We start from the raw sequence: 288,358 nt of genomic DNA on the forward strand, positions 1-288,358 counted from the left end.
TGAACCAGGGCATGAGGGGGTAGGCCACATCTCCCAGGATGCACAGTGGCATCTGCACATCCCCAATGCAAAAGTCACGCTACAGGAAGAACGTGCCAGCCTCCAGTTTCTTGTAGAGGCTGGAATTCCTGAAAAGGGAGGCATCGTGAGTCCTGCCCAACCATCTGATGAAAATGTCTATGAAATGTCCATGGTAGTTGACCAGAGCCTGCAGCATCATGGAGAAATAGCCCTCGTGGTTGATGTATTGGGCGGCTTGATTGGGATGTGGGTTCCATTGATGGCCCCTCCGCAGTTGGGGAAGCCCAGGGCTGCAAATCCAGCCACGATGCAGTCCAGGCTTCCCAGGTGGATGACTCTCCGTAGCAGGACAGAGTTGATGGCCCTTACCACCTGCAGAAGGAGACAAAGAAACATACAAAACATAGAATCAGAGGGGGTGCCTGAGCCCTTGGGAGGTCCCTGAGTCACCCCCTTCTACCTCCTCAAACACCCCAGAAGACAACCCCTCTGAGCCTTCCTCTCCGTGCAGGGCTATGTGAGGGTGGGACAGCACAACCCCCCAGGGATGGGGCTTCCCCACCCCTAGCCCAACCTCTGCATTCCTACCCCCCTTTCCCTTGGGTCCCCCTTTCTAGGATCCATCCCCCCCCTCCAGGGACTGCAGCCCAAGAGTGCTTTACCCCCATGAGGAGGGCCCTTACAGTGGACTTTCCTATGCTGAACTGGTTGCCCACAGACTGGTAACTGTCTGGGGTGGTGAGCTTCCAGATGGTAATGATGACCCGCTTCTCCGGGGGGAGGGGCGTGGATTGCATCTGGGTATCCTGTTGTTGGAGGACAGGGGTGAGCCAGGCACAGAGCTCCATGAAGGTGGCCTTCCTCATTCAGAAATGTTGGAGCCACTGCTGGTCATCTCACCACTCCATGACCAGCCTGTCCCACCAGTCAGAACTGGTGTCCAGCCTCCAAAATCATCTCTCCACTGTGAGGTGCAGTTGCCAGGGCCTTGCTCCTGCACACAGGAAGAGGGTCTCAATGATGAGCTTGGTGTCGAGCTCCTGCAGGACCATGAGGGCAGCCTGCACAAACTGCTACAGCTTCATGGCAATGTGGGGCCATCGCATACCCAGAGGCAGCTCCAGCTCCGTGGCAAGGAATATGCTGTGGTGTCCTAAAGCTGGGCAACCAGCACATACACTGTAAAAGTTTTGCTGTCCCTCAGAGAGGTAGGCAAGCAAGCAGCAGAAGCAGAGAAATGGCTGTCCAGAGGGTCCCTTTAAGCATGCGTCTCAGCTAGCCTTAGGCAACAGCACGCAGACGTAACTGCTGACCTAATGCTCTGCCTGAACTGGTTCCGGGTGGCCTTAAAAGTGAGATAGCATCCAATCAGTGTGGATGCTATCTTTCGAAAAAACACTTTGCTTTTTGATTGCACTTTTGGCATCTGGACAGTCTCTTTCAATATTCCGAAAGAAGCTTGCACTCTAGACGTAGCCTCTGTTTGGCCTCTCCTAATTGTCACTTGTGAGGTCATGTGTACAGTGGTAGTGAAAATAATTTGAATGCTTTATGGAGTAAAGATATAAGATGCCATAAATAACACTTTAGCGAGGATAATTCTTGTCGTGTCCCTTCTTCCCTTACTCTAGTGCTTTGTAATTTTCAGGCAGGTGTGAATACGTATGTGATCTCTACCAAAAAGTAATGGATGTGTTGAATTTTGGAGTGTGACCCAACGTTGGACTATTTTTCTGAGTTACAACATTCTATTTCTTTATTAATCTTGATGGGAAATGAACCTTCACCAGTTAAAATCAAATTGAGCTGCTTTGGGGACTATTTTTTCTGTTCACACAATGTATTCTTTTATATGGGTTCTACCATCTTTTTCTGGTTTACTACATTTGTTTATACAGCTGGAAAACAGAGGTCAGTACAACCTAATTTTTTCCTGTTGCTGTTTTTCATGGATAGTTCTGTGAATTATTTTGGGTGAGCATAACAATAATTAGTCACGAATAATTACAGAAATATAAATTTCAAACTTGCTTATTTAGAAAATACATGTTAAATCCCCAAAGTATTTACTATTCATAATTAGGTATCATTGAATGTAATGACATGATAGCAATGCTAGTTATTAAGGAATACTGCACTTTACTTCTTTTAAGTGTTAATTTATTGCTGGAGAAAGGTGGCAGACCAGTGTCTTGGGAACGAAAAGCCTCTAGACAGACAGAGAACTAGTGACAGTAGTGCAGATTCCCATATATACCCCACCAATGCCCATGAGACCACCACAAAGGCCTGGTCTCCATTTAAAATTCAGTTTAGCATAGGCACAGTTCTCAGGAGTTTGAAAAATCCGCACCCCTGAGCTCTACAGTTATACCATAACTACCAGTGTAAATGCAATCGAAGTAGATGGAAGAATGCCCTTGTTGACCTGGCTACTGTCACTCATGGATCTGGTATTCCCACACCAAGGAAAAACTACTTCTGTCACTATAGGCTATGTCTACACTATGGGAGAATGCTGGCATAGCCAAGGTACTGAAGCTATGTCACTAAAATCCCTGTCACATGGCCTACATGTGAGTGAGTTGTTCACTTTAGCCACATTCAGTCCTTTCTGCCTCTGATCAGAATGCTAACAAGAGTACTTTGTGGGATGGATTTTGGACATACTACTCCTGGAACCTGAACTGAGATTGCAGATTGAATTCACATTGGCCACCATCAAATGGTAATGACTTATGTTCACTACCAATCTGTGCTGCATTTGCATGGTCCCCATGGTGAAAGGCTATGTATTCCACTATGGCTGAAACTCTAAGCCAGGATTCCCTGGTCTGGTAACATCTGTGGTCCAGCAGGACCATGGATATTCCAGGACAAAAGATTCCTGGTGGAGGTCTGGTGGTTGGAAGACTTGTGAGCCGGCAGAGCAGAGGACTGCAGGTAGGGTAGCCAGATGGTTGAAACAAAAATACCAAACACCTCACCCCTTCCTCACCCCCCCCCCAAAAAAAACAGGAACAAATTCTATTGAAGGGGGTGAAAAAAGGGAGGGAGACCAAAGTTGTTGAGCAAAAGAAAAAAAAGGACTCTAAGGACTTACAATATTAAGGCCCTCCTCAAAATTAAAATAAAACAGTATTAAAACAGCATGTCCTCTTTAAAAGTGAGTGCAAGGATAGGAAAGGTTGAGCACTAAGACCCAGGGGAAAGCATTGCTTCCTCTAGGTCTTTTGGCCAGTAGCCATTTTGTGCCGGCAGCCTTGGGGAACCAGGTAAGCCTAGGGTCTGGGGTCAGGAGGCTGGGGGTGTTGGGAGCCAAGGGGGTGGGGGTGGGGGAGGCCAGGAGCTGAGTGTTTGTAGGGTTGTCAGGTGCCTGGCATTTTTGCCTCCTGGCCAGGGAAAAATTCAGAAAATACCAGACATTTTAGGTGTCCGATATTCTCTGAAATTTTTTACTGGGAAGGAACCGAAAATACCTGACTGTCTGGGTGAATACTGGATACCTGGCAACCCTAGCTGCAGGCAGCAAGTTGCCAGTGGGTGTGTGGCATCAGGGCAGTGGGGCCAGTGACAGGGGACAGCCAGGGATCAGGGAGCTGGAAGCAGAGGGCCAGGTGAGATCCCAATGGTGCTGGAGCAGGGAGATCCAACCTGTACCAGTTTCCAGAGCCATGCAATCCTTCAGTGCTGTAGAGCAGCATTTTCTGATTTTTTGACAGTGAACCCACATTCCTGTGGGGGACAAGGGGGACAGTTGCACCCTCTGCCATCTTTCCATGTGGAAATTTGCCTTCTATGATCTCCTTCCTATAACCTACTTGGCACAACCCACATTTGGAGGAAATAGTGCTATACAATATTAACTAATGATGATCAGGTTAGTAATTATAGATTTGGCAATAATTTCACACAGACATTTAATATGAAATATTATTGCAAGTGAAAACATTTCATTAATGGAATTATTTTTTATATTTTAGATATTTAAAATCTTTCCAATTTAGAACATAGAACATAAGAACATAAGAACGGCCGTACTGGGTCAGACCAAAGGTCCATCTAGCCCAGTATCCAGTCTACCAAGAGTGGCCAGCACCAGGTGCCCCAGAGAGGGTGGACTGAAGACAATGATCAAGCGATTTGTCTCCTGCCATCCCTCTCCAGCCTCTGACAAACAGAGGCTAAGGACACCATTTTATCCCCTGGCTAATAGCCTTTTATGGACCTAACCTCCATGAAATTATCTAGCTTCTCTTTAAACTCTATTATAGTCCTAGCCTTCACAGCCTCCTCTTGCAAGGAGTTCCACAGGTCGACTACAAGCTGTGTGAAGAAGAACTTTCTTTTATTAGTTTTAAACCTGCTCCCCATTAATTTCATTTGGTGTCCTCTAGTTCTTCTATTTAGGGAACTAATAAATAACTTTTCTTTATCGGCCCTCTCCACACCACTCATGATTTTATATACCTCTATCATATTCCCCCTCAGTCTCCTCTTTTCTAAACTGAAAAGTCCCAGTCGCTTTAACCTCTCCTCATATGGGACCCGTTCCAACCCCTTAATCATTTTAGTTGCCCTTTTCTGAACCCTTTCCAAGGCCAAAATATCTTTTTTGAGGTGAGGAGACCACATCTGTACACAGTATTCAAGATGTGGGCGTACCATAGTTTTATACAGGGGCAGTAAGATATTCTGGGTCTTATTTTCTATCTCTTTCTTAATAATTCCTAGCATCCTATTTGCCTTTTTGACCACTGCTGCACACTGTGTGGAAGTTCTCAGAGAACTGTCCACGATAACTCCAAGATCTCTTTCCTGATTTGTCGTAGCTAAATTAGCCCCCATCATACTGTACGTATAGTTGGCTACCCCGCACATGCCTGCCCGAGGGCTAAAACCCCCGTACATGGCTTTCCCAGGGCCGAAACACCCTCCCCCACCCCCACACACACATACACAGAGTGCAGGGAAACTCTGCACACGCCTGCCCCAGGGCCGACTTACCCCTCCTGCACCGGTGCAGGGAAGTCACTGTGCTCCTCCTCCTGGGCCGACACCCCCTCCCACAGAGCACCTGGCAGAGCAGCCAGCACACTTCCGGAATCACCGGAAGTGGTGCTAAGCTGCAGGACTTCCATCCACCCATGGAAAGTCGGCACTACCTCCATTTTCGCTGGAGGTAGGTAGTGGGGCTTCTCGGGGGTGGGGGAAAATAGGGGGGGGCCGGACACCTAGCGATTGACTGGTTAAGTCCTCGCAATCGACCAGTTGATCACGATCAACCTGTTGGTGACCATAGGCATAGAGTTTAGAAGCTGATTTTGGTGCATCTTAGGAAGAGGTTGAGCAAATGTGATTTACACTAGGAGCCATGTCATTATGTGAGTGTAATGGTAATGTAATTTAAAGTAACCCCAGGGCTTGCTCTAACTTGCATCCTCCTCTCTACAATTGTCTGTGTGATGCTCTGAAGCCAAGAATCCTTGTAACCCTAAGCACTTTGAACATGCTCCCTCCCATCCTTGTCCTGATCCTAGAGCCTGCCAAAGGAACAGGCTACATCTGCTCATGTTTGTTTTGGGCTGCTCTTGCACCAGACCAGCAGTAACCCCTTTATGTTGTTGAGAAGTATGTGGGATCAATGCAGAGCTGGGTCCAAAAATCCAACACCAGTTTGCTAGCCTATAAGGAAATTAACAGTCAGGCTGTGCAGCCTTTCTCCTTAACCTTTCATTTCATCACTCTCCAAATATTTAGCCACTACGTAGTGGTTCTTTCACTATATTTACCAAAAACATTCTGAAAATATATAAGATTTAAGATGTCCACAAACCATATGATTTGCTAATTTGTCTTTTAGTAACTAAATGTTTCTAAAAACAGATGAGTTTGACTCACTAATCTCTTGCAAGAGCACGAAGGAACTTCTGCAAATCATTTATCCCTTTCTAATAGTTGTGGGGTTCTCCAAAAATCATGTGGGTTCACCTCCTGTTTATAGAAGTGAGCCAGATCCAAACCTCGCCAGAGTTTGGGAGGACTTGGATCTAGTGTGCTATCTCTAAGCAAAAGCAGGAGGAGCAGTGCAGCTTCAGCTAAGGCCTCACTGCATAGCAACATGGGGAAGGGAGGGGAACTGCCTTCATAGCAACAAAGAACAGAAGCAAAAGCAGAAGCAAGTGCTTCAGCCTTAAAGAGACAAGTGACAGAGCTCAGGAAAAGAACTGTCACTACCTCTCTTAGATGGGAAGAAGCAGTGTAATTCTGAAGGAGCTGTCAAAATGGAGGTTATCAATTGAATAACATTACAGAGAAGTTTGAATTTTGGAAGCACAGGCAACTGTGTCAAGAGAATCCAGACATCTGAAATATTATGGATGGCTTTTGGTGCAGTTGTGGAAAGAGAAGATTTTCATGTAAGCTTCCTGTTCTGTAGCATGGGTGATACATCGGATGACATTCCATATGAGCTACCCCATGCAGCTAGATTTCACTAACCTGAAAAGAATGTTTGATGATCCTTTGTTGCTCACAAAAGGGCAAAATTTAACAGACGAGCTACCATACTAAGCAGGGAGCAACAAGACCAGTGCCAGGTTATGGGGCAAGCACAAAATGGGTTTGTGTGGGAATGAACACCTCTATTCTAGCAGTAGACAAGAAGAGGAGAATCAGCGAGACCCCAAGCCATGCCTAGCAGAAATGTCTTGGAAAAGAGGTGTAGTGTAGAAAATGTTATAAAGTATGACCACCGTGACTCTGCATGAAGGTTGAGAACTATTGGGGCAGGCTGGGGAGAGTGCTACTAACAGGGGGTATGTCTACACTACCCCCCTAGTTTGAACTAGGGGGGTATTGTATGCATACCGAACTTGCTAATGAAGCCTGGGATTTGAATTTCCCGGGCTTCATTAGCATAAAGCCGGCGCCGCCATTTTTAAAAGCCGGCTAGTGCGAACCCCGTGCCGCGCGGCTACACGCGGCACGGACTAGATAGTTCGGATTAGGAAGCCTAATCCGAAATATCTGTACGCCTCGTTCCACGAGGCGTACAGATAGTTCGGATTAGAAGCCTAATCCGAAATATCTAGTCCGTGCCGCGTGTAGCCGCGCGGCACGGGGTTCGCACTAGCCGGCTTGTAAAAATGGCGGCGCCGGCTTTATGCTAATGAAGCCCGGGAAATTCAAATCCCGGGCTTCATTAGCAAGTTCGGTATGCATACATTACCCCCCTAGTTCGAACTAGGGGGGTAGTGTAGACATACCCAGAGGGAGCAGGGACATCAAAAGAACAAGCCTGTGGTACACATAATAGACCAAGGATGAGCGGCTAAAACCGTGCATTTAAAGTGGACACTGGACTAGTCGCTTAGGCAATTTCTGAAAATAACTCCAAGGATGGGGCTCTGCAAAGAGTTGACAAGCTCCTGTACCTGACCAGTAACTTGTACATTGGCTGCTGGTCTCTTCCATATTCATGCAGATGGTAGGAAAAGGAAGGAATCCCCTTTGACAACCAGGACATGTAATAAATAGGTTTGTAACACCACTACTAGGGTTGCAAGTGACACATGACCTGCACCTATGGGTCTTGGAAAACTGTTTAGCATTTTTGAGAAAAAGGGAGCAATGCATAAAGCATAGTCACAAGTTATTATTGGCAGTGCAGAACACAATCATGCTCTCCTCTTGCTTCCATCAAAGCCAATGACAAAGCTCCTCTTGATTTTAACTAAGAACATGTCTCTCTGCTCTCATTCAGAACCACAACACATTTAGACCTCTCTGCTCTGGGGAAAGCCAAAGAAGTATGAAATAAAACAGACAATACTCTGGTCATTTCCCAAAGAGCAGAACCCACCAAGAAATACAGTCAAGATTGCTGGTAAGATACAATGCTGAACAGACACATGCACACAGTGCATCCCGCATTTGGCCAGGTATCAGCTATGCTGTCAAAAGCCAAATTACAGTCAAACCTTACTCATTTTCACCTGTGACTGGGGACCCTCTGAGAATTACTACATTTTATCAAATTACCGAGTAGTTTGAGCCGTATTGGCTAGCACACTTTTTGGCACTCAGAAATAATGTTCTTTATTCACGTATTTTGACAGGAGTAATTTTTTTAAAAATGTAGTAGCTCTCCATCACCAACTAGTTTGTACTGTAGCATGTTTTTTAAAAACAAGAATTGCTATTAATCCAGCCCTATGTTATTAAATCTTTGCTGCTAAGACACGGGTGGTGGGGGAGGTGCCTTTTTACTGATTTTAAATGTAATCTATAAAAAGCATAGATTGGTGAGATTCCATTGTATTCCCCAAACTAGCTGACTCAGCAGGCTCTTGGCAAACCCCTTTTGTGAAAGAGAGACTATCAGCAACTCCATTTGTCAGCCTGTTCAGGAAGTGCTGTTTTAACCAGCTCTCATTAAGCATAACATCAGCTCTGGAAATTTTTCAAAAGCGAGATCTCTCAAATCGTATGATTGTTTGCTACTGAAGATATCACAGACATGGAAGAGACCAGACTGAAGGTTTTTTATTTTTAAAATGTTCCCAGTATTCTTGGCAGTAGGGGACTTACTTTAACATGGCATCACAGTGAATAAATAGTACAAATTTGGGGGGGAAGGGAGTTCATATTGGTAGGCCTGAGTTCAGCAAAAATGAAATGTGAACCTGAGCCAGGCAAATTCAAGGCAAAATGTAAAAGGGGGTCCTAATTATTTTAATTGCTTTTGATAAAGACACAGATTTGGGTCACTTCATGTGATGGACTTTCCATGATAACAAATTTGCCCTGCTCTGTATACAGGCACGTGGGCTGTGGGAAAACTGCCTTTCAGGGAAGCTAGCCCTCCAGATTGGCCCCTCCATCCAAGGCCCCAACTCTCAGGATTCCAGAGCCCAAGTTCTCTCCATACTCTCCCCCCGCCCCATAACTGAAGGTTCCCAGAGGCTCCTCCTCATGTCTGGAGGAACCCCAGCTTGCCTGCCCCAGCAGTGCTGGCTGTGCTCCACAAACTCTAGGCCAGCCTCATATCATGGCTATCAGCCCCCCACAAACACTAGGCTGGCCCCAGTGCTGCCCCAGCAACTGACCAACTTCTCACCCACTTGGCTGGGCCCAAGTGTCTCCTTGGACTGCTCTGATTGCCGGGGGCCTGAGTTCCAGGCTGCCAGCAGGAGTTGAGTGCCCCCACTGTCTTAAGGGTAGAGGGGAAAGAAGGGTAGGACAGGGCCTCAGGCCAGGGGGTGGGTAGGGTCAGAGGAGTCTTAGCCAGTGCTTGGCCTTCAATACCCACACCCCATGTATAGACAGTTGTTTTTCATATTGTACCAAGTGATATGATATTCTAAGAGCATGCTTACAACTACCTATATCTGACCAGGAGCCAATTGCAAATCTATCATAGTTTAAACAGACAGGGGGTATGTCTACACTAGCTCAGTAGTTCGAACTAGGTAGGCAAATGAGGGTAACCGGAGTTGCAAATGAAGCCTGGGATTTAAATATCCTGGGCTTCATTTGCATCATCCCTGGTGCTGCCATTTTTAAATCCCCCTTAGTCCGAATTCTGTGCCTGTGGCTACACGCGGCATGGATTAGGTAATTCGAATTAGGATCTCCTCGTTCCACGAGGAGTTCGGACTTAGGGGGATTTAAAAATGGCAATGCCCGGGAAGATGCAAATGAAGCCCGGGATATTTAAATCCCTGGCTTCATTTGCAACTCCGGTTGCCCTCATTTGCATACCTAGCTCGAACTACCGAGCTAGTGTAGACATACCCTGAGAAAGTAACTGAAGCCTTTTTGAATAAACATAATTATCAGTCTATCAAGACCCCTGCATTATGAATTCCACCATGACTGCTATTGCAGAGATGTCATTAGGCGAGTATTATTTTGTCAATTAACCTTTTTCTGTTCATAGTTTATTATAACCTGGAAGAGTCCATTTTAAAGACTTTTTTTTAACATGACTCCTGCTGCTTTAAACACTTACTACTTGCTCTTTATCCTTTGAAAATGTTTAGTTATACTTGCCTAGCATAATGTATAACCTTAGGTTGCAAAGCTATAGCAAACCCTTTTAATTTATGAAAGATTTCGGGTTAGCCTACTATTATGAAGATGGCAAAATTCCCTAAATTTCTGACAATCATGTCAGGCTGACTAAGGACACAAAAATAACAGTGTTTCTGTGGCCAACAACTGAAGTATCATTTAAGCTTTGGATTCATAACCAGCAGTGCCTCTACTTTTCCTAGCTAGTTAATAATAAGATACTCATAGCCCAGGATAATGCACTGAATAATTATTCTGTAGCAACTGAAAAGCACCACATCAAATTCAATATTTCCCTATTTTCTTTCCTAATTATAATAAAAGGCATAGATTTTTTTTAAAAAAATAATATGGTGAGAGTTAGCTGCTACTACAAATAAAATTTGTTTACACTATACTTAATTTCTATATTGATATTTTTCCAATGAAAGAGACAACGACTACTACCTATTTTAATATTGGTATAATTATATAAGAACTGTTTTGTGGACTCTAAACATTTTAAAAATAAAACTTCACTGTTGGAGGGAGAGCGTAAAAGCAATAATTGCTATTTGAGGAGGACCTACAGAAAAATAATATTTTGGTATGACTTCCTCTTGGCTTTGAAGCAGCAGTCAGCTAACAATACAACTTGCCCTTGCTGTGCTGACAATGAGTCCAGAGTGCAAAAAAGGAATTAAACAAAAAAAGACATTTTAATTTCAAGGTTCACTGGAAAAAACATGGGGGGAAAAATCAATGTTTGCCAAATAGAAAGACAAACTCAGAAGGGAAATAAAAACAATGTATTTACAATATTTAGAGGGTTTCATAAATAATGGCAAATTGAAAAGAACAAAAGAAAATATACGTCAGTTTTATTTCTGGTTATAGGTGCAAAATTTCTTATTATTTAAGTATAATAAGACACCAAGAAAATACACAATTATCTTTATTAGAAAAATTCCCATTATTCCCATAGAAAAATCCCATGTTTATTAGAAAAATGATCATTATGATGCTAGTCACTAACGTGCATGAATTTGGAATATCCTACTCAGATCACATTGCTTGTGGCTCTCTTCCTTACACGTTCTCAATCTTTCACGCCTCTTTTACATTCTCTCTCGGACTAGGCAACCATTCTTTTAAAATTCTTCTCGTACATGAAGAAAAACCCTTTCTTTTCCTCCCTTTACCTGCCATGCAGCTTTCTCAATACAGCAAAGTCCTTGCAAAGTACAATGCAGGACATCTGATTAAAAACAAAACAACAATGACCAAGTCAAGAGCTGGATAGTGAATAGGGCTTCTTGTTCAAATAGTTTCCACTCTGAATTAATAAGCATGTGCCTGTGCCTAAAGGTGATGTGTGCTTTAGAAGATCTGACAGATCAGTGAGAGAGAATCCATTTTGCACACTGCTACTTTGTGGCATCCACTTTTTTTTATCAAATCTCTATGTGCGGGTGCCACTATGAAGGGTTTCCTCTGAGGCTAAACAGTTTATTTTATTATTACTATATAGCAGCACATGTGTGCCTGGTGCTTTACAGATAAGTAAGAAGAACAAGGTCCTTGGCCTGATGAATTTAGAATTTTAAACAAACATCACAACAAAACTGATATCATTTCTGGAGGTAGAGTGCGGTCAACTGACAACATAGTTGTTCTTGATAAATTTGCCAGAGAATGATTCCAATCCTTGGCAACCTGTCCTCCAGTATACCTCTAGAATCATTATTGAGCATACCCCAGGGGAGTAGGCAGTTGGCTTTGGTATATTGCCTTATCTCCAGTTATTTAATATTGGCTCATCTCCAGTTCTGGTAGATGGAATGTGTGAGGGTTCCCTCGCCCCCCTCACACCTCCAGTTCTAGGGCCACTGTTTGTTTTTAAAATGGGAGAAAGAAGACTGGCTTTTCTGAACAATCCTTGAAAGAGCTTGTGCTAACCACCTGCTGTACTGATGTTTTCCATGTGGGGGCATGCATGTAGCTGGACACTGCAACTACTGCACCAGCAATGTAATTTTCATACCCTGTCCTAGTGACTTTGGAAGTCTTTACAAAGCAAGACAGGCAGCATTCACTGATTTATTTCTCTTTTCTTGTTATTTCTCTCTCCATTTGGTCACTACATTATTAACCACAAACAGAGAAAAGATAAAAAAGCCAGGCACTTCGATAATAAGATGAAAATGTCTCTCAGTGGCAGGGCTTTCTCTTATGCCACTTAGATCACAGTGGCAAGCTTTCTCTTGGACAGAGAAAATCATGGTCAGAGAGCACAGCCAAGGAACCCTTCGGGATAGATTTTCTGTTTATAACATTCTGGCTCCCGTTAGGCAGCTACTATAAGGAAAGCCTGAAGAGAGAGCTCAAGCTTCACCTAATGATAATATTCCCCTACCCTCCCCCCCCCAATAAAACCCCTCCCAAACCAAACAACCTACAATCCACTGACATTGTTTTATTTAGAATAATCCATTGTTGTGAAACTAACTTTTATATTTAGTCTTTTATCTAAAATAAAATACTAATTTCCATCAGTATTTTTAGTAAGCCCCAATTTGATCTAGATGGGAGAGGGAAAGAGAGAAAAATAGAGAGAGAGAGCAACAACTGATTGGACATTTCACAACAAAAGCATTCTCCCTTCCTTTTGGAAGGGAAATGCCTAAGGTCAGGGAGGGAGCTATTGTTTCATCAGTGCCATCTGGAGCTTCCAAAATCTGAACAGTGCTCGTGATCACAAAAACACACACACAAAACACTTCCTCCAAATTAGCCACTGATATTTTTAATTAGAATTGCCAAACACTTGGCCTCTTTTTGCAAGCCCTTATGTGAATGTATAGACCCTGTGAAAGCAAATGACTTTTCATGTTAGTCAAAGTTTGCAGGATCAGCCTGTATTTTCCCTCATATTTGGAAAGCCTTTGTCCGTATTTGTCTTTAGAGCGTCAGATACCAGAGTCATCTATAACAATATTTATCACTTCTGTTTTGTCCAACATTCAAAGCACTTTATAAACGTGTATGGATTGAATTCTCACAACAGCAGAAATCTTACCCATTACCAAGATAGCTTCCCCAATTATCACCTCTAATATCATTAGCTCACAGACATTTCCTTTCCCCCCTCACATCCCCCTTCTGTTCTGAAATGTGATTTGTCCTTTTCATATGTGTTCATTTTTTTAAATTGTATCCTTTGGTATATATGGTTGTGACAATTTTCTTCCACTATTTGATCTGAGGAAGTGGGTCTGGCTCACGAAAGCTCATCGCCTAATAAACCATCTTGTTAGTCTTTAAAGTGCTACACAGTCCTGTTTTTTGTTTCAGCTACACCAGACTAACACGGCTACATTTCTATCACTAACAGCAGAGTATGGTACTATTACACGCTGGGTCTCCTTGGTCTGCATCATCAGGGCCTGACTAGTCCCAAAAAAGAGAATTTGCCAGACCAGGGGAGGTCTCCTGCCACCGGCTCCCAAACTCATCATCTGTTGCTGGCAGGCTGTCCTAGCCTGTACCTTGCCTCACCCTCCCCTACCTGGCTGGGCTGCTATTGCTGGCTCCCTGGGCAGCAGAGGCTCGGACTCCTGCCGTCGGGCTCCAGACCCCTGCATCCAGGGGCCACCATGAGGCTTAACTTCAACCCCACACTCCCGGGGCCTGCCACAGTGCTCTGGCTCCAGCCCCATGCTTCAAGAAGCTGCTGTAGAACTCTGGTCCCACACTACTGTGTGGTTCTGACCTCAGCCCCAAGCTCCCAGGGGCTGCCATGGGGCACCAGCCCAGCGCTGACCCATGCTGCAGGGGACTCCGCCATGGCTCTACGCTGCCCTAACCACAATCTCGCACTGCACCAGCTGGCTAGCCCTCTTGCCCTTAGGCTCCTTGGTCCGGGAGCCTGACCAAAGAGTGCCAGTTTTTGGAGGTACAACCTGTAGTAGTATCTTCACTTTACAGATGGGAGGCAGTATGACTTATCCAAAACCGGAATGGAAGGGGGTATGAGAGCTGAGATTAGAATTCAGGATTTTACAATAACCAGTCTCTTGCTTCAGCCATTAGACCGGGCTGGGCAAGCTGTAGCTAGGTGGCCGGATTTGGGCCACCTAACACTTTGATCTAGCCCACAGACCACATCTGGCTGCTTTCTATTTATAGCCTGCTGCCTGTGCCACCTAATTTCCAGGCAGTTGCTCAGGCAGCAGGATCCTATTTAAATGGCTCACTGCTCTTGGTCATTACACAACCCTGGCAGAGGCTGTAGCCATGAGCCCTTTAAATAGCCACAGTAACTTTGGGTGACTGCCAGGCAACTTGGTAGCAACAGGGCCTGGAGCTGCGAGCAGTGTTTCCCCAGGAATTGAAATTAGGGGAGGGTGTTTGAATTTATAGCGGGGGGTGTCAGGGCTGATGAGGGGTGAGACCGTAAGGGTGAAGGTGGGCTGTATGGCACCATAGTAAAAATTGAAAAATGTTTCATGTCCATTTTATTAGATTTAACTCATGTTTTAAAATCACACAAATTAAAGTTGGCTACTCAAGCCTTCTATGAAGCACTATGTCTACATCCTTCTTGGTTTCTTGTTATAATCCACAACCCTCAACTCTGTTAATGAACTTCTCAAATACAATGCATTCATCTTCGGTGGCTTCTCGTGTGTCTGGTACTTCCATTCCTTCAATTGATATGCTCAGTAGTTCATTCACACGATCAGGCAGAAGGCGACTTCTTTCAGGACACAAAATTCTATTCAATGATGAAAAAGAATGCTCAACTGTAGCTGTTGTGCCTGGGAGTAGCAAGAGATGAATTCCTAATTCTTTCATCCCAGGAAACATAGCACAAAGATCCAGTCGAGCCACTCGTGATGACAAAAAATAAGCTGAAGTCGAATCTTCATTCATTCGTCGTATGATGTTCCACTCTGTGTTCAAATTCTCTTTCTGTCTTGCACATGGAAGCCCCATTGCTGGTAGATCTTCGTTCAACTCAACTGTCAGTGTTTTATAGGACAGGCATCTGTAAAAGCAATGTAGCGGTTGAATAGAATCTAGAAGTCGCTGTTGTAGATTTTTAAGAATCAAGTCTGTGTACTTTTTCATTTGTCTTAACAAACACTTCTTGTCCTCTTCACTTAAGGATTCAATATAAATGCCTTCATTAGTCAACTTCTAGTCTGAAATGTTTGCTTCTTCCAGTACTTTTTCAATGGATAGCTCTCTGATTGAGCCAAATGTAGCTTCTATTGCTGGACAAAGATCTACTACTGTTGTAGCAGATGCCTGAATGGCATTATTTAATGACCCAAGTGGTTTCAACAGTAGATTTATGAGAGAGAATAGCAATAGTCTTCTCTGAACATAGTAGCAAAAGTAATCCACCAGCCTCACTACATAGATCCATACCATCTTGATAGATACTTTCCAAAGCCAGTAATAAAGGCTGGAGTAATTTTAATTAAATGTTATTTAATCCTTCACATAACACAAGAACTAGCAGTCACCCAATGAAATTAAAAGGCATCAGGTTTTAAAAAAACAAAAGGAAGTACTTCTTTACACAACATAAAGTCAATCCGTGAAACTCTTTGCCAGGGGATGCTGTGAAGACCAAAACTATAATGGAATTAAAAAAAGAACTAGATAAATTCCTGGAGAATAGGTCCATCAGTGGCTATTAGCCAGGATGGGGACGGATGCAATATCATGCTCTCAGTGTCCCTAGCCTGTTGCCAGAAGCTGGGAATGGGCAACAGGGGATGTTCTGTTCTGAAGCACCTGGCCTTGACCACTGTCAGAAGACAGGATACCGGGCTATATGGAACACTGGTCTGACCCAGTCTGACCATTCGTATGTAAAAATTAATTATAATAATAAAAATGTTTAGTACAGAAACTTCCCACCATAATGACCTCTCAAGATAGCAACGATGTGAGATAACAACCTTGGAAAATAGTGCATTTTAAAAATCTTGGCCTACTAGGAAACACATTTATATAAGTTTCCATTCCCAGTCACAAATCCAGCATTCTGGAGCAAAGTCACTAAAATATAGTCCAACAAACAAATGTTTATTTAACGTGCCCCTCATTTCTCCCTCCACTTCACCCCACTCATCGGTGTTGTCCTTGGTCAGTGGAGACTCAGAGTTCAGAGGTGCTTTCAAGTGAATACACCTCCCAGGTGGGGGGCAAGAAAGCACCTAGCTTGTTCCTCTAGCTGCTCATTGTTCGCTCTGGCCACTGTTGTTCGTTGTGCCACCGTTCACTCCATTGCTCTGTTGCCAATGGCCCTGCGTCGTCACCTTCTGCTGCCACCTGCCACTGTGACCTCTTGAGTTGGTCTCTTGAGGTTCCACCCAGCTCTCAGTGATTTCAGCTGAGCTCTCAGTGGGGGAACCTTGCTGCTAGTGCAGTCTGAACTGTCTCTTACACAAAAACACTATACCCACACCACAGGAACACAATCCCAACAGCAGGACTAAGCACTTAGACCTGATTATCAGTGATTTCAGCTGTAGTGGTCACTTAACAAAACAAAAGACAATATATGAAGCCTAATCAGCTCTGTCTTTAAGTAGTAGAGAGGGGCAGATCAAATAGTACTTGTGACTCAGACAGACCATCAAGCAAAACACCTGTCCCCACCCTCTCTCTTGATGCCCTCAATCAGTACAGGTTAAGTACAGTTCTACTGCTCTTTACTCATACAATAAGAACAACAACATTTCATTCCCTCACCCCTGGCATTCAAGTGATTTATAACCCAACCCCCGCCAAAATCACTTGGGCAACACAGCTCTGTTTGCTGGATACCTAGGTAGATTAGTAAAATACAGGACTATGTAGCACTTTAAAGACTAACAAGATGGTTTATTAGATGATGACCTTTCATGGACCAGACCCACTTCCTCAGATCAAAGAGTGGAAGAAAATAGTCACAACCATATATACCAAAGGATACAATTTTAAAAAATGAACACATATGAAAAGGACACATCAAATTTCAGAACAGAAGGAGGATGCGGGGGGGGGAAGGTAAATGTCTGTGGGCTAATGATATTAGAGGTGATAATTGGGGAAGATATCTTTGTAATGGGTAAGATAACTAGAGTGTTTGCTGAGACCCACTTGTAAAGTGTCGAATTTTAACATTAATGAGGGTACGTCTAAACTACATGGCTCCGTCGACGGAGCCATGTAGATTTGTTGTTTTGGCAAAGGTAAATGAAGCCGTGATTTAAATGATCGTGGCTTCATTTACATTTACATGGCTGCCGCGCTGAGCCGACAAACAGCTGATCAGCTGTTTGTCCGCTCTGCGCGCTAGTCTGGACGCTCCCCTGCCGACATCAAAGTCCTTTGTCGGCAGCCCCAGTAAATCTCATCCCACGAGGAATAACGGGGCTGCCGACAAAGGGCTTTGATGTCGGCAGCGGAGTGTCCAGACTAGCTTGCTGAGCGGACAAACAGCTGATCAGCTGTTTGTCCACTCAGCGCGGCAGCCATGTACATGTAAATGAAGCCGCGATCATTTAAATCGCAGCTTCATTTACCTTTGCCTATGTGTCTAATCTACATGCCTCTGACGACAGAAGCATGTAGTCTAGACATAGCCTGACAGTTCAGAGGATTCCCTTTCAAGTGCAGATTTAAAAGGTCTTTGAAGCAGGATGCAGGTAGTTAAGTCTTTGAGACAATGTCCTTTCTGGTTGAAATGGCAAGAAACTGTTTTTTCTTTGTGATCCTGTCTAATATCTGTTTTGTGGGCATTGATCCTTTGGCGAAGTGTCTGAGACGTTTGTCCAATGTACATAGCAGACAGACACTTTCGGCACATGATAGCATAAATTATATTTCTGGATGCGCAGGAATATGTGTTCTTGATCTTATAACTCACTTGGTTAGGTCCAATAATGGTATCAGCAGAGTGAATATGTGGACAAAGCTGGCAATGGGGTTTGTTGCAAGGGAAGGTACCAGGGTTGGTATTAGTGTGGTATGTCCTGTGGTTGTTGGTAATAATCATCTTGAGGTTAGGTGGTTGTCTATAGGAGACTATGGGTCTGACTCCCAGAGCCTCTTGGAGTTTGGTATCCTGTTCCAGTATAGGCTGTAGTTTATTGATAATGTGTTGGACAGGTTTAAGTTGGGGGTTGTAGGTGATGACAAGTGGTGTTCTATTGTTGGTTTTCTTGGGTCTGTCTTGAAGTAGATGGTTTCTAGGTATTTGTCTGGCTCTTTCAATTTGCTTTTTTATTTCTCCAGGTGGGTAGTTGAGGTTTATAAATGCTTGGTAGATATCCTGAAGGTAGATTAGGTGTAAATGTAAATTCAGTCTGGTCTTGAAGCCTTCCACCCCCCCTATTAGGATAGCCAACATCACCAAAATGGATGCACTGACATTGTCATAAAAAACAACAGCTGTATAAGGAAGCTAGTCTATCTTCATACTTTTCAAATCTATTATACTTTTTCAGATATACATATCATACACTGTATATGCTTTTAAAGTGTGTATTAATGTTTCAATTTCAATTCAATTTTCCAAACTATCACTAAATTGGCATGTAAATAGTTCACAAAACTGGGGGAGAGGTGTTGGGGAAATTCAGGGGGGGTATAGACCCCCATAGAGAGGTGTAGGGAAATGCGAGCCCTTTGCTGTGTTTAATTCAAAGTCTCTGGCCCCAGGCAACTCTGGGGTAGGCTAGCCCCAAGATCCACCCTGGCCTGTGACTGCCTACCAAAATTCATTAAGTGGACCCCCCCCCCCCCCCCCATTGTGAAAATTATTGCTCACTCCTGCATTAGACTATACTTCTCTTTGCCTGTTTGCTTTCAGGATCATGGCATAGAATTCCCTTCTTCCAGGCTTCTTATGAAGTTTGCAAACATTGAACTAGACCTGCTGAATGGTATAAAAAACATTTACGTGTTCTATAAACTTAGCCAACTCACCACCATTATATTGTGCTAGCATGAGTGTTGCAGACTGTGCTTGTAATAGAATCGGTTAATGATTTTTGGTACTATTCAGCTGCTCTGCAGTTTACTCCAGGAAGATTTTAAAACTTGCAGAGACAATGGCTTAGATCCACAGCTTATGTAAATCACGTGGCTCCATTGACTTGAATGAGGCTATGCTGATTTACACCAAGGGAAGATCTAGCCCAGTGTCTGCCAATATGATAAGCAGTGAATGAAGTGTCAATAGATAAGGCTGTAATCACAATTTTGGGAGAGGAAATCAACACCTACTGTACAAGAGGATTTTCATTCCAATAAATTAAGCTAAATGAAGCTGCCACACTGAATGGTGGCATAAAGCCATGGTTGCTGGCACGATAGAACATTCGCATAATAGGTGAATATGACATGTACAGTAGGTGTTGATTTCCTCTCTCAAAATTGTGATTACAGCTTTAACAACTGACACTTCATTCACTGCCAGTTCCTCAGCTCCCTTCTCCCATGCTGATAAGAAATAGCAGGCCACCTAAAATTGTAGGCCTTGGAAGGCTCATGTGAACATGCTGAACACTCTGATGTTGATTAATTGGTTTCCTTAGCAACTGAGAATTCTGAGATTATATTCCCTTGATTATTAGTGTGTTCAGTGCTAATGTGAATAGTGGAGAGGAACCAAAGTAGAAGTGTAGCATCCATTAATTGTGTGCACCCGCAAGGACCAAAACAATACCCAATCTCAGCAGGCTACCTGACCCACAACAATGAGATGGTGCTCTTTAAAACTCGAGCCTAATAACCACATAGCCCTCATTTTGTGAAAAAGCAGGCAAGAGCCATTATTATACTGAAAGAGTTTCAATCAATATATATATAGTTCAAAGAATGCCAGCTCTTATTCATGGGGAAACACCTTCCCCACTGATATATCATCTTGTTAACATGCAGGGCCTGGTTCTCCATTGCCTTGCACCTTATGTAGTCATTTATACCCGTGCAAAATGGGAATATAAAGTTACCACATTAGAATTTTCCCTGCATTTACACCAGGGGTAGCAATACACAGCCATTTTGTACTCATTTTGCACTGCTGTAAATGACTACACAAGGTACAATCCTCTGAGAATTTTTGGTGAGCAAGGCATGCAGGATGAGGCCCTTGGTGAAGCAAAATAATGTCACTTTCTTTTCCCAAAGCCACCACGTAACATTCATCTTCAATATTCTGCTTTCTTTTCACATTCAGGAAATGCCACTGAGATCATGGGGAGTCCCTCACATGTAGGGAAAGCAGAATAAGAGTGCAGAATACCTCAATCTCACTAAGAAATTTTCCATAGATCTGTAAGTAAATAGATGCTCATGTCAGGCTTCCAACAGGGTATTATAGAGAGTGAGGTGAGCATAGGTGTGTTATTAAAAATACCAATATCACTTTTAAAAATTAAACCTCAGAGGCCAGAACACATGGATTTTTTATAATTATGGCACACTATGAAAGGAGGGTACTGTGCGTATTCTCCTGATCACATTTCTCTTGTTCATGCAACAAACTGGTGGAGCCTCCTGGTAGCGCTTGGACACAAAGTAGGAGACTTCTCATTTCAAAGTAAGCCTTGTGCTTTGTTCTTTTACCAGAGGTTTCTTTCCCCTTCCACTTTTCCCTGATTGCTGTATCCGTTCATAACTTATCAATAATGGGCTAAATTCTGCCTGTGCTTAAATCCTCTGTCACTTCACTGAGACCAGGCGGGTTAATGGATATCAGCACTGGTCCCATTGTCTTATATCAGTTGTGGTTTTTCTCAAGTGTACTTCCTCTAAAACATAAACGTGTAGACACAAAACTTCGGGTCATCAGAGTAGCCATTTTCTTGCACACACATGGCTGCCCTGCTATAGCTACTGGTGAAAAAGTTTGAAGGCAGTAGGATAGTATCCACTTACATGAAAGTGACTACGCTGAAAGAAATAGCAGATGGGCTTATCCTTGAACATATCGGGCAAAAGGAGCTAGCTTGCTGACTAAACAAGAGAAGCTTCAGTTCAACCCCAAACATTATGTTCATGTTTCCTCTTTTAGTTTAGCATTTACTATTACTTACTGTGAATGCAGCTTACGAAATCAATACTAGTGGGTGAGTCACTCACAGTCAGGAGCAGGGGCACAGCAGCCACCAAACACAGCGAAAAGAGGGGAGTTTGAGTAGGAGCAGGCAAGCCTCTAGGGGCAATGGGGTTTTTTCCGTGGGTTTTTTTCCCCAGACTGCAGAAGCTGGTAAGGGGCAGTATGCTGCAAGGGAAGCAGACCCTTTGGTCACAGTAGAGCCTGCATTAGGGAATGGGGCTTCCCTGTTTGGGTATCATAAAAGCGGTGAAGCAGCCAGTCAGCAGCACAGAAGTCAGCAAAACAGAAGCAGGGGAGTTTGAGGAGGAGTTTGCAAAGGGAGCTTGGGGGACAGGGTGCAGTGTTCAGCTTTTGTTTTGCCATTAGTTTAGGGTTTTCGGTGTTTAGCTTTCCTTGAGTGGAATTTAGGCAGGAGGCGAAGACAAAACAGAAGCAGCCATGAAATGGAAGGGACAGTGAAGATGACCTGCTATGGAAGCTGCGTCCCACTTTGAGAACCACTGGACTAAGGCTTGGTCCACATGCTAGAGCTGTGAAATTAACAAAAAAGCAGACTGTGCTAATAAAAAGCGATGACACAAAGTTGGGAAGGGTGGTAGAAATGTAGCCATGTTAGTCTGGTGCAGCTGAAACAAAAAACAGGACTGTGTAGCACTTTAAAGACTAACAAGATGGTTTAATAGGTGATGAGCTTTCATGGGCCAGGCCCACTTCCTCAGATCAAATAGTGGAAGAAAATTGTCACAACCATATATACCAAAGGATACAATTAAAAAAAATGAACACATATGAAAAGAACAAATCAAATTTCAGAACAGAAGGGGGATGGGGGGGGGAAGAGGGGGAGGTAAATGTCTGTGAGCTAATGATATTAGAGATGATAATTGGGGAAGCTATCTTTGTAATGGGTATTGACAACATGGAAGAAGACCAGAATATCATATGGGAACATCTAGATGACTTTGAAAACTGGAATACTATATAAATGGGATGAAATTATTTGTGCAAAGGGCAAGGTCATGCACTGAAGGCCTAACAAGAAGAAATTTTGCTATGAACAGGGGATTCACCAGTTGGAAGTGGCAGAGAGGGGAATTATTTAAGTTAATAGTGTTGACACAAGAACAAATAAATATAAACTGGCCATTGAAAAGTTTAGGCTTGTCAAAGTCAGACAGGACTCACAGATTTGTCAGACCGCTCTGTTTATTAGCAAAGCCGCTCTGCTAAATGAACCCAGAAAATGTGTGTACCATACAAGGTTCAAACTCCTTGATTTATACAGTCAAAAGAAAGCCAAGTTAACAAGATTAAGAGAGAGGCAAAACTTCACATGATTACTATGAGGCTAGTCAAGTATCTTCATTACCACATCAAGCACACAGCAATCTCCTGTCTATATCTTCCTGGTTATCTCAATTGCTTTCTGCCTCACACCTCAGCTACATCTACACTGGCATGATTTTCCGAAAATGCTTTTAACAGAAAAGTTTTCCGTTAAAAGCATTTTCGGAAAAGCACGTCTAGATTGGCAGGATGCTTTTCCGCACAAGCACTTTTTGCAGAAAAGCGTCCGTAGCCAATCTAGACGCGGTTTTCCGCAAAAAAGCCCCGATCGTCATTTTCGCAATTGGGGCTTTTTTGCAGAAAACAGTACTGTGCTGTTTACACTGGCCCTCTTGCGCAAATGATTTGCGCAAGAGGACTTTTGCCCGAACGGGAGCAGTACAGTATTTCCGCAAGAACACTGACGATCTTACATGAGATTGTCAGTGTTCTTGCGGAAATTCAAACGGCCAGTGTAGACAGCTGGCAAGTTTTTCCACAAAATCATTTGATTTTGCAGAAAAACTTGCCAGTCTAGACACAGCCCTAATGTATCCTTTTCCTGTTACCCCAGGTATACCTGGCTAGCACTTTGATCTGCATATCTACAAACAACATTAACAGCATTAACATAATTTCTTCTTTCCTGTTCAGAGACAGTGTTCCTTCAACTTATTCAATTATTACAGTATAATTCATCTTTCTCTTACAATATAATTCTTTCTACTTTCACAGGCTTTAAATTAGATGAACTTTTCTAAAATGCTCACAAGAGCAGCAAAACACTTAACTGACATCAAGACTGAACTGGATAAGTTTATGGAAGTGAGGATATGATGAAACTGCCTACAGTGGCATATAACTGACCTGTGACTGCCAGTACCAAATATGGCTGGTGATTAGACAATAGATGGAGAGGGCTGCAGAGAATTTTTTCCCAGGTGTCTGGCTGCTGAATCTTGCCAAAATGCTCAGGGCCCAACTAAGCACCATATCTGATGTGAGGAAGCAATTTCCCCGAGTCACATTGCCAGAAATACTTTTTTTCTGTAGATTGGGGCACAAGTCACTTGCAGGCTTAAATTTGTGTAAATTCTCTGTAACTTGAAGTCTTTTAATCGTGATTTGAAAACTTAATTAACTCAGCCTTAGCTTATGGGTCTACTGCAGGAGTGTGGGTGTGTGTGGGGTGTCTTATGGCTTCAATGTGCAGGCGGTCAAACTGGATGATTAGGATAGTCCCTTCTGGTCTTAAAGAATGACAAGTTTGACTGGGTGGTTTTGTTTTGAGGAAAAGCCAGGAGAACTTCACACTGACTCGTATTTACTGATCTGGCCCGTGCACGTTTTTACCAGTATGGACCATGCTAATTATATTCCCCTTTTCACATTCTCTTTAATGATCAAATAGTGCTGTGAGAATTCTTTATGAAAATGGCCAGCTACTAGACCAGAACATTCCCAAATTTCCAGCTTCTCACTACCCAGCCCCAGAGGAAACTCTCCACAAAATGAATCTCCTTCCTACTGTACAGGAGGAGGTGGATTTGTGTGACGGTGCCAGATAGATCCATGGTATATTTGTTCCCTCATGGGGTTAGGCTCTGCACCGAAGAGGGATAGGAACTGGTAAGGCAGAAGGGGCACTAGAATAGTATCCATTGCTCTACATCCCTGGCTATGCAGAGACTCCTGGAGAAAAATAATGTAACAGTTTTAGAGTATCTGAACCTGTATTTCCCCCGTCTGGTCCTTCAGGCGTGCTCACTTTGACCATGTCTACACTAGGAAAGTATTTCAAAATTACTAAATTCAATTTAATAATTCCTGATTTAACAAATTTGAACTAGCATGTCCACACTATGGGGAAGCCTTGACATTAGTCCAAGGCAGGCTTCATTAATGTGGATGCAATACCTCAGATTTACAAGCATGTGTATTGTTAAGATAAAAAGCATTACTGAGAACTCGTAAAACCCAAAAAAGAATCTATGTACATGTACATGGTAAAAACTTACTAGGAGTCACCCCCAAACTCCGATAGGAATTTGCTGGGGGCCAGCCCTTTGAACTGCACAAATGAGTCTTCTCTAGGATTACAAGTTCATATCAGTCTTTAGATCAGGAACCAGATCAAAGGCCCTCATTTAATTTAAGCTTAGGCTGTTTATCTAAAAGTTCTTTTTTGGTCTCTGAAGAATCCAGATTCAACCAGAATATATGAACTTCACTAGGAGGTGTTGGCTCTCTGAGGTGTTATAACCTGAGTGATTTGCCTTAAACATCCCCTACTATTTTCACTTCCTGAAGGAGATGTGGAAACCCTCCTCACTATAGAGTACATATAGTTCCTGGCCCACAGTGATACATGCTACTTACTACAACACGGTCACCTAAAGATACTGCAAAATGTCACCTTTCTGTTAGAGAGAATACTGTTGTTTTTTCTGCTGAGTTCCCTACCAGCATCTGTTAGCTGAGCTCCAGGGGAACTTCTTTCTGAGGGGGGCCAAGCTCTCTCAGGAGAAGAACAGAGATGGAGCAGGAGGAAAAAGATTTCCCTGTGGCTTGCTTTGGCCTCCTGTAAATTCCTTTAGATACATTGTAGGGGAGCTTATGCCACATGCCCTTATCCATGAATATTGGAAAGTCCAAATTGCCAGAGATTTCCTCCTTCATGCAGGGGTTATGTTCCTCGCCTCTGTGTAATATGTACTAGACTTAGAGGGCTTTTTACTGCTCCTATTGTAATGTAGAAATTTCAGCTATTTTTCTCTTTATTTTTGTAGAATCACATTTCTATTCAAAATGCTCATCAGTAAACTGTCTGAGCTAAAAAACATGTAGCACTACTGTCCAAAGGAATTCTACACTCATTTCAAAGATATTAGGTGAATTATCCTTACTCTCCTACTACAGTTGCATGGGGTAGTTGGAGTGAAGTCAAATCATATCAACACTTCCAAATATATTATAAACCCAACACAAATATCCTTTGACACTTCACAAATTGAACTCTCATGTGCACTTACTGCTATAGTGTCACCATATAAAAGGTGTTGAAGTACACATAGTGTAAGCCTGGGGGAAAATACAAAATTAATGCAGGGAATACTGCACCATGTACACAAAATATCTTGAGGCCTTAGAACACCATTTTCACTTCTGTCAAAACTAGCTCTTTTCCACTGTATACTGCTATAATGTCAAAATGGTAAACAACTGAATAGCTGTGCATTTCCATACTGGGAATCTTTCTATTGATTTTTAGAATTGGCTTGTGTTTATTAGTTTTGAGAATGGGAATTTTTGCACAGACTTCCTAAATGTAACTTGTCTTTTGGCCTCCCTTATTTAAAAATATAATAATTTAATGTGTTTTTTTATTATTAATGTTTTGTCATTATAGTGTGTATTGTAGGCCATATTCCAACAAAACTACATTAATTTACATTAGCAAATAATTGCTAAACTTTCCCTATCCCTTCAAGAATTAGGGAACAACTATGGCAGAGCCATTTTGTAAATGTCGCTGCAGGATTGCCTAATTCTCCTGCTTTCCCAAGAGATCTTTGTAGAAATGAATAAACAGCTATCAGATAAAATCATATTTACCTGATGCAAACATCAGCTGGAGCACAGCTGTTTGTGAATGCAATTCTAAGACTGTTTATTCCTTCTGTTTCTAGGCACAACATAAACAAAGAACTAGTGGTTTGAACAGACTGATTTTGTCTAATGCTAACCCTTTCAATGTACATAATAAAGAAAATCCTTCAGAAGCTTCTCCCTGCCTGAGACAGGAAATGAACTGAGGTGAGGGGTTCAGTCAGGCAGGTGCCTTTTACACATGAAGCTGATGTCATCAAACCTGAAATGTGTTTTTCTCCATCTGCTGGTCAGAGATCTCATTATGCATTTTTGCATTGCAATATTTGAACAGTGGAGAAAACAGAATTGTAATAGCTCTAGATAATACCTCTAGTCCTGTCATGAGTGCAGGGGACTGATCTGGATGACCTCAAGAAGTCCCCTTCAGTGCCTCAATTCTATGATTCCATGATACTTTTAAACTATTTCACAGACTTCCTGTTGCTATTTTTAAGCTCTTCCTATTTTACAAAGGGCAAAGGAGAAACTCGACGATATGAAATCCTCTACTTACATTTGAAATATTGATTATGTACATCTTCTGAAATATGGTAACAGGATATTACTGGACGCTTTATGCATGTTTATGCTCCTCTGTGTTTGATTAATGTGCACCTAATCCTTCATTCTGCTAATAGACCATAATATTTCTTACCAAGAGATGGATTATCAGACCACTGGTATTAGTGGTTTAGAAAAAGTCCATTTATAATGCAACATTGTCAGCTACTGTGTCTTCAGCAAGTGATTCTTGACCTAGCATGCTGTTTCACTAAAAATGACTAATTTTGCCAATTTGATTTTTTTGCTTTGAATATGTTTTTCAGAAGGCAAGCTAATCTATCCTAAAAGATTTATAAGACTGGCAAAACATAAATGGCAAATAAATAAGGAAAACCCTTAAAAATCTGAACTATATTTGCCCTAGACTTTGAATTTAGAAATGTAAATGATGTATTGGCAAAAAATTAGAGTACGTGACTGATCCATACTGCTCTTTGTTGCAGAAAATAGATGCTATTTATGGGTTTTTTTGTTTGGCTTTCCATTTTTATTTCAGGGTTGTCTATGGTATACCATCCCTAATTTTCTTTATTTTCTATTAAAAATTGTTTTGAACCACATCGTTTTTCATGTCGTCTCAGAGTTGCTTAGTTAAAAAATTCTGCTAATCTATTTAGTAAGATTCTAGGATTGTTACTCTGATACCTAGAATGTCTGTTGTGTCAGTAGGAAGTGATCAAAACAGCTACAAGCATGGCTGAGAGCTCTTTTTGTTCAGTATATCACCAGATGCAATTACCACAGGCATCAGTCCATCAATAACTATCAGCCAGGATGGGCAGGGATGGTGTCTCTAGCCTCTGTTTGCCAGAAGCTGCTAGTGGGCAACAGAGGATGGATCACTTGATTTCCTATTCTGTTCATTCCCTCCCAGGAACCTGGCATTGGCCACTGTCACAAGACAGGATGTTGGCCTAGAGGGAACTTTGTTGTGATCCACTATGGCCATTCTTATGTGCATATTCACAATCTGTTATCATCTATATTTTAAGTTAAGCCATTTAAATTTAACATTTACCCCAGCATGATATACAGCTACAGTGAGGCATGTATCCATGTTATGCAGAGTCCTAGTCTGTAGTGATGTCTGTTATCAACCAACCCACCCTTACTCTACAGCAATGTTGAATGCAAAAATGTCATTGGTTGTAGGAGGGAGATGGCACAGAAGATAGATTAGTGGGCCCGAACACCACACCTGTGTGACCAAATGGCTATTAGCAAAAAGTAATTGTCACAATCCCTGGGCAAAATGTCCTTTCAAGTGGCCATTCTCTGACTGGGTCTCTTGGTTGACAACCATGTTATTTAGAAGACCCAATAGGGTTAGTAAATATCAGAAGTTTCCTACAGGTGAGTGTGAATAGTAAAAGTGTGCTGTGATATGGGTGCATGTTGGTACGCATTGCTTAAAGAAGTGGATTTAAAATAGACCTATATCCATATTTTCTTATCCATGCCTGACATTTCCCTTGAGCCTATAGGATAGGCCTGACTTAGAATCAAAAGGCATCAAGTCTCCCTGCCCACCATGTTACAGCTTGTTTGTTGCACACCTCTGACGCCTAGGCATTGTCTATCTGTGTGTCAGCCTGCTATGACCATTGTCTTATGATCTCCAGATTCTCAGCTTAGGCAAACAGCTCTGTTGTCAGCCTTGGGACTGAGGGAGTCCCTCTTCACAGCTATAAACCTCACAATTAGGTTGGAGGAGGTGTTCCTTATCTAGGGCATTGTTTTGCCTTTCTTGCCTGCTTTGTTAAGCAATTCCTTTTGATCTAACTAAGCATTCAGGCAGGATAAAAGTCACACCAAAAATCTGAGGAGAATATACTGTTTCTAAAAAAAAAACCCAGCTGTTGTCAAGTCTTCACTATAATAATAACAGTTACTCTGTCTTGTCGAAGTAGGTACTGATCCTGCAATTTACAGCATGTAAGTTTAGGGGTCTCTTGCACTGAGTCAATTTCAGGCTTAGGGACTTAAAAGATAAGGAGTTAGAAGCATGGATTTTTGTTAGTATAATTTGTACAGCACAATGGGGCCCTGAATTCAGATGGGACCACTAGATACTAACATAAGGCAAACAACCAGCAATAGATTTACAACTAGATTCATCTTGTATAAATGCTGCTGTGAATTAGCTTGCTCCATAATAACTTCCCTTATGAAAAATAGTATTTGGATTATACTTTAAAGGCTTTAAAGTTGATAGGCTCTAAATATGGCACTCATGATCACATAATCATCAGTAATTTGGTGTCTCAAGCATGCTGTGTTTGTCATAAACCCTGTATAAATATTTGTGTCCGAATTCTTCCCTCCAATCTGCACCAGAAAATAAGGAAAATTTGTGGATATCTCCTCAGATACACTTTTAAAAGAATCTGATAGAGGCTGGGTGCTGAGAAATGTTTGAAAATCAGGCCCCTTTAAAGGTCTCTCAAGTTGGGCACCCCATAACTGAGGGACTCAAAATTACTAACCACTTTTGCAAATGTAGGCTATTACTCCCATTGACTCCATTGGCAACTGTGCAGGAAGGCAGATTTTAGCCCTGTCATTTCAGCTTCAACCCATGTTGAGGAGGATGACAGTCTTTTCAATATATGAGGTATATTTTCTAGGTAAATGACATTTAGGGAGGCAGTAGTATGTACTTAGGGAGGCAGTAATATGTATTTGGTATCTGTCGGCCACGACGGATGGATTTTTCAATACACTTCTTTATATCTGCAGAATACTGACCTATGTTTCTTTAAGAATTACAGCTCTCTGAACTCTTTTAATACTATTCTTTATATAAGGAAGTGGTGTATGTTCTTTGCAATGTTGAAGGTCTGACAAAAGGTGAGCAGGGCCTTTAAGTGAGGTTCAGCTCCCTACTTGACTCCCTAGCTTCCTTCAAGGTCACAGAGTAATGCCAAAGCCTGCTGGCAGAGGAAGTGGGAATAGAAGCTTAGTCACTTTCTCAATGTAGTGGTATAGTTAGTGAGCTTGTGGGAGGGCTTCTGCGAGATAGTGTCAGGGCCTGGGTAGGTTCTGTAGTGGGATTCCTGTTGAAAGGAAACTGAGAAAACAGGGGGCAGGACTGGGGAGTTGGTCAGTCAGGTTAGAAATCAGCTCTACCTGTGAAAGAGAGTATTGACCTTGGATGATTGACTTCTTTGCATTTTGCTGGGGTAAAGAGAGAGACTAGGTAGGCTACTCTATATCTCAACACTAATTATCTGGGTAGCAAGTGGAAAATCTGAGTTGTAAAAGGAGTTAAGGGAGTTGTTTGATTAGTTTGCTTCTTCACCCTGGAAATGGAGGAGTTTTGGTTTTGACCAGAAGCCAAGAGTGGCAAGCTACCAATGACTACATGAAGTGGGGAGAAGCTGAAATATCAGCCACACCTGATGAAAGATTAAATGCATATCTCAGGGGGCCGCACTGGCAATTTATCAAGAGTCCACAGCCTGCAATGAATTTGCCTGTACTTATCTAATGCCAGAACATTCTCCTAAATGGAAAAAAACTAGGTGAGGACAAGAGGCTCCTGGTGGTTCTACTAAGGACACTCCATCTGATCATATCAACAAAAACCACTTTTCTCTTGGATGACTAAAAAAAGCCTGCAAACCTCAAAATCTTGTCATTTAGCCCTGTCAAACCCAACAATCTATGCTAATGTTCTAGGTTGTAGAACTCCTCAAGACAAGTATCTTTTGTAAAGTCTGTGTTATGAAGCACCTAACTCATTCTTGGAATGAATAAGGTAAATCTTGAGCTGCTGTAAATCTGAGTAGCCCCATTGATGTCAATATTGCATTGATGTTGATCAGCTGAGGTTTTATTTGCAGGAGAGGAAGGACAATTGTTTATATACCATACATTGGATACAGCATAAAAATTCATTTGAAGTGTATAAAAGCTATGGAGTGTGCTATGTCCCATCCACTTCCTCATTCTCCTGTGTTGAAAAAAGTTGCACTAGAAATAAGATGTAATTATCTATGATATGTTGTGTCTTTTAAAACAGGTGGAGGGGAAAAAAACACCAGACATGGTGCAGATAAGGAAGCTTTGAAATCCCCATACCTCTCTTAGTGCCAACTTAGAATTCAGACTTTAAAAGAAAATCCCTCTTTATTGTGTTACTAATAGTGCCGTGATTGAAACAGGCCTTGTTTGGAGGAAAGAAAGCTTTGCTATGGCATGCCTGCACCCTGGGGATGACTGGCTGTTGTATAAGCCCCTTAGGGCTATTAGCATGCAGAGAAAGTCAGAGTAATCTGTGGAGAACTGCTGAGGTACAGACAAGTACCAGGATTGATAGAGCACAAAGGCAACTATTAGCTATGCTAAGCACCTTTTGGCTGCAGCTGAGTAGCTGGGCCCTGATGTCTAAAGCAAATGTCACTAAGCAACATCTCTTACCCCTAAGGCCCCAGCTTTCAGATTATTAAACAGATCTTTCCCATTTTAGACTGTGTCTATGGGTTAGGGTATTTTTTTAATTGAAATATTCTGGCCACTGAAACAACCACAACCTGTTCTAGGGATCATGATAGCACAAATTTAGGATGAGTGTCAACAACTACTAACAAGACTAGACAGTGCCCACTGAGGAAATAACTAACTGATAACATATCAAAAGGAAACCCCTGTACTGTAATAACATGATTCTGGTAAATTGCATTGATTTCAAGGTTTGTCTATATGTAACTTTAACTCTTGATAGGCAGCAAAGTTTCAGGAAAAGCCAGAAAAAAAATTCCAATCTGATTAGTTAAAATTAGAGCACAGATGTAAATAGTGGAGCAGCAGAAGTTTAAAAGTTTTCATCCTTTATTTTTCTTTTACAACTTTTGTTCTAAGCTTGGATTCAATGGGTCTGATCCTAGTGGCACTCATGCTCCACCAGCCCTATTGGAACCCTGGCCACCAATGGAAGCAAAAGTTGGTTTAAGAAGCCTAAATAATACTTTAAGGGAGTGTGATATGGTGGACTAGACTTAGAAGCCTCCTGCTGGAAGCCTCAGAGTTCTGCCACACCTATCCCAAGAAAAGAGGAGTAGATAAGTCCGACAAGCTGAATGAGACATGACCAATCGGGGAAGACTGCAAGGGGATAACCAATCAGAGTACTGCAGATTAGTATAAAAGGAGCAGCACTGCAAATTGGAGACAGTTGCTGTTTGGAGTCTGAAGTCATGGTAGTGCTTTTATTATGATAGACTCCAGCTCCATGGACAGATCAGGGGAAGCCCTGGGGCACAGCTCCCTACTAGGGCCCAGAGTGTTTAAAGACTTTGTTGGATTAATACTCCAGAAAGGATTTGAATCATGCTTCATACAGACTAGGTGTGTCTTGGCCAGAGGATTGAGTCACTAGAGCCCACCAGAAGGGTTACCACTCACTACAGACTGAAAGAAGTTTACAAGAGGTGGGTGCCAACCCATTGCAGGGAGTAAAACCTTCAATGACTAATGTGTGTGGTGGGGGGCAGTGATGTATTGCAGTAGCAAGCAAATTGACATAGTGAAGTAAAACATAGCAACATAGAATAATGGACCAAACTTTCTTTCCCTTGGACTAATGGGTGATAAAAATGAAAATGTGTAACAGTTTCTCTTCCATCTATACTGCTCTATGCTATCTGCTTTAACTTTGGAAATAACTGTTAAAATCTGTGGTCTTTTGTCCTTAGGATAGATTGTCTTACTTCTCAGATTAGTAAGGGTTGGGTGAGGTCTATACGTTGATGGCTAACCCAAGGTCTGCTCACAGAGTAATATTTTTAACATTTAGTCTGAGGCATGCTTATGTAACTATCTTCACTGGGCTATTATCTCTGGGTTGTGGGGAATATTATGGTCAGAATCATCAGTATCTGACATCTCACAATGTGTGTGTCAACCCCATTGCTGTAGTGACTAATTATTTGGATGATGGCATGTGCTGTGTTAGATATAAAGCCAGAGTCACCCAGATAATCCCCTTCAGTAGCCTTCTTTAAAATACTGAAAACAGTTTGGAAAACAATATTGTATATGCTAATGTCAGGCTTCACAACACGAAGTGACCTATTCAGATCTTAAAGGTTGACCTATCAGCTTCTGTTCTGGTTCTATTGTCAAGGCAAAGCAATTGAAAAGATGCCCAAAAGTGACAATTGAGGATTTCCGCATGAGGCTAATTTCACCCTTTGTGTAGCTTCTGCAGTTCTGAGGCAGCTCCAAGTTATAACAGGGCCATTTGGCTTCGCACTCAGACCAACACCAGGAAAGCAGATTTCCATTCTGCTTTCAGTGATGCCACATGGAAACTTCTCAAATATGAGGTTGAGCCCTGCTATTCAAACTCCTGCTCCTTGCTGGTGCCATTCTAGATAAAGTTTGATATGCACGGTGATTCTAGACTTGGACCTCAAGAAGCAGTTGGGTGAGTAGAGTGAAAGGAGGAACCAAACCAAAGTTCCTCCTCTGAAGTATCGCTGCTAGTAAAAGGGCACTGTTATCACAGGAAGCCAGAGGAAGAGACTTATGTAACAAATCTAGCTTCTCAGTTGGAAGCTACTTTTAATGACATATTAGTAGTACGGAATCCTCCTCCTGCATACTGGTGTCTGAAATGAAAAGTGTGGCTTATAATCTGTCGATCATTTCAGATGTTCTCAGTCCAGTATTTATTCAAAATGAGTTTTGGTGCAGTTGGAAAAGTTGTTACCAACTGATGAGCGAGTCTGAATGCTGAAAATAAAATATGGAGACTCTTCATCCAGCTGATGCATCCACTTCTACAGTTACTATTATAACTTCTGACAGTGCTAGTGATGAGTGGTGTGTCGTGTCAGTTAAAGATGAGAGGCTATTCAACAAAGTGAAAAGGAACATGAATTCCAGGACACACCAGAAGCACTTAATAGTCATGACTTTCCTGGCTACACAGGACTAAAAGGCCAGGCATTGTATCAATTAAGTTACTACCCAACTAGTAAATAAATACAAGTTTGTTAATTAGTATGTTGACTCTCTGATGTCTTTTGTATTACTCCTTCATTTTCAGTAAGTGAGGTACATGGTGCCATTTCTCCTTTTTAGATTTGATTTTTTTTCTTTCAGTTAAACTGAATAGATATCTAGAGAGAATAATGTATGGCTGGGCTAAGGATGGAATTGAACATAGTGATGCACTCAGCAATAATACTGCATTTTGGGCATTTTGGTAGTGCACTCAAGTAGTGCGGGTTTATAGTAGAAGATTATAACTGCACTTGAAATCAGGGAATGCATTGCTAGGTTTAATTCCCACCAAATTACTGGGTGCATCTTTACCAGTGGTGGTGCAATAATGGGAGATACCTAGAAAAAACTAGTGGAGACAAGACTCTTGACTGAACACAACAGTCGTGATGTGTATTCTCTCAGCCTGTATGAGAACGGAGCATAATCTGAGCCTTAAGATTCACCACTGCCACAACTCTCTCTAATAAGAAGCAGCACCTGCCCACTCTGTTGTATATAAATGTTGCTATATAGTGTATATATCTGTGCAGGTTTTTAAAACAGAAGCCATAATCCTAATCCATTGCTCTCATCCATGCCAAACATAGAACAGATGAGGAGAACCACACACTGTGTGAGAAATGGAGATGTATCCCCTCATTGTACAATGTTGTTGGTTACAGGGATCTCCTATCAACCCACAGTATTGCAACTCTAGTGTGTGCCGATGTCATTTAACACCCCTATCCCCTCAAGCTAGGCTTCTAAGCTACTTTTATAAGAGATTCAGCTCATTAGGCATGGGTGCAGCTGGAACAGATACAAACTGGCAACTCACCATCAGCAAGAGCAAGGAGAAGTCACTCAATTCTTCCACCCATGTCCACCACTTGCTTCTTTTATTTGCTGTGGTACTCTTGTGCTATCTCTAAAATACATCCTATAGTAATTATTTACCTATTGATGGTTCCTTGCCTGATATATTCACTCCAAAGTGAACATGTATAGTATGCTTTCAGAACAATCATTATATGTTCTTTAGCAGCCTTAGTAAGTTAATGGCTTTATGGGATGCTTTTGAGAACTATTAATTGGAAGTATGAGACAAAAGTTTTCAGAAATGTTTGCTGAGAACTAGGAACCTGGATCCACAGTTATATTCAAAGGGTAACCTGCATTTCAGAAGTGCTAACTGTTCATGACCTCATTAATGATTTTCTGAAGTTTTGCCTCTGGAAATGCAAAAATGTGTGTCCCTTTCAACTTCCTGCCAGGATAAATATTCAGACAAAGGCTAGGATATTTTTCATGGCTGTGAAGGACAACAGAACACTCCACTGTTGCAAGTCTTCAAAAGAGTGTTCCTTTTACTGAAAAGAGAGATTTCAGTTATAGAATCAATTGTTCATCATGGATTAGGTCGGCTTATGGTATGCCATCCAAGTATCCAAAATGACTAGATGGAGTCGGCTTACTTTAAGCCAAGCCATAACAGTGTCCACACTGCGGGGAGGCTGAAAGGAGCACACACAGAATGAGGAGTACTGGATGCTGACAGGGGCTGCCCTCAGTATTCAATTTACATATCTACATTAGACCTGCTAAATCGAATGCTAGAAGATGGACCTCTGGAGGGTCAATATGCCCAAAGTGCCCCCAACCTTGACTTGATTTTGCATTCATTAACTTTTGAATAGCTGTTAGACATCATATAATATTGAGCATTCTGGCCTGACTTAGAACCTAGGATTTGTCTCCATTGCTAACTGAGTACCAACACTCAAGTTAGAACTTATCTTGAGTTCAGTCCCTCCACCTCACCCTATCCCACCCCACCCTTGATGTGAATGAAGTGATGCTTCTAAAGCTGGTCAGAAAAATTCTAACAAAACATCTTTATTGACAAAGAGGCAAATTTCAATTTGATTCCAATCAAGTTAACTGGAACTCAGCTTTGGAGAAAACTACCAGGCAAATTGCCTCAAGTTTAGAAACATCAGGGCTTCTATGCTGTGTGGTTCTGGGGTTCCCCATCCAATGGGAGGATGTTGCTTTTGGCTAGATAAACATAATTGTATCCCTAACTGGAACTTTTATATTAGCAAAAGCCCTAGTCTAGATGTAGTTACACCAGCAAAAGTGCCTTTGCCAATACATTGGGTCCTATGTTATCATAACTGTACTGACAAACTTTTTCTATTCTAAACCCAGCTTAGGTATCATTTTCTTTTATAATTGTGTGTAATTGGCTATGATCTTTAGTTATTAAATGTCTCATTTTGGGCTGGTTTAATGAAACAGTTGCTTGTTTTCCTTGGGTTACCTAGAGAGGTGGTGGAATCTCCATCCCTAGGGGTTTTTAAGTGTTGGCTTGACAGAGTCCTGGCTGGGTTGATTTAGTTGGGATTGGCTCTGCCTTGGGCAGGGGCCTGGACTTGATGACCTTGTGAGGTCTCTTCCGACTCTATGATTCTTGCTTCCCACTTCAGGCATGTAGGAATGGAGGCTTGTATTTTAAAAAACTGGCTAGCTTAAACCTCCCCCCCCCCTTTATTTATGTAAATTCCTATCTATAGATAGTTTTCTTATAAATGTTCTGAGAAATTGCATTTTAAAATGCAAAGTAACCGGCCTGGCCTTTTCAGCAGCAGCAGTTAGGTGTGTAGTTGTGAGGATATAGCAATTAGGTAGGAGACCATTTCTTTCCTAAAATTGAACTAAGGTTTCTTTTTTATTTTGCAGCAAAAAGTAACAAACTGTAATTCATCTTAGTACAAGGGTTACTCTTACTTCCTCTGGCTTGGTTGGTAAATTTAAATTTGTATTTACTTCTCAATGCCTCACTATTCCCAAATGCCTACTTTTGAATTGCCTTGCTGTAGTCTTATAAACCTTTGCAAGTCCTTCTGAAGATAAAAATCAAGTCATTACATTTGCAAAGCTCTGAAAGTTGTTAAACCGCCCATTTTGGGCTGGTTGGAAAATGAAACAGTTGCTTGTTTTCCTGGCAAAGGCAATGCTTTGGAACAACTTTGCTGCAGAATCTCCATTAATCACCATAGAACTCTGTTCAGAACTCCAGTACATAACATAACATAATGTTCAAACTGAGGATCAGCCTCTTGTATGCTCAACAGCATACAAGACCTTATTTATGCTACAAATGCTTTGCTGCTAACCTGTCTGGGCCCCAAGTACAGGTGAAGTTTATACCAACAAGGGGTTTTTCTTTTGGTGTAGTAAAATCACCCCCCAGTGACTTTGCTTCTTTTGACATAGCTAATCTTGTCAGAATAGCTGTGTCTACACTGGCGGTTGTCTACCATATATATGTTGGCTATGGTTGGGTACATGGGGGGGAGAGTTTCCTCACAACCCTGACCAACATAGTTATACCAGCAAAACTTTGTGGTGTAGATTTAGCCTCTCTCTTTAGTCCCAAACCCTTCCCCTGAAACGTTATTAATGTGGCTACATCCATTGTTCACCACTTTGACCTGTTGCTCTGCTGAACCTCTTCTTTCCCCTACTCTTGCTTCCCACTTAGCTGCCTCTTTGTCAATATAACTCATGGGTTTTAAGCTCTGGAGGTCTCTTCAATATGTGATATATTGGCCAGGAGAGCATCTCACACACCACTGCAGTGCTACTGTGTCTGATGTTAGACCTACTCTCATTAGGCATGAAACTTGTCACGTTCGTGCCAGATAGAAATTCTACTTGTCCTGGGCCATAGAAACCTTTCTGTGCTGGGAGGCAGGGTTCTGGAGTGTTAGATCCATCTAGCACACTATGAAGAGGATGAATCTGTAAAAAGTCAGTGGCAGCGCTTCCCTGAAATACTATCTACTGATCCTACCAGTATGTCAGAACATACAGATCAGGAGCAACAAGACAGGACATAAAATAAAGATCTATATGTTTAATTTCCAACTGGTATTTTGGTATTCTAAAACTGAAGCATTTTAGCTGAGCTTTCTTTACATTTTTATATTGAGGTGCAGGGGACACTGTATACTCAATTCCTAAAGGGATACAGGGGAACAGGAGCTATAATTCCCATTAAAAATCCTCACAGTGGCAGGAAGCACATGTCTAATTCTCTGCCTTCTGTCCTGAACTTGTACCCTTCACTGAGTACAACAGAACAAGGTACCACAGCTGGAAAACTATAAAGAATTCAGTCTTCCCTCGGAATCCTTTGTGCATAATTTAAGGAAACAGGGTCATGTGTTGGACATTGCATCTCGTGTGATAGTGTCATTATCTCTTATGTATTAGCAGGCTACTAATGCTGACATCTAATTAGCACCAAGAAACTGATTAACTCTCAATAGGGTCAAGGGAGAGAACTAAAATAGATCCTGATGTGAGCAATTAGGTCTTATTAAATAAATTACAATACTAGCGAATCTAAGCTCACTAACAACATTTTTTGTCAGTAGTGCACACTGATGGCAGAAAAATGATAAAATTCAAATGGTGGATGCAACATTAAGAGTAGCATAATCAAAACAGATAGCATAAAAACCCACTTGAGCTTTGTCTAATGGACAATTTATCATCCAAAACATATGCATTCATTAGGAAAAAATTACATTCTAATATCAGTAAAATGGAATCTGTTCCAATTCTCTGTTCTTGCAATTGGGATGTTCCAGACTATGGAAACTAAGTATATAAAAGATTCTTAAATATATCCTGATACTATGTTAGACATTTATGTTTATTAGGTCTCTCTTTTGCAAAGTAGCATGAACAGTTCATAGATGGTAAATCAGATAAATATGGAGCAGTCAGCCATAATATTTTTTTATGTGCCACCATTGACCAATTAATTTCTCTCCTGTTTTTAATAGGGCAGAAGAAGGTTGTTCACTCTGACAGTGTCATGTAAAATGGACCTATCTAGGCTAATAAAGCCAGTGCATTCAACAAAGCCTAATCTGCATGCAATTCCCCTATGTACATTGTAGTAAGGGGTTGTCTTAGTGAATTTCCAGATCTTGCTACAAAGACAAGTGACCCTTGCTCCATTGTCACATGGTCTCAATGTGGACCATTTGTTAATTGGGTTCATTTAAATGCTAACCCAATTAAATTCAAACTCCTCTAATTTACTGTGGCGAGTTCTTGCCACATTCCTCTAGATATAATCAAAAAGTTTGGAGTCTGCTTTGGTTTAACCCCAGAAATCTGGATGCATATCCCAAGCTAATTTAAAATTATGGAGTTTCCTACATCTTGGTTCCTTCTGAATTCCTCCACTCCCCACACTGGCCTGTCCTCTACTATTTTACAGACCTCCTTCACTGTTCCCTGGATTTAAAAGCCCATGTTGGACTTGGATATATAAATTGAAAGGAAACTGCAAATTTGCTTTACAAAAATTATGCCCTTAAAATGTAACTAGGGGGCTGTGTCCAATGCTTGCTGTGCTTGCCAACCCTCCTCTCTGGCCGCTTTCACACACAGGATCTGTAGATACAATCAACCCTATTTAGGTTCAGTGATGGCTGCTGGGGTAACAATGTGGCATTGAACAGTTGTACAATCACGTGTGCATTCTTTGTGGGAATGTTTCTGGAGTCTTGCAGGATACTGGGGTCTTCAAAAGGAACCATTTAAAAACAGCTTGGCTGAAGGATAAGGCTTGCTGCTCTCTGGAGTGAGAAGTATCTAATGGAGAGGGCAACATGGTGGAACACCTTCTCTACTATGGCCCAGCAGAAAGTTCACTTTTGCTAGAAGGAAGAAAAATCCCACCAGCCTCCCTTCAAACCCCAAAATACAAGACTAGAGGATGGAAAGATGGCTCAACATTTCTGTAAGGCTTGCGAGTAGATTTGAGAAGAGGCTGTACAACAAGGCAGCACTCAGCTCCTGCAAGCACCCCATCAGATGGAATGCATGTGTCTGCACTCTTTGGGCTCATCTAGACTACACTGAAGTTTCAAAAGAGGATATGCAAATTCGGTGGGAATTTGTATATCTTCTTCTGATCTCACTTTTGAAAGCTCCAGAAAGTAGTCAGGATGCGTTTTTTCTGCACTCCCCTCCCTTTTCTGAAAAGCTGCTCTTCCCCAAAAAATGAGGTTTATGTGGCTTTTCAAAAAGGGAGGGCGTTGCCAAAAAACCCATGTCCCAACTACTATCCTCTTTCGAAACTTCAGTGTAGTCTAGACATAGCCTTTGGGTGCATCTACACAGCAGGGCTTAACTACATCAATTGCGCAGCTCATTTCAAAATAGCTTATTTCAAAATGAGGGGTGTCTACACTTATTTCAAGACAGAGCCCTCTTCCTCTGATTTCCCTTACTTCTCGTACGATGAGGGTTACAGGAGTCAGAGTGAGAAGTCCTCCAGCTTGACAGTATTTTGACATTATTTTGAAAAAACTTACTGCTGTGTAGACACAGACTAAGTTATTTTGAACTAACATTATTTATTTCAAAATAATGTTGCTGCACAGACATACCCTTTCAGTTCAAAGCCTCCATCCAGCCAAGTCACACACCAGGGGTGTGTGAAGTACACAAACTACCAGGGGCCCCTCTTGTGTTCCCTGTGGTGTCCCTCCAAGTCTGTTCCCCACCAGGAAAAGAGCAATGACCCCAGGGCTTCCCCTTCTGGAGGCAGCATATTGACCCTTACATCAGGGCTTTTATCTCAGGGTTTGCCTACATTGCAGAGTTTTTTCAGAAAAACAGTTGTTTTTCTGAAAAATCTTCACTTACATCCACACTGCAATTGCATACTTTCAAAAAAATCAAAAGAACAGAGGGGTTTTTCCGAAATTGATAAACCTCTTTCTATGAGGAAGAAGCCTTTTTGTGAAAGAGCTCTTTAGGAAAAAGGCTTGTGTGGACGGGTAAGAGGGAGTTCTTTCAAAAGAAGAGGAAAAAGGAAAAAAAACTCAGGTACCCTGGTGGCCACTCCATCCATAGTAATCATAACTTAAATGCAAGATAGCATCCAGATCACTTTTTTGATGCGCTTTTGCTGTGTAGACACTCTTTTGGAAGAAGTTTTTCAGAAGATCTTGTCCAGAAAAGCTTCTTCCGAAAGAAGCCTGCTGTCTAGACATAACCTCAAAGTCCCAACATAGTCCATTAGTCTCCAATAAACTCTTCACACAGAGCTGTCTGCAGTCCTACCAGTCACCCAGTCTGGACACTCTGAGTTCCCAAAAGAAAATGACTGCTGCAAATGAGAGCAGCACTTTTATATGGCCTTCCTGGCCACTGATTGTCTGGTACCCCTGTAGTCACTCTAGCCTAACCAAAGGAGCTCTTTATATCTTTTCCTGGGATAGGATGTGGAAGAACCATAGAACCTCCAGCAGGGGGCCTTTGGACCTGGTCCACCCCATCACAGGCCACCAGCCCTTTTTCCCCAAACTCTGTAGTGAGGCAGAAGATGCTCGTCAAGAGATGTCTGGGCTGTGAAAGCCATAGCTAAGTTGTCGTTTGCAGAGGTGTCCCATGTGAGAGGAGGAGAGAATGTCTGTTTTACTAGTCCTCTCACTTTCCAAGATGAATTCTATTGCAGGTCAGATTGGGAATGAAGCCTGCCCTGACCCACATTAATCCCAGTTTATGAATAGGTTCTTTTGAATAATGGCCAAAATTGCGAAGAGTGGGGAAATTCCTGTTTTTATGCAAACCAGATCACTTGGTTACTAACATGAAAATATTCCTCGTGAGGATCACCATGTAAGGCTTTGTCAACACTAGCACTTTTTTGTTGGCAAAAGTTTTTCTCCTGACAGATATGTTTCACCAACAAAATTGCTGATGTGGACAACACTATGTCAACAGGGGAGGCTCTCCAACAAACATGGCTAGCGCCACTTGTTTGAGGTGGTTTGATTTCTGCCTTAGCTCTCTCCTGCCAGCAAAGAGCAGATACATTGGACAAATGTACAGCCATACCACTATCAGGTCCATAGTATAGACATAGCCTAAGAAATGCTTTATGCTATCCTTTGATGCAGCAGTCCATTGCTAAACATTTCCTATTTCAGAACTCAAAGGCCAATTTAATATGGTTTGTTAAATCTGAACATTCAGGATTTTTGTTTTGTAGTCTGTTATTGATCAAAAAATATGAGGGCTCAGCTAACACACACAGCATTAAAGCAATGAGAAATTTCTTTCAGTACTTAGCATTAAAACACTTGGTTTTTAGACCATGACTTGAGAAAGTTGTCATACTAACAAATGCAAAGCAGCTTTCAAGATGACTTTTGTTATAGGCATATTCCTGAACTATTCATCTGTGTTAAATGCATTTTGCCTTGAATCATATGTCATGTTGCCAGAAAAGAGTTGTTTCCATGCCAACTTGTTTGCAACATGGTCGGGGGGGGGGGGGGGGAGCATCAAAGCTACTAACATCTGCAAGATGTCGGTACTGATGTAAGCCACTTGCAATGAAAAACACGGGACTGCAGAATGGTTTGCCAAATAGACACTATATATAGGGAAGAATATCATAAACTAATGACTATTTCCATTCCTTTTTTGGCTGCAGCCTTGATCTAATCTCCTTGCCAGAAAAGGTTTGCAGCAAAAGAAACATCAATAACCTCCAAGTGCAATCCTCCAGCAGGAATTGCTGACTTTTTTTTACACTCGAGCACTTACAAAAGCCACTTAATTTAAAACACATAAAACCTAGTGTAAGAAATTGCTGCCTCACTTTCCATATTTGCTTTCAGTTCTTGCTGCAGCCAGGTCTCCTTTTATCAAGTCCCTATTTATCAGTAAGATTAATGAGACCTGGTGCGTGAAACTATGGATTCCATTTCATAGCCACTACTATCTTCACATTCCCTTTTTTCATATACAATTGTTCATTTATTACCCTACTATTATGAAATGCCCTGGGCTACACTCTGAAGCCTGGACTGTTCAAATATTGAGGTATATTTAATTTTGAGATTATCAAGGATCTGTTGTATTGCTAGTGCAATCAGAGGCAGCAGGGGCTTTTTGGCTTTAAGGTGTTAACACATTTCTAATTTTTAAAAACATCCTAAGGCAGAAATCCATTATGTGCAGAGTACTGGTTGTACTTAACTTGGACACTTCACATGATATATGTTGTGTATATTTCTCTATAATTACACACTATTGCAGTTGCTAGGAGGAGTTCAGTTTCCAAAATAGTTTCCATGATAGCCCTCGGTTGTCTTATGCTCCTGTCTTCCAAAAACCTCCATCTTTGAAGATGAAATTGTCCATGCTTTTGGCAAGAATAAGCAATATCAACTTCAGCTATTATGAAGTGTAGAAAAGTGCATCTATATGACTTTTAAACACTACATAGTCATATCCACAGGCATTGATGAACCTGAATAGGGAAACTGTATGTGTAGGCAAACTCTGAGTTGGAAACACAGGCTTTCTGCTTACACATGAGATTCATCCACAACACTTGCTTGTAATAGCCTCTGTAATCCACCAAAGGGAAAAAAATAAATAAAAATATATTTTTAATGGGGCTACATAAGAAAACATTGAAATTTGAAACCGGACTGTATGATTTGTGAGCTATTTTAGCAATACTCCAGAAAACGCTGTAGTTTTTGTCACACCAGCACTCTTTCTTTAGGCACAGCCTCAAAGACTTATAGTAGGGATTGCTGCTGCTGGAGCTATTTGCATTAGAACTTAGTTCTCAAACTGTTGTCAGTGAAGCAGTTGCTTGTCAGGGAGAGCTGACATGGTCATATGGTGCTTATAGTTGTATCTGATAGTGAGTCACGTGAGTGGGAAGGAATTTGGTTCCATGAGATTATTCCCTGCAGAAGGGTGACTTGAAATATCACACTGAAACACCTGGGCTGTGTCTACACTGGGCCACTTATTCCGGAAAATCAGCCAATTTTCCGGAATAAGCTGCGAGCTGTCTACACTGGCCCTTGAATTTCCGGAAAAGCAATGATGCTCTACTGTACAAAATCAGCCACTATTCCGGAAAAACTATTCTGCTCCCGCTCGGGCATAAGTCCTTATTCCGGAACACTGTTCCGGAAAAGGGCCAGTGTAGACAGCCCAGTAGTCTTTTCCGGAAAAAAGCCCCGATCGCGAAAATGACGATCGGGGCTCTTTTCCGGAAAAGCGCTTCTACATTGGCCACAGATGCTTTTCCGGAAAAAGGGCTTTTCCGGAAAATCAGCCTGCCAATGTAGATGCTTTTTTTCCGGAAATACTTATAATGAAAACTATTCTGTTTTAAGCATTTCCGGAAATTCATGCCAGTGTAGACACAGCCCTGTGGTAAAACCCTTGCAAAAGAAGAGACCCTTAACCTCAGAGACAAGGAAAACATAGAAGTAGGAAAAGGAATTCACTGAATTTTTTAGGGTATGGCCATAATTTTGGCAGAATTTCATAATTTAAGAATAGAAAACGTCATAATTTAAGAATGAAAAGCTGCTGCAAAATGTGTGTGTGTGGGGGGGGGGGGAGAGAGACGGTGTGTGAAATCTCCTGTGGTTCCCCAGAACATATTGATTTTGAATGAGCTTTAGATTGTGCCTGAGGCCCTCTCTGACACACCTTATCAGGACAATCAGTCTGGGGCTCCCACTGCTAAAAATAGGTCTGTTCACTGGATGGCATATATAGCTAACAAGGGCTATAGCTATAGAATCTGGGATAAAAGTTGTGCAGGGGTTAGGGGACTAGGAGGAGTAACAGAGAGGCAGTAGTAAATATAAGAATGGCCATTCTGTCACAGATCAATGGTCCATCTTGCCCAGTGACCTGTCTTCTGAGAGTGGCTGATGACAGATGCTTCAGAGGGAGCAAATAGAATCAGGAAATTTATTGTGATCTAGTCACAGCTGCTGGGTGGAGAATGCAAACTGTCCATGAAGATGCAGAGCACTGTTACCCTGTGTGTCTAAAACAATGGATTAGTTATGGCAAATGAGACAATTATTGTCTTGCATTTTTCACAGGTGCTGAGCCAGCTGTATGAACTGGAGGGTGCTAGGTTCCAGATTGTTATCCTAACGCTTACAAAACACATTCTTATATTTAGGAAAATCTGAAAGTTTGACACTTTTTTTTTTAAGGACAGAAGTTTGTGCCACGTCTGAGTTACCCTTGGTGCAGCCTGTATGGGTGAGATAAATGGCTTTACACTCTTGATCTTGTAGTTGTTCAGGACAAGGCTCATTCATGGAATAAATTAGACTAGTGTCAAGGTTACCCATTACCCCAGCATCCATTTTGTCAGGTGGGGATCACAAGGGCTGTGCTCCTTTTCCTTTGGATATTCTTTCTCTGCTAAGGACTAATATGATGATGATGTAAGAACTCTATTACCTCTGGCAAACAAATCACCTGGAAACCTTTTGCTCCTGGTTATGTCTTGGCCTTTTGCCTCTTTGAACTCCTATACCATTACCATGTCTGTCTGTCCTGCTTTGCATATCATGTGTCACTGTATTGAATCATTTACCCTGCATCTCATTCACAACAATTTTCATCTAAACTTGAAAACTGAATTGCTGATGTTATTGCTGGTTAATTTGGGGCACTTTAAATTTACATATTGATTGGTCATTTAATCTCTCATTTCTTTTAATTTTATTGTGGATTTTGATTTTATGCAGTAATCTCCCAGGCTATATCCTAGGTCAGATACAGTCTAGACCTTCTTATTAGTTGACACTGTCCTTTGGCTTATTTTTCACTAGTTAAGCATATTTATTTCATTATCTGATTTCAGGACAATTTTCCTTTCCACAATATATAGCCACCTTCTATGACAATCTCTAACTTAGATTTAAAGATTTTTAATCAGAACTATGTCTTGAGCTACTGTTGGATTTTTGAAAGGACTTCAATAGTCTATGTTTGTTAGGAGAAGTCTGGGCTTGCTGCTGAAATGGTTAGCATCCTGTATTATCTTAGCTTTCCAGGCTATTTTCTTAGTTTTGGCTGAGTAGTGTTGTTGGTTTTTTTTTTCTGATTTAAGCTTTTAGCTACAGTTCTCAAGGTGTTTAATGTTTCAGTATTTTTGCTTGTTATGAGTGCTGCATTCTTTATTGTTCTGTAAGAATGACAGACATTCTCCTGTGATGATCCCAGGGTTGTAAAAATCTGGAAATTAGCACATTCTAATTCTTGCATTAGACTCAGTAACTTTGAAAATATATTTGTATTCTAATCACTTGAGTGTGGTGTTCTGACTTTGCAATGCTTTCAAATGTGAGATTTAAGAAGACCCTATTCTGGAGTTTCAAGCTGGTAATTCAAATGAAATTGTTATAAATTCTAAATTGGTCATTTAGAGTGAAATTTAATGTGTTTTTTATATTAGATCATCCAGTCAATGTAATTGATGATAATTAGTTATTTTTGTTAGGCTTCTAAGTTTCCATAAATTATTCTGTGCTTATATTTCCTTAGGTTACTTTTCGGTGCTCTGTGAGAAGAAATTATTCATTCCATTTTCACCATCATAATGTGCATATACTTCTTGCTTTATTCACTACCTACTGGTGCATTTGTTATGTTTCTGGAATATACACAGAGAAATTAGATAAAAACATAAAATACTCTTGCTGGAAGTTTGCAATATAACCTTTTTTTAATTTGTATAATTCAGAATGATAGCACACAAGAACCAAAAGTCAGAGAGAGAGAAAAGTTTGCTCCTTGAGATATGGAGAGAGTCATAATTCATCCCACACTTCAGTCTGCAGACTGACTTCTATTCGGCCCAGATTGTATGCTTCCTCTTTGCAGATTAGGGGGTTCTGCAAGGAGCAAGAAAACCCCCGGAGCATTAAAGTGAACGCTTATTGTTTTCAATACACTACCACGTTGCTATTGAATCAGATATTTGCTTAGTGCTGTTGGCTGAAGATGTCAGGAAGAGGATTTAAGTCTTGACACTAATTAGATAATACCTGTAATCTAATCTCTCTCTTCTTGGCTAATATTTTATGATGAGTGTGTTAAAAAGATTATCATTATGCATGGGCAAGATTAGAATTTTTCCTGATTCCAATAAACAGAATTAGCATTCAAAATCCTGACTCATTTCACTATAATTAAAATTCTATTTCTTTAAATCCTGAGCCAAACCCCATTCCTTTCAAGGATTTGGACTGGGTTCTTAGGCTATGTCTGAACTAGAAAGGTTTGGCGACGAAAGTGCCAAAACTGAAAATTTACCAAACCTGTTTTTCTGCTCCCTTTTGTTGACATATCATGGCCAAATTGTTAGCTTCTCCCATTCACAGAAAGAGCAAAGCAATGTGCATAAGTATCCCACAATGCCTGGTGTCACTTTCAGGCACTAAGTGCGGTGGGAACATGCAATATAGTGCTAGGCAATCTGGAAATATGAAAAATGACCTGTCAGCAACCTCTTTGCTTCCTGGCCCTCTCGGGACTTCAGGCTTACTTGCGTACCACTTGAATGACAGTCGTTGCTGCAAACTGCAGTATCTGCTGTGAGAACCCATGGATTTCAGGCTTCTCTCCCATGTTGTGTTCGGTGTGCTTAGGGCATCGTGCATTGCAGCAGAGCTACTTATGCCCTTGATAGCAGATGACAAAGACTCTGATGTGGATGACAATGTGAGTGACAGGGACAGCAACGACATAGCATCACATTGGGCTGTCATAGAGCAGCTGTGCAGAGCAGTGACGCTTTTGGGCTAAGGAAATCAGCACTGAAAGGTGGGATCACACTGGGATGAAGACCAGTGTGCTGGTCATCTGACAGTTCTGTAAAGCAACCTTCCTAGAGCTGTGTGCTCAGCTGGCCCCTGAACTGCGGTACAAGGACACCTGAATGAGAGCTGCTCTCTCGAGAGAGAAAGAAGGATGGTGTTATTGCTTTGTGGAAGCTCGCAACGCTTGTTTGCTACCATTCGGTTGCAAATCATTTTGGAGTGGGGCAGCACAGGGGGCATAGAGGTAAGGGTTCAGGATAAAGAATTTTGCATGGGCAGCCATGGAAGCTGAGGTGTAGGAGCAGAAGGACAGTTGCTATGAAGAATTCCACATGTGCTGACAGGGAGGTCTTTGATCCTCTTTGCTCTGCATTTTGGTAAGATGCTTTTGCATGTGCTCAGGGCATTTGTTCTGATTTGCGTCCCCCTAGCTTTTCAATCTCTTTTCTCTGTTTGAAGCATTGAATGTTTGCAGGGGAATGTGCCTGACTTCTCTCAGACATTCTCACAGAGGGTCTGATTTGGAAAAGTAACCACTAACAATAGAGTGACTGCTCTTTTCCAGGAGCGGCCCTAGACAAGCTGCCGGCAACTGGCACCCTAGGTGAAACTCACGATCGGTGCGTGATGCACGGCCCCAGCCTCCAAAGCCCTCAACGGTCGTTTATCTTCACACCCTGGGCGACCACCTGGTTCGCTTGTATTGATGTGCTGCCACCGCTCTTTTCCTAATATAGAGTGTAACATTCCACTAACATGCACATCTCTGCACAAAACAGGCCACTTTTTTCTTCTTACCCTAGAAGCAAACACAGATCCCCCCCAGACACACTAATCATAGTTTAAAGTTCAGAAGGAGGGTTGGGCATGGGTCCTTAAAATACAGTCTGTGCTTGTGCAGCAGGTGTATATGGAAACAATTTGTAATTACCCGACACGTGTGCACAGTTTGCCATTCCTCTGGCTGACCTATCCCTGCTGAAGGTTAAAAGGCAAACCCAGGCCCCGCTTCTGTGTGTGAGTGAGGAACGCCACATTCCTTACTCGGTTAAACTCGTGCCTCCTTGGTTCTGGCAGCACAGTAAGAGGAATGGACTGGGGGAGTGTTGTACCACAGTGGTGGGGAAATGGCAGCCTTGCCATGGAACCACCATTAGGCTATGTCTAGACTGCAAGCCTCTTTCGAAAGAGGCTCTTTCGAAAGATACTTTCGAAAGAGCCTCTTTCGAAAGAGAGCGTCTAGACTGCACGCGGAACTTTCGAAAAAGCGGCTTGCTTTTTCGAAAGAAAGCACCCAGTGAGTCTGGATGCTCTCTTTCGAAGAAGCCCTATTTACATTCAAGAACGCCTTCTTTCGAAAGAGGAACTTTCGAAAGAAGGCGTTCTTCCTCGTGCAATGAGGTTTACCTCCGTCGAAAGAAAAGCCACGTTCTTTCGATTTAATTTCGAAAGAACGCGGCTGCAGTCTAGACGCAGGTGAAGTTTTTTCGAAAAAAGGCTACTTTTTTCGAAAAAACCCCTGAGTCTGGACACAGCCTTAGAAAATTAATAAGTGCATCAGGAAAAGCTTCAACACCATCTCCCTGCAAAATTCTATTGATATCTCCATGCACATCAGTGGTCTGTTTGGACGTAACATGGACCCAGGCAGGGCTGAGCCAGCTCATAGAAATACAGCTGCCAGTTGCCTCATGCCACTGCCACTTCCCTCCCCCTAGCTGCAAGAGCAATTTCCTGCGCCACTGCCACCCACCCCACTCCCATCCTGCCATGATACACAACAACTTACTGCCTGCTGCCACCACCCCTTTGCCCTCTCCCAGCTGCACTACAGCAACTAACCGTCCTGCTTGACTATTGCCCACACTGACCCATCCAACCTCCTCTACCACCTGAATAGCAACTTACACTGTATCTCTTTCCTTGCTTCATGTTTCACGTCCAGTTGCTGAGAGTATTTGTAAATCTTGGGACCTGGGAACAATTCCCCCCTGCTTGGTGTACTGGTTGTCACCAGACTGAACCCTATCTCCTCATCTGCTTCCATCTCTACATCTATAACATCTGTCTCTGAGCTAACTTCTGTTTCTGGGAAGTATTCACACTTTCCTTGGGTGTGGCTGTGGGGGTCCCGACCCAGGATTGTGTCCAATTCTTCATAAAAATGGCTTGTTTGGGGTGCAGCATCAGACTGGCTGATTGCCTCCTCCATCATCTGATTGGCCTGCTGGAGTTCCTTTATTTTGGCTCTGCATTGTAGGGTATCTTGATTGTACCCCTTTGCAAAAAGGGCTTGAGAGTACATGACTGAGACATTAACAGCTCTTCACACAGTGATTAGCAGTCTTGCCTTTAAAAGGATAAAAAGGATATATGAATTGTGAATACAATTTGGCCCTGTAATTCCTTCATTGAATTCTTGTAAGCTCATCTTCTTAGCTCATCTTCCTGATTCTTCCGTGTCTTACTTATAATCTTAATAGTTCAAGTGGCTCTTCTACAGCCTTGTTCATCTCCTAATGTGCTCCACTGTTAGGACCCAATTTGGAAGAGCAGAACACCTAGGATTGGGGCCGGATTTTCTAAAGAGCTTTGCTACCATTTAGGCACTTTGTTATTGTTATTTATTTGTGGTAACACCCTTAATGTGCTGGAGGTATTCTAAACACTTAAGCACAGTCACAGCTCTGACATGCTCACCATCAAAGCCAGCCACTTAGCCCCTGTTTAGGTGCCTAAATGAGAGATAAGGGCACTGAAAACTTTGTAGGGCCTTGTTTGGCACTTTGTGGAATGGAACCAGTACTGAGTACAGTGTCTTAATTTAAATAACAAAGCTGTCCTGTGTGTGGTCAAGACAACTTTCACTCACAATAGAAGTAATGTATCAGATAAGCTTGAATGAATATCATCCATATAGGTTGTACTCAAATTCAGGGCATGAACTGTTAAATAGTTAATAAACTGTTAAATAGTTAATTGACCCTCCAAGGTGCTGCAGGGTTTAAATTAGGGTGGAATGTCTGCCAGTACTATATCTGTAGATGAATGGGGATACTTGCCTGTGCAAATGCTAGAATAGATAATGCTCTCATTTTTACAGAAGTTTCATCACCATACCAAACAGCATTGTCCTGCAGGGATACAATAAAACACTGGCTTTGCTTCAATCATGTAAAATAAGCATTATGTAATTATACTGTCTTTTGTGCCGATAAAATCTCTAAATCAGCAATGAACGCTGTGCACTTTCTAGCTGTAAATAGAAATGCATCTGCTTTGATTTTTCCCAAACTTTGCATAATTGCTTTGATCTTTATCATGAATTACATTTCAGAACATATTAAGTTTCATGGCCTATGTTGTCAGTTTAAAATTTAGGGTTTGGGCACAGATATTACAGACACAATCAGAGGAGCAGGAGCAGAATATATTCTGCACTAAAGTAGCTAGCCTAAATAGCAGTAGTACTGATGTACGTTGCATTTTAGAGAGGTCATGTTTTTACATTGCTTTGCTTTTGAAATATGCTTTATCAATGCATTTTTGTAACAGCTTGGGATAATTTGTGTTATACTTTAATACTCAAATGGGGTAACCGTCCTGTAAGCATGTTTACGGGTGTTAAATGGTTTCAATAGAAGCTGCACCGCAAACTGGGACCGTGCAACAAAATACAAATACATAAAATCTAACTCAACCTCCCTAATAAAAAGTGATACTATATAATGTACTAGGAATATAGGATTCATTTCTGGAGCATGGATATTAAGTGTAAAGAGCTCAACACACATACTTCTTTTGAAAAGTGTAGCCTGGTCATCAAGAACCTTATATGAGACCATTAATACTAAAAAGAAGAAATCTACTGTCAAGATATTGCAATAAAGGACTAAATTGAAAGTAGAACAGGAGAGTCTTATTGCTACACTGTGCCAATTATATTACCACATTGTTTCTTCACTGCAAGACTGATAAGAATCTACAAGTGCTTAGAGCCCAAGGGACTTGAACATGTCTGGTGAAAATTGGAAATCAATAGGAGTCTATAATCGCAAGCAAACTGCATCATTTTCATTGGGGTGAAAGATGACAGGCTTCACATTGATGCTACAGAAACTGTTACACAAAATGTATTTGTGGAAGCTTTCTCCTCATCATGAGCAATACATCACCGTAACGCAATACAAGCACCTGTTTTCTTATTAAAGGATCTCTTTGTGAAGAAAATGACTTGCTTTTTATAAACAATGAATGCCAACATATTATTGACCTTTCCATTAAGAAATGAATATTTGGTAGGTTAAAATCGAAAGATTTATTATCTAAATTTGGAGTCTGTGTTTATTGGCAATCTTTTTGAATGGGCAAGTGTTGTATAGTTTTGTCGGTACACCACAAATTCTTCTCAATTCTAGCTTGAAGCAAACTCCATCTCCAAAGCTGAGGGTCTCCAGGGTTATTCAGCATGGTCTTCTGCTTAAAAAAGGCTGCCAATTCAATGAGAATCATTACACATTGAGGCTGTGTCTACACTAGGAAACCATTTCAAAATTACTAAATTCGACTTAACTCTCAATTTAACAAATCTGAAATAGTGTGTCCGCACCAAAGGGAAGCATCAAAATTAGTCCGAGGTGAACTCTGTTAATGTGAATGTGCTACCTCAGACTTAGAGCCCCAGGAGGCACTAGGCAGTAATTAGTTCGAGTTACTATGGGGAGTAGCTATTTCAAAATAGGAGTACCAGAGTGTCCACACTACCGTCATTTCAAAATAACCATAGTGGAATTAGCGTTATTCCAGATGAAAAGCAGGAGTACAGATTTTGAAGTAAGCAGCCCGTTATTGTGAAATAACGGGCTGGGTAGTGTGGATGCTCCGCTTATAAATTAGACCTAAGGAAGGGTTATTTTGAAATAGAGTCCTAGTGAAGGACAGGGTTAAAGGCCAAACTAAAACCACAAAACATTTAACTTTGTTGGTGAATTCCACACATTCTTATTTTTCCTTGATTTTGATTCCATTACATGACACATTTCTACACTGTCCTTGAGATTTCTAAGTTTTGGGGTTTTTTCCCACTGGAACTAAAAGTTATAGTTCAGTTCTATAAAAATTATGCAATAATTAAGAATACTGTGATTGGCTATGTGTATAGGGCAGGCAGGTAGGATGCTAAAAGTCAGCTTACTGGCAATAAACCTAATAAAAATGTCAGTTTCCAAATAGAGGGAAACAAACAATATCAGCTGAAGGATCTGAAACCATTTTAAAGGAACATTTCAAATCAAATCTAGTCTAACTACTTCACTGAGGGTGCTCAATGGCCACTATCTACAGAAGTTTAGTTGATTTGGAAGTCTGGTCCAAAACCCGCTGATGTCAATGAAAAGACTCAAAGTTTGGGTTTCATTATCCTGTGAAATAAACTTGTCTTTTTGGTAAATTCTATTTGTTATCTTGGGCTGAATTTTCAGTAACTTCCATTAATTATTTCCAGATCACTCCAAATTCACTGTGAAAAACTGCAGAAAGATAAATACAGTATTTGATTTTGTGCTCTCAGACTGCAAGGTAGATTTATTTATTAGCCTGTAGAAGTTCCTGCCGAGGGCAGGTCCCACAGTCCAAAGTATTGTATGAGCATTTTGTAAAAGAGAGAGTCCCTGAATAAAATGCAGGACTATGTAGCACCTTAAAGACTAACAAGATGGTTTATTAGATGATGAGCTTTCGTGGGCCAGACCCACTTCCTCAGATCAAATAGTGGAAGAAAATAGTCACAACCATATATACCAAAGGATACAATTAAAAAAAATGAACACATATGAAAAGGACAAATCACATTTCAGAACAGAAGGGGGATGCGTGGGGGGGGGGGGAAAGGAAGGAAGGTAAGTATCTGTGGGTATGTCTACACTACCCCGCTAGTTCGAACTAGCGGGGTAATGTATGCATACCGCACTTGCTAATGAAGCCCGGGATTTGAATTTCCCGGGCTTCATTAGCATAAGCGGGGAGCCGCCATTTTTAAATCCCCGCTGCTTCGAACCCCGTGTAGCGCGGCTACACGGGGCTCGAACTAGGTAGTTCGGACTAGGGTCCTATTCCGAACTACCGGTACTCCTCGTGAAACGAGGTGTACCGGTAGTTCGGAATAGGCACCCTAGTCCGAACTACCTAGTTCGAGCCCCGTGTAGCCGCGCTACACGGGGTTCGAAGCAGCGGGGATTTAAAAATGGCGGCTCCCCGCTTATGCTAATGAAGCCCGGGAAATTCAAATCCCGGGCTTCATTAGCAAGTGCGGTATGCATACATTACCCTCCTAGTTCGAACTAGGAGGGTAGTGTAGACATACCCTGTGAGTTAATGATATTAGAGGTGGGGAAAGTTAGATGTCTGTGAGCTAATGGTATTAGAGGTGATAATTGGGGAAGCTATCCTGGTAATGGGTAAGATAGTTGGGGTCTTTGTTCAATCCGCCCCCCCGGAGAGTGTCGAATTTTAACATGAATGACAGTTCAGAGGATTCCCTTTCAAGTGCAGATGTAAAAGGTCTTTGTAGAAGAACGCAGGTGGTGAAGTCGTTGAGACAGTGTCCTTTCTGGTTGAAATGGCAAGAAATAGTTTTTTCTTTGTGATCTTGTCTGATATCTATTTTGTGGGCATTAATCCTTTGGCGAAGTGTCTGAGACGTTTGTCCAATGTACATAGCAGACGGACACTTTCGGCACATGATAGCATAAATTATATTTCTGGATGCGCAGGAATATGTGTTCTTGATCTTATAACTCACTTGGTTAGGTCCAATAATGATATCAGCAGAATGAATATGCGGACAAAGCTGGCAACGGGGTTTGTTGCAAGGGAAGGTACCAGGGTTGGTATTAGTATGGTATGTCCTGTGGTTGTTGGTAAGAATCATCTTGAGGTTAGGTGGTTGTCTATAGGAGACTATGGGTCTGTCTCCCAGAACCTCTTGGAGTATGGTATCCTGTTCCAGTATAGGCTGTAGTTTATTGATAATGTGTTGAACAGGTTTAAGTTGGGGGCTGTAGGTGATGACAAGTGGTGTTCTATTGTTGGTTTTCTTGGGTCTGTCTTGAAGTAGATGGTTTCTAGGTATCTAGGAACCATCTACTTCAAGACAGACCCAAGAAAACCAACAATAGAACACCACTTGTCATCACCTCTGAACTGTCATTCATGTTAAAATTCGACACTCTCCAGAGGGGCGGATTGAACAAAGACCCCAACTATCTTACCCATTACCAGGATAGCTTCCCCAATTATCACCTCTAATACCATTAGCTCACAGACATCTAACTTTCCCCACCTCTAATATCATTAACTCACAGTTACTTACCTTCCTTCCTCCCCCCCCCCCACATCCCTCTTCTGTTCTGAAATGTGATTTGTCCTTTTCATATGTGTTCATTTTTTTAATTGTATCCTTTGGTATATATGGTTGTGACTATTTTCTTCCACTATTTGATCTGAGGAAGTGGGTCTGGCCCACGAAAGCTCATCATCTAATAAACCATCTTGTTAGTCTTTAAGGTGCTACATAGTCCTGCATTTTACTTCAGCTACCCCAGACTAACACGGCTACATTTCTATTACTATTCCGTGAATAAGATTTTCAGAAGTTACTTTGAGTGGCTAGATTGTAGGAGGAACTTAGGAGCCTAGCTGCCTTGTTGCTCCTCAAAGAGTATCTCTGGGGTCACACATGCGCTGTCCCCCATTTCACGCTGCCTCTGGTGTTTACTAAAGTTGCTTTTTTCCCAACCTTGACTTGAGACTAAGCAATTGGCAATGCTTTCAGGTTTGCCTTTATCTTAAAAATTAGATTTAGTACTTTTAGAACCTTGTTAGTAGTTTAACTACTTTTCTCTTTCCCATTAATTTTTCTTTAAAATGTTATTTTTCTTAGTAGATTAAGTATAATTTCTTATTACAGGCAGTCCCCGGGTTACGTACAATATAGGGACTGTAAGTCTGTTCTTAAGTTGAATCTGTATGTAAGTCGGAACTGGTGTCCAGATTCAGCCGTTGCTGAAACTGACCATCAGTTCTGACTTACATACAGAATCAACTTAAGAACCCCAAGCGTCTCCAAGTCAGCTGCTGCTGAAACTGATCAGCAGCTGATTCCAGGAAGCCCGGGGCAGAGCAACTCTGCCTCGGGCTTCCTGTAGTCAGCGCTGGTCAGTTTCAGCAGCGGCTAAATCAGGACGCCTGGGGCAGAGCAGCTGGGGTGCTGCTGGGCTGCTCCAGTAGCGCCACTCCTCGGTGATACTGGACCAACCCAGCAGCACCCCATCTACTCTGCCCCAGGCGTCCCGATTCAGCCGCTGCTGAAACTGACCAGCAGCGGCTGAATCAGGACCAGAGCAGCTGGGGTGCTGCTGGGTTGGTCCAGTAGCGCCCAGAGTGGCGCTGTGGGACCAACCGGCAGCACCCCAGCTGCTCTGCCACAGGCGCCCGGAGAAAAGCCGCGAGGTCCCTCAGTCCGTGTACTCCGGGGCAGCCCCGTTCGTAACTGCGGATCCGACATAAGTCGGATCCGCGTAAGTCGGGGATTGCCTGTATATCATTTTAGCATACTGTAGATACCCTCCCTCCTGGAAAAAACTATTCTAACAGAGAAGTCTCTGTGCCCAGCATCTGATGCAGGATCCCAGACCTCTCCTGGGTGTTGGTGTCCAGTGGAGGCATCTGACAGACATTCTCCACTACTCTCACAGAGAAAAGAGCAGTCCTCTAAGAAAGGTGGCAACTTGTTCTCAGGGATTGGCTAAAAAAAGTGATGATCCCTGATCCATAAGTTATCAGTAACAATGCACCAAGGCAGACTATCTCTGAGGAAGCAGGACCCTATGGCACCATAACAACTAAAGGCACTAAACAGCCAGGCTTGGAGAGAAGTAGCAAAGGAAAACTTAACATTCCTTGCTCAACAGTACTAGAAAGACTGTGATGCTGCGTGTTTGAGCCTATGGCCCCTCCTTCTACTTCCACAGCACATAGCCTGCAATGATCGGTACCTGCAACCACTGTAATTTCATCAGCACTTCCAACAATACCCAACTCAGTAGCAATGGTGTCAGTACTGCAATAATTTCTCTCACAAGACCTCCTACTCTATTTAGCACTGGTATCTCTTCTCCTTGGTAACAATATTACACCAGCATGCTCAGTACCATGACAACTTATTCTACCACCTAGATCAGCTTTTCCTTTCTCCAGTAATGTGGAAGGCAGATCTACTAATCACAACCATCCAGACAGCCACCAGAGCAACCTCGATACCATTCCAGAACCAAAATCCAGGAGTAGTTTAGAGATTCATAGATGCCACCGCCAATGCCATCCCTGTCACAGTAGCCCTACTTGGATCCATGGATAGCATACAGTCATCTTCACTATTTTAAATCTCCAGTACCCACAGGGAAAGATTGAAACATTCTTCATTACCCTCAATTCTTGGAACCTCTGACACTCCACTCTGTCCTCCTTTTCCCCATGAGGCAATCAAAGGGCTGGAGGAGACTTCTGATCAAGAGGTCACCCCAGTTATTAATTTATCTTCCTCCTCTCTGGACAAAACCATTCTGCCCCCACCATCTATGATGGGTGATGATTTTAAACAATTCCAAGATCTGTATAAGAGGATTGCAGATTCATTAGAAATACCACTGGAAGAAGCTGCAGAGTGTCAACACATGTTGTTGGGTGCAGAATGTCCATTCTAAATTGTTCTCCTTATATGTGAGGTGCTTGTGGAACTCACCAAGACCATCTGGCAGACCCCAGCAACAATTCCACCCATTTATAAAGAGTGGACAAAAACAAACATTGCATTCACTCCCAGGGAATGGAATTTTTGTTTTCACTCATCAAACTCTCTGACCAAGGAAGACCACATCATTCCAGATCCATTCCATATGATAGGTACTGCTAGAACTCTTGAAGCATAAGACCTGCTCATCAGAAATTTTACAATTCCAAATCCCCAATTCAAGGCACAGATGTCCAAAAACAACCACAACAATTATTCAAATAAGTCTGAATCTATTGTCTCTGAGAACAAAAAAGAGCAATTTAAAGCAGTCTTCTCAGCAGCAGTCATCTCAGAAGAACCAGCCACCATCACGGGCCCCAGAGCAGGGGGAGAGGGGATGACTCCACACCTCCAGACTTACAAGCCTCACTAAATTCAGCAGACATAGCAGCAGAATTCATCGCCACTGCCATAGTCATGTGGTAAGCTTCTTGGCTCCACCTCTCTGGTTTCCGCAGAGAGGTACAATGCAGGACAGGTGGTCCCCCCTCAGAAGCAACATTACACATAAAACTACTGGAACTACAAGTTCCTTGGTACCCTAGCTTACACCTAAATCATGTGGGATTCACAACTTGGCATTCATTGCCTGTCTCATCTGAGGGGCCTGATCCAGGGGACGTGCTCAGATGCCTACTCTGCACAAAATACAACTGGCCAAGCTTTACTCAGGAGGTGGGTTGGTGTCCCAGGTTCCACAGTGGCCCAGTGGTAACAGCATTCACCTTGGATGTGCAACATCCAAATCTGAAGCATAGGTTTAAGCCCAGTCTTTGAGAGACCTATCCCAGAACACTCTAGCTTTCCTGTCAGGTTCAAGTCCTTTTCCCACATCCCAGTAAAGTGCGCTATTGACTATAATGCCCTATTGACTATAATGAAGTGGTTTTCACTCTTTTTGTGAGAGAGGCATTTTAGCCCTGTCAGCCCAAATTCCAGAGGAGTGCTCACAGCTCAAAATCCTGAAGGTAGATAAGCACTTCCCTTCAGTCCAAAATGAAGTGACTAATTACCTCAGAGAATTTGGCACTCTCCTCAGCATTTCCTGTTGGCTACTTTTGTCAGGCACCTAAAAAAGAGATTTAGAGAAGCCAGCAAGCTCAGCCGGGGTCTATGTCTCCTCATTCAATGCATGGGGAACCTGTGTGCCTAATAGAGAGCTATGAATTTCACTGGTGCCAAGTCACTTAGGTGCTACTGAAAACCTTATCCCAGTCCTGGAGCTTTTACAGCTTAAATAAGATGGACAAGGCATGGAAAAATGTTAAAGATGGAAAACTGAAGCACAGAAAAAGAAAATGACTAGCTCACAACCCACTAGTAGCTGGCTTAATACTTGCAAATAATAAACAAACAGTCTTTAGGGGCTTATAGACTATTTGTTTTTCCTGTAACATTCCAGCTCAGCTTTCCCCTTGCTATTTTTATATCCACTACCTCTTCTTGTCCCCCCCCCCCCCCCCGCCATCCCATTTTTTCCTTCTGTCTCCCCTCCTCCTTCTCCCCTATTTATTTTAGTTCTGGACATCCAACACTCTGGTCATCTAAAAAAGTGGGCTATGCCCACGAAAGCTCATGGTACCATCTACATGTTTTGTTAGTCTTTAAAGTGCTACCAGACTATTTGTTGTTTTTTAAGTTTAACAAAAGAATGGTGAATCAGGCATGGTATTTCATGAAACTATTCACCAATTACTTTTTGTATTATTTGAACAGTCTTATGTGCAGTCTACCTAATTCTAACTTATTCTATTATACCTAGAAGTAATTAATATCTAACAGGAAGGCTGTGGCAGGCCTGGGAATTGAACTGATGAGAGTCATAGTCTAGGACATTAGCCACAAGACACTCCAATCTCCCTTATAATTGGAATTCTGTTGTTTTTACATGTAAATTGCATCTCTTGAAGGCTGCCATGGAAATAGAATCAGGTTTAGTGTATTAATTATGGCTTATTTTTTATTTCTGATGTTGTAATTTCATCACTCAACAGTGGGATTTTATAACAGCAGCAAAGAGTTGGAAGTTGGTGCTGTGAGTCTGTTCTGACCCATAGGGCCTTGATGGGTATGGCATTTGGGGCAGGTATGGGGGAAGATTGAGAACCTACTAGATTATTTCTGTTATTGAGATTAACTACCACTCTGACTCCTGCAGCCAATCAGGAGGCTTGCTCAGTCAGACTACAGATAGCTTTAGGGGGTAGCTGAGTTAGTCTGTTACAGAAAAAAACAACAAATGGTCTGGTAGCACTTTACAGACTAACAAAACATGTAGGTGGTATCATGAGCTTTCGTGGGCACAGCCCACTTCTTCAGATGACTGGAGTTATGAGTTTAGGATGTATAGGTAGGCCATGGGTCTGAATTACCCCTGGTTTTGGACTTGCAAAATTTGATCAGCTTGGGTTTTATCTTGCAAAATCAAAACTACCCTTTCAGTTCATGCTTTAATTGAAAAGAAATTCACTAAAACCAAAACCCAAAGTTCCTGAACTTGAAAGATTTGAAGAAAACAAGATCTGAATCTGAAATAGCCCTCCATTTTGGGGCTGGAAAAACCAAAACATAATCAACAAATGGGATGGGCTGTCTTTAAAGGAAGGATGGACTCAAACAATGCTCATACTGATCTTTTTCACTGATGTACAGACTAAACTTTTATGTGTACCGAGGTATTTGTGAATGCACCATCAGTAGAAACATAAAATCTAGCTGTGGGTACTCTGCTAATCAGTACAAGCACAAAGCTTCTAGGGATAACTGGACTCAAGCCACAAAACGTGTTCCTCTTTTTGTTTTCTGAAGATCATTTTATCCCCAGCAATATGTTGTTTATGTACCTGAGAGCTATGTAGATATTTTGAACTATAACTGCTGAATAATGTAATCCATGCACCTTCTGGGTGTGGTGTACTGTCCCACCTAGTGGCACTTTGACCTCTTACAAAGAAAAAGAACGAGTTTTCTCTGTAGCAGTGTTTCCCAATTTTATTTGGCCATGGAACCCTTAAAAAAAAATTTCCAGAGAAAAACTGGCCAACCAAAAAAAAAAAAAAAAAAGTGTGTGTTGGGGGGGAAAAATGCCAAGCAAAAAATTGGCTCACTAGCCCCTAAGACCGGCTCGGGGCAGGGTGAAGGGGGGGAAGGGGGAGAGTGATCAGGTTCTCACGGCACCCTTACTTTCACTTCACAGAACCCTGGATCCCTATTTGGGAAACACTGTTCTATAGCCTTAGCTGCAAATCATCTGGCTTTTAAGTCATGCAGTAGAAGCTCATACACTAAGCTCTAGAACTCAAAGGTTCAGATCTGACTGTTGGCATTACAGTAACACAAGAAGTGAGTTGTCAATATTTCATGAACAATAGTTCTGAGTTTGGTTTACTTTTATTTTGGGGATGATATAATTTTCCAGGAGCAAGAAGACAGTTGCCAGCAATTTTGGAAAATTCCAACGACCCTAAAGGTTTTACAGATTTTAGCGTAAGTAAATTATTCACCAAAAAATTCACATTAAAATGCATAACTTTGTGGTGGTGATTCTCTTGCTTAGAAAAATTAATCAGAGACCAGAAACAATACCATGTGACCAAAGTAACATAGTTGAAGTGAACAACCCAACCTAAATTTGTTTGCATGAGTTGTATGGACGCTAGCAAACAATTAATATATTCTCAGGAACTGAGATCCCTCTACAAACAGGGGGGGAAAGCTAAATTTGGAATAAGTAATTTGATCATCTGTACTGGTGCCAAGCAGCAGAATATCTGGGAGGAAAAAAACAATTTCCATCATTACAGATTACTGAATGATGGTAACTCAAATAACTCTTAAACCTTGCATGTTTCTGTGAGAGATTAGTATGAACAAGGTCTGCCATATTTGACACCATAGGGGAAAATGTTGAAATTAGGGATGTTACATTTAGTTTAATCAGCTAATTGACTAGTTGATGAAATTTCCAGCAATTAGTTGATTAATCGTGGGGTTAGAGCCTGGTCCCTGGCAGGTTCTTAATACATATAAAAGACTGAAGTGCAGCAGAGGGAACCTGGAGTGAGCTGGGACCACTGGTTTTATCTCACTGCACACCAGTCTTTTAATAGTATTTAAAAAGCAGAGGCTCGCACCCAGTCCCCTCAACTCCCCTGCCTCCCTTGCTCCCCCCCCCCCCCCCGCCCTCCCACAGATGATGCTGCACTGTCTGATAGAGGCAGCAATAGGGGAAGCAACTAGTCGAGGGACTAGTTGATTATCTGATAAGCTTATGCATACTGGATAGTCGACTAGTCACTTACATCCCTAGTTCAAATGTCTACCTTTTCTGCTGGTGACTGGAAAATACTTTTGCTTCACAAATGCTGCTCACATGTGGAAACCCATAAAAATATAGAATTTTGAACCCTCAGTCTTATTCAGAGAGATCTCTCAACTGAAGTCTGAATCTGAGTCCTCATGACATTAGCAATGACTGAATCCTGAAACCATTGTGGAACAGTTACAACATCTTGTGAAATTATGCATTTGCAAGTTAAATGGATAGTTCCAAATAATGGGAATTCCACTCATATAATTGTCCAGTTATTGTGGACCTGTACCTAGAGGTTTTCAATAATATTTCTCTGGAAGTCATTGTTATAATTTGTATCCAGATCAAGTTTTGATCAAAGACAAATTCACCCATTCAGCAATTTATTAAATCTCCTATATAAACTATACAAGAATAGAGATTAATGTATTTAGCTTGTAAAACAATGCAGTCCATCGCTGAATTGCAACCACAATTTATACATTAGCTATCATGTACACTAAGTTGGTTGTAAATCAGTTCCTTGTGTCATTAAAATTCTAGTCTATCACCTACTACTTGAAGACTATACATTGCAGTTCCAACATCAGACTATAAACTGTGATCTGAATTTGCTGGAGGCATTTGTAAAGTGAATTCTCCTGCAGAGAATTTCCACTTTGGGCTGGAGAAGAAACCTTAACTTGCAAACAGCTTCCAGAAATCTGATAGAGGTTTTTGGACAAACCCTGTAATCGATGTTTCATAAAACTATCATAAAAGTCAACACAACTGTTCCAGCACAGATTGGATTCATAGCTTAGCTACAACATTGATGATGATAAATCTGTTCTTCAAATGTACACAGGACTAATAGGTTATCATGCTGCATGTTTGATACATTCTGCAATATATTCCAGAAACCCTATAGTAATTCCACACTAAAAAATACCCCTACTAGTTACAAGAGGAGAAATGGTAACAGCCTGCAAATATAAATAAAAACCCAGCATTTTAAAACTCCTAAAAGTATGTGACATATATTTATAGGTTAATGATACCTTTGAGGACATAAAACTGTCAGTGATTAACAGTATATTTATTTGCTACAAGCTCTGTTATAAAATTCACACATTTCTTATCTCCTAAATTATAATTAATCTGCTTGTGTGCATTGCCCATCCCAAGACTTCTGCTGTGCAACACTGGCATTTCTCATTAAAAAGAATCCTGGAGGCACTTTGTTGTTGTTTAGACTGTGAGAACTAGTGATATTTTTTAACTCCATGTGTTTCCTAAATGTTTTATATAAAAGAATAACATATTAATAATGCATTCTATACCACAAAAAATAAAACTGCTGAATGTTACTTACATAAGACACATCCTCCTTTAAGTCTTTATGTTACAAAGATATGTCCTAGCAGAAGAGAGAGTACAATCTAGAAGTCAACTGATCCTCTTTTTATGTGCAATTCAGTTGTGCCTTTCAACGGTGCTTTAGGGGGGTTATTTCAATAGCATTCTAGATGAGAAGGCTAGGATTAACACAACTTTCAATTCTATCTCTGTTTATTAAAATCCTGCCTGCAATAAAATAACATTTGTATATCTTTTATGCCTCTCTTCCCTTGTGTCATATAATTATTTATTAATATAAACTCTGCCAAGAGGATTGGCTGTATCAGGAGCAAAGTAAGTGAAATAATATCCTAATAAAATTCTATCAAGGATGGTCTTATCAGATCACAAGTTGAGAAAATAATTAGTTCTGTTTTTTTAGCCAACTACTTCTTAAATTCAAGTGCAGTTTTTTGTTCAACTGTGCAAAGCATAAAAACAGGCTTTAGCCATTACATTAGGATAGTCTCTCTCTCTCTCTCTCTCTCTCTCTCTCTCTTAATTGATCACAGAAGTTGATAATGTCAGCACTGCTCTACATACAAGCTTGTAGCAGTTTTGCAGTATTTACACAATGATAAGGATTATGGTTAGTGAAGCTGCTGGTAGTTGTCTAAAATCAGCTGTCACTAGTGAAATGAACATTGTAATACACATTGGGAAGATTTGCTCTCCTCTCCACACTACATCAGTGTTAAGTAGGAAACTCTTACATGAATCACAGAAAATAAATGGCATGTTCCACAAACAGAAACAATAGTTTCCATTCCCCCCCCCCCCCATTTATTTGACCAGAGCGCTGAGGCAAAGAAATCATAAGTCTGCTCGAAGTGACCAGTTCACCTCAGCTATGGCTTCAAAGAAGAGATTATTTTTCTTTCCAAAAGACAATCAGCTTATTCTGAGCAGAAGATTATTTAGTTTGGAGTAGACTGTTATCTCAGAATAAATGAGAAACAGCTAGAATAGCTGCATGAAAACTCATGAGGCGATTTTTGCTTTGAACCAAATGTGGTGGGAATATTATACAAATGGGCGTATTTTCATTGACTGAATTTGATAGCACCTTCCTTCAAAGCTATAAAACACTGCAAATTCCCTGTTTGTTATAGCTATCAAAGTTTCCACCAGAAATATATTTTCAAGTGCCATAGAGTGTTAATTATGTCCTTAATGTACGTGGAACCAGAAGAAAATACAGTGGATAAAACAAAATGTCCTTTGCCATTTGGGAGTGAATGTATGTATGGAAAATTGTTTAAATAGATTTGCTGAAGGTGGGGACAGTTTTAAACTGTGTCAAGCTTTCCCTTGCAATGGGATTCTAAAATGTATAATCTGCTTGGTTTCAACATCCTTATCAATCATTCAGAAGGGAGTACAGTGTAATCCTCAGACTTCTAAGTGATTAAAGATTGGTTGGATCGCTTTGAGCATCAACTTTATCATGTGATGGTCTCTTGAAGTAACTAGCAAACTATTTGCCTCCCAAAACCACACGGCCTGAAGAGAGAAGGCATGCCATTTACTAGATAAAGTGTCCCCTGTACTGTACCCCTTAAACCACATAGATACTATTTTGTAAAGCAAAAGTTAATAAATTCCTTTTTTTAAGGCTAAATGCCCCATGGAATATCAAATCCTTCAGTTCAGTTTCCAAAAAAGGAGAAAATATTCTTGAACTATTAATTAAAAAAGAAGCAAAAGAAAAATTGTTCACATCCCAAACAGTTACTCAAATATAAATGTCTGGAACGTTCTTAGTAGATTAGAATCTAATCCTTCTCCCCTAAAGTTATTTGATTAGCCTAATTAAAAGTGGATTTCTGACATAATATTAATTTAGAAAGTAGTTTCCTAAAGGGTGACAAAGGTGCCATCATTGCAACAACTGCATTTTATTCTCATTATTAAAAACAGAAACAAGGAGAGAAGTTCTAAATTTAGCACCATAACTCTGTTAATGGAATTTACCTTCAAAAGCAAGATTAAACATTTAGTAAATAGGCTATTTCTGCAATGTATGAGCTGATAATCAATATCCTACAATAAGCTTTTGCCCTGCATGAATAGAGCCTGATCACTGATCCCTTTTTTACTTAAGACCTGCTTTCTAGAAACTCGTGCTTTGAGAATAAGACTAATAATTACAGTGAGATACCATTACACCCCAAAACACGTTTAGCTACACTGAATGTTCTCTGAAGCCAGGATTCATCTGTATTCTTCTTAAATTGTAGAATACACAAGGCTTTTGCATAATAAGTTCATGCCTCAGAGTTTTGATGTTATGTTAGAAAAACATTCAGCTTTGGAAATTTTTACTAACTAATAAAACAAATATGAATGTAGTTACTGCATTTAATAATCTGTAGTACAGTAAAACTCCGATAGTCTGACATCCAACTGTTCAGCACTCCCGATACTCCCGGCACCAAAATGCCAAGCGCTCCTGACCAGCTGATTAAAAAGCCTGCTGCTGAGACCACGTGCTGGCTATAACCAGAGGGAGCATAAGATTGGGGAAAGGGGGGAGGGAGTGGGATCATTTTACAGTATGGAGAAGAGCGTTTTGCTTCAGCAAAGGGGAAAAGGGAGGGGAAGGGAGAGGGAGGAGGATCAGGTTACAGCACTGAGGAGCTGGGAAGAGGAAAGGAGAGGGGAGAGGGAGGGAGACTGTGTCCTGGCCAGCTGTTAAGCCATGCAGCTGTACCGAACTTAATGATTCTTCGGCAAATCTAATAATCCGGCACCAGATAGGTCCAAAAGGTGCCGGATTATCGGAAGCCTACTTTATTACATAAACTGGCTAATGGGAAGTAAATCATTCTCATCCTATCATAGGGTATGTCTACACTATAGCACTAATTCGAACTAACTTAATTCGAATTAGTTAATTCGAACTAAGTTAATTCGAAATAGTGAAGCTAGACCTAAAAACTAGTTCGAATTAGCACTTTGCTAATTCGAACTACCATGTCCACATTGAGTGGACCCTGAACCGAAGTTAAGGCTGGCTGGAAGAAGTGTCATCAGGGCATCAGGTTAGGACTTAGAGCGTGGAGCTGCTGTCTCAGGTTAGCTGAGGGCTGTGGTTAAAGGGACTCAACCACCACCCTGGACAGACAGTTGTCAGGGTTCCCTGCTTGCTAGTCTACCTCGATGAGGGTCAGCAAAGCAATCCTGTCTTGGAGTGCCCTGAATGCCCACACTCAGCACATCAGAGCACTCGGCCATCAGCCCGGCTGCACTTGCCACAGGCTGCCATCCAGCAGGGTCAATCGGGGGGCTGCAGGAGAGATTCCACCCCGAGGAGCACGCAGAGCCACCCCAGTCCTCCCCATCGGGGGCTTGTACCCCATTCCTCCCTCACCTCCTTCCACTTACCCCTCCCTAGCCCCCCTTCCTGATGTACAAAATAAAGGACATGTGTGTTCAAAAATAGAAACTCTCTTTATTTAACAAAACTGGGGGTATGTCTACACTACAGAGTTAGTTCGAACTAACTTAGGGTATGTCTACACTACCACCCTAGTTCGAACTAGGGTGGTAATGTAGGCATACCGCACTTGCAAATGAAGCCCGGGATTTGAATTTCCCGGGCTTCATTTGCATAAACCGGCCGGCGCCATTTTTAAATGCCGGCTTGTTCAAACCCCGTGCCGCGCGGCTACACGCGGCACGGGCTAGACAGTTCGAACTAGCAAGCCATTCCGAACTATCTGTACACCTCGTTCCACGAGGCATACAGATAGTTCGGAATGGCTTGCTAGTTCGAACTGTCTAGCCCATGCCACGTGTAGCCGCGCGGCACGGGGTTCGAACAAGCCGGCATTTAAAAAGGGCGCCGGCCGGCTTATGCAAATGAAGCCCGGGAAATTCAAATCCCGGGCTTCATTTGCAAGTGCGGTATGCCTACATTACCCCGCTAGTTCGAACTAGCGGGGTAGTGTAGCCATACCCTTAGTTCGAACTAATGCGTCTAGAACTAAAAACTAGTTCGAATTAGCATTTTGCTAATTCGAACTAGCATGTCCACATTAAGTGGACCCTGAACAGGGCTTAAGGATGGCCGGAAGCAGTGCCGGCAGGGCATCAGAGGAGGACTTAGAGCGTGGAGATGCTGTCTCAGGCTAGCCGAGGGCTGTGCTTAAAGGGACCCGACCCCCACCCCGGACAGACAGTTCTCAGGGGTGCCCCGCTTGAAAACCAGTCCTGGCTTGGAGTTCCCGGAGTGCCCACACTGGGCACATCACACCACTCGGCCATCAGCCCGGCTTCACTTGCCGTAGGCTGCCATCTGGGGAGAGAGGGCAATTGGGGGGCTGCAGGAGAGCTTCCACCACCAGAAGCCCACAGAGCCAGCCCAGTCCTCCTCATCGGGGGCTCGTGCCCCATTCCTCCCTCACCTCCTTCCATTTACCCTTCCCTAGCCCCTGGACCAACTTGATTTTTATGCAGACCTGCTCCTGGGTTCGCTTGTGGCCTTTGGTGGCCAGGCTGGCAGCTATCCTGCCATAGACGGCCACTTTCTTGTGCATAGTGCGGAGATTGTGGACGTTGGAGGCCTCCCCCCAAACCTGGATGAAGTCCACGATCTCCTCACTAAACCAGGTGGGCGCCCTCCTCTTGCAACCCCGGGCAGGCTCCTGGGAGCCATCAGCCTGGTCCTGAGAAGAGGTAGAGGGCTGGGTGGCAGCGGGTGGCTGGCTCATGCCGTGCCAGGTGCAGGGTCTGCTGGCTGGGCGCTAGCATGCTTGCACCTGGCAGGCACCATAGCCAGACCGTGGCCCTTTAAGGGCTCTGAGGACAGGAGGGGGCAGAAGAGTTTCCCTGGTTGTGCCCAGAGTGGCCACCAGGGCAAGCTGGGAAGGCTAGCCTCCAACTAGTTCGAATTAAGTGGCTACAGAGCCCTTAATTCGAACTACTTAATTCGAACTAGGCGTTAGTCCTCGTAGAATGAGGTTTTCCTAGTTCGAATTAAGTGCTCTGCTAGTTCGAATTAAGTTCGAACTAGCGGTTTGTATGTGTAGCGCCTGTGAAAGTTAATTCGAACTAATGGCTGTTAGTTCGAATTCACTTTGTAGTGTAGACATACCCTCAGACTCCAACCCCAACCCATAATCTGTCCAACTCTTGGGCTATGTCTAAACTCACGGCTTCATTCACAAGTATGGCCATTCTTGCACAAGAATCTGCAGAGCGTCCACACTGCCCACCGGCTCTTGCTCAAGAAGATTTACAGTATGGCATGGTAAGATTGGGCTTCTTGCGCAAGATCTACGCTCTTTTTTAACAGGTGTAAGCCTTCTTGTGCAAGAGGGCAGTGTGGACGCTCGGCAGGGAATTCTTGTGCAAGAATGCCATAAGAGCTTTCTTGCTCAAGAGAGCATCCACACTGCCATGGGCGCTCTTGAGCAAAAGCACAGCTCGCATATGGCAGTGTGGACGTTTTCTTGCACAAGATTTCTTGCACAAGAACCCTTGCACAAGATGTGCTTGCACAAGAAGCCGCCAGAGTAGACATAGGCTTGGTGTCCATGAACAAGAATCAGTCAATGAAACAGTTCAAAGGGATTAAGAGAACTTTTGTTTCAACTCCCCAGCTCAACTGTCCAGAACAAGACAAAAGCGACAAAAAGTCCTGTTGTAAACAGTATGTAAACAGTGGTTCTGGGTACTTACACTAGTGAACTGGTAGAATTTCTTTAAAAGTTGACAGGAGACATGTTCTATTTAATTTTTAAATTTAATTAATAAGTTATTTAAATAGGTTATGATAAAATTAAGCCATAACAATTTTTAATATCATTTTAAAGGTATATTATTTAAAACAAAGCCTATTTAAATGGGATCACAATTCCAATTTTAATAAAGCTCTCCTGCCCTAGACAGGAATGGACTTGGGGACACAGGCACTGGAAACACCAGAGTTCCCCTTCCTCAGACAAAGGGAGAGGGAGAAACACTTGGGTCCCAGGCAGGTGTGAAGTTGTCAGGACACAGCACAAGGGGGCTGGGTTCCTGGGCAGGTGGGGGGGAGGGCAGGGAGAGAGGGATCAGGGCTCAGAGAGTAGGGGGAGGGGGGATTTTTTAGAGAGCCAGACAGGAGATGGGGATCGAGGTGGGAGGGAGGGGAGAAGAGGAGATGGGGTCCCAGCAGGATTGTAGTGGGCCAGGAGGTGGGGTTTCTGGGCAGAGGCCGAGCCAGGGGAAGCGGAAAAGGGGGGGTTGCGGGACAGTGGGCAGGGGCACACAGGCCAGGTGGGAGGAGGAGGAGATGTGGGGAGGGCGCACGGGAAGCGGGGTGGCCAACCGGGGGGGGGTGCACACAGGTGGAGGAGCATACTCACGAAGGCAAAGAAGAGGCTCAGCAGCCCCTTGCCGCCCTCCCAGCAGGGGCTGTGCCTCGGGGCTGCCCATGCAGAGCTAGGAGCTGGGAGCAGGGCTCCTAGCTCAGGGCGGCCTCCGCAGGGCTCCCCACTCGGGGGATGGGGCCCTGCCATGGCTGAGCCCCAGCACCTGCCACTCCAGGCTCAGCATCACCAGGCGCCCCGCCCTCCCAGCGCCCCGTCCTGTCCCACTCTTCCCTCCTAGCACTCTGGGGCCAGGCGCAGGCTCTGAGCAGCCGGGCATGGGGCTCCCAGCTCGGGGAGGCTCTGGGAGGCTCTGGGAGGCTCTCCACCGGGCCGGAATGCCGCCCCTGGCAATGTGCTGCCCCAAGCACCTGTTTGTTTTGCTGGTGCCTGGAGCCAGCCCTGATTCAGGGTGGGTTAATCTGGGTCTTATCTAAGTACTCCTGATGTCCTCTGTGTTTTTCCTGATTTTCTTATTCATATGGCATGAACTCAGAATGATTTTTGTTTTTATGCAGGTTGTCATGTATTTGACATGTTTCACAGACTTATTAAGATTTCAACTTATTTCCAGAAAAGACAAATTTCAGCACAGGCAAGGAGTGATAATTTCGTGTTTAAAATTTCACTATATCTAATTCTGTGCTACCATTCTATACAGCTTACAATAGCAAGGTATTTTATCTACCACATTTATTTTTCAGCTCCCAAAATTAAGACAATCTATACAGTAATGTTCATTTATTAGCAACTGGTGTCTGACAGTTTATTTCATGTAAGCCTCCAGCTTTCTTTGGCAAGCTTATTTGCATAATGTGTTATTATGTCTAAATGGAAAACTAAATGCCTTCATGTGGTCTTTAAATGACAAGTGCTTGTCAGCTTCATGCAATATTCAGAAGTAATAGATCCAAATCACAACAGCACTCACTGAGATATTTAAAAAAACTTGTTGTGTATCCTTCCTTGACAAATTTACACTTTGGTACAGAATTGTCAATTAGAGTTTTCATGTGTTAAACAGTTCAGTTCAACTGTGAAGGAATTTACTGTAGCTTTATTCTGCAGTGCTTTGAGTAATTACAATTCACAATGCTATTTATTTCTTTCAGACAGTGCAGCTCAGGGAATAATCTTCAGATGACCTTGGCAAGATATACCCTAGAACTTCTGCTTTAATTATTTTTGAAAATATGAATGCTCTATGACAATGGTTGAGATCCCTGGAATACCTCTTATGAAGTTCACATTAGTCCTTGGGTATGAAATTTTAAAATGTATACATCGATGTATTGACGTGTGCTTTCTTAAAATAGAAAACAGGAATGTTTGTATATTGTTTCAGGTTACCAAGGGCTTCACAAATAAGATTAAGAAACAAAACTTATGTAAACCTCATCTCTACTGCAAATGCATCTTAGGTATCTGAAGAGTATTAACTACTCTCATTACCCCTGGCCTACACTAGACCATGCAGGTTGGCTTAAGCCTAGCTGGAACTGGTTTACCTTAAGCTGAGCCACCGCAGTGTCTACACTACGGGAGGCTGACGGGAGCACACACTCCCATTGGCTTCCCTTATTTCTCACAGGATGAGGAGGGCTGCCCTCAGTGTTCAGTTTGGGGAGTCTACACTAGACCCTCTAAATCGAATGCTAGAAGATAGGCCTCTGGAGGTTTGATTTCTCAGTAGTGTGGAAATGCCCATAGAGTCCTGTCTTAAACTTCCACTATGTACTAATCACATTGTAAATCCTGAAGTTCATAGGGGTGCTCTTTTTGGTTGTTTTAAAATTGGGGATTGAGGAGAAGGAATGGGTTTGTTATGTTGAGACGGAAGGTTGTCCGGGTAAAATTAATGAAATTGTTATTCACAGTTACACTAAACAGTTAAGTGTGTTCCAGAATATTGTGCCACCATTAACTTTTTTAAAATTCTTTATTAAAGATAGAGAAAAAGATAAACACTTTTAAACATTTGAAATGCAAAGTATCAGACATTGAATTTAATGGTATTGCTTATTCCCTTTTCCTTTTTGCCATATAGAGTCTTTTGTAGGGAAAATCTGTTGTTTGACAAGCTTTAGATGGCATCAAAGATATGCTACTATTTTGGGGGTAAAGTGAAAATGTTAGTTGAGATCTTTTGGAGCAGCTGTTGCTGATGTCTGATCCTCTTTTCTTTCATTTTTTGTGACAAAACAAAAGAAACATACAAAAAGGGAGAAAAAAGAAATAGAAAAAGAGTAAATGCAGCTTCTGTCATTGGTCCTGCCTCTCACTTGCAACCTTGCTGCTGGAGAAACATTGGAACTCAGCACATAGTCTTATGAGGTATTCCAAGATCTGGTAAACTTGTCCTAGGGTGTTGCTTTAACTTTCTCTGTACAGTAATGTTAGAATCATAGGCTTACCGCAGTGTTATAAAGGTAAACTTATCTTGGCTGTCTCTACCAGATTCTTTTTACATGGAATACAAAAGAATGCAGAAAAAAAGATGAGAAATTAGGTAGAGGAGTGTTTCTGAACAATATTTGGGCAGGGGGCATGAGTCACTAAATGGAGGTGTTGGTGATAACAGAAACTCAATCTTTATATCCCAAATGTTCAAGATTTGGCCAAAGCCAATGGAGAAAGTGATATCAATGGTTTCCTCTTTCTTGTCTGGTCTAGTTAGGATTCCTTTAAAGACTAAGCCTATGGCAAAGGCCTACGGGAGTCATGGTTGGTCCCAGGAGATGACAAGGGTGTCAGTTATAATTGTAAAGTTTGTTGAGTCCAGTTAGTGTCACCCCTATTCCATTTAGTGAGCCTCAGATGAGCAATATTTAAGAAAGGGTCACAACCTATTATCATTAAAATTAACCATTCGTATCATCATGCCAAAATATGACTTTATCTGCCTCACAAACCTCTTATCACAAGATATTTTAACTTAAGCAGTCCTCTTTGCAACCATCTGATGATACCTACTTAAAATATAACTCCATAGATCATGATTGCTACCACTGTCTTATTACTGCAACAAATATTATACAAAGTTTATCAGGTAAGATGTCAATAGAAAGGTTATGATTTGCTGAATATGATTATGCTATTTGTATGTATGTACAATATGTTTATGCTATTGGTATGTATGTACAATTTTGTATTTGAAGTTATGACTTTTGGCACCATACCTGTATTTCATTTGGCTTTCACATCTTGGCCTCTGAGGACAGGACAAAAAGCAATGGGCTTAAATTGCTTCAAGGAAGATTTAGTTTGGACATCAAGAAAAACTTCCTGTCTGTCAGGGTGGTTAAACACTAGAATAAATTGCCTAGGCAAGTTGTGGAATCTCTATCACTGGAGATAATTAAGAGCAGGTTAGACAGACACCAGTCAGGGATGATCTAGACAGTGCTTGGTCCTGCCGTGAGGGCAGGGAACCAGACTCGATGACCTCTTGAGGTCCCTTCCATTTCTAGTGTTCTGTGATCTTATGATTTTGATGGGACTATTAAATAGCCAATCAAAACATTTAATGCACAATGGAAGATGCCTACCTTCACTAAATGGACTTTCCTGTGAACATTCTGGTTGGAGTATAGGTAATGGCTTTTTACTATGACTAAACAAAACCAGGCAAGGAGCCCATGTGACTCCAAAAAACATCTTTATCTGTAATTTTGGACTTACTGTGCTGAGGGATTTTGTTTCACATATGGTGGAAGCTATAACATTTCCTGGAAACATCTCCATTTTTCCTCTTCCCTGCTCTAACCTCTGAACTATGAGCTTATACTATTGAGATCATTCTTACCAAAGGTTTGAGGAGCTTCCAGTGATTCAGAAGCAGCCAGAGACTTGAGTTAAGCCAGCAGTTTTTCATCACTGCTACAACAGTGAGATTTTGGGGTATGACCTGATTTGTATATTGACCTGGTTGTGCAGCTGATCCTTTGGACCAGAAGAATCCTTTGTATAGTGAAATTGGTTTTAAAGAACCAATCATCTTTAAGCTTAGAGTCTGGGTGTTGAATTGGGGATGAGAATGCTTCAAGAAACTGCTTTTCTGACTTTTTGTTAATTAATCTGATAAAGCAGAAGTTCACTTTTTGGCTGTTCTGGTATGTCTCATGGAAGCATAACTTCTAGTTTGTGCATTACCTGCCTATTTCTCAGAGGTTTGTCCTGAATTTCATATTCTCAGTTGTGACTCACAATGGGATGGTTACACCATCTGTTTGTCTTAAACGTCCCCTGACGTTTGTAAAAAAAAAAGTATATAACAGTCTGCTAGTTTGAAAACAATTAGACTACAGACTTCTGCACAACAATTCATCTGGTTCATGTAGTCCAAGTTGTCCAAACTAACAGACCCTCCCCTCTTTTTAGCATAAAAAACCTGACTTCTGTTTATGGTATATAAGGTAGTTGTGAAAATGAATTGGTAGCCTTTTTATTTGTTTTGGTTATTGTGCATTATCATCATGAGCATTGTTTGAGACATGACATTTAGACTAAGTAATGTGCTCAGTTGTAGTATACTAAAAGAGAAACTGAAGACACGTGAGTTGCAAGCTGACGTTCCACAAAATAGCTACTTATGTGTTCTGCAATTTGTGCAAATCTTCCAGGCTGAAAATGTGAATAGTCACCTTTTTATCTCAATGAGATTCTGTCCAACTCTTTTAATCTGTTCTCAAATAGTAGAAATGTAAGGCTGATTATCATTTTAGTTGACCTAATTTGCACCCTCTCTCTTGTCTAATGAAGATGTTTTGACATGGCACTTAGTTTTTAGGACTGACAAAATAGTGTTGACAAGAATCCAGAAGACTCACGCAAACTCCATTGGATGGGGGACACTGTCTAATGCTGCATTTATTCTGTATGTCAACTTGTGACAGGAAATTAAATCTGATGGTTTCATCTGAATCACCAACCAGTTAACCACAAAAGCTTTTCTTGTATAAGCGCAGTACTGTCCATGACATGATAGGAGATTCTGCATCTGAAACTTCTCATTGTTCAGAGTAATATGTGTGTCTTCTTCATTTGTTCCAAAGTCTGTTCATGAATCTGGAAGTAATCTTCCCAAGAGACCAATACTGATAGTTCCTGGGATTTTGTTTTCTGCTTTATCTTGTCACTTTTCTAATTTTTGTAATATGCTTCCTTTATTTTCACACAATGTTAGTGTAAGAATAAGTTTTACTGTGGAAATAAATATATTATTTTGTTAAGATTTCATTTGAACAGTTCTTTAATGGAATCAAAAGCAACTTGAACTCTCTTTGATAACTTTCCAGTGATCATTTGCATAGTATACAATCGCCCCGTACTAGTTAAGAACACAATCACCACCATTCAAAAACTGATGAAAAAACTACCCATTGCACAGTATAATTAATGGGTAAGCCTATCAGTATGTCTATATAGTATCTTAGAGTGAGCCTCTGAGCTCATGTCCACAGACCCATCATAAAACAGGATTAAGTAGGGGTATGTCTATACTACCACCCTAGTTCGAACTAGGGTGGTTAATGTAGGCAACCGGAGTTGCAAATGAAGCCCGGGATTTGAATTTCCCGGGCTTCATTTGCATATTGCCAGGCACCGCCATTTTTAAATGTCCGCTAGTTCGGACTCTGTGCCCGCGGCTACACGCAGCACGCAGGTCTTAACAAGGACGCTAATTATCTTACCCATTACAAAGATAGCTTCCCCAATTATCACCTCCAATATCATTAGCTCACAGACATTTACCTCCCTTCCTCATCCCCCTTCTGTTCTGAAATTTGATTTGTCCTTTTCAAATATGTTCATTTTTTTGATTGTATCTTTTGGTATATATGGTCTTGCCAATTTTCTTCCACAATTTTATCTGAGGAAGTGGGTCTGGCCCACGAAAGCTCATCACCTAATAAACCATCTTGTTAATCTTTAAAATGCTACATAGTCCTGTTTTTTGTTTCAGCTAGACCAGACTAACATGGCTACATATCTATTACTAGACCCATCATAGTGCACTAAAAATAGCCATGTATATATATATCAAGTCAAGCTAGACCACCCCATTCCTCAAAGCCCTCGTCTGAATCTGTCAAAAATGTCTATACAGCTATTTTCAGTTGTCACATTACCGAATTGGAGGGAAGCAGCCAGATCGCTGCTGCACCCCTAGGTGGGGGTGTTGGCCCCAGAAATTGGTATAAAAAGGAGCCATGTGGGGTATTGAATGGGAGCTTATTGTTTGCTGATCTTATGTATGCTATTTATGTGAGTGTATAATGTCTGTGTGTGTAGGTAGGAATCTGTAATCTGTGTGGAAGCTGAATATTTCTCTGAATGTGGTTAAGCATTGCTATGGACAGGCTGATTAGCCAGGCCCTGTAGGACAATGGCACTTGATGGGCCAAAGACACACCCAAAGAATGGGGGCTGTCACCTGAGAGCAGCCAACAGGAAACACAGAGATTGGCCTCTGACCAGGTGACCTGCTGCATACAAGAAGAGGCCAGGAAGGAGGTATAAAGAGGCCATGTGGTCGATGCCATTTTGTTCTCAGCTAAGCACTTCATCCCAGTGGCAGCACTGCAGGGATCGAAGAGCCCGGAAGACCTGTGAACCCATCCTGACCCTAGGATGTGCAACAAGAACTTTTAAACCAGCAGCTATAACATCTCTGCTAGAGCCTGCATCGAGGACTGGGAGATTCGATGCATGTAACGTACTACTCTTTAACAATCTTACTCTCATGCTTTTCTTTATTGTGATAATAAACCTTTAGATATAGATTCTAAAGGATTGGCCCAGCGTGATTTGTGGGTAAGGTCCAGAGGGTAAATTGACCAGGGATCTGTGGCTGGTTTCTTGGAACCGGACAGAACTTGTTCGGGGTAGGTGGGATTGGGAGCTAGGACCCCCCCCCCCCACCTGTGTATGAGGCCCGGGGCCATCTGGGGCACGGATATTGCTGGGGTGTCGGAGGGGTTTTGCTCATGAGGCTTCAGGCAGGCAGCTGAAGTGCTCTGTGAGACTGGTTTGTGGCCTATTTGGAGAGGTCATCAGTCTGGGGGCTGTAAGGAGCCCTGGATTTGAGCAATTCGCCCTGAGCGGATGCCCTCAGCTGTGCCCAGACATGGCCCGGTCCGTCACATTAGTGTGCTAGCTCAAGACCCAGTAGTGCAAATCTGTGATTGGGATGCTCACCCCAAGATGCAGTTTAAGGCTTTGTCTATGCTGGCAATTGTGTGACACAACTTTTGTTGCTCACAGTGCTTGTATTCCTCCCCTGTCCTGGTGAAAGACCAACATTTTGCCACAGCAAATGGCAATATAAACAGAACATTGTTTGCAGGAGTGCTCTTTTGTGCACACCACGAAATCCGCTTATAGGGACCGGAAGCATTTTGTTGGCAAAAGTGCCGACAAATAGAATTTACACTGCCTGACTTTTCTGGAAATTCAAGGGCCAGTGTAGACAGCTCGCAGCTTATTCCGGAAAAGCGGCTGATTTTCCGGAATAAGTGGCCCAGTGTAGACACAGCCACAAGGTTCTGCAGTCATGCCTAAATAGGTTAATGGAGGGATGATAGGAGTTACTAGAGAGACCTCTTTGGGTGTCTGGCTGGTGAGTCTTGCCCACATGCTCAGGGTTTAGCTGATCGCCATATTTGGGGTCGGGAAGGAATTTTCCTCCAGGGTAGATTGGCAGAGGCCCTGGAGGTTTTTTGCCTTCCTCTGTAGCATGGGGTACAGATCACAGCTGGAGGATTCTCTGCATCTTGGGGTCTTCAAAGTATTTGAAGGCTTCAATATCTGACACATAGGTGAGAGGATTATTCTGGGGGGAGGGGGTGGAGGATTCTATGGCCTGCACTGAGCAGGGGGTCAGACTAGATGATCATAATGGTCCCTTCTGACCTTGAAGTATATGAGTCTATGAGTCTAAACCAAATGATAGTTGGTGAGCTGAGTTATTCTGAACCACAGTGGATTGTTTTTCAAAACTGGTTGGTCATCTATTTAACAAGATTTGTTTGGCAGCTCTCTGTCAGGATTGGGAGCACAGCAAGAGGTTTGTGAGTTCATGAGGAGCAGACCTGAATCAGGTATAACAATGAATCCACAGAAAAGGAATACTACAAACAGGCAATTCCCCAAGGAAGTTCAGAGACAATATAAAATAATGGACTTTTATTAAAAATGAAAAAAGTCTTGAGTTCTGACTAGCGAATTTGGCCAAAAACTACATCCAGTGCAACCAATGATTTAATTGATGCTAGTGTAAAAACTCCTGGCAAACATATTATAAGCAAGGAAGCTAATTAATCCCACCTTTAAAAATTGTTTTGGTCAACCTTGTGTTTGGCAAATAAAGGCTTTCCATGAAAAATTTCATCTAGCTATTTCAGTGACCACCGGGCATGGACTTTTACCTTTCCAAAGTCATTCTCCTTTCTGCCTCCTAAACAGCTACTCTTTAAACTCTCTCAAGGAGCAAAAACTAAATAGCCATGCATCACAGATAGCAAACAGCCAAAAATGCACAGCTAACCAAACAATTTATTCCCATAAAGTATTCAGTGAACATTTTGTGAATAGTAAACATGTTCATAAAAAAATGCCAGTAATAGTTAGCAAATAGTTCACAAAGAGGCAATAAAGGTTCAGTTTGTGGGAGAATTTACTCACAACGAATAATTCAATCTGCTCTAGCTAACAATACACTAACTTCTGTAATGGATATGAAAATTTGACTTTATACTGAGTAATATAAAAAATTCTGCTCTCCAAGCGGCATCTTAAATCACCTCTTTGGCTGTTTCTCAAAATAATGCACAACATCAGGTTCATGTGATGTTTAGCTTTCACTGTTTTGTTTTTTTTAAGTTTGTTCAAAAAATTAAAAATAAATAAGAGTGTTATAGAATTACATTAATGTGTAATGATTTATTTGTGTAACTCCCTTTGTATCAAAATGAGAATAACACCCCCCTCGGTATTTGAAGCTACATACAGTTGCATCAGAAAGCTTTTTATTTCTATTAATCTATCCTTGTTGAAAGAATAGATTTAATTATCTGAAGAGATTGCAATCAGAATAGATCTTAAGGTAAAATAAAAGTGTGTAGCAATATGAAATTTTAAAAGCATTATTTTAATTTTGTATTCTATTATGTAAAAAGTTTAAAAAAAACTTTCACCCTTCTTATAACGTTATTTAAGATTAATTATGCATGTAGAACTCTGAATGAAAGATGCAACATTCAGGAAACCATGTTGAGTTTCAGTCGTTTATAAAGTCCAGTGATATTAAAATGAAATGGGACCCTCAAGCCAACTTTGTGGGGGGCAATTATGACACATTACTGTGTGAATCACACACTGTGATTAAACTGATAGGAGGTACTCAGTACTAGCACTTGCATTGAAAGGGGCACTGATTACCATTTGTACTGTGCATTTTGGTAATCAGAAATCATTATAGAAAATACTACATTAACTGAACAAATATCCCCCTAGCTGCACTAAATGTACTGATTCCACCTCCCCAACTAATGTTATGCATGTAAGTAAGTAAATAAAATTACTTTTGCCTACATGATATTAGCGCTTGATCGGGTACTTACCTCACAGAGGGTATGTCTACACTACAAAGTTAGTTTGAACTAACTTTCATAGGCGCTACACTAGCGCTCCGTTAGTTCGAATTTAATTCGAACTAACGGAGCGCTTAGTTTGAACTAGGTAATCCTCATTCCACGAGGATTAAGCCTAGTTCGAACTTACTAGTTCAAATTAAGGGCTGTGTAGACCCTTAATTTGAACTAGTGGGAGGCTAGCCCTCCCCAGGTTTCCCTGGTGGCCACTCTGGCCAACACCAGGGAAACTCGTCTGCCCCCCTCCCGGCCCCGGACTCCTTAAAGGGGCACGGGCTGGCTACGGTGCCCGTGCCAGGTGCAGCCTGCCAGCACCCAGCCAGCAGACCCAGCACCTGGCACGGATCGAGCCACCCACCCGATGCCCCCCAGCCCTCCCCCTCTTCCTGGGACCAGGCTGGTGGCTCCCAGGAGCTTTCCCGGGACCGCAAGAGGCGGGCACTCGCCTGGGCTAGTGCGGACATCGTGGACCTCGTCCACGATCTCCGCACTAGGAACAGGAAGGTGGCCGGCTAGGGCAGGAGAGCTGCCAGCCTGGCCACCCAGGAGCAGGAGTGCACGAAAATCAAGGGGGTCCACTGAGACCCCCGACCCTGAGCCCTGAGCTTACAATGGCCGTCCTGGGTCAGACCAAAGGTCCATCTAGCCCAGTAGCCTGTCTGCCGACAGCGGCCAACCCTAGGAACCCTGGAGGGGATGGACCGAAGACAGTGACCAAGCCATTTGTCTCGTGCCATCCCTCTCCAGCCTTCCACAAACCTTGGGCAGGGACACCACTCCTACCCCCTGGCTAATAGCACTGCATGGACCCAACCTCCATGACTTGATCTCACTTCCCTTTAAACTCTGTTCTAGTTCTAGCCTTCACAGCCTCCTGCAGCAAGGAGTTCCACAGGTTGACTCTTTGCTTTGTGAACAACAACTTTCTGTTACTAGTTTGAAGCCTGCTACCCATTCCTTTCCTTTGGTGTCCTCTAGTCCTTCTTTATGGGAACTAATGAAGAACTTTTCTGTATGCACCCTCTCCACCCAACTCCTGCTTTTAGAGACCTCTATCCTATCCCCCCTCCATCTCCTCTTTTCTAAGCTGAAAAGTCCCAGTCTCTTTAGCCTCTCTTCATATGGGACCTGTTCCCAACCCCTGATCATTTTAGTTGCCCTCCCCTCTCCCAGCCTCCCAGTCTCCCCCAGTTTTGTTCAATAAAGACAGATTCCATTTTGGAAGAAACGTTATCTTTATTTTGTACATCAAGAAGAGGGGCTAGGGAAGGGTAAGTGGAAGGAGGTGAGGGAGGAATGGGGCACGAGCCCCCGATGGGGAGGACTGGGCTGGCTCTGCGGGGTGGAAGCTCTCCTGCAGCCCCCCAATTGCCTCCTCTCCGCAGATGGCAGCCTGCGGCAAGTGCAGCCGGTCTGATGGCCGAGTGCTGTGATGTGCCCAGTGTGGGTACTCCGGGCACTCCAAGCCAGGACTGCTTTGCAAGCGGGGCACCCCTGAGAACTGTCTGTCCGGGGTGGGGGTCGGGACCCTTTAAGCACAGCCCTCGGCTAGTCTGAGACAGCATCTCCATGCTCTAAGTCCTCCTCTGATGCCCTGCCGGCACTGCTTCCGGCCATCCTTAAGCCCGGTTCAGGGTCCACTTAATGTGGACATGCTAGTTTGAATTAGCAAAACGCTAATTTCGAACTAGTTTTTTAGTCTGGATCTGTTAGTTCGAATTAGCTTAGTTTGAATTAACTAATTCGAACTAAGTTCGAATTAGTGCTGTAGTGTAGACATACCCTGAATCAGTGTTCTGTCAGAGGAGAGCAGAACCATTGTATTACAGAACAAACTTTTAAAAAACGCTAGGTATTTTAAACTTTGATTTTCAGATTGGTTGCAACCACACTTTATAAATCATCAGACACTTGTTAGATATAAAAATAGGTTATATGGATACAGCTATCAAGTAGAAGCAATATCCACTTCAGAAATCCTGACTTTTTTCTAATAAATTGCTGTGGATCAGATTTCAGGAATTCATTTTTGGAGGACTCTTAAGGGTCTATCTTCTTGTAAAACATTAATGGGCATGTATTCTGCAAATACTGATTTTTCTGGCATATTTTGACACCTAGAACTATGGGTAATTTAAGGGATTTTGAGCTAATTACTGTACTAAGTGCTAATTTTATTGCAGTATTTTTATCTGTGACATCCAAATGTGTTTTTACACATATGCACCTACATATACACAACTTTTTTTTACTCGTGTCTTTGTACAAACACAATATGATGCTGTGACAGAGTGAACAGCAGCACTCTGATCACTGCAATTCCAGTCAATTAACTCAGAGCGCACTTGACTGTGGGAACTGCTCCCAGTTGATCAACTGAAGTAGGCTGAAGCTGTTAAAAGACTAATTAACTCATTAGTCAGGAGGATACAAAAGGTGCAAGATAGCAGTATGAAGGGGGAGGAAAAAGGAGAACAGGCTTGTAGAGTCAGACCTGTGAGTGCCATTTCCCCTCTTTGCCTTAGAAAGGGGGAACTCCATGTAACAGGTGGGATGAGGCTGTATAGATTTCAAAGGTAAAGGAAAAAACCACTTTAATTAAATGGCATGGGGTGACTAGGCCACTCATTGTCTGAGGCCAGACACTTAAATGATGGGGGGAGATAATGAAGATTCTGGTGTTGGAACAGTTCTTTCAAGGTCTCCCTGACATCATGTGCGTGAAGATCTGTAAAATGATGGAGGAATTCATGGAGGTTACCTTCCCCAAGCAAGAGGTCTGATCCTGTAGAGTAGTGGTTCCCAACCTATGGTCCATGGATCCCTGGTGGTCTGTGATGGCACTGTAGGGCAGTGTTTCTTAAACTGTGTTCTGTGACACACTGGTGTGCCATCGAGAACAACAGAATTCAAAATGGTTGCCCTTAAAGGGGCAAGTGACTTTTTTCTTTTTTTCCCCACAACCTTTTTTTTTTTTTCTCTCAACAAAAAGAATCCTTGGCGTTTCTCATAAAAAAATTCTTTGGTGTTCCTCGGTCTTAAAAAGTTTAAGAAATACTGCTGTAGGGGGTCCGTGGAAAGTTTGAATAAGAAATTAAAATAAACATACAGAGCCTCTCACAGACAGCATGTCGTTCAGCCTTCATTGCTTCTGAGCCACAGGAGCAATGCAGGTTCAAGGATGTGCTAGCTGTCAGCATGGAACTTCTCACCTAAGCAGAGAGGCTCCATACTGATGTAACACACACACATGGTGTGGTTCACTGTCCTATGTAGTGGCACTTAGACAATTTACAATGAGAAATAAGAACAAGGGAGATCTACAGTCTAATCTGACAGTCAGCTGACTTCATTACTTATAACTTTATACCTCTAGCAGCTCCTACACTAAGCTCTAGAGGTCCTAGGTTCAAATTTACCTGGTGGTTATTACAAGTGGGTGGTTGTCTGAGATTTGAACCTAGGACTGCTTGTAACTGGAAGAGAAACCAAACTGATGGGGACAAATTTAGAAACCCCTTGTACAACAGAGCCTTTAGTCTTACCCAGCTGAAAGGGGAAGAAGAGAGTTGTCCAAGAAACAGAGAGGTAGGGCACATGTAATTTGGAGATCTTTGGAGATAGAGGTATCCATGGAATCCTCCTCACTGAAGCCCCAAAGAGAAGTGTGCTCAGGCCTGGGCTCTCCCAGCTAATCAGGGTATGAGAGTAGTGTCCACAATCCACCACGTTATATAACGGATGAATAGGGAGAGCAATTTCCCAGTGTGCTCATTGTGTGGTGACTTGTAGGCTGATATAGAGCTATGGAGATGGTCTCTCCCCACGAAGTGGGACTTCTGTGGACAAAAAATGGGTGGCCACCACAATCATCACCCGAAAGAGTAAGACTCCACCCTGGAGAGTGGAATCACTAATAAGTCAGGGAGAGCTTGTGGAAAGAGAAAGCTGATGGTCAGGTAAGATGCAGGGGATGTGTGAAGAGTGGTGGGCAGTAGTAGCTGAGCTAATAGTCTGATAGCTGCATATCCAATTATTCAGGTGTGCTGGGAACCTAACTATGGGAACTGCTCAGGTGGTGATGAGCTGATAGGTGGTGATGAGCTGAAGGGTGTTAAAAAGCTAGTTTAACTTCTTACAGAAGAACCTCAGAGTTGTGAACACCTTAGGAATGGATGTCATTCGTAACTTGCAATGGTCCTTCTCTCTGATCAAAACATTAAGTTTATACTTTCAAAGGTTTTCAGCTGAACATTGATTTAATAGTTTCAAAACTGATCTATGTAGATGAAAAATGCTGCATTTAACCATGTTAATTTAAATAAAACAAGCACAGAAACAGTTCTGTTATCTCATCAAATCTTTTTTAAAATTTCCCTTTTTTTGTTGTTTACAGTACTACATTTTTCCCCTTCCTCCGCTGTATTATTGCATATTTGCAGTTCCAAATGAGGGGTGTGGTAGACTGGCTATTTTGTAACACTGGTGTTTACAACTCTGTGCTCAGATGGTACAAAAGGCACAGGAGGGAAGTGTAAAGGAAGGGAGGGGAGGAGAGTGGGCAGACGGGATATGAGAAAGAAAGAAAGGCAGTTTTGTAGAGTCAAAGTAAGTGACCTCTCCCCTTCTTGTCTCAGGATCTGAGGGTACCGTGTTACTGTTGAAATTAAGTTGTATAGTCTGTTAAGGTGGTGGAAAAGAACACTGTACATTTCATGCATTGTCTAACCTGAAAATCTCCAAGCCCTGTGTGGGATAGTCAGTTCGTAGAGGCAAGTCTATCCTGCTGCAACCATCTACTGGCATTTTATTCCAGCATTTAATTTTGCACATTTTATTCTAAAATAAGTCAGAAACATACTGAGAAAGGAATGGGATGAGACAATGATAATTGCTCAGAACAGTTGTGAGCTAACAAAAAATTAGCTCCCTGATCATATTTTTTAAACAATATATAATCTAAATAAAGTGCAACCATAGTCCTAAAATGCCACTGGTAGTTGGGAACAAACTTAAAGATGTAAACTCATAATTACTATGTTTTGATGATCATTTTCTCTTGTTCATCCTGCCATACCATTTTTATTGCTCAACATAAGGTCTAAGGTCAAGCAATAATAAACCAATTACAAGAATTACACTTCATTGTAAAGTGCATTAAGCAAGGACTAAATTAAAGGATGTAATTAATAAAAATGTAACCAGGACAAAGTATGTCTTAACCCCTATATTTCTGCCAACGTCATCTAACTTGGCATTCATTCAAGAGCTTGGTATATATGTAAGCAAACTAGCCTTTCTCCACACAGCCTCTACAGTAATTTCAAACAGTTAAGCCAGATTCCCATCTCATTCAAGTCCAACCTCATTGCTTTTGATCTTTCATAGTTTCAAGCATCCGTTCATTTGTTGTTACAGAGCGGGTTTAATTTTACTGAAACTCCTCAGGCTTTTATTGAACTTATTATAAACATTTGTGATTGGCTATAGTGAATAAACTCATCTATAATACCTGTAGGTAGGACAGTTATTAGAAGAGGAAACATGAACTAGTGGCTAAAGCATAAGTCTGAGTCTATACATGTGTGGTCTTGATCATTTAACCTCTCCTTTCCACAGCTGACCAATTTGTCAAATGGGGATGATCTGCTTCCCTTACTCCTGAACCACTGTAAAAATTAATCTATCAACGTTGGTAAAGTTCTCAATACCTCCTGAAGAAATGGAAGGAAAGTGCAAACTATTTAATTACTACCTTATTGGATCACAAACCCAAGTTGCTAATACTTGAAAGAAAATTCTCATTTATTCACTTTACACCCAGAGGTACTGTAACTGATCAAAATCTATACCTTGTCCTAATTTCTCTCAACTTACCAATTTTTATGTGGCTGGGTTTATACCTCACTACCCTTCTTAACAGATGGAGTCAAATTCAGCACTGATTTACATCCTGTGCAATTCCATGAAATCAGTAGGAATAGCACAGGACCTAAGTCTACAGAGAGTTTGGCTCATGTCACATATATCAAATCGAAAACCAGTAAAAAAAGTCATAATACAGCAAAGTTGGAGAAGTACAATTTGAAATAAATACATTGGGCTTGATTTTGAATAAGGTTAGGCATGCAATTGTGACTAATTTGTGTGCCTAATTATCTTGACTTTGTGCAAATCAAGTAATTATGAAGGCAAATAACCATAATTAGTTTTATGCATAATTATTCAATTACTATGTACAATGACTGTTATTGGGTGTGCAAATTAAGCATGCAATGGTACATGTTTGCTTAGCAGACATTTGTGTGCCTAACCTTTTTAAAAATGTTTAAAACATATCTGAGTTTTCTTTGATTTCCCCTTCCACTGCATGTGTGTTCTTATTACAAGAGTTTTCTACTAGCAATGCTTTTGCTATGACTGTAGTCTCAGAAGCACTTTTTGAGTCTCCTTGTGTTCTGGCAGTTTTTAGCTTTCCTCTCCAAAATACCTTTCAGGCTGACAAACATTTCTCATGTTCATTCTTAGCACAGATTCGATTTTTAACTGAGTAGTGTCATTTTCAAACAAGAAAACAATTAACTGCTTAAGAACACCTCAACATGCCTATTTGTGCTCAGATAACACAATATGATTTGTGGCTAAAACATCAAACTTTCGTGCTCATAGTCCTCAAGGAGAAGGATGCTGAATTATATTAGAGAACTGAAGTTAATAAAGAAAACTAGTGCATGGAACTGCCTACCTTATTGTGCATTGACTTTTCCAAAGCACTCAGTATTTGATGAACTCTGCTCCAATTGAAGTGAATGGTAAAACTCCCTTTGGCTCCAGTAAAAGTGAAGTTAAGCCATTGCTGAGCATTGTTGCAAGTTTTACTCTATTTGGCTTATTGTGTTAAGGCCCTGATTCAAGAAACATTAGATGTGTCTACCTTCAAATACATCCACTTAAATCCCACTGACTTCAGTAAGACTGAGACTTTCCTGATTCAGGACCTAAAGCAGAACTTCTAGAGTGGCTAGTTCACTACCATCTAAGGGTGGGACAGAATTACAAATGTGAACTCCTGTACAGAATTTGAAACTCAGAGGAACGTAATTCTCATTTCATTTTAAAAATACAAAAGTCTTCATAGTTCCTAAATGCAGGAAAATCAGGACACTCACATGTGTGGTTCATTAAGCCATAAATTAAAAAGCTTCAGAAGCTTCTGTCAGAGGTTGTTTCAGTGTTATTGCAATAACATTCTGCTCAGCTTCCCAAGAGAGTGTTACTGTACCTGTGTATTCCTCTCATTCCTCCCTTGTGTTCAGGGTGTAACACATTCATGGAGAATTAGACTAAATATCACATCTTTAGTACTTCTGCCTGCCACAGTATTCATAGATACTTGTGCCCCTATCTCTTTGGATATCATTGAATGGGGAAATAAGTGCCACTTCGTTCATATTGTATTGGGAAGTCTTCCTGGAGTTAGTCTCTTTAACAGAAGGGCTGCGTCTAGACTGGCATGATTTTCTGGAAATACTTTAAATAGAAAAGCTTTTCCGTTAAAAGTATTTACGCAAAAGTGCATCTAGATTGGCAAGTGCCTTTGCGCAAAAGATTTGCTTTTGTGCAAAAGCATCCGTGGACAGTCTAGACATGATTTTGCGCAGGAAAGCCCTGATCGTCATTTTAGCCATCTGGGCTTTTTTGCACAAAACAATTCTTCCCTGTCTACACTGGCCCTCTTGAGCAAGTATTCTTGAGCAAAAGGGCTTTTTCCCGAGCGGGAAAGTATTTGCGCAAGAAGCACTGATTTTGTACATTACAAAGTCAGTGCTCTTGCACAAATGCAAGTGGCCAGTGTAGACAGCTGGCAAGTTTTTGCGCAAAAGCAGCCACTTTTGCGCAAAATCTTTCCAGTCTAGATGCACCCAAGGACTTTGTTTCTGTTGATTCTGGTTTTTCTTTTGTGTTTTTTTGTTTGGGATCCATCTTCCCCCAGCCTATGGACATTAATCTCCTTGTCTTATTATAGCCAGTGTTATAGTACTTGTCACACAAGATCATGAGCTTTCATCACAAAGGAGTATGCATGTTTACATCTATATGCAGGTATCAATTCATCCATCAATGGCAGGAAACACAGACTATTTAATAGTGCATAGTGCCAGTCTGCAATAGTTACATGAAGTGAAAAACTTTCCCAGTGGAAATGTAGGGGGAATTTATGCAAGCAGAATGTGTTTACCTAAACAGAATTAACAAGCCATGTATTGTGCTGCACCTGGGAAGGGGGTGAGGCCCAAGATCTACATATGTGTCCCTGAGTCTCTGCCTGCCTCATAGCCCCTAATTGATGCATCTATGGGCTGTTTTACCTTGCACCAAAGACCTCTATGCTTCCCAAAGGACCTGCTGGCAATTTGCTCTGTCCTTTTTCCTTTCCTAACACATCCCCCTATTCCAGTGGCTTACAGAAGCAATTTTGGTTGTGCCCAGCCTCCACTTTTGCCGAGCTTGTCTGCAGGATGACAAGGTATCACTGATGCCTGAATAGCTACAAGTGATTGAGAATTTGATTTTATTTCTCATTTGAAAAGGAAGTGATGATTTTCAGCAGCACCTTGGCTTCTTTGAAACCATGCTTGGGCACTATCTCAGTATTAGATCACTAGATAGCATTCTTTACTCTGAACCCCTAAAACACCTCGATGTTCCGTGGTGGTCTCCCATGACCAATGTACAAGCCCAGCTTCTTTAACTTGTGATTAGTTTCTGGTTTCCATTATTACACAATTGAAAAACTTCCAGCCCATTCTTTAAATGTACAAGATTTTAAGAATTCTTTTCCCTAGAAAGTTTAGCTTCTTTGTGAAAAAGTTATCCCTTTGCTTCTTGAAGTTATCAGGATAGACTATGGATAGCAAATATCTTTATGTTTATACAGAATAATTTTGAATTATAAGCTCCAGAAGAGGATAATTTTGAAATATCCATAAATGAGAATAATTGGATTGAATTTCTACACAGTAATATGGACACTGAATTTGAAGTGCAGAGACAAATCTCTAATTATAAACAATAAAACATTGGAAGTTGTCATTTTTACACTTTTGCTGACTTCACAGAGCTGCAGCTGCCTTATGGAAAGCTTTGCTAGACACTTCATTGTGGTGAAACAATTCTGCATATATAGCCTATATTTTCCATATTTCTTTATCCTTATTCTGTATAAGCACAGACATTTGCATTAAAAAAGTGTCTTTGTTTCTTAAGAGTTCATCTGCTTTGCTGCTTATCATGCACACAATGAGAAAATGAGAACAGTGACAAACCACGTTTCCCTCAGGTTAAGAATGCCCTCTGCCATAATAAACTGGAGCAACCTGGTGATCATATCTGACCTAGTGCCCCGCCTCCTCCTTACTGAGAGAGATTCAGTCAAAGATGTCGTACAAGATTGACAGCATATGACCTTGGGGAAACTCAAGAGAATTCAGGACAAATTAGAATTCTAAGTAATTTACTTGGAGTTAAAAATATTACTCCAGCTATTCATAAAAATCTTCCCTCTGAAGAGAGGTCCTCACACCAACACTGGAAGGATTAATCTCCAATAAGTGCAAAAATAAATAAAAAATACTTATATCATTGGATTAAAATATAATGATTTATTAGGAATGAACTGGATATTACAATTGTATAAATATAGGGAACCTCTTCTACATGATCTTTGTGTTAGGAAACCAGAATTTGATGAAATTCTATGACTGATTTTGCTCAGTATTTCTTTTTGGCTATTGAATACATTGTACAAGTTAATATTTGTAATGTGGCGATGTCCTAAGTGCTGTCAACACAAGATAGCCCATTCCCCCCAAAATTTCCAGGCTAAGAATTAATTCAGTCTAATGTACTAGTTGTAAATAATGGGTGTGTAATTCTTTTAAACTGACACTGGCTTTGATTTTCAGAGGTTATAAGCACTCACACAATTGCAGTTGAAATCAATGAGAACAGCTGGTGCTCATTATCTCAGGCCCACTGAATTTAGCACTTGCATAGCCCAAAGCACATCTTCAAAGTGTTTTAACTATTATTCATAGCACCCATGTGAGTCAGCTAAGCACTGTTTCCATTTTACAAAGAGGACTGCATAGGAGCAAGTTCTGGTTTAAGCAGATACAACAGTTAAACAAATGCCGCATCTAGTAACCTTAAGCCAGAGCTGAATTTGGTCTTGAAGGACACAAAGCTAGTTATAGATCCAGGGCTTGACCCTCATCTTTGAGTGTTGTGTTAACCTCATTATATTGCTGTTTGTTTAATACTTGGTCTACTACTACTTCTAAAACAACCCCCAAGAGACAGGTGACTCCATGTAAAAGCCTGGAAGTCTTTGCCCAGAACTCTCAACCCTGTTAACATTCCCCAGGAGCATCAACACCTTTTAAGTGGGTATGACCTTGAGAGACCAGTTCAAATCGGAGCCATAAGCCAAGTCACTTGTGTGTGGATAGCAAAGAAATGCTAATGTTGTTCACTTACCTATAATCAGTTATTTACTATTGCATTGCATTAGGTATACCCCATTCTCATTAAACCCTAGAACAAAAATGTATGTTAGTGAGAATTTACTTGATATGTGAATGTCACAAAAATGAATGCAAGATTCTTTGGATTCCTGTAACTAAATGCATTGTAGATATCTCTATAATTGGCATGCTCATCAAACAGGAGAGGAGCCTAGGAACCGTAAATGAAGTATGCTAACTTTAAAGCAGGTGGGGCCCCTTGTGCTAGACAATGGGAAATCCACAGACCCAGTCTGCATCTAGTCAACAGAGGAATAGCCCATGGTGTAATGGAAATGCTTGTCAGATTGCTTTCCAGAAAAGACAGCTATGAGAATAGATCCACAGAACTGTCCTTTATCTCTGAGCTGCTTGGACATTGTCAGGGAGCATTTTCTATCCCAGAAGGAGCCTCAAAGTTATTTTGGGCAACCCTGATGCTTATGGAAATCTAGCAGATTACTACACCGCTGCTATCACTTTGGACTTTCAAACTTGGCCTCAACTGTTAACATATTTTATCTGCTTTAACCTCTCAGTAGCACTCCTTCCTCTTTCTCAGCTAATAAACCTTTAGTTGCAGAAATTGGCTGCCAGTGTTTTTCATGTGAGAGAGTGTATCCGTTGGCTAGGATAAGTGACTGATTCTTTGGGACTGGGTGTAACCCAATGTGAGGTGATTTAGGGGTTTAATAACCTTTCATCACAAAGTCCAGTTTGTCTGGGTGGCAAAATGTGCTCAAATGCTATGGGGACTTTCTGTGGCTCAATGGCAAGACTAATAAGATTAATCCAGGAGTGCACATGTGTTACTGTTGTGATAAAATGCAGAATATACCACTAATTCAGCGTGTCAGCCCTGTATTCTAATAATCACACCTGACCATCTGACTGGCATTCTCAATTGTGAGATACTCTAGAGAGCATAACAATGGGTTCTGCTGAATCACTGGTGCAAGTTGCTTATTACCTTCCCCAGACGTAATGAAAAGCAGGGTGACTAAAGAGAGAAGACCTAAGGCATAAGTTGAGTCATCATCTTAAGTGAAGCCAAACCTTAGGAGATAGCTTGAGCTAAACTTTATTAAAAAAGAAATTAACAATGTATCAAGTCAAACTCAGAAAGGAGAATATTTTATTTTAGAGCAGATGGAAAAACCACATATGCACATTATGCTATTAGTATTTCTAGTCTCTTGCTAGTTTAGCAAATGATTAAATAAGAGGCAATAATAAGAATAAACCATGAATTTCTGAAGAACAGATATCTTCTCATCTAGGTTCTGATTCTATTCTCATTGTAGTCAGTTGCAAGACTGTTACTCACCGTAGTGGGAGCTAGGTTGACAGTGCCACTTTAGAACAGTGGAGACAAGGATAACCCAAAATACAAATGCTATGTGCTGAGGAACATAATTTAAGGTCTAAAATATCCTTTCACCTCAACTTTTATATGCATACACACACCATGTTAGTGTCTGTCAAGCTGGTAACCATGTTCTGCATTTCTTGACTTCAAGGCTGTGTCTACATTGGCATCCCTTTCCGGAAAAGGGATGCTAATGAGACACTTCGGAATTGCAAATCCGCGGGGGATTTAAATATCCCCCACGGCATTTGCATTTACATGGCTGCCGCTTTTTTCCGGCTCGGGGTTTTTGCCGGAGAAAAGCTCCAGTCTAGACGCGATTCTCCGGAAAATAAGCCCTTTTCCGGAGGATCCCTTATTCCTACCTTATTCCGGCTTATTTTCCGGAGAATCGCATCTAGACTGGCGCTTTTCTCCGGCAAAAACCCTGAGCCAGAAAAAAGCGGCAGCCATGTAAATGCAAATGCCGTGGGGGATATTTAAATCCCCCGCGGATTTGCAATTCCGAAGTGTCTCATTAGCATCCCTTTTCCGAAAAGGGATGCCAATGTAGACACAGCCCATATGTTTACATGATTTTACTTGTGCTGGAGAGGTCTTCTACAATTTGGAAATGTGAGTCTACTAATTGCTAATGCACAAAGGTGTACATGCGACGAGGAGTCCTGTGGCACCTTATAGACTAACTGAAGTGTAGGAGCATAAGCTTTCGTGGGCAAAGACCCACTTCATCAAATGTATGTCTGACGAAGTGGGTCTTTGCCCACGAAAGCTTATGCTCCTACACTTCAGTTAGTCTATAAGGTGCCACAGGACTCCTCGTCGCTTTTGCAGATTCAGACTAACACGGCTACCCCTCTGATACTTGACAAAGGTGTACATGTAGTTCCCCCTGCCACGAAGCTGAACTTCACATCTTTACAGGTTGAAGAGGTTTTTTTCTCTGTCATTTGAATGATATATATTTGGGGTCAGATTTTAATTATTACACACACTTTCTGAAATCCAGTTGTAGGGGTCAATTGTGGAAGAACTCTATACGTGTGAAGTATAGGGGTGGTGAGGCCTGCATTCCTCCCTCCCCTTTCCCATTCTCCCCCCACCCCTTCCCTGCTACTGATGAGCAAGAAGCAAGCCTCTAGGAACGTATGCCATTGTAGCAAGAATGAATTGTAGATAAGGGTGGGAACATAATCCTGTTTACCCAAATGTACTGATCATGTAAACAAAGTCAAAGGACAAGCAGTACAGCTGAGCCATATTATAACAAGTGATGAGTAACCCCCAGAAATTTCCAAGCTGCAGAATAAGGCAGAGATATTTTATTTAAAGCTGCACCAGACCTGCATATTACCAATTTCTAAAGGACACCTTACTTAACACCTTCCACATACAGATTAAGTCAACACTTTATCAGGTGTAGTGAGTCTCAGAGGAGTTGCCATGTTAGTCTGCAATTTTAAGAACAATGAGCAGTCCTGTGGCACTTTAGAGACCAACAAATATATTATATCATGATATTTAGTGGGCAAACCCTGCTTCATCACGAGTTATATGTAGTGGGTATATCAAAAGCCTGACAAGCATCACGGACACAGTAACTAACCACCAATAAGCTTCTATGTCAGTACCCATCTGGGTAAATACTCACCTGGGGAAGTGAAGAAACAGGTTGACAGAGCCAGATGAGTACCCAGGAATCTACTTCTTCAAGACAGGCCCAACAAGGAAAATAACAAACAACCACTTGTCATAACCTACACCCCCAGCTTAAATAACCCCAGTGAATCATTGGCAATCTGCAACCTATCCTGGAAAATCATCTCTTACGGTATGTCTACACTTCCACCCTCTTTCGAGAGAGGAATGAAAATGAAAACATTCGAAATTGCAAATGAAGCTGGGATTTAAATATCCTGCACTTCATTTGTATATTCACATTATGGCGCTATTTCGAGATAGCGCTATTTCAAAATAACAGAGACTGTTAAGACACAGTTATTTCGAGAGAAAACCCTTGTCTTAACCTCTCATTTTTCGGAAGGCTTGTCCAGGGAAGAAAGCATGACACAACTTTGAGTGTTATCATTGATGAAAAGCACATCAATTCCATAGTTAAAGTCTTTTGTAGGGATCAGTTTCCTCTTACTTCTCTTCAAGGAATACTCTCATATCTTCAAAGACCAATTAGGTATCATAGCCTGCTACCTGTAGAGAGCTACTTGTTAGCATATGCTCAAGTGGCACGTGACCAGGACTCATTATTGAATTTGGTCCATTGGATGGATCATTAACTTCTGTGGCCCAGGTCAGGCACTGATGGGATGTGTGACATGTACACTGATCTATGCCCCAACTAAGAGCCAATGACATGGCATCTTGAAGTTATTTTCAAGAGTCCATGTTTATGAGTCTTGTAACAATTAATTGATTACAGCAAACAGATGTTTCTCAACAATAGGATATAAGAACAAGGGAGGAGAAGGCATACAAATATCTTGAGCCTAAGGAGAAGAATCTCTATTTTTTTAATATAATTAATTACTCATCAACGTTTACACATTCACACAGTCCTCTTGGCAATGAGTTAATGATGACAGCAGGAAAGCAACTCTGAGAAATAGGGGCAAAGATTTGGGCTAGCAGATGACCTTATTATATTATCCATTGCCCTACAACTCAGAAAGCTGCTTAAAACATCTTTTAATAATGCTAACTTTCAATGAACATTTGGACAACTAAAGTTACTAAGGCTTAAATCCAAATATGGCCCATGATCCCTACAAGAGTAAAGGATAAAGGATCTGCTGCTTTGGAGATACTCAAGACCTCTATACTGCTATGTGGTATTATGAAGGGACATTCATACCTATTCCTGATATATGGGTAAATATCTTCCTCATAGCAGCTCAGTGGTTCAAGGGCCAAAATGCTTCTCTCTGTCCTTCCATACATTTTTATAGTAGCTATAAAATGAACCACTTTAGGAAATGATTAGTCATTTAAATGATCAAATTAAATGACACTGATTCCAAACCAGTGACTTCAATTGTGTTATGCCTGTGTACACCAGGTTGTGATTGCCCTGTATCTTTATATTTACCATTAAAATGGCTGTTCCTTAACTAATGTATTTACTTGTATCATTTTCATGGCATTATTAGGGATGTATTGACTGAAAATAAAAGTATCCTGAGCCCTCATCCATCATCTAAATTATACTCCATTCATTGGTAGATAACCTGTACACCGAATAATGGAAATGCTTTTTTTCCCCCTCTCGATCACTTGTGGAGCTTCTATAGCAATAAATAAGAAAAAAGATATACAATAATATGGTGGTATGCTGAAACCTATTGATTATTTTCCTTTTGCATTTATGTGTCTCAAAGTACATTACCAGAGTAGAGCATCCTACTATGGAACTCTTAAAAGTAATATATTAGTTTTACTGGCATGTCACGGTAGGAAGCAGGAACTTGATGATCTATTTGATACTATATCAGATACCCTAGAAAAATTAAACATTGTGCTTTAGAGTAGTGGTCACCAACCAGTAGGTCTACTGGTAGATCTTGAAGCTTCTAACAGGTGATCCTGAGTGGTTTGGCTGAGAGGGTATCAAGTACCAGCACTGCAGCTGCCCTTCCCTCCCACTGCCATGCTCCTCCTGTCCTCTACCTTGGCACTGCCCCCAGGAACCTCCTGGTTGCTCTGCAGGGCAGGGAGGCAGAAAAGCGGGGCCACTAATATCCCCCTCCTTCCACCTCTGTACTCCATCTCCAGAGAGTGAGCACAGCAGAGCTTTGGAGAAGGGGCAGGGTAGGGCCAGGCCTTGAAGAATGGTTGGGGAAGGTGGTGGGATAAGAGTATTTGGGTCTGAGGTAAATCCTGGATTGACTTAAATTCAGATAGTGATCTTGTGCTTAAAAAGGTTAGAGACCACAGCTTTAGAACCTTGTCTTTTTCCTGAGATAATGTGTTGGCTTTTTTTTTTTGGTCTTCTTTTTGCTGCATAGTATTAAATCCAGGTACTGGGAATTAATGTTTGTTGTGTTTATTAAATATCAGGCATTTACAAAGGAGAAGAGATGTGATCACAGGGAAGAAACTCACCTCCAATTTTTTGTACCATGTGTTCTCAAGCTCCCATTGCTAACAGACATTATATAAAACCAATATTAGTAAGGGCATAGCTACTTCCATTTTTGTCTTGAGAAAAGATGTGATCACAAAGCATCAATTGTACTTGAATTTTATGGGTATGAACTTAAAAGATGACCAGGAACTTTAATGTGGGTCCGCCCTTGGGCTCAGAGGAGAGGTGGCTCTGGACAGCATACAGATGTGTGGTAGTATTTTTATCTGCCTGCGAGCAAAGTTCTATGCAGAAACTATATTAAATTGCTAAAGGCAAACAAAACTACTTTGTTACATAGTTCTTTAGGTAGTTTTAAAGTTTGTTTTGATCTGATCATGACATTTGCTTTGAGACTGAAGTTAGGCAATAGAAAACCCATAAGGGTAGCGTCAATGGAACAGATATTGAAAAGATCAAAAAGGGCAAAGTTCTAAGTCTTCCATGCTTGTAAATGTGAGACTTATTGCAGTGGCAAAAGGAAGGGGCATCAGCTAATGCACTAGAGGTCATGCCACTAAAATAAGCATACTATACTGCTTCAGAAATTTTTTAAAAAGAAACAATGATTATTAAACACAGTATTTGGGGTTTTATTGTCTCAGGAGCAAATCCTGTTCCTTTTCTCTTAGGGTATGTTTACACTGCAGAGTTTTTTCAGAAAAACTGCTGTTTTTCTGAAAAAACTTCACTTACACCCACATTTAAATCATGTTCTTTTGGAAAAAAATAAAAAAACCCAGAGAGTTTTTTCCGACATTGGTAAACCTCTTTCTATGAGGAAGAAGCCTTTTTCCGAAAGAGGTCTTTTGGAAAAAGGTGAGTGTGGACGGGGAAGAGGGAGTTCTTTCCAAAGAAGAGGAAAGAAAAAAAGGACAGGTGCCCTGGTGGCCACTCCATCCATAGTATTCACAGCTTAAATGCAAGATAGCATCCATTCAGTGTGGACACTATCTTTTGAACAAGCAGATCCCTTTTTTGATGTGCTTTGGCAGTGTGGATGCTCTCTTTCAAAAGAAGTTTTTTAGGAAGCTCTCTTCCAGAAAAGCTTCTTCTGAAAAAAGCCTGCACTCTAGACATAGCTTCAGATGCAGCTGGTTACAAATCACACATCCAAAGCAGTACAGTTGCAGGAGGGTGGGGGAAATTTCAGGTGCCTGTAACTGGAGCATACGTTGCATTCATACCTCAAACCCTCTTCTAAGGTCCTTGCTTCATGGTGTGCAATAACTCCTGGGGCCATCTGGGCTTGCACCTATCACTGCCCATGCAGCCGAGGGAGGAGTATTCCTCAGAACTATTTGGCATGCATGTGGAGGTGGGATGGGTCCTCAGTTGGCTGTAACGATCACTATACCTGGCTGGAAAGGATGGATTTGCATACGAAGTAAAGGAAGGCGTCTATAAGCAAAGAGCCTCATGTGATTTCAGTTACCTGACTTGCTTCTTGAAGATTTTGGGAGGTTGAGGAAGATTTGGCAAATAGAGATGGGAATGGAGGTAGGGACATAATAAAAATTAACCTTAGCTGGGTCTGGCTAAACCAGTTCATCTGGCTAAACAAGTTCATCTACATTTTCTGGAGGACTACACAGATTGAGGATCCCTATACTGGAACTAAGTTTGCTTAACTCCCAGTGATATTAATGGAACTTCCACATATCAGCAGGAGAATTATGTGTCTTTTAAAAAATTTTAATCTGATCACATGTAGGATCACTATCCGTGTTTTGCACTGGTTAGCTCTTACCAATACCCTCTTCGACTTGGTTTGAAGTTAATGGGCAAAAAATATAGTAGTATTTTGTTATTACATACAATTTTAGAGGAGTAACGAAATAGATATTGTGCTCAATCCACAGTCATGAGGAAGACATGAGACTTAGTTGACCTTTTCCACAGTTTTTTTTTACCACAATAATAATTGACTACTAAGCAACTGCAGATTAACATATTTTGGTATTAGTCAATTACCAAATTTAGTTAGTTAAGATTTTAATATAGTACCCACCTGATCCCTGAGCAGTGTACAAAATTAAAAGTACAAGGATAAGTGTCCTTCATACTATTAAAATACAAATACCAAGAAGAAAAAAATAATTTACCGTCATGAAGATCAACTACCATTCTCTCAGTGTAGAATGCAGAAAACATTGTGAAATGTTACTCTTTTCTATTTTAATGATACATCAAAGTATTCACTAATTACTGTTACTACATTGCATGTTTAACAATTATTTATTTACTTAAAATATGCACACAGTGCTTAACAAATAATGAATAATGAGGAGACTTCACTGCACAATGTCAGCACTTAACTAATAATAGTAATAGATAAAAATAAAGCACTGATTAATATATAATATTCAATAGCCACTGTTTTAAATTGATCAAAGGTAGAGTTCTCAGAAGATAATTGAGATAGCCTGATACAGATTCACAGTTTTTAAAAATAAAACATACATATCTTTGCTGTCAATTGTCCATATCCAAATGTAAAATTCCAACCTATGGGCACATGAGCAAGTTAGATTCACATGTCCACTCCATAAGATCACCAAATAAGAATTGTGACATATGGCAGTAATTCAGACAGCGTAATCTGCTTCATCACTGTACAGCCTATTCACATGCACTGAACTAAGTGCTTCTACAAAGTAACGTCAAACCCAGAATGGCAGTGGTATAGCATATTTCACCAAAATTCCTGAAACATCTTTGAACCAATGACCATTAATGGTTATCCAAATTCCTGATGTGGCTTGTCAACAAGGGAAACCTGCCAAGGAGCTGGAAAATGTTAAGGGATTGCCCTTCTAAAACCAGGAAAGGACCCACACAATGCAGCAAGCAACTGACCTATCTATCTCTTTTTGCCATTTTCAAAGTCCTGTCCTCCAGCATATATCTACAGATGTGAAGACATCTTTCAATGTCAAACTGGCTTCCAGAAGCATTGAAACACATGCAACCAAATGCTAACCCTGGTTAAAAGCCAGACTAATGGAGAAACTATGTGCCAATCCAGATCTTCCACTGTACATGGACATCTTCAGTCGTCCCAGAGCATGACTTATATTGAGGTATCCATTGTGGTTTAACTGCCTGATTAGATTCTGTCAGAGATAATCCTGTGGCATGATATGTGTTCAGCTAGAAATGTTTGGAATGTTTTCCTTGTTACTGATCTGACAGTTCATCCATTATGCTTTGGCCTGCCATGTCACTTCTGGATTCTGCTGAACTGGTTCCAAACTGGCCAAGGAATATAAGAGCCAGCCTCTTCACATGAGGTCTGTGCAATTATTCACTCTCAGTGTGGTCTCTGTCAGTCGATGGCATTTGTACATGTTGTCAATGCATGTCCCCTAACCAGATTTCATGGTGGCCTCAGACCCTCTTCCCCCAAATCTACTGATGAAGCTACTGTGCAGTCGTATGGCAAGTGCGGCAAATGCTAGAAGATGCTGCTGCTGCTGCTGATATCCACTCAGTATTATGGTACACATTGACCACTGTTAAACTGCAGGATGAGGGCCTTTGTCTGCATTGCTATTTCCACAAGTATCATTTTGCATGGATGGCAAAATACTTCCTTTTAAAAAAGAGGAAATTAACATCTAAAGAATTTACTATTCAACCTAGTTCACAAAGTACTAAAGAGCATAAATTTTCTATTCAAAATGAAGAAAATAGAAGTTTTGCTGGAAGCAAATACCATTTAGTTGGTTTTATTATAAACAACTTACAATATATGTGCTTTTTTCAGCATGGAAATTGCTCTTTAGTAGGATCCTTCACTAATAGTTTGAATATGTGTTTATAAAGCCTGTAAGTGGTTTCTGTAATAAGATATTTTTAAATGGGTTGGAATATTGAATTAAGTTCTGTAGAAATGCTTGAGGTGTAGTTGTAACTAACTTACAAATGATACATTATTAACACTATCAGAAAAATTAATTTTAGCTTCCATCAAAGTAGTCTTTGAAGTGGTAAGCATGGGAATCTTTATGTTGCCATTTATATTTTCTTGAATATTTAGGGATAGATTCTATGCTTGTGGTGTGTCTCTTTGTATTGCAATGCCAGCACACCCTGACTCTAAAGATGGATGAATGGTGTGACCAGGACACCTTATGGCTTGCTGCTCTTGGGCAACCATGGGCTCAGTGTAATGGCCTTCACTGAGCTAATGCAAGGTCAGTGGACTGCAAAAGTGAGCTTTAAGATACCTTTGCACACATTCTCTGCATTTTTAGTTGTAGCTGAGTATCCCACCTTTTAAAATTATAACCCTGAAAAATGTTTAACCATTGATACCTGAGGACATAATGCACACTAGATTAATTTGATCCAGGTTGTGTAAATCAAAAAGGTAACTGAGGCAGCAGGTTGCCTGTAATTGGTAACATAACTATACAGCATATCATAACTGTATAGAGGTATTTTAGACTAATTAATCAATACTATTAATTTTTTACATTTGTTTGCCCTCCAACTTAGGAGCAAATACTCCTAAATTTGTTTACCATTCAGATGGCTTCAGATATGGTATGTTCTCTTCCATCAGATCCAAGGCCTGTTGTGCCTTCAAAATGTTAGCCAAATGGACACCAATGTCTTAAGTTTTTCCATCGCCTCTGGTGGGTCATAAAGATCTCTTATAATATTAGTTTGTATTTTTTATTCCATGTGTTGTTGTGATTCTGATTTGCAGAACCCCAGAGCATATGGGAAATAATCTACGCTTCCACTGACTGGTTGTATGACCTTGGGTTAATCACTTCAGTTTCTTAGCTTCCTTATCTGTAAAATGGGAATAAGTATACTGCCTTCCTAATTACACTTCATTGTAAAATGCCTTGAGATCCACAGATGAAAAGAACAGAATGAAGTATTAACAATAATAATAGAAATTTGGCATTCAGCCTTAACTGATATTTTCAATTCCTAGCTTAATCCCAGGTTGAAAACATTGTGGAAAGCTATAGGTGTGAAGTTCAAAGGCATGTATTACTAGGGAAAGATATGCATCACAATCTCTAAGTTAACCATAGTGTGTGTGTGGGGGGGGGGGGGGGAGGGGGAGGAGAGGCGAGTCATGACATAGCTTCACTTCAGAATCCAAACAAAAAAAGATACTTACGTTTTCTGTTGAAATTTTGCTAAGATACATGACTACGATGGGTTCCCACTCGATTAAAAGATACCAGTGGTATTGCCAGCAAACTGGGAACTTTTAATACGGAAGAGGACAAAGACCAGTTGCTTGCTGAATATTCAGTGTGCCAAACTGCAGATACAGATGCATTCCACCATTGCAGCAAATGGACGGCAACCTCATATTTTGAATTACTGGAGCAGCATTCTTAAACTGTGCTGTAGAACAGATGTACTGCCTCTCTTCAGGAGATTGATGAGAATTCTGCTGTGACTGCCACACTCCAGTGCAGAGCACTTGAGGGCATTTAGCATGTTGAGAAAGGTCAAAGCAAGACTACATCAGTCTCTGAACCTAAAAATTCAGAACTCTTTGCTACCTATTAAGATGAACGAAAAAAACTGTGTTTTGATGTGCAACATCCCAAAGAATTGCTTGAGGCAGAAAAGAAATGTATTGCTACTTAAAATAAGGAGCAGTTGTCTTCAAACTAGATCTCTCAAAGCAAGTACAATGGTATAGTGCTGTTAAGTTGCCTTTTTTTTTTGAAAGAATGACTTCTTCAACGAATTGTTTATAACTTTCTTTTATATAAAAATCTTGTATTTCCTTTACTTTGCTAATTGGTAGTGAATTTGGCAGTTTAAAATTAAAAATTTTGGCTGCAGCATGAAATAACACATGCATTTAAAGAGGAGAACTGGAGCGTGCTGCATGCATGTATGCCATAAAAGGGGTATCATACATTTTTAAAGGGTACTGTGTGTCATGGCTCTGTAGCTGGTATTTGAGGGGTATAATAATATCTCTGTATGCAGAAGCTCGCAAAAAGTCTGTAAAAGAACCACTGCTGTCAGGGAGTAGGGGAGATGCATTTGAGAAAATAAGGTTTGAGGACAGATGCAATACTTCATTTGTGTCTTAAACGATACAGGTAGATTGCTTGACATCAGCACATAAGTGTGCTGCCCCTTACCAACCACCACAGGACATACCACACTAATACCAACCCTGGTACCTTCCCTTGCAACAAACCCCGTTGCCAGCTTTGTCCACATATTCATTCTGCTGATACCATTATTGGACCTAACCAAGTGAGTTATAAGATCAAGAACACATATTCCTGCGCATCCAGAAATATAATCTACGCTATCATGTGCCGAAAGTGTCCGTCTGCTATGTACATTGGACAAACATCTCAGACACTTCGCCAAAGGATTAATGCCCACAAAACAGATATCAGACAAGATCACAAAGAGAAAACAGTTTCTTGCCACTTTAACCAGAAAGGACACTCTCTAAATGACTTAGCCACCTGCATTCTGCTACAAAGACCTTTTACATCTGCACTTGAAAGGGAATCCTCTGAACTGTCATTCATGTTAAAATTCGACACTTACCAACAAGGACTTAACAAGTCTTTGAACTTTCTCACCCATTACCAAGACAGTTTCCCCAATTATCACCTGTAATACCATTAACTCACAAACATCCCACTCTCCCTACCTTTAATATCAGCAATTCACAGACACTTACCTTCCTTCCTCCCCCTTCCCACCCCCCCGCATCCCCCTTCTGTTCTGCAATGTGATTTGTCCTTTTCATATTTGTTCATTTTTTTAAATTGTATCCTTTGGTATATATGGTTGTGACTACTTTCTTCCACTATTTGATCTGAGGAAGTGGGTCTGGCCCACGAAAGCTCATCATCTAATAAACCATCTTGTTAGTCTTTAAAGTGCTACATTGTCCTGCATTTTGCTTCAACTACCCCAGACTAACACGGCTACATTTCTATCACTGCCCCTGTAGTTTAGTTGATAAGGTGCTAGACTGGAAGTCAGGATGGGGCAACATCTAGACTGCCAGCGTCTTTCAAAAGAGGCTTTTTTGAAAGATACTTTCAAAAAAGCCTCTTTTGAAAAAGAGCGTCTAGATTACAACCAATACTTTCGAAAAAGCAAGCGGCTTTTTCAAAAGAGAGCACCCAGGCAGTCTGGATTTTTAAATATGGTGCAAACATCTATTTATTTGTCTAATCTTCAGTGTTTGTGAGTGGAATCTGTGTCAGGTAACTGATGTATGTTCTGAAAATGTAGTTATCTATTTTTACTTTACATACTGAAAAGGGACATGAGTCACTTTAAATCACATACTTCCAGTAAGTCTCCCAAGTTTGCATACAGACAGTTTAACAATACAAATAACTAAGCTACTATTGATCTCCAGCTATATCAGCAGACCTTTAACTACCTATGGACTACATATATAATACTCAATTATAAGCTGTATTTGTCTTTTTGGCTCAGCAAACCAATGTTTTAAGAAAAATAATTGAAATGTTCATTCTGGAAACATAATGGCCTTTTTCATTTATGTGAACAGAATCATTTATATCTGATTTGTTATCCTAGCCAGTAGTTAATATAGGGTTTTCAAAATATGTTTGCGTGACTTTTAGTATATAGCATTCCTAGAGGTATTTATGCCGCCATAAGAAATGAAAAATACATTTGTTCTAGCTGTGAATATCAGAAATGATGGTCTTTAAGATCAAAATTCCCATTCAACATACAGAAGAGACATTCTGGTGCCTTAAGAGACATTCAAAATATTCTACTATTTCTTAAAGCTCCTTTTGAGACGGAATGTTAGACATGATGATAAAAATTACTCAAGTGACCTTGAGCACCACCTCTTCCTTTCAAATCAGAGGCATTTGTGTCTAAAGCAATGGATATGAAATGATAGCTAATATATCATGCAAATTCAATGGTGTACAGGAATTATTAGATGGGAAAAGTCATTTATTTATAGAGTGCTCTAATATGCTGTTGAAACCTTATAACCTTACATGCAGTGGAAGTCTCTGCTTCCCCATGTAATGCTGTAGTGATCAATGATTTAGGAATTAACATGATAGGAGTATGCAGAAATGTTCTAAATTCACTACATCTGGTCTTCATGAAATAGGAGCTGAAGGGATATTACCCTGTCAATCTACGGGTCTATCTACACTAGAAATACTATAGCAGCACAGCTGAAAGATACCATTTATCTCATCCTCAGAGAACAACAGCTAATTTAATTTTGCTGGGAATGTATAGGGAAGGAAAAGATGATTGAGTTTGGCTTTTATGATGAAGTATGAAGAGACATTTCCCAATATACATGGAAATGACTACACTATGAGGTCTTTTAGGGATTCTTAGTTGGGTAGATTGGGTGAAACAGATTTATGTATCACCACTGGACTTTGAGTGAATGGAGGGAGGGATACTGATCCATTTTGGGTAGTTGAAGTGATGTTTGGGGAATTTATTTAATTGGGAAGGAGAGGAAATGGACCCTCAATTTGGGGGTATGCGTGACTTGTAAAGATGTTTTCAGGATGATCAATGAGATATTTTTGTGGCTATTTTGTGGATATTTTGAGAGGAGGATCTTTTAAAGGAACAGAGTAGAAAGTAATGTAGGTTGCACTAAAACTCCTATTCAGGTTCCCATCTGAGGGGACTACATTTGTTCAAGGCTAAGGGTTCATAGTGTCCTGATGGATCTTGGAAATCAGAATTTAATTGTCACCTCTAATATCATTAGCTCACAGACATTTACCTTCCCGCCCCCCTACCCCCACATTCCCCTTCTGTTCTGAAATTTGATTTGTCCTTTTCATATGTGTTCATTTTTTTAAATTGTATCCTTTGGTATATATGGTTGTGACTATTTTCTTCCACTATTTGATCTGAGGAAGTGAGTCTGGACCACGAAAGCTCATCATCTAATAAACCATCTTGTTAGTCTTTAAAGTGCTACTTAGTCCTGTATTTTGATTAAGGTTAAGGCACTCATTTGGCCTGTGATAGTTGAGCTCAAATCCCTGGTCTGAAAGGTCTAAGATTTGTCCTCATGTGGAACGAGAAACATTTTTTTAAAGTTGCACAGGATGGGAAAACTGTTTTCCCTCCAGTTCTTTCTGCATCCACCAATTGATCTTTCCTTCAATGTGGGTATTCCAGTGATGTGAAAATAATATACAATACAATACTGGAATTGAGAAATGCTGTGCAGGCTTAAGGAGAATTTTGCCCAACATTACTTGTACTGTCAGGTGCAAGAGTGCTTGCCACGAAATTCAGTATGACTGTTGTTGCTTAAGCAAATGAGTGGGAAGATACTGATTTTCTTTTTTAATTGAATGCACTGTACATTTCTCAATATTTAAATATTTATCTTTTAAAATGATTTATATGATAGCTAGATACTAAGGAAAGGGGAGAATGAAAAATAGAAAGAGCGGGAAATATTGTGGTATTTAATAAGTGTCCATTGTATATATTAGCATATGAAATATACTAGAATCTTTATTTGGCACCATTAGGTTTCCACAATCAGGACAAATAAGCAATTAGTAAATGTATTATTCCCAGGAAGTACATAGATATAAACTACTCAAACATATTATAACTTTCAGTCTCTGAGGTGTTTTTTACTTCAAAAAAGCATTATCTCTTCAAGTCATGTCAGACTTTCGTTGAATAAAATTAATACAAAATTTTCATTAATCAATAAACAAAAACATTGTCCTGGGTCAATTACAATATTTTGGCTTTGATTTTGGAATGTTAAATTTTAATTTTGGTCAACTTTTTAAACACTAATTAGCTCAAATTTTGAAACCCATTTTTAGTTCCAAAATCTTAACGTTGCATTTTGTGAATTTAAATACTTTTTTCCCCAAAACAGTGAGTTGAAATTGTTTGAAACCAATCTTTTCCTGAGCATGTTTTGACAAATCAGCATTTGTTGGTGGCTTGTCAAAAAATATTTCTGACCCAACTTTATTCTATGGCTTCCATCTTTGATATGTTTTAAACTCTAGATACTTCTCTGAAAACAGCTAAGAGTGCAGAATAATGTACTCTTGAACAGAAAAGGTTGGTGACACAGCACTTTTACATCACATATTGTTATATTGTTTACTTAACATTTATTTAATAACTGTGATGTTGGAAAGTCCTTTTAATCCCTATGCTTTATTGAAAGAGGGTGAAAGGAATAATAATTTTTCTGTAAATCACATGGCTAGGGTAAGTCCTTTCTTAAAAATACATAATATTAAGAAAATGGTGCCTTCAAATTTAGGAGACGTTTATGGCTTTAGATGTTTGCACATTGAAAGGATTTCACCTTCAAACATTCTCACTCCAGAGGAGTTCCTCTTTGAGGATTTTTATGCCATAGAAGTGATGCCTCCTTTGAAAATATTCATGCTAAAAAAATAACCCCACTACTTGGGTATCCTCTTTGTAACTTTTTCCCCCCACAACTTAAAATGATTTCCTATTTCAATATTTTCACACTGGGGAGAAGTCTCTGTTTGAAAATACTTTCTTTCACTGAAACTGAAGCTTGCTAACAATTTGCAAAGATTCTTTTGTAAGAGTTAATAAATTATGTAAAATAAACCCATCATCCTAATCCTGTTTTAAGGCAATTTGCTAAGAGCTCTTGACCATGTCCAGGGGGAGGGGAGGGTACATCTACACCAGGATAAAAGACACATTGCCTTAGCTGGTGTCTCTGCTGTCTCTAGCCCAGACTGCAGGACTAAATATTGCTGTGTAGAGGTTTGGGCTCAGGCTGGAGCTTCAGGTCTGGGACTCTCCCCCTAGCTGGATCCCAGAGCTTGGGCTCAAACCCAAATGCTGACAAAGCAGTTTTACAGCACTGTTGCCTGAGCCTAGAGAGCTGGAGTCAACTGCCACAGGTTAACTGCAGCTGTTGAATTCCTGTGTAGATGTATCCATAGCCTTAGGCAGCCTTATTGTTTAAACTTTTAATACGGGCTCTGTCTACAATTCACTACAGCGGTGAGAATTGCAGTTTGCACCAAATTTTTGTACTCTAACTACTCCACATGAAGCCTACTAATGTAGACTAAAAGGTACCTAGTTTCTATTAGCACGGTCTTTTTTCCATAGGATTACATTAATGTAAATTAGGTACCTTTCAGTTTGCACCAGCAGAATGCACAGAATAGGGTTGTCAGTTTTCCTGACTGGATGGACCAGATGGCATTCATAATCCAGGACCTCTATGGTGGCATTCTCGGAAATGCTTCCAGTTCCATGCGCAGGGCCAGGTAGGCAGGCGGAGCTTCAGAGTCTCAATGCGTGGATGAGACGATGGTGTAGGGAATAGGGGTTTAGATTTATTAGGAACTGGGGACACTTTTGGGAGAGGGGGAGCCTATACAGGAAGGATGGGCTCCGCCTAAACCAGGGTGGAACCAGACTGCTGGCACTAAACATTAAAAAGGCCGTAGAGCAGTTTTTAAACTAAGAGATGGGGGAAAGCCAATTGGTGCGGAGATGCACGTAAATCGGTGGGAGACTTCTCTTAGAGGAGAATCCATTGATAGAGATTCTCTAAGCTGTTGTCAGAAAGAGAGGAGGGGAGAAGGCAAACCATGGGCCAGAGCAGACAAACAACCACATACAAAGGAATCCAATGCATCAGGGAAGGGCAGACAAATAAGCAGTGGCAAATTTTTAAAGTGCTTGTACACAAATGCTAGGAGTCTGACTAATATGATGGGTGAACTAGAGTACATCGTATTAAATGAGGAGATTGACATAATAGGCATCACCGAAACCTGGTGGAATGAGGAAAATCTGTGGGATACAATCATACCGGGATATAAAATATATAGAAAGGATAGAGCAGGCCGGCTGGGTGGCGGAGTGGCACTGTATGTGAAAGATAATGTAGAATCAAACGAAATAAAAATATTAAGTGAATCAACATGTTCAATAGAATCGCTATGGATAGTAATTCCATGCTCTAATAATAAGAAATTAGCAGTAAGGATATATTACCGACCACCTGACCAGGACAGCGATACTGACATTGAAATGCTAAGGGAGATTAGAGAGGCTACCAAAATAAAGAACTCTGTAATAATGGGGGATTTTAATTACCCCCATATTGACTGGATCCATGTCACCACAGGAAGAGAAGCGGAGATAAAATTTCTCAATGCCTTTAATGACTGCTTCTTGGAGCACCTGGTACAGGAACCCACAAGGGGAGAGGCAATTCTCGATTTAGTCCTGAGTGGAGTGCAGGATCAGGTCCAGGATATAACCGTTACCGGACTGCTTGGGAATAGTGACCATAATATAATAACATTCAACATTCCTGTGGTGGGAAGAACACCTCAGCAGTCCAGCACCCTGGCATTTAATTTCAAAAAGGGGAATTACACAAAAATGAGGAGGTTTGTTAAACAGAAATTAAAAGGCACAGTGACTAGAGCCAAATCCCTGAAAGCTGCATGAAAACTTTTTAAAGACACCATAATAGAGGCCCAACTTAAATGTATACCCCAAATTAAAAAGCATAGCAAGAGACCTAATAAAGAGTCACCGTGGCTTAACCACCATGTAAAAGAAGCAGTGAGGGACAAAAAGGTATCTTTTAATAAGTGGAAGTCCAATCCTAGTGAGATAAATAGAAAAGAACATAAACACTGTCAAATCAAGTGTAAAAATGTAATAAGAAAAGCAAAAAAAGATTTTGAGGACCAGCTAGCCAAAAACTCAAAAAGAAATAACAAAATGTTTTTTAAGTACATTAGAAGCAGCAAGCCTGCTAAAAAACCTGTGGGTCCCCTAGATGATCGAGCTATAAAAGGAGCAATCAAGGATGATAAAGCCATTGCAGAGAAACGAAATGATTTCTTTGCTTCAGTCTTCACAGCTGAGGACATTGGGCAGATTCCTGAATCTGCACCGTCCTTTGTGGGTGATGAATCTGAGCAACTGTCCTGGATTGAAGTGTCATTAGAGGAGGTTTTGGAACAAATAGAAAAACTTAATGTTAACAAATCTCCAGGACCGGATGGCATTCATCCAAGGGTTCTAAAAGAACTAAAATGGGAAATTGCTGAGCTATTATCCGTGGTTTGTAACCTATCCTTTAAATCGGCTTCCGTACCTAATGACTGGAAGGTAGCCAACGTGACACCAATATTTTAAAAGAGCTGTAGAGGCGATCCTGGCAATTACAGACCGGTAAGTCTAACTTCAGTTCCTGGCAAATTGGTCGAGACAATAGTAAAGAATAAAATTGTGAAGCATATGGAAGAACATAGTTTGTTGGACAAAAGTCAGCATGGTTTCTGCCAAGGGAAATCCTGTCTTACTAAAATGTTAGAGTTCTTTGAAGGGGTTAACAAACATGAGGACAAGGGGGATCCAGTAGATATAGTATACTTGGATTTTCAGAAAGCCTTTGACAAGGTCCCTCACCAAAGGCTCTTGTGTAAATTACATGGCCATGGGATAAGAGGGAAGGTCCTTTCTTGGATTGAGAACTGGTTAAAAGACAGGAAGCAAAGGGTAGGAATAAATAGTAAATTTTCAGAGTGGAAAGGGGTAACTAGTGGTGTACCCCAAGGGTCAGTCCTGGGACCAATCCTTTTCAACTTATTCATAAATGATCTGGAGAAAGGGGTAAGCAGTGAGGTAGTAAAGTTTGCAGATGATACAAAACTGTTTAGGATAGTCAAGACAGAAGCAGACTGTGAGGGACTCCAAAAAGATCTCACCAAACTGAGTGATTGGGCAACAAAATGGCAAATGAAATTTAATGTGGATACGTGTAAAGTAATGCACATCGGGAAAAATAACCCCAACTATACGTACAGAATGATGGGGGCTAATTTGGCTACGACAAATCAGGAAAGAGATCTTGGAGTTATCATGGACAGTTCTCTGAAAACTTCCATGCAGTGTGCAGCGGCGGTCAAAAAGGCAAATAGGATGCTAGGAATTATTAGGAAAGGGATAGAAAATAAGACACAGAATATCTTACTGCCCCTGTATAAAACTATGGTATGCCCACATCTTGAATACTGTGTACAGATGTGGTCTCCTCACCTCAAAAAAGATATTTTGTCCTTGGAAAGGGTTCAGAAAAGGGCAACTAAATTGATTAGGGGTTTGGAACGGGTCCCATATGAGGAGAGGTTAAAGCGACTGGGACTTTTCAGTTTAGAAAAGAGGAGACTGAGGGGGGAATATGATAGAGGTATATAAAATCATGAGTGGTGTGGAGAGGGCTGATAAAGAAAAGTTATTTATTAGTTCCCTAAATAGAAGAACTAGAGGACACCAAATGAAATTAATGGGTAGCAGGTTTAAAACTAATAAAAGAAAGTTCTTCTTCACACAGCGTGTAGTCAACCTGTGGAACTCCTTGCCAGAGGAGGCTGTGAAGGCTAGGACTATAATAGAGTTTAAAGAGAAGCTAGATAATTTCATGGAGGTTAGGTCCATAAAAGGCTATTAGCCAGGGGATTAAATGGTGTCCCTTGGCCTCTGTCTGCCAGAGGCTGGAGAGGGATGGCAGGAGACAAATCGCTTGATCATTGTCTTCGGTCCACCCTCTCTGGGGCACCTGGTTTTGGCCACTGTCGGTAGACAGGATACTGGGCTAGATGGACCTTTGGTCTGACCCAGTACGGCCGTTCTTATGTTCTTATAACAGAGTTTAAAGAGAAGTTAGATAAATTCATGGAAGTTGGGTCCATGGAGTGCTATTAGCCAGAGGGTAGAAATGGTGTCCCTGGCCTCTGTTTGTGGAAGGCTGGAGATGGACGGCACGAGACAAATGGCTTGGTCATTGTCTTCGGTCCATCCCCTCCAGGGTATCTAGTGTTGGCCGCTGTCGGCAGACAGGCTACTGGGCTAGATGGACCTTTGGTCTGACCCAGTACGACCATTCTTATGTTCTTATTCTTATAAAAATGAGAGAGAACAGTTAGAGCACAATATACTAGTGCATGCTGAAGTGCACAATCTCATAGACTAAAGTGCAGGATGACATAGATAAGCCCAAAGAATTCCTCAGCTCACCCTTTTCCAGTTCGGTATCTCACTTACCCCTCTCCCCATCTCCACAAGAATCTGGCATTCCTGCTTGTTCCAGGTCTGGGTCCCTGTCTCTTTTTCAGCCAGTTCTCCCTCACAACGGCTCCTTCTAATCTTTTAGGGCATGTCTAAATTACAGAGAAAATTAACCCTCTGGAGGTCACTCTTCTAGCATTTGATTTAGCGGGTCTAGTATAGAACCCTAAATCGAACACTGCGTTCAGCACTCCTTGATCTGTGAGTAGTAAGGGAAGCTGACAGGAGTGTGTGCTCTCATCGGCTTCCTACTGTGTAGACCCCCATGGTGGCTTGGCTTAAGGTAAGCCAAATCCAGCTACGCATTTTGCATAGCTGGATGGTGTACCTTAAGCTGATCTTCCTTGCCTAGTGTGGGCCAGGCCTTATAGCCTAGGTGCAGTCTTACCCCTTAATTAGCCCAACTGTTGGCACTGGTTCTGACACATGGAGGGGAAGAGAGCTAGAACTTCTTCAGTTTCAGGACAAGCAACCCTGTAGCTTTCTCAACAAACAAACAAACAAATGCTGGCTGTGCCTACTATAAGAGAAGCAAAGCTAGTAGGACTTAACATTGGATGGGTCATTATCAGAAGAAGGTATGGGGACAACTGTGTAAACAAGTATTATTCAAAATCAAAGAGCTGCAGAAAAGAAGATATCTATTGCAGTCATCTTTTAAGAATTAAAATGTGAAGTTTAAAAAAAATCTTTAACAATCTAAAAATTCAGGGGTTAAAACTTGGCCTCACTAAAGTTAATGACAAAATTTCTATTTGCTGTAGGATTTTACACCATGTCTTCAAAATAGGAATGGTTTGAAGCTGATATGTTTTCTTTAATTTGTACAACATGGTATCACTTTAATTTACTATTTTATTAGGGGATTTTTTTTTACTGCCACTGTTAGTTTTTCCAGGATGTTATATAAACTGTTTTCACTGAAGTGTTGGTACTATTTTTAGTAATTATAATTAGTAATATACGCATCAATAAGCAACTTTGAGGCCTTAAATCTGTTTAAGGCATTTCACGAAGGTCTTACACATAGGGTAATACAACTGCCCAAGTCCCAGGTTCTAAAAACAAGGTATCAATTTTAGTAAATGAAGTAGTATTTGCATCTTGATGCAATATGCCAGTTCCTCCCCCAGATCATTTCTATGTGGAGTGTCTGAGAACAGTCTCCATTTCTCAGTGGAAAAAGAAGTAATTTGTGCTTTTCGCAGAATGTTGTCAACTTTATGTATCATTATAATAAAGTAAGAACGCACCATTCATGTAAAATAGTAGTTTGATAGTAAATAAGCTGATTTTTGAAAATAAAACCACTGTATGAGAATTTTAAAAAGACAAAATATTGTAGAATAAACCTGTACCAGTGGGGCTTTTTCAGGCTCAGGGCATGCTGTGTAGGCAGAATCTAAAGACGCCAATATTAGGCATACAATATAAAAGTGCCTTCCAACCTGAGTGACTTAATCCATTTCCAGATGAAATTGTGACCCACTTTACATTGGTCTGTGGAGTACTTCACCCTTGGGTTCAGATGTGAAGTAGTCTATCAAGTTAAGGACCCGTGTTACCTAGAAGGCACAGTGGCAAACAACAGTATACTGACTAGCTCTGTTTAAACAGTGAAAAAAAATCACTTTTGCAATGGTGGATAACTTTACAATGGCTAAATAAACAAGACTAAGAGCTAAGCTTGCACATAATTTAAGAACAGTTAAATTGGTAACCAACAGGAGTTCCTCTGCTCTTCTGTCTAGTCAAACCACAATGGAACAGCCATGCTCTATATTACGTAAGGATCCAAAGCAGATAATTTAAAAAACAAAACAATTCCCAATACACTTTTCTCTCCTTCAGGCAAGGAATCCAAATTATATTCAAACTCAGTTTGGCTATAGCTACATGATAAATCCAGTCTTTACAACTGTGTAGGTGGTCTTTGTCATGCGTGTTTTGATGTCACTATCCTTTGTGGGGTTAATTTAATGCTAAATCCAGGCCAGCATGTAAGGAGACATCATATGGAGACTGGAGGTTTAACTGACTGTATTAGCTTAGGAAATGGAGCAAAAAGAAGGGACTTGACTTTGTGTTCTGTAGCCTCAACAAAGAATCCATTTTGCATTCTGTTCAATGGACTCTTGTCTCTTCTTTATCATTATAGAACACAGCACACTGTAGAAAAAACGTTCAGATCCGATATAGGCTAGATTTCAAGCAAGATGCAAGAATCTATTCTACTGCCAATCTACTGAGACATGAAGTTTCTTCTGAAAAGGAAAAAACAAACAGCGTGGATTAAAATATTTACATGGTTGATTTTTGCCAGCTACAGATGTTTGGTGAATCCTTCTGAGCTTGGAGCCTTGGTACTCCCTTTCCACTCCATTTGTCAGCTAAAGTCATCAGTGTGTAATGCTTGTGACAAAATGTAAACCCAATCTCCAGGCCTGAAGAAGGGCAATGTACATGTACTTCTTCCCTCATTGTGATTGTTTATCTTTTCGGGAAAATAAATTTTTAGGTGAAACAACTGAGAGCACAAAATCTAAGTGCATACAAACACATACAATGTTATGCAAACTTTTAACATAATTTAATAGGATGAAATGTGTAAAATTCAGCTTAGTCTGTGGTCACAGATAAACCAATCTGTGATTTTCATAGGTCAGTATATGTGAAACTGTGGTTTTCCGTATAGTACCTCAGCTTGGAGTGGGAGGGCTTAGGATATGTTTCAGAATGCTGAGGGATGTAGAGAGCAGTGACCATGAAGTTCTCCAAAGAGTCCAAAGGCTGAGTCCAGGATTTTTGGCCTCATAGGTCAATGAAGGACTGCAGTATTTGGTTTGTTTTCTGAGTAGACCCATTACATCCTCCTGCAGTTTCTGCTCTCTTGTTCTACTGGGACTCCTAGGCCTTTTGCTTGTCCTCCCTGTCCTCCCTCTCAGAAATATTGGCCCTCTGAGCCCTTTATTCATGATCCAATGCAGAACTGGCTTACAGGATCTTGCAGAATATGACCTCTCTCTTCTCTCTCCTCATTAGGATCAGGAATTTTGCAGGTGTGGAGTGGGCACACCTGCAAAGGTTGCCACACCAGAAGCTGCTGATAAAAACAGACAACATGCACATATTCACATGATTACAAGGGGAAAATAAGTTTAAAAACTCCCTTACCTTATTCCCATAAATATTTTTAATAAGAAATGATTATTGACACTTTGGTTTTGGAGTGCTTTGGCACAGCACTAAGCATGGTGGTGACAGATTTTCTTTTGCATGAATCTATAAAATTCTGGGCCCCATTCAGTGGGTACAAGTGCAGGGCAATGGCATTGAATATTGGCACTATTTTTCAAAGGCGATGGTGATTTTGTCTATCTCACTTCTGAGGGTGACAAAGGCACAGTAAACACAACTGGTAGTGGCACCTTGAAAGCTGCATAGGCCCATTTTACACTAGCCTGCTGTCTGAGATGATGCCAGCCACACTCATCACAGAGAGAAAGAAAAAAAAGACCTATTGTGGAGAAAGAAATAAGGTCAAAATCCATAGAAACCTTCCCAAGAGGATGACAAAACATCTCCATAAAAGTTCCATCAAGATTTCTCATTGGATGCTTACTTTATTTCTGATGGTTCTACCTCTAAATGAGCATAGGATACTGAATCCATATGATTTATGTAGGTCCAACTGCCATAATACCATTCAGAAAGGCTACGTCTACACTGCACACTTATTTTGGAATAAGCTATTCTGGAAGAAATAATCAAAAATAATTTATTTCAAAAGAGTACTTCTGCACACTACATGCTCATTGAAATGGTGATTAGCTATATCAAAATAGAGTGTCCACTCTCATTGGATGCTGAATCACATTTAGGGCTACCCAGAACCACTTCAGGCAAGGGATCAGGACAGCAGTTACTTCCTGTAGCTGCTGCCTGAAGCTATCTGAGATTCACGCTTAAAGGGATCCTCCTGTACAGCAGTGTCTCAGGCCCTTTTCCTTTGCCTACTTCCTTGAGGAACAGCAAAGCCTTTTCTTTACCTGCTCTGATTGTCCTTGCGGACACCTCAACACTCGACGGCTATTGCAGCTTGTGCTGCACCTCATGCAACAGTTTCTGCAATCTGCCTTCCAGACCCTGCAGGAACCCAACCCCCTGCTCTTCTTGGAGACCCTCATTGGCTCTCTGCGTGAATGGCTTTTGCAATTGGATCCTATCCACCCTCCCCTGCACACTGTGCATCACCACTTCTGGCGTCTGGACACCAGTTTCAACTGGTGGGACCAGCTCGTCATGGAGCGGTGTGAGAACCAGCAGTGACTCCAGAATTTCCAGATGAGAAAGGACACCTTTCTGGTCCTCTGTGAGTAGCTCACCCTTGCCCTCAGGCGATGGAACACTCACAAGAGACCTCTAGAAATGGGTCACCATTGCCCTGTGGAAGCTCACCATGCTGGACAGCTACCGATCTGTTTGGAACCAATTTGGCGTGGGGAGATTAACCATTGGGGCCCTGGTTGCAGGTATGGCGAGCTCAGATTATTGTCCCAGGAGAGGGTGAATTGCTGGAATGGGGTTCCTTAGGGAAGGGGTGGTGGGATTGGTGGTGGAAGCCCCCTCACTTAGAGGCTTTTCAGTCTTGCCCTCACAAAACCCTGCTGGGGGATGGGGTAAGTGGTGGGTTATTCCTGCTGGAGGGGATGGAGGGTTTGGGAACCTTTCAAAGGCTCTGGCAACCCTGCAATTCTCTGTTTGTTTTTCTCCTTCTACAGGTGGTGCAGAGCATCAACAATGTGCTGCTGTGCAGGGTCATCAACCTTGCTGACATGGGCTTCCCCAGCTGTGTGTGTGTGGGAGCTATTGACGGCACCCATATCCCCATCCAGGTCCCCAAGCACTGGGCATCTGTGTACATTAACCAGAAGGGGTACTTTTTGATGGTCCTGCAGGCCATCAAGGACCACTGACGCCAGTTCACAGACATACGTTGGGTGGTTGGGAAAGGTGCATGATGCCTGTGTCTTTCGCAACTTCAGCATATTCAAGAAGCTGCACGCAGGCACTTTTCCCCCCGATCACACCATCAGGGTCAGGGACATGGACATGCCCATGTGCATTGTGGGGGGATGCAGCCTACCCTCTCTTGCCCTGATTAATGAAGTCCTACACTGATTACTGTGACCACTCCAGGGAACAGTTCAACCCCAGGCTCAGCAGAGCCTGCATGGTTGTTGAGGGCACCTTTCGGCATCTGAAGACATGGTTCTGATGCCTCCTCACCAGGCTGGACATTGGCAAGTAGAACATCTCACACATGGTGGCCACATGTTGTGTCCTTCACAATAGTTTTGAGAGGAAGGGGGAGGCATTCCTGCCAGGGTGGAGGGCAGAGGCTGACCGCATCTGCAGGGTGTTCGAGCAGCTGTGCACGGCTGCCATCCCACAGGCCCTTCAAGGGGGCCTTGTGCATTTGGGAGACCCTGAGGGAGCGTTTCTCCCAAGCATCCCCAGTGACATTCTTCCCTGGGCCTCCCCACTAGGGGCCTGTGCATTGCCCCTTTTGCCTTTCCTCCTACACCCCTCTCTTCCCCCACTGCAGAGACAAAAAAACACACTTTTTGATTTAGAAAAAATAAGCTCTTTGTTTTATTATTTGGGGTAGAAGTGACTGGGGAAAAAACGTGGGAGAAGGGAGAAGAGAGGAAGAAGTGGGAGGAGGGAGCTGGAATGGGGGAGGAGAGGTGCGGTGAGGCTCAGGCCTGGGGCTGGAAGTGGCGTCTGGCTCTGGTGATCCCACCACCACTGGTGCAGGGGCCTCAGCAGCCACAGGGGAGGAAGAGTAGTTGGGGGAAAAATGGGAGGGGCAGAAGCAATGGCAGGAGCAGGCAGCATGCTGGTGATCAGGGACTGAACTGCTGCACACATGGTGTGGCCCTGCTCCTCTCCTGGCAGGCGTCTCATTGTAGCTGGATGTCTTCCTGAAGTCTCTGGTCCCGGGTCTGCTCCAGAGATTGGAGTACTGCAAAGTGCACCCGCTGGAACTCGTCCATGGATCTCCTGCACCAGCAGGTCCCTTTGCTCCAGTCCCGGCACGTGGTCTCGCCCCAGGAGCAGCTGGGGCCGGGGCTGTGGGAGCTTCTAGGGCCATGATGGCAATACTAAAAATAGCACTGTGGCCCTGGATCCAGCCCCCGCAAACTGCTTTCCACATGGAAGATAGAAAGTTAGTGAAGGGGCAGAAGGAGAACTAAGGAGAAAGTGGGGGTGAGGAGAGGAAGGGGTTTGTTTGGGGGGGGAATAGGGCAGGAGAAGAAAGGGGCAGGCACCAAGGGGCAGGGTGGAGGACAAACAAATGCCAGGGGACCAGGAAGACACAATGAGGAAAAGGGCAGTGGGGAGGGAAAGGAAGGTGTCAGTGGGGGTGCGAGAAGGGAGGAGACAGGGTGATGCTGGGAGAGGAAAGGGGAGGGACAATGGGGGGGGACAAGAGGGAGGAAGAGGAGAGGGGAGGAGTGGGTGCCAGGAAAAGAGGGGTTGAAAGGAGGGATGAGCATGAAGAAGGCAGGGGATGGAACAAGTCATGTGTGAGGGCTCGAAGGGGCATGAGGAGCCAGTGGAGGGTGAGCGGTGAAGGGCAGAGCAAGCACCAGGGGAGCAAATGGGACGACGGGAGGCTGGGAGAGGTTTATAAGATATTTATTAATAACTTAGGGCACACATCTGAACGAGCACACATACTGGTGCACACTCCAGTGTGCAATACCTTATCTACCCTTTCTTTGCTACAGGGCACAAGCTATTCGTTATCAGCTTTCAACTGGAAGAATTCCTTTCCTCTCGCCTAAGGAATACTATTACACAATTGCAGGACAATGTAGCACTTTAAAGACTAACAAGATGGTTTATTAGATGATGAGCTTTCGTGGGCCAGACCCACTTCCTCAGATCAAATAATGGAAGAAAACAGTCACAACCATATATACCAAAGGATACAATTTAAAAAAAATGAACACACATGAAAAGGACAAATCACATTACAGAACAGAAGGGGGATGTGGGGGGGGGGGGGGGGGAAGGAAGGTGAATGCCAGTGAGTTAATGATATTAAAAGGGGGAAAGGGGAAATGTCTGTGAGTTAATAGTATTAGAGGTGATAATTGGGGAAGCTATCTTTGTAATGTGTAAGATAGTTGGGGTCTTTATTAAGTCCGGTGCGGAGGGTGTCGAATTTTAGCATGAATTCCAGTTCAGAGGATTCCCTTTCAAGTGCAGATTTGAATGTCTTCTGAAGTAGGATGCAGGTTAGCAGGTCATTAAGACTGTGTCCTTTCTGGTTGAAATGACAAGAAACTGTTTTCTCTTATCTTTTCATGTGTGTTCATTTTTTTAAAATTGTATCCTTTGGTATATATGGTTGTGACTGTTTTCTTCCATTATTTGATCTGAGGAAGTGGGTCTGGCCCACGAAAGCTCATAATCTAATAAACCATCTTGTTAGTCTTTAAAGTGCTACATTGTCCTGCATTTTGCTTCAGCTACCCCAGACTAACACGGCTACATCTCTACCACTATTACATAATTAGCTGCATTCGGAGTGGGCTATACATTCCTTTGAAGCCTCCTGCACTGGCCACTTGGAGAGGCAGGCTACTACAGAAAATAGACTACTGATGGCAATTCTACAACAAAACTTTTCCATTATCAGAGGAGAAAGACTTTAACAACCCTCACTCTGGCCCTAGGAATGAAGAAGAGATGGCACCAAGTTTGGACAGTCTCTGCCTGCAACAAGGGAAGCCTGGCACCAGACTTGGAGACTGGGCAATCTAGTCCAAGTCTCTATGCATTAGATCTGTCAAATTTCTCCTCAGACTCAGCATGGTGGCAGCAGGGCAGAGGAGCCTCTTCCCCTCTGAAAAGGCGGGACTTTGAGGGGAAAGGTTAAAGAATTTCCCTCCAAGAAGCAGTCCTCCAGCCAGCAGGGCTGGGAAATGAACGTGTTGTGGGAGATGGGCCCAGGAGTGGGCACTGTGGGCGTTAAAGCGAGGACGCCTCCCTGCTTTACTGGCGCCTTTGGGCGGGGGAATAGTTTGGCTCAGACAGGCAGGTGATGAGGGGCATCGCAGAAGCGGCGGCGGCGGCGGCAGCAGGTGCCACGGAGCATGCGCACAGCGCTCGGGCATGCTCAGTGTCAACGAGGGAGCCCAATCTGATGGGGAGCAGAGCCTGGCACTCGGCAACCTTCGGCGGTTTCCGTGGGGGCCCGGCCGCCATTTTCTCGCTGCCTCTCTCCGCTCGCTGCCTGCGCGGCTCCTTGCCCTGCTTGCCAGCGCTTTGTCTTGGTCGGCGATGGACGGGTGAGTAACGGGGCGGAGGGGGAAGCGGGGGCCGCTGCCGCCCGCCGGGGTTTTGTTGCCTTCCCGTCAGGGGCTGGGTAGAGCGGAGCTCGCTCCCCGCCCCGTGGCGGTCTGGGGGGGGGGGAGCAAGGCGCCCAGCACGCCCCGCTGAATACAGTAACGGGATCAGCGTCTGGGCCCTCCCTGTGGGGCAGCTGGAGGCCGACAGGGGCCCAGTGAGGATGGGGGCGGGGACGAGACAGTGTATAACGCGGGGCCGGGCCGGCCTCACCCAGGGCTCACGTAGCGCTGTGTTCGCTCTGCTGCCCTGTCGGGGTGTGCCCCACCCCACCTCTTTTGTGGGGTTAGGGGAATGGTGTGAACAGCACCCTTGCTTGTTTGGGGTTGGCCGGAGAGGAGGAGCAGAAGCTGGAGGAGGCAGATGTCAATCTCTTTTGTTTTCATTGGGTGCTTAATAGTCCCTCAGTCTTTTTTATTTAAGGTAGAAAGACGCCTTTGTGTACACTGGAGGCAGGCGGGCAGTAAAAACCGAAGTAGAAATGGGTTAGCAGGCGTCAGCCATATGGGACAGCCAGGGCCTTCAATCCTGGCAGGGAGTTTGGGTGGGTTAACTATACACAAGGCCCTCTTTTCATTGGGAATGGGAAACATCGCTGGTGTTTATAGTTGCCTTCAGCATAAACACTTATACTGCATCTTGCTGCCCCCAGAATAGTTGGCTCACTTTTTTGAGACCAGTTAAACAATCTCGTGTGTACGTGTTAGTTAAATATATAATCTTTTGGTAATGCCATTTTAAAAGTCTTTATGTGTGTGTGTGTGTTGTCTTAATGTTGTGTTATAAGCTCTGTATAAAAAGTCAATCCTTCGAGCTATACACAAATTGATAGCCATGATAGCGGCATTCATTAATTACCACATTTCTTTTTAACATTTATGGTATTTTGTGTAAGATGGGGTGGTCTGTATTCTATTTTGGATTGTTCTATTCTGTCTACCCAGGGCAAAATTCTGGAAATGGTTTTGCACAAGAGCATGTCTGTGCTGTTGGCCCACATGGGTGTTGGTGCCATTTTTAGGATCCATCCACCAATGTGCTCATCATTTTCAGTTCGGAAACAGTATGAATCGCTTTCTGCCCTAAATTGTTCTGTAAGGATCACTACTAAAGAGTGAACAAAAAGATTTTCTTATGTATTACGCCTGTTCATAAATCTTTCTGTTCTCACCTTATCCATTGTCTCACAATGTGCAGAGACTACCTCTTCAGACTTTTTCTGGCATTGACCAAAATGGGTATCTATCAGATAGGGCGAAGGAGGCTGGATGGGGTGAATTTTCTGGCTTCTTAATTCCTGTGTCCAGATAGAGCTCCATTAGGTAGTGTTCACTGACATCATGGACACTTTCTGTAGCTGTGGGCACTCATGGAGTCTCTGTTCAGTATTCCTTCTGAATATCTTTTATTTTGAAACTTTGGGCCTACTCCCATTCCTGTCTAGTTTTTGTTGACCTCTCTATTCTTGTAAGTGGGTTGCCTTTGCTATTAAAATGAACAGAGCTATAGAAAATTCTAAATATTGAAAGTTGCTTAAAATACGTTAGAAGGTTCAGTTTTGTAGGAGGAAATCACACTTATTTTGAGGGTGAATATAAAAATTAAAGTCTGACATGTTTATTAATATTAAAGCAGGTTTCTTATTTTCTTTACAGCATTGTCACTGATGTTGCAGTTGGCGTGAAGGTAGGATGCAAATCTAGCTGATGATGAACTGGCAACCTATTAGTATGATGTATGTTAATTTGTGGAGTTGAAGTGAGCTACAAGATTTTAATAAATGATTGTCAGATGACATTTTGTCAGCGAGATATGCGTTAATAAACAGAAAACTTAAGTTGGAGGGTGACTAGAAAAGAGAATCTAATATCAAGATCAGTCACATGGGTGCCCCGTTAATATAGTGATATAAACTTTTTACATTTAAAAACTTTAAATACTTCATAAACATTTTTAAATAAATATATATCATTCCAATAGATGTATTCTCTCAGAAATAATGTTTGAGCAACATTTTGTTCTCATTGCTTGCTTCGTGGTGACCTTAAAAACTGACTTTTTTCCACCTCCGGACCTGCAAACAATTCCAAATGAGGTCATCAGGTCTTGGATACCTGTAATGGGAGCAGAATATGGGAATGAAGTTTTGTCCTGCATATCTGAGAGCAGAAGTTTGCTTCTGTTTTTTTTTTTAATTCTTCCTTTCTCTCCACCCTTCATTTCCACATTGGTACAGTTCTTATAACTGTAGAATTTATAGTTAATTTTAGTTAGCCCTCTGATTCTTTCATTCTTGAAGTGAATTTTGCGTTCGGGAATCAGATCAATACTTTGTACCAGCTAGATGCGACAAAAAACTAGTTAACATGAAGGGAACAATGGCATGGGTCTAGCCTTGAACTATACAGACAAATATGTTGCCACAGCTGCACAATTTATGAACAGATGAGAGCATTTTCTAGTGTGTATATTTGTTGAAGAGCATATTTGGGATTATGAAAGCGAACACAGCAAAATTCTTTCATTATGAAGTAGACTCTTGAAAGTAGCACTCCAAAAAATAAACTTCCAATTGCACTAGAAACAACTACATTACATAATTTCAGCACTTTAACCCCTTTCAGTATCAGTCTTTTAGGATCCCCGAATCATATATAATGAAATAATTCTTGTTAAATTCTTCTCTTAGAGAATCTTTGTTTTATATCCTGCGGTATTTAAAGGCAAAACTTTCCTTCATTCCAAGGCCATCACGTTCTTAGAATTCTAAGTTTTTCATGTTTCTAAGTTTAACCATTGATGTGACATGTTCAGAACAAATTGAGATCCATTATCTAAAGTGTATTTTAAAATAAATGAGAAAATTCCCTATGTACAGGGCTCGACAAACTGCGGCGAGAGCTACTCGCCAGCTCCGCACTGCGCATGCACCAGACCGGCTCTGCGCATGTGCGCAGTGCCGGTGAATGGGGCGCACGGAGCGTCCGGCTGAAATCTACTCGCCTCAAGCGAGTAGAAAAAGTGGTTTGTGAAGCCTTGCCTATGTACATCTGTATATAAAAAGTAAACATTTTAGTGAGGATATATTTTGTTTATCTTGTGGAAGATGTTGCATGAAGAGCCTAAAAAAGATTGGCAAACTACAACAGTCAATAAAGGGAGGACCCTTTAGAGAACAAGCCCCCAAAAGAGTCAGACATCTGAGGTAACATATATACAGCGACAGGAAGATAGTCATGGGCACCTTATAGTGTTAGAGAGTCAGGTACTTCACAATTTTTTTCTTGAAAGCAGAATTTGTGCTTGTGGTATTTTTTTTTTTTTTTTTGTTAAAGGAAAAACGCATCTATTTGCACAGATGAGGAAAGTGCAGGGTAAGAGCTAATTTTTGAAGAAAGCAGTTACAAACTGTTATGCCTAACTTCAGTACCAAGCAGACTGATTTAAACTGCATTAAAGAAGAGACTTATCAGAGACCTAGATGAACATGATATGTTGGGAAAGAGTTACAAAAGTCATGTTAAAGGGAAATCGCGTGTCTGGCATATTGTAATTTTTCAAAGTGTGGCCAAGGGTGACCCAGTGGGTATAGTATATTTGAACTTTCAGAAAGTCTTTGACAAGGTGCCGCACTAAAAGTTCTTAAGAAAACTAAGAAGTCATGGGATAAGAAGGAAGCTTCTCTCAAGGATCAGTAAGTGGATGAAAAATGAAATACATAGGGTAGGAATAAAGGGTCAGTTTTCAGAATGGAGTGTGGTAAGTAGTGGTGTCCCTAAGAGAGATGTACTGGGACCATTGCTGGTAAAGATATGTATAAATGATCTGGAAAAAAGGATAAACTGTGCGATGCCAATGTTTCCAGAGAGCTACAATTACTCAAGATAGTTAAATCCAAAGCAGATTAAGAAGAGTTACAAAGGGATCTTACAAAACTGGGAGATTGGGCAATAGAATAGCCAATGAAATTCGGTATAGGTAAATGCAAAGTAATGCACGTTGGAAAACATAATCCTAACTATACATACAAAAAGATGGGGTCTAAAATTAGCTGTTATCACCCAAGAAAGAGCTCTTGAAATCATTATTGTTATTTCTCTAAGAACATCAGCTACAAGTGCAGTAACAATAAAAAAAACTAATAACTTTGCAAACCATTATGAAAGGAATAGATTTCCACTGTCAAGAGACAGAATATTGGGCTAGAGAGACTACTGGTCTGATTCAATGTGGTCACTGTGCAATTCACTGTGCAATCCAGTTCTCTAACTTTTGCATGATGTGGTCAAAACTAGTCTCAGAGAGGAGACTGGGAGTCTTTGTCAGCATCCCAGTTTGTATCTGCCTCCATGCTGTTGTTGCGTATCTCTTATAATTTTTTTATCCTTTTTTCAAAATCCCGCAAACCCATATGTCTGTCCTTGCTGTCTACCATCTCAGACAGAAGCACAAAGCCTGAGTAGCTCTTCAGTATTGTCATGAGTGTTGCAAGTACAGATTCACAATCCTATAGTATTTGCAGAGCATCAAGAAGACCCGAATAAGGGGCAGGGAGAGTATAATGATTCCTTGGAGGACAGATTGAAGAATCTGGGACATAGGAAGAATCAATTGAATGTTGTTGGAGCCTATGGAGATGGTGAAGCACCATTTCTGGACTTGTTTCTTGAGAAACAAGCACTCCTTGGTGGGATCTCATTGTAATGTAGGCTTGAGATGATGAGTAGTGGCTGCAGAACTTTTGGATGTACAAGGCCATGTTCCTGGATCTGTCTAGAGAGTTTATGCCAACCTTCCTGGTCAGGGCGCCATAATGAGCGCTTCATTGACAATAGAGAGGTGAGTGGTACTCACACTGTGGAAATCTGCAACATTAGATTGCTACCTGTCAATCAGGACTTGATTTGGAGTTGAGATGCTACAATCGGGATGCTGATGGAGCACTCAAAGATGATCAGGTCATTGTGGAGAAACTAAATTAATTCTTTGCTTCGGTCTTCCTGGTTGAGGATGGTAGGAAGATTCCCAAACCTTGAGCCATTATTTTTAGGTGACAAATCTGAGGAATTGTCCCATATTGAAGTATCATTAGAGGAGGTTTTGGAGCAAATTGATAAACTTAACAGTAACAAGTAACTGGGACCAGATGGCATTCACCCATAAGTGAAATTGCAGAACTATTAACTGTGTTTTGTAGACTATCCTTTAGATCAGCTTCTGTACCTAATAACTGGAAGATAGTTAATGTGACGCCAATATTTAAAAACGGCTCTGCAGGTGTTACAGACCTGTAAGCCTAATGTCAGTACCTGGCAAATTAGTTGAAACTATAGTAAAGAAAATTGTCAGATACCTAGATGAACATAATTTATTGGGGAAAAGTAACTACAACCTGTCCCCAAGTTACAAATGTGTTACGGACCAAACACTTGGCTGTAACTCGAAATAGTCGTAAGTGGACCCCATTGAGTTACATTGCAACCTCGCTGTTTGTAAGTGTGGGTCGCGTTTGTAACTCGGGGACCGCCTTGACGACAGCTTAATGGGAGGTTTGGTCGTAACTTGGGGACCGGTTGTAGTGGGGTCCGTAATGGGACCAGTCTCATTCAACCTATTTATAAATGATCTGGAGAAAGGGGTAAACAGTGAGGTGACAAACTTTGCAGATGATACTAAATTGCTCAAAATAGTTAAGACCAAAGCAGATGAAATTTAATGTTGGTAAATGTAAAGTAATGCATATTGGAAAAAATAATCCCTGCTATACATACAAAATGATGGGGACTAATTTAGCTATAATTACTCAAGAGAGATCTTGAAGTCATTATGGATGGTTCTTTGAAAACATCAACTCAGTATGTAGCAAACAGGAATCATTAACAAAAGGATAGAGAATAAGACAAAGAATATAGTATTGCCTCTATATAAAAAACCCTACGGTACGTCCACATCTTAAATACTGTGTACAAATGTGGTTGCCTCATCTCAAAAAAGGCATATAGGCATTGGAAAAGATTCAGAATATGGCAACAAAAATGAGGGTTTGAACGAGTCCCATATGAAGAGAGATTAAAAAGTCTGTGACTTTTTGGCTTAGAAGGAGGCTATGATAGAGGTCTATAAAATCATGACTAGTGTGGATAAACTAAATAAGGAAAAATTATTTATTGTTCCCAAAGCATAAGAACTAGGGTCACCAATTGAAATTAATAGGCAGAAGGTTTAAAATAAACAAACAGAAATTTTTCTTCACGCTGCATGCAGTCAGCTTGTGGAAGTCCTTGCCAGAGGATGTTGTGAAGACCAGGACTTTAACAGGGTTCAAAAAAAGAACTGGATAAACTCATGGAGGTTAGATCCATCAATGGCTATTGGGAATGGGAGATGGGAGAGGGATTGTTTGAAGATTCCCTCTTCTGTTCACTCCCTCTAGTGCATCTGGCATTGGCCACTGTCAGAAGACAGGATACACGGCTAAGTGGACCTTTGGTCTGACCCAGCATGGCCATTCTTATGTTCTTATGAGTTAGGAAATCTGCTACAGGGGATACTGTACAGGTTTATGTATCACCTTTTATAGAGGTTTATGACTCTTCCATGTGTTGGAGATAATGGAATGTCTTTGCAGCTGTGAGGTTCCTGAACTGTGATGGAATAATAGATGGTGCACACATCCCTCTTTTGGCACTAGACCATGTTGCTACCTAGTACATTAATAGACAGGGTTACTTGTCTATGGTAATGAAAACTTTGATGGATCATTGGGGATGCTTTACTGACATTCACGTGGACTGGTCTGGCAAGATGTGTGATGCTGTTCTCTTTAAGAGTACAGGACTGTTTAGAAAGTGTCGAAGCAAAAACACGCTCCTCTGTGGTTAGGCAGCTAACAAACAGCTTTATTAATTAATAAAGCACAGCATGAGCCAAACGTGGTCACAGCAGAGCTAGACCCAGTAAGGCTGCTAATACAATCAATCCTAGTATCTTTATACCCTTAGCCAAACAGTCTGACGTCAGGGCATCCAATTACAGAAATCCTCAATTAAATTTGGAAAAACCAAACCTTATCAACAAGATGGCGGACAGGTGCGAGGGAGTACATCTCCTGTCCCAACCAGCTCAATTAACACATACCAATAGCCCATCCTGAAGGCCTCTTCTCACGGGGTGACAGAAAGTTCACTCTGGTCTACGTGCTTGAGAGAAAAGCTGAAATGATTTCTGATATACAAGATGGCTTTTAGCTAAACATGAAAATGGTTTCTACAGCTTCTACAACTGCTACAGACAGGGACTTCTTTTTCCTCTACTGTTGGATTACCACTGGCAATACTAAAATGCCAACCCCTTGCTCATCTGGTTCATGAAACCATGGACCAGTCACCTTGACAGCACTAAGAGGTGATTCAGTTATTGGCTCACCAGGTACTGAATGACGGTTGAATGTGCATTTGATCATACTCCATTCTGCTGTCTCCACTGTTTGGACCCTTGTCACTCCCTGGACTGCAGCATCCTCTTTGGAACTCTGCCTTCTGGCAGAGTCCACCATTCTGCTTCTCCCCCCAACCCCCTCCTTCCTGGGTTATCAGCAGTCCTCTGTCTTACATCTGCCAATGTACTCAACTGCAGCCAAGGTCTAGCTCCTCACTTCAGGGGAAAGTCACAGTAGATGCTCTGTGGTGGCTAGATGTGGTGCAAAGAGAAGTGATGGTGGTGTGTGGGGGAACCCAAGCCCTCCTACTACTCTGGGTCCCTACTCAGAGACCCTCTGATGGCAGCCTTGTCCTGCCCTCCTTCACTCCCCATTTACTGCTCACTTTTCCTGACCATTTCCCTGCTACTCTTGCACTCTCATAGCCCTTGTGTCAAGGTGTACAGCTTGGCAGGTAACACGGCCGGAACCTTTCTTCCTCTGTTCCCCTGAGCTTGCCCAGCACTGCTCCACCTAAGGTGCTTTTCCCAAGGAACCAGTCCTGCACCCTCCCCAATTAGGACCCAACTGTCCATAGCTTTGCTGAGCAGCTCCTTATAAATAGGGATCCCCAAGTAAGCCACCCTCTGATTGGCTCTGTGAGCCTTTTCCTGATTTGCTAGTACTCTGCGCAAGCCCCCTCCAGCCTTCTTTAACCTTTCCTGGCCTCAGTGGGACAGATGCCCCACTACACACTTGCATAGCTATGCATTTACCTTCATGATTTGGTAGAATCATAGAGCTGGAAGACACCTCAGGAATCATCAAATCCAGCCCCCTGCCCAAGGCAGGACCAATCCGAACCAAATCAACCCAGCCAGGGCCCTGTCAAGCTGAGACATAAAAACCTCCAGGGATGGAGATTTCACCACCTCCCTAGGTAACCCATTCCAGTACTTCACCACCCTCCTAGTGAAATATTTTTTCCTAATGTCCAACCTAGACCTCTCCCACTGTAACTTGAGACCATTGTTACTTGTTCTGCCATGTCATTACTGTGAACAGCCTCTCTCCATCCTCTAGTCATAGTCCCTGTCCAGGCTTTTTTTGGGAGGAAGGATGGATGAGAATGCCACTTTCCCTCCAAACTCTTTACTCCTCCTTCCCAGAGTCCTGTACTCTGCAGTGATCTGCTCAAAGTCATTCTTGTCAGTATCTTTGGTGCCCGCATGGGTTAGTGGGAAGGGGTAAGAAGTCCAAGGACTTGATGAATCTTGGCAGACTGTCACATCTTGAGTTCTAACTCAAGGCAAGCAACATACTTCTTGGGAATCCTGGTCCCAGTTGGCAGATGGATGACTGCCCCACTTGGCAGGGAGTCCCTGACCACCGTCACCTTTCTCCTCCTCTTGTGATTGGTGCGACAATGCATTCTATATCTTCTGCTCAACTTGGTCCCTTGATACCTTCCCTCAGATGACTCTTCCAAGGCAGTCAGAACAGAGAGTTAGAATAAGGTTGCTTGTTATGCAGAGAGCCTGAAAATGGATGCTTGCCTTTGTATGTGTTGAGAGTATACTGGTTCTCCTCCTTCTGTAGGTCTCACACGGGCAGTTTTCTTTCTGGTTGTTGAGCAGTCCTCCTTGTGCTGCTATTTATGATTTTTGGACATCCCTGTGCCTGTCATATCAAATCTTGATTATATCCAGGAACTCTTCATTTTCTTTTATTTAATACAGGGTTGATACTTTGGCTTCTAGTCCTTTAACCTGTATCAATGAGTTCTGAGATTTTGTACTAGTGACCTCTTTCACGTAGCAAGCCTCTGAGTGTGGATCCCCTTATATATTTTAAATGTTTTAAAGGTATTTAATACCATTATGAATGTTGAGGGCAAAACAGAGTTTGGGTTGGAGGTTGACAGCTCATAAAGCCCTCCCCCTCCCTGGTAGTAATTTCACAGGCATTGTTCCCTCACATTTTTTTCCACCCCAAACAGAATGAATTTTCTTATGTGCCCCAATGTGGAGATGATGTGCGACACATCACTTTCATGTTGGTGCACATTAGAAAATTCAAGTGGCAGAAGTGGGACCAAGATTTCTGAATGTAGGAGAGGGCTCAGGCCTGGGGCAGACGGTTGGGGTGCAGGAGTGTGAGAGATACGGCTGGGGTTGAGGGGCTCAGGGCTGGAACAGAGGATTGGGGTGGAAGGGCTCTGGCTGGGGATATACATAGGGCTTGGGGTGATGGGTTTGGGGTGCAGAAAGAGTGCTGCAAGTTTGGCTTTGAACTGTGGGTGTGGGCTTTGGGTTGAAGCTAGGGATGAGGACTTTGAGATCCAGGAGAGTACACAGGGCTGGGGGGACTCAAGGAGAGACAGGCCTTGGGCTTACCTGGGTGCCTCCCTGCTGGGACTGGTGGGGGACAGGTTCTTTTCCCTCAGCTGCAACAGCTTGGTGATGGGGGCTGGCGGAGGAAGGGTGTCTTTTCCCTGGCTGCGCATCTCTGTGCTCCTCCCTGTCGGCTCTTATAGCCTCAGGGCTTGGGAAGAGAGCTCTCTCCCCGCTGCAGTCTTGAGCCTTTGAATGGGGCTTAATGGGAAGCTGCGTGGTTGTGCAGTTACCAGATTAGGGGGAACTGAGCTCCTGAAACCCTCAGGGGTTCCGACCCCCAGTTTGAAAACCCCTTCTCTATATCTTAGTAAAGTGTATGGGATTGAAAATGATAAAGTACGGATAGGAACTAAAGAGAAGTAGTCAAATGAAAAAGAGTTCCCATCAGTTTCATCACATGAAGGCAGACCACTAATAATTTTATAAGTGTTTATACAACTGCTAGAGATCTAAATACATAGATGCATGAACTTGAATGTTGCTCAATGAGGATATTTGTAAGGCGTCTCAGAAACTTGGTGAAATGCTGAAAACAATGGTACGGAGTAATGTTAGGTACAAAATATATAAGAATACTTATGGGAGAGTGGCATTGGAGGTAAAGTTTAGAAGCAGGTAATGTAAAAGTTTCATTCATTCAAGACAGCATCATAGTCTGAGTATGGGTAGAATTTCCATTCTTGAATAATAGCAGTATAGCAATAGGAATATTGCTACCAACCCCTTGGTCAGATGATGGGTGATGGTGATTGTGAAATGCTCAAGGAAATTACTTACCTACGTGCGTTTAACTTCCATCCAAGACACATTACCCAACCCATTGTTTACAGCCAGGCCGTAAATTACAACCAAATTTGCTCCCAACCCACTGACAAAGATAAACACCTACAGGTATTCTTAAAACTTGAATACCTATCCAGGGAAGTGAAAAAACAGATTGATAGAACTAGACGAGTACCCAGGCATCAGCTTCTTCAAGATAGGCCCAACAAACAAACTAACAGAACACCACTGGTCATCACTTACAGCCCCTCAACTTAAACTGCTTCAGCACAATCTACAGCCTATCCTTGAAAACAATCCCTCACTCTCACAGGCCTTGGAAGACAGGCTAGTCCTTGCCTACAGACAACCCCTTAACCTGAAACACATTCTTTTCAGCAACCACACATCACACCTCAAACTTACTCAACCAGGAACCCACCCCTGCAATAAACTCTGGTGCCAACTCTGTCCACACATCTATACAAGTGACATCATCACAGAACCTAATCACATAAGCCACCACATCAGAGGATCATACAACTGCACATCCACTAATGTGAGATATGCGAGTAATGCCCCTGCAATATATGCCAAACTGGACAGTCTCTACAACGAAGGATTAATGAACATCAATCAGATATTCAAAATAGTTGGGGAACATTTTAGCTTGCCTGGGCTCTCATTAATGGATCTAAAAGTTGCTTTCCTCTTACAAAGCAATTTCAGAAACCAGCTAGAGAGAGAGAGAAATTGGGGAACTTGCCTTCAAATACCAATTTGACAAATTTAATCGAATTGGATGGGCCATTATATTCTGCACCCAAATGACATCAAAAGCTAAGTATTGGGTACTTACAGCCCACTCCATTAGCCTCATTTAACACGGACACTTTAGTTGACAAGCTTTTCCCCCCCCCTTTCCCTCCCCATCTCCTCTCTTTTTCTGCTATTTATTTGTGTCTCTGGATCCCTTGCTCCATTCATCTGAAGAAGTGGGTTTTGCCTACAAAAGCTCATGATACTATCTACATTTTTTGTTAGTCTCTAAGGTGCTGCAGGACCATTTGTTGTTTTTTAAGATTAGCAATTACAGAAAACAAAATCCAATAATAATGGAGGATTTCAACTATACTTATATTGACTGGGTAAATCTCATCTCTGGATGAAATGCAGAGAAGTTTCCAGTCCCCATTAGTAGTTGCATCTTGAGGAGAGAGAATTTGTGATTTTAGTCCTAAGTGAAACACAGGATCTGGTCCAATTGATAGAAAATAGCTGAACCATTCAGTTATAGCAATCATAGCATAATTAAATTTAACATTATTATAGGGAAGAAATATTGAAGAAACCCACCACAGTAGCATTTAATTTCAAAAAGGGGGACCACACAAAAATGAGAGAGCTAGTTAAATTGAAATTAAAAGGAACAATAATGTGTGAAATCATAGAATCCTAGGACTGGAAGAGTCCTCAAGAAGTCCAAGCCTCTGCCCAAGAGCAGGACTAACCCTAACTAAATCATCCCAGCCAGGGCTTTGTCAAGTTGGGACTTGAAAACTTCTAGGGATGGAGATTCTACCATCTCCCCAGGTAACCCATTCCAAATGCTTCACCACCCTCCTAATGAAATAGTTTTTCCTAATATCCAACCTAGACCTCCCCCACTGTAACTTAAGAACATTGCTCCTTGTTTTGCCATCTGTCAGTACTGAAATGCCTGCAAACTGCATGAAAGCTATTGAAAATGCCATAGCAGAGGCTCAGATTAAATGTATACCCCAAATTTAAAAAAAAGCAGTAAGGTGACCAAGGCTAAATAACAAAGAAGTGGTTAGATGCAAAAAGACACACTTAAAATTTGATATTCAATTCCTACTGAGGTAAACAGAAGCATTAACTTGGGTGGTCAAGTGTGAATGTAGAATTATGCAGGAGGAAAAAGAATTTGAAGAGCCACTAACAAAAGACACAAACAGCATACCTTTTTAAAAACATACATCAGAATCAGGAAGGCTGTCAAATAATTAGTAGGGCTACTGGCTGATTGAGGTACTATCCATGTACTTGTACTCAGGGAAGACTGGGCTGTCACATAGAAGCTAAATAATTTTTTTGTGTCAGTCTTCACTACGGAAGATATAAAGGAAATTCCTACACCTAAGTTATTCTTTTTAGGTGGGATATCTGAGGAACAGTCCAAGACTGAGACTTTCAGTAGAGGTTGTTTTGGAACAAATTGATAAATTAATCAGTAATAAGTTACCAGGTCCAGATGGTACTCACTAAAGAGTTCTGAAGGAACTCAGACATGTAATTGTAGAGCTACCAACTATGGTATGTAACCTGTTGATTAAATTAGCCCGCATATAAGAGGCAAGGGAAGGCAGTGCCTCCTTGGGTCTTGGCGCTCAAATGTTTCCTTTCTTTCTATCCCTGTTCTCATAGATCCTGCAGCCTCCCACAGCAGGCTTTTGCAGTCTTGTGAAGGTCTTTTCCCTCTCCCTGCCCCTGTGGATCTATTATTTAAAAAATGAAAAGCCTTCCAGCTTGCTAGAAATATTAGCACAACATTGAACTTGTGAAAGAGCCATTACATGTTAATGAAGTCATTTAACAGGCATGTGCCAATCTAGAGGTATATACTGTCAGTCTCTGAACTTACTGAAAAAACAGTTGAGCATTACTATAATAGCTTAAAATTGGCTTTAAATATTTCATTAGTTTGTTGCTGAAGATTATAAAATCACATCTCTGAAGGTTGTTGCATAGGTTTTAGATGCACAATCTGAATATTCAGCTTTAGCTGAATGCTTGAATCTTCTTTAAAAACTTCAAAAGACCACCCTTATCTAAAATGCACATTTTATATAATTAACAAAAATTAATTCCAAAGCCTTTCTCCATTTCTGCTGTAATCTTTCTCCTTTCGCTCCCCCTGTTCCCTTAAAGCAGTGGTCTCCAACCTTTTTACACCCAACATCACTTGTTAAATCTCCGAACAGGCAAAGATCTACCACCCTGCCCCTTCCTTGAAGCCCTGCCCCTTCCTTGAAGCCCCGCCCTCTCTATTCTCCTCCTGTCCATCATTTGCTATCCCCAGCCCTTCCTTACTCTGATAAACAGTTTATTTTTAAATTATACAATGTATAAAATTAAAATCACGTGTTTATAGTTACGAAATAAATGGTCTGTTTTTAATTCATGCTATTTAAATCTAAAATGAAGCATTTATAATTATACATTTTGTGGGGACAGAGTTCTGCGGCTGGGGGCAGGGGAGAGGAAACAGGGTGCTGGGAGGGCAGAGGACAGGGTTCTGCAGCAGGGGATAGAGTGCCAGTGGGGACAGGTTTCTGCAGCTGGAGACAGGGTGCCAGTGGGGACAGGCATCGCCAGAAGTGGCGCTAAGCTGTGGGACTTCTGTCCATCCCTGGGAAGCCTACACTACCTCCATTTTCACTGGAGGTAGGTAGGGGGGCTTCTTGGGGGTGGGAGGGAAATGAGGATGGGGCGGACAGAACGCCTCGCGATCGACTGGTCGATCGCGATCGACCTGTTGGTGACCACAGCCTTAAAGGGACAATATCCCTTTTCTGCCAGATAGCTGGACAAATGAGTTTCCCTTTTTTTACTTCTGTTTTTAAGATAACTCTCCACCAAAATCAGTACCTTAATAAGAAATAAATTCCTATGTTATGCCTAAAATCTTTGGAAACACATTTTTAACATAAACATGTCTGTTATGAGATCACACAAAATAAATTAGCATTCCCTTTTTCTAAAAGCTATGAAATTTGATATGAACACACTAAACTGCTGACTGATTAATTTAAAATAATGTCTTTGTTTCAGTGTGTTAAATATGTAGTGATCTGGAAAGATTACTGCCTTTAAAAGTACATTTAAAATATAAAATCAACTTAGAAATACTGATTAAGAAAATGTAAAACCGAGAAGAGCTGTGTCATGTATTCCTTAATATTTAATGTTGTATTCAGCAGGACAGCTGATTTGCCCTTAATACAAATTTTTGCAAATAAATTTGACAGATTTCAATGTATATTTAAAAAAAAAAGTATGGCTGATATTTTTCATTCCTAAATTAGGTGATTTTAATTGAGTATCTTCTGCATGTCCAGTCATCACAGTCTGGCATGCAGTGTAAAACATGCTCTGTTTTCTTTAGAAAGATATTTAGAAAAGTGGGTTTTTTAAATGTCCTTTGCTATGTTTGGGTTCAGGGATTTGGCTGGAATGGGGGGTGAGCAGAGAGGGTGAGAGAAGAGAAGAAAAAGAAAGTGGGGAGGAGGGTGGGGCCCAGATAGCGCAGGGGTGGAATATGGGCAGGGCCACAGACTAGGGAGCTTGCCTCCCCATGCAGCATCTTCACCAACCACCTATGAATCAGCCTTTGTACAAGAAGACTGGGGGCTAGTTAACATAATGCTGTTGCTAAGCTGATCCTGGCAATTGCAAGCCATTAAGCCTACCAGGCAAAGTTAGTTGAAACCATAGTGAAGGATAAAATTATCAGACGCTTAGATGCACATGGTATTCTGGGAAGAGTCAACATTTTTTTTTTTTAAAGAGAAATGCCTCACCAATCTATTAGAATTCTTTGAAGGAGACTGAGGGAGTCAACAAATGCATGGACAAGGATGAAGCAGTGTTCTTGGATTTTCAGAAAATCTGTGGCCAGTTCCCATAGCAAAGGGTCTTAAGCAGGGGTAAGCAATAATTTTTGAAGGGGGGGGGGGGCACTTCACAAATTTTTGAAGTGGTTGTGGGCTGCCCCAGAAGGAGAGGGGCCTCATGTAAAGAGTGGATCCAGGAGGCTTTCCATGCTCCCCCTCTCACAGACCCTGATTGGCTTGGAAACGAGAGCACATGAAGTCTTTGCCTCCACCCCCAGTGCCTTGAGAGAACCGCCAAGTCCCCAGGTCTCGATTGGTGGGCCGGATCTGGCTTGTGGAGGCTGTCTTGCTCACCTCTGGGGTAAGGGATTTGAACGTAGTAGACCTTTGAGGTCTGGGAGGGTATGTCTACACTTGCACCCTAGTTCGAACTAGGGATGCAAATGCAAGCATTCGAAATAGTCAATGAAGCGGGGATTTAAATATCCTGTACTTCATTAGCATGATCTCGCTGGTGTGCAAGTTCGAATCACAGCTGATTCGAACCAGAAAGTGCACGCTGGGACGTGTTAGTTTGAACCAAACCCCTAATGTTACTCCTCAAAAAATGAGGCTGCCCCCAAAAAATGAGAAGTAACGTTATGGGTTTGGTTCGAACTAACGCATCCCAGCGTACACTTCCTGGTTCAAATCAGCTGTTATTCGAACTAGCACGCCAGCGAGATCATGCTAATGAAGCGCGGGATATTTAAATCCCTACTTCATTGACTATTTCTAATGCCTGCATTTGCATCCCTAGTTCGAACTAGGGTGCAAGTGTAGACATACCCCGAGGGAGTTTGGGTGAAGAAGGCAGTTGTGACCTGGGGCTGAGGACTACGGTGCAGGGGTCTGTGTTGTGACCTAGGGCAGAAGGGGATTGTGATCTGGGGCAGCGCACTGGAGTACAGGGTCTGGGAGCTCAGGGAGGGGGCAGAGGGTTTGGCTTATTTAGGATGGTGGGTAGGAAGGGGGAGTAGAGGGCTGGGGGTAGAGGGAAGGGCTGGGGTGCCAGAGGCAGGCTCTGACTGGGAGACTTAGCAGTGAGACTCCTGGCCCGCAGTCAGCTCGTTTCCCAGGCAGGAGCGTACGCTGCTAAGTCTCCCAGCTGCAGTGCCATGTGCTTTATGAATGAGACCCTAAGGGGAGGGGGGAGTGGTCCTTCATGTGCTGCCTATTTTTCAGATAGGCAGCTTCCATTGGCCGAAAAACTGACCAGTGAGATTGTGCGGGGGTAGGACCATCCATGAAGCACCACTCCCTCCTTCTCTCCAAGCTCACAGTTTGCAGAACACAAATGGCCCTGACGCCACTCTGCTGAGCGGGATTGGGGCAAGCAGGGCAGTCTGCCTGAGACTCCCTGCTGTGTTTGCTGGCCAGATCTGGTTGCTTGGTGGTCTGGATCTGGCTGCAGAGGATGTTTTCCCCTGGCCTGGTCTGAAGCAAAATAAGGAGCTGGGGATAAGAGCGGTAGGTCCTCTCTCAGATCAGGTACTGTTGGCATATTGGCACAATTAATAAGTTGTGCATGTGCGTAGTTGAGTTATTGTGTTGGTGGTGCATGTCCTCAGTAGGAGTGCTCATATTGCTTGTAAGTATGGGGCATTGTAGTATGGTTCCTGAAAGCCATCAAGTCAATACATTGATACTGCATAGACCTAATTACATCAACAATGACTCTGTACCATTTGGGGATGTGGTGTTACTAAACTAGCATAGAAAGGCTCTTGTACAAGTAAGTTGTTGCAATTCTATTTGTCACCCTAACTCCATTGAATACACCAGGCCCATTATAGTTGAGTCCAGAGCTGACCATGAATAGCTATAAAGATATCTCAGAAAACTTGGAGACTAGGCAACAAAGTGGCAGATGAAATTCAGTGTTGATAAATGCAAAGTAATGTTTTATTGGCAAATGATATCCAATTACACATACAAAATGATGAGGTCTGAATTAGGTGTTATACTCAAGAAAAAGATGGAGTCATGATGGATAGTTCTGTGAAAATACTCTCTCTGTATATCAGCAGTCAAAGTAGAATGTGAGAAACTATTAGGAAAATAATAGATAATAATGGAAAATACTGTAATTCATAATTGTCTTATATACATACATGTTACTCCCAGACCTTGAATGCTCGGTACAGTTTGGTTACCCCATCTCAGAGATACATTAGAATTGAAGAACATTGGGGGAGTGGATCCAGTACCCATGGGGTGCTGGATTTTAAGCAAAGAGAAATAACTGGCACTGCTTCCTACCTTAACAAGGGTATAAGTGCCTAAGGGTATGTCTAGACTACAGGGTTTTGTCGACAAAAGTGGACTTTTGTCGACAGAACTATACCTGCGTCTACACTACTGCTGGGTTCTGTCGACATAACATTGACAGAACTCGGCAGTTTTGTCGACAGTGGTAAACCTCATTCTACAAGCAATAATGCCTTTTGTAGACAGAGTTCTGTTGACAGAAGGCGTTACTGCATCTACACTGTCCTTTGCATCTACACTCTCATGTTGACAAAGCAGCTTGACAGAAGCTCTTTGTCGACAGTATCTGTCGACACAACTTCTGTTGACAAAGCCTGTAGTCTAGACATATCCTATATAGCCATCTACTTCTTGTCAAAGGCTATGTGTAGACTGCAAGCCTTTTTCGAAAGAGGCTTTTTCAAAAGATATTTTCAAAAAAGCCTCTTTCAAAAAAGAAAAAAACAGGACTGTGTAGCACTTTAAAGACTAACAAGATGGTTTAATAGGTGATGAGCTTTCGTGGGCCAGACCCACTTCCTCAGATCAAATAGTGGAAGAAAATTGTCACAACCATATATACCAAAGGATACAATTAAAAAAATGAACACGCATGAAAAGGACAAATCAAATTTCAGAACAGAAGGGGGATGGAAGGAGGAGGAAGGGGGAGAGGTAAATGTCTGTGAGTTAATGATATTAGAGGTGATAATTGGGGAAGCTATCTTTGTAATGGGTAAGATAATTAGCATCTTTATTCAAATTTGAGTGTAAAATGTCAAATTTAAGCATGAATGACAGTTCAGAGGATTCTCTTTGAAGTGAAGTCTTAAAAGGTCTTCTGGCTAAAAGCTTCTGCTTCTTCCACAATCACAGCGTGGGCTCCAGCGTGAATGTGTTCTTCCTTCTATGGGGAGGCCATTTTCTATATGCCTTTTTGACCATACTGTTTGTTCACAAGGTACTCTTCAAGATCAGATGGGAATGAGTGCAGATCATACTGATATCGCCAACGTATTTCCATCAACACTGTTACATGTCTGGAGCTTCCACTAACATGTAGAGGAGAGTTACCCTTCCACTCTTACCAGACCTTCTGACATAAGATCGAGATTGCCTTTAGCAAGCAGACCTTGAGTCCTTTCACCTTACTGTGTGGAAGTGCCATGGCTGAATCTGAGTGAACTTTCCTGTTTAGAATAGGTTAGGCAGGTCTTCCTTGGAAGTGGAAAACCCCTGTACCTGATTGATTGATACATCGTCACTCATCCCTGATGCTAGCCTCAGTGCCGCTTACTCTGGATTACCTCCTCCATCTGAAGCAACAAGCTGTTATCAACAATAAGGGTGCACTTAGCAGCCATTTTGGCTTTCCACCTGTGCGCAAAATGTCTCTGTGTTTGTCAACCCTATGGTTAACTGGTTTTTAAATGGCCTTGATAGACTATACACCCACATTGAACAACCTTTTCTTGTCTGGGACCTCAACCTATCTTCTCTCAACTAATAGCACCACCCTTTGAGTCCCTAGCAATGTGTTCCGTGCCCTTTGTTACAAGATGGTGTTCCTGGTGGCTATCACTTTGGCAAGGAGGGTGTCTTGACTCAAGGCTTTGAGTTCAGAACCCGCCTGTACTGTATTCTGTAAGGACAAGTTATAGCTTCCAAAGGTGGTGTCACAGTTTTACATCAACTAGGTTATGACCCGATGCTATTAGAGAAAAATCTTGTGGCTGTTGTGCACATGCACATATAGACACCTGATTGAGATGTATTGTTTATGTCTGTTTCAGAGAACAACAGTTCTCTTCTCTAAATAAGCATCCTGTTCACTAAATAAGCATCAACAAAATATATGCATGCTGTAGTTCATTAAAAATTCATCATGTGATAACAGAATTAGGGCTGTCAAATAATTGCAATTCATTGCAATTAATCACACTGTTAAACTATTTATTTAAATATTTTCGGGTATTTTCTACATTTTAAAATATCTTGGTTTCAATTACAGACAATAACAAGGAGTCCTGTGTCACCTTAATGACTAACATTGATTTGGGCATAAGGATTTGTTATCTGGAGCCCACTTTGTCAGTTGCATGAAGTGGAAACTTTAGGGTGTGTGTGTGTGTGTGTGTGTAAATAAAAATATGTACAAATATAGAAGTGTTATATTACTAGGTGGAGGACTAGTATTAACATGTCTGGCATGTAACTACCTTGAATCACCAGCTACAAACGTACTATGTGAATGCCAGTTCTCACTTTCTCATATTGTAAACAAGAAGCAGACAGCATGATTTCCTGTAAATGCAAACTAACTTATTTGTCTTAGTGATTGCTGAATAAATAGTAGTACTGAGTGGACTTATAGGCTCTCCAGTGCTATATTATGTAACAAAAACTATATTTGTTAGTTGCACTTTCACAATAGATTGCACTACAATACTTGTATGAGGTGAACTGAAATACTATTTATCATTTTTACAATACAGATATGTCATCAAAAATAATAGAGCAGTATACACTTTTTCTGTGTTGTAATTGAAATCATATATTTGAAAGTACAGAAAAAACATCCAAAATATTTAATACATTTCAGTTAGTATTCTGTTGTTTAACAGTGCAATTAATACCGTCATTAATCACAATTTAATATTTTTATCATGATTAATTGTGAGTTAACTGCATAAGGTAACTGTAATCAATTGACAGCTTTAAATAGAATACTAATTTATATCTGTCACTAATGCAAATATACATTTTTAAATGAGTTCTTATTCTGGAACCTCCTCCCCCCAAAAGAATGTGTTAATTAAAACTCTTAGTATTTCATCCATGGGAGCAAAGTTGTTGTTTTTTTCAGTGCCTGAAGACTCTTAAATCAGTGGTCACCAACCAGTAGATCGGGATCTACTAGTAGATCTTGGATCCTGACAGGTTTGGCCACAAGGTTATCAATCCAGCACTTCAGCTGCCCTTCCCCTCCTCCAATTGCTGCACATCTCCTGCCCTTTGCCTTGGAGCTGTCCCCTCAGGAGCTTCTGCTTTCTGTGCAGGGCAGGGAAGGAAGAAGAGGGGGCGCTGATGTCAAGGTGTTCCACTCCCACCTGAAGTAAGTAGTGCCCAGCTCGTGCCCACATCCCGAAACCCTACCCTAGTCATTAACTCCATCCTGCACTCCAAGTCCCTGCCCTAGCCCCCAGCACCTCTGCATCCAAACACCTTCCCACACCCTCCGGTACCCCAACTGCCTGACCCAGGCTCAGCTCAGAGCCCCTCTCATACTCCAAATTCCTTAATCCAAGACCAGAACCTGCACCCCAACCCTCTGCCCCAGACTGTTGAAAGTGAGGAAGGACAGGGGAGGGAGGATGGAATGAGCAAGGGCAAGGGCCTCACAGGAGCACAAAGGAGACAGGGCAAGGGTATTTGGGTTTGAGGTAGATCTTGAATTGCACTTAGTCAGAAAGTGGTCTTGTGCTTAAAAAGGTTGGAGACCACTGGATTTTGGATTTGTAAGATACTTACCCTGAAAAAGAATGATTCTAGCTGCTGGAATGGTAGTTACTGATTATTTTGAACACTTTTGAATGCTGCTATTCTTCTGTCATACTGCTTAGCTGTCAGTTGCCTATTGATGGTGTTAGAAGCTAAGGTTACATTTTGTACTTCACTAAAAAAAAACTGGCATCAAGTCTCAGATCTAGGACAGTTGACTCAGGCTTGCAGTACTGTGGAGCTAAAAATTGCAGAGTGGACATTTGGGCTTCACTCCAAACCTTACTGTTGACAATGCAATTTTTAGGACTGCAGCCTGAGCCCTGTGAGCCCAAGTTAGCTGACTCCAGCCAACTGCAGCTCTGATGTGGATCTTTTTATTGCTGTATAGACATAACCTATGAGTTTCATGATGTTATTATGCTCCTGGCATTACATCCGCCCCTAAGCTAAGACTAACTATGGTAAATGTACAGTGTAGCTAAAACTACCAATTAACATTTTTCTGCTTTTTTTCATCACACACCCAAAAAAGGGTCCTGTACTTAACTTAAAATAGATTTTTATCAGCAAATAAAATCTCTCAGAAGAGTTAATATGTTTTAGTTATTGTATCTCCCTTCCATCAGATTATAATTAAAAACTCTTAATTGTATTGAAGTATATTAGATGCTAATACTAGCTCTTACTACTGTGTTTGAAATAGAGGGATAGTTCTGTTCATTTTTGTCTGTTTTTTTAGTAATACCATTCACATTGTTTTGTTTCTGTTTTCAGAGGAGAGTGAAAATTTGAGTATCTTTTAAAATAAGCTGCCTTTGACCTAAACAAACCTATTATGTTAGGTACAATAATCAACTTTCGAAAAGTGTTTCTCTACTTAGGCGTTAATAAAAAAAAAATGGAAGAGAACTTACGGATATATATTTTTAGATTTTTTCAGAAGAAAATTGAGATGTTCTCACATGACCATAATAAACTATCAAATTTTATTAAGCTCAGTAACAGATTTTAAAAATGCTTTGGAAATGGCTGCTTAGTTCTATTCTTTGCTTTTTAGATGTGGAAAGAAATTTATATTACAATTAAAATATATATTAATCTGGATATGTGGGAAAAATAAGTTGATAGATTTTTTTTTTTTTACGAGCCTGAATGGTTTCTTGATTAGACTTCAGGGGATTTCTATGTTTATAATGGTCTGATAATACTAGGAGGGTGTGTAACCTAAACTGTAACATTCAGATTAAACACATTTTGAAAGTAATGCACGTTGGAACAAATCAATTTGAAATTAATTATACTATGGCTTCTGAATTATTTACAACATTGAAGCAAAATATAGACACTGTAGATAATCATTGCACTTTCTTCCTCCTTTCTTATAGTTTTAATCCAAAATTTTTGAAAGAACAAAAAGATGTTATTTGTACTGTTGCACAGTGATATTATACGCTATTAAATATTCTCTACATTCTACTTTATTTTATAGGTAGTTTGGTATTCTGTATAGAATCTTCCCTTCATGGGGTAAATACCGAGGGTTAGTGTTCTGGCTTTTACTAAAGATGGATCGGGATTCCATTATTTCTATAGTAGTTGCTTTGCCAAGATTAAAACAGCATCCATCTTTCCAAAAGAAAAAAATCATCTGAAGTAAGGGACTGAAAGCCTTCTAGACTAGGAGTTGTATATGCCTAGATGCAGCACTAGTAGAGCTGTGGCTGCCGTGTTATCTATTTCAGGCTTGAGAATAAGCAAGAAATGGCCCTCAAATGAACCAGTGAAAAAAGAATTTGAATATATCCAGAGCCTTACAGTGAGCAGCATGGAGATGTGCGGACTGTTTCTTCCAAGCAAGTTCAAGTGTTAAATATGTAGTACTGTACGGACTAGTCGACTATCCGATAAGCAAATGCTTATTGGATAGTCAAAAGGATAGTTGACTAGTCGCTTCTTCCCCTCCCCCCTTACTGCCTCTATCAGATAGAGGAAGAAAGTGGGAGGAGAAAGGGGGCGGGTACTTCAAAGCAGCAGCACCGCACGAAGCTCGTTGCTGCTTTGAATGCCATAGGGAGCATTCCTGATGCTGGGCTTCCTGTGGTATTTCAAAGAGGCAGTGCCGCATGGAGCCTGGGATCACTTGGGGACACCCTCGCTGACCCTGGGCTCCGTTCAGCACTGCCACTTTTAAATGCCGCCACAATGCCCTAGAGCTGTTGCTGCACTTCAAAGGAGGAGGCGCCTTGTCGACTAATCAAATAATCAATACAGAAATGCATCGGCTATTCGATTAGTCAATTATCTGATACTTAACATCCTTCACTGGGTATTCTTGAAAAACTACCATAGTTGTTTGTTTAAACAGCCATCTATAATCTGTAGTAAAAACATTTGAGTTTGTGGGGTGTGTGCTGTGGGTGTTTTTTTGTTAATAACTTCCATCACTAGTTACTTTTGTCAATTGCAGACAGGTAAAATATCCCTCAGTGGAAATACTATGCATGTAAATGGGTTGTTTAATTTAAATATTTGCTCATTCATGAATTTTGTTTAATCGTGTATTTATAAAGTTCAGTGAAACAACTGCTAAATGTTTGTAAGCTAACTTCCATGCTAATTGCATGTCAATCTAATATACAGTAAATTCTTATTGAGACTAATACAGCAAAGTTCATGTTTAGCTTGTGTACTTTATGCTGATTTTTCTGTCTGAGGTTTTACCATCCATTTTATTGTTCTCTAGTCAATTTCCATAAATAGTGTGCACAGACCTTGAATTAGTTTGAGGTATATGGGATGGAATTTTCAAAAGTATTCCATGATTTAGCATAATTTTGTTCCCATTGATTTCGGGAAACAGAGATAAGACAGTTTTGCGTCCTTTTGAAAATTCTCCCCTCCAGGGTGGATTTGATTTAAATCACTAGTCAGGAAGACTTGATTTAATTAGTGATAGAAATGTAGCCGTGTTAGTCTCGTGTAGCTGAAGCAAAATACAGGACTATGTGCTACATAGTCCTTTATTTTGATTTAATTAGAAATGTTAAATATCGATTAACTGAATAGGTGATTAACCATTAATTTTTATCGGTTACTTGTCTATAGTTTATAATCCCCGGACGTGGGGCTGGCAGCAAGTGCGATCTGGCCCCACTCCCGAGGAGCCCCTTGCCACTCTGCGCTGCTGCCTCTGTAGCAACAGTGTTGGGTGCCAGACAGGAGCTGGTTCACGAGAGGAGCCAGTTTAAAAACTAACTCCCCTCATGGACTGGTTGCCTGATACAGAGGCAGTAGTGTGGGGTGGCAGCAGCCCCTGTGCATGGGTAGGTCTGAGCTCCCGGACCCAGCACGAGCCGGAACTGAGCTGGGCTTCCTGCCCGCCTGGCTGCTAATATGCTTTAAATGCAGAGCTACAGCAGGGGTAGGTTCCAGTAAGCTGGGACTAAGCTTTGCTGCTGGCCAGCCTGGAAAAAAAGATTTACTGGCGGGAGTGGGGGAAGGGAAATGCATGTAGCATTAATGTATAAGCTTTTACTATTACATCCCTAGATTTAATCATGGTTTTTTACATAAATGTGCATTCTTGTTTGTTGTCATAACCAAACAATTGTTCATTTTCTGATATGGCTATAAAACTAATTTAAAAAGTTTTCAAAATAAATCACTGTTTAAATACATAGTGTGAACCTTTTAAAAATGAAACCTACGTCTATCTCTGAGTTGTGAAGAATATGGATTAAGGTTATTTCATATATCAAAGGTAATTTATATTACCAAGGGATATTTATGAAGTCATTGGCAGGTGAACTATCTCCAATTCAGCAGGTTAATCATTAATATTTGAAGGATTTTCCTGACATACTGTATTAGCAGGAGAACATCACCAAACAGACATCTAAATTGTTTTACTATACAATGTTTATGTATTCTTGATATTTTTCTTCAACAGCAATTATATAATATTTTTTAAAAAATGTAGAATATTAATTTTTGAATTTAGTTAAACATTCAAATTTTTTAGAATTAGATTTGTTTTTGTTAAAATTGTTTTTAACTAAAATAATTAAATAATTTTTAAATAAACAATTAAAATGACTGTCAGCCAGGTCAACATGAGAAACTTAAAATTTGGGTTTGCAGCTAACTCAGTCAGTCAACCTCACCTTCGTTTTTGTTGTTGTGGCTATGTGACATACATGATGTGACTGAAACACCTATCAGAGTTGGATAACTCTGAAACTATAGAAATGATGGTGATCTTGAAGGTGGATTGTCTTCAGAATCCTGTATGTTGAGGATGGATTCTCCTAAACAAAATAGGTCAATGCCGTTATTTAATTATTATTACCAGGCTATTCATTTAGTATTACTCATTTAATTCACTAACAATACTATTTTAAAGGTGAAATTGTAAAAGGAAAGATCTGCCTATTTTAACTATTTATTTTTTGCTCAAACATGAGAATTCAAGAATAGTCCAGAAAGAAAATAGGCAGAAAGAAGTATGAAATAAAAAAGTTTACCCACCTGAAGATCCTGCATGTTGAGACATGTTCCTTCTTTCTTCATCTTCAATGCAGCTTCCTCCTGAGAAGAGAAATAGCTCGTGATGTTTCGTTTGGGCAATTAGGCCTGCCATTTCTTTGTTGTACTGTGTACATTTTGCATGCATGCCTGTCGTACCCACAAGTAGACAAACTTTATTAAAACATTCCCAGATTGGGTCTGTTTTACAGCTAGCTGCCATTATAGGTTTTCCCTTCTAGTGAAAGAATGATATGGTAGGTCTCATATCAATGAAAGCTACACTCAGAAAGACCTCAAGACTTCTGGAATATGCTGCTCAAACAGTTTCAATTCTGTTTTGTCCCTCCTTTTTCATACTTATCTCCTGCCTTCTCCTTGTCCAGATCTATTCTGCGCCCCCCCCCCCAAAAAAAATCCTGTGTTCATTCAAGTTTTTGAAACTTTGCACTTTTAGAGAAAAGTAAGGGATTGACTCTTTGTACACAACTTAGCAAGGGACTGTAGGGTTGAGGTCTGTTATTTCTTACCTCTACATATTATTTGTTTGTTTTATTTATTTATTTAAAACGTTTTTGCTCTTAGCAAGCATGTTACCTCTGGAGAGACAAATTTACAGTTTGAGACAGCAAAACTGTGCATCTCTGATGGTCCCTTCTAGAGTGAGAACTGAATCCCATTGGATAGCTAGGGGTATGTCTACACTAGCCCCCTAGTTCGAACTAGGGAGGCTAATGTAGACATTCGAAGTTGCAAATGAAGCCCGGGATTTAAATATCCCGGGCTTCATTTGCATCTTCCCGGGCGCCACCATTTTTAAATGTCCCTTAGTCCGAACTCCGTGCCCGCGGCTACACGCGGCACGGAGTAGGCAGTTCGAATTAGGATCTCTAATTCGTTCCACAAGGAGTACCGGTAGTTCGAATTAGGATCTCTAATTCGAACTACCGGTACTCCTCGTGGAACGAATTAGAGATCCTAATTCGAACTACCTACTCCGTGCCGCGTGTAGCTGTGGGCACGGAGTTCGGACTAAGAGACATTTAAAAATGGCGGCGCCCGGGAAGATGCAAAGGAAGCCCAGGATATTTAAATCCCGGGCTTCATTTGCAACTTCGAATGCCTACATTAGCCTCCCTAGTTCGAACTAGGGGGCTAGTGTAGACATACCCTAAGAGTTTAACCATGGATACTCAACACATGGACCATTTGTTTGCGGCCTGCAGTGAGGTTTGGGTTTGGGTTAGGGTGCTGAACAAGCTGCAGGCTTGTGACTGTCAGGGTGCAAGATTTTGGGCTGGGGTACATGAGGGGCTCAGGGCAGGGAGGCTGGGAGTATGATGGGCTCAGGACACAGATTTGCAGTGTGTGGATGGTGCAGGAGTGTTGCGACAGAAGACGGGATGTGGGGGTGCAGGAGTTTTGGGGATGAGAGGCTCAGGACTGGAGGTTCCAGTTTATGATAGGCTCAGGTTTGGGGTTTGAGGGAGTGCAGGAGTGTTATGATGCTGCGGCCAGATGGGAGCTTTTTGGCCAGGCTTCATTTTTAAATAAAATATTATTTCAAACACAATGTGTTTCAGCACTGTCTTTATTTATGAGAGTGGCGGGGAACCTTTTTTGAGTCGGGGTCACTGACCCACAGAAAAGTCAGTCGGGGCTACACAAATGTGATGCAAAAATCAACCCTCCAAAAAACCCCAAGCCTCACTAATATGGCCCCAATTGTGCTGGTGGGGGCAGGGGACAGAGTGCTGGGGCAAGGAGCTGGGGCAGGTGGCAGGAGACAGGGTGCTGGTGGTGGAGCGGTTGGCCGGGGAGGGGGACAAGGGACAGCTCGGCCGGTACTTGGGGATCCCGGGTCTAAGGAAATGCGCGGGCTGCTCTTCCCCTCCCCTCTCCTCCATTGCCTTCCCATAAACAGCTGGTGCACTTCCTGAAACACTGGGTCTGTCACTGCACCAGGGACGTCCTCTCCCCTGCTGCCTGCCTGTGCAGGGTGTGTGTGTGTAGGAGTCCCGAGACTGCATGCCAGCTCCAACTTCTCAGGAAGCGTGTGCTTTTCCTCTGCTCCCCACAACAGCTGCGTGCTTCCTGAGAAATTGGAGCTGGCATGCAGTACTGGGATTCCTACTCCCTCCCCCTCCTCCCCCTAACACAATCCCATCCATTCCCCTTCCCTAGAGCCAAGCGCCCCTCCCCACTCTAACCCAATTCCCCTCCCCACCACCTTATGCCAGGGTCCTAGAGCCAGAGCTGCTGCTGCCACTGCTACCGCCATGTGCATCTTCCCAGGTGCTGGGGCATGTGCTCTGAGCAGCTGGCTTTGCGCACGTGCTGGCCGGGATGCCATGCACACCTCCCCTCTCCACCCAGTCCAACTTCCCTCCCCTTCCCCAGAGCCAGACACCTCCCTTCTCTGCTGTAACCCAATCCCCCTCCCGCTAACCTTATGCCTGAATGTGTGCAGAACGGCTGCTTTGAGTGTGTGCTGGCCAGGACACCTTGAGCACCCCCCCCCACCCTCAGTCCGATCTCCCTCCCCTCCCTTTTCCAGAGCCAGGCATCTCCTTCCCACTCTAACCCAATCTTTCCCTCCTCCCCCCAACCTCATGCCCAGGTCCCAGGGCCGGAGGCGCCACCGCTGCCTACACTCAGCAGCCGGCTACTAGCACATGTAGGCTGGGATGCTGAGTGTGACCTGGCCTGCATGTGCGAAATATGACGTAGTGCACTGGGGGCCATGAGCAGAACGGCGCAGGCTGTGAGTATGCAGGCATATGCAGTATGTGGAATCGCATATCTCCTGATTCTCTGTTTCAACAATATAAGAAGCCTCATCACCATCCCCATCCTAACTTGTCTCAAACTCATGGGGCATATGGCAGCCACCACATATGTTGTCCCAAATGTCAGGCTGCCTTTCAATGTTTCCAACACTGGATTTCTTCAGTTTATACACCAGCAAGTCGCCACGTTCACAGACATGTTTCGTCCCCTCCAAAAGTCCTTACCTCCTTGCACTGGTGGACCTAGGCACAGAACCTCTGCAAATGGGTGCCCTTCTACCGGGATCAACCATCCAAACAGATCATTATGCCTCACTGCTAGGTTGGGGTTCCAACAACAATTCGCACAAGGGAAGTGGTCCAAAGATGAGTCCAGACTCCACATAAATTTGCTCGAGCATCGAGCAGTTCACAACGTTTGCAAATACTTCCACATATTCGAGACTCCTCAGTGCGTATCCTCACCGACAATATGACTACTATGTTCAACCACCAATGGGGTGCAATATCCCATTTGCTATGTGCAGAAGTGATCGGGCTTTGGAATCAGTGTATCCACCACAACATAACCATCATGGTGGCATACCTACCTGGGGACAAGATTATCATGGCCAATACCCTCAGCCGCAACTTCCTCACGGAACACAAGTAGGAACTAGATGGTCAGATCACCTACAAGCTGTTCCAGTGGTAGGGTCCACTGCAAATAGATCTCTTAGTGACCAGACAGAACTCCAAATGCCCCCAATACTGTTCTAAGCAGGCACCCTGGGAGGTGCAGTGCTCCTTTCATGAGGAGGCTCATCTGTTATATACCTTCCCTTCTATCTCTCTCATCCCCAGAGTTCTCTGGAAGATACAGGCAGATGGGGCCTGTGTAATTCCAACAGCCATTGCCTTCTATCTGGATAGGACTCAGCCCTTTTGACTAGCTCAGAGATTGCTGGAATCCCTAGCTGAAAGGTCCAAGGGAAAACCATTTTCTTTTCAGCATATATCAAAACTGATCACATCCTGCATTACCACCTGCTGCTCGCTCCAGACTAGGCCATTACCAATGCCTCCCAAAGCTCACCAGAGCAATGGTGACATCAATTGCCTTCCTCAAGGGAGTCTCAGTCCAGGAAATATGGAGAGCAGCAACATGGTCACCCCATCACAACTTCATAAAGCATTACATGATTCTACCATGCTCCACAAAAAATACTGCAGTAGCCACTGTAGTCCTCTCCGCGGTGTGTAACATTTAACTGAAGGCCACCTCCAAGTTTAATACTGGGTATAGTTGAAGTTTTCTGTTGTCATTTTTGAAACCCTTAATGGGACAGGTCTGAATTAGTTGAAGACTCAGTCTCATCCTTCATGATTATTCCTTTCCAATGCATTTGGTACTGTGGAATTGCCTTTCTCCAGTGTGAGTGCACAAGACAGAACTTTTGCAGCAAATGACTTAGGAATTTGGAACTCATTCCCAGTTGTTGTCACAAATGTCATCACCTTCAGAGCAGAATGCAAGTCCCATTCTTTGGCCTACCCTTTCCCTCAACAATGTCCCCGTTCCAACATCCAGTTTCTGATGAATGTACATAAGAAAGAGTTGTGTATGGTTTATAATTTAGGAAGCACTTATATCCTATGGTAACGGGGATGTTGAACTGATATCCTTACTCCAATCATTCAACGACTAGGGGTTTTATTTTTGTTTTTAGTCTAGGGGTATGTCTACACTTGCACCCTCTTTCGAGAGAGGGATGCAAATACAGACATTCGAAATTGCAAATGAAGCCAGGATTTAAATATCCCATGCTTCATTTGCATATTCGCATTATGAAGCTGTTTCAAAATAGCACTATTTCGAAATAAGATGCTGTTAAGATACTGTTATGAGAAAACCCTTCTCTTGAAATAACCCTTATTCCTTATACAATGAGGTTTACCAGTTATTTAGAGAGTATTCATGGTATTCATGTGCCAGATTCTAAAGTTACTGCCCAAATTCAGTATTTCAGTTGCTGTATAGATATGTCACCTGTTTTTGTAGTTTTAAATTGTCTGAAGAATAATTCATGTTGAATGATGAATAAGAAGTTATAACTGAAATATTTGTTAAAAATAAATTGCTAAAAACATCTACAGTAAACTTCCGATAATCCAGCACCTTTAGGACCCAGGGAGTGCCAGATTATCAGATATGCCCGGAGTACCGGAATGGGGGCTATGAGGAGTCTGGGGTGAGGGTAAAAGGGGGGGGGGGTCGGCGGTGCTGCGGGACCAACCTGGCAGCAACCCAGCTGCTCTGCCCCCAGCTTCCCCAAGTTAGCTGCTGCTGAAATTGACCAGCAGCTGACTTGGGGAAGCCGGGGGCAGAGCAGCTCCAATTGTCTGGCTGGCCGGAGCACTTCCGGGTTCCAGTTGGTGCCGGACTGTCAGGAGTGCTGGACGACTTGATGCAGGACAATTGGAGTTTTACTGTAGTAAGGAAAGAAAATCTGATAGAAGTCATATAAGCGAAGCGGACAGTGGGCTACAGTTAGGGGACTTTGAGAGAGCGTGAAAGAGATCCTGCCACTGAGCAGGCCCCCAGGAGACTTATGCTGGCTTTGGCTTGAGTTCAGTTACTGTGGCAGTTGGGATTGTGTGTCTGGGAGTTTTTGATCTTTTGTTCTCTTAATTACTTTTGATCAGCTTCACTCAGGCTTGTGATCAGCCTCTCTCTGTGTGCCTAATGAGGGGGTAAGCCTGACCTAGGTGAGCAGGCTTTAAAAGCCAGAGGGAGAGTTATCAGGCCAGTGAAGCAGACAGGTGGCGGCAGACAGGAGTTTGAAAGAGGGAGTCCTAATATGGTTAGGAAGACCCGCAACACCTGTGCCAGCAGTGCTTGTGTCTCCTCCGCCTGTGCCTACAGTCAGACAGACCACCTGACAATGGATGCTTCTACCCAGATCCTGGTGTGGCTTGCAATTCCCACTTACTGAAATCCAGGCTGGGGAAACCATCCAGTGTGAAAGGTGCCTGCTGGTAGAATCTCTCCAGAAGCAGGTAGGAGAACTATAGGAGGAGGTAGCTAGGTTGAGGAGCATCCGAATTCATGAGAAATTCCTTGAGAGTATTCATGTGGAGACTGCATAGGCTGAGGAAGCTATCCCATTACAAAAGACTGCTGACACACCACTGGTGGGGGAGATGGCTCTGTCTTGAGGAGACACTGGCAGCTGGTCACTTCTGTCAGCGGTCAGTGCTAAACCTCTGCTCCCAACCCTCCCACTATGGTTCTGGAGAACCGTTACGCTGTTGTGGATATGGGAGTTAAGGAATCATCCTCTAAAGCAGAAGAAAAGCCTTGTACCCCCGCAGGCTCAGAGGTCTGCAGCCCTCATTGCTAGGAGGAAACGTAGGGTAGTAGTGGTTGGAGTCTCTCTTCTGAGGGGGATGGAGGCACCCATCAGTTACCCTGACATGTCATCTCGGGATGTATGCTGCCTGCCAATTGGTCCATATCCGAGATGTTACTAAGGCACTGTCGAAGATTATCCTTCCCTCTCGCTGCCCCGTGCTACTCATCCATGTGGGCACTAATGATACTGGAAGGTGTGACTTTGCACTGATCAAAAGTGACTACAGGGCTCTGGGGGCACGGGGGAAGGAGTATGGAGTGCAGGTGGTATTTTCTTCAGTCCTTCCTGTGAGCATTCTAGAGGTGAATGCCTGGCTGCCAAGACAATGTCACTAGGAGGGCTTTGGCTGCCTTGAACATGGGATGCTGTTCCACGGTAAAGGACTGGTAAGTGGGCATGGGGTTCACCTTTCGTGGAAGAGGAAGAGAGTATTTGGATACAGACTGGCTAACCTACTGAGAAGGGCTTTAAAATAGGTTTGATGGGGGCAGGTGACCAAAGCCCACAGGTAAGAGAAAAACATGGAGACCTGGGAGATGGTTACAAAATAGAAGGGAGTATGGAGTATAATAGTAGAGCTAAAGGAGGCACAAAGCAGAACTGGGGGGCAAAATCAAATCAGTATCTTAGATACCTGTATTCAAAAGCAAGGAATATGGGAAATAAGCAGGAAAAACTTGAAATGCTAATAAAGAAACACAACTATGACATAGTTGGTATCACAGAGACTTGGTGAGATAATACACATGATTGGAATATTGGTATAGAAGAGTACAGTTTGCTCAGGAAGTATATACAGGGGGAAAAAAGGGAGGAGGAGTTGCCTTGTATATTAAAAATGTTTACACTTGGACTGAGATGGAGATGGACATAGGAGACAGACTTGTTGAGAGTCTCTGGGTTAAAAAAAAGGGTGATGTCATGCTAGGGGGTCTGCTACAGATCACTTACTGAGGCAGAAGGGGTGGATGAGGCTTTTTTTAAATAACTAACAAAATCATCCAAAGCACAGGATTTGGTGGTGATGGGGGACTTCATCTGTCCGGATATACGTTGGGAAACTAACACAGCAGGGCACAGATTATCCAATAAGTTCTTGGACTGCATTGGAGACAATTTATTTCAGAAGGTTGAGAAAGCTACTGGGGGGAAGCTGTTCTAGATGTGATTTTAACAAATAGGGAGGAACTGGCTGAAAATTTGAAAATGGAGGACAGCTTGCATGAAAATGATCATGAAATCATAGAATTCATGATTCTAAGGAATGGTAGAAGGAAGAACAGCAAAATGAAGACATTGGATTTCAAGAAGGCAGATTTTAGTAAACTCAAAGAGCCGGTAGGTAAGGTCCCATGGAAAGCAAGAAGGAAGAACAAGTCATGTCAAACCTATCTGATAGCTTTCTTTGATAGGATAACAAGTCTTGTGGATAAGGGAGAAGCGGTGTATGTGGTATACCTAGACTTTAGTAAAATATTTGATACAGACCCGCTTGACTTCCTTACCAATAAACTGATGAAATACAACCTAGATGGAGCTGTTATGATGTGGTGCATACCTGGCTCAATAACTATTCTCAGAGAGTAGTTATTAATGGTACACAGTCATGCTGCAAAGGCATAACAAGTGGGGTTCCTTAGTGGTCTGTTTTGGGACTGGTTCTGTTCAATATCTTCATCAGTGATTTAGGTGATGGCATCGAGAGTATGATTATTAAGTTTTCAGATTATACCCAGGGTTGCAAGTGCTTTGGAGGATAGAGTGATAATCAGGGCTTGCCAAGCCGTGGCGAGACCCGCTCGCCAGCCACGCGGTTCAGCGTGCTGCACATGTGCAGACCGTGCTGTACATGTGCAGAACGCTGCGGCGCCATGCCGGGCGATAATCTACTCGCCCGTGGTGAGTAGATTACCTCAATTGTTGAGCCCTGGTCATAATTCAAAATGATTTAGACAAATTAGAGAAATGGTTTGAGATAAATAGAATTAAGTTTAATAAGCACAAATGCAAAGTACTCCACTTAGGAAGGAACAGTCAGTTTCACACATATAGAATGGGAAGTGATTGTTTAAGGAGTACCGTAGAAAGGGATCTAGAGGTCATAGTGAACCACAAGCTACATACGAGTCAACAGTGTTGACATTGTTGCAAAAGAAAAGCAAGTGTGATTCTGGGGTGCATTAACAGGAGTGTTGTGAGCAAGACACCAAAGTCGTTCTTCTGCTTTCCTCAGTACTGATTAGGCCTCAGTTGGAGTATTGTGTCCAGTTCTTGGCACCATATTTTAAGAAAGATGTAGAGAAATTGGAGAAGATCCAGAGAAGAGCAACAAACATGAGTAAAGGCCTAGAAAACATGAGCTATGAGGGAAGAGTGAAAGAATTGGGCTTGTTTAGTTTGGAAAAGAGAAGACTGAGAGGGCACATGATAGCAGTTTTCAAGTATCTAAAAGGATATTAGAAGGAGGAGGGAGAAAATTGTTCTCCTTGACCTCTGATAATAGGACAAGAAGCAAGGGAGGTTTAGATTGGACATCAGGAAAAACTTCCTCGCTGTCATGGTGGTTAAACACTGGAATAAATTGCCCCTAGGGAAGTTGTGGAATCTCCATCACTGGAGATATTTAAGAGCAGTTAGAATAGACATCTGTGTGGGATGATCTAGACAGTGCGTGGTTTCGCCGTGACTTGATAATCTTTTGAGGTCCTTTCCAGTGCTAGTATTCTGCGATTCTATAAGGATAATATATAACACTAAAAAAATATATTAAAGGATCTGGCAAATAATTGCAGTGTTAATTTAGAAGTATTTGCTGGAGCTCATCATGAACTTGAAGAACTGCCTTGGATCCTTGTGGGATCTCTCTAGTTGTGAAGTACTTAGGTTTATCAGATTAAACCCATCTCAGTAGGGTTGTTGGATGGACTTTCTCCAACAAAAAAGAAGAGAATTTCCTGCCTTTTTGTTTGTTATGGTTCTGAAAAAGAAAATTTGTAGGAGTTTAATTGGATGAACTGTTTTGTATTTCATTACATAAGGGCTCGACAAATAATGCAGTCTGCTCGCCCGTGGCGAGTAGATTGCAACCCGGAAGAGCCGGGTTCGGGCGATCTGTGCATACTCAGAATGATCTGAGCATAATCATCAACTATTAAATACCCCATTTTGGAAAATAAGGGAAAAGCTTGCATTCTTTAAGGGAAATCCAAGATCACAACTAAGTGCCCAGTCTACAAAGTAGTTAGGTCTCTGCTATTTTTTTTATCTGCTTGTGAGTTAGTATTTTACCAACGTAGCTGTTGTTTTGTCAAATTATATTCAGAAACCAATTTTAGTGACCTAAAAACACACCTTATTATAATCACGTCACCTGCACAGAAGTGCAGATATGTTTTAAATGGTCACTTTCAAATTTACTTACTTGGCAAATGTTGGGGTTGAAATTTAGATCTTCAGTTAGCGGGCCGGGAGGGGAGGGGAGAAGAGAACATTTCAGTGAGTTCTATATGCTACGTTTCAGTCATTTTTGTGCTTTAGAACAGTCATATAAAGTGGAACAATGGAAAGCTTCCATAACTCTTCTGAATTGCCTTTCAGTCTTATCAGTTTTAAGTTCATTCTTTTGATCTAATTAAAAATTATTTCCTCGGACAGTGGCAAGAGTAATTGCTGTTTTCTTTTATTAAATATGTCAAATCATTTTGCTGGTTTGTATCCCAATGTGTAGAACACAATCTAGTCTCAACAAAAGGGTGGTATGTTAAATAGTATTAACATTATTTAGGAATACTCTGTATAAATAACATTGAGACCCAATTCCAAAAAAGGAATAATCTTAGTGATTGGCATGGCTTATTGTGTTGTCTCAGGTGTTATGGAGGAGGGGGGTTGGGCCTAGGGGCAAGTGCCCTCAGGGGTTGGCCACACTGTGGGAGGGAGGGTGCTGGCTTGGCCAGGCCGTGCCGGGGGAGGGAGGTTTGGCCCCAGGGCAGGCGCCCGCGGGTGTTGGCCGTGCTGCGGGAGAGGGGTCTTGGCCCCGGGGCAGGCTCCCGTGGGTGTTTGGCCCCGGTGCAGGATGGGGGGCTTGGCCCTGGCGCAGGCACGCGCGGGGTTTCCCTGCGCTGCCGGGCGGGAGGGGAGTCGGGCCCAGAGGAGGCACATGCTGGCTTCCCTTGCAGGGGGGTGGAGAATCCTGGGAGGAGGCAGATACAGGGGACTCTGCTGACACTGTCACCCCGCCTACAAGACCCCATTCCCCGAACTCTGTCCCCACTCCCCAAACTCTGTCCCCACTGGTATTCTGTCCCCTGCTGCAAAACCCTGTCCCCACTGGCACTCTGTCCCCTGCTGCAGAACCCTGTCCTCTTGCCCCCCCCCCCCTCCAGCAACCTGTTCCCTTTCCCTTGTCCCCAGCTGCAGAACTCTGTCCCCACGAAATGTATAATTATAAATGCTTCATTTTAGATTTAAATAGCATGAATAAAAAACAGACCATTTATTTCATAACTATAAACACATGATTTTAATTTTATGTATTGCATAATTTAAAGATAAACTGTTTATCAGAGTGTGTAAGTAAGGGCTGGGGATAGCAGGTGATAGACAGGAGGAAAATAGAGGGCGGGGCTTCAAGGAAAGGGCGGGGCTTCAAGGAAGGGATGGGGCAGTATATCTTCACCTGCTCTGAGATTTAAAAAGTGATCTTGAGTGTAAAAAGGTTGGAGACCACTGCACCAATATCACAGAGGGGGTTTGATGATATGCATCCTGCAAGCATACTACTTGGGATTGTGATTCAAACAGAGATAGATATTGCCAACATCAAGGATGGCAAAGTTTGAAACGTTTTTTATTATTATAAAGATTTTTGTAAAAAGGAGTTTGTGGTCAGTATACTGAATGGAAAAAGATTCCATGCACGGTAGTATTGGATAATAAATGGCACTTCTTATCATGACCCGATTGCCCTGGTTAGTGCTGAGGGCATTGATGCTGTTGGCAATACTTTTGCATTAAGACATTAAACTGAGGTCTTTACCTCTTCTGGACATTGCATATTATCATTAATAGGCTAAGAAAGGAAAGTTTATGTCCTTTGTAATTCATTTTGATTTGTGAAGGCCTGAAAGATTTTAAGAAATAAACAAGAAAAATCCTATTTGTTTTACATTAGGCGTCTGGGTATATTTCCTATCTTGGAAGGAAATTGAACCTGATCACTGAGAGGGAAATTATATTTTTTAAGTATTTTGACTGCTTCAGACTTATTTTTATTACCTGTTTAACTTCCAACATTTTTGGGAAAAGGATTTTAGGGATTCAACTTTAAGGATTCAATACCACATCTCCTCTGTTAGCTGTATTCCACATTCAAGTCTTCCAAAAGAATACTAACAGAATAGACTTGATGATCTTCATATTTTAGAGTTTAAACAAAAAGAAATCCATCTTCCAGCATAAAAAGTTTGTTTTCAAGCTTCCTTTATAGATTATAAAGAAATGCAAAACACCAAGGTTTAATGGGTGCATCAGTACTAGCATTTTGATCAAATTCTAATTTCAGTATTTGCCTGAATTCTCCATGTCATTTCAGTGGATAAATATTAATTTCCTATTCTAAAATATTTCGTAAGTTGTGTACTATCGAACAGTGTTGTCCTTGGAGGCTGCATTTCAGCTGTGGCTGAAATGATTGTGTGTACAGAATTATTTGAATCCAGAGATGCTTTGTAAATATACGGTATTTGTAAATTTCAGGTTTTTTTATTTACTGTCACTTTTCTGCAAAGGGGAGAATCTGCAAAATCTTAACAGGTTCTGTCATGTTCATTTAAAGCTCTCTGAAGGGATTTGCCCTGTCAAACTGATATTTTTAATATCAACTTTAAAGATGCAAAGATAGAAGAAAAATCTCTTACTGTCTCTTTCTTTTTAGAGAGGATCTGACGAACTTCTTTCAGGCAGTGTACTCAATAGCCCGAACTCTAACATGAGCAGCATGGTAGTTACTGGTAAGTGTTTCAAAGGAGAAATCTAACATTTAATCTCAGAATCTTTTTCTTATTTTACCAGGGGAAAATAGTAAAAGTAAAATTGTAAAAGTGGTTTCCATCCTATTGTACTAGAATAAATTGTTGACATGCCCCATACTTTAAGAGCATTGCAGTCAAACTCTCAAATATTTGAGAAGAGTGAACTAATTAAATTTAATGGAAATTTACAGATAATAAAACAATTCCTAGGGCTAGGAAACTGAAATGAGACATGAAAGAAATTACTTTTTAAAACTAGAACAAGTTATACAATTCTTTTCAAATTAAGGAGTAAACAGTGGCTAACTGGACCTACTATCAGAGCTTGTTATGTGTAGGCATCCACTTGTCTGGGTAACCCTGCTGGATTAGCCTGTTTCTTTCACAGTAGTGGAGTAAATTTATGAATTATTACAATTCTAATAACTTTTCAGCTAGACTGCCACAGCACTAGACTCTGATCCTAGTTCACTGCCTTAGTATGGAGGCAGCTTTAAACTTGCAACAGCGCTTCAGTTCAGCATGTTAGTGTTTCTCTTTCATGATTCCCTTAGAAATGCATGGAAACTTTGGGGTTTGGGGAGGAAGAATCATGATTTTGCTCAGAAGATGGAAAATACTATAAAGGAAAGATGGCAAGGCAATTTATTTGGGGTTTCCAGATAAATTGGTGTTTAGTGATTAAAACCTGTTCCCCTTTCTTTTACAATTTTCTTATATTCTGAAATAATTGTGTGTATCAAAAGAGTTTTGGTCATCTGCTGTTTTGGCATACTTGCCTTGTAAGGTCTTTCTGATTCTAGTGGCAAATAGTGTAGTTCATACCTCTAGTCCAGTGTTTCCCAATTTTATTTGGCCACAGAACCCTTTTAAATGCAAAAGAATTTTGCGGAACCCCTAATAACAGTTTAATATGTGGAGCTGAAAAAGTAGACCACAAATAAATAAGGATAATAATAAACAAATGCTAAACAAGGTCATGAGATCATCATTTAGTTTAATTGCACATATTTAAAAACAAAAATTACATTATTTTTTTAAATCATAAAATGTTGTTATAATGGAATTTTCTTGTTGAACCTTTATTTCTTCTTTGAGTGATTGCTCATGTGCATTTCTGTTAATTGTGTGCGCACAGTGTGCCTGTGTCGTCCGAAGTTTTTCCCTTAGCAGTATCCTTAGGGCCAGCGGGGAGCCCCCTGGAGTGGTGCCCGTATATCGGCCCATATATACTCCTGCTGGCTCCTCACCCACTGAGTTCCTTCTTACCAACGTGACGGTTGTTGGAACAACTCTCAACTCGTCTAGCATAGTTACCTTCAGTATTGTTCTTTGTTTCTTCAGTTAGCTTAAGTACCTTCAGTTAAGTTAAAGACTCTTTTATTGTTTTCGTTGCTGTTCCCTGCCGTGGCGCGCTGTGCGCCCGCAGCAGGGCATGCCTGGCTCGCAAGGCTTTAAGTCCTGCAAAAAGTGCCACAAGCCTATGCCCCGTGGTGACCATCATTGCTCGTGTTTAAAGTGCTTGGGGGAGACACACCTCAGGGAAGCCTGCAAAATCTACAAGGCGTTTAAGCTGTGAATGAAACGCGCAAGAGAGTCGCGTCTTAAGATCATCCTTATGGAAGAGGGGAGAGCGATTTTCAGGGCAGCCCTCCAGTAGGCTCTAGACGTGGCAGACGCTGCTGCCCGAGTAATGGCTTCTGGGGTGGTCTTCTGCCACAGTTTACTGGCTACAGGGTTCTGGGGTTCCCCTAGAGCACCAGAACACCATCCAAGTCCTCTCTTTTGAAGGCCCCTCGCTCTTTTCTGAGCAAACTGATCAGAGGCCCCATGGCCTGAAAGACACCTGTGCTACCCTAAAATCATTGGGCATGCATACCCCGGCTACCCAGAGGCGCTCCTTCCCCATTAGGAATGTTCCTAGAGCACCTCCCCAGGGTCCACATACCGACTTCTCCTGCCGTAGGAGCAGAAGCAGTACGTCAGGAGCAATAGGTGCCACCCTCACCTGACCCCAGGTCACAACCAGGGGCCCCCCAACAAACCCTCCGGTCCACATCAGGGGTTTTGACGGGACCTACGAGGCCAACCTTCCTGTTTCCCCATTTCTCTTCCAGGATCATTTATCCCACTTTACCCAGCCTGGTGGTCTGTCACTTCGGGCTGTTGGGTGCTCGAGATAGTAGAAAGGGGTTATGTAATCCCTTTCCACTCCCCTCGCCCATCCCAATTGCCTAGCCCGTCCCTTTTCAGGGACCCCTCTCACGAGCCTCTGCTCCATGGGGAAGTCCAAGATCTCCTTACGATAGGGGCGGTAGAATGCATTCCCCCTGAGTTTCGGGGGAGGGGGTTCTAGTCCCGTTACTTTCTGGTCCCGAAGGCCCAAGGGGGCTTGCATCCCATCCTGGACCTAAGAGGCCTCAACTCCTTCATCACCAAAGCAAAATTCAAAATAGTAACATTGGCATCCGTAATTCCCTCACTAGTCCCCGGAGACTGGTATGCTGCTCTCAACTTAAAAGAAGCTTACTTCCACATTTCCATCGCCCCCCACCACCGCAAATTCCTCAGATTTATTGTGGGCCTGGACCACTACCAGTTCACAACCTTTCCATTTAGTATTTCCACGGCCCCTCGGGTCTTCACCAAATGTATGGCGGTGGTAGCTGCTGCGCTTAGGAAAAGGGATATCCAGGTGTTCCCCTATCTAGATGACTGGCTCCTGAGGGGGAACTTGGAGTTGCATGTGTGAACCCACATCATCGTAGTGCACGCACTTTTTGACAATCTAGGCCTTTTTGTTAAACTTGGATAAGTCAGCCCTACTGCCCACTCCAATAATAGAGTCCGTGGGAGCCACTCTGGACTCTTCCTCAGCGAAAGCCTACCTATCAAATTCCTGGTTTTTCACAATAGAGGCGGCAGTCAGGGAACTCCAGAGCTTTCCAGTGACCACCGCCCGGACTTGCATGCACCTCCTGGGTCTCATGGACACCTGCACTTATGTAGTGCAGCACACCAAGCTGTGCATGTGCCCGCTACAGATGTGGCTATCGCAAATCCAGAACCCGGTCGTCCATTCATGGGACAGGGTGGTAACGGTCCCCGCCCCTGTCCTTCTTGCGCTGAACTGGTAGACCAGCCAGGCAGAGGTCTCCGCAGCGGTTCCATTTTCCAGGCTGGTACCGTCCACCCGCCTTGTCATGGATGCGTCAGACACCGGCTGGGGAGCCCACCAAGGAGACCTTCACATGCAAGGTATGTGGTCTGCAGACAAGAACTCCCTGCATATCAACATCAGGGAGTTCCGGGGAGTCCGACTGGCTTGTGCAGTTTTTCTTCTCCACCTAAGGGGCAAGTCTGTCCTCATCCTATCAGACAAAACGACAGTGGTGATGTATATAAACAAACAAGGCATGGCCTGTTCTCCTCGCCTGTGCTTGGAGGCGATTCACCTGTGGGAATTTTGCATTGGGGCGGATATCCACCCAACGGCCTCGTGCCTGCTGGGCTCCCAAAACGTCCTGGCAGACAAACTGAGCAGGTCCTTTGCAGGACACGAATGGTCTTTGAGGTGGGATGTAGCCCAATTTATCTTCTGTGCCTAGGGGTCTCCCCATCTGGACCTCTTTGCCACAGGGCAGAACAGGAAGTACCACCATTTCTGCTTCCTCATGGGAGAGGGCTCACTGGGAGATGCTCTCCTTCTCCTCTGGCCGCAGGGCCTACTATACGCCTTCCCACCATTCCCGCTAATCTACAAGGTTTTACTCATGGTGCGGGCGTTCAGGGCGTCTCTGATTTTAATCGCCCCAGCCTGGCCCAGGCAGCACTGGTTCTCAACCCTCCTCAACCTGCCATGTGAGACCCGTGACCCTCCCGCTGCTCCCGGACCTGATTACTCAGGACTTGGGCAGGCTCTGCCACCCGGACCTGCACTCGCTGCATTTGACAGCGCGGAAGCTCCGTGGCTAACAGCCGAGGAACTTTAGTGATCACAACGGGTCCAAGAAGTCCTACTGGGTAGCAGGAAGCCCTCTACTAGGACCACATACCTGGCTAAGTGGAAACGGTTCGGTATCTGGGCTGCGCAGAAGGGAGTACACCCATGGTGAGCTGTGATCCTCCTGATCCTGGATTACCTGTTAGACCTCAGGATCCAGGATCTCTCTTCCTCCTCCATCAAGGTTCACTTGGCGGCCATTTCGGCCTTCCACCTGTGGGGGAGAGGGGAGGAACTCTGTTTGCTAACCCAATGGTCAACAGGTTTCTGAAAGGGTTGGACAGGCTCTATCTACATGTCCACCAGTGGGACCTAAACCTGGTCCTTTCCAAACTTATGGTACCCCCGTTTGAACCTTTAGCGTCGTGTTCCCTTCTGTACCTACCTTATAAGGTGTCACTCACACCTGCTAGGCAGGTATCCGAACTCAGAGCGCTCACCTTGGATCCCCTCTACCCGGTGTTTTTCAAAGACAAGATTAGGCTCCATCCTCACCCTGCTTTTCTGCCCAAGGTGGTGGCTTCTTTCCTCACCTCCCAGGATATTTTCCTGCCAGACTTTTACCCCAAGCCACATGCGTCTGGGAAAGAACAGGCTTTACACACTTTAGATGTGCACACGGCATTAGCTTTTTACGTAGACAGGACAAAACCATTCAGGAAGTCACCGCAACTCTTTGTGGCCATCACCGAATGGGCGAGGGGGTCAACCTGTGTCTTCCTAGTGGATCTTATCCTGGATAACCGCCTGTATCAATGAGTGCTATGCCCTAGTGGGGGTACGGGCTCCACCCCTTAGAGCACACTCCACGAGAGCTGTGGCAGCTTCCACTGCTTTCATTGCATAGGTTCCCATCCTGGACATCTGCAGAGCTGCAACATGGTCCTCTGTCCATACCTTTGCCAATCGCTATGCGCTAACACATCAAGCCAGGGGATACGCTGCCCTGGGCAGGATGGTCCTCCGCTCCTCTGTAGCGTCAACATCCTGCCCTCCTCCATAGGTTCTGCTTTGGAGTCACCTAATTGGAATGCACATGAGCAATCACTCAAAGAAGAAAGAACGGTTACTTACATGGTAACTGTGATTCTTCGAGATGTATTGCTCATGTCCATTCTGAATCCCCTCCCGCTGCCCTTTCTCTAGAGTATTCCGGTAAGAAGGAAAGAGTGGGTGAGTGAGCCAGCAGGGGTATATATGGGCCGATATACCAGAGCCACTCCAGGGGGCTCCCCGCTGGCCCTAAGGGTACTGCTGAGGGAAAACCGTCTGACGATGCATGCACACTGCGCGCACACACCTAATTGGAATGGACATGAGCAACACATCTCGAAGAATCACAGTTATGAGGTAAGTAACCATTCTTTTCACTTTGTGGAACCCCAGGGTTCTGTGGAACACCCTTTGGGAAACACTGCTCTGCTCTAATAAATTAGTGGCTTGGCTGTAATTGAGCCCCTAGATCACCACTTTACTTTGGTGAATTCTCCACAGCAGCGGCCCTATCTGACGGGCCACAGCACGTTGCCAGGCTGTGCTCCCAGCTTTTATTTCGTTCTGCCTGTTGGGGTTCCTAGTGAATTCCCATCCTTGGCACTTCTGCATGCAGGAACAGGGTGAGTGGAGGGGCTGGTTGCTTGGTGTATAACAGCTGGGCCCGGGACGACGGTGAGGTTATCCTACTGGGGCAGCCTCACTGCAATCCCAGTTCCAGCTCTGGCGATCACTGCCTGTCCTGGCCAGCAGGGTCAAGTGCCATGTGTAGAGCGGCTTCCCTGACTGTCAGGACCAAGCTCTGGGTGAAGGATGGCTGCTCCTGTGACCCCATTCTCCTCCATCCCTGCTCGGCAGGAGCCTCCCCCTGGCTTCTAGCTGTTCCCAGCCAGCAGGTGTACACATTATTATCGTGAATTATTAAGTGCATAGGAAAATACGAATGTGCAGAATGTGTCAGTACTGTTAGTACTGCCTCTTTAATTCTGGTGCAATTGAGGCAAAAGATTTGGACTGGAGAATACTCTTTAACAGGTATTAGCAACTATTTTTTTTTAAATGTGTGTGTGCATCAGTTTTTCAAATTCTTGATAGCCATCATGTCCCCCCTCCTTTGATTCACCTGAAATACCATGGGCTAAAATAACCACAATGAATATGCAGATATGCAAATAAATTTACTATTATGCATATGCAAATATTTCTGGGATGGTTTGCTAATGATTTTTGAATGAGTTTGTTGGTCTGTGGTATAAAAAAGGTTGGGAACCACTGGTCCACAGCAATACAGCATTGTGGTCTAGTTGCTTCTACTACCAGTAGTATGAGTAGTAATCCAGTAGTAAAAGGTAGCATTTCCTTCTGTGAATTCTAAGGACTCTGGTGTACCTTTAAAAACACTGCAGAAAGCTTAAGTTTCTGAACACCATGTTTCTACCCAGCTCTCCTAGTTTCCTTTTTGTGTGTGTAGAATATCCCTTTTTCATTTCTAGGAATTCTTGGAGACAACAATGGTATGTTTGAGTTGCAGCGTGTCCTAACTTGCCATCTTTCCTTTACTGTCTTTTCCAACTTCTGAGCAAAACCATGATTCCTATTCACCAAACCCCAAAGTTTCCATGCATTTGTAAAGGAAACACGCAGGCCATCAGGACTAAATCCATAAAACTCAATTAAAGAAATTATAAATAAAAGAACTGTATTACTGTCAAGTTCATTGCTATATTACAGGTAATGTCACTTTTCAAGTGAGCCAGTATGAAAACATAAAGTCAAATTAGTTTGAATTGACTTTAAAATGGAAATGCTTCTTCTCAAACTGATCCATCCTCTGAGGCCCTTACAAGGGCCAACAGTTGATTGTGAAAGACTGAGTTTACTGGGATTCTATTTGAGTATATTAAAGTTTTCATTGAAGAATATTATTTAACCATACTATTGCACTTTAAAGCAATTATGGGCAAGGTTTAATGATGTAATTTGGATGTCCAACTTAAAACATCTAGTAGGGCTTAATTTTCAGAGAAATGGGGTTTGGCCCCTTGAGAAAATCAGAGGCTTTACCGGTATCTCAGGGTAGCCATTCAGAGTCACTAATCACTTTTGAAAAACCTTAGCCCATACTTTTATTTTACAATCAAACTAACCACAAATTTAAATGAACTCAGTAATCTCAACCTGAGCTCTTTTATCATTCCGAGATCAGCTGCCACTTCTAAATGTAGTGGCAGAAGTAAATATTGGAAAAAGAAGAAGGAACGTTAAAAGAAATACAAGAATCCCTGAAAGATGCTCTTGAATGCAGTAATATAATTCATGAATTTATGATGGGTACTCTTTTGAAAGTATCCTTGGAGAAAACTTTCAGGAGTTAATCAAAACATAGCCTGTTTCCTCAGTCCGGCTCACTTTTGAGACATAAATCTCTGAAAGAAAATATTGACTCACATCTTGTCTGAGATCTAATGGACAATCCTGGCTGTATCCAGAGCTAGGGAATTTTTTTTTGCAAGTGAGAGGTCATTACAGATTCTTCTTCAACCACTCATAAATGGCCAGTGAAGGTGTAATTAAATCTAAAAGAGAAACCAGGCATTTTTCTTATTCACATTCTTGACAAGGTCTACGTAAGGCAAATGGCTTTGAAATGTCATCTTAAAATGTATTGCAGATCAATAGGTGAATGGTTCTCTAATCTTTCTTCTGGATTCTCTGCCACTGAATTTATGTATATCTAAGGGTATAGACATAAGTTAGAGTTCTGCTACCATACTCAAAACATCATGGCTATGAAGTCCTGATAAAGAGAGGATATAATCTATTATCTAGGGGTGTAAAAGTGTAACTCTTTTAACAGTTAACCAATAAGCATGAGCCTATTGGTTTCCATTACAGTTACACAATGGCTCCCTGGGAACAGGGCTGGCAGTTCCAGCTTCGTTACCAGATCTGCAGGATACATTTATTCTGCAGACTGCACAACAAGGCCTCCCTGGGAGCAGGCCTGTCAATATCTAACCGTTATAGAAAACAATAAGCTGGTGCTTATTGGTTAACTGTTTAAACAGTTACAGTTCAGAGCCCGCAGACTGTGTAGCTGTGTAACCACTAGGATTTTTAGTGGTTGTATGGTTACATTTTAAATAACTTTTTAGATCCCTAACAGAATCCTTGATCACTCCATTTGTAAAGAAAACATGATTTAGAACTATAGCAACTCATTAACACCCTCGAGAAATGGCTCTGTCTTCCTCTTTAACACTATGTAGTTTTCAAGAATCCTAACTTCTCTTTCTGATTACTCCTAGTCTTCATTTTCTACTATTCCTGGAAAACCTGTATTTATGACCTTGCTACTTCTGTTGTCAGATTATCCAGTATTGTCTAAGTTGATGTCTTTATAGAAGAAGAGTAATAAAAGGACAATTTATATTTCTTGATACCAGGATGTTGCCTATTTGAGAAAATGCGCTTGCAAGCAGTTTACCTTCACGCAGCTCAAAGAACTCTACCTATGACTGGTGCTACCCCAACAGGGATTTATAATGATATTTTTCTTTTTTAAAGCCTTCTCCTTTCTTCCCCTCTCTAGTCCTACATCTTATAAGCACTGAAACACTTAAAAAAATTATAAATGCACAGAAAGAAGCAAAAGATCTGATTTCTTTCACTTAAACTTGTTTTATAGATTTTGGTTGTATAGAATCTGCACCAAATATAATGTTTTTCAAGAGGGGAAAATAGAATACGCACTTTCAGCTAACAAAGCACTCAACATGCATAGTAAAACTCCACTGCGAGGAATTCCTTAATATTAAGTTTTTAATTTGGGATTTTCATAGGAACCTAAGGAAATTAAACCTCTAGCTTACATTAAATTCAGTGGAAGTTGAGCACCAAATTCTCTACTCTCCCTTGAAAATCAGTCATAATTTCTCGTATTCAAAAAGATTGTGAAATACTCAAAGACACCCTTTCTTTCCTTTTAGGTTTTATGTACATCTGCCTTTTCTCCTATTTTCTCATTTGTTTGGATAACTTGCAAAATAAAATGTGATAAAGTATATCTAATTTTTATTGCATTATATTGTTTGCACAAATTATTGTCACCTATGATCATGAAGGCAGAAAAGTGGGAAAACTTTAACATTTGTGACAACCTTGTCAGGTTGAAATGAATAGTTTAGAATCCGAGAACGGAGTCATCAACAAATTGGTGAGCGTTTAACATTCTGCAACCAGAATATATGATAAGATTTGGAGCACTTGGTTTCCAAATTACACGGACCTTCACCAAAACAGACTTCAAATTAAACAATCTTAATTTATATTGCCTTCAAAGTAATTTGTCCTTATCTATTCAGTGATCCAGATCTTTTTATTCCATATTATTTCTAGTTTCAGTACCTTTACACCTATTTCTGCACCCTAGCATTTTCCTTTTCCTCAAAATGATGTGGATCTGCTGCAGTTGTCAACCCCAGAAGTGATTATATCTATGTCAAAATTACTTTTTACAAGTGATGTGTGAATCCTTTGGATGAAAAGCACATAAACAACATTTGAGAAGAAAATCCTAGATGCTAGAATAGATTCTTTTAAAGGTGAAGACAAGAACTATGAGTTGACTCAACAACCTCTAAGTATTCTGGAAGGCAATTTTGTCTTTATTTGCTGAAGATTAAAGGTCAGGATTCTGAGTTTTTTCTAGGAATAGTTTTATGACATTTACACCAGCTGCTGAGAGTTGTGCTGTATTTTAAATTCTCTTGTCAAAAGGACAAAAACTAGTGGACTAAATGTTGGCCATTATTTCCGAAGATGGTTTAAGATTACATACTTGTTTCCTATTTAAACTAGCTAGGATCCAAAGCTTTTGTAGAACATGTGTTCTTCTAGAGTTTATGAAATCATCCTTTTATATTGATATATGACAAATATTGACTCACTGAAAGAATATCGACTCACTGAAAGATGTTCCAAGCAGAGAGAGATTAAATGGGATTCTGTGATTGTAGTGAGTCATCTTGGTCTCCTACTGACCTGGAAGAGGAACCAGCAGATGGGCTGGGATTGACAGGGCCCCTATAGGGCCCCAGAGATTGGGCTGCGACTTCGGGACAGCTGATTGACCCAGAGCCCATGGACGTTCTGCCAGCACCATTGTCCCCAGTGTACCCCGAGAAACAGAGGTTGAACCCGGTAGGCCCACTGGGGGAACTGGGAAGCAGCCCAGGGATAGCCGACCCCGAGTTGGCTGAGATTATGGAGGTCAACTTGGGCAGTATGTTGTGGTCAGGATTCCTGCTGGCCTAGTGACCTGGTCAACATGTTGTGGCCAGGATGCTTGCTGACCCAGTGGCAGCCCTCACTTCCATTTCTTGAGCCCTGGGCTGGGAGGCAGTGGAGAAGGTGGCTGGCAGGTTTCTCCCTCTGGGGGTAAAAATCCCTGCGCTTGTCAGCTCTCCACAGCAAGGGAATCCGACCTCTATCTCAGCCTTTAAACCGGAACTACTCTGCTTTGGAAGCCCCAAGGGACACAATGATACTCAGCACATGCTAAGGGCTGCAACTTAAGTGTGGTTGCATATACATGCAAATATATACGCAAATAGCTTCTTTCATACTGCTGGGCATGAATACAAGGACTAAGGCAAGACTGCACAACACGCAGGCCCCATTTAAGTCAGTTCTGCTGATATTAATAAAATGCAATATTTACCCAATTTCCACCCATATGACAGCACTTTTAATGAGCAATGACAATCCAGGAATTTAACTACTAAACCACATATCAATCAAAGACCATTATATTGACTACTCTTTTGTTTTGGCTTCACAATTTTAACAAATCAAACAAAAACTGCAAATACAGTACTGGAATTTACTGGAGTGTAAGTACAATCAATGTGAAGATATCTGAAAACTTTTCACCAGCTGTTTCACATCAGGCTTGTATTCTGTTGTAGCAGCACGGAGATGGTCGGATGTCTGTCAGTAAGGGTATATCTACACTACAAAGTTAATTCGAACTAATAGCCGTTAGTTCAAATTAACTTACATATGCGCTACACATGCAAACCACTAGTTCGAATTTAAATCGAACTAGTGGAGCGCTTAATTCGAACTAGGTAAACCTTATTCTACGAGGATTAACGCCTAGTTCAAATTAAGTAGTTCGAATTAGTACTGTAGTATAGACATACTCTAAGAGGTGTGCAGTTTGGACTTGAGGATTCCCATAGTGGAAAATGAACTTTCATAGACATATGTAGACTCAAAGCAAGTTAGCACTTTTTTGGCACATTTTAGTAATGCAGGGTACATGTCTTCCTATACGTAGGTCATCCAGAATGTTTCAGTGTCCTCTTCTTTATGCTTAGCTTTTAGAATACTGTTGTTTTGTAGGTCTGTCATCTCTTCTTCAAATGTGGCCCTCTCAAATCTCACTGCTGAAGATGAGCCTGCCTGTACCTCAACTGAAAATGGATTTTCAGTAAATTCAAGAACTGTGTCTTCAGGGATTTGACATCTAGAAAATTAGAAGAAAATTCAATTTTCAGGTCTGAGATGTACTCTTTTAAAAAAAAACAAAAAAGGCAAAAAAGATGCATGTTCACTCAGCTGTGTCATTTGTGAGTTGAGGATGGGAAAACGAGTTAAGTCTTTCTCAGGTAGCTGATTTGCAAAAAGAGACAGTTTTGTTTCAGATGCAGAAACATCGGACATCAGAGAAGGCAAATTTTTTTTTTTTTTTTTTGCCTCGAAGTTTAAGATTGAGTGCATTTAAGTGACGTGTCATATCAGCGAGAAAAGCCACGTTTAGCAGGAATGTTTCTTCGTCTAAACACAACAGTAAATCCTCGCAATCCTTTTGCCTCCAAAAACACTCGTGCAGCCGACAGTAGATCCATAAACTTCAGCCATCTAACTTCTGCAAGCAATGCCAAATCACCATATTGTGTTTCATACTCCTGAACTAAAGCTCGAAATTGTCTGTTTAAAGGCAAGGCATTTGCAACAGCGAAGTTGACGATTTTTATGACACTATCCATTGTGCTCTTGAGAAATCCTCTCTTCAGTTTGCTGCATAACTGTTCTTGGTGCAGAATGCAATGGTATGAAAAGAAATCTGGAAACTGGATTTTCCTTCAGCAATGAAATTAGCCCCTCTCTTTTTCAACAATGAAGGGAACGGCATCATTTGTTACTGAAGTAAGCTTCTTCAAATCAATGCATTTCCTGGTCCTTCAAAAAATGCCATCAGCACAGAATAAACTTCCTCTCCCCTAGTTTGACCCCGTTAAAGGTAGCAGAGTAAGCATTTCTTCGACATACTTTTTGCCATTGAAAAACATACCCAGTTTATGAGCTGTGATATGTCTGAACGATCAGTAGATTCGTCCATTGCCAGACTGAAATATTCAGTGCTTTTCAATGTCTTTTATCATTTTAGAAAATAGATCACGTGAAATGCTTTCACTTTGTCTCACTAGAGTTGAATTAGACACTATGGCTACGTCTAGACTGCAAGCCTCTTTTGAAAAAGATCATCTAGACTACAACCAGTACTTTCTAAAAAGCAAGCCGCTTTTTTGAAAGAGAGCATTCAGGCAGTCTGAATGTTCTCTTTTGAAAAAGCACAGTTTGCATTACATAGCGCCTTTTTTCAAAAGAGCGCTTTCGAAAAAGGCGTTATTTCTCGTAAAATGAGGTTTCTCCTTCGAGTGGTCCCCGTGGGTGCTCCACTCTGGGTGCTGGTGCGTCCTCGCGCCGGCGACCGGAGACTTTTCTAGCTGTTTCTGCCGCGGCGCGCAGGCGCCGTGGCGCCCTCTAGTGTTGTTCGAACTGAAGGGCGCCTGCGCGCGCGCGGCTCCTCAGTTCCTTCTCTACCGTCCTCGGCAGCAGACGGAGCTCTCTCTCTGCCAATTCTGTCAGAGGAAAACAGTTAAAATTATCGTTTTTACCCCCCTCTTTCCTCACTATCCAAGTTCTTAGACCCCCCCTAACCAGTTAAACCAAAAAAAAAAAAAAAAAAAAAAAAAGTTTTTCCCCGGTTGCGGTTCGCCGCTTGTTCCCCAGCCCTTCATGCCCGGCTCGCCGGGCTTTAAGCGCTGCGAATCATGTCGGGACGCCATGCCGGCGTCCGACGGACACTCTGCGTGCATTAAGTGTCTCGGGGAGGCACACCAGACGCAGAAGTGCCAGCACTGCTCTAAGCTAACAGCCAGAGCGCGACGTGACAGAGCCAACAGACTCACGACTCTCTTATACGAGAAGTCGCTCCGTCCCTCCTCAGACGACTCGCCTCAGCAAGCTAAGGGTATGGAGAAAGATCAGCCTCCTACCCATTCTTCCTCCGCGACACCAAAATCCGCTCTCCCTCCGGCCTCAGCTATGTCCTCAGGATCGCCGGTGAGCACTGTGGACATGCCGGGAACCTCCGGTGCGCCGCGGTCTAAGACGCAGGCACCGCATAAGAGAGCTCATTCTGAGCCGAATCAAAAGGCAACGGCACCGGCCGCTTCGGCACCTAAGCCGTCATCGGCTCCGACGGCACCGTCTATGGAGCGCTCGGTACCGAAACAACACCTAACGGCACCGGGCCCTGCACCGAAGAAAGCCCGCACCGAAAGCCTATCCAGTAAAACCTCGGTGCAGAGAGGTACGTCGGCACCGACATCACCGCCGAAACCGCACCGTTCGGCACCCTCTCAAAGCCGAAGCCGGTACCGATCCCCGGTGCGGAGTCACACCTCGTCGGCACCGCCATCCCCGGCTTCCTCCATCCATTCTACCAGATCACACCATTCTTCAGCTAGTGGCATCGGAACCGAACCTAGAAGCAGATTCTCATCACAACATTCCAGCCCTTCTCAAAGACTTCCATCCTGGCAAATGCCTGCGGTTCAGTACGCATACCCTCCCCCCCCGCACCAATGGTATCCACACCAATACCCATATCCACCACCGCCATACGCCACACAATGGCAACCGTGGAGTCCACACCCAAAGAGGTCTCATCACCGACCCTCATCTACAGTCTCTAGGCCACCTCCAGCCTCTCCTCCTGCTACCACATCCGCTACAGAGCCAAACTCTCCTGCTCCTTCAGATGGCCATGATTCACTTTCTGACGGCGAGACCAGATCTCCGATGCATAACTCCTCTTCCTCCCCAGACGAAGCGGTCACCACTGATGCCCCACCGTCGGGAGATGACACTAAAAAGTTTCAAGAGCTCTTTAAACGAGTAGCACTAGCTCAAGAAAAAGATCTTCAGGAGGTCCAGGTCAAACAATATCGACTTCTCCGCTCACTTCAACCCCCAACAGCTACCAGAATCGCCATCCCGATGGATGAGGCTATTATGGACCCAGCCAACAACATTTGGCAAACGCCAGCGTCCATTACACCAACAAACAAGAGAATAGACCGCAAATATTTTATCGCTCCCAAGGATATGGACTTTCTGTTCACCCATCCACCCCCTAACTCCCTGGTAGTAGATTCGGTCCGACACAAGGGTAAACAGCCTAATTTAAGATCAACCCCACAAGACAGGGATCACAAAAAGGTGGACATTATGGGCCGAAAGGTCTATTCTTCTTCCACACTACTCCTTAGAGCGGCCAATTATACCGCTATGCTGGCAGACTATGATAATGCCAATTACGCGAAGCTCCAGGACCTTCTTCAACATCTCCCGGAGCATAAACGCCCAACCCTCCGTAGCATTATGCAGGAGGGCCTGGCCATTTCACGCACAGCTTTACAGTCAGCCATGGACGTGGCAGACACTGCGGCTCGAATTACAGCCTCCGCAATAGTCCTACGCCGAATGTCATGGTTACAACCCTCTGGCGTCCCTAGGGACCTTCAACAAAAGGTCGAGGATTTACCCTTTGATCGCACCAATCTATTTGCATCCAAGACCGATGAGGTGCTACATTCTATGAAGGACTCCCGTACAACCCTTAGAACTCTAGGAATGTACACTCCTCCCTTTAGAAGGAATAGATACCAGCCTTACCAACGACCCAGGGAACCATTCCGTCAACAGCCCAAATACGATTTCCGTAAACAAAGACCACTTCGCCGTAGACCTCAGCGTCAACAGCAACATGCCACACCTCATCCCCCGGCTGGCAAGCAGCAGGTTTGAAGGCCTGGTCGAGAGCCAGGAGGCCAATCCGTCGACCCTCCCGATAGCTACCCTACAATTTCATTACCCCCTCCGAGCCTTTTTCCACCAATGGTCCCTCATTACCTCGGACAAGTGGGTTTTGAATCTAGTTCAGTCTGGCTACGTCATCCCCTTTACCTCTACCCCGCCCAACCACCCTCCTACCCTTCCCTCTTTCAGGGACCCCTCTCACGAAACCGCACTCCTACAGGAAGTCTCACGCCTCATTCAACTGGGCGCAGTAGAACACGTACCAACACAATTCCGCGGCCGGGGATTCTACTCGACGTACTTCTTAACCCAGAAGAAGACAGGAGGCTGGCGTCCCATTTTAGATCTCAGGCGCCTCAACAAATACATCGCATACCACCGTTTCAAGATGGTTACCCTTTCAACTATCATTCCCTCTCTCGACCAACACGATTGGCTTTCGGCTCTCGACCTTCAAGACGCGTACTTCCATATTACAATTCATCCTGCTCACAGACGCTTTCTACGATTTATAGTGGGTACCCAACATTACCAATACAGAGTACTCCCGTTTGGCCTTTCTACGGCTCCCAGAGTATTCTCCAAGACTCTATCAGTCGTAATGGCCTTCCTCCGACGCCAAGGCATCATAATATTTCCATACCTGGACGATTGCCTCATAAAAGCTGTGTCTTTCCAAGAGGCAAAGGCCATGACAGACACCACAATAGACCTCCTACTCAGTCTCGGATTCCACATAAATTACGCAAAATCCACTTTGCGTCCCACACAGAAACTGGAATTCATAGGCGCCCTCCTCGATACAATCACAGCAAGGGCCACTCTTCCCGATCACAGGTTCGCAACGATATGCGACCTTGTCCGAGCAACACAGGCGGCACCTACTGTCACGATCCGCCATTGCCTCAAAATCCTAGGGCACATGGCCTCTACGACTTACGTCGTCAATCTCGCCAGACTCCACATGAGGCCCCTTCAGTCCTGGCTCGCCACGGTATACAAACCTTTCAGAGACCAAATGAGCAAGCATGTTGCGATCCCACCTCACGTTATCAACTCCATGCTCTGGTGGACAACCCCTCAAAACATGCTACACGGTGTCCCCTTTCAACGTCCAGCGTCTACTCTAACACTCATAACAGACGCATCACTCATGGGATGGGGGGCTCATCTGGGAACCATCACAGCCCAAGGCAAATGGTCGTTCGTAGAGCAAGCACTCCACATCAACATTCTCGAGCTACGGGCAGTCAGATACGCATGCCAGCATTTCACTCAGCACATAGCTCACAAGACCATCACCATTATGACGGACAATACCACATGCATGTATTACATCAACCGTCAGGGTGGCGCTCGCTCCCCTTCTCTATGCTCGGAAGCCACCAAATTTTGGACCTGGTGCCTATCCCATGGGGTCACCCCCTCTGCAGTATACCTTCCCGGAATACTCAATGTCACAGCAGACACCTTAAGTCGCACATTCATGGACCAGCACGAGTGGGAGATCGACAAACGCGCCCTCACACCGATCTTCCGTCTTTGGGGCCATCCAGAAGTGGACCTTTTCGCTACAAAGAACAATCGCAAGTGCCACCTCTACTGCTCCAGGGGAGCCCTGGGCAGGAATTCCCTCGGAGATGCCCTCTCCATCGCATGGAACGCCTCCCTTCTCTACGCCTTTCCCCCCCTCCCACTCCTGCACAGAGTCCTAGACAAGATCAGATTGAGTCAGGCACGCGTGATTTTGGTGGCACCTGCTTGGCCCAGACGAACATGGTATCCTTACCTCCTCAAAATGATGATAGCAGAACCGTATCCCTTCCCTCCACGCTGCGACCTCCTCTCACAAGATCACGGTCAAACCCTTCACCCGGACATCACCAGGCTGAAGCTCCACGCTTGGCTCCTTCATGGCTCCATGATGCCGAAACTGCCTGCTCAGAACAAGTAAGGCACATATTAATTAATAGTCGCAGATGCTCTACTAGGAAGACCTACCGCTACAAGTGGACGCGTTTTTCCCTATGGTATGCTCAGACTCATGCAGACCCACCACACCTTGCTCCAATACATGACTTATTGGACTACTTACTCTCTCTGAAACATTCCGGTCTAGCACTTAGTACTATCAAGGTCCATGCCGCAGCCATAGCAGCTTTCCACCATCACCCTCCAAGCTCTTCTTTCCTCGCTGACCCAATAACCAAGCGCTTCTTCAAAGGCCTGCAGAACACCTTTCCTCCGGTTCGTCCACCAGTCCCCATTTGGGACCTGAACCATGTCCTCAAAAGCCTCACAAAACCCCCGTTCGAGCCGATAGCAACCTGCTCGTTCTCTCATTTGTCGATGAAGGTGGCTTTCCTAGTCGCCATCACCTCCAGTAGGAGGGTGAGTGAGCTTGCAGCTCTGATGGCTGACCCCCCATATACTGTGTTTTTACAGGACAGGGTGGTACTTAGACCCCACCCTAAGTTCCTACCCAAAGTACTCTCTCCCTTCCACGTGAATGAACCCATACACTTACCTGCATTCTTTCCTAAACCACACACTGAACCGTCCCACGCCGTGTGGCACACTCTCGACGTCCGACGAGCTTTGGCGTTTTACATAGATCGCACGAGACCATGGCGGGCCTCGCCTAGACTCTTCATCTCATACGCGAATAGATCTACGGGACAAGCAGTCTCATCTCAAAGAATCTCTAAATGGATTACATCCTGCATCAAGACCTCTTATACTTTATATAACAAAGATTTACCTGGACTTATCACAGCTCATTCCACTAGAGCAGTGGCTGCCACGACCGCTTTTCTCCATAATGTACCATTACAAGACATTTGCAACGCCGCTACCTGGTCATCCGACCATTCCTTTGCACAACACTATGCTCTCTCCACCTCGATAGCATCTTCTATGGCGGTTGGACAAGCAGTGCTGTCTACAGTTACTACCACACGGCTCCAAACCCACCTCCGCGAGCCGACAACTGCTGTGTAGTCACCCAGAGTGGAGCACCCACGGGGACCACTCGAAGGAGAAGAAAGAGTTACTCACCTTGTGCAGTAACGGTTGTTCTTCGAGATGTGTCCCCGTGGGTGCTCCACTACCCTCCCTCCTTCCCCTGCTTGGAGCCTGATGCTCTGGTGGGTAGAGAAGGAACGGAGGAGCCGCGCGCGCGCAGGCGCCCTTCAGTTCGAACAACACTAGAGGGCGCCACGGCGCCTGCGCGCCGCGGCAGAAACAGCTAGAAAAGTCTCCGGTCGCCGGCGCGAGGACGCACCAGCACCCAGAGTGGAGCACCCACGGGGACACATCTCGAAGAACAACCGTTACTGCACAAGGTGAGTAACTCTTTCTTCCATGGTCAAAAAAACTGCTGCGTTCTTTCGATTTCTTTCGAAAGAACGTGGCAGCAGTCTAGGTGCAGGGGAAGTTTTTTCAAAAAAGGCCATTTTTTGAAAAAAAACCTGTAGTCTAGACACACTCTTGCTGTTTTGATATTTAACTATATCCTCTTTGTTTTTAAATTCTGCAAAAAGTGTTTCGCTGCAGTCCAAGAAGCACTGCTTCATCAATTCGCCTTCTGTAAAAGGTCTTTTTGATTTAGCTATGTGCTAAGCTATTTTGAAGGAGGTTTCTGTAATGACATCACTATCTTTAACTTGCAAACGGAACATGTCTCGTTGAGTATTGAAACCTTCCAGTAAGGAATGTATCTTAGTTTTTCTTAAATTGATGTTAGGTGGATACAAGTCTTTGAACTCAGGGAGACAAGATTCATGGTGCCGTTTCAGATTTGTTTTCTTTAACACAGCGATAGTCTTTTGACAAAGACTACACATTGGTTTTCCATTTACTTCTGCAAAAGCAAATTCCATCTCCCAAACAGGTTTGAAAACCCTGTGTTCATTCAACAAGTGTCTCTTTGTTGCCATATTTAATGCTTCTTATTAAAAAGAAAATTGTATACCAGTGTTTTGGGTGTTTAGCTTGCAGCTTCAGGTTGCATGTTTCTTGGAATGATTTTACTGTAAGAAGAAAAGTTTCCAAGCCAGAGCACTCCAACCTGTGGTGGGAGGGGAGCTGGGTGAGTCAGGCCGGACACGAGAGGCAAAAAAGGACAGGTGCCTGGGAGCCCGTCCTGGATTCCCAGCAGGGCTGATGTCCCCACACAGGAGTCCATTGCTCCTTGTAGGACAGAGGTAGGGCTGCCCGGCTGTGGTGCCAGACCCAAACATGGCCAGCGTGAGCAAATCATCACCTCTCAGGCTCTGCCCACAAGGCTAAGCAGCTAGCACTTCCCACAGTTCCCTGGCACTCCCAGCACCTCCTCCCTGGGGGCTAGAAATGCTAACACCCTGTACTCCGTCCCCTCCGCCCCCCCACCCGACCAGCCTGTCCACTTGCATCTTTCAGTGCTCACCCCGCCTGGGAGTTGCCTCACCATAGTGGAGCTTTTCCCAGTGGAGTCTATGTTCAAAGGATCCCACCCGCAGACCATGTGTTGAGCCCCACGTAAACCCAAACCACACTGCAGACTGCAAACAAACTGCTTTAGACAGGCCTGAGCGTTGAACTGTTTAAACTGTTTAGCTGGGTATAAACTGCTTGTTTGATTGCTGCCATGCCCTGAATAAGGGCCTGGCCCTATAAACTGTGATTTAGCCTGCAGAGAGGCTGAAGCCCATAAACTGCTGGAATTGCTTGTGGTTGCCCTGCCATGATCAAGGGCATACACTTTATAAATTGTTGTCTCCCTGATCTGGTGTCTTGTTCACTGATCCGTTGCCCACCCGAGTATGGGCCCAGGCTTACAGACTGTCGCTCAGCCCGCAGACAGGCCTGAGCTTGAACTCTGAAATTGGTTATAGAGTGTGATAGTTGCTCTTCCCTGGCCAATGGCTTGACTTTACTGACTACTGCCTAGCCTGCAGTCATGCCTAAGCCCCTGAACTGTTGATAGTCTTTCCCTGAGTTAGGGCCTGGATATTACAGCCCAGCTATCCAGCAGCTTTCGGCCAGAAGCCTTGTCTTACTTGCTGGTGGGCCAGTCCTAGAGCAGGGGTTCCCGGGCCCATTACCTGATCAAACTGATGTGTATTGAGGCATTTTGGCCTCCTGGCAGCCCGAGACTAGTACAGTTAAATGAATCAGAATGCAAACAAGGAAATCGATCTCAATTCTAGATTTTCTGCTGGGCACCAAGGTCATCTAGGTCGTAAGTTCTGCTCTAACTCTTCTTAAACCTGGTGTGTCTAACAATATACATCCCTACACTTTTCACTAAGCAGCTAAGACAAGCAGATGTCGCATGCTCAATTAATACTTTCTTAGATGTGTAGTTTGCTTATGGTGGAAAAAAATTGCTCTTCTTCGTTTTAAGGTTTAACTGTAAAACAAAATTTCTATAGAATAACAAATTATGTACCTTCTCTTTGGTATGCTATTTTGGTGCAAATTCTCAAGAGAGCAGAATTAAGGTTACATAAGTAACCCTAATTGCGTTGTTTTTTAACTTTTAGGGTACAACTTGGCAATCTTAATATTCTATGCACATATATTGTGTTTGTAATATATCCAGGGAATTCCCTCTGATTAGCATTCATTTGGAAACAGAACTGTAGAAAGATAGGTTCTGTGCATTACAACTAGGTGAATTATCTGCGTCCTGGATTTCTCTGTTCTTGTTCTCTTGATGTCTGATAAATTGCTTAGTCTGACATAATTTTCCTATCATATAGTTTATTAACTAATTAAAATGAATAATCACCACTATTTAATATTAAATCAAATCTAATTAACAGGTTAATTAAATAATGCCAAATAGGATAACAGTTCGTTATTACTCTTTTAATCTGGTAAAATGGCAGTCTTTGTTTAGCTGTCATTCATAAAATAGAAGGGTATTTCTATTCTGTCCCAGTTCATATGATTTTAAACTTTGTCAGACTCATATAGTGGAGATAAATGCATTTCCATATTAAACATAAAACAGTTAAAGTAAAGAGAACAGTTTGTTAGGATTTAAGCATATACTCTTAATCACACATTTAAATTTTATGGATTATTTTTTAATTTAATTTTTGCTCCTCTGGCTGTCTTTATTTGTTAAGCCACACAGTGACAATCACACATTCTCTTACTCTCATTTAACTATCAAGTGCATAGGAAGGAGAGGACATAAGCCCTTCTAAGGTAGTTTTCCTGCTGAAAAAATAGGATCAAAACACATGTAATACTTACACAAAATGATTTATGCTGTTATGGTTTTATGCATTTTCAGGAAGGTAAATTTGATTAGTTGATAACATTTTCAACACAGCTTCTTAGTGTTGATGGAATTGCTAGATGATGATTTCTTGTGGCTATCCAGGTCTTAGATTTTACAAGTTACTAGATTCATGCACACTTTGGTTGTTTTCCAGGCAGGGAATGAAGAAAATATAGACCTTCTTGGCAAGCAATATATTCTCCTTTTCCGCCATGTCTTAAAGGTTACAGCCTGGATGATTCTTCCTCATGAAAACCCACCTTTACAAATTTTTTGGCCATTCAGAATGTGGCATAGTGACTTCAGAGTGACAGACAGCACCCAATAGGGACTGACTGCTTCAATTTTATGCAAATGAAGAACTTTTCCATTATAGTAAATGTTGGCTTTGAATTTATTTTTTTATTTTATTTTGGAAATAAATGGGCAGTCAGTCATGGTACTGAGCAAAGAAGTTGACATTCTCTATCAACAAGATCCTCACATCTCAAAACTTAGTATAAAAGTTTAAAAAATAGTCCAAAGTTTAGCTTACAATTATTCTTCAGGCATACTGGACAATCTTCCTTATTTCACAGTTGCTGCTGGCAGTTTAACTTTAGATAGCATTTTTTATTAAAAAAAATCTGAATAAAATTAAAACTGTAACTATAAAAAATAACCATTTTAAATAAAATCTTGGCCAGTGATATAATATTTGTATACAGGCAGTCCCCGGGTTACGTACAAGATAGGGACTGTAGGTTTGTTCTTAAGTTGAATCTGTACGTAAGTCGGAACTGGCGTCCAGATTCAGCCTCTGCTGAAACTGACCGCCAGTTCTGACTTACATACAGATTCAACTTAAGAACCCCAAGTCCCCAAGTCAGCTGCTGCTGAAACTGATCAGCGGCTGAATCAGGACGCCTGGGGCAGGGCAGCTTGGGTGCTGCCGGGTTGGTCCAGTAGTGCCCAGAGCGGTGCTGCGGGACCAACCGGCAGCGCCCCAGCTGCTCTGCCCCAGGGTCCACAACAAAAGCCTGGTCTGCTGGGGGAGGGGCACACTAGCCCCCCCAGCAGACCAGGGACACGGGGAGCAAAGCTGCAGCGGCGGGGTGCCGCGCCTCTGAGGCTTTGCTCTGGCGCGGGACCTGCCGCCGCTGCGGCTTTGCTCCCGGTGCCCTGGTCTGCCGGAGACGGTCCCCAGCAGACCAGGGGCACCGGGAGCAGCTTTTCTTGCCCCGGAGGTCGAGGTGGCGGACCGCTGCCTGCGAGCTCCGGGGCGAGAGAGCCCCGTTCGTAAGTGCAGATCCGACATAAGTCGGATCCGCATAAGTCGGGGACTGCCTGTAGTCTGCTGTGATTACAAGTGAATGCCTTTGATATATTACTGATGGTCTGTGAGGATCACCAGTTTGAATCCAGCCTGGCTCTGTAAGGTCAGAAAGTTACCATTCAATGGATGTTGTGGTGTTCTGTGTGCCATCTCCAGTCATAAATTCTTCACCCTTGCTTAGAATTTTTTCCCCATTTTAGTTGCAATGGTTATTGGGTATCGGAGCAGGATAATTAAAGGGCATGAATTTGGTGTGAGAATGTGGGTGTGTTAGATTATCAAGAGCTTTTATCCTATAAAGTTTAACCCTCAAAATCTGTTTTTTTTGTTTTGTTTTTTTTTTCCCCCTAAGGACGTGCTGGACTTGGAAAACGGCATAGCAGACACTAGGGATGTAAAATCCCATTTAATTGGTTAACCAGTTAAAAAGGGAAAGGGAGGTTGGGAGAACAGAGCACTCCTTACCGTGGGGCTGGAGCAGCCCCTGATGATTAACTGTAACAGGTAAGCATCACCTGGTAAGGGTGATGCTTACCAGTTAACCATTCACATCCCTACCAGATACCTTGTCTCAATTCCAGTTTGACAGATTTTGTGAGCTAGCATCAGGGGCTGGCAGTGAATCCAAGCAGATACCGCTAGCTGTTTGGAACCTCAGAATATGATGTGGCTCCTGGCATGAAGTTGTTTATTTTGTTTTCTCTTAATGAGTTCTGTCACTTTGAGGATCGTGAGTGTGGGCCACCTATTCTGCTCACAGTGGAAGATGGTGGTTATGGCAGTAGAGAATAAAATGGTCAGACACAGATAAATATAATTTGTTGGGGGAAAGTCAACATGGTTTCTGTAAAGGGAAACCATGCCTTACTAATCTGCTAGAGTTCTTTGAGAGGGTCAACAAACATGTGGACAAGAGGGAGCCGGTGGATATAGTATACTTAGATTTCCAGAAAGCCTTTGACAAGGTCCCTCACCAAAGACTCTTAACTAAAGTAACTTATCATAGGATAAGAGGAAAGGTCCTTTCATGGATTGATGACTAGTTAAAAGACAGGATATAAAGGGTAGGAATAAATGGTAAGTTTTCCGAATGGAGTGAGATAACTAGTGAAGTCCCCCAAGGGTCTGTCCTGGGACCAGTCCTATTCAGCTTATTTATAAATGATCTAGAAAAAGGGATAAACAATGAGATGGAAAAATTTGCAGATGATACCAAACTGCTCAAGAAGTTAAGACCGAAGCAGACTGTGAAGAGCTTCAAAAAGATTTCATCAAACTAAGTGATTGGGCAACAAAATGGTAAATGAAATTTAATGTTGACAAATGTAAAGTAATGCATCTTGAAAAAAATTAATCCCAACTATACATTCAATATGATGGGGACTAATTTAGCTACAACTACTCGAGAGATCTTGGAGTCATTGTCGATAGTTCTCTGAAAACATTCACTCAATGTACAATGGCAGTCAAAAAAGCAAATAGAATATTAGAAATCATTAAAAAAGAGAATAAGATCGAAAACATCTTAATGCCTCTATATAAATCCATGGTATGCCCACATCTTGAATACTGGGTACAGATGTGGTCACCTCATCTCAAAATATATTTTGGCATTGGAAAAATTTCAGAAAAGGGCAACAAATATGATAAGGGTTTGAAATGGGTCCTATATGAAGAGAGATTTAAAAGCCTTGGACTTTTCAGCTTAGAACAGAGGATACTAATGAGGAATATGATAGCGGTCTATAAAATCATGACTGGTGTGGAAAAAGTGAATAAGAAAAAGTTATTTCCTTATTCCCACAATATAAGAACTAGGGGGGTCACCAAATGAAATTAATAGGCAGCAGGTTTAAACAAACAAAAGGAAGTCTTTTTTCATTCAGCACACAGTCAACCTGTAGAACTCCTTGCCAGAGGTTATGGTTAAGACTAGGACTTTAACAGGATTCAAAAAAGAGCTAGATAGATTAATGGAGGTTAGGTCTATCAATGGCTATTAGCCAGGATGGGTAGGAATAGAGTCGCAAGCCTCTGTTTCTCCGGAAGTAGGTGATGGGAGGGATCATGTGAGGATTACCTGTTGTGTTTTCTCACTCTGGGGCATCTGGCATTAGTCACTGTTGGCAGACAGAATACTGGGCTGGATGGATTGTTGGTCTGACCCAATATGGCTCTTCTTATGGTACCAGCTCAAGGATAACACTATTGCTGGTAGGGATGTTAGCTATTGGGTAATTGAGTAGTCGTGTAACTGCATGAAATCTTTGCAGTTACATGATTATTTGATACTCCCTAGGGGCAGGGATGTAGCCATTGTACACCTAGGCCTACTCCTGGAGAGCCCCCTGCCATCCTGCACAGATGAGCTGCCGCCCCATGCTGCTGCCTCTGATGCAGAGGCTGTAGTGTGGGGTGGAAGCAGCCCTTGTCTGGGGGGGGGTCTGAGCTTCCTGTGGACAGGGATTGGTACCATGAAGCAGCCTCTGCCCATGTCAGGCCCAGGATCAGAAAGTGGACAGAGGCTTCTTTGCACCAGGGAGAGGGGAGACAGCACCACTGAGCTGGTACTGGAAGGAAAGGGCTTTTAAGCCAGCTTCCCCCGGTATCGGCTCCTGCTGCTGCTGATACAGTGGCAGCAAGGCAAGGGGGGAAATGCGAGTAGTAGACAAGATAAACTGGTAACCCTAGGCTTATCGGTTAATTGTCTAGTGAACTATTTGTTGACATACCTAGTTGCTGGTGTCCCTTGCTGGTCTTGCAAGGGACAGTGAGTTCTTTCTCCTGAGAGAACTGTCACCATTTAGGGCTGCTAGGCAAGAGGCCATTGGGAGATGTTTGGGAATCTGCTTGTAGTAGCAGTGGGGGGAGGCAGGCAAGCAAATTGTTAGTATCTCCTTGTGGTAGATGTCCTGTGCAGGTATTCCATATAAAAGGCATCCAGTGACTGGATAAATGGCTTGGTTAAAGGACTTAAAAGGAGATATTGATAAAGAAAAAGAACAGAATAAATGATCTGGGGACTCCTGTGATTGGTACAGCAGGGAACCCAGTCCCTACCCTATTCTCATATCCCACCTTAACCCTCCTATGAGGGTTGTTAACGGTAAAGTCCAAGCCATGGGTTGGATGGGGGACCTGTAGATAAGCAGAAGTCTTCATTTATCAACACTGGAAACTTGTAACACTGCTAAATCTATATACGTTTTTGTAATGTGAAGGTTTATGGTTATATGCACAATATTGGTAAAATACAAATTATTTAATAAACTGATTTGCATTACGTGTTTGTATGACCATAACTAAGTGTTCCTAACTTTTTCCCTAAAATGTGTCAACCCAAAACATCAAGTGTACATTAGAGAAGAGATTGTAGTGTTTCTGTAATGAAGTCTACAATGAAATATGAAATTATCAGGAAGATTTTATACATTTTTTTTATGTTTAGTAGATGACTACTGAGCTTTCAACACCCCTTGCTAGAAGTAAATCTGTTCACTGGCTTTTCTGTTCACTAGTTCAAATTAACAATAAACATTATTAGAAGTCACTAATTTCTAACCTTTTCTTTACCATGGCACACCTTGAGCACTAGGGGCTCTTCCCTCACCCTCACTGGTGGTTGCTGGAGGGCAGGTTTGGGGCAGAGGAGGCAACACGTTGCTCACCCAGGAAAGTTGAGGTGTGGTGGGGTAAGAGGGGGGAGCTAGAGCTCTGATTGATTGCTCTTCTTCTGGTGGAGGTGTGACAAGGAGGCCGATGCCAATCAAAGGCAGCTTCCTCCATCACCTCCAATTCTCACTTGTATTTTTTTCAAAAACTTGTGCAGCACATCTGCTTGGGCCAATGTGCTCACTAGTTGGAAAAACTGCTCTAAGTATGTGTCTGGGATGTGACACTTAAAACTTCAGGTTCATGTCTCTTTCAGATATATATTAACTAGTAGATATTTGCATTGTTTAGCTTCAGACTGAAAACTTGTAATAAATGTTACGGTCTTAATCATGGTCAATTATTTTAGTTATGCTTATTGCATTTTCCTCCTCTATCTATATCTTAACATAGGCGCTGACTCAGTGGGTGTGCTGGGGCTGGAGCACCCACAGACAGCCAAGCTCCCCCTGTCCTCCCAGTCCCTCTTGCCCGTTGGCAATCCTGCTAACCAACTCCTCCCCTTCTCAGCGCCTTCCACGAAGGGAACAGAAAGAACAGGCACATGGTCTGCTTGAAGGTGGGGAGGCAGGGAATAGGTGGGGAAGTGGTTTGGGAGAAGAGATGGAACTGGATGGAGTGGAGGGGGAGTTGAGCACCTCCCTGGCTTTAGAGGAAATCGATGCCTATGTATTTTACTGTCGAACAATAAAAATTGTTTTCATCTAAAGAATAGCTAACTCCTTAGGTTATCTTATGAAGATATGTGTGCAGTATTAATATAATAACTTCTCTACAATTTGCTTCATTCTGGGAACCTATTTGTACATTGGATAGATCCTATTCCCAGTCTCAGGCCCTTTATCAGATACATTAAATGAATCATCCCTGCTAAAAATATGCTGGAATATTTAATTTGCAATCATAGCATGATCTTTTTAATGATGCATCCAATATAATACAGATGTTTGTAACTTAGTGTCTGACAATTAATTTTCATATTTCCATTCATCTGAATATGTGGATCTTAATTTATTCGGGCTGCTAAATACAGGGAAAGAAATCCCGAATTTGACTCTTTTGTCCTTTCTGTATGAGGAGGTCAATTTGAATAAATTTAGGCTGTTAGAGTTTACCACTTGTGTTTATCATATTGTAGCCAGTGAACTAAAATAAATTGTTATATTAGTGCATATGTATAAGAGCATTATCATTAAAATTGTTGTTGTAAATTGTTCCTTTATTTTCGTCAAAAGAAACAATAGGTGAAAGTAATGTTTTTAGTAGATGTGTTCTTCCAGGGCATCAACCTTTCCCAAAGCTATACATAAATTGCTAAATATGGACCTAGATAATGGAGGCTGTGCAGAAATGGGGATGGGAACTGCAGGGCATTCACTGCAGGAAAAAGAAAGAGAATTTTTTTATAGTGGGTCATTTATATAACAAGATAACAAAGAGATGTATAATTTTTTAAATTTAATTTTTAGGTTAAATCTTCAGTTACATCACAGTTTTGTTTTTTTACAGTGATGTTAAATTAAGTTGCCAGAAGAAAGTTTTACTGATGGATTACATTTTTTGTCTAACATTGTTCTGACCTCAGAACGCTTAGAAATTGGATTTTTTTAAATGTTTTAAAAAGGGAAATGTGACAATATATGCTAGTAATTCTCCCACTTACCTCCCCTCCACTTCTCCCCCAGTTGAGCTATTTCCAAGATGAAGTTGTCCCATTGTTCAGTGATTGGTATTATCACGGACATTGGAATTAGCTATTTTCTTTCTAAAGTAGCTCTGACTTTGGGACAGTCAGTGCAGCCTGTACGATTGAGAGCTATAGCATTTAACATGATTTATTGAGGATGTGTATGATTCTGTTCCTTGGATCTGATCTCTAACTCTTTTGGTTGCTTAAAGGATAGTTAAGTGGCTGTGTTGCCCTTTATAAGAATATAATCCTTTGCTGAGGAAATGAAAAGGTCCTGACTATTCTTAATTTCAAGAATTTAGTGTATGCTAAATGAACATAAGTTTTCTAAGCTTTGGAAGGCAATTAAGCCCTAAGGAGCATAGTCCATCTAATAGGGTTTAAACAGTAGCATATGTGTAGAATGCCTATCAGTGTCTATAAGTTGTTGCTGGTTTATTCAGTATCATAAAACCTGTGTATAGATTTGCGAAAATTATGACAGTACTTTTGAGAAGGGGTGTATTGTGTGTGGTGAGGGTTAGTCAGTGAAATTCCAAGTGAAAATCATATCAGCCCAGGGCTTGGCTGGGCAAAATAGCTGTAGGCAGTCAGCTATTTAAAGTGCCAAATACTTTAATTGTAATTTTTGGCAGAATTGAGACAATTGATATTTCCCATGACTTGCCTCTATTTACTTTTTACCCTTTTGCATCGGGGGAGTACCTTTTAGGCTGGCCTATTGTTTCCTTAATCATGTTTTTGAATGAGATGAGCCACAGTACATAATTGCTAAAGCCGCTCATTAGCTTGTTTGGTTTCTGATGTATCTTTTAATCCACAGAGCTACTGATTACGTAGATATACAGTTGTTAGAATAAACATTTTCTAACAATAATTGAAAATTCTCAGAGATGTAGTAGTCTGCATGTACAAAAACAACTTCCCGTGGCACCTTAGAGACCAACAGATTTATTGTGCTTATGCCCCAATAAATCTGTTAGTCTCTAATGTGCCACAGGACTACTCAGTGTTTTAGCAATAATGGAATTCACTTTTCAGTAGCTTTGAACAACTTGTTCTGTGTTTCATGTATTAAAATGAAATAATCATTCATTTTCCACAATGTATCCTTAAACTTTATCTCCTATTGTGAATATCATTTAAAATGGAAGTGAGAGACTATACAGATATGGTGTATAGGTTTTATTCAGTACCAAATGCTTCTAAAAGTTTTGAAAACTGAATGAATTTCATTTTTTCAAACTCAATATTTTGTTTTGTTACTCAATCCATGACTCATAAGACCCATTTGTTTCTGCTGGCTGGCAGAAGAAGCAACATGACATTGCTTTCTGTTAGCAGGTGAAATTAGAGCTTGTGAAAACAGCATGTCTTATCTGTTCTTGGAACTCCATCCTTTTCCACAAAAAAAAGCTATTCCGATGTGTCGGAAAGATAGAAAATACAGCAAAAGACCACCTTGACTTAACCATGAGATCTTGCATGATCTAAAAATAAAAAAGGAGTCATATAAAATATGGAAAGTAGGACAAATTACAAAGGATGAATATAGGCAAACAGCACAGGAATGCAGGGGCAAGATTAGAAAGGCAAAGGCACAGAATGAGCTCAAAATAGCTATGGGAATAAAGGGAAACAAGACTTTTTATAAATACACTAGAAGCAAGAGGAAGACCAAGGAGAGGGTAGGCCCACTGGTCAGTGAAGAGGGAGAAACAGTAACAGGAAACTTGGAAATGGCAGAGATGCTCAATGACTTCTTTGTTTCGGTCTTCACCGAGAAGTCTGTAGGAATGCCTAACATAGTGAATGCTAGTGGGAAGGAGGTAGTTTTAGAAGGTAAAATAAAAAAAGAACAAGTTAAAAATCACCTAGAAAAGTTAGATGTCTGCGAGTCACCAGGGCCTGATGAAATGCATCCTAGCATGCTCAAGGAACTGATAGAGGAGGGATCTGAGCCTATAGCTATCATCTTTGGAAAATCATGGAAGACAGGAGAGATTACAGAGGACTGGAAAAGGGCAAATATAGCGCCCATCTATAAAAAGGGAAATAAGAACAACCCAGGAAACTAGAGACCAGTTAGTTTAACTTCTGTGCCGGGGAAGATAATGGAGCAAGTAATTAAGGAAATGATCTGTAAACACTTGGAAAGTGGCAAGGTGATAGGGAACAGCCAGCATGGATTTATAAAGAACAAATCATGTCACACAAATCTGATAGCTTTCTTTAATAGGATAACGAGTCTTGTGGATAAGGGAGAAGCGGTGGATGTGGTATACCTAGACTTTAGTAAGGCATTTGATACAGTCTTGCATGATATTCTTATCAATAAACTAGGTAAATACAACTTAGATGGGGCTACTATAAGGTGGGTGCATAACTGGCTGGATAACTGTACTCAGAGAGTAGTTATTAATGGTTCACAATCCTGCTGGAAAGGAATAACAAGTGGGGTTCTGCAAGGGGTCTGTTTTGGGACCAGCTCTGTTCAATATCTTCATCAATGATTTAGATATTGGTATAGAAAGTAAGCTTATTAAGTTTGCAGATGATACCAAGCTGGGAGGGGTTGCGACTAATCTGGAAGATAGGGTCATAATTCAAAAAGACCTGCACAAATTGGAGAAATGGTCTGAGGTAAAGAGGATGAAGTTTAATAAAGACAAATGCAAAGTGCTCCACTTAGGAAGGAACAATCAGTTTCATACATACAGAATGGGAAGCGACTGTCTGGGAAGGAGTATGGCAGAAAGGGATCTAGGAGATATAGTGGACCACAAGTTGAATATGAGTCAGCAATGTGATGCTACTGCAAAGAAAGCAAACATGATTCTGGGATGCATTAACAGGTGTGTTGTGAGCAAGACAGGAGAAGTCATTCTTCCTCTCTGCGCTGGTTAGGCCTCAATTGGAGTATTGTGTTCAGTTCTGGACACCACATTTCAAGGAAGATGTGGAGAAATTGGAGAGGGTCCAGAGAAGAGCAACGAGAATGATTAAAGGTCTAGAGAACACAACCTGTGAGGGAAGACTGAAGGAATTGGATTTGTTTAGTTTAGAAAAGAGAAGATTGAAGGGGGACATGATAGCAGTTTTCAGGTATCTAAAAGGGTGTCATAAGGAGGAGGGAGAAAACTTGTTCATATTGGCCTCTGGGGATAGAACAAGAAGCAATGGGCTTAAACTGCAGCAAAGGAGGTTTAGGTTGGACATTAGTTGACCTTAATGGAATTAAATATGAGCAATAAGCACACACTGGAGAAAGAGTGTTTGCAGGCTCTGATATAGAAAGCCAGATCTTACAAATCCTTACTTAATTGAATAGTCCTCATTGAAAGCACTTGTGTGTGTAAGAGTTTTCAAGTTCTAGTCCTTAGGTTGTACAAAACAAACAGCTTGTCAGACTAGCCTAAAACTCATATTTTAATTGGAACATTACTATTTGTTTGAAAACTTGAAGAAGATTGTAGCAATGAAGTAACTCATTCATATGTTTGAGTGGCATAAAAGTGATGTGTATTTCGTATACGTTTTTAAAAAGAAATCACCATTGTCTTCAAAATACTTGTCAAAAATATCATTAACTAATACTTGACATGCTACAGTAAACTTTCTTGTCTCCACGTAGTGTTCACCAGGTCTTTTTTTTGCTTACTTTCCATATTTTTGTTTGTGTGAGGGCTATCATGAAAGTTGTGGGATTTGCAAATGAGTAGTATTTCTGGTAATACTTTAAAAATATTCAAACACTGGAATAAATTGCCCAGGGAGGTTGTGGAATCTCCATTTCTGGAGATATTTAAGAGTACGTTAGATAAATGTCTATCAGGGATGGTCTAGACAGTATTTGGTCCTGCCATGAGGACTGGACTCGATGACCTCTCAAGGTCCCTTCCAGTCCTAGTATTCTATGAAATGTTGGGTAAACTGCTTTGTGTTACATGTAACACTCTTATTTGATGAGCTGAAATGGAGATAGCCATCCACTTCTGACTCTAAGCCACAAATTTAAGGGAGATCTCTGTTTATATTTTAAACAGCAGCCTGTGATTTCTTAGATTAGCTAAGCAAAGATAAACTGACCAGAACAAAAGTTCATTATTATACTTAGGACATTAGATATAATCCTTAATATCTAACAACTGCAAAATGCAGGGAGGTTGTAAACAATCATTTGAGAGGCTTAAAGTGTGTACATTGGGTTCTAGTCTTGCATTTACTCTTTTATTTCTACAAGATCAATAGAAATTAATATTTAAAATATGCACAAAATGAATGTTAATATAAGGTTGTGTATTAAAAAATATATATGAACTAAAACAGTTCTGGTCGCTAGGAAAATCTTCAAAATTAGACATCCTTTATTTGTTACAATAATGTCTGAGTTTTCAGAGAGCCTGAAATAACTTTGAAGTGTTTACTGCCCTATTCTTCTCTCAGTGCAAACTCAAATGCTAGTAATAGTACTTTAAATAACAGCATCATTTATTACTGCTTATTAAAACATGTAAGAAAGAATAAAATTGTTTATGTAAAACTGAGTGACTGCTAAACAGCAAGGTCATTCATCCGACTGATAACTAAAGATCCATTAGGTGGTTTGGTGTGGAGAAAAAAATGTCCATTTAGATGTAACAAATATAAAACAATCACTGTTAAATAATATTATTGAACACTTGAAATGTAAATAATAAAAAATAGTTGCATAAAATATTTTAACAGCCAATATTGAATATACTTTATTCTTTAAATAGAAACCCTAACCCTAAAGATGTATTTCAAGATGTAGTGTAATTTAATAAAAAATTCTAAATTATGAGTATGTTTTAACACATAGTGGGACTGAAGGGAGTACCGTACTTTTCATTTTCCTGAATCTTTCAGTAGTTTGATAAATGCTGTGTATTACTATAGATCAGTAATTTGCATATTGCTGCATAACTGAGAACTTGGTACATAACACATATAAGGTCACCTGATACTCCCTGGAATTATTATCAGTACTTAACACTTTCCTTAAAAGACTTTGGATCCATGATACAAGTGTTTCAGCCACTCCCTACAGCACGGGTGGGCAATCCATTTTTAATGGGGAGGCCACTCCAAATATTTGGTAAATGGTTGAGGTCAGTACATTTCTATTATATTATTGGATGGGGAGTTGCGAGGGTATGGATGGAGATTGGGAGCAGAAGAGACTTGGGGTAAGAGATTGGAGTGTGGGATCTAGGAGGTAGGTTGGGTGAAAGGGGATTGTGACCTGGGGCAGAGGACTGGAGTACAGGAGGTGGTGTAAGGTCTAGGAGGGGAGTGGGTAAGGTTCTGTATGGGAGGTCAGACTGCATGATCATGATGGTCCCTTCTGATCTTAAAGTCGATGATTAGTTGTTATAAATATTTTCACCGGGAGAATATAGATCACTAGAGGGCTCTTTAATGTAGCAGAGAAAGGCATAACGAGAACCAGTGGTTGGAAGTTCAAGCTATACAAATTGAAATTAGAAATAAGGTACAGATTTTTAACAGTGGAAGTGATTAAGCTTTGGAACTAACTACCAAATGGAGGGCTTTCCAGCTTTTGATGACTTTAGAATCAAGACTGGATGCCTTTTTGTGTTAGTCCAGTAGAGTTATTAGGCTCAATACCGGAATAAATGAGTGAATTCTATAGTCACTGTATATATGGGAGAAGATTAGAAAGCCTTATTGTTCCTTCTGAGCTTATTATATTAATATAATGCTGTCTTTATGGCTGAGAGGCTATCCCCACCGCTCTGAAGTTTTGAAGATCGCAGAGTTCTCTATTTTCTTCCCTTTGTGGAATTCACCAACAACTCTTATTTGCTCAGGCTGGGCTGTGAAAGGATTATTTTACATAAGTGCCTGCCTATCAATTTATTCTAATTTTTCACACATATCAAAGTGAAATTAACAGGACTTGTTATTCAATTACAAAGGTTTTATTTCTCTAGTCCTCTGGCTTTACATATGTTCTCCACAAATTTTGTATGTGGCCTGTAGCAGTTCCAAATTTTCATCTGCTTATTAGTTTCTTTGGAAAGCTTAGATAAATGTTAAATGGCTTTGCTGACTTGAATGGTAGGGCGCATAGCTTATATGATGACTTGGATATTTAGCTTCTAGTACAAAGCACATTTTATTTTCTAAAATATCATTGACTTGTAAATATGAAATTGAGTTTAAAAATGTCTTTCAGCCAATGGTAATGACAACAAGAAATTCAAAGCAGATGATAAAATGGATGGGGCTCCTTCTCGTGTTCTTCATATCAGGAAATTGCCTGGTGAAGTGACAGAAACAGAAGTTATTGCTTTAGGCTTACCTTTTGGTAAGGTAACCAACATCCTGATGCTAAAAGGAAAAAATCAGGTATTCTTCTTGTTTCAGAGTTCTATTTATAGTAAAATGATTTAAGCATTTTTAAAAATTCCAAATACACTGATAAAATCTTACTGACATTAATCCAGATGTAATGGTAAATAGCTAAGAAGAAAAGCCTTGCATTCTTTCAGTTCACACTCTTCTTCTGTGTGCTCCATACTATTTCTAGTCCATTTTGTATTGGAAAGTAGTGAAGGATTAATAGGTTAGAGCAGATGACACTCAATAAATATGGGTTGTGAACCAACCATTTAGGCTAGTTTCTTCAAAGTTATCACTTTATGTGCACATACCCCAATTTGCTTAAGTGGGTAGATGTGAAATTATGTCTTTTAATTTGCCAACAGCAGACCCATTCTAGAGAAGTATGGTGGGTGGTTTTAAGGGAAAATGTGAAAGCTAGAAATCTTATATCTATTTATTGTGTTAATGTGTTTTATTCTAGCCATACAAAGTGTAAATAGTGTGTAAATACTTTTTTTTTTAATTCTTACATTATAGGCTTTTTTGGAGCTGGCAACAGAAGAAGCAGCTATTACTATGGTTAATTACTATTCTGCTGTGACACCTCATCTTCGTAACCAACCCATCTATATTCAGTACTCTAATCATAAAGAACTAAAGACTGATAATACACTAAACCAGGTATATTTACTGTTAATGAAGTATAACAAATGCATACAATAGCAAATTAAGCGTAGCATATATTCATGGACACATACTGAGTTGAATGTATTTTTGTATAAACTAAACTTTCTTTATAATTGCAGTTTATTGTGATATTGTAAAAGACATAGAGTTTGTAATTTTACATATTGCAATTACATGCTAGTATTTTATGAATGTATTTCATGGTTAACTGTTTCTAATTAAATTTGAATTTTTTTTTCATAAAATACATCTTCTTGTCTTGTGGCTTAACAGTTACCAGGGTTGTCAGTCAATCAGTTAACTTACACGAAAACTCAAAAAATTAAATGCAACACCACCATGTAAATACAACAACAAAATAACATTAAAGATTTAAAACAAACATTTTTTTACCTTGCGGCTACAGTACCTAGACTAGGGCTGTTAAATATAGGTTAATTAACTAATCGTCTAGTCGATGGTTTTTCCATCAACTAGTCGATTAGTCGATAAGCGGGAGGGGGTCCCAGTGCAAGCTGGGCCAGCTGATTCCTGGCTCCTGCTGGGTCCCCACTGGTTCTTAATACATTTACAAGGCTAAAACACAGCAGGGGGGACCTGGCCTGAGCTGGGAATCATCTTGCCTGGCTCGCACTTGGACCTCCCCTTCCCTTTCCCGCTGCGCTTTTGATTTTTAAATGTATTAAGAGCTGGCAAGCTCTTAATATGTTTAAAAAGCAGAGTCTCAGTGTCTGGGACTGGGCGTGAGCCATAAATCAGCGCCTTGTCCCCTCTACTCCCCTGTCTCCTGCAGAGATGGTGCTGGGGGGAACCAACTTTTAAGCCGGCTCTCCCCAGCACCAGGTCCTGCTCTCCCCCCAAGGGGACGGCAGAAGCGTCTAGTCAAGGGACTAGTTGACTTTCCAATAAGCTTTTGCTTATTGTATAGTCGACTAGTCACTTACATCCCTAAGCTAGACACAGGGGAGTTAAGAACAGAATGATTTGACATAACTGTGAATCTCCTTGATTGTCAATTTGTCAGTATGAAATGTTTTAATATGGACTTTGTATTATTATTATTAGCAATGTTTAAAATGTGTTTAACCATGTAATCACTGAAAATTTCATGCAGGGAAAGGGAAGGTAGGGGTGTAGGCAGATCACCCAGAGCTGATGTGCTCGGGGAGCCAGATATTCAGCTGATTACCTGTGTGTATCGGGAGCTTGTGTGTGACCATGATGGTTAATCTCTGAGCCCCGGCTCATTGGGTAACCATGTACGGTTATACTTTGACATCCCTAATAATTATAGGCTGCGTATGATCCTAGGATCATAAGGTCAAATTGTCAAATGTGAAAGAATATTATGAAACTTTAAAATAAATTAATTTTATGTAATATTTTATTAAATAAATATGCAGCTGATTTTGCCTGTTTTAACATTTTCTTGAATATATTCAAAATGTGGGTTTCTAAAACAACTATTAAAATTAAACTAAACTTTTACCTCCTCTAAAACAATCGATTTGTCTTGTAATTTCTATGCAATAGGCCATACACTGTCAATGCTTATTTCAACAATCAAGCTTACTATGGCATGCAATCCAGTTGACCTTAATGGAATTAAATATGAGCAATAAGCACACACTGGAGAAAGAGTGTTTGCAGGCTCTGATATAGAAAGCCAGATCTTACAAATCCTTACTTAATTGAATAGTCCTCATTGAAAGCACTTGTGTGTGTAAGAGTTTTCAAGTTCTAGTCCTTAGGTTGTACAAAACAAACAGCTTGTCAGACTAGCCTAAAACTCATATTTTAATTGGAACATTACTATTTGTTTGAAAACTTGAAGAAGATTGTAGCAATGAAGTAACTCATTCATATGTTTGAGTGGCATAAAAGTGATGTGCATTTCGTATACGTTTTTAAAAAGAAATCACCATTGTCTTCAAAATACTTGTCAAAATATCATTAACTAATACTTGACATGCTACAGTAAACTTTCTTGTCTCCACGTAGTGTTCACCAGGTCTTTTTTTGCTTACTTTCCATATTTTTGTTTGTGTGAGGGCTATCATGAAAGTTGTGGGATTTGCAAATGAGTAGTGTCTCTGGTAATACTTTAAAAATATACAATATACATTCATATGTTGATGATTAATTATGATTTTTACCTGTCTTTTCAATTTTATTGTTTTACTACTTAAAGGTACTGTAATAAAACATATAAATGAAAACCCTCCTCTTTGCCTTTTTTCCTCAGAAAACTGCCTAACCCTTTTAAAATTGATAACTTCGGCAATAGAAGTAGTTATGTAGACATGAGTTGTTAGTATGTGATTATCCTAGAAAGTTTTAAGACTGTACTTGTTGCTTTAAGAAATTCTTGGGATTTTTATTTTTGAAGAGGTTGGATAATACAGACAGCAAGTAGTTTGTTTTTGTAACCATTCATTCTGGCTGTGTTCCGTGACTGCATATTATTTAATTAAAAACACATTATAATATTTTTGAAGCACCATACTTGTATTATCTTTCCCTATCAAAAACTGTTACTTAATATTTCAGTATTGTTTTGATTAGCTCTAATGTTAATATGGAAAATATTTTAAGTTTTTTTTTTTAACTTATTCAGTAACCTACATTATGCTACTGTAGTTTTGTGTTTTGTTGTTGTTTTATTCCTCATAGTAATATCTGGAAATGAAATCCCCCAAAAGCTCACTTTTATCCAACAGTAGAGCATCATCCTTGCTCCTAGAAGGCCAGATATTGGCTTCATTTGAAATAATTTCCTGTTACTCAGTAGGAACCAATCATTGTTTTCAGCATTACCAACTTCTCCCCTGGTGATAGATTGTGGTGGTTTCTATTATACTTTTCTATTAGACATTGCACGTTACTATTTAGATCTAGTAGACAATGTGGTTTTGCTGCCATATCACTGAAATAATATCCAAAATGTTTACCATTCTTTTGTTACATCACTAGGTATATTTTTTTGAAAGGTGAATTATTGTGAAACAGGTAACTAAATATGTATTGGTAGTAACAATATGAATATAGCTATGACTTTCTGAATCTTTTTTTATTATACTATCTTGTATAATATTTTTTCTTTATATTTAGCGGGCTCAAGCTGTTCTTCAGGCAGTGACAGCAGTACAGACGACAAATACTCCCATAAGTGGAACTACTGTTAGTGAGAGTGCAGTGACTCCAGCTCAGAGTCCAGTACTTAGAATAATTATTGACAACATGTACTATCCTGTAACCCTGGATGTTCTTCACCAAGTAAGCCATTTGTCTTTGTCACTTTAGTTTATGTGATTTGTAATAAATTTCTGCACATGTCAATTTTTGTTATTTTTGACAGATATTCTCTAAATTTGGTGCTGTATTGAAGATCATAACATTCACAAAGAATAATCAGTTTCAAGCTTTACTTCAGTATGGTGATCCAGTAAATGCACAGCAAGCGAAATTGGTGAGTGGAAAGCTATTTTTGGGCTATTGACTTATCCTGTGGTAATGGAATTATTATTTGAGCAGGGTATTACCATGACGCTAGTGGAATGGGGTAGGTATAGAAGTTAAAATAAAAAAAGAAAGAACAAGTTAAAAATTACTTAGAAAAGTTAGAGGTCTTCAAGTCACCAGAGCCTGATGAAATGCATCCTCAAGGAGCTGATAGAGGAAGTATCTGAGCCTTTAGCTATCGTCTTTGAAAAGTTATGGAAGTAGTGAGAGATTCCAGAAGACTGGAAAAGGGAAAATATAGAGCTTATCTATAAAAAGGGAAATAAACACAACCCAGGAAACTACAGATCAATCAGTTTAATTTCTGTGCCATGGAAGATAATGGAGCAAGTAATTAAGGAATTCATCTGCAAATAACTGGATGATAATAAAGTGATAGGTAATAGCTCGTATGGATTTTTAAAGAACATATCACATCAAATCAATCTGATAGCTTTCTTTGGTAGGATAATGAGTCCTGTTGATAAGGAAGAAGCAGTAGATATGGAATACCTAAACTTTAGTAAAACATTTGATACGGTCTTGCATGACCTTCTTATCAATAAACTAGGTAGATACAGCTTAGATGGGGCTACTGTTAGGTGGGTGCATAACTGGCAGGATAAACATTTCCGAAGAGTAGTCATTAACAGTTCACAATAATGCTGGAGGGGCATAACAAGTGGGCTTCCGCAGAGGTATGTTTTATAACATTTCTGTTCACTATCTTCATCAATGATTTAGATGGCAAAGAGAGTACGATTGTCAAGTTTGGAGATGATACTAAACTTGAAGGACTTGCAAGTGCTTTGGAGGATAGGGTCATAATTCAAAATGATCTGGACAAACTGGAGAAATGGTCTGAGATAAATAGTATGAAGTTTAATAAGCACAAATGCAAAGTACTCCACGTAGGAAGGAACAATCAGTTTCACACATTCAGAATGCGACTGTCTAGGAAGGAGTATTGCAGAAAGGGATCTCGAGGTTATAGTGGACCACAAGCTAAATATGAGTCAAAAGTGTGATACTGTTGCAGCAAAAAAAACAAAACAAAAAACCATCATTCTGGAATGCATTAACAGCAGGGTTGTGAGCAAGACACCAGAAGTCATTCTGCTGCTCTCTTCTGCACTAATTAAGTCTCAGTTGGAGTATTGTGTCCAGTTCTGGGCACCATATTTCAAGAAAGATCTGGAAAAAATGGAGAGGGTCCAGAGAAGAGCAACAAAAATGGTTAAAGGTCCAGAAAACTTGAGCTATGAGAGAAGAGTAAAATAATTGGGCTTGTTTAGATTAGAAGAGAAGACTGAGAAGGGACATGATAGCATTTTTCAAGTATCTAAAAGGGTATTGCAAGGAGGAGGGGGAAAAATTGTTCTCCTTTACCTCTGAGGATAGGACAAGAAGCAATGGATTTAAACTGCAGCAAGGAAGGTTTAGGTTGGACATTAAGAAAAACTTCCTAACTGTCAGGGTAGTTAAATGCTGGAATAAGTTGCCTAGGGAGGTTGTGGAATCTCCATTACCGGAGGTTTTTAAGAGTCGTTTCATTAGACATCTATCAGGAATGATCTAGACCAGTGTTTCCCAATTTTATTTGGCCAGGGAACCCTTTAAAAAAAAACGCCAGGGGAAACTGGTCCACAAAAGAAAAAGAAAACAACAAACGCCAGCCCACCCCTAAGACCGCAGCGGCCCCTTGAAAATGGCGGCCATGGGTGACCACCCAGCTTGCCTTTCCCTTACATGGGGGGGTGGAGGGGAGAGGACTTCTTTCCGAACTCTTACTTTTACTTCGCAGAACCCTGAGCACTATTTTCGAAACACTGATCTAGATGGTGCTTGGTCCTGTCATGAAGGCAGGAGAGTGGACTTGATCTCTCAAGGTTCCTTCCAAGTTCTAGTGTTCTATGATTCTATGACACTGATTTAACCCTAAATTCCTGTATTAAATCAGAAGCAAGATATTTGAGCAAGATATTTACAAATGGATATTTACATATTGGCTCCAATATGGTCATTTAGCAATGAACCCTTTACAATGAACAGTTTACTTTTTTATATCCATTAGCATACAAGTAATGCCATTGCCAATTGGTAACTTCATGTAAAAATCAGTTTGAGAATATTTACCCTTCGCTATTTATCCTTAGTTCTGGTCTTAATCCACATAAGATTTACAATCCCATTTCTATCCAAATCCTTTTCTTCTCTCCTTGACGACAAGCAGCTTTTCTATTGCACCTGGGTTTATGTAGCCTTTTATACCAGTATGGAGGTTGGAAAGGCTTATATTGGCTCATTTTAAGACCGGTTCCTTTTCTGCCATTTAAAAACATCTTCAGTCCTCTTCTTCCCTATGTACCAGAGGCTATCTTTTTAGAAACTTCCCCTTATCTTGTTAGTTTATTCTTTGAACTAGACATCATCTTTACTTCATCCCTACAGGCCTTATAACTTGGTATTTTCAAGGTTTGCCTTCTAATTGCTAGTTAGGGCCTTTCTTTATAATGCATACATTTTCTTAACAAAACTTAAGCTAACCTTGATTCTGTAATTGCATATTTATGCTATGTGTGACTTACGAGAGATATTTGAAAAATTTATTAGCACAACACATTGTAAATCTTAGTAATGTCTTAAACTCTTCAACTGATTTTTAAAGAGCGTAATCTCTTTCATACAGAGATAAAGTATATACTAATTATTTTTGTTTTGTATGTTGTGGTAGCCCCTATAAGGCCCAATCGGATATCAGTACCTCACTGTGTAAGTAAAATGGTTGAGTACAGTTTTTACTGCTAAAATATTGGGGGGGGGGGGAAACCCTTTTAAAAAGCCAAAATCTGTCTTGAGCAACACAGAGTATGTCAGCAGAATTGAAAATTGATTGAAAAGGAGACAAAAGAGAATAAGAAGTTACCTGTCCCTATTTAAATACATTTTAAGTACATTAGAAGTAAGAAGACTCTGCAGTGATACCTTCCAAAAAACTAGTGGGCTGCATGGGGTCAGTTGAAAAGCGAGATGAGACAGTGAAGTTAAATGATTCTTCAATCGTTCTTACTATAGAAGATAATGGAAAATTAATTTTCCAGTGGCACACTTCAAAGGAAATGAGATTGTGACCTTAACAGAAATTGAAGACTTAGTAAGGAAGTTAAAGAGCAATTTGAAAAACTCAAGTGATGTAAGTACTTGGAAGGAATGGTATTTATCTTAGTGTTATAAAGAAAAAAAAGTGAGATATTGACAATGATGCATGCTATAAAGCCTCTGGCTCTATAGACCTTCACTCATTCAGATAGCATGAGTAGTGAAAAATGCATTCCTCTACCATTTGTTTTCCAGGAAAATGTCATTTCTTCTTCAAGTGTTCATGTGTATGCCAGTTAGGTGTGTACACGCACATGTGCATGGTGGCTGGAAGATTTTTTCAAAGCATCTGTAGGGTCAACCTGTGTATTCCATGGAGTCATACCCTCATGCTGCTGAATATATAGCCCTGATAGCCCACCCCCATAACTCTTCCTCAAGCACTGTTTCTCTTGACTCTAGTGTCTATAAATCCTAGTGTTCTTGGTATTATTGTATATAGTTACAGTTAGCGTTTGGGGAGCGTGTATTCCTCCCTCTGTTTTTTTTATTTTAAATCCCCGTAATCCGTGTTCTCCAGGTTTTAAAAATGTTGGGCCTGCGACAAGAACATGCCAAAAACTTGAACATCACTGTTCCTGGCTAAGGTGCTTTGGTGAGTATCATCAGAAAGATCGTTGATGCATTTACCATGAACTCCGTCTCAGAACTTTAAAGGACAGAGAGAAAGTGCTCCTAGTGGAGGCAGCACTGTGCCCGCAGTCAGACCCAGTACTGACTGACCTGGTGCCAAGCACTTCCTTGTTGGCACAGAGTGCCCCAGCACAATCAGCTGCCTTGACACTGAAAAAAGGCGTCATCTTCGCACCACCATGGGTCTGTGAGAGGTACTCCCCCCAGAAGGGAAGTTGCAACCACAGACTTGAGGATCTCCAGGCCAGTACAGTCACTCTCTTCCACTCCCCTTGATGCCAGAAGGCTCACGTAGTGGGGAGATCTCCGGTAGCCTCAGCACCTATCCGTCTTCAGATTCAGTCCAGGGAAAAGCCAGCAATGATATCCTAGTGTCTCACTCAACAAGCTTGCTGGTATTATCAATCACTGCCAGACAACCAAGCCAGTAGCTCAGTTCTCACCAGTCAGCACCTAGAAGCTCAGCATCAACTTAGTCCTTGATGTTGGAGGCTTCTGATTCAGAATCAGTCATACCATTTCAGGAGGAGCTCCAGCAGGAAATGTCAATGAAAAACAGACGATCACCATTAACAGCAGGTGCCATGGCTTCAGTAGCAGAATGCTTCACAGTGGCCTTTTTGGACCCTCTCTGAATTTCATCAAGCCTAGGACATTACGTATATCATACAATTGCATATTGCTATCCAAAAAGCTTTGGTTAGCAGATATGCTTGTAACACCTCCACCTCACTCTCCAAAGTTACAAAGATGCTCCCCTCTAGCTCATGAGCAGAATTCTGTTCCTTCATTGAGGAAAAGACCATTTCTAGAGCTTCCTTGCAGGCAGTTTTGGACAGCGCTGACACAGCAGCAAGAGTCATGGCAACTGGGGAGGGCCTCGTGGCTCCAGGCCTCTGATCTGCCATACAAGGTGCAGCAGATTATTCAAGACCTCTCTTTTGAGGGCACCATTCCTTTTTTTGAAAAGAAAGACAAAAGGCTATATGTACAGCCTCAAAGATTCGAGGGCAACACTTAAGTCCCTTGGTCTTTACAGCTCTGTGACTCAGTGTAGACACTTCGGACCTCAACTGCCATAACGATTCTTTACTCAGAACTATCAGGAAAGCTCCTGTATTAGAAACAGGGGTGTCAGGAATAGGCCTCACCAGTCCTCCTGTCAGGGCTCTGGCCAGACCAAAACTTCATCAGGCCCTTATCAGGCCTTTTGAAGGTGTGGTCAAGGAGGGCATATCTGTTTCACAACTGGATCCCACCCCCTTTACCTTGGATTCAAAACTATCCCCTTTTCACCAGGCTTGGGCCCGTATCACATCAGATCAGTGGGTTCTTGACATGGTGAAGAGAGGATACTCTATCCTTTTTTCGTCCCTTCATCCCTCCCAATCCCCTTCCCCATCCCTCTTCAGGGACCCTTCTCCCAAGCAGCTCTTGGTCCAGGAGGTGCATTCGCTCCTCTTGTTATGAACAGTGGAGGAGGTTCCTTGGGAGTTCAGGAGTAAGGAGTTTTATTCTCAATACTTTCTACTACCAAAGGCCAGTGGTGGTGTAAGACTTACACTAGACCTGAGGGGCCTTGTAATTGGTCATGCCTCGCTGCTACAGGAGCCTCCTGCTGGTCACTTGGGAATTAGCTCCTTCAGTCCCGTAGCACCCCCTTTCAGCAGGGTTTTACCCTTAAAGGGTCAGTGCGGGCAGACACCCTGACACAGAGCTCAACAAGTTTCTAAGAAAACTGAGGCTCTGTGTGGTATCCTTGGCCTCTGTTATCTCCTCTCTGGATCTAGCAGACTGATATGCCATCCTTGATTTAAGGACACATACTTCCATATTTCAGTTGCCTTTTCCTACAGGACATACCTCTGATTTGTAGTAAATGGGATACACTACCAATTTATGGTCCTTCCCTTTGGCCTGTCTTCAGCACCCAGAGTGTTCACAAAATGCATGGCAGTGGTCATTTGTGCACAAATACCAAATTTAAAAGTTCCCTTATCTCGACGATTGGTTGATCAAAGGCCATTCCAGGGAACAGGTATAGTCCAATCTCAGGCTCATCAGACAAACCTTCAGCATTCACATAAACAGGAAGTTCACTCTATCCCCAGTTCAGAGGTTAGAATTTATAGGGGTAGTTCTCAGTTCAACCCAAGCTAGAGCTTCCCTCCTGGAGTGCCAGTTGCAGGCCATATCAGACATTATAAGAGATCTCAGACAGTTCCCCATTGCCACGGCAAAGAACTGCCTCAACCTTATAGGTCACATGGCAGTGTGCATCTACATAGTACAGCATGCCAGATTAAGACAGTGACCTCTCCAGTCATAGCTAGCATTAGTGTATTGACCAGCACGCGACAATCTGGACAAGATTATGACTTTACCAGACTTAATATTAGGCTCTCTCCTGTGGTAACTCAGCCCTCAGGAGGTTTGTGTAGGGATCCTGTTCCCAAGTCCCCAGCTATCCTTAACATTAGTCACAGAAGCTTCAGAATAGGGTTGGGGAGATCACTTTGCAGGTCTCCAAACACAGGGTCTGTGGTATAGGCACTCTCTCCCTCCCCATCAAGGCAGTACAGCTGGCATGTCAGACCTTTTGGGATTACTTAGCAGGTCATTGTGTAGTGGTTGTGACTGACAAGATGTTGGTAATACTCGATATCACCAAACAGGGGAGGCATATGCCTGAGACTTTGGGACTTTCGTGCAGGACATTCAGTTCACCTGCAAGTGTCCTACCTCCCTGGGGTGTTCATCAATTTGGTGGCTCACTTCAGCAGGTCCTTTCACAATCATTAAATGGTCGCCCTGCCCAAGAGCTACAGAATGAGATTTCTAAAGTGGGGCATTCTCCTCATTCACCTGTTTGCCACTCACCTCAACAGGAAATGTCATCATGTCTGCGCTTTCCAGAACCACAGCAGAGGCTCCATAGTTAATGCGTTCCTTCTTCATTGGCAAGGCCTTTTTCTGTATGCATTCCCTCCCATCTCTCTGTTACACAGGTTTTTTCTCACGATGAAGAGGAAACACATGCAGGTCATTTTGATAACCCTGGCTTGGGCCCATCAGCTGTGGTACATGTTTCTCCTAGACATGGCTGTGGAGACACCAGTCATTCTACATATAATTCCAGACCACCTGATGCGGGACCATGGCCAACTCAATACCCAAACCTCAAGTCACTCCACCTCATAATGTGGAAGCTCTGTGGTTAAACCCTACAGAATTGTCATGTTCCAAGGAAGCTCAGTGAATTCTGTTTGGTAGCAGAGAGCCTTCAACCAGAGTCACGTATTTAGCCAAGTGGCAAAAGTTTTCAGTCTGAGTGACTCAGCAACACTCCCCTCAGATGCCGGCCCAAATCCTTCTCATTCTAGACTTTTTCATTTGAAACCAGAAAGGCTTTCTCTCCTTTCAGTAAAGGTACACTTGGCAGCCATATTGGCTTTCCACCCAGGTTGGAATGACCACATGGGCTGTGTCTACATTGGCCCTTATTCCGTAATAGGGATGCTAATGTAGCACTTTGGAATAGGCAAATCCACGGGGGATTTAAATATCCCCCACGGCATTTGCATTAACATGGCTGCCGCTTTTTTCCAGCTTGTAGATAAGCCAGAGAAAAGCGCCAGTCTGGACGCGATCCTCCGGAAAATAAGCTCTTTTCTGGAGGATCTCTTATTCCTACTTTCACCTAATTGGAATACACATGAACAAATACTTGAAAAAGAAAAAATGGTTACATAACTTCCCGCAACTGTTCTTCTTCAAGATGTGATGTTTATGTGTACTCCAATATCCATCCTTATATCTCTTCATTGGAGTAGCTGGCAAGAAAATACTGAGGAGGAGGGGATGAGTCTGGCAGAGCTATCTGTTTGGTGGCATGAAGGTGTGACAGCAGGAAGTGCCCAGGCTGACCTTGTGGACACCTCTATGGGAAAAATCTTCTGGTCATCATGCATGTATGCGTGTAGACAACTAATTGGAAGAGAGATAAACAACACATCTCAAAGAACATCAGTTATGGGAAGGTACTTAACAGTTTTTCCTCTTGGAATAGATTCTGGCTATGCTGATCTATGTTTTTATCACCAGCTTGGATTCAATCAGGGTATCTGTGACTGAAGTGAAGTTTTGCTCACCTTCAACTTAAACAAAATGATGCAAAATACTTTGGAGCAGAGAGAAAAAAACACTGAGACAAGACTCTGATGTACTCCAAGCTATCACGCCTCTTTTTAGAGGAAGGCATCTGGACCTTACAGATGCCTTTCAGATGCTAACATGCATAAAGGGATACTTTTCAATGACAGTAATTGTCTTAAGGGATGTCTATGCTGCAGTTAGACATCCAAGGCTGTTCCCAGCCCAGTTGGCTTGGGCTCATGTATGTAGGCTAAGGGGCTGCCTAATTGCAGTGTAGATGTTTGGGTTTATGCGGTAGACCTGATGAGGGTCCTAGAGCTTGAGCTCCAGCTAAGCCTGAAAGTTTGTATCTCAGGTAAACAGCTCCTTAGCCTGAGCATGAGTCAGCTGTTACAGGCCAGCTCTGAGTATCTAATTACAGTGTAGGCATATCTTTGGATTCATAGAGCATTGCCAGTTCTGTGTATTGATATTTAAACTACTATTAATATTCTGTATTTTAATTATAGTAGTTGGGGCCAACCTGGAGCCAGGCTGGAGTGCATGTGTATTCTTTTCTGGATGATGGGCTAATTCAAGGATACTGTCATATAGGAGCCCCCCCAAATAGCGAGCTAATACAATGGTTCTGGCATCTCTTAGGTCCCTAGGTGTCCCGCAGAGACCATTTGAGGCTGTAACTTATAATATATAAAAAATGTAGTTGCCCTAAAATGGACTAATGCTTTTCAAACATTTAAAATTCTAAAAAAAATGATCTTTTTAAAAATAGGATATTATTTCTGTATAAGCAAGCAGGGTGCTGTGAATTGCAGCATCTGAGTCAGAAACAAAGTAGATACAAAAGTAATCTTTGTCTTGGACTTCCCATTTTCCTGGAGAAGAACACATGCTACAAGTAGTCCCTGGATCAAGGAGTTCTCCATATGGTACTACAGTTTGAACCTTTCTAGTCCAGCATGCTAAGAACCTGACCTGTGAATTTGCTGGACCACGTCATTACTGTAGGGAATAATTCCGGACACACTGGGTGCAGGTGAAAACAAGCAGAGGATTTATTGGTTCACACAGCTGGTAGAGTACCCACCAGAGGTTAACCTGGTGGAGCACTAGCTAAATCAAAACATACATTAGATTATATATTCAACAGATGGGTGGAGGGGAAATGATTTGATAGGTTTAGCGGCGGAAACGTTATGAGCACATAAGCCAATAAAATATGAAGGTTATACAGGATCCCCACCCATCACCAATTAAACATATTATCACTAATACAAATAATTATTCGTAACAAGCTAAATAAGCCAACCTAAATAAAGGCATGTTGAATGGTCATTTTGTTGGCTGGAAATATAACATGTCTACCGTGGGAGTAATGTTGCCTTGGGTTGGCACAGTCTTTGGGATCCTAGCTTATTTTCTAGGAATAAAGCAGACAGTGAAAAACAATCCAGCCATATCAAAGTGAGGCCCTTTTGTGGAATGCGGTTGCCAGGACGACCAGGGTCAAGTTAACTGCTGTGCTGTATTCCCAGGCCTGTCTTAAATTTAGGATTTGAGTTCTCAGCAAGATACCATGGACTGCCTCAGTTTACCCCTAAAGTTCCCTCCTCTTGACCTTAGGGTACTTTAACCCGCCAGGTTAAATACAACAATTTCAGGGTTTTTTTAATTTACTTTGGATGCGCCAGCACAGCACCAGCACTATTATAAATGTTATAATCTAAACTCTCCACATAATTTGGCAGAACACTACCCAAATCCATCCCCCAGGTATAGTATCACCAATAAAGGTGCTGCCCATGATTATAGGTTTGACCTCTACTGTCTGGTTGAGTGCTGCAGAGTAAGGTGTTTTGGCATGGTTCACGGTTTTCCCTGTCTGTGTGTACCTCAGACGGCCAATCCTGATATGCCTTTGTGCGTCAGCCACCAACTCCTTGATCTCTGCCTGCAGGGCCAGCAGCCCCTGCTCTTGGTACTTACTTCCTCCATGCTATTCAGAATCCCATGTTAGGTTACCTGTCATTGTCGAAGTGCGGTAGAGCCATGTCCTGTCAACAGTCAGGATCGCCCGGCGAGGGGCTGTTCTGTACAAGGATGGATATGGAGAGGGGCAGGACCTTCCATTTAGTTCAATGGAATGGTTTGTCTGGGTGGTCAGACACCAGTAGGTACCGTTTATTTGGACCAGCTCGGTGTTCATTTGTTTCTCTGTGACAACCACTTCAAACCTAAACAGATTCGTCATGATGTTATATGAGCAGGTACATAAAATTTCCTTATCAGAGTGGATGCGGGAGAGTGTGTGTGTGGGGGGGGGGGGCACGCACACCTTCAAAATAAGTGATGGAGGTTACCATCCTGGCTAGTGAGGAATGCCCAGAGGGGCTAAAAGTCAAATGGTTATACTATGGCGTGTCCAGGTAGGTCTCTGGATTCTCATGGATTCCTGGCATGAGGTAGATGGGAACTCACCATCTCCATAAGGGCTGGATGAACCCAGCCAGCTATAGGTTTCTTACAATCCCCTGGGTAGTGGTGGCTAAAGCATACTCTATTCCTCAGTCTAGGTCTTCTAATTCCTTTAATTTAGTTCCGTTAATTAGCAATCCAATTAATCTCTGGTCCAAATATCTGGTTATATCTAATCATAGAATCATAGAGCTGGAAGAGACCTCAGAAGGTCATCAATTCCAGCCCCCTGCTCTAAGCAGGACCAATGAAGTGAGCACAGAGCTGGAGAGATCTTTTAAACTATTTAGGATTAATCGGTTGGCTTGGCTGGTGTCTAGGCCTCCACAGGCAATAGATATTACTGCATCTGCCGGCCTGGATTCTATACGGTCTCTGTCCTCTGCCAGCTAGGCTATTACGCCTACAATTACCAACACTTTTGTGGCTTACTGGGTTGCTAGAAAGTTTCAGGGGGTAGCCACACTAGTCTGTAACTGAAAAACTTTTAAAACTGCAAATAGTCCTGCAGCACCTTAGAGCAGTGGTCACCAACTAGTAGATCAGAATCTACCAGTACTTCTTGGAGCCTCTGATAGGTGATCCTGGCTGGTTTGGCTGGGAAGCTACGAAGAGTTGGCACTTCAGTTGCCCCATCACCCACTGCCTGGCTGCTCCTGCACTCTGCCTTGGAGCTGGCCCCCTGGGAGCCTCTTGCTTGCTGTGCAGAGTGTGGGAGGGAGAAGGGGGCGCTGATGTCAAGATGACCCTCCTCTCCCCATTCCTGTACCCTATCTCCACACAAAGAGAAAGGGGATGGAGGAAGCTTGGCGATGCAGATCTCTGTCACTTTACACACTGTGTGTGTCTGTCATTCTCACAAATGCCAACTGTCCTTCACTCTCCTCTCCCGACTCAACACATACATGAGGGATTGTTGTTACTTCTTTTACGGCTTGCAAAGTGTGTTACTTTGGGGTTTTTGATTGGTCTGTGCATTTCATAATTTTCATTTCTCTCTTACTCTTCTATTTAATTCTTTGAGCTGTGATTTCTAAAATGCCTTACCTGTTGTGGCTGAAATACTTTTCACTATGGTAATTGCTGCTCCTGGTGCCCCATGCTGCCCCAAGTGATTACAGTTTTCATGTCTACTGCAAGGAGTCTATTAAATAATTATGGTTACAAGCAGTGTTCCCTCTAAGATTTTCCATCTGTGAGCAGAGTGAGTTTTGTCTTGTGCACCAATATTGACGTTGTGTGCTTGTTCAGATGTGTACCACTGTGGCACCCACCAGTTACTAACAAAACTATATATAAAGTTTAAATGATGTAAGAAAAATACTAAAACAAGGGATAATTAGTAAGGTGAATGACCCTGCACCCCCTCACCCACCCTGAAAACCATCCAGACTTGCATCCAGTCTCATTCCTACACAGCATTGTTCCCACCATTCCTGTATCCAGGGCGCCCCAACTCCTACACCTCAATCCTGTGCACCCTTTACCACTAGCCCTGCATTATGGCCCCTTTGGCCCTAATTTCTGCATAGTGCACCCTTCATCCCAGCCCCTACACTTTCCTCCCAGCTGTGTCTCCAAGCCTCTAATGCATATTTTCTGGCTTCTAAGTGCTTAATGCAACTGGAACAGGTAAAGTTTTCAAAATATGAATTTCAAAAAAAGGGGAAAAACAGGAAATACAGGAAATCTTAGCTTTTTAGACTAAATGTATATAGAATTTTAATATTCTCTTAGACTAGTTTTTTTGAAAATTGACAACTGGTAAAGTGAGCATCAATATGTTGGTCAAAAGTACATAGACCAAGAAAAAATGTGAGCACCTGAAACAAATCCTTACTTTTAACAAAAATAAGATATAGTTAACTTCTGAAGTAGTGAATAGCAGGTTTTTTAGACCTCTAAGTGTATTCCCTTCCAGAAAGCTAAAGGAAAATATTTATATTTAACATAGATCATCAGGGAGAGATTTCAGATCCATTTTAGACAAGCATTCAGAAAGCATGTAATGATACTTTTATTCCAACCTGCCTACAAGTCCTAAACTCTAGCCAAGAGACACAACCACCTCAAAATTAATTTACCTTTCTGCAACTTGTCACTAGATAGCTATACTCATGCTGTACTTATTTCCACATACACTGAATGACTGCTCCTGACCTCTTATTTGACCACTGGGCAGGAAACTTAAGTTCACCACTTGACTGTTTGCAGCACATCATTGGTTAAGATTTTTTTTACACACAGTGCCTCCTTCAGAGGAGTTTTGGGCAATGCAGTGTGGTCTAGGCTTGAAGGAAAGACACTGTACAGGTGTTTGATATGTGAGGGAGCCGTTCTGTGCCCTGAAACTAAACCCTCAAAGGGGGGCAGCCACCCACCGCCATGCAGCCTGGCCAGCCAGCTGCGGTATTCTGCCTGCCGAGGCTGCCCCAGTAGGGACAGCCTTACTGCACCCTGTCTCCAGTCAGAGCAAGGAAGGACAGCCACCATGCGTTCCTCTCGTGAGGCTTCTCCAGCAGGGACAGAGTCACTGCACCCGGCTCCAGCCGAAGCAGAGGGGAGCAGCCACCTGCCACCATGCAGTCCAGCCAGAACCCACCAGGCTGGCACCAACACCACTCACCTTCCGTTCCAGCAGGAAAGTGAGTGGTAGCAACAGCTGCTTCACAGCTCTGCAAACGAGGTGGGTGGGCCTAAAATTTCTTTTGTGGTTACACAGGCACTTAGCTTAGGAGGAACCCTAGTTACAAGTGATAATTTTAAAATCAAATTGCCTTGTGCTCTGTGACTGCCTCTCTCCTGGCGAGACAGAATTCCTGAGGTAGAGTTTTTGAGTTGTGTGCTTCAAGTTGTGCTTACACTTTCAAATGGATGTCACAAGGAATTACCATTCTAAGTTGAAAATACAAACTGGCGTGTATGGATGTTTTTAAATGCCTTCCATAAGTGCCTGACTACTTTTGTCTTTCTGGATTAAAGACTAATTGCATGTCTCTTAATTTGGCAGCTCTTTCTGTCTGTTGTAAGCCAGTTGAAGGTAACTCTTTCCTCAGCCCATAGTCATCAGATTATTATTAAGCTTTACTCATTTTAAATATCCTTTCTATTCTGTGGCATGTTACTGTGGTTTGGACTTGGCTAATTGTAGCTGATTATGATGCTATGTTTAGACGTGGTTATTTTGAGAAAAAAACCTTCTTTTGAAATAGCCATGTCTAAACAGCGTTTTTATCTCAAAATAGTGTATTTCAAAATAGCGGCTGGCTGCGATTAAGCAAATGAAGTGCAGGAAATTCAAATCCGTGCTTCATTTGCAATTTCGTTAGTCTGCATTTGCATTCCTCTCTCAAGAGGCATGCAGTGTAGACATACCCTCTGTCTGCAGTCTTGGCCTTTAGCAATAGCTAGGATGTTCTTGAGTCTCATGGGTCACATGTCTATTTGCACACAAGTGGTCCAGTTTGCATGGTTGCATCTTTGCCTCTCAAATGAGGCTCAGGACAGTTTAGCATCCAACTTCTTGGACAGATTGGTTTATCTTCCTCCACTGCTCCTACACATCTAGCAGTGGCGGACACTTCCAGAGAATGTTTGTCAGGGCCTCTTTGTCTGGTCCTTACCGAGCGGGTCTATTATCACCAATGCCTCCATGCAGTACTGTGGAGCACATTGGTGCTGCTGAAAAATCAAGCACACGGCATCAATCCTTACTGCATATCAGTGTGCTGGCACTTCAGGCCTTTTGCAAAGTCATGTTTTTCTGGACCGTATTGAGCTCAGTGGTTCATCTGCTTAGATAGTATCACCACAATATATTATGTGAACAAGCAAAGAGGAGCACACTTCAGGATGCTGCATCAAGAGGTAGTCAGGCTGTGGTAGTTCTGCATCAAAACGAGTATCATGTCAATCAATAGTCAATCACTTATCTAGAGTCCAGAATCCACAGTGAGTGAGGAAATGCACAGACTTTTAATCTGACTGTATATATCAGTGATCCCCAAACCTTTTAGCTCACAGTCCTCCTTCCCCACAGAGCCAGGAGAGGGGCCACACCTCTAGGAGGTGGGACCTGTACAGGCGTAAGGGGGTCAAAGCTGGGGTCATAGCTGCTGCAGTTTAAGGGAGTAGTTGGGATCCTGGGTGTGGTGTGGGCAGCTGGGACCCCAAGTGTGAGGCTGGCAGCTGCAGCTGAGAGCATATCCCTGGGTATATGGCCAGAAGCCAGGGCTGGGGCCAGGGCCAAGAGTGGAGCTGGTCTGGACTCCAGCTGCAGCTCTCCTTCCCCCAAACATTACTCTGTGCATCCTAGGGGGACAAACTCCACAAATTGAAGGAATCAGATATTCATAATGACCACTTGCTTGAAATTAGCATTTTCTGTTAAAGCTCTTAAGTCTTTCATTTATCATTTCACAAGATTTCTTTGATGGGTAATTTAGTTGCAACAGTATTTACCATATAAATGTTTGTTACATTATGAAAGAAATAGATCAGTGAAAACAATGCAAGTAACATTGCACTAGTTTTCATGAAAGTTAAACATCTGAATCCACGCTATATAGTCAACAATTACATTGATATAGTCTAATAGAAAGTAAATTGGCCTGAAAACACACATCTGGCATTCACTTTTGGGTACTGTTTGTGATCACCTATACGGGCAGTCCCCGGGTTACGTACAAGATAAGGACTGTAGATTTGTTCTTAAGTTGAATTTGTATGTAAGTCGGAACTGGTACATATTGTAGGGGAAACTCTAGCCAAACATTTCTCCAGAGCTCAGTTTTATTCTCCCACACCTCACTTCCCTCAGTCCTTTATTCTCAAGCTGAGGTGTCTGCTGAGAAAAGCCGCTCCGCGTCTCCCTGGTCTGCTGGGGGGAAGCAGCTAGTGTGGGCTTGCCTCACCCCATTTGTAAGTAGGGATCCGATGTAAGTCAGATCCATGTAACCCGGGGACTGCCTGTATAGTGAATATCTCTTCCTGTACTTGAAGAGGGGGTTAAAAATGTGATGCAGATGTGTATTCTGAGAACCATCCCCTGTACATTGTAGTCTAGTGTCTAGGCATTCTGTATGAAGAAACTGAGGAGGGATTCAGTTGGCAATGCCTCAGATAGATGGAGTAGGGAATATGGCCACAAGGTGCAAGCACTACCCCTCTGCAGGAATTACTAGGCAAAATTTTCTAGCTCTGGTGCAGTGAGCATGAACATACCTAAGTGGAATGCCACTACATCATATCTTAAATCACAGTAACCATTAGAGATGTAAAAGAATAGTCAACTATCTGATAAGCAAAAACAAACTATCAACAGGATAATCTGCTAGTCGCTCCCCCTTTAAGATAGAGTCCCTCTATTAGATAGAGTCCCTAGCTGATCACGAGCTCCACCTGGTATTTCAAAGTGGCAGTGCTGCACTGAGCCTACAGCCAGCGGGGGAGTGCCCAGCTGACCCCAGGCTCGGTGCGGCATGCCAGCTTTGAAATGCAGAAGAGTCCCTAGTGGGACTCTTTTGCATGTCAAAGTTGGTAAGCCGTGTGGAGTCCAGGGCCAGCGGGAAGTGCCATTGACTCAGGACTCCACATGGGTGCTTCCACTTTGAAATGCTGAAGAGCCCCCGCTGGGGCTCTTGTACATTTCAAAGGCAGAACGCGGAAGTGCTTATTGAATAGTTGATGGAAATTCCATCGACTACTCGATTAGTAAATAATCGCTACTTAACAATCCTAGTAACCATAAATACTTTTTTAAAAAGCATTGTCTTAAAAGGGGGTAGCAGATCTCCTTTTTTTGTTTATCATTTAAGTGGTGTTGATGCTTTTGTTGAACAACAGAATAAAAAACATCCTACTAGAACACAGCAAATACTGTGATCCTCCACATAACCACTTTTTCTTCAAGTGATTGCTCATGTGCATTCCAATATAGGTGTGTGCGCGGAGCGTGCACGCACCATCAGAAGTTTTTCTCTCAGCAGTACCCTTAGGGCCAGCAGGGAGCCCCCTGGAATGACACCGGTATATCTCCCCCACTCAGTTCCTTCTTACTGCCTGCTGGCCCCCTCCCCCACTCAGTTCCTTCTTACCGCCGTGACGCTCATTGGAACAACCCTCAGTTCCTCAACGTGATCATTGTCTTCATAGTTCTTCTTCAGTCTTTAGTTAATCTTCAGCTAAGTGTCTGCAATTTTTTGTTGTTTTCTGTTGATTGCTCCGCGCCGTGGCATGCCGTGAGCCCGCAGCAGGGCATGCCCGGCCCACAAGTCTTTAAGCCCTGCAAAAAGTGCAATAGGCCTATGCTGTGCGGTGACCCACACTCATCGTGCTTAAAGTGTCTGGGAGAAGCACACCTTACGGAAGCCTGTAAAATCTGTAAGGCCTTCAAGCCCAGGACGAAACGCGAGAGGGAGTTGCGTCTTAAGATCCTCCTCATGGAAGCGGCGCTCTGACTGGCTCCGGCATCCCAGAGGACACCAGCCTCAGTGCATGACGGTTCCACGCACCGTGCCTCTCCATCACTGCAGGGGCCCCGGCACCGCTCTCAATTGCCGGCACCTCAGAAGAAAAGGCGGCCTAACAGGTCGGTCCCCACCTAGGCGTGCGCCCTCCAGTGGGACATGTGGCACTGACGAGCCCAATCCTTCTAGGTCGAGTGGGCCTGCCTCCCAGCGAGGGGACATCAGCCCTCTGGAGGACTTCCCAGAGCCATTCACTCTGGAGGCGTTGGAGGCAGCGAGGGTTCTAATAGAGCCCTGCCCCTCCACTCCGATTCTAGCATCCTCTAGGTGACACGAGGACACTCAGCACCAATTGCCGCCTGGGGCGATGAAGACATGGTGCATAAGGGCAGACGTTGCCTGGCTCCGATGGTACCACACGTGGCACCAGACATTGAGACACCAACACCCCCGGTACCATCCAAAGACACGGCACCGGACGCGGTACGGCAACATCACCCAGCGCCGTCACCGCCCTAGAGCCCATGAGCACCTAACTCCATGCAGGACCCCCGCACAGCCATGCCTCCTCGACACCGCGGCAAGCCAGAGTCCATGTCTTGGCGCACCACAACTCCTTTGGCATCCACGTCGGCACCACCCTGGTCCACCTTGGAGTATTCGTACAACTCCGAGGAAGAATCCGTTCAGTCCTCGAGGGCCTCCAGGTCTTGCTCGTGGTGCCGCTCCCGCTCTCAGCACGGTTCCCAGTACCGTAGACCTCTGCTCCGGTACCAGCAACAGTGGGCTCAGCCGGTTCTGGTGCCCATGGGGAAACATGGCCACCTCAGCCTCCGGGGCAATGGCCCTTCTGGACTCCCTGGGCTTATCACCAGAACCAGGGTGCAGACCCCCCCCAGACTGGCTTCTGTCTCTTCAGGGCCGCGAGTTCCTCTGTCGGCGACACCTCTTGTCAGGTCCCCCACCTCGGGACGTTCTCTATCTCCGGGCCAGTCGTCCCCAGGTCCAGGGGGGAGCACGGCTCTAGTGAACCAACCTCCCCCCTCTTCGTCCATGGACACCTTGGATGATCCAGGTCTCGAGGATGCCCCTGTTGGTGAGGTCCAAAAGGGGTCATTGTCCTCCTCCACGGATGAGGCGTTAGCCAACTCCACCCCGTCTATGCCCTCCATGTACGCAAGAGTCCATCAGGACCTTTGCCGCCACCTGGCCCAAAGCTTGGGGGTTCAAGCAGAGAAAGTTTCCGACAACTTGGATCCTACTGTTGATATTCTGCATTCCGACACCCCCTCTAGAGTGGCTCTACTGGTCAACAAAACAGTCGCCAAAATCTCCAAAGCCTTGTGGCAAATCCCCGCCTCCATTCCTCCAATGGATAAGCATGCGGAAAGGAGGTACTTTGTCACCCAAGGGTAACAGACACTTCTTCTCTCACCTTCCCCCAGGCTCGTTGGGGTGCAAGCCATCAATCAAAGGGAGAGACAAAGGGAGCCTGCTGCCACCCCTAAGAACAGGGAGGCCAAAAAGTCTGACTTGCTGGGACGGAAGGTCTCCTTAAGGCTACTGCTGAAGGAAAAACTTCTGATGGTGCATGCACGCTGCGCGCAAACACCTATATTGGAATGAACATGAGCAACACATCTCGAAGAATCACAGTTACGAGATAAGTAACCGTTCTTTAGTATATGGAGCTTTACATTTATTACATATCATTTTAATTACTTCTGTTTAATCTTCTCTCTCTAGTGCCCCTTTTAAAATAATGCTTCACTGTGGTTTTAACTTTTGAAAACTTTGCAGTACCTGAGTTAAATACCAGGTATAGTGAAACTCATTGAAATAATGTAAAATATATCAAATACCATATACAGTACAAGCCTTGTTATTTAGCATTCATGGGAAATTTGGGTTGCCAGTTAATCAGGTATGCTGGTTACTTGAGCCTTACTTCGTGGTTCATGAATTTTTCAATGTACACTAGCCATAGTTGCAGGTTGGGTTAAATCCGTGGTGTCTAACACACTAGCCACATGTGGCTATTTGGCCAGTTGAGCGTGGCTAGCTCACTTTAGTGGCTACTGCTTCAGAACTGGTTGGATACCACAGAGTTAGAGAATATCCGATAATGGTATGTATATACAGAAATACAATACAAAGAAACTTTACTGCCACAAGTTTACAAACTTGACTTCTGCAAGCTCTAAAAATGTGTCAAAAAATGATGCTGGATGACTATTGGAATTGTTCCTATTCACTGAAGGAGGAATTATATTGCCATCTGTGACAGATGCTGGATAACCGAGTGTTATCCGGATACTCACGTGACATACTGGTTGTACTGTACTAAAAAGTGGTTATTTGGAAGATGACTGTATTAGATCTGATAAACTAGGTCCCCAGTTTTGCTGCACTAAAAGGCTTCCATAAATTTCCAGGCATTTGGCTATGCAAAATTTGCTACGTAAGGAAATGAAAAAGCTTCCACTTTGAACTTTGAGCTTTATTGGGTTTTAAACTAAATAATTTTAGTTATAACCACAAATGGATGCTCATGTTTATCAGACTTCAGCTGTTGTGACCAAGCTATAGTGTATATTATTAAATACATTTTTCCTCTTTCAGGCATTAGATGGACAAAATATTTATAATGCTTGCTGTACCCTACGGATTGATTTTTCCAAATTGGTGAATTTAAATGTGAAGTACAACAATGATAAAAGTAGGGACTACACTCGACCTGATCTTCCATCTGGGGATGGACAACCAGCATTGGACCCAGCTATTGCTGCAGCATTTGCGAAGGAGACTTCCCTTCTAGGTATAATTTTAATTTTCAAACTTCCCTTCCAATTCCTAATTCATTGAATGCAGTCTTTTTTATTATGATTAATTATTGTTATTATTTAATGTTTTATCTTTTAGGTTGTTTTCAGTTTTCCTGTGCAAATGTAATTTCCCTGTAAATTTACTATATAAATAGTAAAAACAGTAATAGGTCAGAATACACACATGATCAAAAGTTGTTGTCTGCATACATTTTTTTTAATTTCCCCAAATCATCCTTCCTTTTGTTCTGTCTGTCAACTTGCTCCATTATTGGTAACCGAGGTATTTTCCCTTCAGCCTGCCCACCTCATGTCAAAATCTTTAGGACTTGATATTGGCCCTGTTAAAAACAGGGAAGCTTCTCTCTTGACTTCAGCAGGAACAGGATCTGTGTCTTTCTTGGCACTTGAAGCAGGTCATGAAATTGCAGCTTCCTTTCATCTTTGTGGTATCCATCTTTTCTTCAGCTAGGAAAGATAACCTGTTGCTTTGAGGAAGAAGTGTCTTCTTGTAACTTCTGTAAAAAGTAACAAAGAAATACAACTGACACCCTCCCCTCCCCTGCCCTCCAAACAAACAAACCATGTCTACAAAGAAATTCAATCTTAGCATTTGTTATAATAATTACTGCATTTTTCCATTATATAGCTCAGCATTCTTATTTCTAGTACACTGGTATGCGGGCTCAAGAGCACATATGAGAACCCATCAGAGGAAGCAGTTGAGATTCCCTGAGCAGTGCACACACAAACGTGTTCTAGCCTCTAACAATCTTCTGGTTCTTGGTATAGGTGATGCATTCAGTACTTAGGTTTTGAGAGAGAAATTTTTGAATACACAGTTCTATATAATTAATTACAATTTTGTATCGACCCTATAAATTTCATGATTACATAAACTAGTGAGCTTTGCTCAATTCTTGTTCTGGATATCTTTAATACTTTGATGTTTTAGGTTTCATTTTGTCAGTAGAATTCAGATTTGCATTTAGATATTTTTATAAGACCCAAAGAACTGTGCCTGGTTTATTATCTTACTCACTTACTGTCTGTTTCCTTTGAAGTTGGGAAGCTAGAAGAAAGGATCAGCCATTTATGTAAAATGCTACATTCTGTTTTGGCAGCCAGTAAATTGAGGTGTTTTTTTAAAGTATTTGATTATAAGCAGAGTTGGAAAAACTTCATGTTACTGAGATTGCCCAACATTTCTGATTTCAGTAGCTCTGATCCAGTTCATAACTTGACCAAACTTCAGTGATTTGACCTGAAAATTTCCATGCCAGATATCTTCCTCAGACTTAATGTTTTTGAAAAATTTTGGCCAAAATTGGTTCAGACATTTCTGAGAACCAAGCTATGGGAAAATACATTTGTTAAATAATTCTGGTGACTTTTTTTTAGAAAGCTTTGTACTCTCTGTCCCCCATGCTTTTGAGCAGGGACTTCAAATTTGACAGGGGATAGTTTTTGTTTTAGGGATGTGCCTGTTGGCATCACTGTAAAAATCCACCCAAATTTGTCCAAGTTGTGAACCTTAAAAAAAAAAATCACAGTTCACACAAGGTCATATGCTTCTTAGGGTATGTCTACACTACAGCATGAATTCAAACTAACTTAAATCAAATTTGTTAATTCGAACTGAGCTAATTCGAACTAGTGCATCTAGACCTAAAAACTAGTTTGAATTAGCAGAGTTTAAAGAGAAGTTAGATAAATTCATGGAGGCTGGGTCCATGGAGTGGTATTAGCCAGGGGATAGAAATGGTGTCCCTGGCCTCTGTTTTGGAAGGCTGGAGATGGATGGCACAAGACAAATGGCTTGGTCATTGTCTTCGGTCCATCCCCTCTGGGGTAGCTGGTGTTGGCTGCTGTCGGCAGACAGGCTACTGGGCTAGATGGATCTTTGGTCCATCCCAGTACAGCCGTTCTAAGCTCAGGGTCAGGGGTCTCACTGGACCATCTTGATTTTCATGCAAACCTGCTCCTGGGTGGCCAGGCTGGCAGCTATCCTGCCCTAGACGGCCACTTTCCTGTGCCTAGTGCAGAGGTCGTGGATGAGGTCCACGATGTCCGCACTAGACCAGGCGGGCGCCCGCCTCTTGCAGCCCCGGGCAGGCTCCTGGGAGCCGCCAGCCTGGTCACGGGAAGAGGCAGAGGGCTGGGTGGCAGCGGGTGGCTGGCTCATCCCGTGCCAGATGCAGGATCTGCTGGCTGGGTGCTGGCAGGCTTGCACCTGGCACGGGCACCGTAGCCAGACCGTGCCCCTTTTGAGGGCTCCGGGGACGGGAGGGGGGCAGAAGAGTTTCCTGGTGGTGCCCAGAGTGGCCACCAGGGCAAGCTGGGGAGGGCTAGCCTCCCACTAGTTCAAATTAAGTGGCTACACAGCCCTTAATTCGAACTACTTAATTCGAACTAGGCGTTAGTCCTCGTAGAATGAGGTTTACCTAGTTCGAATTAAGCGCTCCGCTAGTTCGAATTAAGTTCGAACTAGCGGTTTGTATGTGTAGCGCCTATCAAAGTTAATTCGAACTAACGTCTGTTAGTTCGAATTAACTTTGTAGTGTAGACATACCCTTAGATTTGAGCAGTTAAATAGTCTTCCTAAACTTGTCTTGCTCCAGCCTGAGGCTAAGCAGAACTTTCCCTGCAAGTGAAGTTCTGGGCTGCTGCTGGAAATTATGCAAGGTCCTGCTCTGGACCCCTGAATCATGGTAGGAAGCACGTCTCACCTGTGCTGGCAGGGTCTCCCTTCATGAGTCCCGGTAGTGTGGAGTGAGAAGTTGCCTGATTCAGTTGGCATAGAGAAAAGAACTGGATCTGTGAGGGGTGAGAGAAACATAGAATCATAGAATGAGAGAATACTAGAACTGGAAGGGACATTGAGAGGTCCTCAAGTCCAGTCTCCTGCCCTCATGGCAGAACAAAGCATCATCTAGATCATCCCTGATAGATGTCTGTCTAGCCTGCTTTTAATATCTCCAGTTATGGAGATTCCACAACCTCCCTAAGCAGTGTTTAATGACCCTGACAGTTTTTTCTAAAGTCCAACCTAATCTCCCTTGCTGCAATTTAAACCCATTGTTTCTTGTCTTGTCATCAGAAGCAAGGAGAACAATTTTTCTCCCTCCTCCTTGTAAAATCCTTTTAGATACTTGAAAACTGCTGTTGTGTGCCCGCTCCGTCTTCTCTTTTCCAAACTAAACACCCCAGTTCTCTGTCTTCCCTCATAGCTCATTTTTTCTAGGCCTATAATAATTTTTGTTTCTCTTCTCTGGCCCTTCTCCAATTTCTCCACATCCTTCTTGACATATGGTGCCGAGAACTAGACACACATGCTTGAACTGAGGCCTCATCAGTGCAGAGTTGAGCAGAAGAATGACGTCGCATGTCTTGCTCATAATACTCCGTTAATGCACCCTGGAATGATGTTGGCTTTTTTTGCGACAGTGTCACATTGCTGACTTATATTTAGCTTGTGGTTCACTGTGACCCCGAGATCCCTTTCTGCGGTACTCCTTCCTAAACATTGGCTTTCCATTGAGTAAGTGTGAAACTGATTGTTCCTTCCTAAGTGAAGTACCTTTGCATTTGTCCTTATTAAAGTTCATCCTATTTCCTCAGACCATTTCTCCAGTTTGTCCAGATCATTTTGAATTATGGCCCTATCCTCAAAAGATAGGGGGTCATAATTCAGTGGGGGCCATAAAAGGTACTTGCAACCCCTCCTAGATTAGTATCATCTGCATACTTAATAAGCATACTCTCTATGCCGATATCTAAATCATTGATGAAGGTATTAAACAGAACTGGTCCCAAAACAGACCAGTTTTTCTTCTCAAGAACCCCATTTGTTATGCCCTTGCAGCATAACTGTGAACCGTTAATATACATGTATTTCCGTATTTGATTGATGAAAAGGTCATGTGAGATCATACCAAATGATTTACTGAAGTCTAGGTATACTGCATCCACTGCTTCCCCCTATCCACAAGACTTATTATCTTTTCAAAGAAAGCTATCAGATTGGTTTGACGTGATCTGTTCTTTACAAATGCATGCTGAATATTACCTATCACCTTATTATCTTCCAGATGTTTGCAGATGAATTCCTTAATTATTTGCTCCATTATTCTTCCCTGGCACAGAAGTTAAACTGACTGGTCTGTAGTTTCCTGGGTTGTTATTTCCCTTTTTATAAATGAGCACTATATTTGCCCTTCGTCTCCTGGAATCTGTCACTACTTCCATGACTTTTCAGAGATGATAGCTAAAGGCTCAGATACCTTCTCAATCAGCTCCTTGAGTATTCTAGGATGTATTTCATCAGGCCCTGGTGACTTGAAGACATCCAACTTTTCTAAGTAATTTTTATTTTTTTTTATTTTAACTTCTAAACCTCGACCCCATTTTTTACTAGCAATTTCTATGTTAGGCATCCTTTCACCGTCAGTCTTTTTGGTTATGACCAAAATAAAGAAATCATTGTTTCTCTCTCTTCACTGAGCAATAAGCCTACTTGGTTCTTGGTCTTCCTCTTGCTTCTAATATATTTATAGAGTGTCGTCTTGTTAGCCTTTATGCCTCCAGCTAGATTGAGCTTGTTTTGTGCCTTTGAATTTCTGATCTTGCCTCTGCATACTTGTTTGCTTATATTCATCCTTTGTAATTTGACCTAGTTTCCACTTTTTCATGAGACTCCTTTTTGGTTTTTAGATTGTGTAAGATCTCCTGGGTAAGCCAAGATGGTCTCTTGCCACACTTTCTGTCTGTCTTATGCAGTGGAATAGTTTGCTTTTGTGCCTTTTTTAATAATATCCCTTTGGAAAACTGCCAAATGTCTATAGTTGTTTTTCCTCTTAGTCTTGCTTCCTATGGGATCTTATCTACCAGCTCTCTGAGCTTACTAAAATCTGTCTTCCTGAAATTCATTGTCTTTTTTTTTCTGTTCTTCCTGGACTCGAATGAGGAGCCTGGGGTTGAAAGTAGAGAAGACTGAATTTGGACAAAGAGCCAATGGAAGGATATTGGGACTGAAAGCAGTGGGGATAAGAAATTTGAGTGGCTTGCGGGATGGGGAGGGCGAGAGGAAAGAGATTAGATTAGGAGAGGCAGGGAGCAGGGAATGACTGGGGAAGGAGACTGAGAACAACGAGTAGAGGGTTGAAGTGGGGGAACGGGAGTGACTGGGTGGGGATACTGGGACAGATTGGAAGGACGACACAAGGACTTTCAGGGCAACAAGATTGGGGCTAGGATCAAAATCTTGATGGGTAAGACTGGGACTGGCTAGGTGAGGCGAATGAGACTAGGATAAGGAATCTGAGTAGCGAAGGGACAAGATTAGGATAAGGCCAGACGAGGGAGGATTGTGCAGAAAACTTCTCACTGCCGGGAACGGGCAGAAAGCCATGTTCACTAGTGCAGAACTTGTAATGGAACCCAAGACTCCTGAATCTCACCATTCCCTGCTGTTAGCAAATATATGTGATTACCCTCTAGTAAAGTGTGTGTCTTGTTCCCCTCTATCATATAGTGGAGGACAGCCTACTACTGCGAATTATTATTTTTTGCTCAAGAAGCAATGGTCTGTTTGGCTTTTGTTTATAATCCATTTAGGTATCCTGTGATGGAATTTCTGAATTTTCAGTTTGCTTTTTTGAAAATGAGGAAATTATGCACAAAATGTTGCTAAAAGAACATTACTACGGTTACAAAATCTACAGACTAGGAAATTCAGAATTAAGGTTGTGCAACCTTAATTTGTGTCTCTTATATACATGCACATGATACTGTGGTATTTAATTACATGAACGCATACCATTTTTTCTACAGAGCTTCTGTCTTATTTTGTGTACAGGATGGACCTGTTCTAGGAAAAAATCAGCGTTATGTGGTAAAGCAGATTGTCTGTCTGTACAAACTATGCCACAGTTCTTGCAGAAATTAGAAGGTGTTTAATCAATGAGGTGGGGATTGAAGGAACAAAGGATGAGTCTTATGCTTAAGGCAGTTGAATGCTGCCCTAGAGAACTGGTTTATTTTCCTTTTCCTGACACTGATTTCTTACGTGAGCTGAGCAAGTTGCTTAATCCTTTCTTTTCACAGGTGGTCAGTTATTGTGTTTCTCTCGTTTTTTGGTTGACTGACTCGAGATACCAAAGTCTGATTTGTGTAGGTCCTGAGCACTGATACCTGTAGCTAAAGTCACTGGGAGCTGTAGTGTTAAAATATAAAGTAAGTTCTCTGAAAAAGTCAGATTCTGGGAATTTCAAATTGGGCAATCAAAATTAGTGACTATTTCTGTTCCCCATAGGAAATATGGTTATAATAATTCTTCATCCTACAGGCTGTAATGAAAATAAATGTGAAGCACTTGGATATGATAGTAATGAGCACCATAGAAAAGCCCCCAAAAATCTGATAATACCATCTTTAATAAGCATACAGTGAATATCGATAAAATGAAGACACTGGTATTTCGAGATAAGGAAATAGGAAGGAAGATCAATGTAAATGGAATCGAACTAGAGAACATAGGGAAGTCCACGTATTTGTGGAGTAACATGACGTATGATCTAGACTGTAAGAAGGAAATATCAACTAGAATAGCGAAAGCAAGAGCGCGTTTGAAGGCGATGGATAAGATCTGGAAAAGTAAAGCATTTAGCTTAGGAACAAAGCTCAGCATCTTGAAAACGTGTTTGTTAAGCAGCATGTTGTACAGATGTGAGACATGGGTAATAATGAAAGATTCGAAGAGAAGAATACTGGCGTTTGAGAGGAGGAGTTATAGAAAATCCTGAGAATAAAATGGATGCAGAAGGTCACCAATGAGGAATTTTATAGGAAGATGCAGCCAAAAGAGAACCTACTGCAGCAGTTTAAACAACAGAAGTTACAACTATTCAGGCATAACTGCAGAATGAACAAAGAGCGAAAAGTTAAGACCTTGGTATTCGGCATAATGGATGGTCCGAATAGGAGAGGCAAACCCCACAGAGAATGGGTAGTTGATCTAGTAGATTGGTGCAGAGGTAGTCTACGGAAACTAAGCCACTCTGCACTGGACAGGGAAAAATGGAAGGAAATAGTGAGGGAGGCATTGGACACCAATGGGCATTGAGCCCATAGTTGTTGATGATGATGAAAGAATGCATGCAGCACATAATCTACAATGATGAGAAAACAAAATATCAAGACTACTCTTTGTGAGGCATTGATATAGTCTGTTACAGAAAGGACTAAGTGAATATGAATTAGATACCCTTTAGTTCATGCCAGCAGGTTCAACACTGGATAGTTACAATGAAACACGTTAGAGTTCTCTACAGTTCACACCCCCTGTAGGCTGGATTGCAGCACTTCTAAAAGATAAATCTTATTAGAATAGGATAGAAATTGTTCAATAACAAAATTATTTAACATAAAAATGGCAAAACTGCATCAGAATAGTCCATCTAGCTTCTGACAATAGCTCATGCAGGCTCTTCAGAGGGACTGAACAGGATAGGTAACCATAAAATGATCCATCCCAATAATTTTTCCATTTTAGTTCAATAGGAAACATTTAAAAGAAACTAGATAGATGATAAATTCCCTTTACCGTCATCTGTTTTTTTAAATATGGAGATTTATATAAATGTTCCCACACAAAACATTATTTTTATTGGACAGATCATTGGATTGGCACACAGGACCCTTGAATTCAGCTCCTTGAGTATATTTTACATTATATGGAAAAAAAACCCATACAGAGAAAATCCTCTATCCTAGGAAGACCACTAGCTGTTTTCTGATATGAAAGCAATTATTTCTGATCAACATCAATGTATTCTGTATTCCAAGATACAGACTAGAGTTAATGTTTATTATATATAGTAATGTAAGTGTAAAGTAGTGTAGTGATGTTGTAATTATCTCCACACAAGTATTGCAAACCCAGGATATTCAGTTAAGGTTAAAATTAAAAGAAATTAAGACACAGAAACATGTGTCGTCATACAAGCAACCTTAACTTCACCCTGTAATGATGCTGTCAATAATCACGCTGTTATAATTAATGCATAATATATTTTGTGATCTCATATTAGATTAAACTGATTTTTAAAGACCTTATTTTTTTCATTATTAGTATTACTACAAGGCTGATTTCCCTAACTCATTTTCATACTTTAACATTTTGGGGTTTATTTTAAAGGTACACTTAACTCTAAATATCTTGTGTTTGTAATGCTTGTTTCAGGGTAATCTGAACATCCAAGAAATGTTTTCAGCCATTAAGTTACTGATATGTACTCTCAATCTTCACTGTAGTTTAACATAGTTCAGATTTGAGAATTTCCTTTATATGTAATTAAAAGTTCATGTATGAACACTGAACAAGAATCCAGAATCAACTCTTAGGGCCATTATCTCCTAACACTCAAACTCCATATTTTGCTTCTGTATTCACATACCACTTTGTCCTCACTATTGTCCTTCACATTTTTGTATTCACATCCACCCAGGGTTCCCTTCCTAACCTTCTTGTCAAATCAATATGGTGCATTGTATAGTTATTGAAAATAATTTTTATTTTTGCCATGATTCTGCATAACTTGGTTTCTTTATCAAGGACTAAAAGATAATGTTCTGCAGGGAATTCTACAAAGAACTGTCTGGATAGAGTGCCATTGTCTTTCACTGAATCAATGTGGCTTCATTTCCATTGTTCCCAGTAGGAGTTATTGGCCTTTTTGAAAGACTGTACTGTTAGCCTCACTTCATTGAGAATAATAACAGATAGCAACTATTTTGAAAGAGGCCATTTTTGTGTGATTTGCTGATATAGAATAACAGTATCTTCATCCTTTCCCCAATAAATCCTCTCCCCTCACAAAAAATGTTGTCAGAGATAGTCAGTTTTACATTTGGATGATGTACAGTACTTTGTTACTGAGATTGTTAGTGACTTCAAAAGAAAGTATTAACTCTTATTTACTTAAATTCCTTCTGTATTAACATACTAAGTGCTGTGATTTTGAGGTTTGACTGTATTGTACACATAGTTTAATTTTATAGTGGAAGTTTTAGTGGATGTGACAGCGCTGAAAAATAAAATCTTTTGTTTATCCAAGAAAGAACGCTCAAACAATTCTATGCTTTGGAAGTGATGCAGTGCTAGCTCCACATTACCCCTGCCTCAACTCTGAGGAGCAAATAAATGTGAAAAGATAATTTCACTGTGTATCCATTCTAGCCATAGCACTTCTGGTTAGGGATGTGAAAAGTTAACTAGTTACCTGGCAGCTGAGACTACCCCAGGTTGGAGAAACCCCCTGCCCAGGATCCCACTTAATCGGTTAATCAGTTAAGCCTAAAGTTTAACCAGTTAATTGATTAAACAGGATTTTACATCCCTTCTTCTGATGAGACTGCTAAAAATGATTTGATTGTGATTGCTTACTTTATTTGAAAAAAATGTCCATCAGGGAATAGGTAAGCAGTTGTCAGACCATCAGGCTAGATTTGAACCAGGGTAAAAGGGTGGATTTGTTTTGTTATCAGTCCTCCCACCCCCACCCCCCATCAGCCAGACTCTTAATTCAGTCTTAACTAAATATTTATTTCCATTGCTCCTTTAGTCAGTTGCTGTCTCTTGTGCCAGTTTTAAATGAAACCAAAATAAGGTGTTTCTTTTATTGTTTTGATCTAAATAATTAATATGGACACATTTCAGGCATTTCATTCTCTGTTTATAGAGATTATTAAAAGATAGTCACCTTTTTAAAAAGAATTTGCTTGCTTTTATTTGGAGTCTTCTATAGATTGATTCATTTATCCTGCTCCCTCTTTGAGTTGTAATTCCATTTTATTCCCCAGAAACCTAGATCATTTTAGATTGAAAAAGAATTAATCATTAGTGGCTATGATGTGCTGTGTATACCCCCGAGACACATGGTTTAATTGTTTCTATCTGAGGGGTTCTAAACTCTGTAATACAAGGTTTGCTATAAGGTGCATGTGTGAGGGCACAAGACATAAGAATGTGGATCTTTAGAGGATATAACCTTTGGAGAACTTCTACTTCAGGTCCTGGTAAGCTATTCCTTTATATTCTGTTTTACCATACTTAAAACGTTATAAAATGCAGTGATCTGTTGTTTTTAATATAATTGTACACAGTAGCCCCATCAGGATCAAACCTATATATTTATAGTTGGCTAAAGTTTAAAACCAGAAAAGATAACTGTAGCTACCTGTTATTATATATGTCATAAATTGCATGCCTGAGCATACAGTGTGTATAGAAATACATTTTGGTGTTTTAAAGGTTTTCTAGCATACATTTAGGAATGGGTACATGAATGGCAAAACGATAAGGTGAGTTGTTCAGTTCATCCCAGAAGAAAACCGATAAAACCTGATCACAGTATCATGTACACCATTGTGTATAGCACAGGAGATACAGAAATAATAATTTAGGACTGTTTTAAAAATATTATTTCACCTGTAAAATATTAGTTAATATATGTCTATAAAGGTCACAGAAGAAAGCATAAAAACCCTCTAAAAATAGCCTAAAGTAACTTTTCTGTGCCTAATAATATTACTCTTTCAGGGCCTTTGAAAATTACAAGTGAGTGTAAAGTCTCATTGGGAAGTTCTACTTTCCAGTGTTAGAAAGCTGCTGTTTCTAGCTTTTACAGGTTGAACCTCTCTAATTCAGCTCTCTCTGGTCCAGCAACATGTATGGTCAGGCATGATATTAGTTAGCCAGACATACACTTATTGTGGGTGTGGTCAAATTTCCCACGGTCCCATAAAGTTTGTTTATAGCCACCAGTCCTGTCTCTCAGTGTTCTATGCTCTTATTTAGTTCTAATATACCCCTAAAAGTCTTCTAAGAGCCCAGTGAGTAATGGTTGTGTTGGTAATGCTGCTAGACAATTTTGACCTTCCATAGTTAGAGGCAAATTTCTTGGTTTGGAACTGGTCTGGTCCCAAGGGTGCCAGACTAGACAGGTTCAACCTCTACAGTGATTTGTGAGTATCATGGCATTTTCTTAGATTAAAAAATGCCCTAATTTTAAACTGTACCAGGCTTTTGCCACTTCACACAGAAAGAGTTGTGCAGTAGGCACATAGTATTATGCCCCTTTGTCTTGTGAATCTTTATTGAATTTTTACTGTGCAGCTAATGTGTGAATATGTGACCTTGTTTAACTATACTTCCTGAGCGTACCGAAAACAGACATGAAAATGGGTATGTATAATATTAATCTATTTCTGTATTTTTCATGTTTGACTTAAGTTCTTTCAAAATATGTTTCTTGGGGGACAAGTTTTATACATTGTTTTGTTTCCTCTTATCTACATCACAGAAATCTGAAACATTAATATAATTCAAAAGTCAACTAAAATTATCAAGTAGAGCAAATTTACCATTTTTATGGCGATCACAAAAATGAAGCAACTCACAATATAGGAAATGATGAAAAACATTAAGAAAAAAATTACATATTTTAAGCCCATATTTGTTCTCCTCCTTGTTTGCTCCAGGCTATATTAAAATATCAGATTATCTTGGCCTGAAATTAGTTGTACAGTAGAGTACACATTTACATGAATACATGTATTTTGCTCTCTAAACATTAATGTGTATCTATTGTAGTTTGTCACTTATGAAGAAGGGGATTGGAGAAGGAATATCTCAGAGGATCCCATGATAATGTAAACATGTAACTTGCAAAAAAAAAAAAAAAAAAAAAAGTACTTTCCCCACCCGTAAGTCATTGCTTTATCCCTGGCCTCTAATACTAGGGATGTTAAAATTTAACTGATTAAATGGTTAGCCAGTAAGCATTAGTTTATTGGTTAACCTGGCCTTTGAAATTCCTGGCTACTGCCAGGAACCCATGGGTCTAGTTGCACCAGTGGGAGCCTGCGGGTCCAGCAGCATTCAAGAGGATTGAATTGTGTAACCAATCAAAATTCAATCAATTACACAGTGGGCAGTAGGTTTTTTAAAAATTTTATATCCCTAGACGTTCATAGAGAAATTACTTCATTTTTCATTAACAAATTATCTTTCCTGAAAATTCACCCATCTTATTCAACTGCTGATCCTTGCAATCAGTATTTTGAACATGAATAGTAACATTTTATATTTTTAAAAAAATTTCTGGAATTACACTAATTTAAAAATTGATTGATAGTTGTTTATTTGTTTTAAATATTGCTGTACACTCAAAATGACAATTTTTGAAGGGACAGAAAGTACGAATGTTAGATACAGTATATTTTGGTAATCATGTAGCTGCAACAAATTTTTGTGGTTACATGGTTACTAAAATACTCCCTATGGGCAGGACCAGCAGCCAGTGGACTCCTGGCTCCCGACTCTACTTCTGGGGGACCCCTCTTCTACTCCATGCTGCTGCCTCTGTATCAGAGGCAACAGTCTGGGTGACAGGCGGAACCAGTTTAAAAATCAGCTCCCCAGACAAACCGACTCCCGCCTGCTGCCCCGCACTGCTGCCTCTGTGTCTGTATCAGAGGCAGCTGTGCAGGAGAGGGTGGGGTTGGTGGCTCTGTGGAGCTGCTGCCTAGGGAGAATCTAGAACACATTTTCTCATCCTGCAAACAAAGAAACATTTTTTTCTGTGTGCCCTACAAACTTCTATGAATGTTATATTCTTTCTGGCTTATATCTTTGAGGGTTAAGAGGTTTATTCTTGGGATATGTGAAAAATCAGAAGTGTTTGAATAGTTTTAAATAGTTTGGATATATTTTAATTTTGTACCTCTTTGTAGCCTGGTACTGTTGCTCTAATACAAAACCTTATGTCTGTGCATTTATTCTGTGATGTAACTGCAGAACATAGCTAGTTAATGGTTAATCTGTTAATTGCTGAATGTCTCTCTGGCCATTACTATTCAGAACATTCAGGACACAACTTTAGTTATGACTTTTGGAAAACTTTGGCACATCATTTTTACTTCCAACTTATCGTCTTTTAGCGAATATAATCCGCGGGTTATATTCGTTTTTACAAACCCCGCACCCTCCCCCTGCACCCTCACCTCCTGCTGGCTATACCCATGCACAGGGTATATAGGTTTTTTTTTAACTCAATGGAAGAGGATCCCCTCCCCCCTTCCCTTTCACTACCTTTGCTGGGCTGGGGTTAGGCTCCCAGCCCGTGACTGAACAACGCAGGGAAACTTACAAGGTGCGCAGCAGCCGGGAACGCTGTGGAGCTGGGGCAGAGGCATCCCCAGCAGAGGCGTAAGGCGGGAGGCTCCCAGCCTGAGCTGACAAAGGGAAGGAGCCCGGAGCAAGTTGCTCGGCGGCCAGCAGCAGCGGCAGGAGTCTGCAGGTGGCCACGGCTCACAGGAGCGGGGCCGGGGCATGGTGCTTTTTGCTCATTGCTCCTGCGCGAGTCAGCCAGGCACCCTTCCCTGCCTGTAGGTGCCGCATGCTGGATCTACTGCACGCTCACTTGTTGCTCCCGGGCCAGCGCCTGCTCTGCCGCCCCAAACCATGCCGCGGCCCGAGAGCAACAAGCGAGCGCGCAGTGGATCTGGTGTGCAGTGGCGGTGGCTGCAGGCAGGGAAGGACACCTGGCTGGATCGCACAGGAGCACCAAGCACCATGCCCCAGCCCTGCTCCTGTGAGCCGTGGCCACCTGCAGACTCCCACCGCCGCTGCTGGCCGCCGAGCAGTTTGCTCTGGGCTCCTTCCCTTTGTCAGCCCAGGCTGGGAGCCTCCTGCCTTGTGCCTCTGCTGGGGATACCTGTGCCCCAGCTCTAGAGCGTTCCCGGCTGCTGCGCCCCTTGTAAGTTTCCCCACGTTGTTGGGTCATAGACTGGGAGCCTAACCCACTGCACCGTCAATATACCCCTGCACTCTAAATATACCCTGGCACAGTCTTGTATACCCCGTGGGTTATACTCGTGCGCGGGGTATATAAGATTTTTTTTTACTGAAATAGCAAAAACCGCGGGGTCTATTTGGGTGCGGGGTATATTCGCTAAAATATAATATGTTTCTCTTATTTATTAATAAATATGTATGTAGCAATACAGATTTGCATGTAGGTTAACAGTGGAAAAGATAGTGAAAAATGAGTTTTGAGGAACATAGGAATTGCCATGCTGAAGCATCAGTGCTCTGAATAATCCTGTATCCCTTCTCTGATAGTGACTAGTACTACATTTCAGTGGAAGATATAGACAACTCTCATGGACAGTTACACAATATTGTGCCTGTGGGGGAAGGTTTTTTTGTACTCGCCAGGTAGTTAGGAATTGGCTTATGTCATGAAGCTTATTGGTCCATGTGCACATATTTAGCCTCTGTAATATAAGTTGATGATCTTGTAATCCATAACAATGTCTAATCCCTTGTTGAATACCACTAACGTCACGAATGTTTTATTTTTTATCACAATGTACACTGTCTTTAAACATGTTGCCCTTTAATTTTATTAGATATCCACTTACTGTTTTCTTGAGTCACAGGAGGGGCTAAATAGGATTGCCCAATTAACCTTCTCAGTAGCATTCATTATTTTGCATTCTTGTGTCATGATCACTATAGACTAGTACTTTTAAAAACTTTTCCATTTTTAAAAATTCTTTCAGGTCATTAATTTTAACTGCCCTACTTTCAACCCCTCTGTATTTGTTTTGACATGGAATTACCTGAACTGAACATGTTTTCTAAGGGAAACAATAGCTTTGATTTATGTAATGCCATTAAAGTATTTTCAGTATTAACTGCTATCCCTCAAATTTTTGGTGTTGTCTTTACTGTTACTACAAAGAGTTACTGGCCATTCCGCTCTCTCACAATAAATTAATATTATATGCTTAGGAGTCCTTTTGTCCAACATAGTAAAGTCTTAATGTGTTAATTATTTATCTGCCATAAATTCTCCCCTGTACAAAGAAACATGATTAATGAAGTGAAGCATGGAAATTTTACCAACTTTGTGCAAAATAAAATTATGTAACCAAACTCACACCTCTCAATTTTATTTCCTACTGTAATATCTATTTTAGGAGTATTGGGAATATTTTATTTATTATTGTCAAGTACAGTTATAATTAATGCTCAGCATTTACTTACTGTTTGAGACCAGAGAATTCTTATGTCTTTCCTTTATTTTTATTTTTAAACAAAATGAACTCTTGATGAGAAGAAAGGAGAAATACTTTCTCATCTGCAAAACGAAGAGTTCTATTTAGATGGGTTACTGAGCTCAATTGGTCAAGGTTACATGGTCCTTAAATTTTCAGTTGGTATCCTCATCTAGGATTCTGAAGACCACATAGTAATAGTGAAATCTGCAAGGTCTACTCCAGTAGTGGAAAATAGCATGTAATAAAATAAAATTATAAATAATTGGAACAATTATGATTTGTTTGCTACTCTTATCATTTTATTTGTTGGCAATTAAATAAAATGTATTTCTACAAATAAAATTAGCATGTCTAATTTACCTGTAAAACGTAATGTAGACATAGCATAGTGACACAGCTTCACAAGAAGGTAGGAAAGGAACCTATCCAAGGGGGAAGGTACGCTCTCTACCCACCCAAGGGATGGGAAACCCATCTTGAATTAATGCTATCCCTATATAATTCCTTAGCTGCTTTGGAAGGGAAGAGCTGAAATGCAGTTGGCCAATGGCAGCAAGATTCCTGAATGAACTTTGTTAGAAGACAAAAGGCTAGGGAAGATTACCTTTATGGAACTTTCTCCCTTAAAGTTCCTGTGTCTTCAGGTCTGGAACTCTTCCCCCCCCCCCCACACACACACACACACACTGAGCCTAATACTTTAGGAAATATGTAGGCTATTCTGTTTATCCTGCTCTGAAAGATTGTAATCCAGCCTAACACATCAAACTGAAGTGAAGAAAGAAACTAACAACAAAGGGTATAAAGGAGGTATAATGGTGAAGACAATTTGTATTAATATTTAGTTCCACTGATTTGACTGGAGTATTCAGGGAACAAGATGAATTAAATGTCAAAAAGTTTTTTTCAGGTCTTTTTGATAAAACCAGATACTGTAGATAAGCAGTGGGCACCCTGGACTAGTAAGTGAGCCACATGAATGGCCCCCCTCTTTCATCTCAGTGGGCTGCAAGATTGTCATAATCAAGACGATTTCCCAATACGGGCTAGTTTTGCTAACTTCACTTGCATAACTGGAATTTACAGCGTGTGTGCCAACTGAAGTGTAGCAGAACTTTGATTAGATGCAAAGGGAGTGCACAAAGTGCAATCAGCATGCACCTCACTTCACATTCCCTCGTTTTACATGCATGGCACTTTAGTAATACCAATAGAAAATAAAACTATGTGGATGGAAACTAGCAGAATCTGGCAACCCTGCATGTGGGCAACAGTAAACAGAATATCCCATGGACAGTGTTTCCTCTAAGCTGTGGGGCAGCACAGCTTCACAGGTGATTAATTAGCCCCGCCCAGCCAGTCAGCTCTGTGCAGGGAGTCCTGAGCCTCTGACTAGGCTCTGATTAATCACCTGTAAAGCTGTGCTGCATCACAGCTTAGAGGGAACACTGCTCACGGGTCACATGTGGAATCTTGAAGGACTGTCGCCCTCGGGTTCCAGGTTGCCCATCACTGCTGTAGATAACATTAGGGAGGATTTTTGCTTGAATCTGGGGCCGGGAGAGACAGTACATGTGGTTCGTAAGAATAACATTTGATTGTCAACAAAATGAAGAGGAGCATTATAAAAAGTGTTTTGAAGCAAGAAAAATAGGGAGAACCCTGATTTTGCTCCTGATATTTATTCCTGATCCATTTTACTAAGCATGGGAAAATACAAATAGTGGAAAGAACTGTTTTGTAATGTAATCTATACAGTATTTGTACCTCTAATTTAGATATTTTAAACGACTTGTGTGTGTTTCGTAAAATATGCTTTATTTTAAAATTAGGGCTTCCTGTTGCAGCTGTTCCTGGAGCGCTGAGTCCTTTGGCTATTCCAAATGCTGCTGCTGCAGCTGCTGCTGCTGCTGCTGGCCGAGTGGGTATGCCTGGAGTCTCAGCTGGTGGCAATACAGTCCTCCTCGTTAGCAATTTAAATGAAGAGGTCAGTGTAACCATTAACTCTTTTTTTCCCCCCTTATTTTGTAACCACACTTCATCTGTGAATGTTTTCATTTTTTTGCACTGGCCCCTCTTTTCACTGGCATACTTTCATTTTAAAGTTATTTTCAAGTCTTAAGTTAATTTTGAAACTGTAAACTTCATTTTTTTTATTATACATTTGTTTTCCTAGGTAGCTAGCAACTTAAAATATCCATTGATATTTGGCTACCTATTTTTCCTAAGAAAAATATGGTAAATATTGCATGTTTGGCTTTCAATTTGTAATTTAAATATGTTCACAAAAACAGCAAAGAGTATTCTGATTTGTAGATTATATTTTATGTAAAGTAGAATTGTGTTTTTCTTTTCTAATTATTTGCTGCTTCATTTCATGCTTACATGTCACTGCATTTTTAAAATCTTAATTTATGTGAACTACTCTAACACCTTTTTCTTTGAAGGTTCTTCCAAAGATCTTGACGAGGCACTCTTCCAGTCTCTCTTAGTAATTTTTTTCTTTGCAGTTATTATTCATTTGTCTTCAAAAACATTTTTCACCTTAATACTGTTATCTTTCTTGTTAACTCTAAAATCTAAGGGGTTGTTTCATTTAGTTTTACATTTTTACTGTCTTGTACCTTTTTTATTGCTGTGGAAGCTGGTATGAAATGTGGGAGGTTTGATGTATCGTTTGTCCTAGTTGGAATATTTGTTTCATTTTTAACTGGCCTCTGTTAATGTGATTCATTAAGCTTATTTATCATTTGTTACTATTTTCTCATCAACAGTCTTGCATGTTAAAATGTTTGGATCAGAGTGCCATTTTGAAGGATTTTTGCCTGCATTTCATACCCAGCCATGCTTATGCAGTTGAAGTTCAGAGTTAAAAATTTCTATTGCATGCTTTTTTTTCATGTTGAGATGAAATGCTGTAATTTATTCTTTGATATGGATGTACTTTACCCATATTTGTCTTGGGTGACTACATTTTACTCAGTTTTTTTCTTGTACAGTACATAAACCAACCATTTTCTGACCAAATTCCTGCATTTCCTATGTACTGACCTATATTTTATTTTTTTTGTTCCCCACTTCCTTTTTTTCTTCTGCATTGCTGTTTCCCTTCCCCATTTCATCCTTCTCCCTTTGTGTTCTCCTTCCCTTTCCTTGTCTTCCCCAAATTCCCATGCCCTCCCCGTTTTATCCTTTATTTTCCTTGTCCACTTTCCCTGTCTTCATTCCCTATGTTCATGCTTCTGTGCTTGAACAAAATGTGTTCCTCGGACCAACTTGCCCCAATTAACCGCCTTGAACCATGATCCATGACCACCTCACCATTCTGCGGGAACCACCCTTCGTTATGGATGATCTGTTCATCTCCGCTCTTCCTCGACTCTTCTCTCTTCTTGTCTTACGCTGCTTGCTCTTCTCTCCTTCTAAAGATGGTTACGCCCCAAAGTCTGTTTACCCTCTTCGGTATGTTATTGTTAGCACTATACTTTTATTATTGATTTAATTTTTGTTTCACCTTAATTCTTATTTGTAGCTAGCACTTTTGGCTTAAAGTTGAATAGTAAATCTTTTGCTATTTTTCTTTTGCTGTTTAAAAACTCTCCATAGACACAAGATTTTCTTTTAATGCATGCTAATATATTTTGCATGGTCTTTAATTTAATATCATTCACATAGCTTTTGAGGGTTTATCGAAATTTATTCTTTTCAAAATTCACTATTCAGAATCTTGATCTTCTTTATTCATTTGTTTGGATGTTGAGATTGAATGGGTGATCTTGTTGATGTTTGAGTGTTTCATTGATGTGTCAAAATGTGCTGTTTAGTTTATTAGACTTAAAATTAATTTTTCTTTTGGATTACCTCTCTGACTCTAAAAAAGGTGTTTATGGGGATGTGCAGCGTGTGAAGATTTTATACAATAAGAAAGACAGTGCTCTTATACAGATGGCAGATGGGAACCAATCACAGCTGGGTAAGATAGCTTTTGTTTGTGCCTCATTTAAATATAGAACTTAAGTATTTGAAATGATGTTGTGGAAATGCAAATGAACATGTTCATATTTGTTAGTCAACTCTTATTCTACATTTTCTCTGATCCTAAACAGTCTATCAGACAGAAAAGCATAATACATCAATTTGATTTGCATTCCGAATAGCATGTATTACGTGCTGCTTTGTGAACAGAGTAATAGTGTTGTTGCAGGAGAAAGAGGTGTTAATTGGTTTTTTAACTAAGCATTTAACGCTATGGCTAACAGTCTTCTACTACACTGGCCATAGCACGTTAGCGGACACAAAAATATCACAGAGAATAGAAGTTTGGTCATTAAGAGTACCTAGTGGTGCCATGGAGATCTTTTTCACCTGAAATAAGTTATTGGACAAATGAAATGAACAGGACAAAAAATAGGGTTGTATTTGCATGTTTACTTAAAATATGGCTAATCATAGCACTGCAGTTTTGAAGACTTTACAGATTAATTTTGAAATGGAATTATTTTTTTATTTTGCTGTGTTGACTGAAATCAGTGATTTAATAAAATATCCTTGCAGGGTTTTTGAAATGTAGCACTGAATTTAATAAACTTGTCTTTTTCAGCCATGAGTCACCTTAACGGACAAAAAATGTATGGGAAGATTATTCGGGTTACACTTTCCAAGCATCAGACAGTACAGCTACCTCGAGAAGGACTTGATGACCAAGGGCTAACTAAAGACTTTGGTAATTCACCTTTGCATCGCTTCAAGAAACCTGGCTCAAAAAATTTTCAGAATATATTCCCCCCCTCTGCAACTCTTCACCTGTCTAATATTCCGTAAGTATTGTATGACAGTAAGCCAGTGGGATTCACAATCCATAAAATACTAGATCCACTAAAAATTAATCCTTATATTTGTGTTATTTTTATATTTTTCTAGACCATCAGTAGCAGAAGATGATCTGCGCACATTGTTTGCTAACACTGGAGGCACTGTGAAAGCATTTAAATTTTTTCAGTAAGCAGGTTTTCCTTGAATCCTTATGTTTTTAACAAAAGATTGACTTCATATGGTTTAGCAACGTGTCTTGAATAAATGCTCTTCTGGAAAGGGGGGAGAGGTTTTTAGGCCCTTATTTAGTATTGGTTGTGTTCCTAATGTTGTTGTTTTGTTTCAGAAGAGATCACAAGATGGCACTTCTTCAGATGTCAACAGTAGAAGAAGCTATTCAGGCTTTGATTGATCTGCATAATTACAATCTGGGAGAAAATCACCACCTGAGAGTTTCTTTCTCAAAATCAACAATTTAAATGGGAGATGAAAAAATGAAGGTGTATCGCATTGTTAAGTGTCGTCACCTATTGACTGTTCAGGAGAGTGGGGACCAGAGTTTGACTTCTGTCTTTCATGCTGTTATCATTCCTTGGTTGTTAAACAAAAAACATTCATAAGAAAAAAAAAAAAAAAAAAGCAGTGATATTAACTGTTGGGTTTTCATCTGTTTAGAGAAACATTTTGTTTAAAAGGGTTTCAAGTTAATCCCACGTTTTTCAAGTTAGTTGACATACGTGCCTTAAAAAGGAAAACTAGTGTTGCTAAAATTGCATTTGCTAGTAAAATGAATTTGGTTGTCTGGGGCACAGTGTTACATGAGAATTAAAATATACTTAGGCAGGGGTGTATAAAAAGGTTAAGGTTTTTGTTTCTCCTGCTTGGAACTTATTTTTATAACTTACTGGGTTGTCATGTATCTTTCCTTTAAGTCAGATAAGAGGTATTACTTTGAAAGATAAAAACACAACATATTTGATTTCTGCTACTTGAATTTTTTTTTTTTTTTTTTTTTTTGTAAATGGCCTTCTGTATTTTATTATTCTGGTCTAGATTCAGTTATGAATGTAGGCATTAGAAAAAATTAACAAGGCACAGAATATTAATTTCTTAAAGGGAAAAAAATTAATGATTCATGTGATTTTTGAGGCCTATGTGGAAAGCATTGTGGAATCTTAACCTTTTTGTACACACTCTTGTGGGACGTATCATATAAATGTCAGCACTAAGTAATGTCTTGTTTGTGGTTGAATATTTTTCGTAGATGTTTTTGAAGTTGACATGACTTATGTGCATTTAAATATATATTGCCATCTTTAGTTTGTAATTAAGATTTGGAATATGGTTGTGGATTTCTGAGCATGTGCAGACTGGTCTAGCTAGTTCAGGAACTGGTGCATGTATTTTTCAAAGATGAAGAAAGTGTACTGCGAACACTTGCAGGAAGGTTAATTTTGTGGCAGTTTTTTTTAAAACTGACAACCAGGTGGGACCAAAGTTTATGTGCCTTTAGTCTTAATTTACCTTGCATTGTAATATTCAGTTTTAATAAATCTCTTCAAAATATTTTGTATTTAGAAATCGATCTGACTTTAATATAAACATGGCTCAGAATCTACAGATCAAATTCATTTGAAAACAGTTCTGCCAGTCTGAACTGTTTAATCTGATTCTGTTTAAATGACCAATACTTTTTGAAATTGATGTACTTAGTTTCAAGAGTCATAGATTCTGTTATCTATGTAGAAAAAGGTCATGTATATTTTCTATTAGTTACGTTTTTACATCTTTAGAAATGTAAAATTCAGTATAGTTTGAAAGCGGCACAATTAAAAATTAATTTTCTAACAAAGTTGGGAGGTTTGACAGTCGTTTAATTTCATTTTGTGTGTACTCTGCTTACCTCTGTAGCATGCTCAATAAACACTTCTGTAGCTCTGTATTCACCTTTTCTGTCTTTCTCTGCTGCCTTTTCTCTCTTCTCTTCTTTGTTTTCCACTCCCCACTGTGCTTCTGAACCATGTTTATTCTCTGCCAGGGTGGGAAAAGAATAATCACAGTAATAATTTTACAATTGTATGGCTTTATACCATAAGTAAATCTGATGCTGTGAAAATACATCAGCTCCTTATATTTAGAAAGACAATAACTGCTTTGGAGGAGTACATGTATATTACACATTTCCCACCCTGTTATAATCTACTGCTTTAAAGACAACTTTTATTGTGGTTTGTTAGTGCTCTCTTTCTCTCTCTTTTCTGTTTTTAAGTAGATTTATGCACTAATAGATCTCTCAGATTTGCCATGCTCTCGCTGCAATTTCATCTTCCATCTTTTGTGTCTGCTAAAGATTTTCTACTAATCATAAAAATATTCTTGTGGGTTAAAGAACAAAATAAAAATAACCCCAAAGTAACCAAATTACTAAAGTAAATATTAGAATAGTGGACCATATTCTAGATATTGGGTTTTTTCACCTGTTCTGTAAAACATTTAATTCTTTTGACAAGTTGGAGTTTGTACACACTATTTTAAATTGATTTTCCTCTGCATAATAAGTTTGTTAATTTTTCTAGTTTTAAAAATAGCTACATCCACTCCCAGTTAAAGAATAGCTGTATAATTCTAAAGTTCTGTATTGGTAAAAGTTTTCAAGGTTGACAACATTTTTTGTCACTTCACCAATACAGATACTGTAGGTTTATTAATGTGAGATTACTTTGTGTCTGTTCTTTTGGTTGACTATATAATCAGTACATATCTCTGTTAAATACAGTATTTAACAGTTAAGATATCCTAGAGAGGTTGCATTGGTCTGCACTGTATTAAATGAAAATGCATTGGATTGAAACCTATTCTGTCACGAACACACCCTAACTACCATTCTGAAGTTATGCTTTGAATATTGCAGTAGTAGTCACCCAGACTGAGCTACAGATAAAATCACTTCAACTGTATCTGAAGATTTGGAAACCAATTTAAAGCTTTGTATATTACAAAGTCTCAATTGCAAGCCTGTTGTGGACTAAAAACCCTTCACTAGTAACAGCATGATGTCCCCTATATTTTTAAAGGCAGAATTTTAATAAATTAGTTTTTGATATCATCCAGAACTAATAGGTAATGAGACCAAATTTTAATTCTAAATGCATGTTAAAATATGCTCAGTTGTATCTGATGAGAAATATGAATTGAAAGTTAGCATTCCTAGTATTCAGCTCTTGCTGAACTACTTTTACTTTGAATCATCTGTATCAGATCGCTATACAGTGAAAGCTGTGTATAACATAGAAATAACTTTACAACATGTGCATCTGGTTGGATGTTAACAAATTTAGGAGTGTTTTGGGGGTTTTTTTTTTGTTTAACTGAACATTGCCAAACTATTATTCTAAGAATAGGTAGTTATAATTATTTTCTCAGGTTAAGTTCTGTTATAAAAACTCAAGCAGAAAACAATGTATATTGAATTCAATTGTTATAAAACCATTAACACTCAATATGAGGCTGTTTATATATTTTAAATTAAAAAAGGTCTTACAACTGCCATAAAGGTGTCGTCTATAAACTTAATGAAGAAAATCACTGTTCCATTTTTTACTAATTTGAATTCTCTAATAATAGATGACAGACAATTGCAAGTTTATTAGTTATAGAAATACATTATGATTAATATTTCTGTAATTAGGAAGATTATAAGGATCAAAACAGTTCCTCTTCACTGCACTATGCAAAAAAAAGTATAAAGAGTGAAAAGTATGTTTAGATAATGTGTAGATTAAATTTTGTAATTTCTGGAAGAACTACTGGAACACTGAGCTGACATCTTTCTTACATTATTATGAAGTTAGCTGTCCAGCTTTATTCATGAATAGGTCAGTAAGATTTGCTGATGCATCTTTTGTTGATAATTTGAAAAAAATCAGCATTCATATGTGAAGATGTAAATTATACTAAACATATAAAGATATTTTAATAACTTTGTAGACGGTATAAAAATGCAGTATCCACACAAGTTACCTTATTTGAACTTTACCTTTCTGTAGGCATTTTTGATATTTTAAAATACAAAGATCTTGCTTTTACAATATCAGCTTTAAGATCACTGTATTATGTTTTTCATCCAAAAAATATTTTAGCTAGTTCAAGAACCTTTCCATGTAGATTAGTTTTGTAAATCTCCATCCAAATTTGTGCTGCTATAGAAATTTCTAAGATTAAAAATTCTAATCTTAAGATTTTACTGTTTGGCTATATACATTACAGTATTAACATTGCAAAGCAGCAGTAGTTTAAGAACTAAAGAAAACACTCTCTTGTTCTTATTTTGAATGAACTATATAGGCAGAACTTTCTTTAAACAGTGGGGATCTAAAAGTGACATCTCAAACTGAAGGACAGATCTGTGAGAAGTGGTCACAAATATATAGCCAACCATTTGAAAAAGATACTCTAGATCAGTGGTTCCCAACTGCCAGTCCACGGACCGGTGCTGGCAGCAGGAGGAGTCCAGCCAAGAGAAATCTCCCTCCCTGCTTCCTCTTTCCCCGTTCCCCATGCCTGCTTGGGGAGGGAGGAAGCGCATGTTCCACCAATGGCTGCTCTCCTTGCCCGTGTGGCCAATTTTGCCGGTGGCTGAGACAGCAGCAGGAGGGTACCTCCCCTTACCTCCCCCCTCAGTAATGATGGCCAGCCAGGTCTCCACACTCCCCCCTTCAACCAATGGGGATTCAAGACATGCTTGGGGAGGGGGCATGAAGAAGAAGGGAGCAGGCATGCCAACAGCCACTCCACCTGCATGCATGTCAGTAACAGCCATGCTCCCTAGAGGGGGAAGCCTCACTCTGGGGAGTGCGGAGGTGGGGTGGGGACAAAAGGGTGTTGAGTGGGCTCACGGGGTAAGAGGGTGTTCGCATGGTCTATAAAGGTCAAAGGGCATGGGTCATAGGCGTCAAAGGGTGTTAGGCACTGGGGAGCAAGGCTGGGTTGGGGCTTGGTGGACAGGCAATGAATATGCAAATAAAATGTTTCCAGTCTGCCAAAAGTTTGTGAATGGTTTTGCCGGACTGTGGCATAAAAAGGGTTGGGAACCACTCTCTAGATCATCATTTCAAACAGTTGCTACATATGCAGGCCAAAATGGTGAATCTTTTTTAATTAGAGGCATGTGAATAGTCTCAATAAAAGAACTCTCTCCCTTAATTTTGCCTTACCTTTCAGGGCTTTTGTCCAACCTCTCTCTATTTTTATATAGGTACTAGGAAAGAGGTCATTGAACCATCTGATTTGACTGAAAATGAAACAGCTTAAATTTTCACCTTAGCACTCTCATAACCTTCACATTCATGTTGAAATAAAGCAGCCTTGCTCAATTTCATGTGAGTTTTTTAATCCTTTTTTGTCCATCACATAGAGATTATTTTGGTTTCATTCCTAAATTATTCTGAGCACGTCAATGGACTGCTGGTCTATTCCTGCCATGACTGTTTTTTCCTGTGCCAAGAAGCGACTAGTCGAATTCTCTCCTTCCCGTCTTCCACCACCGCCGCCCCTCCCGTGCTTGTTGCCTCTTATCAGAGAGAAGCAGCAATGGGGGATACCAGGAGCCAGCTTAAAAGCTGGTTCCCAACAGTACCACCTCTGCGAGGGGGAGGGGAGGCAGAGGCACAGTGGGAAATGATGTGAATGGGGACTGAAGCAGTCTCTGCTCATGCCTCTTCTGCTGCGATTCTGTTTTTGAAATGTGCAAGTTACCAAGTGGGGCTCTTGTACATTTCAAAAGCAGAAGCCCTGCAGAAATTGTTGGGCTTCCTTTTGAAATGTACAAGAGCGCACTGGGGCTCTAGTATGTTTCAAAGGCACAGGCACTGCAGGGAGGGCAGGGCCAGCAGTGGAGTCCCCAGCTGGTCCTGCACTTCCTGCAGGGCTTCCTTTCAAAATGCACAAGAGCCCCACAGGGGCTCTTGTGCATTTCACAGGCTGAGGTGCCGCAGAGAGCATGAGGCCAGCAGTGGAGTCCCCTGCTGCCCCACTCTCCCTGTGGGGCTTCCACTTTTGAACTGTAGCAAGAGCCCAGGAGATGAGCTTTTTTGAGAGGAGGCTGCCACATCTGTATGCAGTATTCAAGATGTGAGTACCATGTTTTTATATAGATACAATGACTCCAAGATCTCTCTTGAGCAGTTCTAGCTAAATTAGTCCCCATCATATTGTATATATAGTTAGGATTATTTTTTTGAATGTGCATTACTTTCTGCTTACCAACCGTAAATTTCATTTGCCATTTTGTTGCCCAGTCACTTCGTTTTGTGAGATCTTCTTAAAGCTCTTCACAGTCTGCTTTGGTCTTAACTATCTTGAGCAGTTTAATATCATCTGCAAATTTTGCCACCTTGCTGTTTACCCCTTTCTTCAGATCATTCAATAGGTTGAATAGGGTTGGTCCCATTACAGAGCCCACTAGTTACTTCTCTCTCTTCTGGAAACTTACCATTTATCCCTGCCCTTTATTTCCTGCCTTTTAACCAGTCATCATTCCATGAGAGGACCTTCCCTCTTATCCCTCGTATGCATTAACAGGTGTGTTGTGAGCAAGACACGAGAAATCATTCTTCCGCTCTACTCTGCGCTGGTTAGGCCTCAGTTGGAGTATTGCATCCAGTTCTGGGCACCGCATTTCAAGAAAGATGTGGAGAAATTGGAGAGTGTCCAGAGAAGAGCAACAAGAATGATTAAAGGTCTAGAGAACATGAGCTATGAAGGAAGGCTGAAAGAATTGAGTTTGTTTAGTTTCGAAAAGAGAAGATTGAGGGGGGACATGATTTTCAGGTATCTAAAAGGGTGTCATGAGGAGGAGGGAGAAAACTTGTTCATCTTGGCCTCTGAGGATAGAACAAGAAGCAATGGGCTTAAACTGCAGCAAAGGAGGTTTAGGTTGGACTTTAGGAAAATGTTCCTAACTGTCAGGGTGGTCAAACACTGGAATAAATTGCCCAGGGAGGTTCTGGAATCTCCATCTCTGGAGATATTTAAGAATAGGTTAGATAATTGTCTATCAGGGATGGTCTAGTCAGTACTTGGTCCTGCCATGAGGGCAGAGAACTGGACTCAATGACCTCTCAAGGTCCCTTCCAGTCCTAGTATTCCATGATTCTATCCCATGACAACTTACTTTACATAAGAGCCTTTGGTGAGGGACCTTGTCAGAGGCTTTCTGGAAATCAAAGTACACTGTATCTGCTGGATCCCTCTTGTCCAGATGTTTGTTGACCCCCATCAAAGAACTGTAGTAGATTAGTTAGGCATGATTTCCCTTTAAAAAAAACATGTTGACTTTTCATATTAAACTATCCTAATTTTTGATCTTATACTACATTTTATAAGGAGCAGCTGATGGAGATGAGAGTGAAAAACACCAAATCTGGCATTCTTCAGCCTTCACTGTCACCTGTTTCACATCCGTATAACAGAGCTGATAGAACTATGGTTCTACAAATCTGCTGCTTCAAAGAAAGCTTTATGTCAAAACTACCACAGAGGCCTCTGAACAGCCTGAAACATGACAGCATTACTTCTTAATATCCACATCTTTTGAGCATCATCCAGTAATGTTTATGATGCTACCCACATACTTAGCAGCTGACATCTTCATGGTATCCTCTTCTGACAAGTTTATATTTAGCTGGTTGTAATTTGGAGCTGGGAGCAGTTAGATGATAGTGGCTATGGACTTGTGGAGGCGGGGGGTTGTTTTTTAATAACCAGATCAAAGTGTACTTCTTGCGTAATCACGGGGCTATCAACTGCAGCAATTCATCAGATTGAGCCAACAAGGTAATGTCATCAACGTATACAAGATCTGAGAGCAGAATCATGTTTAGTATTTTGCTCCGACAACTGCCACCTCAAGTTTATCCATATGTCGGGTACTGATATTGAACAATAATGGTGACAGAACACTTGCCAAACTACTGTGGATATAGGAAACAATGGCATGCACGTATCATTGCAGAGCTTTTCTATTAATGACATCATTTTCCCAGGGATGCTGAAATACCTCATCTGATCTCACCAACTTATTTGATATACTGAAGCAAAAGGCTGACAAAAACTTTAAGAACTGCACCTGGCTTATTAACCTCAGCCATCTTCTCAAAAAGTTGTCTCAATGTCAAGATTTGCTTGACTGAAACAACCATTATTGGTTTGAGATATTAACACAGCTGTAAAGACTTCCTCTGGGACTGATAGTAGTGTAATGTAGTTGCTACAGTCAACCTTTAATCACCTTTTTCAACAGATGCAAAATAACCCCCTTCTTCCTGTAATGGATGTATGCCAAATGATCTAGAAGGTCTTCTGTCGCCATGGAACAAAATGCACACTTGTTTTCAGCATCTCTGGGGTAATTTTACAAAATCCTGGTACCCTCCCAGACTTCCGCTTACAGACTCTGATTTAGATCTCTACTTGGTTGAAGGAAGATGCCTTTACTGGAAATTCATGAAGGATGGGCTTCATGCGTTGGATAATCAAGGAGTGTCTTGAAATGATCTTTTCATTAATGCAACTGATCCAGCAAACTTTGGCTGATGCTGCCATAAGAACATAAGAATGTCCATACTGGGTCAGACCAAAGGTCCATCTAGCCCAGTAGCCTGTCTGCCGACAGTGGCCAGCACCAGGTGCCCCAGAGGGGGTGGACCGAAGACAATGATCAAGCGATTTGTCTCCTGCCATCCTTCTCCAGCCTCTGACAAACAGAGGCCAGGGACACAATTTCTATCCCCTAGCTTAATAGCCTTTTATGGACCTAACCTCCATGAAATTATCTAGCTTCTCATTAAACTCTGTTATAGTCCTAGACTTCACAGCCTCCTCTGGCAAGGAGTTCCACAGGTTGACTACGCGCTGTGTGAAGAACTTTCTTTTATTAGTTTTAAACCTGCTACCCATTAATAACCTAATAACCAATGTAGCCCTACATTGCCCTACATTTCTTGCCATCCTAATTGTTGCCCTACATTTCACAGCAAACACCGCCAAGCTGAATAGGGGCTATGGAAATTGTTTGAGAGCAGCCATTCTAAACTGGCTGCCTGACTTGACCACCAAGATTCCTAATTTTGCTTACATAATGACTTGATGACGTTCTGAAGTCAAATCCTGTCTGCTTTCATTCTCAATAAACGTCCTTGAAAACTTAAATTGTAGCCTTGCTTTTTTTTTTTTCCCCAACTTCAACTGTTGAGAGCGTCCCCTCAGTGATATATGGGGAATGTTTGAAGCATTGAATCCCAAGCACTGAGCAGGCTGCTGTCAGGACTGATGACTTGAAATAACATCTTTCCACATTATATGAGAGACAGTGAGATATCGGATTCGAATGCTTCAGTGGCCTTAAGCAGTTCAGACCAGAAAGACATCTGTTAACCTTAGTTGTAATAAAAGCTTTTGGTTGAATCATACTAATTTTAGTTCTCCTCAAAGTGAGATGTGTACTTTGCCCTCCAGAGTCGATATGTTCTTCTTTGAGTGATTTATAGAATAACTATAAAGGTAAAGCAAAATCAAAAAAGTTCGTTTATAGAGAAAAAGAAGATTACTAGCTACACTAAAACTGACAAGTAAGGCACTATCCTTTGGGAAAAGGAGAAGTGAGCTCTGCTGCAGATTCTGTCCCAGACCAAATACAATGGGAAAAGACTTGAGAGGTGGTTGTACTGCACAGCACTATATACAGTATATGTCCTGCTTGCAGCACACAAGGGGAGAGGTACGCATACAGCCTGACAAATATTGCTGATGACGATCAATGATCTCAAGCACAGGGGGCACTGCAACACCTACAGTGGAACACATATTGAAGAACCTCAGTTATTGTTCTTCAGTAACCTCTTCACATCATGAGACTGTTTATACTGAAGCCACCCATCTGTGGCAATCTCGTCGATTGTTCTCCTAGCTCAAAAGGCTAAGAATTCCTCTTCCACTGATGTAAGAATTCATTGGTCATTTTTGCAAAAGGGTCATTCTTCTACCCTGTCTATTGGTGGCAAATTTAAAAATGGTGCCTGGAACATTTAAATGTTATCTGAAACAGCTAAAGCAATTCTTGTCAAGCAGATGGAATAATGAACATTGACAGCTGTGCTTTACATGAAGCAGGACTAGTCAGGAAGTGGTGAAAAGAAGGTTGTGAAGTATATGTTTTTGTTCTCAGGCCGCCTAAGTAAGTTGCTGTTGTATTTTGACCCAGTGGGCATTGCAGGAATGTCTGATGCTAAATAAAACCAGTTATATTAAACCACTAGTTGCAGAATAAGAAAAAGGAAATTGTAAATGTAACATGAAGGATTGCAAATACACAGCACAAATGTAGCTACACTTCAAAGAATCTCTCTCTTTATATATTATGCCAGAGAGGGCCCCCCTGGAGTGGTGCTAGAGCAGCACTCTATCTATAACCCTGCCAACCTGACCGCCCCATAGTTCCTTATTGTTGACTACTCCAACAGAAGGAGAGAGGGTACATATAGAATAAATATGAGCAACACATATCTAAGGAGGAGTCAGAGTCGAGTTGCTGACCAGAACATTGCTGTGCCAAAGGCCACATCTTGTCTGGAATGATGCACAATGGCATACTGTGATGTGACTGTATGGAAGACTCAAGTTGCAGCTCTGCAGATCTCTTCGAGAGGGACATGAGCAGTGTTCCCTCTAAGCTATGTGGCAGCGCAGCTTCACAGGTGATTAATCAGTCCTGCCCAGAGTCTCAGGGATCCCTGAAGGGAGCTGTCTGACTGGACGGGGCTGATTTATCATCCATAAAGCTGTGCTGCTTAGAGGGAACACTGAGCCTGGAAAGCTAGGGGCTGGTGACCCTGCCTCTCCTTCTTGTAAACTACTTCCACCATGAGAACAACTGTTGAAAGCCCTTGACTGGAACAAAGTACTTTGGCTGTAACCCTTGCTGCAGGGGAAATAGAGGCCAGGATCTGCCAGATGATCTCATCTGAAGATTGGGTAGTCTTTATTCTGGAGAGCAACACCTTAAAAGGTCTTTCCAGAGCCAGGATGTTGACCATGGGATCATCCTGCTTGACAACCACCTCTCCTTGGAGGTTCAGGCTGCAGACCACCCTGCAACGGCGATCTTGCAGTTCTCTGTAGTCTGGGGGTGGAAGGAAGGCTTGTGATGGATGTGCCCACCATTGCCTCATCCAGGAAGGGTAAGGAGGAAGTCAAAGGCAGCGCAGGGTCCTGAGCTTCCCCTGGCAGGGCAAGGGCAGAGTCAGAGCCAGAGAGGCTTCCAGGGAGGCAGAAGACATTGAGGTGGGTGGCCCTGAATCCTACTGTGGGGAGTGGCTGTCACCTTTGGACTCAGGACTTAGAGAGGGCTGGCAGGGGACTCATTGGCAGTGTGGCCTGAGCCTGGTGGAATGCCCATAGCATCCAGAACTGCCACTCTGGAAGCCACTGGGGAATGCCCAGGTCTCTGGTGGGATGAGAGACTGCTGGCATTGATGATTCACCAGAGGGAGACAAGGGCAGCTTGGAACAGGAGGTCCATGGTAGAGTTGAACCAGTTTGCAGTGATGTGTCATCTGATGTGCTCACTACTTGTGTGATGCCAAGTGGTGAGACCTGGACTGTGCTGGAGATGATGGCCTCCACTGGTGCCAGGACTTTGAGTGGTACCAGAAAGATGAATGGCACCAAGATTGTGTCATCTGAGAAGTAAATGGCACCAAGTTTGTGACCAGTACTAGGATGAAGAGCAGTGTCAGGACCATTAAGGTGAAGGTCAGTACTGAGGCAAAACACCATTCTCTGGAGATGAGTGCTGAGGCAAGGAGTGATGGCTCTGCCCAGCTTGTTGTCTGCTGTATGAACCAGGGCTTGAATGGCATCAAATTCCCTGGTGTTGTGGTATGCCTCAATGCTGGGATCCTGGATTGCCATGAATCATCCTGGATGAGTCAGATCTGGACCAGTATTGCTTACCACAGATGTAAGCAAGAATGGCTCTGAGAGGACTGACTATGGGAGTGGTGCCGTTAGTCACACAGGCAATGCTCACAGGAGTGTCACGGGAACTCTGGGTAGAAGTCTGTTGCAGCCAGAGCAGATGGGCCCTATATGGCTAGCTTTCCCTAGGACAGGCATGTCCAAAGTCCGGCCCGCGGGCCAAATGCGGCCCGCGGTCGGATTTAATACGGCCCTCCACTTCTCCCGGCTCCCCGGTGCTTTTTTTAACTGGCGCGCTCAGCGCGCCGCTTCGGGCCGCCGCCACCGCCGCGGTCCCAAACCCTGCCCCTGCACTCCGCTTTGGGGCTGAGAGTGCAGGGACAGCCCCCGCTTCCTCCCCCTCTCCTGGCTCCCCGGCGCTCCTCTGACTGGCGCCGCTTCCGGCCGTGCCGCCGCCGTCCATGGCGGCCGCTGCGGTCCTAAAGTCCACCATGTAGGGCACGTCCGCAGCCCCGCTCCCCCGCTTGGCTACGGGTTCGCCCTGCCCCCGGGCCGCCGTGAGGCCAGCGTGCCCTGCGCTCTCCGCCCGCCTCTGACCCTGCAAGCCCTCTACCTTGGGGCTGAGAGTGCAGGGACGGACTCCGCAGCTGCTGAGATCAGGGACGGACTCCGCAGCTGCTGAGATCAGGGACTGCCTTTGAACCAGACCTAGCCTATGTACTGCAGTCCAGATCTCAGTTTCACCCTTCACATTAGTGTAGGCAAGTTTTTTTTTCAATTGAGATGAATACATTGTAAAATCTCAGTTAATGTCAGTTGGTCTAAATCAGTTATAAATATATTTGGACACAACATGTATAGTTGGTGTTATGTCGTTTGCCGTTTGCAATAAACTTTGCTTAAAATAGTTAATTTGCATTTAATTTTAATGGTTCAAAGAATGTCAGGCAAAATGGTCGGCCCTCACGCATGTTCACTTCATCAAATCTGGCCCTCTTTGAAAAAAGTTTGGACACCCCTGCCCTAGGAGGACAGCTGGCATGGTGGAGGAAGCAGCCAGTCCCTTGTTGGGGAAAGAGTCACTCCAATGGCCACCGCTTCCATCCTCAATGAGTTGAGGAGGATAGAATGCAGCACTGCCAAGGTCCAGCTGTTGCAGTCATCAGGGTCAAAGTTGAAGGTCTTGCTGATGGCAGCAATGAAAGCTTGACCAGACTTTTTTAACTCCTCTCTGCTGGGGTCCAGACTGCCTGTGTATGGCTTCATGAGTCACGGGAGCAAGGGATAGGCTGGGTCACCAAGGATCACAATAGGAATTTCTGCCTCGCTGACTCTGATTTTCCTGCCTGGGGAAAAAAGTGCCACTGCATCTTTCAGAAGAGGCAGGAGTTCCAAAAAATGTGGGTGTAAGGCACCTTTCCCAATTATCCCATGTAGGTGTCAGTGAAATGGGCCTTGCGGTCCACCAGCACCTGCAACACCATGGAGAAGTATCCCTTGTGGTTTATGTACTCAAAGGCAAGGTTATCATGGGTCAAGATGGGGATGTGTGTTACATCTGTGGCCTCACCGCAGTTTGGGAGTCCTGTTGCGGCAAAGCCCTGCACTATGGTGTCCACATTTCCCAGAGCCACATCTCTCCCTAGCAGAATGTTATTGATTTGCCTTGGCTGCTTGTATGACAACAGCCCTGACCGTAGATTTTTCCCACTCCGAACTGATTCCCAGTAGCTGTCTGGCATGTCAAGCTTCCATGGGGCAATTGCTATGCGCTTCTCCATGGTCTGAGCGGGTCTCATTTGGGTATTCTGGCACCTCAGGGCAGGGGAAAGCCATTCGCACAGTTCCAAAAACATGGTCTCATTCTTCGAGTGGTCCCCATGGGTGCTCCACTCTGGGTGCTGGTGCGTCCTTGCGCCAGTGACCAGAGACTTTTTCCAGCAGTTTCTGCCATGCTGCGCAGGCGCCGGAGTACCCTTTAGTGCTGTTGGAATCCTAAGGTGCCTGCGTGGCGCGGCGCAGCTCCTCAGTTCCTTCTCTACCGTCCTCGGCAGCAGACGGAGCCACTGACTTCTCATTTCTGTTTAAAAAAATAATAATAATAATTAAATAAATACCCAGTTTAACTCCCTATTTTCCTCAGTATACAAGTTTTTCTCCTTACTCAGTCTGTTAAAAAAAAACAAAAAAAACCCTTCTTTCTTCTGTTGTGGTTTGCCGCTTTTCCCCTCGGGCGCCTCATGCCTGGCTCACCTAGCTTTAAGAAATGGAAGGCATGCCACAATGCGATGCCCATTTCTGACGGGCCCTCTTAAGTGCTTAAAGTGCTTGGGAGCAGCACACCAGACACAAAAGTGCTCCCACTGCCTTAAACTTACCGTGAGAGCACACCGTGACTGAGCCAATAGACTCAAGATGCTCCTGTACGAGAAGTCCCTTCGCCCATCTTCTGAGGGCTCTCCTGCGGCTCCAAAACCAGCGACACAGAGTAAGGGTATGGATAAAAATCGTCCCTCTACCCACTCCAGCCACATAGCCTCGAAAATAGGCCTTTCCCCAACTCCCTCGCTACCCTCTGCACCATCAGCCGCATGGGTCAGCACCGGAGAGAGACCGGGGACTTCGGGTACGGTGCTGCGTAAGTCAGTGGCAACTCATAAGAGAGCCCTCTCAGAGCCGAAGCAAAGATCAACGGCACCACAACTTACGGCACCAGGGTCACATGAGGCTCCAACCATACCAACTGGCCAGGGTTCACACCAAATGGCACCAAAGCACCATCCTAAACTGCTATCGATGCCTGCACCGAAGAAACCCCGCACCGATGCTCCACCGCCAGAACTTTTGGCACCGGAGCCGATAGCTGTGCCATTGGAACCTACGGTGCCCCCGGCGCCTACAACGTCCTCGGCACCAATACAGTCCTCAGCACCATCAAGGCACCACCATTCGGCACAGAGAGGGCCACAGTCGGTACTGATCGCTAGTGCGGAGTCATACTTCTACGGCACTGCTTTCACCGGGCTCTTCTGTTCAGTCCGTGCGGTCCCAGCAAACCTCTGTGGTTTCTCGTTTCCCAAAAGAAATAGGCACCGGATCTAGAAGCAGATTTTCCTCCCAACACTCCAGTCCAGCACCTAGACCACCATCTTGGCAACCTGCCACAGTGAACTACGCATACCCTCCTCCACCACCACCATATGCACAACAGTGGTACACTACCCACTACCTCTATATGCTACTCAATAGCAACCTTGGGAGCTGAATCCAGAAAAGAACTATCATCACGCTCCTTCTACAGTTTCTAGGCCACCACCAGCCTCCTCATCCTCTAGTGCTCCTGTTACTGAGTCAACCTCCCCAGCTCATTCAGACATACAGGACTCCCTCTCTGAGGGGGAAGATAGATCCCCCTTGCACAATTCATCATCATCCCCAGATGAGGTAGTCACAACTGAAACCCCACACCAGACGATGATGCTAAATAATTTCAAGAGCTGTTCAAGAGGGTGGCCGTGGCGCAGCAATGAGACCTTCAGGAGGTCCAAATGAAGCACTATCAGCTTCTACGCACATTGCAACCTCTAACTGCTTCCAGGATAGCGATCCCCATGGACGAAGCTATCGTGGACCCATCCGACGTCATTTGGCAGACTCCAGCCTCCATTGCCCCAACAAACAAAAGAGCTGACCACAAATATTTCATCGTTCCCAAAGACGTGGATTTTCTTTTTACTCATCCCCCTCCGAACTCATTAGTGGTGGACTCTGCCCAGCATAAGGGTAAACAGCCTAACTTCAGAAACACTCCACAGGACAGAAATCACAAAAAGGTTGACATAATGGGTTGCAAGGTTTACACCTCTGCTACTTTGCTCCTTAGAGCATCAAACTATACTGCGCTGCTTGCAAATTACGATTATGCTAATTATTTCAAGTTGCAGGACCTTCTCCAACACCTCACTGAACACAAGCGGTCAGTTTTACAGAGCATCATGCAGGAGGGCCATAATGCCTCCCATACTGCCTTACAATCCACTATGGACGTAGCAGACACTGTGGCTCATATCACTGCATCCGCCATTGTCCTACGAAGGTTATCCTGGCTACAGGCATCAGGGGTTCCGAGAGATCTACAGCAAAAGGTAGATCTACTTTTTGACAAGGCCAACCTATTCTCGGCCAAAACTGATGAAGTGTTACACTCTATGGGTATGTCTACACTACAAAGTTAATTCAAACTAACAGCCGTTAGTTCGAATTAACTTTCAGAAGCGCTACACAGGCAAACCGCTAGTTCGAACTTAATTCGAACTAGCGGAGCGCTTAATTCGAACTAGGTAAACCTCATTCTACGAGGGCTAACGCCTAGTTCAAATTAAGTAGTTCGAATTAAGGGCTGTGTAGCCACTTAATTCGAACTAGTGGGAAGCTAGCCCTTCCCAGCTTGCCCTGGTGGACACTCTGGGCACAACCAGGGAAATTATTCTGCCCCCCCTCCCAGCCCCGGAGCCCTTAAAGGGGCACGGTCTGGCTACAGTGCTGTGCCAGGTGCAAGCCTGCCAGCACCCAGCCAGCAGACCCTGCACCTGGCACAGCACGAGCCAGCCTCCTGCTGCCACCCAGCCTTCTGCCTCTTCCCGGGACCAGGCTGGCAGCTCCCAGAAGCCTGCCCGGGGTTGCAAGAGGCAGACGCCCGCCTGGTCTAGTATGGAGATCGTGGACCTCATCCAGGTTTGGGAGGAGGCCTCCAATGTCCATGAGCAGGTTTGCATGAAAATCAAGGTGGTCCAGTGAGACCCCCGACCCTGAGCCCTGAGCTTAGACCATAAGAACGGCCATACTGGGTCAGACCAAAGTAGCCTGTCCAGCCCAGTAGCCTGTCTGCTGACAGAGGCCAACACTAGGTACCCTAGAGGGGATGGACTGAAGACAATGACCAAGCCATTTGTCTCGTGCCATCCATCTCCGGCCTTCCACAAACAGACGCCAGGAACACCATTTCTACCTCCTGGCTAATACCACTCCATGGACCCAACCTCCATGACTTTATCTAACTTCTCTTTAAACTCTGTTATAGTTCTAGCCTTCACAGCCTCCTGTGGCAAGGAGTTCCACAGGTTGACTATTTGCTTTGTGAAGAAGAGCTCTCTTTTATTACTTTAAAGCCTGCTACTCATTCATTTCATTTGGTGTCCTCTAGTCCTTCTATTATGGGAACTAATGAAGAACTTTTCTTTATGCACCCTCTCCACACCACTCATAATTTTATATACCTCTATCATATCCCCCCTCAGTCTCCTCTTTTCTAAGTCCTAGTCTCTTTAGCCTCTCTTCATATGGGACCTCTTCCAAACCCCTGATCATTTTATTTGCCCTTTTCGGAACCCTTTCCAAGGCCAAAATATCTTTTCTGGGGTGATGAGATCACATCTGTACACAGTACTGAAGATGTGGGCGTACCATAGTTTTATACTTCCCCTCCTCCTGCTTCCCCCTTCCAGCTCCCTCCTCCCAGGTTTCCTCCTCCCCTCTCCCCCCCTCTCTGTTCCCTTCTCCTACCTCCTTTTCCCAGTCTCCCCAAAGGTTAATCTCCCCCCCCACCTCCAGTTTTGTTAAATAAAGAGAGTTCCTATTTTTTAACACACGTGTCCTTTATTTTTTACATCAGGAAGGGGGGCTAGGGAGGGGTAAGTGGAAGGAGGTGTGGGAGGAATGGTGTACGAGTCCCCGATGGGGAGGACTGGGGTGGCTCTGCGGGCTCCTTGGGGTGGAAGCTCTCCTGCAGCCCCCCGATTGACCCCCGGATGGCAGCCTGCAGCAAGTACAGCCGGTCTGATGGCCGAGTGCTGTGATGTGCCAGGTGTGCCAAGTCAGGACTGCTTTGCTGTCCCTCATCGAGGTAGACAAGCAAGTGGGGAACCCTGAGAACTGTCTGTCCAGGGTTGGGTCCCTTTAAGCACAGCCCTCGGCTAGCCCGAGACAGCAGCTCCATGCTCTAAGTCCTAACCTGATGCCCTGCCAGCACTGCTTCTGGCCAGCCTTAACTTCGGTTCAGGGTCCACTCAATGTGGACATGCTAGTTCGAATTAGCTTAGTTCGAATTAACTAATTCGAATTAAGTTAGTTCGAATTAGTGCTGTAGTGTAGACATATCCTATGAAAGACTCTTGGACTACCCTCAGAACTCTGGGGATGTGCACTCCCCCTTTAAGAGGACCAAGTACCAGCCTTACCAATGCCCCAGAGAGTCTTTCAGGCAGCAGACAAGATATGACTTCCACCAGAGATAAAGACCACAGTGCCGTAGGCCTCAACGCCAACAGCAACAGTTCCCTGCTACACATCCACCGGCAAACAAGTAGCAAATTTGAAAATTACGTCGAGAGCCAGAAAGCCACTCTTCCAACACCAAGAATCGGTATTCTTCAATTCCACTACCCTCTCCGGGCCTTCTACCACCAATGGGCCCTCATTACATCAGACAAATGGGTCCTGGAATTGATCCAATATGGCTACGCTATCCCATTCACTTCCCTGCCTCCCACCCATCCTCCCATCCCGTCCCTTTTCAGGGACCTGTCTCACGAAACCCTTCTCAATCAAGAGGTTTCACATCTTCTACAACTGGGCACCATAGAACCAGTACCACCAGAGTTCCAAGGTCAAGGATTCTACTCAAATTACTTCCTAACCCAGAAAAAGAGTGGAGGATGGCGACTCATTTTGGATTTGAGACGACTCAAGTATATCACCTACCAACGTTTCAAGATGGTAACTTTAGCGACTATAATCCCTGCACTTGATCAAGGAGATTGGCTTTCGGCTCGCGACCTTCAGGATGACTACTTCCATATCATGATCCATCCTGCTCAGATGTTTTCTGCATTTTACTGTGGGTACCCGGCACTACCAGTACCGAGTGCTCCCCTTTGGCCTCTCAACCACTCCAAGGATCTTCTCCAAAACCCTAGCAGTTGTAATGGCTGCACTCCGCCGTCAAGGGGTCATGATATTCCCGTACTTGGACGATTGCCTCATAAAAGGTTCCTCTTTCCAAGAAACCAAGGCCATGACCGATACCACAATGCACCTTCTGGTCAACCTGGGTTTTCATATAAATCACACAAAATCCTCTCTACTTCCAACACAGAGGTTGGAGTTCATAGGTGCTTAACTCAACACAATAGCAGCAAAGGTTACCCTACTCGAACACAGGTTCGCTACCATCTGCGATCTGATCAATATTGCATGTTTAACTCCTACCATGATGGTATGCCAGTGTCTCAAAATTCTTGGGCATATGGCCTCTACGACATACATAGTCAGGCTCGCCAGACTCCACATGAGGGGTCTATAATCATGGCTGACAGCATCCTACAAGCCTTCCAGAGATCCACTCTCCAAAATGGTGGCTGTCCCACCGAACATTCTCAATTCTCTCTGGTGGACAGACCCGCAGAACATGCTAGTAGGCGTTCCCTTCCAGAACCCTCCACCTACGCTGACACTTGCGACAGACACTTTCATTATGGGCTGGGGAGCCAATTTGGGCAACGTTACAACACAGGGCAAATGATCATTGACAGAACAAACCTTCCATATCAACTTCCTCAAACTACGAGCAGTCAGATACGCATGCCAACATTTCAAACGATACATTGTGCACAAGTCAATTACCATCATGACAGACAACACCTCATGCATGTACTACATCAACCACCGGGGGGGGCGTTTGATCCCTGTCCCTGTGTGCGGAAGCTATCAAGTTCTGGAACTGGTGCCTAGCACATCAGGTCACTCGAGTAGCTGCTTACCTCCCAGGGGTACTCACCGTCACAGCGGACACTCTAAGCCGCACAGTCCACGATCAACACGAATGAGAGATAGACAGACACGCTCTCGTTCCTCTTTTTCTCCAGTGCGGACAACGAGACATAGATCTCTTCGCCACAAAGAACAATTAAGAGCCACCTATACTGCTCCAGAGGAGTCCCGGGGAAACATTCCCTTGGAGATGCCTTTTCCATCTCATGGAACACTCATCTCCTTTACGTCTTCCCGCCCTTCCCCCTACTGCACAAAGTCCTCAACAAAATCAGGATGGAACAGGTGCGAGTTATTTCGTTGGCACCTGCTTGGCCCAGACAGACGTGGTATCCTTACTGTTGAAGCAAAGACTTCACTCAGTTTATGCGGCTAAACAGACAGTTTTATTGGCCAATAAAAGCAAAGTGAGCCAAATGTGGTCCTAGCAAAGTCGGGCCCAGTAAGGCTGGCTAATACAATTAGTTCTAGTATTTTATACCCTTAACCAAACAAGTCTGACGTCAGGGCAAGAAATCAAAGAACTTTAAAGAGGAATTATTATCAGCATAGAAAGAAACAGGTTAAAAGGGAGTTCGAGCTTTAGCTCAAAATAGTTCATTAACACATTTCAACAGCGCATCCCTTTGGTCTCTCCCCACCTCGGTGAAGGTCAGTTCACTCCCTTGTGCAGACACAAGAAACTGAAATGGCTTTTGTTATACAGAAAGGCTTCTAGCTAAATATGAAATGGTATCTACATTACCTTTACAGGAAGCCGAGGACGGATCTGTTCCCATTCCTGCTCCAGCAAGACCTCCTGTCACAGAATCACAGGATGACTCTCCATCCGGACCTCCGCAAGCTCCATCTCCGTGCCTGGCTCCTTCATGGCTCCAGGATACCTGTTTGGAACCAGTAAAGGAGATACTAATCAATAGTAGAAGACAATCCACAAGGAAAACATACTCATACAAATGGAAGAGATTTTTCTCATTGGCAGAACGATTTACACACAACATGCCCAGAGTCCACCTCCCTCCCTATTTTGTTGGACTACTTACTATCCCTGAAACAGTCGGGCCTCGCCCTTAGCACAGAGTACATGCAGCCGCCATAGCAGCCTTTCATCACCCTATCAACAACGCTTCCTTCCTCGCTAACCCATTAGCTAAACACTTCCTTAAAGGGTTACAGAACACCTTCCCATCTGTCCGCCCGCCAGTCCCTTTCTGGGATCTCAACCATGTTCTCAAAAGCTTGACAAAGCCACTGTTTGAGCCACTAGCCACCTGCTCTTGGTCCCATTTGTCCATGAAGGTATCCTTTCTGGTTGCTATAATCTCCAGCAGGAGGGTGAGTGAACTTGTTGCCTTGATGGCCGATCCTCCTTACACGGTATTCACAAAGGACAGAGTGATACTCCGACCCCACCTGAAGTTCCTCCCTAAAATGCCTTCCCCCTTTCATGTTAACAAACCTATGCACGTCCTTGCGTTTTTTCCCAAGCCACATGCCGATCCAGTTCAGGCTGCATGGCACACACTCGATGTCCAGAGGACACTAGCATTTTACATGGATCGAACTAAGCCTTGGCAAGCCTCTCCTAGGCTGTTCTTGTCCTACGCTGAATGAGCTAGAGGATAGGCAGTCTCATCTCAGAGAATTTTGAAGTGGATCACCTCCTGTATTAGAACTTGCTATAACTTATACTATAAATACTTACCTGAATCCATAACAGTTCATTCCACCAGAGCTGTGTCTTCTACAACTGCCTTCCTTAGCAATGTTCCTCTTCAAGACATTTGCAACACCGCTACCTGGTCATCTGACCACACATTTGCGCAACATTACGCACTTTCTTCTTCGATTGCGTATTCTATGCTGGTGGGACACGCAGTACTATCTACAGTGACTACCACACAGCTCCAAACCCACATCTGCAAGTTGACAACTGCTCTGTAGTCACCCAGAATGGAGCACCCATGGGGATCACTCGAAGAAGAAGGAGTTATTCACCTTGTCCGGTAATGGTGGTTCTTTGAGATGTGTCCCTGTGGGTGCTCCACTACCCTCCCTCCTTCCCCTGCTTTGGAGCCTCGTACTCTGGCAGGTAGAGAAGGAACGGAGGAGCCATGCCATGCAGGTGCCTTAGGATTCCAACAGCACTAAAGGGCACTTTGGTGCCTGCACAGCGTGGCAGAAACTGCTGGAAAAAATGTCTGGTCGCCAGCGCAAGGACACACCAGCACCCAGAGTGGAGCACCCATGGGGACACATCTCGAAGAACCATGGTTACTGCACAAGGTGAGTAACTTTCTTCTGCATGCAGAAGTTCTTCAGCCACTGCCCATTGTCACATGTCTGCATCACAATGCAGTTCCACCAGACTGAGCTTGTGTCACGGTGCCAGAACTGGCTTTGTACTGTGACCATAGGATTGACTGCACTAACATGAGCTCCAGGTCTTGCCTGAGCAGTGCCTCCATGTCATGCTAGCTTTGTCCTCATCCTCTTCCTGGAGGTGAGACATGCATATGCTCTCCGAGTACTATGCCATTAGGCACACAACAAATCACATCACCCTAACAATGATTTGCTGCAAACCAGGCTCCATGCATCTGCACCATGCTATAGCATCTGTAAGGGAAAGCGGGGTACAAAAAGGCACAAGCATACTTTCTCCCCTTTATCTCTCTCAAGGGGGGGGAGAGACTAGACAAGTGCATTATGAAATGCTGGTGACATGAGCCCATAACCACCTTTGGTCCTAGCAGGCATTGTGAGCATAGCCCATGAATCAAAGCTGCCCGTGGTACATTGCTCTCTGCGTTGATGGTAGGCTCCCTAATGGGGACCCGCTACTTTAGACTACATTCGATTCTTCCTAGTAGTGAGGACATGGGCCATTGACTTCACAAAATGGGTGGTAAGAAATCAACCACATTAGAGCTGACCTTACCTCGTAGTATAGATGTGTCCTGTGTTAGGCAGTTGTAAGCTATGTCACTGGGTATATGTGTGATTTTTTTTTTCACATCCCTGAGCAAGGTAACTGACATCAACTTAAGCAGCAGTATAGACTTAAGGAGCGAGAATCTATTCAAATGAGATCTTTGGAGAAGCAAAATTACAGATAGGTAACTAACCCATACAGATTAAACTGTTTATTATATTAATATATTAGCATTATGAATTATCATTTGTATTACAATAGTGACCAGGAGTACTACTTATGGATCTCAAGATTCCATTGTAATCCACACATTACTCTTGTAGAAAAGCTGTTTCAGTTAATATTATGATTGATTCCTCTCTCTAGTTTTTGATCAACTTTGAGGTTATCTTGATTTCTTTCTAAAGCTCTGGGACAAAGAAACAGGTTATTAAAGATACTGTCAGCTGGACATCCAAGGTAACATTTTCAAAATCTCTGAAGTGACTGAGGAGCTAAGTTCCATTTTCATAAGTAATTTAGTCACTTTTAATGGGACATAGGCTCCTACGCACTTTGAGTCTCTTTTTGTAAAAGGGATTTCAGTGATTAGTTCACTTGGATGCTTTTGAAAATTTTACACTTAGTGCATTTTTTTTAAAGAATTGATAAGTAGGTTTAGATAGTACACCTGTTTCTTCATCCCCACTAATTAGTATGGTTATTACAATGTTAAAATATTTTATCTTCTCTGTTGTTCTGAGACTGAATGATTTTTGCTTTGTAAAGTTCATTGATACCCTGATGAGCTTCCTAGTGATGCGGAAGCCCTAGATAGTATTAGGAAGTTTGCCAAATTATTATCATCTCTATTACTGGATGCTGAGTCTCTATCAGCATTATCACAAAAACCTTTAGAGCTGTGTCAAAACTACCCCGGCAAGAAGGCAAAAAGTTCCCAAGTGTTGAGCATTTTCCAAGGCAGGAGAGCCAAGGGTAGACACTGAATTCCTGCATAAATACTCTGTGGATGTCTCGATGTCTGAGAGCTTTGTCTCTTTCCCTGTGGATCCAGTTCTCGATTTGAAAGGTAAAACACTCCAGTCATCATGTGGGAAGGCAGCAGTGTAGGGCCACAGAATTTGCTACACAACTTCATCTAGCTTAATTTTTTATCTCCCTGTGTTTAAAAATCAAAAATTGAGCAATTTATACGTTGCCTTTGTCAGAAGACGTTATGGAAATTATCTGAATATCATTGCTAAGCCAGGTGAGCCATTTAAAAATGCAAATAACTTAAGATACCATGGATTTAGCTGATTAAGAGCAAACTTTATGTTGATTGATATATTAGAATCTTTTGCTGATTAGTAATTGCCTCAAATATAATTTCTGAGATTTAAGCTATCGTGTTTTAATACATGATCTGAACATATTTATGTATATCTATTAAAATCTATTAAAAGTACTTTCACATTATTAGTTCCAAACTTCCAGAAGATAATTGAATCCCAGTTGCTGAACGTTTTTTAATAGGTACTAACTGTTTAGATTTGTTGTTTTTGTTGATATTGTTAAATACTTGATTTGTATTACAGGCAGTCCCCGGGTTACGTACAAGATAGGGACTATACGTTTGTTCTTAAGTTGAATCTGTATGTAAGTCGGAACTGGCGTCCAGATTCAGCCGCTGCTGAAACTGATCAGTTTCAACAGTGGCTGAATCTGGACGCCAGTTCTGACTTACATACAGATTCAACTTAAGAACCCCAGGCATCCCCAAGTCAGCTGCTGCTGAAACTGATCAGCGGCTGATTCCAGGAAGCCCCGGGCAGGGGCTTCCTGTAGTCAGCCACTGGTCAGTTTCAGCAGCGGCTGACTTGGGGACGCCTGGGGCAGAGCAGCTGGGGTGCTGCTGGATTGGTCCAGTAGCGCCGCCGCTGGACCAACCCAGCAGCACCCAAGCTGCTCTGCCCCAGGCGTCCTGATTCAGCCACTGCTGAAACTGACCAGCAGTGGCTGAATCAGGACGCCTGGGGCAGAGCAGCTAGGGTGCTGCTGGGTTGGTCCCGTAGCGCCCAGAGCGGCGCTACGGGACCAACCATCAGCGCCCCAGCTGCTGTACCACAGGTGCCCGTGGCTGTCCTGACGCGTCTGGGCTGCCCGCTGCCTGCGTGTTCTGCCGCTTTGCTTCCTCTCCCTGGTCTGCTGGAGACCAGGGAGAGGGCCCCATTCGTAAGTGCGGATCCGACATAAGTCGGATCCGCGTAACTCGGGGACTGCCTGTACATATCGCTTTCATTGATTTCCTTCAGTTTTGGAGTTTTTCTCCTGGAATTTATATTTTGAAGCATGACATCAAAAGTTGCTACATTTCTAACTCAATAGCTTGACTTTGCCTTATTGCTTGAAATAAGTATAAAGGAAATAATCATGAAGTTGGAAGATTTTTAATCTCAATTTTGCTTCAGATTTGATGCTGATTTTGAGGATAAATATCCTACATGCAAGGGCCTATAGTCATTGTATAGAAGTTCACCCCACTTACAATTTGTCAACAATTAAATTATTTGGGCTCCCCCTGAAAATGCATTGGGAATGTCAACAGCTAGAGAAGTGTTGTCACTCTCTGCTCCATAATTTACCCGTGGAGCCCAGGGGTGAGCAGAATAATGCTTTGCTTTTAAACCAGATTGCCATTTCTAACATTGATGCCTCCTTGAATATAGAACTTCTGATAATCATGCTTTATCAACACAAATATATTACATGGATACTGAAAAATGACCATTCTGTCATTCTAATACTAAGACTTCTGTGATTATACAATTTTCTAAACAGACTTTGAAAGCAATACATTTAATGCTTGTAAAGTTATTCGTTACATAATTGGATTTTTAGCATCTTTAATACATAACTGCCTGTTTTTGACAGTGAATATTATCTTCCTTAGGCAAAAATGCAAGCATTCAATTTCTAATCCAAAATGTAATGACCACACTCTTTAAGCTGATGTCCTTTCCCATTATTAGGTTTTTTTTGGGAGGGGGTGGAGGGTGTTGGGGTTTTTTTGTGTGACTTGTCTATATGCAGCAGTTGTATCACTTTAACTATACTACAGGTTGAACCTCTCTAATCTAGCACCCTGGGGACCTGACCTATGTTGAATCAGAGAAGTTGCAGAACCAAGGGAGTCAATATTGTCTAGCAGCCTCACCAACATTTCTGGTGCTTATTGGACTCTTAAAAGACATGTATGAGCAAATTAGAGCTAAAAAACAGTGCAGAACACTGAGAGACAGGCTAGTGACTGTGAACAAATTTTGTGGGACCACAAACTTGGCCACACACACAAGTGGAAATCCAGCTAATGAAAATCATGCTGTACCACGGATGTTGCCAGATCAGAGTGTGTTAGATTAGAGAGGTTCAACCTGTATTATAAGTACAACCCCGCTCATGCTGATGTAGTTTTACCAGCATAGAGATTCTTTTTTTACTCATACCTACTCCCCTACAGAAAGTAAAATAGCTATTCCAGTGCTTGACACATTTTATATTGATATAACACTATCTTCGCAAAGGGTTACACTGATAACTTTTGAGGTTAAACAAATTTCTACTTCTAACTAGTATAGTAATACCAATAAAAAACTATGCAGATTACAGATCAGTTTATCACATGGCATGTGTTCACTGACCTTATGAACATCCATATGAACATGAAATTGATGTGTTCAGACCAAAAGGAGAACTGAGATTATGAACATGTGATAGTGGTATTATAATACAAGTTTTAGTACAACCTCAGCTGCTATGTTCTCTAGAAGCAAATGTGATAAACACAAAGAAGAAACATGTATGAATACACTGTTGAGTGTATTGCCCATGTAACACAGAGATTAACATGGTTTCCAAAAACTATTTAAAATAGTATATTTATCATTTCTGCTTTTACCCTTGATATTGGAGAATTCTATTAGGAGAGTGCCATTTTAGATAAGGCAGTGCTTTTCTCCTAGCAATAGAACAAAGCAAAAGGTAATGCCATACAATATTATCTCCCAGATAAACATATATATATATATATATATATATATATATATATATATATATATATATATATATATATATATATATATGTTTGTTATATATAAAATTATAGTTAAAGACTTTCTACATCTTTTAAAAAAGGAAAATGGAAACAGAGACATTCTATCATGTGAAACCATATTTCATCATCTACCTGAGTCATCAGCAAGGTGAATTCCCAGCACAGAACTCTATCACTTGAGCTAAAAGAATAATTGGTAACAATAGTAAACTGTTGCTCTCCATGGAACAGCCACTGAAGAAAAACATGATACATTCTTTGCCAGTGGTGTATACAACTTTTTACTGGAGAATAGAACATTGCTTGGAATCCTATCTGCACAGAAGTCTGGGAGATGAGAGAAAAAGAATGGAATGTGTCCTGATAGTTACAGGATGAGAGCATAAACAATCTTTCACTTTGTCCCATTCATTCTGAAAGGGAGTACAAATGAGCTGTCTCATACTAGAGATTTGGATTCTTCTCCCAGACTTGTCAGAAGTGACTCTGAGTAATCTGTGACCTCTTTTACATGGGTGAATAATGCCTTGCTTCTCTCAAAAGGCAAGGTTATGGCAAATTGCTCAATAGTAAGAAATGCGCAGACTGGAAGTGCACTGTGAAGTGCACAGATTAGAACTCCTACTTTCCTCCTGAATCCCAATGAATACATTTTCCTCATAGGGATGTAAAATCCCATTAAATGAGTTACCCAGTTAAACATAGTGCTTAACAAGTTAACTGATTAAAGGGGAAGCGCAGGGGGTCACTCTAGCCCTACTAGACTGGAGCAGTTCCCCTGCCCACCATGGCCAGGCTGGAGTCAGCTGGAGCAGCCCCTGCCTGTGGCATGCCAGGGCCGGTCGTGGACAGGGTCTACTCAGGCCAGGCAGGAGTGCCTCTGTCTGCAGTGGGCCCTGTGGGGCTGAAGCAGCTTCCTCCCTGTGGTGGCAGGGAGCTGCTCCAGCCCCCACCAGTTGAAAAAGCATCATCCATAAAGGATGATACTGGTTAACCAGTTAATCTTTCACCTCCTTACTTCCTCAAATCAAGAAAGTAGACTGGCAGCTCCAGGGTCTGCTGCATTCTCTGGGCTTACCAGACCTGAGGCTCATTTGGGGGCTGGACGTATGCTTGGAGCACCTGGCATATATTCAGCACTCTATTGAGAAGAGCATGCTCTGTGCAATGGAATTTTCAGAGATTTTTAGTAGCCAGCTTCTCAAAGCTCTGCTGAGCATGACAAATTTGAACCTGAAATAAAACCGTTACCTAACAGTGAGGGTAATTAACCATTGGAACAGCTTACTGGGGAGATAGTGGATTTGCAATCGCTTGAAGTCTTTAAAAAAAGATTAGAAACCTTTCTAAAAGATGCTTTAATCCAGTATTGGACTAGATGGTCTTGGTCTTTTCTGGCCTTGGAATATATGAATCCCTAGTTCATATCTTTTCTGCATTGGTCACGGGATAAACAGGATTGCCTGATATGCCTCACTATACTCAGAACACTTCCAGTTTTGCATTCAGATAACAACAGTTGTCAAATACCGTATGTCAGGGCTTTGACCAATCACCTGAAGTGGTCAGGAAGGAATATTTCTCTCACCTGCATGGTTGGCCAAATGTATTCTGGGATTATTTTTTATTTCCTTTGACATATCAGTGATTAGTCACATTTGGAGACAGGACACCCTTAAAGGTATAGAGAAACACTTTAAGTATCTTGATGGTGTGTCCATGTCTGCACTACAAAGTTTGAAAGTGCTAGTTACATTGGAATATAGCTACTGTCTTGACTGCACACATTGGAGTACTTGTATTGGGACTGCTCATACTCACTACAAGCGCTTATGTCAATGTAATATGTGATGCACTTTGGGTAGGTGTCCCAGTGTATCCTACACTGCTGTCTGCTTTCATGCTTTGTGTGAAAATAGCAATTAGCCCAGAGATTTCTGGGACTCAGGTGTCAAATTGTCATCCTCTCTTTTTCTCAATCCAAATGTTTTCTGTCACATATGTGATTGACTATATATTTGAAAACGCTCACATTCTTGTGTAGTGGAACATGATTCTCATGAGCACTGCTTGTACTGACCAGGATTCTCTTGTTCATGTTCTGCAAATACAAGCGCGTACACAACCAGGATTGGAATGAGGAAGAGGCATAGCTCTGCAAACACAATAGCTGGATGCTGCTGGAGATGGTGGAAAAAAATGCCAGGTTGCTGCAATTGTTCATGAAACAGTTCCATGTCTAGGCCTAGGGAATGTACCCTGATTGGTGGGGTCACTTCATAATGCACGTCTGGGATGATGAGCAGTAGGATGTATGGCTGTGAAGGGCCGCATCGCTGGATCTGTGTACTAAACTCATCCCAGGTTTCCGGTATAGGAACACCAGAATGAGAACTGTACTGACAGGTGGCCAAGCAAGTGGCTTCTGGAAACTAGCAATGCCAGTTTGCACTCTGTCAGTGGGTAATCTGGTTGGAGTTGGAAAATCCACAATGGAGGCCGTTGCTATGTAAATGTGTGAATTAATTAAAAACCTTCCACTATGAAGGACTGCAACTCTGTGTAAGGTACAGGAACTAGTGGATGGATTTGCAGCAATGGGGTTTCTGAATTGTCATGGGGCAATAGACAACATGAATATTCCCATTCTGATGCCAGCTCACCATACTATCTTTTCTATCTTAAAAGAAAGATATACTTTTCCATCCATATGCAAGTGCTAGTGGATCACACAGCTGCTTCACTGATATCATTATGGCGTAGTCAGGAAAGACACATGGGACTTGCATCTTTAAGAACACAGGACTTTTCAAAAAGTGTGAACAGAGGCATTCTTCTCCAATCAATGGATTATCATTGTTGATGTAAAAATACCAAAAATACCAGTAGTGATTTGGGGCACGCTTTACCCCTGGTTCATGAAGCTAGGCACTGCCACAGAGAAGCACCAAAGAAAAAATTAACTCAGTTCAGCAGGTGCAGAATGATAGTCACACTTGCTTTTGGTAGATGGAAGAGTTGCTGACACTGGACGGTTTGCTAAACTGGATCTCAGTGAGGAAAACATCCCCTTGGCTATAGCTGCCTTTTGGGACTTGCACAGTGTCTGTGAAAGAGAAACTACTCTTAAGGTACAGGAGCAAGGTGAACAAGGTGCCTACTGAATTTGAACAGCCAAGCATAAGGACTATTAGAAGAGCCAGCTATGGAGCTACGCACTGAAGTAAGTCTTAAAAGACCATTCTAACGATCAGCCACACTGGTTCTTTTATGATGCTTTTATGAAATAGGGTCTCTCATGGATATGGAGATTAAATATGTGAAAGTCTTTGCCTCCCACTATGAATTCTGTAATGCTTCGGGTAAACCAATAAAGATATTCTGAGTTTCCAAAACTAGACGTTTGTGTGAAAAGAAACGTCACAAATTTGAAGTACAAATGTACACGTTTAAATGCCTTCTATCAACGCAGTAATAGGATGAATCATACTTGAGAAGCTGAAATAAAAATGGAAGTCAACATACCACTTTTTGATTTTATTTTCTAACATTGTACCAGTAAATCCAGCAATCAAAAGTCAGTGCCTTTTGTTTTATAAACTTGTGGAGGGGATAGGCACCACCTTGAAATGGGGAAGACTTGTGGGAAAGAGGAAATTTCAGGCAATGAAAACAAACAAAAAATGATTAATGGGGAAAATGCATGTACGTGCATACCCACGCTATTTCCCCCTTCCTCAGTGACTCATCTGCACTCACCTGATGGGGTCTGACTTCACTCTGGAGTTTCAAACTGCTTCTGGTGATTTGGATTCCCCACTGTGTCACCTCATCTTCTTCCTTGCTGTTCACATTAGTGTTCTCTGCCTCAGGCACCTGTGAAATGTCCACAGTTATCTATGGGGGACTGGTATGGTCACTGACAGTGTGTCATGTAGTTTGGTGTAAAAGCAGGAGGCCTGCAGGACAGCTTCAGATTTCTTGGTGCCCTCCTGGTATCCCTGCTGAAATTCTTTGCTTTCATGTGGACCTTCTGCTGAACTGTGTCATTCCACTGTGTCAGCATCCTCTGTGCAATCTTTAAATAGATGTCAATATTTCTATGGCAGTTCTATAGAATATCAAAAACATCGTGATGGTTTCAGGCTGGTGTGTGTCTAAAGCTGTGCACTTGGAACTAGCATGGTAATCAGGAAAATGTTTTGAAAAGCCTACAGAGTGATTTAAAGGAGGTTCTGGTCTCTAAATCTTGGCAGGAGACGTATTTTGATGTGGTCATGTACACAACTGCTTTTAATGCAAGCTGACGCATGTTAACCTAATTTTCTACTGTAGCCTAACCCTTAAATATCTTCCTAATTTGGGGTGCATACTAACATAAACTATAATCTACTTATCAAAAGAAAATGTAGGGTAAATTTGCCCTGACACAAAATATTTGCTTTCTGCATTGTTAGCTCGTCACAATGAGCAAATTAAAGGAATTACAGTGACGGAAAGTCTCACAGAATCAATAGAAATAGAAAAGGAATTGAAAAGACCTTAGTATGCTGCAGACATGAGAATGAAGGTGACAAACAGAATGAGACCATTATGATACATAATCCTAGTCCTTGATGTGCTACCAGTTCAACCAAGGACCCAAGTCCAACACCCTGCATTCTATTACAATAATGCATTCTTGCTGGAATCCAAACACAAACATTTTTTAATCTGAAGAAGTAGCCTAGAAATTCACTAAACAAATTAAAGGTGGCTGGAGATAAAGAGCTGAACTCAGGCAGATCTATTTTATGCAAAGGGAATAAACATTGAATAAGTTACCAGGGAAAGCAATTGCAACTAATAGAACAAATTATTTCTAAAGGCACTTTGATTAGTTTGTGGAGAACAGAAGCTAAAGGGCAATTGTAAGACTGGTGCAAAAGCAAAAGGTAAAAATTAAGTTATGTGAAGTAAAGGCAGGCGTGCTGGATTAGGTGACATTTTTCTATATCTACCACTGATTGTTATACAACAACAGTTTTTTAGATACTAAAGTAACATGTTACCATAACTCAGGATAATTCAGTCCCTGCATATCTGAACAGCCAAAAAGGGCAGGATACAAAGGGCAGCATACAAAGCAATGTTTTGTAGTTATCAGCCCATCCCAAGTGCCCCACACTGATCTGAAGAAGAGGAAGGAAACCTGTTTTCATCTATTCCTGCACTGTGTGTTGGTTTTGCCTTGGCCTTGCCTCTCCTCATCCCTGAGAGACCTTCCACTTGTACTTCACCTCATGTAATTCTGCTTCACCAGCCTTTTCATCCTGTAAGTAAGGTGATGATCTATACTTCAACGGAATAAAGAAAAAAAACCATAAAATACAGCACAAAGCTTATTTTAAAGTATTTCATCTTTGAGAGAGTGGCTGAATAGCCTGAAGAGATGTGTGGGCCAGCTGAGGCTGCTCTCCTGCTTGAATGTTAGCAATGTTGGGAGCTGACTACCAGCATAGGATGTACAGTACAATGGCCACCTGATACTGTGGAGGGTGTAGATGCGTAGTGTTGCATAAAAAAACCTCTGCCTGAGCTTACTTGATTTATAAACATGGATTTTCTGAAACTACACCAAACTTCAGGCTTTCCAAACTGCAAGGTCTAAGGTTTTAAACTGCAACTCATTGTGATCTTTGTCAAACTTTGTAATCTTTGTAACTCTCAGCTACCTTGCTTGTAACTTTCCCTAAGATGCATTCTCCCCTGAATGAATGGAGTAGAGAGCGTGGGGGAACCACAATATGCCTGCTCCCCCTTCCTGGAACAGTAAGGGAATTCAGACACTATATAAAGAGGAGCACATGTGAGACTCTCTCTCTTTTTCCTTCCCCTGCTCCTGAGAAGCTCCTCTCCAGTGTCTCTCCTCTTGACCAGCTTCCCCAGCCATGATGAGCAGACAGACCCTCCAGGATCCACATGCCTTGGCTCCTTCTGCAACCCATGTCTGTGTAAGTGTGTGAGTACCTGAGAGCAGGAATGAATTCATGTGAATGAATGGAAGGGTGTGTGCTTTCTTGCTTTTGTGTGTGTGTGTGTGTGTGTGTGTGTGTGCGTGTGCACATGCGTGTAAGAGAGAGAGAGAGATCTATCTTCTTTAGAGAGTTCTATTTTCTTTCGTTTAAACCTTTGGTGGCTGCTTTCTCCTCTTTAATTTTACCTAGTGGAAATAAACCCAGACTAGTGTAACCTTGAGTGGTCTCCAGTGAGAATATTTTTGGGGTAATGCATAGTATTGCCTTAGCACTTGGCATGGTTTCTATTTTATTGTCCTAAAATTCCCTAGAAGTAACACAATAAGTATTTTAAAGAGAAAGAGATTATTGTTCCACGTGATAATGCTGCAAATAGAATGGGAAAAAGTGGGAAGCATAGTGTACTTTGTCATCCTAGATGCTGAAGTGGGTTGGGGTTAGTCACAGAAAGCAAAATGGGACCATACAGGAAGATTGTAAGGAAAGAAACAGAACTACTTGTGCCCATTTATCACAAGATCAATGGATTTTGGATGTGGGAAGATATTCTTTTGTGAAAACACAGAAAATGTAGAGATATTGATGAATGTATTTTCTGAATTACCAGAAGAAGGGGTGGGGGGGAATCAGTGAAAAGGAGGGAGGATGATCAGTGGTGGTGCATTACATTGTGCAACTGTGCCATATAGGGCTCTTAAGGGTCTGATTCAAGGGACAGAATTGTTCAGCACATTCATGAATGACTTGGAAGGGAAGATTAATTTGATATTGATTAGATTTACAAATACAAAACTAGTAAATTACAAATTACAAAACTAGTAAATACAAATGATTTATTAAAAAAAGAACATTGAGAGGATTTGGTCATTTTAGAGACAGTCACCAAAACTGAAATTAGGTTTAATATAAAGAAGGGCAAGATAGCACATTCAAGAGAAAATAACTGGCAACACAGCTACAGATCACGGAAGCACTGTTTAGAAAATAGTTGAGAGAGATTTGAGGATAATGGTGAATCATCATCTGACTATGAATGCATAAGATGATGCCATTGGAAGAAATGTCCATGCTTTCTTAGCTGTGTATTTAAGAATACAGCTGACTTGCTGCTACATGCTGGTTAGTACAATATTTTTGTGTGTCTGCTGAGGAGAAGCAAATTTAGGGACCTTGCATGTGTCAGTTTCCTGAATAGATCAGAAATAGACACACAGAAACAGGGCATTTTCACAGTGTAATTTGTTTGTTTATATAATGTATACAAGTCCTGTTTCCTTGAAGAGAAGAGGTTGCCAACCACACCCAAGTCTCTCTTGCAGAGACCACAGGTAAGGCACCATTCCCCTTTTTAATTTACCCAAACTCCTTAATGAGGACCTGAGCACTTATGCATCAGTTACCTCTACTGGACAAACAACCAATACCTTCTGGCAGAATAATAAAAAGGAAAGCAAAATGTTTCACAAACGCGTTTACAGGATCTTGAAAATATCACCAGGAATGATTTGGAAATGGAATGTATTCAGTTTAATGCCATGTGGGGTGGAAGGTTGTGATAACTATACACATATTTAAACAGTATAAAGAAAGGAAGGAAAAGACTGTTTACACTGTAAAGAAGTACAGTCAGATCGTGATCCTGTAACTGACTCATGGGAAGGCCCCTACACCAGCACAGAGCCCCTCGTAGTCAATGAGGCTCTGTGAGAACATACCAGTCTTCCCAAACTAAGCTCTTCGCAAGGCCAGGGTCCTAGTTACTAATTCATAGTGTTTTATACAGATGAAAGGAAACTGTGTGTAATATTGAATCAAGGAGAAGGGTAATGGGAAATGTATCCATGTATGCTTAAGCAGCCAAGTAATTGCTGATGGTTACTATCAGAATTTCTTACACTATGTAATATTTTTTGCCTGCACAATGGTATATTGTTCATGGTTCTCTTTGTCATTTAAATACACAAACCTTTTTGTTGTCGCTCTTATTTTAACTAATTAAACAGAGTTTACAGCTCATTAAGACAGCAATGGCCTCCACAGCTAAAAGAAAAATCTATGTGAAAATCTTATTGTGCTGGTGCCTAGACAGAAATGTTGAACAGAATTGTTGCTAATATTATTTTGAAAATGAATACTGCACAAATGCCTGACTAAGAAACATAAAAACTAATCAGTGTCTCATGTGCGTGTCCATACATATTTGACTCTTAGTGCACATGTACCCCATGCTCTTGAGATCAGATTCTCTTGGCCAGTAGTGTCTGACAAGGCTTGCCCTTGAACGCTTAATTGCCCTTGAACCCTTGGATGATAATCACAGCGGGGCCAACAGCCATTCAGTTCTCTCTGGCCATCCACGGCTGTGAGAGGGAACTGAGGGTGTGTCTACACAGCAGGGCTTAACTCGAAATAAGCTACGCAAATTGAGCTGTATCAATTGTGTAGCTTATTTTGAAATAGCTTATTTAAAAATTGGGAGAGTCTACGCAGTGCTTATTTTGAAATTGAGCACTCTTCCTCCAACTTCCCTAAGTAGTAGTTCTCCAGAAAAGGACCTGGGAATTATAATGGATGAGAAGCTGGATATGAGTCACCAGTGTGCCCTTGTAGCCAAGAAGGCTAATGGCATATTAAATTGCATTAGGAGGAGCATTGCCAGCAGATCTAGAGAAGTGATTATTCCCCTTTATTCAGCTCTGGTGAGGCCACATCTAGAGTATTGTGTCCAGTTCTGGGCCCCCACTGTAGAAAGGATGTGGACGCATTGGAGAGGGTCCAATGGAGGGCAACCAAAATGATTAGGGGGCTGGAGCACATGACTTCTCAGGAGAGGCTGAGGGATTTGGGTTTGTTTAGTCTGCAGAAGAGAAGAGTGCGGGGGGATTTGATAGCAGCCTTCAACTTCCTGAAGGGAGGTTCCAAAGAGGATGGAGAAAGGCTGTTCACAGAAGTGATGGATGGCAGAACAAGGAGCAATGGTCTCAAGTTACAGTGGGGGAGGTCTAGGTTGGATATTAGGAAAAACTATTTCACTAGGAGGGCGGTGAAGCACTGGAATGGGTTATGTAAGGAGGTGGTAGAATCTCCATCCCTAGAGGTTTTTGAGTCTCAGCTTGACAAAGCCCTGGCTGGGTCAATTTAGTTGGGATTGGCCCTGCCTTGGGCAGGGGACTGGACTCAATGACTTCCTGAGGTCTCTTCCAGCTCTATGGTTCTATTCCCTTACTCCTTGTGCAATGAGGATTACAGGAGTTGGACAGCTTGACAGTATTTCAAATAACTGCCTGCTGTGTAGACATAGACTAAGTTATTTCAAAATAATGCTAATCATTATAGACAATGCTAATTATTTTGAAATAGTGTTGCTGTGTATACGTATCCTGAGAAAACGGTATCCTCATCTTTTTCATACATGACCTTTTAATTAAAAAAGTTTAGTGTCCGAGTTAGGATAATATGGTTAATAGGGCTCTTTTGGGATAATTTTTTTCTCAGTTTTGGTTCTTTCAGCTTCATGTATCTCTTGGTTTGTTGTATTGTCCTTCCTGTGAGGCAGCTATACTCTTCAGTGATGGATGTTCAAAAGAGAAGTGCAATATAACCTGCAAATATCTGACTTGTACTGTGGTTTTTCTTTGCTCTCCCTCTCATGAATTGTATGAGTCATCCCAAACTCATTGAAATAAGCTTCCCCTCACTCCTGCAAGGTTTTGGGCCAAATCCTCAGCTGTCACAAATAAGTGTGGTTTTACTGATTTGGTCCTAAATGCGTGTTCTCCACCTATTCATCTCCCAGAGTTGCATATGTGTATTGAAATAATGACTTTCTTGTCACTTTCTACCAGCAAGACAAATCAAAGGAAAATTTTGTTCTATGGGCTGCTTTCTCTACTGCACTTAGCAAGCACCGCTGACTACACTAATGTGGCTCTTACAGGCTCTTCCAACAATTAGAAGGTTTTACTTGGACAGAAAACACCACAGAATATGAATATACAAGTTCTGTGTGATGCCAGCAACATCTTCATTAATATAGTTGCCAATTAGAATGACCCAGCAATGATATTTACACTGTATAGCTGTTTTAGATGATCCAACTAGTTAAGATATTCCACTTGGATCAGTAGCTAGAGTAAGAATGTTACATTTTTCAAACACAAGCATATTACCCCCTTTCTTGTCAGGGGCTGAGAGCTTCTGACAAGTACTGAGACCTTTTACTCTGTTGACTTTGAGATGTGCTTAGCACCTTAAAGGCTAAATCTAATAATTTTCAGTGTGGGGGAAGATACTGCATAATGGAGTGGAGTGAACTTTTGGTAGCTCATAATTTATGCTGCAAATATAACCCTTTTTCTATTCACAAGTTCTGTGAGAAGACTGACTTTTTCTGAATGTGCTCGGTATTCAAAATTTGGAAGAATGTTTATGCAAATAGATTTCAACCTATGGATTTCTCACAAATTGTTGACTGTTAGCATTGAGAATTTGCTATTTGTAATTTATTATCCACTCTGACAAAACAAAACAACCAGTCAACCAAAAAACCTTGTCTCTTCTTGATTAATTTTGCAGTTTAACCCTTGCACTAGGAATTCTTACCATGACTACCTCTGTAGCTGGAACAGGCAATGTGATTCTCATATCATGTAGACATATCCATACCTGCATTGCTCAATCTAATGTTCTAAAATATCTAGTGGGGAGTAGCATAGTCTTGCTGCCTTATTATGAACCTAGGAGGGCTGAGCAGGTGAATATTTGGGTTACTAGCTATAGTCACCACCCAGGCTATCCTGGCTACACTGATATGTTTAGCACACTATTTAGGTGAGGGGTGGCCAACCCATTTAACAAAGAGAGTCAAAACAGCAGCAGAAGAAATGCAAAGAGCCGCACAAGAATTGTCAAGCAAAAACAAAAAACAACAACAAAACCCCCAAAAAAACCCACCAGCCCCAAAACAGAATTTTTGAGCAAAAGCAAATAAACAAAAAAGGAGGCTGCTCCTTTAAGATGGCCACTATCTTGGCTACCATTTTTCAAACCCCGAGGCTCCAACGCAGTAAGCACAGGGAAACCGGGTGCTGGGGGGAGGAGGAGAGCCAGCAAAGAGTGGGGGGTTGTTTGGGGAGGGGGGTGGGTGCAGGAGCGGCTTTGCAAGCTATAATTTTGGAAGGCAAGAGTCGCACATGGCTCTCGAGCTATGGGTTGGCCACAGCTGATTTAGGTGGAGGAGTGCTACCACAGTTACATCTGCATAAGCTGGAAACCACACCTCCAGGGACAAGTGTAGATGTAGCCTTTATATATTCTGTATTCTAATTGTTCCATTGACTCTTAAGAGCTGAACGTGACATGACATTTGTACATGTCTTCATGAAAGATGCAGGCACTATATGAAGCATGACCAATAGATGACATCTGATCCTGTTTCTGCTGAACTGTCATACTACACATATGATCAATGCCATCCTGATCAAAATATCTAAGCTTTCCTGAAGCCCATAAACCACAAATTCTCTCACATGAGCACGCACATCCAAGTACATGATCTTTCAGCCCCTTCTTTCTCCCAGAGCTCTCAATTGTCTTCTCACATCAGTCGCAATACTGAGTTAGGCAAGCATGTTCACAGCTAAGTGCAGATGTTCAAGGGAATATACAGTGCTTGTCCATTAGAAAAACTACAAAAATAAAATTAATAAGGTAGAGTACCCACACAAATTGGTAAACAAATCTAATCCCTCCTCTCCGTATTTTATGTATTTCAATTCACACACATACAATTCTTGTACAAATCAAATTCAACTAAAACAAATTGTAGAGGATAAGGATCAAATCGTAAGTAAATAGCATTCATTAACAAGATAAGCATCAAATCATTAGTAAATAGCATTAATGCCAAAGATTAGTCAATGCTAGCAGATTACTCTTTTTGTTTTATAGCAATAAAAAGTGCAGCTGAGTTGGGTCTTCTGGGACTGCAAGGAACTTATAATAGAAAAGAACTGGTATCCAAAATGGGTCTCTTTGCTAGCAGATTCAAAATAAATGGATTTTCCATTCTCTATTTTAAAAATCTGGTTTGGCTAGGTACACTGGATCTCGTATTTTGTGATGGGTAGTGCTATGTTGTCTTCTACACTGTCTACCCAGCACATACCTTTAAGCACTGGACAAAGAGGTTTTTTGCCTTCTCTTTCTGGCTCCTCTCAGCCAAACTCCCATCAGGAAAAAGGCAGCAGGTTATCTTATTTTCAAAAACAATATTCGTTGACAGGTGAAGATGCATATTATGGCATGCACATTTGTTAATGCTCAGACTCCTCCACACTGTTGTCTTCAATATGTTTATTCTCTATTACAGGCCATATGCTCCTCCTCTTCCTGTTCTTAGAAGCAGATGCTACCAGGATAGCATTAGTATGTTTTCCTTTTCTTGCAAAATGAGAAAAAATCTAATGTGTGTCATTTACAGACAAATACTCTTGTCCATATACATTGTCCTGTCTTGGGTCAGTGTGTGATTAGTGCCAGCCAGCACCACATTCTCTCTACTCCAAAGGAGATTCTTAGTATCCCATCTCCTGCTTTTCCCAGTCAATTTATTCCAAACAACTCACTTTGCTGTGCCATGCTGCCATTGAAGAAGTAACTGGGGTTGTGATGACAAAATGTCACACACATAATATGGTGGTATCCATGTTAGGCATGTTCCCTGGCCTCCCTATGGAAACCTACATAGACCTATTCTCTTTGCCACATGTTGTTAGCCAGTGAAGGGAAAGGGAAATCCAAAAGACACAGTAGATGGATCAATGTTAAGGGGAAATCCAACTTCTCTACCCTTTCCTTATCCCTTTCCACTCATTACCTCTATCCACCACTGATCTGCACAGCTTGTTAAGACCTGCATTCCATAGTGGGTATGCAACCTTCCCATTATACTGAGTGGGCTCTCTAAATCTTGCCTGCCTCACCTGTAAAATAAAATATTTGTACTGATTCCACTAGAGGGCCTTTCATAGTTGCATATAAGGAATGAAATTTGCATGGAAAAAACAAAATGTGCTCATTTCCCTACACTGAAGGTGCATTGTTGTCCTCTCCCAGTGGCCTGTTGTGTTTTTAAGGACAATAATAGAAACACTAGTAGAGGGGAAAAAAGAGCAATTTCCCATTCTTCCCCTTGAGGTGAACAGTATAAAAATGGGCTTATTTTGTAAGAGTTCAGTGTAAGTGCTTTTCAATATACAAGATATACTTTTGCTCAGATCCAATGTACTCCACCAAATCAACCTCCCATTCAATTCAATTAATGTTTTTCCTCCTGTGTCTAAGAAAACTACAGGGAGCAAGGTTTGGGTATAAAAACACAGAATGTAAGATTAAAGAGTCTATAGAGATTATCAGAGGAGAGTCTATTTTAATAACCCTCTCTGATTGCTGTGCATGAGTCGTGGAGGTAGGGGGGTTTAATCTCAATGCAGGTGCCCATGCAATTATAATCAGAATTGAGCAGAAATATTGGTCAATAGGATCTTCACTCCTCAGGGTAGTGAGAGGACTGTAAGAGGAAAGAACTTTAGGGCTTTAGGGAAAGAAACCATTTGAAAAGAATAATCAGCCACATTGGTATGGAGTCTCAGGTTCAGAGAGGAAACTGTAGTTTCAAAAAACACAACACAAACCAGCAGCAAATTCATAGGGAACTAAATTGTCATTATGTATTCAGGAAATAAATGTTTGATTCCATACTCCTTATTGTTTTGTTTAGTTAATTCTTACTTTGGCATCTGCTATAAATATCACAAAGACAATGTGAAAGGAAAGAAATCTGTTCATTCTAGATTTCCTCATACTCAGGATTGATTCCTATAAATTGGTGCAGTGTGCAGAAAAGGTTTCATTAATTTTAGGCAGGTCATGGGTTGTGGAAACACATAGGGTGTTAATTGAATATATCAGTCTGCAGGTTTTTCTCCTTAACTTCACAGGCTAAAAGCTAGATGGGTTTTTCTTTTTGTCACATAATGCATGTCTAGTGTATTTTTTAAATTAAATTTGGGCTGCTCGGTGGTTGAGGCATTACACAGAAACCTGGCTTAAAGCTCTTGATTGTCAGGCTTTTTTTCTTGCCCACATCATCTATGTCTGTTATTTAGGATGAAAAGATTAAATGTGAATAACTTAAGTTCTGCGATCCAACCTACTAAAATCCTGGTTTGTGAGGAAAAAGCCTAATCGAATCCCATAAGATTCATAAAGAACTCTCAAGTATCATGTAATTTTATAAGAAAAGAGCAGTTACTTCTCTGTTTTACAGATTTCACTAATTTGACATTCACCTTCCTTTGGGTTCAAGCTGATTTACTGTTCCCGAAGTCAGTGGAAAGGGATGAGAGACTCAATAATGGAAGACAAATATTTATAGCTTTGTGCTTTTTGTTTAATATATGTTGGGATTAGTGCAAGAGTTAAATATCAGGGTTGGGAGTGCAGCTGCGAAATTAACAGATATGGCAGTGGACTGGCGACTCCAGAAATTAGAGAGAGAGAGAGAGAGAGAGAGAGAGAAACAATTGTTTGGTTTCTGTACTGATAAATCCAAGTATGTATATTGGAAAATATAATTCCAACTATACATATAAAATGATGGTGTCTAAAATAGCTGTTATCTCTCAAGGAAGAGAAGTTGTAGTCATTGTGGATAGTTCTCTGAAACCAATCAGTGGAACAGAATGTTGGGAAACATTAATAAAGAGATGGATAATAAGACAGAAAATATCATATTCGTTCTACACAAATCTATGGTATGCCCACATATAGGCTACTGTGTTCCCATGTGATCACCCTATTAAAAAAATGTAATGGAATTGGAAAAGGTTCAGAAAAAGGCAACAAAAATGATTATGGATAAGAAATCTATATAAGGTGAGATTAATATGAATGGGAATTTTCAGGTTGGAAAAAAGATGACTAAGTGGGGATATAATGAAGGTCTATAAAATCATGGCGGCTGTGGAGAAAAGAAATAACTATTTACTCCTTCTTATAACATAAAGCTAGGGGTCTCCAAATGAAATTAATGGGTAGCAGGTTTAAAACAAACAAGAGGAAGTAATTCTTCATACAGTGCAATTAACTCCTTGCCAGAGGATGTTGTGAAGGCCAAGACTATAACAGAGTTCAAAAAAGAACTAGATAAGTTAACGGAAAATACGTCCATGAATGTTGATTAGCCTGAATGGGCAGGTATAGTGTCCCTAGCTTCTGTTTGCAGGTGACAGGGAATAGATCACTTCAGGATTGCCTGTTCGGTTCATTCGCTCGGGCACCTGGCTTTGAATAGTGTCAGAAGACAAGATCCTGGGCTAGATAGACCTTTGGTCTGACCCAGTTTGGCCATTCTTATATTGTCAAAAATTTTCATTTTGGAAATGCCAACACAAAACGTTTCAACTTTGGCATGTTTTTGTTTCGTTTACACAATTTGTAAAAACTGACATGAATTTATGAAACATTTTTATGTTGCTGAATCTGGATTTCCTGCTAAAAGAAAAAAAAGTTTTGGTTTAAAAATTTTGCCTAGCTCTGACAGTGAGTAGTAATAAGTTTGAATCTTACTACTGGAGAGGTTAAGATTTTATCAGCTCAATCTTGTGAAATGCTGACTCTCATAAAAACACAATAGATTATTTTTCAATGTATATAATGATCATAAAAATGCAGAACAAAAATGGGGATATCATTCATCCCATATCTGAAACTCCCTTTAAAGTATGAGTTCAGATTAAACTTGTCCTGGCACAGTTACTTATGTCAGATGTTCTCTTGCTAAATAGATTGCAGAAAATACACCTTTTTTCGGTGCCAAATTGTTTAGTTCTTAATCAACAAAAATGCCTAATGATGTTAATGTACAGTTTGACTGAGAACTGCAGGATTAGGTTCTCGATGTGTAGAAAAAGGAAAATAACATTAGCATAAGTCAGTTCCTTAAAAATCAAGTCAATTAAGAGTACTTCTGGTTCTGCTGCTAGCATGATTGAAGCAAATTCATTTAAATGACCATTCATGCTCATGGAAATACTTGTACGTTATTGTATTATTTGCCCAGCTATAGAATTTAGTATTTTAAAGTTTCGAAGCAGAATACAAACTAATTTAGGACAACTAATTTAGGACACTCTTGATGCCACAGTAGTTTCCTTCAGGACTAAATTATTTTTCCAAATGGTTTTCTGAAGATACACTGTCTTTTATGTCAGTTGTTAATCACAACTGCAGTTCTTCATAATTCAAGTTGTGGTGGTAAATAACTGCCTATTTCAGTTATCTATGACACTTTTCGAGTGCATGGAGTTTTAAATGGCGTTAGTATTTTGTTAAATATAACTTAGTCACGGGACAAGCTAAGTTTATTTGAGATTATTTTAATTTAAAAAATGTGTTTCAAACAACTGACAGTCCAATATGTGTAAAATCACCTCTAATAAGAGAACGCCACATTAGGCCTGACCCTGTTCAAGAATAATCCTCAGGGCACCTCTGTGTACTTCAAATGTAGAATTGTGCTGTATGTCAGTGGGCAAGTAGAAACCTCTTTCAAAGCCATGCCTATTAGCAGCTGCATGAGTGCTCTCACATTTCATATTGTATTAGATTCCTTGGTCTGTTTACCAGAATGCATCTCCATAGCTGCTGAAGTTTCTTTACCACTGTCACAGGGAGCACAAGGAACCCTCAGTTGTGTCTTGGGTTACACCTGCTTTGGGTTTAGCTTTCTCTCCTACCTATGTACCATTCTGTCTTTACTGTATACTTAGTGGCATAGGTAAGACATTTTATTTTTCCTCATAGTCTCACAGAACCCTCAGTTTTCCCCTGGCACTTGGAATTTGCCAGGTATTGAGCTTAGGACAAGTTTAAAGAAGTGCTCATCATGTTCTGCTTCCAGAATTGGATGTACACATTACAGGACTTTCACATGGACTGGCTAGGATTGGCAGCTCAGATGTCAAACCTCTCTCAGGACAAATATCTGCAGGCTTGAGTTCCACAACGTGTCTGCAATGGCTTGCTTCCTTGCTAAGATGCAAGAGACAGATGCTAGTTTGATAGTAATATCTACCTAGGCCTCCTTATTCTTACACCAGGGTAGTTTCTGCCTGCCATTGCCCATTGTTGTCTGTCACCTATTAAGGTGTTGGTGGCCTAAGTCAGTTCCCATGCTTTAAGTAACTCACCAGCATTGTTTATTTTTGCAGCTACCCCTTATCCATTTCTGTGGCTCCTGCTAAGAGGATTTCTTTGACTCCCCTGTCACTTTCACAACTTCAGGTCCCAGCATAGAACACTGGTTCTTCAGTGATCTCCAAGAGCAGTGCAGAAGTAAGGAAAAAGGTGCCAGCAGTCCACGAGTCACATATGCATAAGGGATGCTCAATGTGGTCCCAAATATATAAAGACAGAAACTGAGAACTATTAATATTCTGAATTGAAAGCGACATAATTATCAAACTGAATTCAAATCTAGACGGTACCTCTTTCACTTAAAATTAACATCAAATCCTCTCGAATCTTAAATGAGCTATTATGAAATTAGCAGTTTTTTTAATGATCCCACTTTCAGCATCAAGACACACAGTCCCACAAAGTCTCTGGCAATGAGTAAATGAAAGCAGGGCTGAATTAAAACTTAGGCTCTGCAGACTGATGTCTACGACATAGTTCATGCAGGCAATTTGATTCTACTAGACTGGGGCTGGGGGGGGGGAAAGGCAGGGGGAGAGGGGGCAATAAAAAACTGGCAGCCCACAAGGGTTAGCCCCTGGCTGTACGCCAATGCTATATTTACTTGCACCTCCATGGGTATTGGTCAATCACAGCTCTTGTTAGCCACAGATCACTATTTGCGGCCAATTGGAGCAGCAGGCAGCAGTGCGGACGAGGACATTGCTTCCAACCTCTCCCATTGGCCATGAATGGAAATCCATGGCCAACAAGAGCTGCTGCAATCGCCCAATACCTGCTCATGTAAATATAGAGGTGGGGCCCATCAGGGACTAACCCCCTGGACCAGATCTGGCTCATGAGTTGGAATTTGCCCACTCATGCATTAGACTCTCAACTTTTTAATTTAAAATAGACCCCCCCCCACACACACACATACCAAGTTTCTAGTGTTCATGCTCATCATGAAAATCTGACTAACTTGCACTGTGACACTTCCTTGAGATTGCAAAGGGCCTGAAACAGTAGCTCTTAAGAAGCTGAACATCTCTGTTTATCTAGATGGGGTGTTAAAATCATAACTCAATGATCTGGGCCTATGTGTGCGTGACTGTAGGAGAAGTGCACAGGTCATACCCCTACACATGCCAGAGCTGACACACACCAGGTTCTGGAGTAAGTAGTGGAAGTTTTCCTGGCTGTTCTTTACAGGTGACAGGACCTTGCTGCCACTACACAGGAAGGAAAGGGGGGTCCCATGCCACTGCCCTGCTTCTAAGGCCATTCTAAGTAAGCAGCAGAGCCACAGGGAGATCTTGCAGCATGGTATGCATAGGACCCCAGACGGCCTTAATCTGATCTTGAATAGAAGAGTCATTTTCCTTTAAAAAGAGTCTTACTGGATGTACACACTGGACTTTCTCTTTCAAATACTTTTGGCTGTAACTTGCTGAGGTGAGTTATTTCAAGATTATTCCTCTAAATCGCTTTTTTATTGACTTCTCACTACACAGTTTTAGAATAGCATCTTTGTTTACTGTTGTGACAAATCAGATGATATTCCCATGTTGGTTAGTTCATATCCTGCTAGCAGTGTTCAGGATTTCCAGCGCCATCGAGATTCCTTTTTATGTAATACAATGCCAAGCTGCAACGAAAGAATGCACTCTTGTTTTTATTAAGAATAGGTGGAAACACTGCTATCCCTTTGATAGCATGATCCCATATTTTATGAAATTATTTAGAATATGAATATGCATAACTCAAATATGCTGTATGCAAAATGGGACAAGTAACCTGTCATTCAAGAGCTTGTGATTCCCTGAACATATATATTCTATTTTTAAGCATGTATCATACCTGTATGTGAAGTTAGAAATATGAAGTATAAACTTGCTTATTAATCTAGGTATTCTAGTGAAAGCCTTTAGTGATATTTAAGAAACTTAATGGTCCAGTGCTCAAGTCAATGATCTGTGAATTGTTTTTGTTTTTCCTGTAAGCCCAAACTGTGGTTGGTCCTACAAAGACAAGTGACCATGCCATCTGGTGCTGAAATCCATCTTGAATCTTGTACTCTTCCAGTGGGAGGGACAGGGATTAAGCAAAGGATTCCTGCCCTGGAGAAACTCTATTTAAGGAATGGGAAGCAAATGATGATTGTCTTCAACTGGCTTCACGGACTGCCCTCAATCACAAAAGTATACATGAAGAGACCTAGAAACAAAGAACTCTAAAGCTACATCTACACTACACAGTTTTTGCACAAAAATGGCTGGAATCTCCACACCTCAAGTGCACTTTTGCACAAGTAAATTGGCAGAAGAAAAGGCAAGTGTGGACGCTTGTGCAAGAAACCCCATCCAAAAAAACCACAGGTGTTCTGATGGCCATTCTGTGAATGGTCATCAGAGCTTTCTTGTGCAAAAGTGTCCATGCAGTAAGGATGCTCTTTTGCTCAAGAGCACATCGCTTTTGTGATGCACTTTGAGGTCTGGACGCACTTTTGTGCAAGAAGTTTTTGTGGAAGAACTCTTCCGCAAAAGACCTCTTGCGCAAAAACCGTGCAGTGTAGATGAAGCCTAATAAGGGTACAGAGAGAAGCAGCTGGCCCCAGGTCAGAAAAAGATCAGCTCTTGCCTGAAGGACTTCACCTGAAATAAGAATTGGGATGAGAAATGATGATTTGTAACAATTTCTCTTACTGTATTAGGTCTAGCTGACGTGTTTTGTTTATTTACTTCAGTAAGGGTATGTCTACACTACAAAGTTAATTCGAAATAACAGCAGTTATTTTGAAATAACTTTAATAGCATCTACAAAGCCAAACCGCTATTTCAAAATAAATTCAAAATAGTGGAGCACTTATTTAGAATTTGGTAAACCTCATTCCATGAGGAATAACAGCAAATTTGAAATAGCTAATTTGAAATAAGTGCTGTCTAGACACTTATTTTGAATTAGGGGGCCTCCAGCCCTTTCCAGGCAGCTCTGGTGGCCACTCTGGGCACAACCAGGAAAATTCGTTTGCTCCCTCCCCAACCCCAGAGCCCTTAAAGGGGCAGACTCTGGCCACAGTGCCTGTGCCAGTTGCAAGCCTGCCAGCACACAGCCAGCAGACCGTGTACCTGACACAGGATGAGCCAGAAATCTGCTGCCACCCAGCCCTCCACCGCTCCACGGGACCAGGCTGGCGGCTCTCGGGCGCCTGACAAGGGCCGCAAAAAGTGGGCACCCGTCTGGTCTAGTTCGGAGATCATGGACCTCATTGAGGTTTGGGGGGAGGCCTCCAATGCCCATTATATCCATGCTACGTCCAGGAATGCGGCCGTCTACAGCTGCATTGCTGCCAGCCTGGCCACCAGAGGCCACGTGCGCAGCCAGGAGCAGGTGTGCAGTAAAATTAAAGAACTGTGGCAGGCCTATGCCAGAGCCTCCCAACCAGGGGCTGACCCGGAGGCCTGCCCACAGTAAGAGGTCCTGGACTGCATTCTGGGGGGTCAGACGGTTTGTCGTCCCCCCCGGTCATCATCGACCCCAGGGCAGAGGGCCCTGCCCCTGACACAGGGGGAGAGGAAGAAGAGAAGGAGATGGCAGCCAGGATCCTGCAGGGAGTGTGCCCTGCACCCATTCTGCTGAGCCATCCCAGAGAGCCCATCAGCAGCCTCATCCGAGGCCAGGGAGGCCTCCACATGTGAGTGACATCACGATCCCCTTATGCGGGGCGGGGGAGGAGGGGGAGCGCAGGGACAGTGCACGTCGGTCTTGATGACCACAGAGCAGGTGGCAACCTGTGGATCTGCCATTCCATCCAGGACATGTGGCCCTGGCCTGTTCCCCACACGTGTCTACATGTGAAAGCACATGACAGGATGACAGGTTTCTGACCCCAGGGAAAGATACTGCCCTCCCTCCAGATGCCCCCTCTACACAGAGGCAGAGCACATCTCCCCTCCCCACCACACACCAAACGAGGCAGCACAGGGGCTGGGTGCAGTCCTGGGCCAGCTCACACTCCCGGGGATAGCAGGACGTGATGTGTGGAGACCTGCTGTCATTGCCTTGCAGAGGGGGCCTGGGTTTCACCCACTGTGTCCCGCTGCAAGCACCTGCAGGCCCTGGTGGACTGATTGCTGCATTCTGCTGCTCCAGCCCCTGCGGCTGTCCCAGCTATCGCTCCTCCTCCCACCCCTGCTCCCCCTCCCACTTCTTCCACCCCCTATCCCTCCTGCCCCACCCTCCACTCACCCCCCGGGAACACCGAGGCCTCTGCATCCACAGTGCTGCAAGATGGGAAGGCCAGCAAGACCCACCCACCCCTGAGCTTTCCCTCCCCCTTCCTCTCCTTGCCTCCCCCTTCTAGCTCCCTCCTCCCAGGTTTCCTCCCTCCCCTCTCCTGCCCTCATTCCCCTTCTCTCCCACCCGTTATGTTAAATAAAGAGAGTTTTTTGTGGCAACACAGGTGTTTTTATTGTATATCAGGAAGGGGGGTTAGGGAGGGGAAAGGGGAAGGAGGTGGGACTGGAATGTAAGGCACAAGGCCCCAGTGGGGCACGCAAGGGGGACTTCAGTCCTCGTCCGCCTGAAAGCTCTCCTGCAGGGCTTCCCGGATGCGGACAGCCCCCCAAAGGGCCTCTCGTCTGGCATCTGTGCGAGGCTGTGCATACTGGCCAGCCAGGTGGGCAGACTCTGCCATCCAGACTGGCAGTAAAACCTTCCCCTTCCTTTCGCATAAATTTTGGAGCACATAGCACACTGCCACCATGTGTGGAATATGGTGCTGAGAGAGGTTGAGGTAGGTGAAGAGGCATCTAAATCGTGCTTTCAGTCAGCCGAAGGCCCCCTTGACTACAATATGGGCCCTTCTGAGCCTGGCATTGAAGGCCGGCCGGGTGGGGTTGAAATGTCCCGTGTAGGGCTTCATCAGCCAGGGCTGTAGGGGGTAGGCCGCATCCCCCAGCAGGCACACTGGTATGTCCACATCCCTGACCCTGATGTGGCGGTCAGGGAAGAAAATCCCGGCGTGCAGCCTCTGGCACACGGAGGAATTGCGGTACACCCGCACGTTGTGTACCTTGCTGGACCAGCTCACATTGAGGTCCGTGAACTGGCCCCGGTGGTCAGACACGGCTTGCAGGATCACAGAGAAGTACCCCTTCCTGTTGATGTAGAGGAAGGCCTGGTGGTCCGGGGCACGAATGGGGATGTGTGTCCCATTGATTGCCCTCCCCCCCCTGCAGCTGGGGACGCCCAGGGCGCTGAACCCCTGGATGACCACATCGAGTTTGGTGAGGCAGACGACTCTGTGGAGCAGCACCCTGTTGATGGCCTTGACCACCTGCAGAGAGAGACACAAAACCAAGGATCACTGGGGTGTCTGGGTGGCTGGGAGTGTTTGTTCCCCACCACTGCCCAGAGCCCCACTCCCAGGAGCAACCCCTACTGCAATCCTGGCCATCGCATGTGGTCTTTAGCACATCTGGGACACACCAAACCCTCCCAGGGAGGGCACTTACACCACCTCCCCTTTCCCCCCCGTTTTCCCTGGGGCAGCCCATGTCCTCCTTGCAGCCGCGGCCCAGTGGCCAGTGAGTGCCGTACCTACATGAGCACCGCTCTGATGGTGGATCTCCCCACGCCGAGCTGGTTGCCGATGGATTAGTAGCTATCTGGCGTGGAGAGCTTCCAGAGGGCGATGGCCACCAGCTTGCGGAGGGGAATGGCATGCCTCATAACTGTGTCCCGTCACTGCAGAGCAGGGGCACGAGCCACTCGCAGAGCTCGAGGCAGGTGTCCTCCTTCATCCTGAAGTTCTGGGTCCACTGTTGGTCTCCCTAGCATTCCAGGACGATATGGTCCCACCAGTCACTGCTGGTGTCCAGATGCCAGATGTGGTGGGGCACTCTGATGTCCAGGCACCACTTCTCCATAGCCCCTGGGGGGGGGGCAACGGGAGGGCCAGGGGGCTAGCCTGCAGCAGAAGGTGCCAGGCAACCTCCAGCAATTGCTGCCAGGCTTGCAGCAAGATGTTCAACATGAGCACCATAGTGCCCATAGGCGGCCCTAGCTCCATGGTGCTGAGTGCTGAGGTGTCCAAAATGAGAGCAACCAAAGCAGGCGGAGAGGAAAACACTTTGCTGTCCCTCAGGACAAGCAAGTGGGAAAGCTGAGAACTGGCTGTCTAGGGGGGGTCCTTTAAGCATGAGCCTCAGATAGCCTCAGACAGCAGCTACACAAAGCAATTACTGACCTGATGCCCTGCTGGAACCGGTTTCAGCTGCCCTTAAATGCGATCCAGTGGACGCACTATTTTGAAATAGAAAAATGCTATTTCAAATTAGATTTTGTGTCTAGATGCGTTATTTCGAAGTAGCTTAATTTGAATTAACTATTTCGAATTAAGTTAATTCGAAATAGTGCTGTAGTGTAGACATATCCTAACTTGTTTTGATCTGTCTACTTGCAATCATGTAAATCTTTCTTTTTATACTTATTCACTTTTGTTTATTATCAAACCTAGTGTAAATAATTGTTACCTGGCAGGGAATAACAGCTGTGGATATCTTTCATTAATAAAGAGAGTACATTTTATGAGTTTGCTTTGTGTAAAACTTTTATACAGACTAAAACAGATTTGTTTGGTGTTTTGATCCTATTTGGTGCTGTGTTCCTGGGTGCTGACAAGTCCCTGTTGCTGAGCCCTCCCAGAACTGAGATGTTTGCAGAATAAGAGAGAAACTGATAAGGGGCTGGCACCTCAGCTCTGGGCCTTTTCTGGAGGACACCAGAGCTTTTGGCTTAGCAGTACAGGGAGGTAGGGTGCCTCAGAGGGCAGGTAGGCAGGCTGAGTGGTATGATCAGCACATCAGGTGACCGTCTCAAGGGGATCTCAATGATCTAATCCTCAGAATCCCCATTCAGTAGAGGTGCAATCCCATTCCCACTGAAGTCAAAGATGCATTTCTACTGATTTCAGAGGGCTCTGACTCAGGCTATAGATAGTGATTGTGCTCATCTGAGTTCCATCTTTGCATATGGACTATAACATTCAAGGTCTGACATGATTTGTCATGTTTTTCATGATCTTGTAAAATTATAAAGTTCTGACATACCCTCCTTCTTGCTGAAATTAAGGTTCCTTTACTAACAATCTCCAAACTAGATGGACTGATTTCTACCTTTCATCAAAATAAAGAGCCCACAGTTTAATGAGCTTCAAACTCAAAGGTTATACTAGGGATGCACACAGTGCAACTGAAGGCATAATGCAAACTACAGGACCTTTCTGACTAGCAATTATCTAGAAGGATAGAAACCCCAACTTGATTCTCATAGTTCAAACTGATTTTTCAGGCAAGGTAGGGTTTAAAAAAAAGATTCATTTTTAAATAGAATAAATTTTACATAGTAATAATTGGGGGACAATGAACATAGAACTCTAGTTTTGTAGTCACCGTTTTGGAGGAGAATCAGGATTTAAAGTTTATTAGTTCATTCTGAACACATTTTATCCAATTACATATCAAAGTGTCTGGAGTAATGCTTTTATTCAAACAAATTGTAACTTGAACTATTGTTATTACTGAACATCAATCAACAGTGGTTGTGTGTTAATGTACACACCATGCTGTTTTTGGAATACAGATTTGTAGTAATTATGTTTGCAAACAGATTAGCAGACTTAAATACATTTTAGTTTACATATTCTAGTTTATCAGAGTGCTTGTTATTCTGGACTGGTTCTCTCCGGCATATTAGCTGTACTGGTACAAATCCCTGGTGTAGCTGAGCTGAAATGATATATATCAAGTGAGTCCTGCACTGGGAATAAGTTCTGGACACTCTGGTTGCAGTGAAAACAAGTCAGAGGATTTATTACACACAGCACTGGTGGAGTGCCAACCAGGGGTTAAGCTGGCTAGCACTCAGTTAAACAAAACAAAACAATACATTATATAGGAAGCTAATGGATGGAGGGGAAGCAATTCAATAGGTTCTAGCAGCAAGATGAAATGAGCATGTAAGCCAATAACCTACGAAAGATTACACAGCTTTTCCGCCCATTGCCAATTAAACATCTTATCAATAACACAGGTAGTTATTCCTAACAAGCTAAGTAAGCCAACATAAACAAAACAGACAATTCAATGGCAACTTTTGTCTATTAAAATTATATGTCTACAGCTGGATGATACCGCCTCACGCTGGCATGGTCCTTGGGTCCCTGGCCCATTATCTAGGAGGGAAGGGAGACAGTAAGAACAAATCACACTCTCTAACATTAACAAGATTGTTTTGGTACCAGACGGCCTTATCTGGTGAGACTCTTTGGAATGTGGTTGCCGGGGCGACTAGGGTCATGTAACTGCCTGTGCTGTGCTGTTCAGTTCACAGGACTGTCTCAAATTTTAGGATAGAATAGGGGTTCTTAGTTAAATACCATGGACTGCCTCAGTTTACCCTACACTGGGGTAAGCTGTACCCATGCAAATCACTTCTTACACTAGCTCAGCATGTCTGTGCTTGGATTTTATATCCATGCAACTTTGATGCATTTATAAGTGTTTAGAACCCCCACCCAGCCCAACCTACTATCTGGGTCTTCAAAATGCTTCACATGAACAGTTAGACAAGTAACCTTCCCTCTCAAAACAGGTCTGAGATTTTATTAAGTCAAGTTTTGAGTCTTTTAATTAAGTTTTTAATTAAGCCTTGTGTGCTTAGCCAACTTAGGCATACTTTATTAAATCCTTAGAAACTCTTCACTGGGCACTCAAGGTCTGATCCTTCACCCCCTTATTTACATAAATAGGGTGGCATTCACTCCTGTGCAGCTGACCAGCACAAGGTACATTCACAGCTGGCTAGCACTGGCCCAGCCAGACCACTGGAAGTTCCTGTGATGCCATTCCATGGGAGAATGAATACAATATTGATTGACTGAAGAAGGGCACATGAGGATGACTGCAATGAACAACCCTCGAGAAATGCATAAACAAGCTGATAAACAAATTGTCCTGGCTGCACATGGGAGATTTTCAGAGTGAAACCAAACTCTTGCTCTTACACTGCTGAGCAGTGAGGAAAATGAAGGGCTTCTAGTGAAGAAACCAGCCTAACTGTTGGAGCCCAAAATGGCATTCAGAACAAAAGCCTGGCTGCATTCTGAATGTAGCTGTAAATGTCAGTGCATGCTTGTCTTGTGAGCAGCACATTCCTGAAAGATGATGGGAAGGAGTTTACCCAGGGAGACAGCCAGATACTGTTTAAAAATTAGAGTTGCCAAAACCCGAACCCAAAGGCATTAATTTTGCAGTGTTTGATATCATCTGATTTATTTCCAGCCTAAGCACTTAAGACAAGAGTCATTAAAAATCTCAATCCTATGTTTTTGCTATTGGAGTCCATGTAAGGTAGCACAAGCCCTGAAAACTAAAGACCTGTCTTAGCGAATACATGAAGCATGAAAGAAATTAGGGCCTGAGCCGGGAAATTCTTACTCAGTTGAGTAATTGCTTTGGCTTGGGAATCCATTGGGCTCGTGCGTGAGGAAGGATGATGA

At 42.1% G+C, this 288,358-nt stretch overlaps 1 protein-coding gene across 5 annotated transcripts; it reads left to right on the forward strand.

Moving 5' to 3' along the window:
* Positions 1-118,381: 118,381 nt before the first annotated feature.
* Positions 118,382-240,129, forward strand: PTBP2 (polypyrimidine tract binding protein 2). Of its 5 annotated transcripts, none has more exons than XM_006114126.3 (14): positions 118,382-118,572; positions 120,286-120,316; positions 156,279-156,354; positions 190,722-190,894; positions 191,408-191,551; positions 194,669-194,833; positions 194,916-195,026; positions 214,570-214,765; positions 231,734-231,888; positions 233,330-233,363; positions 233,782-233,874; positions 234,502-234,718; positions 234,822-234,899; positions 235,060-240,129. In XM_006114126.3, exons 1-14 carry the CDS (start codon positions 118,397-118,399, stop codon positions 235,190-235,192), a joined length of 1,782 nt encoding a protein of 593 aa, XP_006114188.3. In that variant the 5' UTR covers positions 118,382-118,396; the 3' UTR covers positions 235,193-240,129. The 5 variants fall into 5 exon arrangements, with proteins under 5 accessions (XP_006114188.3, XP_006114189.3, XP_006114190.3 ...); XM_006114127.3 differs by having other exon boundaries at positions 235,063-240,129; XM_006114128.3 differs by having other exon boundaries at positions 231,749-231,888.
* The last annotated feature ends 48,229 nt before the right edge of the window (positions 240,130-288,358 follow it).

Source organism: Pelodiscus sinensis, chromosome 9, assembly GCF_052426305.1.
Source record: "Pelodiscus sinensis isolate ZL-2025 chromosome 9, ASM5242630v1, whole genome shotgun sequence".
NCBI classification, from domain to species: domain Eukaryota; kingdom Metazoa; phylum Chordata; order Testudines; family Trionychidae; genus Pelodiscus; species Pelodiscus sinensis.

Coding starts and splice junctions, on each gene's coding strand:
- PTBP2 (XM_006114126.3), top strand. CDS start 118,397: ATGCTCAGTGTCAACGAGGGAGCCCAATCTGATGGGGAGCAGAGCCTG. Junction 190,895..191,407: donor TGCTAAAAGGAAAAAATCAG/GTATTCTTCTTG, acceptor CTTACATTATAG/GCTTTTTTGGAGCTGGCAAC. Junction 194,834..194,915: donor CCCTGGATGTTCTTCACCAA/GTAAGCCATTTG, acceptor TATTTTTGACAG/ATATTCTCTAAATTTGGTGC.